Here is a 215306-nt window from a genome sequence, read left to right as displayed (position 1 = left end):
CAGTAATTAAGGACTAGTTGATAAGCAGAGCTTCTTGGCTGAAAAAAAAAAGAACTCCGGGGGAAAAAAATATAATTGAAATAGGAGCTACAAAGCAGACATTTTATGACAAAGGAAATAAATGTGGTAAGCTGCTGACTTGAAAGCTTAAAGGAAGTCAAGAGCAATGTATTATTCCACTAGTTAAAAACAATCAGAAAAGGATAGTTCCACACCCTAATGAAATATGTGCTGTTTATTATAAAAACCTCTATACCTCAGATTCTCAAAGCTCTGAAGTCATTCAAAAATATCTGGAAATATCAGGCTTGCCAAAGATAAACAAAATTGATAAAGAAACTTCAGGTAAATAAGTTACAAAAGAAAAAGGGCAGAGGCTATTATGAAAAGTGGTAAAACTCCAGAACCTGATAGCTTTCCAGCTGAATTTTACAAAGTATTTACAGAGGTAAATCCTTGAAGTGGTGCCTTCAATGCCATTCTAATGAGGAGGAAATTCCACAATTTATGAAAAAAGCTATTTGTTTTTTTCCCTAAAGCTGAAAATGACTTTTTTCTTTATTCAGCTCGTATAGATTCATATCACTGCTGAATTATGACAAAGATTTTAGCAAAAATACTAGCTTGCCAATTGCAGTCCATGATATCAGTTTATATAAACCCAGAACAAAGTGGATTCATTAAAGATATACAATTGTCAGACAATATTCGAAGAGTAAGTGGAAGCATCCATAATGCCAGATAAAAAAAATATAGATTTCTTTTATCACTTGGTGCAGAGAAAGCTTGATAGAACAGTGCCACTTCGTTTCAAGTCCTGTCCCCTGTGGAGATTGGCCTCTGTCATAAATATAAAGGGAAGGGTAAACTCCTTTAAAATCCCTCCTGGCCAGAGGAAAAACCCTTTCACCTGTAAAGGGTTAAGAAGCTAGGATAGCCTCACTGGCACCTGACCAAAACAACTAATGAGGAGACAAGATACTTTCAAAGCTGGAGGGGGGAGAAACAAAGGCTCTCTCTGTCTGTGTGGTGCTTTTGCCAGGAACAGAAAGGAATGGAGTCTTAGAACTTAGTAAGTAATCTAGCTAGATATGCATTAGATTCTGTTTGTTTAAATGGCTGAGAAAATAGGCTGTGCTGAATGGAATGGATATTCCTGTTTTTGTGTCTTTTTGTAACTTAAGGTTTTGCCTAGAGGGATTCTCTATGTTTTGAATCTAATTACCCTGTAAGGTATTTACCATCCTGATTTTACAGAGGTGATTCTTTTACTTTTTCTTCTATTAAAATTCTTCTTTTAAGAACCTGATTGCTTTTTCATTGTTCTTAAGATCCAAGGGTTTGGGTCAGTGTTCACCTTTGCAAATTGGTGAGGATTTTTATCAAGCCTTCCCCAGGAAGGGGGGTGTAGGGTTTGGGGAGGATTTGGGGGGGAAAGACATTTCTAAGCGGGCTCTTTCCTGGTTATATATTTGTTAGACGCTTGGTGGTGGCAGCAATAAAGTCCAAGGGCAAAAGGTAAAATAGTTTGTACCTTGGGGAAGTTTTAACCTAAGCTGGTAAAAATAAGCTGAGGGGGTTTTCATGCATGTCCCCCATCTGAACCCTAGAGTTCAGAGTGGGGAAGGAACCTTGACAGCCTCCAATTCCTTAAATGAATAACTGCTCTTTCCACCAGTCCCAAAGACGGTAAGGGGTTAAATCTCTCCTGTTTGAATTAGAGAGGGACTAGGCAGGGATCTCCATTGACTCCTTTACTTTTTGCCATGGCCATGGCACCTTTTGCACAGAGGATAAGAACAATGAATCTATCACAGGAATAAAAGTTGCAGGACCACATCAAAAATATATGTTTATGCAGAGAATGCCATACTATTTGTATCTAAAACAATTATTTCTCTAATGTTAGTATCTAAAGAAATCCATGAGTGTAGGAAAGCATCTGGATTTAAAGGAAACTATGCCAAATCTTAAATGCTAGCTATAAATTTACTAGACTCTGAGAAGTCATTCCTCCAGAAAACATTTTGGGTATAAATGGGCAACAAATTCCATGAGTTATCGGGGAATTCAAATCTCAAACAACCTAGAAGAGTGCTATGATTTAAATGTCAAGTTCCTACTTCAGCAAATGAAAAAAAGATCGGGATCGTGGGGAGAAGTATGCAATTTCTTGGTTGGGAAGCATAGTGATGATCAAAATGAACATTTTTGCCAAGGATATCTTTCTTGTTTCAAAATCTTCCTGTAATCATCCAAGATAAAACCCTAGCAGGACTACAGAAGATGTTAGAATTTATATGGAATAAGAAGAGACCAAGAGTGAGTGCAGATACTTTGAACAAAAAAATTATGTTAAGTGTGAACATTACTAGGCTACCATGGATTAATACATAACAATAAAAATCATACCCTGCAGAAATTTATACACATCTCTTAGCAAAGGTTTGGGATAGAACTAGAGATAAAATAAGTTCTTGTCCCTTGACAATGACACCCATTGCAAACGATCCTGATAATTACCTGAATCACAAAGCTTAAGAGACTGGGAAAATCATGGAATACAAATGGCTGGCCAGTTATTCAGCAGAGAAAGTTTTCTAACTTATTTAGAAATCAAAACTAACTTTAACTGGCCCATTCACTCATGATACCAATACTTTCAAGTTAGGCATTATGTTTATCATCTTTCTAGAAAAGCTATTTTATACAGAAAGCTAATGTTAGACAGCTGCAGTGGCACAGTGGGAGTTCTGTTGGAGGAGAAGGTATTTACTAACAGGACTTAGGTGAGAAGGCGATGACAGATACAGAGGCAGCAGTGGTCTTGACCCAAGCAGTGGAAGAGACAATGAAGATGATTGGATGTGGAATCCGTGGCATGTACATTATCCTAAAGGTGGTGCCTGAAAAGAGTTTCATCTGCATGAAGTGCCACCTGATAGAGCTGATCGAAGAAAAGATCTGAGGATTGGAGATACAGGTGGAAACTCTGGTTGAGTTTAGAAGGGGGTTCAAGCGGATGATGGAGCAAAGACATGAGGAGGCTGAAGGGAAAAGCTCAGACTTGCAGATGGAAGCAGGACCAAAGAATTCTGAGGGTGAGGAAAGTGGACAGTGGAATCATGTGATTAAGAGAACCAGGCAGAGGAAAAGACACACTAGTGAAGGAGAAATAGAGCTCAGAAACAGGTTTGCGAAGTTGGAAAATGAAGAGGGGGCACACCTGATGGTCACTGAAGGTGAGAGGGCAAGGAAGAAGAGAAGAGCAGCTAGTCCTATAGGAAGAAGGGAAGAGTCAATGGAGATAACAACACCAAATATGAGCCCCAGGAGGATATGGGATGGGTTGCAGAGGATTGCAAGGGACAATAGAAATCGAGAGGACTTGCAGCCAGAGGGAACAGGGGATAGACCGGAAAATTGCACCATCACCAGGAAAAGGCAGGTCTATGTGACTGTGGACTCCTTACTGAGAAGAATAGACAGGCCTGTAACCAGAGCTGATCCAGAGAACAGAAGGGTGTGCTGTCTGCCAGGTGCTAAGATACAGGATGTGGACCTGAGGCTGAAGAGGATCCTAATGGGAGCGGGAAAGAATCCACTGATTGTCCTTCATGTGGGAACAAATGATATGGCTAGATTCTTGCTGGAACGTATCAAGGGAGACTATGCCAGACTGGGGAAGATGCTTAAGGAAGTGGAGGATCAGGTGATCTTCAGTGGGATTCTGCCTGTTCCTAGAAAAGGGCAACAAAGGTGTGACAAGATTATGATGATCAACAGATGGCTCAGGCAGTAGTGCTATAAGGAGGGCTTTGGGATGTATGGCCACTGGGAAGCATTCATGGACAGAGGACTGTTCTCTCAGGATGGACTTCACCTGAGTAGGGAGGGAAATAGACTTCTAGGATGGAGGCTGGCACAACTGATTAAGAGAGCTTTAAATTAGAAATCTGGGGGAGATGGTTGGGAGATGTCCAGGTAATCTCCACGCTGGATTTTAACATTCAGAGGGAAGAAAACGAAGTAAGAAAGGATACAGCCGTGGGTAGAAGAATGGACATAAGGAGGAAAGATAGTGTAGATACTGGTCTAATAGGTGATACTGGCAGTAGAATGTCTGTGCCTAATCAGGCAAAGAATATGAGAGAAGCCAAACAGCAAAAATTAAGATGTTTGTACACTAATGCAAGGAGCGTAGGTAAAAAAAAATGGAGGAACTAGAGCTATTGGTGCAGGAAGTGAAACCAGATATTATAGGGTAACAGAAACATGGTGGAATAGTAGTCATGACTGGAGTACAGGTATTGAAGGGTATGTGTTGTTTAGGAAAGACAGAAATAAAGGCAAAGGTGGTGGAGTAGCATTGCATATCAATGATGAGGTAGACTGTAAAAAAATAAGAAGTGGTAAAATGGGTAAGACAGAGTCTGTCTGGGCAAAAATCACATTGGGAAAGAAAGCTACTACAGCCTCCTCTGGGGTAGTGCTTGGGGTGTGCTATAGACTGCCGGGATCCAATCTGGATATGGAGAAAGACCTCTTTTAATGAAGTAAATACTAATGGGAATTGTGTGATCATGGGAGACTTTAACTTCCCAGATATAGACTGGAGGACAAGTGCTAGTAATAATAATAGGGCTCAGATTTTCCTGAATGCAATAGCTGATGGATTCCTTCACCAAGTAGTTGCTGAACTAACAAGAGGGGATGCCATTTTACATTTGGTTTTGGTGAGTAGTGAGGACCTCATAAAAGAAATGGTTGTAGGGGACAACCTTGGTTCGAGCAATCGTGAGCTAATTCAGTTCAAACTAAATGGAAGGATAAACAAAAATAGACCTGTGACTAGGATTTTTGATTTCAAAAGGGCTAACTTTCAAAAATTAAGGAAATTAGTTAGGGCAGTGGATTGGACTGAAGAACTTGTGGATCTAACGGCAGAGAAGACCTGGAATTACTTCAAGTCAAGGTTACAGAAACTATCAGAAGCCTGCATCCCAAGAAAGGGGAAAAAATTCATAGGCAGGAGCTGTAGACCAAGCTGGATGAGCAAGCATCTCAGAGAGGTGATTAAGAAAAAGCAGAAAGCCTAAAAGGAGTGGAAGATGGGAGGGATCAGCAAGGAAAGCTACCTTATTGAGGTCAGAACATGTAGGAATAAAGTGAGAAAGGCCAAAAGCCATGTAGAGTTGGACCTTGCAAAGGGAATTAAAACCAATAGTAAAAGGTTCTAGAGCTATATAAATAAGAAGAAAACAAAGAAAGAAGTGGGACCGCTAAACACTGAGGATGGAGTGGAGGTTAAGGATAATTTAGGCATGGCCAAATATCTAAACAAATACTTTGCCTCGGTCTTTAATGAGGCTAATAAGGAGCTTAGGAATAATGGTAGGATGACAAATGGGAATGAGGATATGGAGGTAAATATTACCACATCCGAGACAGAAGCCAAACTCGAACAGTTTAATGCAACTAAATTGGGCGGCCCGGATAATCTTCATCCAAGAATATTAAAGGAATTGGCACGTGAAATTGTAAGCCCATTAGCAAAAAATTTTAATGAATCTGTAAACTCAGGGGTTGTACCATGTGCCTGGAGAATTGCTAACATAGGTCCTATTTTTAAGAAAGGGGAAAAAAAGTGATCCGGGTAACTACAGGCCTGTTAGTTTGACATCTGTAGTATGCAAGGTCTTGGAAAAAATTTTGAAGGAGAAAGTAGTTAAGGACATTGAGGTCAATGGCAATTGGGACAAAATACAACGTGGTTTTACAAAAGGTAGTTCGTGCCAAACCAACCCAATCTCCTTCTTTGAGAAGGTAACAGATTTTTTAGACAAAGGAAACGCAGTGGATCTAATTTACCTCGATTTCAGTAAGGCATTTGATACGGTTCCACATGGGGAATTACTAGCTAAATTGGAAAAGATGGGGATCAATATGAAAACTGAAAGGTGGAAAAAGAACTGGTTAAAGGGGAGACTACAATGGGTCATACTGAAAGGTGAGCTGTCAGGCTGGAAGGAAGTTACTAGTGGAGTTCCTCAGGGATCGGTTTTGGGACCAATCTTATTTAATCTTTTTATTACTGACCGTGGCATAAAATGTGGGAATGTGCTAATAAAGTTTGTGGATGAAATGAAGTTGGGAGGTATTGCCAATACAGAGAGGGACCGGGATATCATACAGGAAGCTCTGGATGACCTTGTAAACTGGAGTAATAGTAATAGGATTAAATTTAATAGTGAAAAGTGCAAGGTCATGCATTTAGGGATTAATAACAAGAATTTTTGTTATAAACTGGGGACGCATCACTTGGAAGTAAGAGAGGAGGAGAAGGACCTCGGAGTATTGGTTGATCACAGGATGACTATGAGCCGCCAATGTGATATGACTGTGAAAAAAGCTAAGGCGGTCTTGGGATGCATCAGGCAAGATATTTCCAGTAGAGATAAGTGTTAGTACCGTTATACAAGGCACTGGAGAGACCTCATCTGGAATACTGTGTGCAGTTCTGATCTACCATGTTTAAGAAGGATGAATTCAAACAGGTACAGAGATGGACTACTAGGATGATCCGAGAAATGGAAAACCTGTCTTATTAAAGGAGACTCAAAGAGCTTGGCTTGTTTAGCCTAACCAAAAGAAGGCTGAGAGGAGATATGATTGCTCTCTATAAATATATCAGAGGGATAAATACCAGGGAGAGAGAGGAATTATTTAAGCTCAGTACCAATGTGGACACAAGAACAAAAGGATATAAACTGGCCATCAGGAAGTTTAGACTTGAAATTAGACAAAGGTTTCTAACCATCAGAGGAGTGAAGTTCGGGAATAGCCTTCCAAAGGGAGCAGTGGAGGCAAAAGACATATCTGGCTTCAAGATTAAGCTTGATAAGTTTATGGAGGGGATGTTATGATGGGATAGCCTAATTTTGGCAATTAATTGATCTTTGACTATTACCAGTAAATATGCCCAATGGCCTGGGATGGGACACTAGATAGGGTGGGATCTGAGTTACTACAGAGAATTCTTTCCTGGGTGTCTGGCTGGTGAGTCTTGCCCACATGCTCAGGGTTTAGCTGATCGCCATATTTGGGGTCGGGAAGGAATTTTCCTCCAGGGCAGATTGGCAGAGGCCCTGTGGGTTTTTTGCCTTCCTCTGCAGCGTGGGGTACAGGTCACTTGCTGGAGGATTCTCTGCACCCTGAATTCTTTAAACCATGAGTTGAGGACTTCAATAGCTCAGACATAGGTCAGAGGTTTGTTACAGGAGAGGGTGGATGAGATTCTGTGGCCTGCGTTTTGCAGGAGGTCAGACTAGATGATCATAATGGTCCTTCTGACCTTAAAGTCTATGAGTCCATGAGTCTACATTCAAGTTAGGCATTATGTTTGTCATCTTTCTAGAAAAGCTATTTTATACAGAAAGCTAACATTAGTAGAAGTGATTGTGTCCAGTCAATTAGTAAATGAAACAATAACTAATTTTTATCAGTCTTTACAGACAACTTTCTTAACAAAAAAAGTCTATATATGAGCTGCTAGGAAAAGATTATCCCAGAAGATTGGGGTTTGATATGGAAAAGCAGATCAGCAATTTCAGTCTGTAGTGCAATTAAAGAAATGTTTTTAAGATACTGTTTCAATGGTACCTCACACAAATCATGTTAAAAATACAGAGAGAAGTTGAGCCAAAGCTCTAGTGTGATGCTGTGATGTAGATGTGTTAGACTCAGTTAACCCTGGAACAAGTAAGAATAAAAATGACCTGACCAATACAGTCATGTCAGTTGGTGCGCTGGGGTGATCTTTTTTTTAAATGCTGATGTTTTTATACTAGCAAAAGCCCTACTGTAGACTCAGTTATAAAGATGCTTCTGCTGGTATAGCTTACTTTGTTTGGTTCAATGGGTACAAGCTATACTGCCAAGAGCCCTCTTTTGCCAGAATAAGCTGTATGTACACTAGGAGGGTTTTGCTGGCATAGCTAAAACCTTTCCTAGCATAGACAAGGCCTAACAATTTCTTCAGCAACAGAATGACCATGAATTTCTCTGATCTCAAAAGCACCTTATGCAAGTTTTAAAGTCCCACTGATACTTCTTGGGAACAGATCCACTATGAAGGCAGCCCAAAAGGCAAATGTTCCCAGCTCTTTGAAGCACATTATTCTAATCCCAAAAGCAGAACTTCAGAAAACTGGCCTATGCAGAATGTGCTTGAACTTAAACTGCAAATTCCGGTACCTCTTTTCTGATTTGTCTACCCCATTCACAGCTCTCTTTGTAAATAGGTGTTCTATTTGGAGCCAGCATAGAAGGACATGCAGACACAGAGGAGCTCATTTAAGCACAGCTAGCTGCAGCAGAAATCTTTATTATTCTGGCAGCAAAACTGAAAACAACATGAAAGTGATGCTTTGCACTGGGGATGGGGGAGTGCTCAAACATTTAAAGGGATAGGTCAGCACAATAAGATTAGTGGTAAAACAAAGATTTAAAGGGGCAGGAGAGGCAGGGAATCAGATAAATGTGGCTGTGTCCAGGTCCATAAATATCACACTGAAGTTTATTCCAGAAATAAAAGATGTAAAAATTGAAATTAGTTTTGGAGTGAAACTGAAGCCAAACTAATATCTAAGAAAAGAATAATATTTATATTTTCTTCAAAATATCCCCAGTAGGAAGGTATCTCATATAAAAGAAACCACTAATTTCAGCAGAATGTCAAAGCACATCTAAAGACCAAAATAGGTGCTCCCTCTCTTGGCAAGAAATAGGTATTGATAAAATCCTGGCTGAAATACAATAAAACAGATTCCCTTCTGCAAAGCTCAGCCAGTGGTAATGTAAGACATACACAAAAGGGAGTGCTATGATCTCACATTGATAACTAAAGTTTTCACAATGGTTGAAGTATTTGGAACCTCACCCATTCCCCTTCCCCCAGTTTTTGCCTGAGGTTATACTTTCTCGATGCTCCCTACCCTGGCTGGGTGGGGTTGTTGTAGTATAGGGGCAGACAATTTAGTTTGAGCGCCATTTCATACAAACCACTGAGTCTCTGTCTGCACTGCATTACAGGTGTCTGCCATAAATTTATGCTTTGATTATTGCCTAAATATAAAATGGTTCAAAGTTCTAGGAATATGTGGTTACAGAAAATAAGTTGCAGTTTGTTGTTTTACTCTGTTAAGCCAGGCCTTTAATACTAGATGAAGGAGCAGAAAAGCTTAAACCATGTGACTTACTGTTAGGCTATTGAATCAAGTTGTCCAGCCATGTTAAACTGTGTTTGAGACATTTTAGCTTAAGTTCTGTTTCATACAAACCCCTAACTCACTCTCTGCTCTGCATTACAGGTGTTCGTACTGTCTGAAGTCATAAAGACTCCTATGCCTTCTGTCATAAATATAAAGAGAAGGGTAAACACCTTTAAAATCCCTCCTGGCCAGAGGAAAAACCCTTTCACCTGTAAAGGGTTAAGAAGCTAAGACAACTTCGCTGGCACCTGACCAAAAGGACCAATGAGGAGACAAGCTATTTTCAAAGCTGGAGGGGGGAGAAACAAAGGCTCTCTCTGTCTGTGTGATGCTTTTGCTGGGAACAGAAAAGGAATGGAGTCTTAGAACTTAGTAAGTAATCTAGCTAGATATGCGTTAGATTCTGTTTTGTTTAAATGGCTGATAAAATAGCGGTGCTGAATGGAATGGATATTCCTGTTTTTGTGTCTTTTTGTAACTTAAGGTTTTGCCTAGAGGGATTCTCTATGTTTTGAATCTGATTACCCTGTAAGGTATTTACCATCCTGATTTTACAGAGGTGATTCTTTTATTTTTTTTCTTTAATTAAAATTCTTCTTTTAAGAACCTGATTGCTTTTTCATTGTTCTTAAGATCCAAGGGTTTGGGTCTGTGTTCACCTATGCAAATTGGTGAAGATTTTTATCAAGCCTTCCCCAGGAAAGGGGGTGTAGGGTTTGGGCAGGATTTTGGGGGGAGAGACATTTCCAAGTGGGCTCTTTTCCGGTTATATATCTGTTAGACGCTTGGTGGTGGCAGCAATAAAGTCCAAGAGCAAAAGGTAAAATAGTTTGTACCTTGGGGAATTTTTAACCTAAGCTGGTAAAAATAAGCTGAGGGGGTTTTCATGCAGGTCCCCACATCTGTACCCTAGAGTTCAGAGCGGGGAAGGAACCTTGACACCTTCAATTAACAGAATTTGTGTTGCAAGTGTCACAGTAACTGTACGTCTGGCATCATGCACTAAGGGCTTGGCTACACTTGCGAGTTACCGCGCAGTAAAGGAGCCCCGGGTGCACTAGCTCACCACCCACCCACACTGGCAAGGCACGTAGAACGCTCTGACTCCACGGCTACAGCACTGCTGGTACTCCACCTTGGCGAGTGGAATAACGTTTGCTGTGCCCTCGCTGGAGCGCCGCTGTGCCAGTGTGAACAAGGTGTTGGTTTACTGCGCTCTGATCAGCCTCCAGAAAAGTCCCATAATCCCCTTAAGTCAAGTAGCCACTCTTGTCATTGTTTGGAATTGGCTGTAGGAATGCGGAAATGCCCTTTGAAAGCTCCGTTTCTGACAGCCGGCTGCTTATCTGCTCCGAGTCAAAGCAACCATTAGTGTGGAATGCTGTGTGTGAGAGAGAGAGGCGGGGGGTAGCAAACTTGAATTAAACATGAAGGAGGTATCCTTAGTCCTGCTATGTGAAGTGGCATCGTCTAGTCACAAACAAAGGTTTGTCAGGAGCAATTTTATTTTATGAAGCATCAGAGAGCCAGTTTGTGAATTATCTCCAATTCCTTTCCCTCAAAACCAAACCAAACATACATGCACAAAGACCAGGCAGAGTAATAGGTAACATGCAAGCCAGCTGGAAGGGGAGCATAAAAGGAAGTCCAGAAAATTTTTCTATGCTAAATTAAGGTATGTTTTTTAAATAACATTTTCCTCCTTCATTTAGAAATCCTCTTAAACCAAATTTTGCTGACTTTGAAAGAAAAGAGCAAGGCTTTCTATTTGTGTAAATACTTAAGCAGAAAAAATGCTTCACAGGGGAAAAAAGATTGTCATAGAAATCATAAATCTTTAAGAAACTTCTATATTGTACTGTGGTTAGAATGTTAAGTACCACCTGAGAATCTATAGGTCTCATTCTTCATCCCTACAGCTTTGCAGGCAAATTTCCCACCAATGTCAAAGTGTAAGGATTTTTTCCTTCTTCATAATGTTGGCTTCACTGAGCCACACTGTAGCAGTTGTATCTGGCCCCAAAGCTACAAAACTTTATTTTAAGCAGTGCTTGACAACTAAGGGATTGCACATCCTACTGACCAAGTGTATTAATCCCATACATAATTAATCAGACATAATTAATCTGCACGGGAATCCCTCAGTGCTAAGCCCAGTCTATTCCCCACAACAGCTTCATGCAGTTGGTTGCAGTACAGTTTTCTCCAGAACCTTTATTCCTTCAACATTTTGCAGAGCGTGCCATAAATGACACAAAGCATTCAGCTCTGGGGAAACTCAGTGCCATCATTGGATCTGTGAGAGCCTCTTTCCAGCTGGAGCTGCACTCAGTTCTGTGAAACAATGATTCCATACCATTGAGCTGCTGCTCCTCCTAGAGAGCTTGACACTGGGAATGACTCAAGTCATCCCTTCACGGAAGACAGCCAGGGCAGATTTTCACAGGCGGTCTGGTTGTTAGGTACTTCCTGAACAGATAGCGGGGAATTGATCCTGCCTGTTCTGCTCCTGGCAGGCACCAAATAATATCAAAGCAGACAGTCAGAGTCAGGTCACCATGACTGGCCATTTTCAAGTACTGCTTTAAAAGATTTTATAGCCATGTAGCTAGGCACAGAGCTCCTACCGTGTGGCTCTGTGATGACCATAAGTTCAGCAAACAAGTATTACCATAACTTCCTCAGTTGGACAGCATCCCATACAAAAGAAACTACTAGTTTCAGGTGAACTGCAAAATGCAACTACTGAGTCTGATAAGCATTTGCCCACCTGGACAAGAGACAAAGATAAACTTTATTAGAGACTTGATAAAATCCCAGTCTTGCCATCAGTGGGTGTATGGACTGCAGGCTCAGGCCTTATTATATAGTAGGTCTATAGCAGGGGTTTTCAATGTTTTTTAACTGGGAGAACAAAACCAGCCACTTTTTTCCCTTCTCTGCCCTGGTCTACACTAGGAGGGGGATTGATCTAAGTTACTCAACTTCAGCTATGTGAATAACATAGCTGAAGTCAATGTACTTAGATCGACTTACTGTGGTGTCTTCACCGTGGTGAGTTGACTGCTGCCACTCCCCCATCGACTCTGCCTGCGCCTCTCGCGGCGGTGGAGTACAGGTGTCGACGGGAGAGCACTCGGGGACATTTTATCGCGTCTAGACTAGACGCGATAAATCGATCCCTGCTCGATCGATTGCTGCCCGCCGATCCGGCGGGTGGTGAAGACATATCCTTTGTGCTGCTACAGCCAAGGGGGCCTCAAATGCCATCATACATAATGTTATGTATGTTAATTTAGTTAAAGTTTAATGTGACATATGTTGCCAAAGTAAACTTTTGGATTAAATGCATGTGTGTGATAATTTCATATTTTAACATACATCAGACTTTAAATTATAGATTCTTATTGAAACTTCCATGACTTGTGCTTTTCCCAATGCTATGCACTCTAATGTATCAAGTCACCACACAGGTATTTACATTTAGAAGGTTTTCTTCACTTTCAGCTGGGCTAGACGTTTTTTTTTCATAGAAATTGTTGTGATCCCATGAAAAGGCCCAGCTTACCTAGGGCTCATGACACCAAGATGTAGAACCACTGGGCTATACAAATAATATACTATTATTAAGGAAGCACTGTCATAAACAATGGTTAAATTGTCCTTTTAATTACATTGGGTGGTGAAACAACTATATTAAATAACTTAACTACTCACCCAGCTTTACTGGACAAAGTGCTATTAAGGAGATTAATTTCTGCCTTGAATTTTATTCAGCCAGAGAAATGCTTTCTTATTGACACATTAATAGAACAAAATCAATTCCTTCTGGCCAGTCAGAGGTGAACTGTTGAATTCCTTTGTGTTTTAACATTATCCAGTTTTTAATATTTGAAAATATTTAACTAAATTGATTTGGTTTTCTCTGTTCTTTTTACCTATTAATTTGTTTCTTTATAAAGCTGCACAGATTTTTGTAAGACATAATACACAGGAACTCTGCTCAGCAAAAGACTGTTTTTATGGCTCTGTTTTCTCTGTTCAGTCCCATGAAGAAAGTGATATCAATGCGCCAGTTTTTTATGACACAAGTGGGAGAATATCAGGATGCATTCACATAGGCATTGCCCTCAAAAATGTCAAATTCTCAAGTTAAGCTTACTGACCAATAAATTATTGCCTTTCAAATCCAAAATGATGAGCATGGGAATTCCTCCTTATATTACATCTTTAAACAAATATTTCCTGCATTTTCTGCGGGGCATAAAAAATTAGAGTGGAGGAAAAAAATGTGTGTTTTAGGTCACAGTAAGTGAAACATATATAAGATCCTTTTATGAGGCCACTAGCCTTGGGATACTTTTCTTCTCAGTTCCAGGATGCAGTTCTAGCTGACACCATTGAGGGGCAGAAACCATCTGGAAACAGAATTGAGACACACGAAGATGAGCCATAATTTTTCTGGAATGTATGGGGCACCTCTACACCAGTGACTGTACACATGTCCATGCTCGAGTTTGTGCCATAACCCTCCTATTCTCCACACCTAAATTCCAAAAGCATGTGTTGGAAGGCAAGCAGAGGATGAGTAAGCTGGCATGCCTGAGGGGTATGAGTAAGTACACGCCTCAGGCTGTGGCATGGCCTGGTACCCGTGCCAGTTTGCAGTGTGGATGGAGTAAAAGGTAGCAGTGAGTGGGGCTGACTACATTAGAACACTTTCTGTTGCATTGTTATAATCAATACAGGTGAGTACAACTCCTACTCTGAGAGCAGCCACCTGGCCCACCCAGTCACATCTGGGTGAAGATCAATGTGTTGGTGGAGTACACTGTTATCCATGATGTCTCCTGGAGTGGCAGGCAGGTACACCTGTACTGTGATATGTCACAGAGGCTGGAGCAGGCAGACAGCAGACTCCGGCCCAGTGCCAGGAACGCATAAAGCACCCAAGGCTCTTGGACCAGAGGGCAAAAGATACCAAGAGTCACTCCAGGAGGACTCATACATGCCCCTTCTACAGGAGTGCGACTGGGTGCTGTCAGGGACTCCCAGTACAGAGGCTGAAGTGGCTCATAATCCCCTCCTCAACCCTATCTTGTCTGATGGGATACCGATGAGGGCTAGGGTGAGAAGGCAGCAGGGACCATAGAGGATGCCCCAGAAGACAAGGAGCATGTGATTCTGCACCTCAATGTGAAGGAGCTGGTTGAGGAAGCCCCCTGACAAACATGAGGAGGACCCTGAGCCATGGCAGGAACCAGAACCAGAGGCTGGTAGGTTACAATAGACCCCACACACACACACACCCTCCCCTCCAATATCTCCTCTTGCTCTGAAGCTACAGTCCTGATTTTACATCCCAAGGCATATGAAGTATTGTGTACTAACTCTTCCTCTGTGGGTAATATGCCATGCATTGCTATGTCTATATTTGAACTGCGATGCTGAAGCTACGGCACTGTCATGCCACATCCTCCTAAATTCCTCCAACTTCCCCCTCCCCCTATCCAACTCTCACTTTGCTCCATCCTGAAATGCTCCCCAAACAAGACATGGCTATAAATCAATGGTTTTATTGATTTCTGATGAACCATTATTATGCATTTAGCTAAAGCTAGGTCTTAAAAACAGATTATTAATGAAAAATTATTGTGTCCCCATGTCTGTGCATTTCTCAGCCAGCAGTCAGGCAGAGATGGTCCCCATACAAACAGGATCCACGCAGAATGGAAGGAGGATTGGGGTGAAGGGAAGATTAGGTCCGGGAGGGGAACGCCTTGGCTGTCTGAGGAAGAGTTAGTCACAGCAATCATTCTCCTTTGGAAGATTACAAAATGTTTACTGTCTCTGTCCCTGATGTCTGGCCTCTCTTTGCCTCAAGCTATGCAGTACAAGTTGGGGAAAACCGGTGTGAGAAGGTGGTCTGGTGGTTGGATAAACAGTGTGATGCCCCTTGGCAGTGGAAAGGTGAGGACCTTGTGGTGCTGATCTAAAACTTTAGGGAACCAAATAAAGTTGTGGTCTGTCTCTGTCTTTTCCTGTCTGTTTTACTGTTGTTAGGTGGGCAAAAGCAGGATGTTCTGGTGATGCCAGAGAGAGGCAGGGGTGTGGGGTGGGGAGATTGTGGTTTGCAGCTCCCTTTGCACAGAAACACTCTACGTTATCTGAGCATATAGTCAGTTTCCGGTCCAATTGTCTCCCAGTCTTGTAAGCATATTTCAGCAAATTTCTGGTGTAGCAGAAAACTCCACCTGAAGCTTGAGATTCAACAGCAGTGCAAAACTACATGGTCCATCAGCCCGGCCCGGGGAAGTTAATGATCCAACCAGAGGACCAAATTTAGTGATGAGTCATGGTCACATGCCACCTGAGGCACATTGCACATATGCTAAGAAGAAGCTGACCAAACACCTCCATTCAGCAATTTGTAGAGAGGTGACCATTAGCAGAGACATTTCTCTGGCATCGATTGACAGATCTCCTCCACAGGACTGGAATGGCACTTCTTTTTTTCCATTCTGGTACCTTGAAAACCACTGTTTTCACCAAATGGTGGCTAGCCTTTAAAGAAGACATTTCAAACTGGTAACATAGCTCCGGAAAGAAACTGCTGCCTCCTCCTACCTCACCTTGAGACACTATGGACAGTTTACATTTTTTAAAACATGAGAGTTGGGGGGTTTGCTTTTGTAACCATTAGAAGCCTCTGCTCCTTCCTCATGGCTGCAAAAGCTGCCTGAGAACCACAGATAGTCTAATCGATGCATTCCTAGAATCATAGAATCATAGAATCATAGAATATCAGGGTTGGAAGGGACCCCTGAAGGTCATCGAGTCCAACCCCCTGCTCGAAGCAGGACCAATTCCCAGTTAAATCATCCCAGCCAGGGCTTTGTCAAGCCTGACCTTAAAAACTTCCAAGGTAGGAGATTCCACCACCTCCCTAGGCAACGCATTCCAGTGTTTCACCACCCTCTTAGTGAAAAAGTTTTTCCTAATATCCAATCTAAACCTCCCCCACTGTAACTTGAGACCATTACTCCTCGTTCTGTCATCTGCTACCATTGAGAACAGTCTAGAGCCATCCTCTTTGGAACCCCCTTTCAGGTAGTTGAAAGCAGCTATCAAATCCCCCCTCATTCTTCTCTTCTGCAGGCTAAACAATCCCAGCTCCCTCAGCCTCTCCTCATAAGTCATGTGTTCTAGACCCCTAATCATTTTTGTTGCCCTTCGCTGGACTCTCTCCAATTTATCCACATCCTTCTTGTAGTGTGGGGCCCAAAACTGGACACAGTACTCCAGATGAGGCCTCACCAATGTCGAATAGAGGGGGACGATCACGTCCCTCGATCTGCTCGCTATGCCCCTACTTATACATCCCAAAATGCCATTGGCCTTCTTGGCAACAAGGGCACACTGTTGACTCATATCCAGCTTCTCGTCCACTGTCACCCCTAGGTCCTTTTCCGCAGAACTGCTGCCTAGCCATTCGGTCCCTAGTCTGTAGCGGTGCATTGGATTCTTCCGTCCTAAGTGCAGGACCCTGCACTTATCCTTATTGAACCTCATCAGATTTCTTTTGGCCCAATCCTCCAATTTGTCTAGGTCCTTCTGTATCCTATCCCTCCCCTCCAGCGTATCTACTACTCCTCCCAGTTTAGTATCGTCCGCAAATTTGCTGAGAGTGCAATCCACACCATCCTCCAGATCATTTATGAAGATATTGAACAAAACCGGCCCCAGGACCGACCCCTGGGGCACTCCACTTGACACCGGCTGCCAACTAGACATGGAGCCATTGATCACTACCCGTTGAGCCCGACAATCTAGCCAGCTTTCTACCCACCTTATAGTGCATTCATCCAGCCCATACTTCCTTAACTTGCTGACAAGAATACTGTGGGAGACTGTGTCAAAAGCTTTGCTAAAGTCAAGAAACAATACATCCACTGCTTTCCCTTCATCCACAGAACCAGTAATCTCATGATAAAAGGCAATTAGATTAGTCAGGCATGACCTTCCCTTGGTGAATCCATGCTGGCTGTTCCTGATCACTTTCCTCTCATGCAAGTACTTCAAGATTGATTCTTTGAGGACCTGCTCCATGATTTTTCCAGGGACTGAGGTGAGGCTGACTGGCCTGTAGTTCCCAGGATCCTCCTTCTTCCCTTTTTTAAAGATTGGCACTACATTAGCCTTTTTCCAGTCATCCGGGACTTCCCCGGTTCGCCACGAGTTTTCAAAGATAACGGCCAATGGCTCTGCAATCACAGCCGCTAATTCCTTCAGCACTCTCGGATGCAACTCGTCCGGCCCCATGGACTTGTGCACGTCCAGCTTTTCTAAATAGTCCCTAATGCTGAAAAGTATGCTGAAAAGAATGCTGAAAAGTATCAAAATTGTGGCCTTCTACAACAAGGTTATGTTATGTGGGGAGATTCTCAGCTTCTTCAAAAGGAAAAAATATAGATATAATGCTCCTCTTCTCTTGGAATTGGCAGGACCCTCAGCTCCTAAGAGGGAAACCGTTTCACCAAGAGGGCAGTAGCAGCATCCTAGAGACAGGAGAGGCAGATGGAGAAGGACCCTGGAGAGCTGCTCATAGGGATGGACAGGAAAACCCAGGAGCAGTTTAAATTCCTCAAGGCATGGGAGGAGCGGGTTCTTCAGCAGGAAAAGACATTGGTGAACCGGTTCCTAGAGTAGGAGGCACGCCTTAGGGAATGGGAGTGTTTCCTAATGGAGAGGCACATTGAATTGGTGGCTGAACAAGTTTGAGGTCAGCCTGGGCTGAGGCCACTAAACCTGTCCATGAAACACCATGACCCTTGTCCTTCTGCTGCCATTTAGGGTGCTGCTAAGCCGGAAGATCCTCTTTCAAGGAATGCCCAAGTGACTGGGAGGAGAACAGGGAGCCTCTAGAGACTCCCAGGACCTCACCCTCCACCAGCATCTGGAAACCTCTCATAGAGGGACCCACCCAAGTATCCAGGAGGAGAACGATGAACCTGCCAGAGTCCCAGAGCCCCAGCAAGAGCCTGCCACAGGAGAAGTCCCCAGTTTTCCCCAAGAATGATTTTCCCCCTTCATTTCCCACCTTATCAGGAGGAGGACAAGGACACGGGTGCAGAGACAGTAACATTTGGCCAGTGTTCACAGTTGCATTCCCTTAATATTTTGAAGATTTTTGGTTGACCTTTCTTTTTAAAGGTATTTCAATTACATGTTCCATCTAGTACTTTTTATAAATGTTATCATTTCCTTGACCTGTGTGTGGCTCCTTCATCCTGAATGTGATGAACTGAAGATGTTTTCACATTCTGGATTGAGCCCCACAATACGCAGCACATGAAAGTGAATGGTGTATAACTGTGTGGTGCTATGATCTTCCAAACACCTTTCTGTCTGTCCCTCCCCCACCACCTACCAAGTTCAGAAATATCTGAAGTCCCAAGGATACATGGGAGGGATGGGGAAAGTGCCATTAATGTTACATGCTAACAGAAAGCAAACTACTAGTTTTCAATGCAATGGAACTCTACAACACCGAAAAGAGGTAGACGATCTTCTTTAAGGCTTAGTTCACGTGCATAAAATTGAAACAGTACAGGCAATGACAGCATCTGCCACTATTCTGTGCACAAATGGCCCTTCCTTCCTCCTCCCCACCCTCTGAAGCCTTAATCACGTTCAACCATAGTAGGGATTAGTGCCTTTAGGACTGCTGACAATGAATGGTTAAAAGGAAAAAGAGCTGCATACCCCCCACACAAGCAAATCTTCATAAGGTCGTTAACAGAGACTGAGTACACCCGATAACAGGTTTGTAAACGAGTGTGAATAGTGAACTCAAAAAAGTGTTACAACTCAGCCACCACTTTCCACAGCACAAACCCCACCCTAAGGAGATAACCTATTGGAGGTCCCCTGTCATAATTGTCTTTAATGTGTGCAATGTCACAGGAACAAGTGGCTAATGACCTTTGGCAACCTGGGAGCAAAACCCTCCCAAAGCTATGTTGCCTCACAAATATGTGCCAATGTTCTCTTGTGTTCATTTCCGCAGCTGCACAAGGTGTGGTGTCCCTCACATAGGCAGATGTTGTCCTATTCCTCACTGTGGTTCCAAGATGTGTTCAAATAGGACAGCCCTGGATGGGTTCCAGCTGCCTGTACAGAGTTTGTGAGCCAGACTTGTCCTGAGTCCACTTAGAACAGAAGTACTCCCCTTAACCCTCACATAAATTATGCAGTGCACAGCAGGCTACAATTATGCAAATGGTATTTACCACATTGGTATCAAGACAGGTGCATAAGCAGTTCCAATGAGTCTACCAAGCACACGCTCCACAACCATTCTGCAGCTACTGGCCTTGTGACTGAATTCCCTTTTTCCAGGGTCATTGCTATCAGAGTACAGTTTCATGAGCTAAGTCAGGAGTGGGTATGCGGGGTCCCCCAAAATTACTGTTGGTACAGACACACTGTACAAAACAATGTAGTTTCTGTGGGGGGGAAGTCCCTTCTTCCCCTTTCAGGTACAATTCTGATCTCCTTAGCACTGTTAGAACCTGCAGGACTGGAACATGAAACTATAGGTGTCTGCGTCATTACAGGAGGCTTAGTTTGGGCTCCCACAGGAGGATCCTGTGAGGCTGGGCTTGGCAGGAAGTACCGCCCAGCAAGACCTGAGTGGTGGCCCCTCAGGGCCCACTGATTGGCCAGTACCAGTACTTAAACCCAGAAGCCATAAAGGGGAGCTGTCTGAGCAACCACACAGACTGCCTGCCTGTCTCTACTCCAGACCGAGTTTGCATAAGACCCTAGACTCTGGCTTCCAGCCATGGTTTGTCCTTGACTGCAGTATTTGATTGCTGTCTGTAACCTGGTGCCTGATCCTGATCTCCTGGTAACCTGACCCTGCCTGCCTCCCAGTTCATGCTCTGACCTTCCAGTAACCTTACCCTGCCAGCCTCCTGATGCCTGATTCTTGGTCTGCCCACTGGCCCGTCTCAGACGCTGACCTCCTGATACCTGACTCCCATTCTGACCACTAGGTGTGACCACCCACATCTCGGTCATGACAAGCACCGTGGTGTGATGAACCTTTCAATGTTCCATGTTTGTATTCATAAATCTGCCTCTGTGGTCCATTAAGCCTTGCAGATGGCCTTCATGAATAGTAACCTTTCTGGTTCACATACTCGATTGCCCCTTGTGATGTGCAAAGTATTGGGCTATGGGTGCTGTTGATGGTCCCTGCAGTTTGGAAACCCCATCCTTTCAAACCCACTATTATTTCTGGAAAATATGGTATAGCAACCATCCATGGGTAGATCAGTGTTGATTGCCTCACAAACCTGCACAACCACAACCGTGGACTTTCTAACCCCAACGTGGGTTGCAATAAACCAATAGCTGTCTGCTGTTGCTGTCTTCTACAGAGCAATAGCAACTCACTCTGACCCAGCATGGCTTCCCTGAATCAAGTGTGCTGGTGTTAAAGGTGTGGTGCAAGCTCCTCACACAGCTCCATGAAGATCTACTTCCACATTCTCAAGCCATTACTAGTCATAGCCACCTCCCCCTCATCCCCACCAGGGGCTGCAGAGACGTGCCAGCAGCCAGCGACTTCCAGGAGCAGCATGGGGCCACAGCATGCAGGCAGCCTGCCTGAGCCCTGCTGCGCCGGTGCCCCCCCTTAGCCCAGGGCCCTGGGCTGCAGCCCCTAAAGACCATAGCTGTACATATGTAAAGAGAGGGTATTATAATAACCACAATGTGAGAGGGAGAGGAATTGCAACAAAAATATCTGAATATGAATGAAGACAACAATAATACAGAACAACCAATATATTAGCGCACAGAGAAAGATGCTGTCTCATGAGTACACTGGAGCTCCCAGTGCAGTTCTGTTCCTCTGACGCTAATTTCTTAGCATCACAAGCTGAAACTAGGGTGCAGTAGAAGATTCTTGCTCTCAGGTTCCTGTATCCATTTAAATGATGGGTCCAACAAGTTGATTTATGCTTTTTCTGGCCTCATTGATCGCCAGGTTTCATGTCTGGGCCCAATTGGAATGACTATCTTGGCTTTGTTTGTGTACATGCATACAATCCCTACTGAGTGTGATTAAACTCTCTATGTACCCACTGTACTCCTACACATCCAGCCAACTGGGTAGCATAGTTGAAACTTCTGCTTATCTCTCAGAAGTTGTATAATTTATCCCATAATCAGAGATGAAAACCTATTCAACTGAAAAGCTATATGGAGGAAGGAGTGACGGAGATAAGTTGGTATCCTGGAACACACCCACACTGGAAAATTGTTATTTCTAAATCAAAACACCTGGTATCCAGAATTTGCAAGCTGAACGGAACGCTACTGGAGGCCTGAAAATAGTACAAGAACACGATTACATTGTAGAAAGAATTTTCCAGCTAAAATGGAATTCCATTCTTTGTAACATGCACAATTGGACTCTGAAAAAAGCTGTTCTGGGTGCACTTGAGGGCAACCAAACGTCATAAAAGCAAAGGCACGTCAATGCATCTTCTCTGAGACTGTCCTAAAATCCAACCCTTATGACAGAGGTATCTACTAGAACTGCTTTAGTTTTACACAAGTATCCAGGTTCTTTCCATGGGAAAGTCCATCAATGGGAGCAGAAGCCCACGTCACCAGGGTCTATGCACCCCCCCACACACACACACTTCACCAGGGGCTATGCACTGGCAGGTACAGCCTGTGGCAAGATTCGCTGGGGAAGGAGCTGGAGTAGGAAGGGTAGGCAATTGACCAGATCAGCTCTCTTCACCAGCAGGGCTCCTCTAGTGTTAATATTTAAACATGTTTGTTTATTACATTAAAATATCCTAAACTTCTGAAAGCTTGGACATACTTATTTTGTAACACCATCCTTAACTCTGCCCTCCATGCCCCAATCATTCTTCACAGGTTAGAACTTTTAAGTACAAGCCACAGACCCCTATTATCCCAGAGAAAACTCTACATAGTGGCCTGTGAGCAGCTAACATACCTGCTAACTGGAGATCAGATCTGTCCTTGCTGTACAGACCAGAGATCACAATATTTCATATATTACCCTCACCACATGAGCTACAGAAGACCCTTCTATAGTCCTTCAACTCCTCTATTAACTGGAAAGCCAACTCTGCTCTATTCTGTTGCCCAGTGTTGGTCAGAGACCATCACACTCCAAATATAGTCCCCAAAGAGCAACATTGTCCATATTTGCTATGAATATATCAGGCACAGACCCTTAATGTCATAAAGTTCTCTCTGCACTTGATATAGGGTGACAGGGTGTAAATTTCACCTATGCTCATGCATGAATCAGAGCTTGCAGTATGGATGGGTGAGCAGCCTTTCCAGGACTGCTGTTCCCTCTCCCACACAGATGGAGGAGGTGTGGGTGAAGCCTTAGTTCCACTCCCACCCTCACCCAAAGGTACCAAACAGTACAGCTGAATCAACAAAGAGGTGGAAATAAGCTGGAAAGTAAGCAGGCTACAATCATTTCTGCGATTTGTCATCTGTATTTGTTTCTAAACTCCCTGCTTGACACTGCCATTTCACTTTGTACACTGAAAACAGCAAAAGTAAAAGGGTTTATTATATTTTATTTTTCACAATGTAGAAAAATGGGGGAGAAAAAAGGGAAGAACAAATAAAGTTTCCTGGTGCTCTAGAAAAGCCAAAGGAAATAATAGACATTTTTACAGTTATCCAAAGGAAGTAAATATGAAGCATTTCTGACTTAACTTGTGCAATGGGTTTTTAATGCACCAGAAATCTCAAAGATGGTTATTCACCATCAGTATAAATAAAGACAGAAACCAAATTCAGATATATACCTTGCCTCATTTAATTGAATGCTCTGAAAATACACCATCACCATCTACTGTTCAGTGGGCTGAACTACTACCCAGTTCAAGAAGGTGCTTCGGTAGTGCTTGACTTCAATGAAACTACTCACAGCCTTAAAGTTATGCAAATGTTTAAGTACCATCCCATATTGGGCCAGATTTACCCACATGTTGAATTTGTTTAAAAAGAGTGGTTCAGGGTAGCTATAGAGGACAGCAAAACACCTAGGCTCACTAATAATTATCTTTCCTACTATCACATTTTTATTATTATGAAACTAGAAAACTTCATTATTTAAGTTCATCAGATGAAGTTGAGCTATCCCAGGAAATTAATAGATACAGGTTATTCAAATAACATTTTGCATACACGTTACAAGTTATTCAAAACTTGTGATAATAGATTCTTTAAGAAAGAAACCCTGGTTAACATTACAGCTAGAAGATTTAAAAATGGGTTCTGAATTGTTAAGTAATAAAAACCCGGTCCAAAAATTTTTGTGTATAAAAGTATTGAAAGAATTTAGCTGTTAGAGGTAGAGTGTACCAACCGCTGACCGGGTCAGTAGGGGTTAATGAGAGCCTGGGGCCTCAATCAGCCTTACCCTGCTACAGCTGCCCTAGGTGTCAAGCCTGTAGGGAGGAGAGAGCTGAATCTGGCTCAGCTGGGGAGCAGCCAGGAAGGACAGTAGTTTGTTAATTCTTTGTGAGAGAAACCTGGCTGGAGCCAGGGAGTTGAGTTGGGCTACTGACAGACAGAGTTTCTCAGAAGGAAGATAGGCCTGCTTCAGGGAGCCCAAGGCAGTTGGGAAGGAAAGCTGGAGGAAGTAAATCTGCCCTGTATTCTCTATGGAGGTGTCTGCAGGGAGCAGGAAGGCTCCTGCTGAATCAGGGACTGTCCTGCAGCAGAACCAGCTAGGTGACCAAATGTGCTGAGAAGCTTGGTGGTGACAGTGAACCTGGGGAGGAGGCTTGGCAGTAGCAGGGCTGACATGCTGTGAGCCTGGAAAGTGGCTGTGGCAAAGGCTCAAGACACAGCAAGGTAGGAAGTGGTCCAAGGATGCAGAAAGGGGTCTGTGTAGTTGGGTGTTGGCTGCTTATTAAGGGTCCCTGCACCAGAACCTTGTAGAGAGGGAAGGCTTAGGCTTCCCCCTTCTGCTCACTGAGGAAAGGGGTATAGAAATCCCCTGACAAGGGGTAAGGCCTTTTTAAATCCCTGAGAGCAAGGGTAAAGATGAGTGAGTTTGGAATTGAACTCAAGGCCCAATGGAAGGTCAACAGACTGTTAATTTGTTGGACTATTGGCTTACCCCAGAAAGGGGGAGAGATTAAGTAGGCTTGGAAGGATTCGATTTTAATCAATGACCTGTTGGTAAATGTCAGTTTCACCTAACACACTAAAATTGGTCTCAAAAAAATCTGTTGGTAACAATGTGACTGCAGGGATCAGGCATCACCAGCCCTGGGGCAGCACAGGGAGCCCTCTGTAGCCCTGTTGCAGTGGGAGGGAAGGAGAGCTCGGGTCAGTGACAGCAGCGCTGCAGAGGACTCCCTGTGCTGTCTCAGGGCCAGTGGACACCTGATCCCTCACAGGAACAATCTGCAGAGGGAGGCAATGGCCGTTGTGGCAGGGCAGACCCCCAGCCAGCACGGTGAGGAAGGTGAGTCCCCGGCCACAGGGGAGGTCGTTCCTTGCTGAATGGCTCTATCTCTAGGCAGGAATGGATCAGCAGTAGCATGATCTCCCCTGTGGCCAAGGGCTTGTTGTCTTCCTTACAGTCCTGGCTGAGGAGGGGTCTCTGCTCCACCAGGATAACTGCGGACTCCCCCGCACATTTTGCCCTGTGTCTTGGGCAGCTGGGCAACACAGGGAGCCCCCCTGCTGTCAGTACTACCGTAACATTAACCTCAATCCTACCCCCCACAGCTGTAAAAACATAAAAATAGTCCATTTTTATTGTTAAGATATTTTTCCTCCAATTTTTGACTTCTGCCTAGCCTAACTCCATGTGACAGCCCTCCAGCTGGATCCCAGGAAGAAGCAGGACCAGAGTAGCTGTCAGCAGGTGCTGCCAAAGAAAGAGGGCCTGTAATGTCATCCCCAGCCACAAGGAGGTGTGCGAGCTGGTGAGTCGCTTATTTAACTTAATCATTTAAGTGTGTATAAAACAAAAGTATATGTAACTTAGTTCAATGTTCCTGTATGTCGGTAGGTGCTAGGAGGATGGCTGATTTGGCAGTTAGAGCTAATTACATTTTGTTGAACTTGACCATATGAATAGTAAATCCTTTAATAGGCCATTTTCGTAGATATAAGGGACTAAGTATATACATGATGCAACTTTATTTATTTAAATGGATTAATTGGGCCTGTAATCTTTATACGGTAGAATTGCTCAGGGATTTTTGTTTACTTTTGAAATACATGTGAAATATTTAGATTGGCTCTTTTGGCTTTGGTTGAGAATTAACTCATCTACGCTTCCGTTCATGGGAAATTATTAATAAGAATGATACTGATGCTAAAAGCTTCGCACTGCTCTGCTAACTCTTCCTATTTCATGGAACGCTTTGGGCCTTACTCTGATCTCAATTGCACTGGAGCAAATCAGGGTAACTCCAGTGAAGTTACACTGGTTTAAAACTGGTACCGGAGGGATTAAAATCAAGCCTGCTGGGTATGATTGTGTGTTGCTCTGTAACTTGTACTGTCACTTACACCCAAGTAAACTGGGTGTAAAAAGCTATTGGATTGGAATGGTAGCATTTTACACGTACTTTGTATTAGTGTAAATGACAGCCCAAGGTGCAATACAACAGGGAATCAGGCCTGCAGTCATCCTGTCCTACTCAGGTCTCCCTAGCCTCGTTTTCAGGCTGCCTTTTATGCCTGTAATAGCCTCCCTGATGCATGTATCTTTTCTCTGTGTGCATGTATGTGTTTTAGAATATGCTAAGAAAACTATGTCAAACCTCAACAATACACAGGACCAAATTCTCTTCTAGTGTAAACTGACACAGTTCCCTTGACGCTAATGAAGCTATGCCATTTTACACCAGCAGATAATTCTGGCCCACGCTCTATTCATATGTCTTTGTTCATCCATTCCTCTCCCCCTACTGTGCCTGTGCATTGTCTAAGTTAGATTGTGAGGGCCAGGAATGTAGTAGTATTTTATTTGCCTTTGAGTACTGTGAACACCTCTGGGCCTGTAGATACAATAAATAATTACTTACTACCTTTTGAACAAACAAGCAGATACAAAGCAACCCACTTGTTCTGTCTTTGAATACAACCAGGAAACTTTACAAGTGTTTGCCACAGGAGGGCTCTCCTAAAGTGTCCTAAATTCAATAAGGAAATCAAACTGAATAAAGACCACATACAGCAGTTTAAAACAAACTTGACCCCTACCTAGTTTGTACCAAAAGCATATGCAACATTTATTGGAAAACTACAGAAGAATGACCATACTGGATCAGACAATTGGTCCATCTAACCCACTGTCTTCTGACAGTGGAGAGGCCAGATGCTTGAATAGCATGAATAAATCATGGCAATTTTGAGTGATCCTTCCCCTATTGTCCAGTTCCAGCTTCTGACAGTTGGAGGTTTAGGGACACCGGGAGCATGGGATTGTGTCCATGACCATCTTGGCTAATAGACATTGAAGCCATGAGCCCACTGGAGCCATTCCACCATAAACCCAGTTATGCTTTTGGCCTTGGCAACATCCCCAGGCAAGGAGTTCCACAGGTGTGTAAGGTACTTTCTTTTGTTTGTTTAAACCTGCTGCCTATTAATTTCACTGGATGAACCCTGGTTCTTATGTTTAGGTGAAGGAGTAAATAACACTTCCCTATTCACTTTCTCCACACCATTAATAATATTAGAGACCTCTAACATATCCCTTCTTAGTTCTTTTTTTCTAAGTTGACTAGGTCCATTCTTTTAATCAAATCTGTTTCATACAGCTAATTTTAGTTGCCATTATCTTTTCCATTTTAACATATCCTTTTTGAGATGGGTCGAGCAAAACTGCATGCAGTATTCAAGGTGTGGATATACCAAGGATTTACATGGTGGTATTATGATATTTTCTGTTTTATTGTCAATCCCTTTCCTAATGGTTTCTAGCATTCTGTTAGCTTTTTTAGACTGTTGCTGCACATTAAGCAGATGTTTTCAGAGAACTATCCACAATGACTCCAAGATCTTTCTTGAGTGGTAACTGCTAATTTAGACCCCACCATTTTGTATGTATAATTGGGATTGTTTTCCAATGGACATTACTTTTCACTTATCAACATTGAATTTCATCTACCATTTTGTTGCCCAATCACTCAGTTTGACAACTACTCCCTTTGTAACTCTTCACGCTTTCTTGAGCAATTTTGTATCTTCTGCAAATTTTGCTAACTCACTGTTCACCCGCTTTTCTAGATCATTTATGAATATGTTGAACAGCACAGGTTCCAAACAGATCCTTGGGGGACACCACTATTTACTTCTCTTTATTGTTTTAAAACAGACCATTTATTCCTACCCTTTGTTTCCTATATTTTAACCAGTTAAACTACCAATGCATGAAAGGACCGTCCCTCTTCTCCCGTGATCACTTAGTTGCTTAAGAGAATTTTGCAAGGGACCTTGTCAAAGGCTTTCTGAACATCCAAGTACATTATATGGACTGGATCACCCTTTGTCAATGAACATGTGAACATCTCAAAGAATTCTAATAGATTAGTGAGGCATGATTTCTCTTTACAAAAGTCATGTTGATCTTCCCCCAACATAGTGTTCATCTATGTGTCTGATAATTCTGTTCTTTACTATAGTTTTAATCTATTTGCCTGGTCCTAAAACTAGGCAATCCTGGCAATTGCAGGCCAATAAGCCACAGGAGCCTTGTTTAAAAATCAGCGCTACATGGCTAATTTAATTTAAGTGATAGGTACTTACCACAGCTAATAGTTCTGCAATTTCATATTTGAGTTCCTTCCAAACTTGGGGCGGGAGGGGGAGAATACCATCTGATTCTGGTCACTTATTACTGATTAATATATCAATTTGTTCCAAAACCTCTTCTACTGACACCTCAGTCTGAGACAGTTCCTCAGATTTGTCACCTAAAAGGGATGGCTCAGATGTGGAGATTGCCCCCATATCCTCTACAGTGAAGACAATGCAGAGAATTCAGTTAGCTTCTCTACAACAGTTTTGTCTTCCATGAGTGCTCCCTTAGTGCCTCGATTGTCCAGTGACCCCACTGACTGTTTGGCAGACTGCCTGCTTGTGATGTACTTACAAAAACTAACCATTTTTTTTCTTTAGTTGGTTGCTCATCAAACTTTCTTGGCCCACCTTATACTTGACTTGGCAGAGGTTCTGCTCCTTTCTATTTTCCACACTAGACTATGACTTCCAATTTTTAATCAATGCCTTTTTGTCTTCAACAGTCTCTCTTTACTTTGGTGTTTTAGCAATGGTCACATTTTTTTGGTCCTCTTTCTGTTTTGTTCACTCTATTCTGTTTTATTTCTTGAAAAGTTTCTTCTGGACTTAAAAAAATAAACTATAAAAATCATCTGACCTATATAACACAGGGCATATACTTTTACCCAGTTACTCCTGTTTAGTTTAAATGATTTCTCTAAATGCGGAGTGGCGATAGCTGGCTCATCCTTACACAAAGCAAGTTTCTGAAGCATGCCACTAATGAATAATTATATTCAGTTAATTCTCTCATATTTCTTAAAATTTAAATATTTCCCAGTTTCCTAGAGTCAAATTTTTCTGTTTACTCATTTTGTATGCAACACTTTGCCTGACTTTTTTTTCAGAGGTGCTGAAGTCCTGCAACTTGACGCTGCAGCTCCTCAACAACCTGAAAGTCGGATCATGTCTCAGTCTGGCCAGAGGAAAAACGGTTGCACACACAATTAGTGCACACTCTGAAAATGTGGCTGTAGTTCCTTTGGGAGCTGTCTGAGCCAGTATCGTACTAACATAAGCTCCCTGGTAACCTCGCCAAATATTGAGCTTTTACTGGCACCTCAGAGGAGTCTGACCAGGTTGTTGTGACTCATATACAAATACCTTTGTCTGATCATGCCTCTCACAGTAGACCGTGTCAGCATTATAGTGTACACAAAATAAGTTCATATCCTGCCCAGGCTTCTAAAAAGCAATTTAAAATTAATCATGCTCAATTTGCTGTGACAGTCCTTATTGCCTTTTATAAAACACATTGCAGTAGATTCATTTTAGTTGTCAGGTATGGTGAAACACAGTGTGTTCGTGGAAAACATGAACCTATCTGTTTCAGTGGTTGTATCATAGTTGCACTGTAATCAGTTTGGCAATGGCAACATTTTTGGTGAGGAATAAGTACAGTACTGGGATTGAGTCAGATAGCAGCCTGCATTATGGTCCCTTCATACAGCTCCAGCTGTGTACAGGGACTATAAAGGAACAGAGCAGCCCCTGAAGCAATTTCTGCAGTGCAGGGGCAGCACAGAGCTCATATATATTGTGGTTGTAGTTGAGAATGCTTAGTGACCACTCCTAGGTATAGTCCAAGGAGAGGAGGGTATGTATAACACTGTGACTTAAAAAACAAAACCAAACCTGTGGCATTATGTCTCAGAGCCCAGGTCAGCTGAGTTGGGCTCATGGGGCTAAAAATTGCAGTGTAGACATCCAGTAATGGGCTACAGCCCAAGCTTTGAGACCCTCCCCCGTAGGAGTCTCAGAACCTGGGCCCCAGCCCAAGCCTGAATGTCTACACTGCAATTTTATAGCCCTGCAGACTGAGCCAGCTGACCTTGGCCAGACACAGCCATGCTGCTGGTCTTTTAGGCTATGTGTATACTGCATTAAGAATCTGGGGAAATAGGAAATGAGTCTTGCGTTCACTCCATGGTGTGCTGGGTCTGTGGAATTTCTACAGTATACACCCTTCCATGTCTGTTGGATTCCGCTTGGCCTCGTCTTCATTAGGGAAAAAAAACCTTTCCCTAGGTTTTCCCCATAGTGTTTACTTTGATCTGCTAGTGTGTTTAAAAACTCCAAACTTCCTTTGTCTTCACTAGGATTTTGCCATGTGTTAGTTAACATGAGGTGAGAGCATAGGACTTTTCCCCCTAGTGTAAGAGCATGCTGGGAACAGCCACAAAGTGGGAATGGCTGGAGTGCTGGGTTGTGGAGCAAGCCACTGAAAGTAGGAGGGGAGGTTGCTGGAGGTTAGAGCAGATCCCCCTATGCTGGCTTTTAGAGTGGTCCAGAGTCCAGTAACATAACAGTGATTTAAAATTACTTTTGCCCCACGTCTCCTGGGTTGTGCCTTCTGAGAGTCCCGAAAACTTCAGAAAAATAAACCAACTTCACGTCATATTTAGGCTCAGTTCTGATGAACAGCCTTAGCCACTGCTAAACTAGCAACTACCCTATTCTGTTTATCTCATTATATCCTATTTCAGTATGTTTCTCTCATTTGTTACTTCAGCTCCATCCCTCTCAGCTGACTGTTAATTCAGGCACAACCCTAACATCTGTGCTTGCCACTCTTTCAGATAAACCAAAGAAAAATGGGAAAAGCTGATTCTCAAGTAAGATCTGAAACAACCATTTCCACATCTTTTTATTTTCACATAAAGCAAAATGTCAGCTCCTTTGGCATGTCTGAAACAAGCCGTGCAGATGTCAGGTCTAGTTAGCAGTCAGTTACAGGTTCTGTATTCATGCTTCAGCCAGTATAACAAACTGTACATGAGGCACAGTGCAAACTTACAATGAGAATTATTGCAAAACAAGAGAAACACTGGCCATATCTGAATGCTTTATGCAAATACAAGAATGTAACTGAGAAAACCAGAACAGGTGTAGAGGGCTGTGTCTGCATTTCTAATGAATAAAAGGGAATGTAACAAGAGCTATGCAAACCCCGACCTATGTTCCCAATGGCAAATATATTTATGTATTTGCTAGGATGGTAATCAGCTTATTGGCTGAATCTAGCATCAAAGCAAAACTTTAGTCTCATTACATTCAGGAAAAATTAGCAACTGACAGTAAACCATAATTTCCATTGTCTAAAGAAAAGTAGTGTTGCCACCCATTCAGAAATTGAGATTCAGAGGGCAAAAATTTTGAAAGTGCATTTTGAGGTGTTTGCCTTCTGACTTTCTTGAATGCGGACGTCTCCCTGGTTGCTAGGTGGGGAACTCAATTTCTTCTCTCCTAAACCCCAGAGGAGAGAGTGTCATTCTCTCCCTTTTCCATCATCCTCCTTCCCCGTATTCTCAGCCCCTCCCTGCCCAGTCTACTGCCCCTTCATATTTTAACTTGAGCTCTCCTTCACTTTTCCATCTGTCTTAGGTATCCCTCTCTGCTTCCCCCACCTTTTCTTTTCCACTGCCCAGCCCACTTCACCCACACACACATCTCCTTGTTTTCTTAACATCTTCACTATGCTATATATGGAGAACAGAGGGCTATCATCTTCACTAAGGGTAGCCTTGCTTCTGTCCCACTGAAAACAATAGGAGACAATTTCCATCTTTACTACCAGCACCTTTACTTCCATCTGAAAAGGTTGTAAGGCGCTACAATCATCTTAAGGGACTTTTGGTCACCTTAAAAGTAATGAGACAGGGCAGTGATTGTGAACAAGGGCAAGAGTGTATGAGATAAAAGCAGGAGATCATGAGCCACTTTATTAAAAAAAAAAAAAAAAAAAAGATTCTCAGTAACAGTAATGAGAACTGACAATTCAGTAAAAGTATTTATAAGGAGGTGTGAGAACGTAGCAGTTTCTTCTGAGCTGTTTCCATGTATTGATGCTGCGAATAAGGGGATTTTTTTTGTATTGTCTGTCAAAGCACAATTTTGTAGCAAGCTCTGGATGAACTTGGAACTACATATCGCAAGAGCATTTGAGTTTAGTGACAGTAAAAAAAAATCCCTTGAAAAATGCATCAACTTAATTGTGGTGGGAGTGGTGCTGTTTAACACTAGCTGATTTGAAAAGCTGGGCTCTAGGGAACTGAGAAACTTGTTGCACTGGCTGGCACAGCTGTAGCTATCTAAGATATTACTCAGCCATGATGGGATGTGTGAGGTAATCAGAGATTCAGCAGAGCAGTCATGTGAGTAGAATATCAATAATTGCCTAGAGACTTATTTCAGATAGTGATAAGACAGTCCAGAAAATTAATTCCAGAAGGAACAGATACTGCAACTAATGGCTGTATAACATGGTAAAACTAACCGAAGAAATGTTTAACAATTCCAGTTATGGTGCACCTTGTCAGAGACCCAGACTGGAAGGTTTTATCTTCTGACAGTGTTCTCTTCACAATGTGATTACATGGCCTTGTAAATTGTAAATTACCACATAAATGTGGATTGTTTTTCAGGTGCTATGTAATTGTTTCAGAATCTAAAGGTTTTTTTAAAAAGATGGTCTCTAGCTCTTATGAAGAAAACCTTAGAAAGGTGAACCAAATGTAAACCAATGCAGTAAATCAGTAGATCGCTTGAAACAACACGCAAGAGAGGGCCACAGGATTGCCTCCCTCTTCTACTGATGGAACCATCTGCCTTTTGGCTAGGCTAAGAGGAAAAAGGATGAGACAGGAAGGCAGAGGAGAGGAGGCTGCAGTGCTCAAGATCAAGTGACCAACTTGAGAGACATGAACTCGGATTTTAGTACATCAAGGAATGGAAGGATTTTTAGGGATATTATGAAGGATGAAGTGACAGGACTTAGAAGGAGCCTATATATGGGTAGAAGAAAAGAGAAGGGGGGCAAAGAAGACACTGATTTTCTGAGCCTAGGTGACCCAATAATGGGGAGCTATCAGCAATGACAGAGGAGGGAGACATGGGAAAGGGTTTTGAAGGAAAAGTGAGAAGGTGAGATTTCAACATTGTTGCATTTGAGATGGAGGTGGGCCATCAGGAAGAGCTGTCAGAGGAAGACTCAAAGCTGGGAGGCTGAACAGAGAAAGGGGGAGAGCAGGGGCAGAGGGTAGACATGGGTTAATGATTGGCATAGAAGGGGTAGCTGAAATCGTGGGAGCTGATGAGGTCTCCCAGAACAGAGAGATAAGGAGAACACAGAGGGATGCAGAAAGATGAGCCAATGAAAGATGACCTGGTTGAAAATTATACAAAATTTTCACACGTTTTGAAATTTCAGTGACAAGCTTCGCTGAGAAATTTTTAGAAATTTCCCATGAACAATTTTTGCTAGCTTTTGACCGGCTTACAGTGCTCCTTTTTTCCCAGAAAAGGCTTTTTCATTACACGCTGGGGGGGGGTGGTGGTCTGCCTTTTGTTTGTTTGTTGATTCTGATCAGCTCTAATGATGAGGGACCGATCAGTGAGTTAGTAGGAGAAACGGAGTTCCAGATCTTCAGGAAGAAGTGGTTGGTGGAATCAATAGGGCTGGTAGCAGATGAAGGAGACTAGAGTAGAGACCCTTAGACATAGCCAAAAGGAGGTCGCTAGTGAAAAAGATTTCAGTAGAGCAAAGAGGCGAGAACCCAGAGAGGACTAAAAAGAGTTGGAGGACAGGAAGCAACGTAGCCGCCATTAGATGTTAGGGACCAACAAGAAGGTGGGTGGGGAGAGATGATATATGGTAGATCGCTGGGATGGTTCAAAGGAGTGTCCCTTAAGATAGGGATTCAAGAGCTAGCTTGTATTCTGAGGGGGCAAGTCCTTTGTTTTTGCAATCCGTTTCAGCTTCACATTAAAATTTACTTTTGAAAAGTGACCAAGCTATTAGTGCCCATTTGCTATCACTTCTCCTGGTACAAGGTGAATTTTGTATCTTGTGGTCTGCCTTTGGTAGCACTTTTAATCATGTGAGAAACTCAAACTCTGCTGAATATCACTCATGGTGGGCCCATGTGATTGGCTGAGCTGCCACAAGGCTTTTGAATCTACTATTGTCTCCATCGAGTGTCAGACCATTGCTCCTAGTCATCCTTCCCCACAGTACTCCGGAGGTCCTTGCCCTATGGTTTTGAATATTGGATGTGATATAAACAAGTATTGGGAGAGGAAAATGAAATGCTGTTGGGCAACAGAGTGCAGTTTTTATGGTGGTTTTCCTTGATGTTTTTCTAGTTTGCAATGGTCCCTACTGTTGATATGCACTATAAAGCTAGTGGTGTCAACTTGTATCTTTTATCTTGAGTCTTGCAATATTTTGTTTTTCTTAAATCCCCAGCTCCTGAAGTCACATGACTACATAAGAATCTCAGCTGTCCTTTAAAAAAGTTTCAGCCTTCATGATTACAGAGAAAAACTTTAAAACATGAACCCTAAAACTCAAAACCAAGAATTGCAAACAACTTTCCCTAACCCAAAATGTATTTTTTTTTTTTTTTAAAACCTCTCGTTTGGGGGGCCTGACTTATGATTTTTTGAGTGTTTAGGTAGTCAATGTGAAATAGTAAATGAATTAGAAACCTCAGTGGGGTTAGGATCCTTTATTTTCTTTGATTTATTGATTCTATGGCGTTACATTTTCAAGTATGCAAGGGCAGCCTTTAAAAGCAGGACATGCTAAGTGTGTTTACAGTATAAAAGTGCTCTAGTCTGAGGGCTGCAATAAGAACTAGAGTGGGAGTCACCTGATTCTAAAATGAATCAGAACTGCAATGCTGATACTCTATTACTGACTCAAAGCACCAGCAGTCAAGTCCTGTCTGTATTCCTGTCAGTGCACTATAAGTTTTGGTTATGTTAGGTTTTGTTTTGTTCTGTTCAGTTAAATCAAAAGCACCCGAGCCTAGCATAATTTAGTTATAGTTCTTTTCTTGCTAGCAAACCATATGTACATCCACACTGAACAACTCCCTATTTTCCCTCGGTACCTTGTATAAACTCTTAGTTTATAAATTAATAGATCAATAATCCTGATTTAAGCAGAAGCCTCTCTTTTAGGGAGAGACTTCCACCTGCTCCACATTTTAGTACTTTTTGTCTTAATTCAGTAGACACAAACTGGAAGTATTAATATTTATCCCTGGAAACGATAGCTTAGAATTTGAATACCTAGGGTAGACTCTCTACAACTAGACTCAAATCTCAACAGGGTCAATCCAACCCCTTCTTCTTTCAAAGTAGATAAACTCTCATTCAGTTACCTGTATGAGGGTCCTTAAGAAGAAGCCTTAAAAGCAAAGAGCTAGACTCTATCTGGAAATTGAAGGTTTCATGGCAACTTTCATAACACTTAGTTTTTGGTACAGTGTTTTTGAGCAAAAATTCCTTTCCTACCTCTATGAAGAGTGTTGTGCACTGGTTGGCTTTCACTGTCTACCTCAGAAGTGGTTGTGTTTAAGTATGTGTCTTATTTTTAAGCACTTTGAGATCTCTAGGATAATAGGTGGTTATATAAGTGTTAAAGTAGTCCCAAACATGGCTGCAGCAAGTTTTGCATCCAGGCTCAACATGATTACAAAGAAATCTATAGTCATGTTCAGAAACTATCACTGTTCTGTTAGCAAAACTTCTGCTCTCACCCACAAGAGACAGCACTAAATAGCTTTCACCATCTTCTCACAAAAAGGTAAATGCATCATAATCAGAATATTGCTGATACAGTTTGCTGGGGACATGGCAAAGTAATGATCAGGACTGTATAGAAAGACATCGTGGTCTTTTCAATGGATTTTGTGCACAATCTTTCAAAGGTGCAGGAATGTGCTCAGTGTGGAAGCCAATAACTATGCAAGAAATTATGCAAGTGCTTCAAGGCCAATCTCAAATGCACTGTGCTGTACTACTAATCAGCAAGGTAGGACAGCAACTTGCTTGTAGGTATGTTTATATTACAATTATTTGCATTTTTTGGTTCCCTGTGTTCACTAGTTGTAACAGAGTTTAAGGCAGTATGGGTTTGGCGCTGATTACACAGAGCTTTGATGTGGCCTGATGATAATATGCCCGTATAGTGATGTCCCTATGGGTGCTCCGTTCTAGGTGCAGCAGCACCCCCTGTGCCTGGGATTTGAGCTCTTCATCAGCAGTGCCTGTTAGACCACACGTGCACACCTCCCGCTTCTTGCGCTGTAAGCGGGATGTGTATATATAGTGCTGTGCAGTCCGACCGCCCACAAGTTCCTTCTCTACCACCTTTGGTCTGAGAGGGAATCTGCAGGAGAGCCTGCTTCTCCCTTTACCTTACTAGATAGTGACTTACCTATTTTTTGTGTAGTATTGCTGCTTTTTCTTTCCTCTATCTAAAGAAAAACTCACTTTTTTGTGTTTTCACTCTACCTTTACTGTTTATTCCACAGCATAGGTTAATTTTCTACCTGTACAGAACTAAATCTCTTAGAAAATAACCATGTCTATTTCTTCAATGACTGAAAGATCCAAAGGTGCAGCCATCTCTAAGCAGTGCCTTTCCAAGTGGATCTCACAGTGTAGACACCTGTCCTACCAACTACACAATCAACAACTTCCTATTGTAATTAGAGCACATTCCACATGCTCACTTTCCCCCTCCATTGCTTTTCTCAGTGTTCCCATCACTGACGTTTGCAAAGCGGCCACATGGGTATCAGCAGATACTTGCCCATTGCTACTGCCCTAGCATCTGCAGTAAATGCCGCTCTGAAGCACTAGCCTTCCAATTAGGGGCACCACTTTCAAGTCCCCTACAGTGCACCACCCATAGGGACATCCCTCAAAGAAGAGAAGGTTACTCACCCTGTTCAGTAACTGAGGCTCTTTGAGATGTGTGCCCCTCTATGGGTGTTTCACTACCTGTTCACCCTGTTCAGTAACTGAGGCTCTTTGAGATGTGTGCCCCTCTATGGGTGTTTCACTACCTGCCCTCCTCCCCTCTGCTTTGGAGCTGACAGTAAGCTCTGCCGCAGAGAAGACACAGAGGGATGGTTGAACCACGCAGCATCGTATATACATCCCACTCACAGCTCAAGATGGGGAGGTGCGCATGTGTGGTTCAATGGGCACGGCTGATGATCCCTGATCCCAGGCTCGGAGGGCATTGTCACTCCTACAGTGGAGCACCCATAGGGGGACACCTCTTGAAGGGTGAGTAACCGTCTCTTTTGAATGCCACAACCTGAAAACTATGTTGAAACCATTCATGCTCAAAATGTTTGATAGACCCCAGAACGTTCGTAATAGACTCAAACTAAAAATGTTCATTATAGACATCCAAGCATGTTTTGAAGATGCATATACAAAACTCTTCAACAGAAGTAAATTTCATACTTTTCCAAATTTAGCACTAGGCTGTTCTGGCTTTTTCTTAATAATGTGTTTATTTCACTTTTTGTTTAATCTAGGAGGAAATCTTCTCTCCAGGGCTCAGGCTGAATAACTAGGATGGGCTCTGGGGAATTCCATGTGGGGAGTATAAAGTACTGCCAGGTTGGAATGGGAGAGGAGCTATTCCACAGCCACCTTTCCAGACTCCGCTTCTGTGGCCCTGCTTCCCCTTCTGAAGGGTGGAAGGGACAGAGGTTCCTCATGGTGGCAGCTCATTTTGCTTTGCCTCTTGAACCCCCTGCATGAGAGCATAGGTGATTGGTAACTGCTGTTCGGGGGAGGGGGGTCACAATGGTAGGACCCCCCTCACTACCACGGTCAACTTCCTGGTGACTGCAAAGGCACCCGCCAGAAACACCCACTTTACCACAGTGCCCCCCTGACCATGGCACACTGGGCAGGAACCCATGTCGCTCACCCTTAAGGCCAGCTCTGCCAGGGTCAGTCCTACAGAAAATGGTGCCCCGGGCAAACTTGCATTTTGGCCTTGATCCCCACTGTCCCTCCAATCCTCTCTGGCTTCCCACTGCCTTCCCTGGCCTCTCCACCCATTGTTGCTGGTTCCCCCTGCTGCTCCTGGCTCCCCGCTGCCTCCCTGGACTCTAGGGTTGCCAGGCATCTGGTTTTCAACCAGAACGCTCAGTCAAAAAGGGACCCTGGCAGTTCTGGTCAGCACTGCCAACTGAGCTGTTAAAATTTTGGTCAGTGGTGCAGTGCGGACCTGGTGCTGAGGCAGGCTCCCTGCCTACCCTAGCTCTGCACGGCTCTCAGAAGTGGGAGCCAGCTGAGGACACTCAATCAGCGTGAACTACAAACAGAACAGGGCGGACAAACACCAAAAGCTGGTGGATATTTCAATACTTGGATTTACCAAGCCAGCAGAAGACAGCTTCTATAGTACCTCACTGGTTACTCAGAAATCCAAATAATGCAGTTCCCTTAAAGTAGCCAGCCTCAGGCATCCATCCAGACACACATGTCAAACCTATGATGATAAATTCTGAAAATCTTCTTTTATCATATAAAAGAAAAGGTTCTCCTGATCCCAAAGGACCAAGCCCCAGACCCAGGTCAAATGATAACTTAGATCTTACCCAAAATACATGCTTATAGTCAATTCTTATCAATGAAACTAAAATTTATTCAAAAAGAAAAGTGTTGGTTAAAAGATCAAGATACATACAGACTTGAATTCAATTTGTGAAGTTCAGATAAATAGCAGAGATGAGCTTGTAGTTGCTCAGTCTTCTACAAATAGTCCATAGGTTATAGTCCAATGTCCATATTCAGGGTGACTCCAATCAGTGACTGGGGATCTCAATCCTTATGGCTCAAGGTTTCCCCTTCTTGAAACCCAAAACAGATCTGAGATGAAGAAGGATCATGTCCCAGGGTTTTTATACATTTCCAGCAGCCTTTTGGCCTGAGAAAACAATAGGCTTAACTTTCCTTCTCCTAAACATCATGGCAATTAGCACAGGATAATTTATCCATTAAACGGTTCAGATACAGGTTACCACAACCTTCAAAGAGACAGAGACAATAATACTATTTCACTCAAGTGTCTTCATAAATGTTAATATTCCTTTTTTGATCTGTGAATCAAAGCTAAAGTAATAGACAAGACTTGTTTGCTTACATCACAAGACCTGAGCAAACATCTACCCTTCTAGCTCTAACAATGCAGGCTGCCTTTCAAAGCTCTATTCATTTACAACTCTTCCTAACCAGTTTCTAAAGTTTGGCCATGGGTCAGGTCAGTCTGAGTTAATTAACTCTTTCTGGCCCTGTCACCTTTCAGTAAGATATATTACACTCATCACATCACATGCCCCTTCTTGGGAAGTGGAAACACCCCTGTTCTACTGTATGTGGAACTCCACAATTATGAAGTTTCAATTTTCTCTTGAATAACTACAACAGTGGCCCTAGGGGTTGGCAGACTATGTCTAAAATTTCCAGAGGGGTCTACATCTCCATTAGAACTTCTTTAGGTGTCCACAAATGGAAAAAAGGTTGGAAAAACTACTGAATTACAGAATGCAAGGGGTGTGTGTTTGTGTACATGTACACACACACACCTCCCAGGATATGAATTGAGCCCTTACCCAGTGGTATGGTGCACTGTTACCCCTCCGAAGATGCTGCCTTGTCAGTGACTCAGCATTTTTTTAAACTGTTTCTAACTGTTAGAGTGGCAAAGAAAAGCTTGGAAAAATGACCTGACTGTAACTGTTGCAGCAATGATCACCTGAATTTCAATTTGAATTTTAAAACAACAGATCTGAGGAGTGTGACTTGCCCCATTCATCTCAAAGGGTATTAACTTGGAGGCCAATCATACCTAAATGTCAGTGTACAACACTATTTTCCCTGCTATTTCCTTTCTTCCATGCTTGGATGATGAGGGGAGAGGAAGAATCATATGATGAAGAGCTACAGAGTCTATGGAATGACAGAGCAATTTGGTGCCAAGGATGGGTGGATGTGAGATTACCACTGCATTTTTTTATTTAGTCAAGAAGAGGCCAAACTCAAATTGCCTAGCACAGTCTGTATGTGTACAAAAATGAGGAAACTAGTTAAGCCAAAATTAAAATGTACAGTCACAAGTGAAATGCCTGCAAACTGCATGGAAACATTTTTAAAACACAATGCAGTTCAAATTAAATGTATACCCTAAATTAAAAAACATAGTAAGAGGACCAAAAATGTGCCACCATGGCTAAACAACAACATAAAAGAAGCAGTTAGCGGCAAAAAGACATCCTCTAAAAATTGGAAGTTAAAAGAGAGAGGACCACAAACTCTGGCAAGTCAAGTCTAAAATTATAATTAAGCAAGCCAAAAAGAGAATTTGAAGAGCAACTAGCAAAATATGGAAATACTAGTAGCAAAAAATCCTGAAGTACAGCAGAGGCAGGAAGACTTCCAAACAATCCGTGGGGCCACTGGACGATCAAGATGCTAAAGGAGCACTCAAAGACGATAAGGTTATTGCAGAGAAACTGAATTCTTTGCATTGGTCTTTGCAGCTGAGGATGTGAGATTTTTCAAACCTGAGCCAGTCTTTTTGGGTGACAAAGGTGAGGAACTGTCCCAGACTGAGGTGTCATTAGAGGAGGTTTTGGAACACACAGATCGATTTAACAGTAATAAATCACCAGGACCAGATGGTATTTCCCCCAAGAGTTCTGAACTCTAATAGGAAACTGCAGAACTACTATCTGTGGTATGTAACCTTTCACTTAAATCGGCTTCTATACCAGATGCCTGGAGGATAGCTAATGTGGCACCAATTTTTTAAAACAGGCTCTCATGGTGATCCTGCCACTTACAGGCCAGTAAGCCTAATTGAATACCAGACAAATTGACTGAAACTATAGTAAAGAACAGAATTATCTGACACAAATGAACTTGATTTGTGGGGGAAGAGTCAACGTGGCTGGTGAGGCATGATTTTCCTTTACAAAAATCTACAAGAATTCTTGGGGTGTCAACAAATATGTGGACAAGAGTGATCCAGCGTATATGGTATTTTTTTGGACTTTCAGAAAGCCTTTGACAAGGTCCCTCACCAAAGGCTCATAAGCAAAATAAGCAGTCAGGGGATAAGAGGGACGGTCTTCTCATGGAACAGTAACTGCATATAAGACAGGAAACAAAGGACGGGAATAAATGGTCCATTTTCACAATGGAGAGACACAGATATTGATGCCCCCCTGGGACCTGAACTGGGGCCAGTGCTGTTCAACATATTTATAAATGATCTGGAAAAAGAGGTAAACAGCAAGGTGGCAAAATTTGCAGCTGATACAAAATTACTCAAGATAACTCAAAGCTGATTGCAAAGAGTTACAAAGGGAACTCACCAAACGGGGTGACTGGGCAACAAAATGGGAGATGAAATTCAATGGTGATAAATGCAAAGTAATGCACATTAGAAAACATGATTCCAACTATACATCCAAAATAATGGGGCCTAATTAGCTGTTACCACTCAAAGATCTTGGAGTCATTGATCAGATATTTTCACAGAATTATCCACAATGTGCACTGGTAGTCCAAAAAGCTAACAATGTTAGGAACCATTAGGAAAGGGATAGATAATAAGACAGAAAATATCATAATGCTACTATATAAAATCATGATATGCCCACAGCTTGAATACTGCATGCAGTTCTGGTCACCCCATCTCAAAAAAGATATATTAGAACTGGAAAAGATGCAGAGAAGGGCAACAAAGATGATTAGGGCAGTGGTTCTCAACCTTTCCAGACTACTGTACCCCTTTCAGGAGGCTGATTTGTCTTGTGTACCCCCAAGTTTCACCTCACTTAAAAACTACTTGCTTCCAAATTCGACATAAATACAAAAGTGTCACAGCATACTATTACTGAAAAATTGCTTACTTTCTCATTTTTACCATATAATTATAAAATAAATCAATTGGAATATAAATATTGTATTTACATTTCAGTGTACCGTATATAGAGCAGTATAAACAAGTCATTGTCTGTGTATGAAATTTTAGTTTGTACTGACTTTGCTAGTGCTTTTTATATAGCCTGTTGTAAAACTAGGCAAATATCTGGATGAGTTTATGTACCCACTGGAAGACCTCTGCATACCCCGCCAGGGCTACACATACCCCTGCCTGGATTAGGGATATGGAACAGCTTCCATATGAGGACAGATTAAAAAGACTGGGACTTTTCATCTTGGAAAAGGGACAACTAAGACGGGGTAGACTAGAGGTCTATAAAACCATCTACGGTGTGGAGAAAGTGAATAAGGAAGTGTTATTTACTCTTTTGCATAACATAAGAAACAATATATTAGGTGACCCCTAACACGCAGCAGGTTTAAAAGAAAAGGAAGTACTTCACACAAATGCACGGTCAACCTGTAGAACTCATTGCCAGGGGATATTGAAAGGCCAAAATTATAATGGCATTCAAAAAAGTAGATGATAAATTCATGGAGACTTGATCAATCATGACTATAAGCCAAGGTGGCCAGGGATGCAACCCCATGCTCTGGGTGACTCTAGCATCTGCCTGCCAGAAGCTGGGAATGGATGACAGGGGATAGATCACTCGTATTGCCTGTTCTGTTCATTCCTTCTGTGGCACCTGGCATTGGTCACTGCTAAAAGACAGGATACTGGATTAGATCGGCCACTGACCTGACTCAGTATGGCCCTTCTTATGCTCTAATCCTAGTCCTGGTCTACACTGGGGGGTGGGATCGATCTAAGTTACACAACTTCAGGTACATGAATAACGTAGCTGAAGTCGACGTACTTAGATCTACTCACCGCAGTGTCTTCACTGCGGTGAGCCAACAGCTTACACTCCCCCATTGACTCTGCCTGCGCCTCTCGCTCCGGTGGAGTACTAGAGTCGACAGGAGAGCGGTCAGTGGTCAATTTATCACATCTTCACTAGACACGATTTATCGACCCCCACTGGATAGATCGCTGCACGTCGATCCTGTGGGTAACGTAGACAAGCCCTTAGTGAGGGGTACCTAAGCCCAGGGAGGCCAGTGGAGCCCAGAGAGCATCTGCTTTGAAAATCTACTCAGAACGGCATCTCATTTTAGTGGGGTGGAGCTTAGAAAAATATCAACACACACTTTTCCAGTTTGGCCGCTTGATGATATAAACTAATACAACAAACCATAGTTTAAAAACAATAGCTAGAAAACAGACATTTACAGACAAGCTGTTATTCCCATTGTGTTTAATTATTTCATGAAGTGGTGGTAAATGATGACAGCATTCAGGTGTATCATTTCTGGGAAGCTGCACTACATATTTTCAGGACTTTTCCTGGCAAATGAAAGGGATTGCATTTCTCTGGCTGAAAGCAAACAAAAAGCCATGATTTTTGCATCCCTTCATCGATACATGAGTCTCCTTACTGCCTTATCTCCAATGCAACAATAAATAAATTTCTTATCTCCAGTTAGCTAACTTGAAGAAATATCCTAGTAAAAACAAGGGGGGAGCCTAGTTCTTAACCTGACTTACTAACTCATATGAAAACAACAAAGCACCTTGTCTTCACACAGATTTTATCTCAAGTTGGTTAACTCAAGTTAGTGGATTCAAGTTAAGAACACTTCTCTTGTCAGAGTGAAGACAAAACTTTGTAGTTAAGTAAGAGTACTGCAGGTTGCTATTTATACAGGGCAAAACTTGATGGAAAAATCTAATTCTGTACAGACCTATTCACCTTATAATTACTGTTGTATGTAATATTAAGTGTCCAATTCAAAGAAAAACAGTAGAATTCTCACTTTTTTTGTTGAAAAAGCAAAGTACAGCAAGTCAGACTTTTGTAAAGTTTTATGTGCCTTTAGAAATGTATGAATAAGGAAGTATCTTTTGTTTAAGCTATATAACTTCTGCATAAAAGGTTAGCAAATGAAATACAGCCAGAAGTTGGGTCCTGAAAAATCTGGTTGATTTACAATTAATGAAGCAGAACAGTCTTTAACAGAACAGTTTTGTTTTCACACAAACACAGACAAAATAAGAGCCCACATGATGGGTCTTCCTATGCTATTTATAGCATAAGTGCTGGACGAGAACCAATTCACCATCATATTGCTTTTTCAGGCTTATCTGTTATGTGGCTCCAAACATCTAATGCCAATAGTGCTAGTTGAAGATAATTAGCTGTCAATTCTCACAATCTCTGTCTTGTTACAGTTCTATCTATATATTTTTATTTCTATGAGGCACAAAAAAGGAAGCATGACTTTTGGCCAGTGTTTCAAGTTGCTTTGGTGGGATTTTGCCTTATTTATTATTAAAGGTGGCTACAAATGTTTTCTTGATGTAATGCAGAAATAGGAAATTTGATTCCTTAGTTTCAGAGTAACAGCCGTGTTAGTCTGTATTCACAAAAAGAAAAGGAGTACTTGTGGCACCTTAGAGACTAGCCAATTTATTTGAGCATAAGCTTTCGTGAGCTACAGCTCACTTCATCGGATGTATACTGTGGAAAGTGTAGAAGATCTTTTTATATACACACAAAGCATGAAAAAATACCTCCTCCCACCCCACTGTCCTGCTGGTAATAGCTTATCTAAAGTGATCACTCTCTTTACAATGTGTATGATAATCAAGGTGGGCCATTTCCAGCACAAATCCAGGGTTTAACAAGAACATTGGGGGGGGGGGGGGGAGTAGGAAAAAACAAGGGGAAATAGGTTACCTTGCATAATGACTTAGCCACTTTCAGTCTCTATTCAAGCCTAAGTTAATTGTATCCAATTTGCAAATGAATTCCAATTCAACAGTTTCTCGCTGGAGTCTGGATTTGAAGATTTTTTGTTGTAATATAGCAACTTTCATGTCTGTAATCGTGTGACGAGAGAGATTGAAGTGTTCTCCGCCTGGTTTATGAATGTTATAATTCTTGACATCTGATTTGTGTCCATTTATTCCTTTACGTAGAGACTGTCCAGTTTGACCAATGTACATGGCAGAGGGGCATTGCTGGCACATGATGGCATATATCACATTGGTAGATGTGCAGGTGAACAAGCCTCTGATAGTGTGGCTGATGTTATTAGGCCCTGTGATGGTGTCCCCTGAATAGATATGTGGGCACAGTTGGCAACGGGCTTTGTTGCAAGGATAGGTTCCTGGGTTAGTGGTTGCTGGTGAGTATTTGCTTCAGGTTGGGGGGCTATCTGTAGGCAAGGACTGGCCTGTCTCCCAAGATTTGTGAGAGTGTTGGGTCATCCTTCAGGATAGGTTGTAGATCCTTAATAATGCATTGGAGGGGTTTTAGTTGGGGGCTGAAGGTGACGGCTAGTGGCGTTCTGTTATTTTCTTTGTTAGGCCTGTCCTGTAATAGGTGACTTCTGGGAACTCTTCCGGCTCTATCAGTCTGTTTCTTCACTTCCGCAGGTGGGTATTGTAGTTGTAAGAATGCTTGATAGAGATCTTGTAGGTGTTTGTCTCTGTCTGAGGGGTTGGAGCAAATGCGGTTGTATCGCAGAGCTTGGCTGTAGACGATGGATCGTGTGGTGTGGTCAGGGTGAAAGCTGGAGGCATGTAGGTAGGAATAGCGGTCAGTAGGTTTCCGGTATAGGGTGGTGGTTATGTGACCATTGTTTATTATCACTGTAGTGTCCAGGAAGTGGATCTCTTGTGTGGACTGGACCAGGCTGAGGTTGATGGTGGGATGGAAATTGTTGAAATCATGGTGGAATTCCTCAAGGGCTTCTTTTCCATGGGTCCAGATGATGAAGATGTCATCAATATAGCGCAAGTAGAGTAGGGGCATTTAGGGGACGAGAGCTGAGGAAGCGTTGTTCTAAGTCAGCCATAAAAATGTTGGCATACTGTGGGACCATGCGGGTACCCATAGCAGTGCCGCTGATCTGAAGTGCCCCCCCCCCCCCCGACGTTCTTGTTAAACCCTGGATTTGTGCTGGAAATGGCCCACCTTGATTATCATACACATTGTAAGGAGAGTGATCACTTTAGATAAGCTATTACCAGCAGGAGAGTGGGGTGGCAGGAGGTATTTTTTCATGCTTTGTGTATATAAAAAGATCTTCTACACTTTCCACAGTATGCATCCAATGAGGTGAGCTGTAGCTCATGAAAGCTTATGCTCAAATAAATTGGTTAGTCTCTAAGGTGCCACAAGGATTCCTTAGTTGTTACAGATAGCCAAACGTGCTGGACCAGAACTGAAGTAGCATATCTATAACTTGATTATTTTTATTTGTTGCTTAGATTGATAGCTGTAAATTACTGAACATGCATGCATGGATTAGCACCCTTTTTGATTATATTAAAAATACACAGGCATGGAAAGGATAACTTTTACACAGCATATAGAGCTCCGAAAGCATTATTTTAAAATGTCAATAATGCTTTGAATATTTTAGCTATTGATGTCTAAAATATATAAAATTAAAGATCTACAGTTGGACTGTAGTCAGGAAAAATGTACTGTATTTTGCTTTAGTTTTCCTCACTGACTAAAATATCCATTGTACTAGTTTAACTCCATTGACATCAGTTGAATTACTCCTGATTCACATAGAGGTAAAGGATGACAGAACCAACCCCTCAAAATAGACTATAAAGTAGCACTGTGTCACTGCCTCTTGACCATTGTCTCTTGTAAGGTGCAAAACTCTTGACTACAGAAAAGCAGACCCTAAAACACGGTATGAAGTTCTTCTCTGGCATGATTCCCTTGACTCTTGTGGATTCCAACTCTAGCTATGTGTTCTATCTTAACTAGAAGTTCATGCAGGGATTACTGAGTGAAATTTGTTGTGTTACACCTGAGGTTAGAATTGATTATCCTGACAATTCTTTCTTGCCTCAAAATCTGAGCTGGATTGTCTCCATGTATCTGCTACTATGGGTTCTTGGGGGGGTGGGGGGGTTGGTTTGTTTTGTTTTTTGTTTTTGTTTAAACAAAAAGTCTTCCAGGGAGAGAGAGAGGAGGAGGGAGAAGACAGGAGTCCAATACCATACTTAAATACTTGATATGCAGCCTGTTCGTTTTTGTTAATCAAGTTTTCTTTACTATTAGGCTACACATGGACTGCACTGCAGAGAGCTGAATAATTTCAAGCAATTAACATTTACCACATGGCACCAAACTCAGAAAATTGATTTAAAATCAATTGAAGAAAAGACTCTTGAAGGGAAATGAGAAGTATGTTGCATTGCAAAACCACCGTTAAAAGTTTCTGGAAGACACGATCTTCAGAAAAATTTTGAAGAGGAACACTCCACAGTCTCTTACTACTTAGGAAAAGTAGTTCTGAACTGAAACTGAATACGGCTTCCTAAAAGTAATAATATAATACACTGCATTTATAGCACTTTTTGTCTAAGCATAGTTTGAACAATAAATTGAGCTTCACCACACCACTGTGGGGTATTAACCTAGGGTTGCCAACTTTCTAATCAGACAAAACCAAACACCCCTGCTCTGAGGCAGAGGCCCTGCCCCTGCTCGCTCCATCCCGCCTCTCTCCCTCGCGTGCTCTCTCCCACCCTCACTCTTTCAGCAGAATGGGGCAGGGAGTTGGGGTGTGTGTGGGGGGGGATGGGCTCTGGGGTGGGGCTGGGAGTGAGGGGTTTGGGGTGTCATGGGACTCCGGGCTGGGGTAGAGGCTTGGGGTGCAGAAAGGACTGTGGGGTCCCTGTTTGGTACTTTCCCCTCTCCCTGCACTTCCTGGGTTTCCCAGGAAGTGTCCACCAGGTCTCTGCAGCCCCATGGCACATGGGCAGCCAAGAAGGCTGCACTGCTCCTGCAGCTCCCCTTGGTCACAGTTCTCAGCCAATGGGAGCTGTGGAACTGGCACTGGGGGCGGGGGCAGCACCCAGAGCCTCCCTGGCCGCCCATGCACCTAGGGGGCCGCAAGGACCTGATGGCTGCTTCTGGGAGCCGTGTGGAGCTAGGGTAGGCAGGGAGCCTACCTTAGCCCCAGGGCCCTGCTGTGCCACCCACTGGACTTCTAATGGCCTGGTTGGCAGGTGTTCTGGTTGAAAACTGGATGCCTGGCAACCGTATATTGACCTTTCACAGGTATATAACCTTACATATAGGTAAACTGAATCAACTACTACTTAAGGCAGGGGTGGGCAAGCTATGGCCCACCAGCCGTTTTAATCCGGCCCTCTAGCTTCCACTGGGGAGTGGGGTCTGGGTCTTGCCTCCATCTGACCTTCCAGCTGGGGAGCAGGGTCAGAGGCCGTGCCATGCAGCTCCCGGAAGCAGCGGCATATCCCCCCTCTGGCTCCTGCCCTGTAGAGACAGCCAGGGGCCTCCACTCTGCAAACTGCCCCCGCCACAAGTGCTGCTCCCGTAGCTCCCGTTGGCCAGGAACGACAGCCAGTGGGAGCTGCAGGGGTGGTGCCTGCGGACAGGGCAGTGTGCACAGCCGCTGGGCTGCACCTCGGCGTAGGAGCCATAGGGGGGACATGCTGCTGCTTCTGGGAGGCGCTTGAGGTAAGTGTCACCTGGAGCCTGCACCCCTGAGCCCTGCCCTGCGCCCCAACCTCCTGCCCCAGCCCTGATCCCCTTCCTGCTCTCCAAACCCCTCGTTCCCAGCCCAGAGCACCCTCCTGCATCCCAAAACTCTCATCCCCAGCCCCACCAGAGAACCTGCACCCCCTGCTGGAGCCCTCACCCCTTGTTCAGTGTGGGGTTTGTACACAGAGGCTATGAGTGTATATGCTAGAAGCTCTCCTTCCCTAGCAGACCTGTACAAGGATTTCTCGTATTAAGTCTGTCAATGGTAGAGAAGCAGATGCCAAAAAGGGGGTGGGCAAAAGGAGATGTTAGAGTCATGGCTTGGTACCCCCTTCACAGTGGCCCAGGGAGAAGGGCTGACATGTCAAGGGAAGCCCTTAAGGATGGATCCTGGAAGAAGTCTCAGGAGATACTCTACCTGCCTTAGGCATAATCTCCTCAATGCTCCTCTTGTAGCCTCCTACATAGAACAGTGATGAAATGTTACTAGCTAGTCCTAAGTGACTTATCTAGGTCATACATTGAGTTTATGGCAGAAGTGGGTACAGAATCAAGGCCTCCTCTCTCCAAGGCCTGTGCTTTAACTGCTAGATGCTCCTGTTCATTAACAGTTTTATGGTGACATTTTTAGACAATTTCACACAAAGTTCAAACAAACAGAACAGCTCAGGGGTCTGCCCCACAAACATAACAGAAGTAAATATTACATAAAAGGAGCAGGAGCAAAACTGACTCTCACTGAGCATTAAGGAGACCCAGTTGCTTGTGACTTGGGTTACAAGAAGCCATTTAAGGGTATTTTGTGTGACTTATCATATTTGATGTCTGCTCTTCGATCATCACATTCTTGTTTTCCTGCTGGATTGCAGATGGGAATGAGGAAAGATCTAATAATACTAGTCTTGAGCCAGTGGACAAGAACCAAGCATCACACAGGATGCATTTTTATATCTATAAAGGAAAAAAAAAGGGGGGGAGGTCCAAATACAGTGAGTGAGTGGAGAGTGGCTGGCAGGTAAATGCTCTAGCTCTTGGAGGTTGAGGGTGGGTGATAGGAGCTTTGCACGAACTCGCAAGCAGTAATCTGTCTCGAAGGAGGATGAGCTCCTCGGGCGAAAGGGCTGGCAAAGCCGGGCTTCAGGCCTGTCGGACGCGTCTCCCCTGCCACAGGTTGCCCTGTTACTCTTTCTAGCAGCGCCCCGCTCTGTGCTAGGCATCTCCTGCTTTTCTGCTGGGGCGATGCGGGGTTGGCTGCCGCGGGCTGGCCTGCAGGTGGAGCCCCCTCCCGGCTCTGCGCGGCTGCTGAAGCGGGGCAGAAAGGGTTAAGAGCCCGGCTGCCTCAGCCTTTGGGGACCCCTCACACAAATAAATAAATAAGCAGCGCCCTGCCGCCCCCTCCCGCTTTGCGAGGCGCCGGCCGCGGGGACGCAGCGGCGGGGCCAGGATGCGGCAGGGGATAGCAGGGGGGGCCGCAGCAGCTCTCGCCGCAGCGAAAGGCAACATGGAGGGAGGCGCGGAGCGGGCCAGCCCCTGATGCGGCGCTTTCTCCGCCTCCTCCGGGCAGCGGCGAGTCCCTTCCTCCCTCCCGGCGGTTGCGGCGGCGCCGGCGGGTGGAAATGAGCAGGTCGGCGGCGCTTCTGCTCTGCCTGCTGGGCTGCAACGTGTGGAAGGCGGTGACCAAAACCCTGGGGGCGCCCGGCGCCGCTCGAGGTGGGTGCGGGCCGGGCGCGCTTTGTGCTGCCGGGGGAGGGTCTCCAGGGGGGCCGCATTGTGTTGGGGGCGCTGCCCGGGCAGGCGCGGCCGGAGCCCCGCTCCCCCTCTCAGCGCTGCGGCCGCCGGCACCGCTCCGGGGGCTGTTGTTAAGAGCAGGGGCTGCTGGCCAGGCCCGCCTGCTCCCCTTGCCGAGCCCCCCCCCGAGCCCCGGCAGGTCCTGTCTGGTGTTGGCTGCTGAGCGCCCCCCTCCCCCGCCCCCCCGACGCAGCGGTGATGGGCGGCTTCGTAAAACCTCGCTCGCCTGGGGCTGGCCGCCTTGCGCCCACCCCCTCCCTTGGCGAGCCCCGCTTGGGGCTGTTGTGTTGTGCCCCCCTCCCCCGCTCTTGCAGGTACCGCTTGGCGCTGGTTACCGTGCAGCCTCCCTCCGCTCGGCAGGTCCCGCTTGGTGCTTTCCCCTCTCCCTGCACGTCTGGCCGGGGGCTCATTGCACCCCCTGTAAGCCCCACGTGCGGTCGCCTGCGTTGACCGTGGCTTAAGGTCCTGTTCCGTGACCCAGGCGGGAGGCCCTGGAGCAGCCCCCAAAAGTTTCCTGTCTCTTCCTGGCTGTATTCCGCGGGGGGAGCGCACTGCTGGCTTGGTGTTGCTGACCATCCTGTCTCTTCGCCTGCGCCTTTTGTTTGGAGAGGTGGCCAGTCCGACTCCCCATCCTTACTGCATGTCATACAAGCAGCGTGCCCCTTGCTAGCAATGCATGTGGCACTTCTGTTTGGGCGGGTGGGGGAGTGTTCTATTTTAAATTAGGAAAAATCTGCTTTAAATGACTGTCACACCTTTCCCCCAGCTGATTTCACAGCAATATAATCATGGACTTTAGAACCAATACCAGCCTCTTCAAAGGAAAGAACGGACAGCAGTGGGCAACTATTTTGGCATCTAAATTAACTTCGTGGTCCTTTTCACTTAATTTGAGCCCTTTCTACCTGAGTAGGATGGCTCTGCAGTAATCTTATAGTTACTTCCCTCATGTGATGTGGTTTCATCAGCAAAATGTGTCTGTACTGTAAAAATGTGACACTGCGAAGGAGATACTGTAGGTGGGAGATACTCAATCACAGATTAGTCATGCTTCCACACTGCATTTCTACCCTTTATTATTGCAGTAGTGTTCAGTTTCTCTCCAGGCTTCATTCTGCATAGCTCAGAAAGGGATCGTACATCTTGGCTTCTGGGAGCTCATAGGTATGTTAAACAGCAGAAAATGTAGCTTGCTGGTGGTAAATAGTTTGCTACAAGAGAATATATTTGCAGACTGTTTAGTATTTGCCTATTAGTTAACCTTGTGAAATAGCTAAGTATCAATGTCATTTCGTGTGGGAGAGGTTCTCTCCCCCGCCCCCCTTTAGCCTTCAGGAGAGCAGGTTAATTATATCCTTCCATAACAACTAAGGTGGATATGCAATACATCAGGGATACAACTGTACCCTATTTCCTCCCACATTCTCTGCCCCCCCTTTTCTATGTCTTTAAGGGTCAGTAGTCTCTAAGTGCCCCCCCTTTTTTTATACAAACAAAAATGACATTTAAGTTCTTAGAGGTCATTCTGTTTTTAATAAATTCTTTTGTTCTTTGATTCCCAATCATCATTTCTACAACATCCAGTAAAATACAAACTATAGTCCTGTGGTCTGATACTGAGTGATCAAAATTTTGGTATCTTGTTGCAGAATCTACTGTGTTATACAAGATCTTTTTTAACAAGATTGGAAAAGGGGCAGAGGATTTGACTTTGAAACTTGAGATTTCTTATTTCAAATCAACTATCATCTATTCTGCTAAACTTTGTGTTTGGGGCACTTGCAAAACACAGAATTTATACTGAATTAGTTCACAGATATGTCAACAAAAATATACACATCCTTTGAAGGTGACATTTGACAACAGAATTTGATTTTTATTTTGGTATATAATCAGTATAGTGATATGGAGAATATTTACTGATTTCTGTCAAAATTCTTGATATGTTGGTGAAATTACAGTGCAGTTTGACTTTTTTTTTTTTTTCCTCATTCACTGTCAGCTCTTTTTAGAGGCAGCTCTTTCTAACTCATAGCAACTGGAAAAGTAATGGCTGTAGCAACAATATAACATGATTTATTAAATTTATTTTTATGTAAATCATGAGGAAAGACAGGGAGTTGGCCATTATACAGTATCTATACTCAGGACTGTTTTTAAACTTGATAGTTTGACCTTTTTATTGCTTGCGGATATGTCATTCTTGAGTGAGCAGAGAATATTGATGTATGATGAATAAAATGATCAAATTCTGTCTTCAGTATTTGAACATCTGAGGTTTACTGATGTAGAGTAGACCGCTTTCTGGGCTTTCACGACTATTTTTCAGTTTTCCCCTCTATTCTAAGCTATCTATATGCATGCTTTGGAAGATAGACATGTGGAGGTTCATTTTAGTATTAAAAAGTATCCAGTTTAGCTCAGGTAAGTAGTGACCACAAGTTTTTCTGGAAGCTTATGAATTTGTGGTCATAGTAAAGTCTAGAGAATAGGTAGCTAAATCCCCCAAATAACCATTGCAGTTGATACTAATTGGGATTCCTTATTGGTAGACTCAAAATTGAAGGCAAGTGTTTGAATGGTTATGAAGACTGAAGTTACGCCCGCCCCTCTCCCCCCCCTCCCCAACTTCAGCGCTTGTGTTGGTACTTCTAGGTCAAGGTTGAGGCATACTGGGGTCAGGGGTTAGAAATCTTTGCAATTGTCCATGTTGTGTCTCTTGTGTGGATGAGGTATAAGATTTGGGAAGGATTAGAGAGGACCACAAACTGGATTGGATCAGGTTGTTGAAGAGAATGTAAAGTCCGGAACAGGAAGCAAGGAAAACGTTGACAGTGAGATACAACTAGACAGTTGAATAATTTTTGAAAGAGAAATGATGGATATCCCATCAATTGCAGTATTTAAATTGTAATTGGACAAAACACTAGAAAACTCTGTAGAGAATAGTCCTTGTTGATAGGGTTGGAGTAGATGAGATTTGATTAGATTCTTCTATATTCCTATAATCAGACTGGCTATGTGGAATTTGAACTTTGTGCCATATGAATGTGGGGTTATAGCTGGCACCTTTGTTAAGGAAGAGGTGAAGAGAGAATACAGCTCCAAAAAAAATCTCATGATTAGATATTTTTCCTCCTCCTCTGGCACCAGCTCTAGCCCCAAATATGAATGGCACCAAGTTCAAATTCTGCTCAGCCAGGCTGATTCCACAATTCAATGAATATGAAAGGTACTGATAATTAAGCTTCATCGTTTACACCCCATTAAAAAAATTGGGTAACATTGGCACTTGAGTTGTTTCAGTATGTCTGGCTCAGCATGTAAATGGATGGATGCAATGTTGCCTCTGAAGATGTGCCTCTGAACCACAAGGATTAGAAAATATTTTAAGAAATCCCCTAACTTCTGGAGTATACAGCAAAATCCGCACAGACGCTAGTTTTGTTTATTCTATGAATGTTGAGGCGTGGTGTCCCTGCGGATGAGGTAATTGTGAGCTCATTTAGATAAATTTAAGAATTAGTAGGTTTATAAGTTTTCACCCTCTCCAAACTCTACTGCTTAAAATTGAATCAATATTTCAAATGAGGACTTAATTTCAGGTTTTAAATAAAACTATAAACGTCAGCTATTCTTATATTTGAACATTGGTTGAAAGAATACTAACACTAACGTAAGCCAGTGTCATAAAGATAAACCAAACTACTTTGGCCTTATGTGCACTGGAAATTGTGTTGAAGAATCTAAATAAAACATAGGGCAATTTCCGATCATGTGAACCGATGTCTTCCAAATTTAGGAGGTTTGCCAGGCTTCTCAGTAGTAATTCATTTAAGCATTGCAGGAAGGACAGTACAAATCTGTGGAGACTTTTAGCAAAATCTGTTTAATTTCTGCAGGAATTTTTTTTATTTTTCTAGTTGGTGCATCCTATTTTAACAATGTGGGGCCATTCTAAATACTAGGTTTTTTTAAGATGAGATGCCATGGCTGCTCGAGGATCATGTTTTAGAGATATTCCAGACAATCTCTAATGGCACTGCAGGAGTCCAGCATGTTTTTATGTGACATGATAGATGCTATTTATAATTTTTAAGGTAGTAGCAAACGTCTCATTTGTTCAGAATATTTCACTATAGTACTTAACCTGTTCAAAATCTGCAACCTTATTGGAATTGCTTCCAGTTGATGGAGGGAGTCATAGGATGTGTGCTAAGTATCTCCCCCTCACCCCCCATGATTATTAGTTGGATGTTTCTAGCATGACAGTAAGGAAAGGTAGACACACAAGGTGGAGAGGTTGAGGTAATATCTTGTACTGGACCTATTTCTGTTGGTGCGAGACAAATTTTCGAGCTAAACAGAGCATACAGCAAGGAAAGGGTTAATAGTTGGGCTTTAAATGGCCTTAATTAGCCTTCACAGTATCACCTCACTTGGATAAATGGTGGTGGGGAAATCTGACACTTTTTGGTGCTGTTGTTTGTTTTTTACTGACTGGCTGCAGACTTGGACAACATTACATTAATTCACACTGTGCAAGCTAATGTCACAACTGTAAGGGCTTGGTAGTTCATGAACATGATTACTCTGAAGAATATGGTAAAAGCAACTGAGAAACCCTGAATTCTTGTTTTTATTGGGTTTTTCTGTTTGTTTTTTTGGTGAGCCATTTCCCCAAACTGTCTGTTTTAACCTGGACAATAGGTAATGTTAGGGGGTGAGAAGTGCAACTAAGGACACTAACACTTTTTGCAATGCAGATTTTGGCCTCCACATTTGGACCATATCTACTTAATGAGCTACTAATTACTAAAAAAAACAGCCTCCGCCCCTCCTGCTATAATAGCTCATTTTAAGTGATCACTCTCCTCACAGTGTGCATGATAAACACCCATTTTTTCGTGTTCTGTGTGTATATAAATCTCCTCACTGTATTTTCCACTGAATGCATCCGATGAAGTGAGCTATAGCTCACGAAAGCTTACGCTCAAATAAATTGGTTAGTCTCTAAGGTGCCACAAGTACTCCTGTTCTTTTTGCGAATACAAACTAACACAGCTGCTACTCTGAAAGGAGTACTTGTGGCACTTTAGAGATTAACAAATTTATCTGAGCATAAGCTTTTGTGGGCTACAGCCCACTTCATTGGATGCATAGAATGGAACGGCACAGGAGCTAGCAAACAGAGCTGTAAACAGGGGAGTTTGAGTGGGAGTTCTGTTGGAGGAGAAGGTATTTGTATTTGGCTTTGTATTTGTAGTATTTGTACGTGTAGAGGCTTGTAGGGGCTTCGTGCTGGGAGAGAAGCTGAGCCCTGATTAGGAGGCGGGGCTTCTCTGACTAGGGGTCCTAAAAGGTAGCAGCCGGTCAGGCAGCGGCACAGGAGCTAGCCAACGGAGCTGTAAACAGGGGCGTTTGAATGGGAATTTGTCTTGTGGTGCTTGTTTGGGGTTTGTTTGTGCTGTGGGTGGTGGTGTTTTGGTGTTGTTTGTGTTTCCCAGATTAACAGGGTTTAGGTGGGAAGGCTATGACAGATACAGAGGCAGCAGTGGGAGTGACCCATGTAGTGGAAGACACAATGAAGATGACTGGATGTGGAAGCTGTGGTCTGTACATGATCCTGGAGGGAGTACCTGGTAAAAGTTTTGTCTGTATGAAATGCCGTCTGATAGAGCTGATGGAGGAAAAGATGCAGGTGGAAAGTCTGGTTGAGTTTAGGAAGGGGTTTGAGCAGATTATGGAGCAAAGATATGAGGTATCTGGAGGGAAAAGCTCAGACTTGCAGATGGAAGCAGGACTGGGGAATTCTGAGGGGAGACTGGGTGAGGAAAGTGGTCAGTGGAAACATGTGACTAAAAGAACCAGGCAGAGGAAAAGACGGGCTAGTGAAGGAGAAATAGAGCTCAAGAATAGGTTTGCAGAGTTGGAAAATGAAGAAGGGGCTCAGGTAATCACTGAAGATGGAAGGGCAAGGAAGAAGAGAAGAGCGGCTAGTCCTATAGGAAAAGGGGAAGAGTTAATGGAGACTACACCAAATATGAGCCCCAGGAGGATACAGGATGGGTTGAAGAGGATTACAAGGGAGAATAGGAATGGAAAGAACTTACAGCCAGAGGGAACAGGGGATAGACTGGCGAATAGCACCGTCACCAGGAAAAGGCAGGTCTATATGATCGGGGACTCTTTACTAAGAAGAATAGACAGGCCTGTAACCAGAGCTGATCCAGAGAATAGGAGGGTGTGCTGTCTTCCAGGTGCTAAGATATGGGATGTAGACCTCAGGTTGAAAAGGATCCTAAAGGGAGCAGGAAAGAATCCCTTAATTATCCTTCATGTGGGAACAAATGATTCGGCTAGATTCTTGCTGGAAAGTATTGAGGAAGACTATGCTAGGCTGGAGAAGACGCTAAAGGAAATTGAGGATCAGGTGATCTTTAGTGGGATTTTGCCTGTTCCTAGAGAAGGGCAACAAAGGTGTGACAAGATTATGACTATCAACAGATGGCTTAGGCAGTGGTGCTATAAGGAGGGCTTTGGGATGTATGGCCACTGGGAAGCATTCATGGACAGAGAACAGATCTCTCGGGATGCACTTCATCTGAGTAGGGAAGGAAATAGACTTCTAGGATGGAGGCTGGCGCAACTGATTAAGAGAGCTTTAAACTAGGAATCTGGGGGAGGTGGTTGGGAGATGTCCAGATGATCTCCATGCTGGATTTTAGCATTGAGAGGAAAGAAAACGAAGTAAGAGAGGATACAGCTGTGGGTAGGAGAATGTATATAAGGAGGAAGGGCAGTGTAGATACCAGTCTAATAGGTTATACTGGCTGTAGAATGACTGTGCCTAATAGGGTACAGAATGTGAGTGAGGCCAAACAGCAAAAATTAAGATGTTTGTACACCAATGCGAGGAGCTTAGGTAACAGAATGGAGGAACTAGAGCTACTGGTGCAGGAAGTGAAACCAGATATTATAGGGGTAACAGAAACATGGTGGAATAGTAGTCATGACTGGAGTACAGGTATTGAAGGGTATGTGCTGTTTAGGAAAGACCGAAAGAAAGGTAAAGTTGGTGGAGTAGCATTGTATATCAATGATGAGGTAGAATGTAAATAAATAAGAAGTGATGGAATGGATAAGATAGAGTCCATCTGGGCAAAAATTACATTGGGGAAGAAAGCTATTAGAGCCTCCCCTGGGATAGTGCTTGGGGTATGCTATAGACCGCCGGGATCTAATTTGGATATGGATAGAGCCCTTTTTCATGTTTTTAATAAAGTAAATAGTAATGGAAACTGTGTGATCATGGGAGACTTGAACTTCCCAGATACAGACTGGAGGACGAGTGCTAGTAATAATAATAGGGCTCAGATTTTCCTAGATGTGATAGCTGATGGATTCCTTCATCAAGTAGTAGCTGAACCGACTAGAGGGGATGCCATTTTAGATTTGGTTTTCGTGAGTAGTGAGGACCTCACAGAAGAAATGGTTGTAGGGGATAATCTTGACTCAAGTGATCATGAGCTAATTCAGTTCAAATTGAACGGAAGGATTAACAAAAATAAATCTGCAGCTAGGGTTTTTGATTTCAAAAGGGCTGACTTTCAAAAATTAAGGAAATTAGTTAGGGCAGTGGATTGGACTGAAGAATTTATGGATCCAAAGGTAGAGGAGGCCTGGGATTATTTTAAATCAAAGCTGCAGAAGCTATCGGAAGCCTGCATCCCAAGAAAGAGGAAAAAATTCATAGGCAGGAGCTGTAGACCACGCTGGATGAGCAAGCATCTCAGGGAGGTGATTAAGAAAAAAGCAGAAAGCATACAGGGAGTGGAAGAAAGGAGGGATCAGCAAGGAAAGCTACCTTACTGAGGTCAGAACATGTAGAGATAAAGTGAGACAGGCTAAAAGTCAAGTAGAGTTGGACCTTGCAAAGGGAATTAAAACCAATAGTAAAAGGTTCTATAGCCACATAAATAAGAAGAAAACAAAGAAAGAAGAAGTGGGACCGCTAAACACTGAGGATGGAGTGGAGGTCAAGGATAATCTAGGCATGGCCCAATATCTAAACAAATACTTTGCCTCAGTCCTTAATAAGACTAAAGAGGATCTTAGGGATAATGGTAGCATGACAAATGGGAATGAGGATATGGAGGTAGATATTACCATATCAGAGGTAGAAGTGAAACTCAAACAGCTTAATGGGACTAAATCGGGGGGGCCCAGATAATCTTCATCCAAGAATATTAAAGGAATTGGCACATGAAATTGCAAGCCCATTAGCAAGACTTTTTAATGAATCTGTAAACTCAGGGGTTGTACCATCTGACTGGAGAATTGCTAACATAGTTCCTGTTTTTAAGAAAGGGAAAAAATGTGATCCGGGTAACTACAGGCCTGTTAGTTTGACATCTGTAGTATGCAAGGTCTTGGAAAAAATTTTGAAGGAGAAGATAGTTAAGGACATTGAAGTCAATAGTAAATGGGACAAAATACAACATGGTTTTACAAAAGGCAAATTGTGCCAATCCAACCTGATCTCCTTCTTTGAGAAAGTAACAGATTTTTTAGACAAAGGAAACGCAATGGATCTAATTTACCTAGATTTCAGTAAGGCATTTGATACCGTGCCACATAGGGAATTATTAGTTAAATTGGATAAGATGGGGATCAATAGGAAAATTGAAAGGTGGATAAGGAATTGGTTAAAGGGGAGACTACAACAGGTCCTACTGAAAGGTGAACTGTCGGGCTGGAGGGAGGTTACCAGTGGAGTTCCTCAAGGATCGGTTTTGGGACCTTAAATCTTATTTAATCTTTTTATTACTGACCTTGGCACAAAAAGTGGGAGTGTGCTAATAAAGTTTGCGGATGATACAAAGCTGGGAGGTATTGCCAATTTAGAGAAGGACAGGGATATCCTACAGGAGGATCTGGATGACCTTGTAAACTGGACTAATAGTAATAGGATGGAATTTAATAGTGAGAAGTGTAAGGTCATGCATTTAGGGATTAATATAACAAGAATATTAGTTATAAACTGGGGATGCGTCAATTAGAAGTAACGGAGGAGGAGAAGGACCTTGGAGTATTGGTTGATCATAGGATGACTATGAGCCGCCAATGTGATATGACCGTGAAAAAAGCTAATGCGGTCTTGGGATGCATCAGGAGAGGTATTTCCAGTAGGGATAAGGAGGTTTTAGTACTGTTCTACAAGGCACTGATGAGGCCTCATCTGGAATACTGTGTGCAGTTCTGGTCTCCCATGTTTAAGAAGGATGAATCCAAACTGGAACAGGTACAGAGAGGGGCTACTAGGATGATCCGAGGAATGGAAAACTTGTCTTATGAAAGGAGACTCAAGGAGCTTGGCTTGTTTAGCCTAACTAAAAGAAGGTTGAGGGGAGATATGATTGCTCTCTATAAATATATCAGAGGGATAAATATCGGAGAGGGAGAGGAATTATTTAAGCTCAATACCAATGTGGACACAAGAACAAATGGATATAAACTGGCCACCAGGAAATTTAGACTTGAAATTAGACGAAGGTTTTTAACCATCAGAGGAGTGAAGTTTTGGAATAGCCTTCCAAGGGAAGCAGTGGGGGCAAAAGATCTATCTGGCTTCAAGATTAAACTCGATAAGTTTATGGAGGAGATGGTATGATGGGTTAACATGGTTTTGGTAATTAAATATTCATGGTAAATAGGCCCAATGGCCTGTGATGGGATATTAGATGGGGTGGGATCTGAGTTACCCAGGAAAGAATTTTCTGTAGTATCTGGCTGATGAATCTTGCCCATATGCTCAGGGTTTAGCTGATCGCCATATTTGGGGTTGGGAAGAAATTTTCTTCCAGGGCAGATGGGAAGAGGCCCTGGAGGTTTTTCACCTTCCTCTGTAACATGGGGCACGGGTCACTTGCTGGAGGATTCTCTGCTCCTTGAAGTCTTTAAACCACGATTTGAGGACTTCAATAGCTCAGACATAGGTGAGAGGTTTTTTGCAGGAGTGGGTGAGTGAAGTTCTGTGGCCTGTGTTGTGCAGGAGGTCAGACTAGATGATCATAGTGGTCCTTCTGACCTAAATATCTATGAATTTATGAACAAGTAGTAAGAAGATATATATACACAAACACAGAGAACATGAAAAAGTGGAGAAAGAGGCTAATTAATTAAGATGAGCTGTTATCAGCAGGAGAAAAAACAACTTTTGTAGTGATAATCAGGATGGCCCATTTAGACAGTTGACAAGAAGGTTTGAGCATACTTAACATGGGGAAATAGATTCAATATGTGTAATGATCCAGCCGCTCCCAGTCTCTATTAAAATCCAAGTTAATAGTATCTAGTTTGCATATTAATTCAAGCTCAGCAGTTTCTCGTTGGAGTCTATTTTTGAAGCTTTTTTGTTGCAAAATTGCCACCTTTAAGTCTATTACTGAGTGGCTACAGAGGTTGAAGTGTTCTCCTTCTGGTTTTTGAATGTTATGATTCCTGATGTCAGATTTGTGTCCATTTATTCTTTTGCATAGAGACTGTCCGGTTTGGCCAATGTACATGGCAGAGGGGCATTGCCTGCACATGATGGCATATATCACATTGGTAGATGGGCAGGTGAACGAGACCCTGATGGCGTGGCTAATGTGATTAGGTCCTATGATGGTGTCACTTGAATAAATACGTGGACAGAGTTGGCATTGGGCTTTATTGCAAGGATAGGTTCCTGGGTTAGTGATTCTGTTGTGTGGTGTGTGGTTGCTGGTGAGTATTTGCTTCAGGTTGGGGGGCTGTCTGTAAGCGAGGACTGGTCTGTCTCCCAAGATCTGTAAGAGTGAGGGATCATTTTTCAGGATAGGTTGTAAATCTTTGATGCGCTGGAGAGGTTTTAGTTGGGGACTGAAGGTGACAGCTAGTGGCATTCTGTTATTTTCTTTGTTGGGCCTGTCCTGTCCCATAGTAGGTGACTTCTGGGTCCAGACAATGAAGATGTCATCAATGTAGCACAAGGAGAGTAGGGGCATTAGGGGACGAGAGCTGAGGAAGCGTTGTTCTAAGTCAGCCATAAAAATGTTGGCATACTGGATTGGTCTAGGCTGAGGTTGATGGTGGGATGAAAATTGTTGAAATCATGGTGGAATTCCTCAAGGGTGGCTTTTTCATGGGTCCAGTGCTGTCAGTACAGTGCTGTTGTCATCATGAATAAGTTGGAATATGAACAAGAGGCTGCTAGGCAGCTCTCTAACTCCACATTCTGCAGGCCATTATCCTCTGATCCCACTGAGGATTACCAAAAGAAACCACACCATCTGCTCAAGAAACTCCCTGAAAAAGCACAGGAATAGATCTGTGCAGACACATGCCTAGAACCTTGACCAGGGTATTTTATCTGCTTCCCAAGATCCATAAACCTGGGAATCCTGGACGCCCCATCATCTCAGGCAGTGGCACCCTAACAGCAGGATTGTCTGACTATGTGGACTCTCCCCTCAGGCCCTACGCTACCAGCACTCTCAGCTATCTTCAAGACACCACTGACTTCCTGAGGAAACTACAATCCATCGGTGATCTTCCAGAAAACACCCTCCTGGCCACTATGGATGTAGAAGCTCTCTACACCAACGTTCCACAAGCTATCAGGAACAGTATCTCCGACAATGTCACGGTAAACTTGACAAAATGTGACTGACCTTTGACTTTGTCCTCACCCACAACTATTTCACATTTGGGGACAATACATACCTTCAAGTCAGCGCCACTGCTATGGGTACCCGCATGGCCCCACACTATGCCAACATTTTTATGGCTGACTTAGAACAACGCTTCCTCAGCTCTCGTCCCCTAATGCCCCTACTCTACTTGCGCTACATTGATGACATCTTCATCATCTGGACCCATGGAAAAGAAGCCCTTGAGGAATTCCACCGTGACTTCAACAATTTCCATCCCACCATCAACCTCAGCCCAGACTAATCCACACAAGCGGCCCATTTCCTGGACCCTACTGTGCTAATAAGCGATGGTCACATAAACACCACCCTATACTGGAAACCTACTGACCGCTATACTTACCTACATGCCTCCAGCTTCCATCCAGGACACACCACATGATCCATTGTCTACTGCCAAGCTCTACGATACAACTGCATTTGCTCCAACCCCTCAGACAGAGACAAACACCTACAAGATCTCTGTCAAGCATTCTTAAAACTACAATACCCACCTGCTGAAGTGAAAAAACAGATTGACAGAGCCAGAAGAGTACCCAGAAGTCACTTATTACAGGACAGGCCCAACAAAGAAGAAAACAGAACGCCACTAGTTGTCACCTTCAGTCCCCAACTAAAACCTCTCCAGCGCATCATCAAAGATTTACAACCTATCCTGAAAAATGATCCCTCACTCTCACAGATCTTGGGAGACAGACCAGTCCTTGCTTACAGACAGCCCCCCAACTGAAGCAAATACTCTCCAGCAACCTCACACCACACAGCAAAAACACTAACCCAGGAATCTATCCTTGCAACAAAGCCCGATGCCAACTCTGTCCGCATATTTATTCAAGTGACACCATCATAGGACCTAATCCTATTAGCCATGCCATCAGGGGCTCGTTCACCTGCACATCTACCAATGTGATATATGCCATCATTTGCCAGCAATGCCCCTCTGCCATGTACATTGGCCAAACCGGACAGTCTCTATGCAAAAGAATAAATGGACACAAATCTGACATCAGGAATCATAACATTCAAAAACCAGAAGGAGAACACTTCAACCTCTGTAGCCACTCAGTAATAGACTTAAAGGTGGCAATTTTGCAACAAAAAAGCTTCAAAAATAGACTACAATGAGAAACTGCTGAGCTTGAATTAATATGCAAACTAGATACCATTAACTTGGATTTTAATAGAGACTGGGAGTGGCTGGATCATTACACATATTGAATCTATTTCCCCATGTTAAGTATGCTCAAACCTTCTTGTCAACTGTCTAAATGGGCCATCTTGATTATCACTAAAAAGTTTTTTTTTTTCTCCTGCTGATAACAGCTCATCTTAATTAGCCTCTTACTCTACTTTTTCATGTTCTCTGTGTGTGTGTGTGTGTGTGTGTGTGTGTGTGTATATACACACATCTTCCTATATGTTCCATTCTATGCATCCGATGAAGTGGGCTGTAGCCCACGAAAGCTTACGCTCAAATAAATTTTAGTCTCTAAGGTGCCACAAGTACTTCTGTTCTTTTTGTGGATACAGACTAACACGGCTGCTACTCTGAAACCTACTAATTACTAGCATCCTTCAAACACAAACGTTTACCTTAGTGAGACTGTCAGGATACTCACATGTAATTCAGGACTTTATCTAGGTAACTCTAAGGCCAAAATGTGTAGCTTTATTTTTTTATTTAAAAAAAAATAGTGTTAGCTAACATATGGTAAAATCCTAGTGCGGATAAGGCAGTTGCAGTTTTCACACAGGCCAAAGTAAATCCTAGGCTTGCCCCCAGTATGTACTTCAACCTGCTAACACATGTGAAAACTACAAACTGTCTTCTTCATACTAAGAGTTAATCAGTGTTAACTGCCATTAACCAACAGATGGCGTAAATGCCCCCCTCCACCCACCCACCCACACACACACACACACTTTTTTCCTGTTGGGATGCATCCTAAGGCAGGGGTGGCCATGTATAGGCACCGACTCCGGGGCTGGAGCTGCAGGTGCCAACTTTCCAATGTGCTGGGGGCTACTCACTGCTCAACCCCTGGCTCTGCCACAGGCCCTGCCCCCACTCCACCCCTTCCCACCCCCTCTCCTGAGCCTGCAGTGCCTTCACTCCTCCGCTCTCCCCCCGCAGAGCCTCTTGCACGCCACGAAACAGCTGATCCAAAGGTGCAGGGAAGGAAGGAGAGGCGCTGATCGGCTAAGCTGCCGGTGGGTGGGAGGTGCTGGGAGCGGGGTCGGGGAGCTGATGGGCTGCTGATGTATTACTGTGGCTCTTTGGCAATGTACATTGGTAAATTCTGGCTCCTTCTCAGGCTCAGGTTGTTCACCCCTGCCCTAAGGGGTGAGACTAGAACATGGTTCTTGGAATTTGTGGGACAAAGGACTGCCTTCTTTGCCAATTGCTGGCTAAATGGACAGCTTTGAACATAATCTAATTTACCAGAGAACACTATGTTTATTTGATAGAGCTGCTTTTACTGGGAACCTAGCATGTGCATGTCACCTTCCCTCAACCTCCCAGGGTAGAGGGGTGGGTGGGGGTGGGGGTGTGTGTGTGTATTGGAGAGAGGAGGTTTGTGCTGATCATGTTTGTTGCAAAACTGAAATATGCAGGACTTTTTGTGAAATTTCAAGGAGCCTTGTGCTTCAATGAATAATGCCTACTCATGTTTCTTAGGCATCAATGAGAGTAGGCACCTGTGCATCAAGGAGAGAGAGAGGTTTTACTATTGCAAGGTCTGTGCTAGGAAATTAGGTCAGTGTGTAACTTGTCACTCAGGGATGTGAAAAATCCATGCTCCTGAGCAATGCAGTTAAACTGACCTAACCCCGGAGTAGACAGCATTAAGTTGACAGGAGAATTCTTCCATTGGCATAGCTACCACCTCCTGGGGAGGTGGAGTACCTACGCCAGTGAGAGAAGCCCTCCCATAAGCATAGGTAGATTCTTCACTGAAGCACTACAGCGGGCACAGGTGCAGTGTTTTAAGGGCCTTAGAGTTACCTGTATATAATAATGAGTCTGACATTAGTAATGTAGTGACACGAATAATAGTTAGCTGTGCTTATCGTTATACTGTCTATTGTTGCTTAAACCGTACAAAGGAGTCCACCCTCTCTATAACCAGGGGGAGGTGAGCATTCCCATAGCCAAGCCCTGCTCACAATTATCATGGAGTCTCCAGGAATTAAAGATTAATCTTGAACTAAAGATTATGTCATGTGATGAAACCACCAGGAATACGTTCAACCAAAATTGGCAACCCTAGTTCCAGCTCACGTTACAACAGAGCCTGGGTTTCTTTCTCTCTCTCACATACACAAAATCAATTGGCTGGGCCAGGCTTAAAACCCCTCTAAACCTGGGTCAGAAACTTGTAAGAGCCCAGCTAACTGCACAGAATAGACATACACCCAGATGTTAAAGTAAGGGGCTGTGGTGTGGAGCAGAAATTGTCCTCTGCTAGAAGCAAAGTTGAACTCTCCCTGAGTTAGGTAAACAGTGATGGCTCCCTCTTGTTTCAATTTACTTTAATCGTTGTCTGCTTGCAATAGAATAAGGTCCTCTTTTGTTTCACATTTAAATGTATATATTAAAATTGCAACAAGTATTTCTCAAATGATGATTTGAATACTTTCTTGGCAATAGAAAAACTACAATGAATAAAGGTAACTTTTATGTACAAAACTTCCTTGGATCAACAGTTTTGCCCAGCCCGTCCAATTTACACCCATATCCGAGATACCAGAACTAAGGATAGTTGTGTGACAAACTGATGAATGTTAGGCAAAATAACTCGTTAATGAGGATGCCAGACACTTAACAATTTGTATATTTGTTTTGCATCAAGTAGTTTTTGTTACACAACTATAGTCCTGTTTTACCTAGTCAGGTTTTGCTAACATGGTATTGCAGTCTGGCCCTGTCTTTGTGAAGCTGGATATCCCGAATAACATCCATAAAATAAACTATGAAGGGTCAAAGATGTGAAGGCTTTCTACTGGTCAGGCTTGCAATTCATTAGGCTAAGCTACCTTGTCAAAGAGCCTGAACCAGGAGGATAACTTTTTTTTCTTATGGCACTGTTTGCATGTCTAATGGTTCCTTGTTCATTTATACATAAATGTAAGGAAAGGCTTGGTGAAACAAGGCAGGGATTTGTGGAGCTATTTGGGCTTCTCCTCATGATTAATGAGGGTAGTTATACTGGTATTTATTCCTTTATGCTGGTACAATTACATCCACCCTAGGAGATTGCATCCCTTTAACTAAATCACTTATTCTGCCAGTTTAATTAAATTGTTGTGTAGACCACTTCTTAGTTGTCTTCCCCGTGTCCCCAAAATCTCCAGAAATGTTTTAAAGGAAATGGTCTATTTTGAAGAAGAAAATGGAGAAGGAATCAGAAGGGCAATACTGAGCAGCATAGTATTAACTACTGCATCAGAATATATTCCTCAAGAAGGTTCTGAGTGCTACTCCTGTTGACTGACATGAGCAACACTTTCTAGGGTGCACTAGTGTTGCTTGAGGCGGGCAAGTACTGTCTGGAAAATAAATGGGTTCAGGAGCTCTGGGGAGACCAGTGGTGCTGCAGGCTTTGAGACAGACAATGGAAAGTAAACATAGCTAAACAGTAGAAAAAACTCTCTTTATTCTTCACACTGTGTTGAGGGAAAAGGGGTGGCACAAACTCAAGATTGCTGTGGCAGTTGCTTTTTGCTCTACTGTAAATTATTCCCCTGGCAAGTTATGAAACTGAGTGGCACACTGTTCTGGACAAATCCTACACCAGCTTTAAAAGCTATTTGTGGTAATACTGATGAAAGCCACTGTGAAGTAATGTGGCATACTTGCTGCTGCCACTTCACTGTTAATACCCAGCTGTTTCCATACCAGAGCTTTTGTTTTGTTTTGGGCACGCATCTGGGTTTAGTGTCTTCTATTTTCTGTGATTTGCCGATCCTCATAGGTGAGAAACAGAGCTGCTGGAACAGAAATTGAATAAGCAATATGAACAATTGCAAAATTTAGCTCTTCACATTGAGGGAGATTTTTTTCAAAAGTGTGAATGGCAGTTAGGTACCAAATTCCCACAAAGTCAGTGGGTGCCTAACTGCCATTTGTACCTTTTGAAATCTGCCCCATCATGCTACGCTAATTTCCATCAAAAGTTAGCTCTCTCACAGTGGTGTGCAAGAAAATGTGTTCCTTTCTTTAGGATACCACTATGAACAAACATTGACTAGTGGCAGTTACTGTAGCTGACTTATTCCAAGTAAATACTATTGTTTGGGATCAAGATAAAAAGGATAAAATATGCTTGCTTTAAACTGACTGTAGTTTTAAGCACTAATCCCAACCTCTACTTTTTGCTCCCGGCTATTAGTTTAGTCACAATTGGAATATTTAACTCTTTTTTTGAAAAAGTAAAAAATCAGACAGTGAGTAAAGAGGATTTGAAGTATTAAAGATCACTTTGAAAGCAATTAACTTTTCTAGAATACTGACTAGATAAGGACCTCCTTCTGCAAGTCACATATGAAAAGCCACCTGCTCCCTGAAATTTACTCAATAACATCCATGTGCCACTCTTTCTTAAATTGTTGTTAGATTGTGATCTCCCTGGAGTAAGGATATTGGTTTTGTCTAGAAATGTCACTTGTTAGATGTAATGTGTAGTTAGTGCTGTAATAAAACAGTTTTGCATTATAACACTACTAAATTGTATGAATATTCTATAACTTGCTTTGAGAAAGAGGGCATGGGCCATATAATTTTTTCTCATATTCCTCATGCAAGGGATGTTAGGAGCAGAAATCTTGCTTTTTTGAGGCCAAAGTCTGTTAGTGGAGGGGGGGTGAAGGCAATGTGACATCGCCCACTTGCCCTTCTGCACAGTAAGGTTTCTGAGTTTTTAACATCACCCATTTGCCCTTCTGCACAGTAAGGTTTCTGAGTTTTTACAGGGCCATACAGCATCCCTTGAGAAGCTAGTGAGTATTTTCATGAGTAAGTTAATGCACACACTTGAGTGAACTACTATATTCCTTCATAAATTCATCTGTATGGGGAAGAGTGTGGGGAGTGAGCCAAGCAAAGGTGGGATAGGTCATGGCAGAAAAGGCCCTTGAGGAGTTATGGAGAGGAATGGGGAGCCTTTGCTATACCATGGGTGGTATGGGCCTGAGATAAATGAGGAAATCCTATGTCTTTCAAGGCATCTGTGGGTTAGGAGTGTCCCATCCATTGCCCACTCTGAATGGGCAAACACTATACCCAGTCTCGGTGTGGTGGAGACTTCCAAGCCTCAAGTCCTTAGATTGTTCTGCCCAATGAGATGCTTTTCTGCAGCACATGCAATGCATGCCTAAAAGGTGTGTGTGAGAGGAGGGCAGTTTCAGAGACACAATATGCTTTATAAGGTTGTGATGAAGCAGAGAAACTGCCAGCCAGCACATGAAGTGTTAAAGAGAGCCTTTGGGCCCAGGTAATCCCCTCCCTCCTCTCATCTTATACCTGCAGTTAATGCCAGGTGTGGAGGGGGAAGAAAAGGAGAGAGCCAGGCTCAAATTGGGGCTATCTGGCAAAGGGGCAGGAGCTAGTCGCCTCTATAACTGAGGGGAAGGATCACTAACTTGCCTGCCAAGGCAGCCACATGGAAGGAACCACTGTCTCCCCAGCCACGGGAGACTGTGGAGGAGACCTAGGAACCTCTGGCACTGTGGGCGACTGAATGGGCAAAGCCCAGGGACATTGTGGGGCTTGACCTCACTAAAACTTTCAGCTGCCCCGCCCAAAGGAGCCTGGGACTGTGACAAGGCCTTGCTCAAGACCAACAAGAGGACCCTAGTGGAAGCAAGCTGCCCAACTAAATGGACTATCTGGGCCACGTCCAAACTGAACAGACACTGGTAGGAAGGAGCCCACGGCAATGGATTTAGACCAGGGCTGGATTAACCCATAGGCTAGTAAGGCTATAGCCTTAGGCCCGTCCATGTTTAGGCCCTACGTTAGGCCCTAATTTTTAGGCCCTACGTAGGCCCTTCTTCCATATTGAAGTAACAGCTGAGGAATGGTAGTGGGGCCACTGGAAATTTTCTGTCTCATTAGATATTGCTTTGAACGAATTAATCCATCAAGATTGTGAATTCAATTTACGATGGTTGTGATTTTGTCTTTGTGGGCTAAGTAAGTGTGTGTGGGCCCAAACAATATTAAACTTTGTACACAGTATGCCCACATTGGAAAATAGAAACCATGTCAAAGAAAGGAGGATGGCAGAAATTGAAGGAGGCCAAAGAAAGACGGCAAAGACAAAATGTAGTGCTGAAAAGTACTCTTCTCTCCTAATGTTTTTTTCCTTCTACTAAGTCTGGTGGTGAGGAAGTCCAGATGAATACCAGCCCAAGTGAACCTGCTGTGCCTGTGCCTGATGAAAAGGAGCAGCCTCCTGCGGCTTCTCTAGCTGCCGTCTCGACCCACTCCTCTGAAGACTTTCCCAGTGATAGTAATACAAAAATATCCTCCTCCAACAATCCAGGCGAGTGGGACATGACTTCTCAAGATCTTATTGCATATTGAACTGAGAGAGGCCCACAGAAATGCCAGAATCTAGATGCTGATTTTTCATTGACTAAGCAAAAGTACACCAATCAGAATAGTTATCTGACCAAAGCAGTGTTTGAATATGTGAAGCCTAACAAACAGATTGGCAAGCAAGTTGTACTGTTTTTATTGCTGCCTGTTTTCTGATACCAAAAAGTGGGCAATGTTCTGCAAAGCCTTTAGTGATTGGAAGAATACTGCATACATTACCAATCATACAATGGGTGAGCAGCATACATTGTCAGTTAGCAGCTACCATGCCCCAAAGAAAGTTAGTGGCAGAACTGATACCCAAATGGAAAACTAGTTTTTTGGAAGCTCATGCTTATTGGAAGAACGTTCTCAGACACGTAGCTGAAACCAGTTTTTCTTGCTGAGTGTGGTCTGCCATTCTGTTGCTCAATCGAGACTGCTGAATCGAAACAGAGTGGCAATTACTATGGCGTTCTAGAGCTATTTGGTAAGTTCAACCCTTTCTTAGCTCAGCACATCAATAAACACACAAATCGTGGAAAAGGCCATACATCATATGATATCTATTAAAGACTATTTGTGATGAATTCATTGCACTGCTGGTAAAGAAGACCCTATCAGCCATTGTAGGTGAGATCAAAGATGTGGGATATTTTTCAGTGTCCGTTGATTCAACACCAGATGTGTCACGTGTAGATTAGCTGACTGTCATCTTGCATTATGTGCTACCCAGCGGACCAGTTGAGCATTTCACAACCTTCATAAACATCACCAACCATACAGGGGAGAAACTTGCCTCGTACCTGCTCAATTTCCTCACCAAAAACGGGATTGACTTCAGCCTTTGTTGTGGCCAAACCTATGACAATACAAGTAATATGAGTGGCAAATATTCAGGGATGCAGCAAAAATAAGAGTGCAATGCTTTGGTTGATTACATACCATGTGCTGCACCCTCACTTAACCTTGTTGGCCAGTCTGCCTTGGATTGTTGTGTTGAAGCAGTTTCTTTTTTTGGATTTGTCCAAGAATTGTACAGTTGTTTTTTTCTCTGCATCAACCAGTTGTTGGATGATTCTTAGAGATTCACTACCAAAGGAATGCTCAGTGCCCAAATCACTCTTAGGGACATGGAGTGCTAATGCTGAAGCTGTGAATGCAGTTGTTCTGGGATACCCCAACGTCCTTGAAGCACTAGAGAGCATCAAGGATGATGAATCTCAAAAATCAGCACAAGAAAAGATGCGAAGATCCTATGATCCTGTGATGCAATGCACACTTTGGAAGCTGGTATTTTGTGTGAGGTCTGGAATGATATACTTGAGCCATTCAGACAAATCCAGCTTAGGTGCAGTCTAAGATTGCAAAGTGCTCAAATTGACCTTTCCACTGCTGTAAACCTACTGAGGAGTCTTGGAACTGTTCTTCAAGAAGTGCATGATAGTTTTGATGAGTATGCAATTCAGGGGCTCCAAGGACTGCTAACCATGAATATAAGTCAGCCAAATGCTGTAAAAGACAGAAAACATGCAACAATGCAACTGCCCCCTCATTCAGTGACAAGGAGGCCTTCAGGAGTTAATATCTTCATCTCAATCATCGACAAACTGAAAAGTTCATTAGAACATCAGATCAAGACTTACAAAAATATCGACAAAACCTTTAGCGTACTTACAGATTTTTTGCCTAACATTTCAAGTTCCAAAATCAGTGGAGGTATCAAACTTGTGTCAGAAGTACCCAGATGATCTCCCAGTACATTTTACTAAAGAATTTCTTCAATTTGTTGAATTCACATCACTCTCAGATATAGAGAGAAAAGATGATGAAAGCAAATCTATTTGGATGTACCAAGTTACCGATGAATCCAATGTGATAGAATGTTTTCCCAAATGTTGAAAATGCATTATGGCTGTATTTGTCACTAAGATCACTAACTGTGGTAGAGAACATTCCTTCTCTCTTCTAACAAGGGTAAAAAATGTCCTCCGATCCGCCATGACTCAAGAGCATCTCAGTGCTTTGTCCCTCTGAGCATTGAGGATGAAATCATCAGGTCTTTGAATTACGATGACATCATTCATGACTCTTTTTTTTCCCCTAGCTTTAGCTGTGGCAACGTATTTGAAGAATTGAGTGTAATGAGAGTAGAATACATTTGTTAATTTTACATAAATTATTATGTAAATATGTATGTAGATGTTTGACTTCATAATTTTTTTTGCAATATGTAATTCATACTTGAGCCCTTCCTGCCTATTAGCCTTAGGCCCCTTATAACCTTAATCTGGCCCTGATTTAGACTCCCGGCCAGGAGGGTGATCCCTGTTCATGGTCTGACAAACACAGCACCCTGGGCTGGGACCCAGTACAGAAGGAGGGCCTGGGTCCATCTACCTGCCCCGCGCCTTAAAGATTGAGACCTTGCAACCAAGCATGGGAGTGAAAGCCACATGCTCTAACTATTAGGCTGTCCAGCCTTCCAGGCTGCCTGTTACAAAGAAATATGGTGCTAAAATACCTAGTTACAGCTCTACCCCCATACTATTTATTTATTGGGTCACAACAGGCCATAAACTTTTACAAATGAGTCCTGAGCCCAAAAAGGTTGAGAACCGCTTGACTAGATGACCTCTCGTGGTTCCTTACAGCCCTATATTTCTGATTTCCTGTTGTTTCAGAGTTGGTTACCATTTATTAATTTTATTCTAGTAATAGCTAGAAGCCCTAGGCAAGAACATGGCCCTGTTGTGTTTGCACATCGGTGATCACATAGTAAGAAACAGAAAAGGAGTACTTGTGGCACCTTAGAGACTAACCAATTTATTTGAGCATAAGCTTTCGTGAGCTACAGCTCACTTCACAAAAGCTTATGCTCAAATAAATTGGTTAGTCTCTAAGGTGCCACAAGTACTCCTTTTCTTTTTGCAAATACAGACTAACACGGCTGTTACTCTGAAACCTGATAGTAAGAAACGGTCACTCCCCTGAAGAGCTTGCTCTTTTATTAGACAAGATGGTCAAAGCATGTGGGGAAAGTACTATGACTCCCATTTTACACATGAGAAACTAAGGAACATGACATGCCCATGGTAACACACACAATATGGGGCAGACCTGGGAGTTGAACCAGATCACCTGATTCAGTCCTGTGCATTAACTTCAAGACCATCCTTCCCCTCTGCCATTTTTCATTTAATAACCAGGAGCCTGTTTAGTGGCATTGCTTAGCTGCAGCTGTCACAATTACTTCCAAGGATGCTCTTGAAGTACTACTATACAGCTATTTTAATGGCTAATGGACACTCTTTTCCTCTTACCATTTGCCTTAGTTTTATATACTGCATGCATGGATGAGCAGATGGACAAAGGATGGAAGACAGGGCTGCAGCCAGAATGTTCAGCTGGTAGGGGATAGAAGGCTGTACTTCAGCAGTCTGGTCTAGCTTTCCAGACAGGTTGAAAACAGGCAACTGTCACCTTAAAGATTAGCCTAGGCTATATCAAGCCTGGAGTCTGAAATTGTCAGACTGTCTCTGAACATTAGTGTTTCTGTTTACAAAAAAGTATTTACTATTGTTTTGACACTAAGATAGATAAAAGTTTGGTTTGTGAATTTGCATATGTAGCTTTTTTTTTTTTTTTTTAAAATAGCTGGCAGAAAGATGGTATCCTGGCATAAAAGCCTTCCCATTTTCTGATGTAGGAAATTACATTTTGGGTAGGTTCCAGGCTAAGAAGCTTTATTTGTTTGTTAAAGAGAGGTGACCATGCAGGCAGACATATAATATTGACTTTATCTAGGTTTGTAGGGAGAGAAACAGATTTTCAAAAATAAAATTTGTCAGAACCTGCAGATTTCAAATATGTATTGTGTACACAATACATTAGTCTCTATTATGTTTTAAGTAGCATTGAGGGTAAAATCACTTGTTCAGATCACGTTATATTAGTTGCCAGTAGAGAGTCACTCCTTGCCCACAATTACAAGGGCAGAAATACCATAGGAAATAACTACTGTGTTTCACATAGTGGTGTGAAGTAACAGTGGGTAAATGTTGACTTTAAATAGCTACCACTGTAGTTGTCTGAACTCATGCATAAAGTTAGTAATTGGTACACTTGGAGTAAAATTGTTTTTTAGGGTTTGTTTTTTAGTCCAGGGTACATGGTTGTGAATATAACTGTACAGAATAATTGGATTTCATGAGTTGAGTTTTTCTGTACCAAAAGGGAATGTTTTCTGAAGTCATACAACAAGTAAAAGGGGGAAAAATTAAAACAGTACAGATTGAGCTAACCTTTGGCTCATGTTTTTGAATAATATGTTTTTTAAATCTGCTATCTGTCTGTCTCCATCTTTCACACCACATGTTCACATCTAGAGTCAGTGTAGAAAGGCCTAGCAGAATGGAGAAAAAAATAGGCCTGTCAATCGATTAAAAAAATGAATAGCAATTAATCACACTGTTAAACAACAATAGAATGCCATTTATTTTAAATATTTTTGGATGTTTACTATGTTTTCAAATATATTGATATCAATTACAACACAGTACAAAGTGTACAGTGCTCACTATATTTGTTTTGATTACAAATATTTGCATTGTAAAAAACAAAAATATTGTATTTCTCAATTCACCTCATACAAGTACTGTAGTGCAATCTCTTTACCATGAAAGTTGAACTTACAGATGTAGAATTATGTACAAAAAACTGTTTTATTTTTGAATGTAATCTAAAACTTTAGAGCCTACAAATCCACTACCCGGTACTACTACTTGGTCAGCCAATCACTCAGACAAACAAGGCTGGTTACAATTTGCAGGAGATATGTCCCTTCATGTTTCAACCACCATTCCGGAGGACACACTTCCATGCTGACGACGGGTTCCGCTTGATAGCGATCCAAAGCAGTGTGGACTGACACGTGTTCATTTTCATCATCTGAGTCAGATACCACCAGCAGAAGGTTGATTTTTCTTTTTTGGTGGTTTGGGTTCTGTAGTTTCCGCCTTGGAGTGTTGCTCTTTTAAGACCTCTAAAAGCATGCTGCACACCTCGTCCCTCTCAGATTTTGGATGGCCCTTCAGATTCTTAAACCTTGGGTCTAGTGCAGTAGCTATTTTTAGAAATCGCACATTGGTACCTTCTTTGTGTTTTGTGAAATCTGCTGTGAAAGTGTTCTTAAAACGAATATGTGTTGGGTCATCATCCGAGACTGCTATAACATGAAATATACACAGAATATGGGTGACACAGAGCAGGAGACATACAATTCTCCCCACAAGGAGTAGTTACAAATTTAATTGATGCGTTGTTGTTAGCTTTTTTTTTTTTTTTTTTTTTAACGAGCAACATCAGCATGCAAGCATGTCCTCTGGAATGGTGGCCAAAGCATGAAGGGCATACGAATGTTTAGCATATCTGGCATGTAAATACCTTGCAACACCGGCTACAAAAGTGCCATGCAAACACCTGTTCTTTCAGGTGACACTGTAAATAAAAAGCAGGCAGCAGTATCTCCTGCCAATGTAAACAAACTTGTTTGTCTTAGCAATTGGCAGAATAAGAAGTAGGACTGAGTGGACTTCTAGCTTCTAAAGTTTTACACTGTTTTGTTTTTGAGTGTAGTTATATAACCCCAAAAAATCTGCATTTGTAAGTTACACTTTCACAATAAAGGGATTGCACTTCAGTACTTGTATGAGGTGAACTGAAAAATACTATTTCTTTTATCATTTTTACAGTGCATATATTTGTAATCAAAAATAATATAAAATGAGTACTGTGCACTTTGTATTCTGTATTGTAATTGAAATCAATATTGAAAATGTAGAAAAAAAATCCAAAAATTAATAAATTTCAATTGCTATTCTATTGTTATAAGTGCAATTAATCGTGATTAATTTTTTTAAGTTAATCACATGAGTTAACTGCAATTAATTTACAGCCCTAAGAAAAAACAAAACCCAGGGCAGCTTCTTGCAGTAGACTCATTTTAATAATTGACTTCAGTTTGAGTTAATAAGCTTCTGAGACAAAGCTGTGGACGCACTACGATTAACTTTCCTAAAGAAATATGAGAATGTGCTTTCACCCAAACAAGCCCTTCAACTCTTCACCTCCAGTATGAAAGTGATAGATAAAACCCTAGATCTGACACAAACAATAACTACGCAAACATACAAATCATAAACTTGCATGCCTTGTAGGGGTATTTTGGATGTGTCCAGCTGCTATCACAGTTTTGCTCCTGTGATATACTGTCTATCATTTTTACCTTAATTTTTGAGGGTGCTTCCATAGTATGCTTTTCAGAACTGTGTACAGTTTATACTAGTGTATTTTGATGATGATCATGACCATTATTCCATTAAATTTCTTGTCCTTGATGCTTTAAATAGATATCTTGGGTCAAAATCTGTCCTCACGCTCATCCAGCTGTTGTAGTTACACCATGATTTGGCCTCTTTATGTTTTGCCAATCAGTTGCCTTGTGAAAGAAGCTTTGGCTTGGAAATGTTTTGTTTGTTTGTTTTTTCTCTCCAAGCTTTGGCAATAGATTGTATATAGAACCAAGGATTTATTTCCAAGGCATGTGAATTAACTGCAAGAGTATGTACTTTTTTTATTTTTTCCCCTTAAGTAATCTGTTGTGGTCTGTTGTTAAGATTAACTTTCACCAGCTTCTTGTCTTGTATTTCTGCAGTTTGCATGATATTTGAAGACTATTATTGGGACTCTATATATACAATTAGGAAATTTTAAATTTCCAACTTTCTCAGATTTCAGTTTAAATGTTGTAACCAAACCTGCAGCATTGTGGAGCTGGATTTTTTTTGTGTGTGTCAGATTGTTCTATTGCTTTATACGTGTGTCGTATCTAATGGCAGTTGACACCTGCACCTGTAATTAATGAACAGGTTACAGCATTTTATTTGTATTAATGTCTTTGGCAATTTACAAAAATCCATAATTTTCTTTATTTTAAAACGACATTTATATTTATTTTAAATTTACCGATGAAGAGAAACTGGCCTTCAGTGTGTTGTTACATCTTTGCTAAAATCAGTATGATTCAGGAGCTAATAAAGTTACCCTGAAAATGAACATGATTTTAAAGAAAATACACGATCATAGAAATAAATGTGATTCATTAGCACTGCTTCCAATTTGGAAGTCAGTTTTGCTTTCTACTAAATATCATCTGATCCAGTACATATGCGTTGCAAGGAAAAAAGGAAATTCACATTTCCAAGGTTATATTACATATACACTGTTATTGCTACATAGATGTAAGATGAGTCAATTAACCGCTACAGTGCCTTGTAAGAAGAGAATGCTGCTTTAAGAACATATTCAGTCACCTTTATCCACATAGAATAATACCTTACTCTGCAAATAATGCTATTGGAAATCAATAGGCCTGTTTGCACGGTAAGCTGCCATTCAGAGTCAGTAAGGGTGGCAGAATTGGGTCCTTGGTGTTTAAGTATGTCTGCATTTTCACTACACCAGTCTGGGCTGATGGGCTGCTCTTCATCTTGTCTGTGTCAGCATAAACCTCCAATTTGTAATACAGTATGTTCTGTTTGGTGCCCTCTGGTAGCATCCCACTCTGCCCCCCCCACCCCCCTCCCAGGTCTTGTTTGGTTTGTCTTGCAGAAAGATATAGAAAGCCCAAGTCAGAAATCTTTTAAATATTCCTATCCTGGCTGAATCTTCTGCCTCTCTGACATTTTGGCAGAAAATACTTCTCTCTTAAGCTATTGCAGTAGGCTTTGTGTATAAATGGGGTTAACATTGCTGCTCAACTCTGGCCTTGGCAGAACAGCTAGGATCTTAAGCAACAGCCTCACCCGGTCATGCAAATGTAAGGCTGATTTTTGGCCCCCTGAGTATACTCCTTCCCAGTATGTCCTTGTAGCCCACTGAAAACATGGAGTGTGGCCAAACCAGCCAACGCCTGCTTACAGGAGGTAAGAGAGATTGGTGGGTGAGGTAATATCTTTTATTGGACCAACTTACAGAAGGTTAGTGGTGCTGGGACAGTTTGTATAGTGGGGGTATACTGTAAACCCTGTGTAGGATGGAAACCACTTTGAGCTAAGGGGGAGCTGCCACACCCCCAGCACCTCTAGTTCCAGCACTTCTGCAGGAGGTAATCATTTTTGGTGACCTGGGATTCAGCTAAGGCTGTGTTTTATTTAGTTAGTCAGTTAGTCAACCCTGCTCCTTATTTTAGTGGTGACACTTCTGGAGGCATTTATGCAGCATTGAACTCTCTTCAACCTACCTCCAGCTAGCAGTGCAAGCTCTGGGCTATTTGCTACCCCAAATAAGATGAGGAAATACAAGCTTCCTCCCAGCCTGCAGTAGCTCTTGCAGTAAACGTTTTGTTGCTTTGGGCATTTGCTTCATTTAACTATGAGGTAGTTGGCCCTGACAACTGCTAGTTATGTCTCTCATGCAGCCCTTATGGTTCTTATAGCTCCTGCTGTGTCACCAGCTCTGGTCACTTTGTCCCATCTATGCTTTGTCTTAACCATTCCTTTTCTTCCTTGCTCTCAACCCTCAGCTGAAGTGAAAAGGGTTGAGAAGGACTTGTGTGATTGCTACTCTCCTGAGGGAGACCACGACCATTTAGAACTAATAAGTGGGATAAGACCTCTAGACTGCCTTCTTTAGTGCACACAGAAGTATGTCAGAGTACAAGACAGTAGCTATTTTATTTACACAGCTAGAAGGAATAGACACTTTTTTTTAATGGAAGCTTGGTTGCTGTAGAAAACTTTTCTTGGCAGTGTACCTGTCGCTTGGTGACCTCCCGTCTTTAAGAACCACTGTGGTATTGGCTTTGGGATCCTGAGCTCATGGGAAGTCACAGTTTGACATGAGTTCTGGTTGCTGTTCATCATAAAGAAGATGAACAACCCATCAATCCTGGATTGGTCTGGTGAGATTCAGAAAACCAAGTAGCAGGTAACTACATTTCTGTTTCTTCTTTGAGGTTGTGACAAATGTGAAGAGTAATTTAATTTTTTTTTAAAGTGACCTATAGGCCCAGGTTTATTTCTGGTATCATTCAGATCCACATAAAGAAATAAGAATGAGGCTTTCTGTTGTCTTTGTACAGAATTTTAAAATAAACAAAACTTAATTGTTCCATCCTGGCTAAGTGCTGTAAGAACAAATGCACAATTTTGTGCTCTTAGTACTTGAGGTAGGCAGGTGTTGGACTATACAGTGTATCAGCACTTTTATTGTTCTACTTTATTATTAATTATTATATTGCAGTAGTGCCTAGAGGCCCCAATCACAGACCGTGGCTCCATTGTGCTAGACATTGGCAGGTGATTCTGCTCTGTGTTAATAGCAGAGAGAAATGAACAAAATTCCTTAGCTTTGTAGTGCTTCAGAGATCAAGAATCTTGTAAATTTTACTTCGCTTCATGCATGGGGTGCTAAGCAGCAGGAGTGTGGTGTTAAGGAGAGAGAACAAAAGTGGAAAGCTCTGGGGTAGGAAAATCATATAGGATGGTTGATTAGTGGAATAACAAAGAAACGGAAAGGAGGGGGATGAGATCCCATGGAAATAACAAGTAGCAGGTAAAGCTAAACTGCGGGCTTGTCTTCACTTTCCAGTGGATCGATTTAGCAGGTCTAGCCAATTTCTCTCCCATGACTCCGTTACTCCACTGGAATGAGAAGGGTAAGGGAAGGCAATGGGAGAGCGTCTCCTGTCGAAATCACATAATGTGGACCCCGCGGTAAGTAGATCCAGGCTATGTCCATTTGAGTTGCACTACTAATGTAACTCAAATTGGATAGTTTAGATCGACTTTCCCCTGTAGTGTAGACCTCCCGTGTAGACCTGAATGGGAGTGAAGGACATAGTGAGACATGTATGTCTTCCTACTACTGGATGTTTATTCCAATCAGGAAAGAAAAAAGCGGGGAATAAATCTACCACTCACAATCTGTTCATTCACACTTGCTAATATCTATGTCTATATTTAATAATAAGGGTAACTTGCTCAAGGTTGTGGAGTCAGCGTTACGTACTGCCAAGCAGGAGACCCAGGGTAGATTGCTATCCATGCACTCTTGCAGCAGGATTGGGAGTGGGAGTGATGGACTTTTAGAAGCAGAGTATTAAGGTTATAGACATGGTAGGAGAGGCAGTATTGTAACTTGTTTAAGATACACCTCTCTATTGAGGTAAGCAGGGGCACTCTTGGATTCTAAAAGGTGTCCTATCCGCTTTACTGGGAGGATGGATGTAGTGATATCGATGGCAGGAATCTTCAGCATCTGGATGGCACGAGGAAGACCCTCAGAGAAAGAGCAGTTTTCTATGGGATTGTAACAGTTCAGGATATCACATTAATTGTCACTAGATTTATCTTGCTTGTTAACCACAATATAGTTGTTTTTTTAAGCTTGTTTTTTTTCAGCAAGGTTTTAGAGAAAACCATCTCATCACCTCTCCCAACACAATCTCTTATTTTTAAAATATATTTATAGTGACTTTCACAGCACAAAGTCTTCCCTTCAGTTATTCTAATGCTGACCTCCTTGCCTCTGATTCTCTCTCTTATACTCCAATTTCAGTGTGGCTGGCTTTCAGTGTATCAATCACTCATTGCTCCTTCAACTTCTTGTTAGAGGAGCTTGTGTCTGAAGCACTTGAGTCACACCTCTCTAACTACTCCTTTTTTTTCATCATTGTATGCAGTTTCAGAGTAGCAGCCGTGTTAATCTGTATTCGCAAAAAAGAAAAGGAGGACTTGTGGCGCCTTAGACTAACAAATTTATTTGAGCATAAGCTTTTGTGAGCTACAGCTCATTTCATCGAATGCATCCGATGAAGTGAGCTGTAGCTCACGAAAGCTTATGCTCAAATAAATTTGTTAGTCTCTAAGGTGCCAAAAGTACTCCTTTTCTCATTGTATGCAGTGCTATCCTAGCCAGTTTATGTTCCTTTTGTCCCTTTCACCGTGTCTCTAGGCTCTGTCCTTGGCTCTTCTTTCCACATATTTTCTCCCTCTAGGAAATCTTATTTCTGTGTTCAACCTTATGTATCACTTTCTTATAGGTCATGCCCAACTCTACACATTTTTTTAACTCTGATTTCTCTGTCTGCCTTTTGGGTTTCTGTCAGCTCCAGGCTACATCATAATTTTCTGCTGTTGAATGGTTCAAATAATGAAGTTCTCCTTTTCCCCATGTCCTTCCTTATACTTATGCAGAGTGATCACGCTGTGGCATTCTTCTGCTTGGGAGTGCAAGGGTGTAGGACGCCTGCACACACCATGAAATGACAAAAGCAAAGGAGTTCAAAGTAACAGCTGCTATTCTGGCCTTAACTTGCAGCCTAATGCCTTATTTCATGTCATGGGTGAAGAAGAACAATGTTGGCGTTAATTTTGTTTAAATATTTTAGACTATACCAGAAAATGTTAAAAAGGCCAAATGAAGTTGGGCTTTTTAAAATTAATTTGTTGCTTGATTGACTGAAGTGTTAAGAATGATTGAAATGGTGAAAATCTAGCTGGTATTGTGTGTCTTTGTCGTGTGTCAAGCTTGAACAGACGCTGATGTTTTTAATAAAAAGCCAGACATTTAATTTCAAGAAATATACAGGTCATATGCAAAAACACTTGCAGTTTGTGACTTTTGGTTGATTTGTAGAATTATTTCCTTGGGAGTCTGTTGTTGCCCTTGAGACTTGTACTGAAAGTTATAAAAGTGTTCCAAGTTTTTGTGAATTACATAAACTTTAGTTTTCCTTGCTAGCAATGTGCATTTTTGACATACTGAAAGTTATCGTAGGCACTAGCAGTAGCCTACACTTGATTTCTTGGATTAGTTTTTTCCAGTTCTCTGGTTTAATGGTGCAGGCTGCTGCTTATTCTTTCCCTTTGGACCAGAGCAAGATAACTGTTAACTGTAGAACTTGGAAAGCAAATATTTACAAGCTAGATTTAAAGGGACTTAAATCTTAAAAAGTCCCTTTTTTTATTTTTCATTTTTAGTGTGTATAATTGTGGTCACACTTAATTTTCTGAGTAAATTGCCGGGTACATATGGCTGCAACTGGAACTTGTGGATGGGGGTGAAAAATGTGAACGAGGTGAAATTCTTTGGCCTATGCTATACAAGAGGTCAAACTAGATGATCATAATGGTCCCTTCTGGCCTCAAACTATTAATGTGTAACTGCAGAAATGATGGGAGAGACCTATAAAACCTGCTTTTTAGAAACTTACTATCTGTTTATAGAGCCAAGTATGATAAACTTAGATATGTAGCCGTAGGCAAGATGTTTATCATTTTGTTCAGTCTGCACACACATTAAGGTGGCCATTGCTGCAGCCCACACTCACATGAGTTTGAATTTGGGTCCTGAGAATAGCGCAATAAAATTAAGCACAGTGTCTGCCTTTTGACCCTGGCTGATCAAGCCCTTCCCATGCTGCTATAACATATACTTGCCTACACTAGGAAATGGAAAAGCCACAGTCTCGTAGCCATTCATGGAGCTCTGCCTCCTAGCTTCTCCTACTTGCCCCAGCTTTGCAAGGAGAGTCAATAGGACAAAGCTAGAGGAGAAGCTGAGATGCAGAATACCCTGAGGAGCTGATATGCCTTTTGCCTGCCCAGCAGCAGGTGGGAAGTGCATTTACCAGAAGTGAAGACTTTAAATGGGAATAATTTCAGGTAGTTGGTGTGATGATAAACCCCATATTCTTCATAGAAATATGGTTATGATATGAATACGGCATAACTAAGATATACTTTATGCAAGATGGCTCATGTAAGATATCATTGGAAAGGTTATGACTTACTGAATGTGATTATCCAATTTGTATGCATGTATCATTTCTGTATATAAAGTTAAGAATACTGACTATGTAACAATTTAAACTGTGTGTGTACTTGGGGGGAGGGGGGAACGCCCACCAGACAATAGGCAATCCTCCTGAATGACCCATTTAAGGAGGACAATAGAACTCTGAAGACACTAATCTCTTCTTCCTGAGAGGCGTCCTGGGACATAGCTGTGACACTACGAGGTCAGGTGATAATGTCACCTGATGCAAAATACCCCCTTGGATATTGCTGGTACTTTTCCACTGTAGGGGGTTGGGTATCAAAGGATTCCTGCCTTAAGTAAATCCTTTTAAGTCTGGGGAGGGGGTTGATCTGGACTCTTCTCCACTGCCTTCCCCCAAAAAGAAAGACTGCTAAAAACACCTGAAGAGATAAAGGCAAGGGCTGAGTCCAGACTGAGACACAGGAGTTTAGTCTGTAAAGAGAAATAACTGGAACTCGAATCTATAGAAACTCGCATCCTCCCTAAGTGAACATTTAAGGTGAGAAATTCTATTTTGTAACCAGTTTCTTTAAGATCTTAAGCTTAGTATGCATGTTTTTTGTTTTATTTGCTTGGTAATCTGCTTTGTTCTATTACTATCCTTGTAGTCACTTAAAATCTACCTTTTCTAGTTAATAAACTTGTTTTTGTTTGTTATTTAAACCCAGTTTGTGCAATCCATATCTTGGGGGTGGGGCAAGAAGTTGTGCATATCTCTCTTCACATTGAGGGAGTGGGCAAATTTTTATGAACTTGCGCTGTGCAGATCTTTCTATACAGTGCAAGACAGTATTATTTTGGGTTTATTCCCTAAAGGGGGTGTGCACCTGAGTGCTGGGGTAAGTCCCTTAAGCAGAGTCTTCCCAGAGCTGATCTCAGTGTCTGTGTCTTTCTGCAGCTGGGTGCTAGAGGAGGCTTAAGAGCCTGGCTGAGCAAGACATGGTAAAGGGGGGTTCAGGCTGGTGGAACAGGTGGGCTCAGTGGTATCCCAGTACATCAGGTGGCACTTTAAAGTGGGGCAACCCATCACATTTGGCCAGAAAACTGGGAGGGGGAGAAGCTTAGAAGAAGAGCCAAAGCCAGGCATGCTTGTGCTATACCTATGCACCATCCTCTACAATAGTGGTTCTTAATTTATGTCAGGCTGGACAGAGACCCTTCCACAGATGTCATTAGTCTTCTCTAAAAGTTCTACAATGCCTGATGTGCCTCAGGGGAAGGGCTACAGCTTCCCTTGAGGTGCTCTAGTTTGGTCGTGGGGCTCCCTGACCAGCTGAGATGTACCTGGAAACTAGGGAGAGCACTGTCTGTAGCAAGAGAGTCTGCAGAGCTCTTTCACCGGAGCGTCTCACAGAAATAAAAACACCAAATATAAGTAATGAAAAATATAAGACAAAAAGAGCGCACCCTACCAGCGTGCAACACTGACACATTCCAGCCAGCTTCAAACATGGGCTGTAGTCCATTAGGAAAAGCTTGCTTTGACAAGGCATCAGACTGTGATCCATGTTCAGCATGGGACAGTCCATTACCGTTTGCTGCCCAGAGCTCTAAGTAAGAGAGGAGGTGCTCCCACAAAGAAGTAAGCTTGGTTGTAAGAGTTAGACAGGCTATTTCTAACAGAAGACTTTGCCTTCCTTAGAGAAGGCATGCCCAAAATCCTAGATCTGTTCTCCCATTAGCACACAAGTCTCTAGGAAGACGTTCTTCAAGTCTTTGGAGAAAAAATTTTCTGTTTCCCATTCTACGTAGATAAGCCTGCTACTCTCCCTGCTGTCTCCAAGGCAATTCTGTCTGCTTCCTACATACTATGAGACTTTAGGATCCCTGCCATGCACCATTATGGCAATTACCTTGTTGCTGAAAAAGCTCACCTTTTACAGTGGGGTATTTGCCCTCAAGTATGTTTGTTAGAAAATTTTAAGACTAATTTCTGGAGGACACATGAGCTGGACCCCAACTTAATTTCAGCTGGCTCTGTAATGGCTCTTTATATTGGGGGACTGGTGGCTTCAGCCAGGTATCCCCTCCTGTGGATTTTCTTTATGCTGCTTTTGTGGCTGTGGACAGTTCTTGGCTTCCTCTTCTCCTCGTTAGTCACCTTGGTGGTGGGAGAGCCCTATGATTTTTGGTCCTGGAATGAGACGTTTCAAGCCATACAGAAATTCATGACTACCCCCTTTAACAATGAGAAACTGATCAGTGAAGCTTTTGATTGGGATCTGCATGAGGAGAACTGCCCTGATGGAGCCAAGGAAATTCTGCTCCCTTCTCCTCCTCTGGCCCCTGCCAGTTTCCTTCAGACCCCAGAAACATCTCTGGAAAGGAGGCTTGTATCAGGTCAGGGCCCTCAGAAATAGTCAAGTTGGGTGAAGTCTTCCTGGCTGGCTAAGGAATGCTTTTCACACCAGGGAAGGATTTTTCTTCCAGTACCAATGCAGGGAGGTCTGAGGATTGCTGGATAGTCTGTGAGCTCACTGGGATACCTCAAGACCCTCCCATAGAAATGCAGCCCTCTCCTCCTTCCAGTAAAGATGGAGCCTGTGTAAGGCTTGAATCACAATCTCTTGAATATCCATGCGCAATGAGCGAGGATAATAAATGAATATCTTAATTTTAGTTATTGTTTCTTTTAATTTTATTAGACTCCAGCTTCTAGTGATGGAATGCCTTTGTGCCTTTTTAATGTTGTTGTATCCCAACACTAACTGAACAGCTCTTAATTTTATCTTCCAAAAGAGATTTCCTAAGTATCATTAATAAACATTTTTTCTTCAGTTAAAAAGTCTCTCCAGTTTTGTTTTGGTGTTTTCATCAGATTCCTATTCAAACAGGAGCTCCAGAGTACTGCTTAGTTCTTTTATTCATTGATATACTGTCATGCCTCCCCATCCACTGATGTCAAGCTAGTCCTCCTCCTCTTCAAAACCTTCTCATCCTGTGACTTCTTCAAACTCTTCTGCTTGCCTTGCTGACCTTGCCAGAACACTCATCCTATTTTATTTATTTTAAAAACAACAACAAACTACTAGCATGGTGGCAGATAGAAAATGATCTGATCGAAGTTCATTGTCATGGCTGTCTGTGCTCCCAGCAATGGAATCTTCACTGTGACAGATGTAAAATGAATCTAACAAGCTTAAAATTAACAGGATAAATGCATCCAGTCACATCTGTCCCATTCACTTAATGTGCACATTAATGGTCTTGAAATAAATGATTTCATGATGTAGTAGACTACTAATGTGGAAGAGCCACCATATTGGTCAGGATTGCTGAACAGTTTTATTTCATGTGTTTAAAAATCTTTTTGAGCTTGTGTGTGTGCTGTTTTCATACATCCTACTCACTCTCCCATTTGCCTAGTAAACGCCTTTATATGTATTTTGGTTTTCAGAACTGAGCTGGAATTTTGGTAAGGGAGTCTGTTAAATGTTTTTAACTCTCTCTCCTCACCTTCTGGAGTAGAGGGAAGATACAGAAGGTAGTTATGATGGGGAACACTTAGACTACTTTTCTAGTTGTTGCAGATTTTAGTTTTGCAATAATGGCTCTGACAAAAGTGATTTTGGGCCTTTCTAGATGGCATATTAATATGGACCCTTCTCCCAAGAATTTCCTTAACTGATGCTTGCTGTTTACAGGTTGACAAGAAATTCAAGGCATTACATACTGTTACACCCCACCCCCAGAAAGCTTATAAGATGTTTTATAAGATGACAAATGTGCAGGCTTTCACTAAGTAAAGCTTAAAATGACCAAGATGCTGACTTACTGTGTTGGTACTAGCATTTTTGACAACTCTTCCGTAACCATCTTGATACACATTTGGCATCGCAAAGACATGCCTGTATAAGCCATGACAGTGTAGCCTGTAAATGCACGTTAAATATATTACTATTGGATTTTTTTTACTAAATCCTTTATTCGCAAAACTCATAAAGATTTATCCAGGTCCTCTGATAATTTTTCAAATAATATATGTTTCCTGTAAGCAATATTTTTAATTGCCTTGTATATCAGAAATAAACTAAAAGAAAATTGTATATTAATTTAGGTTTTTGTGGTTTAATTTCCATCTAAAATGTTCTGTAGTTTAATTTCCTGTCCATTTTTTAGTAGTAGTTTTTTTTTAAATTACCTTAAACATGCTATGTGGACCAAAAATTACATAAAATAACCCAATATTTAAAACAAAACGAGCAAACAAATATCCTACAATAGGAAGGGAATGGGGGGGAAGGGGGTCACAATATTGTTTTATTTGTAAAAATGAGTTTCCTTGCTCTTTTGGGTTCACATTTATATGCATTAAGGATTAGCCTGTTGTTCCTGGATATTTTTTTTTACAGTTTAATTTTTATTTTTATTGTATTCTACTTTAATGTAAAGTGGTTTAACGAAATAATAATTCTTCCCTTGCCTTTTTGCACTGAAATTGAATTAGTCACTGTGTTTAAAACCTCGGTACACACAGAAAGCACATTATTATTGAGAGGAAATAGATGCATGCACGTATATTAAGAAGAGAATATTTTATATCCAGATTTCAAGTCTATCCATTAACACTGCCTTGAGCACGTGAGGAATTTGTTTGGGTTTACTATTAATACAAGAAAACAAACTTTACTCCATTTGATAGTGGAGGGATTATAAAGGGAATACCAACCATGTAAATGAGCATTAAGCTGTTTAAAAAGCTGTCCTAAAAGTATTAACTACACAAGAATTTTTTTTATATATTACTAATACAAGCATAGTGTATCTTTAGTAGATGATTTAAAAAAAAAAAAAAAAAACCCTGGGCACCTGGCAATCCTAAATGGCGCCTGGACACAGAAACCAAAAACTGGAATATCTGGGTAAAATACAGAGAGGTGGCAACCCTAAACTTGAAATAGGTTACCCAGATGTTCCAAACTTCTTTGTTCTTACTGGTGCTGTAAGTACAGAGGTGGTTGTATAGTATTTCGCTATATATTGATAGCTCCACCAGTAGCTGGTGTAAATTTTAGAAACAGTAGGTATCTTGTGTATTTGGTCAATTATTACTTATTTATTAATACACATTAAAATCTTTCTGGTGACAAAAGTGATCTGACCTGTCAGCAAAGCTCTTCTCCACGATCTACTCCTCGGTACTCACAGTTCAAAAGAAGAAAGGTCAAGGACAGCTAGTATTGGATTTGAAGTGTTTCATTTCCTGTTTTAAGCTACAGGTATTGTAAATGGTGCTTACTCAGTATTGGTTGCATTCACAGTAGAGTTGTGGGATTATCTAGCGTCCATGGATTTAAGGTTCTAACCTATGACACTCTCTCAAAGATTACTCTGATTTTTTTTCTGGGGCTTCATGCCTTGCTCTTTGACCTCATCACTGCATTAAAGCCTTTATCTTAGGGTATGTCTGCACTGCAGGTAGGAATGTGCGTCCCAGCTTGGGTAGACAGCTGTGCGCTAGCTCTGCTTGAACTAGTGCACTAAAAATAGCAGTGAAGCTCAGAGTGGCATGGGCAGCAGTTCAGGCTTAGCTGCCTGAGTACAAATCTGCCTGGACCCCCTAGCTATGTATTTAGGTGGCTAGCCTGAGTTGCCACCTGTTCTGCGCCTGGTTATGCTGCTATTTTTAGCATGCTAGCATGAGCAGAGCTAGTGTGTGTCTGTGTTCCAAAGATGAGAAGCACACTCCCAGCTTCTAGTGTAGATGTAGCCTTTGTGTCAGGCTGTTCTAATACGATTTAGTGGGACTGGGCTTTGGAGAGTTGCAGCATGAGCCTGTGTGCTCTGGCATCTGGCCTACCATTTTTAAGTTCACCTCCTATATTGTAAATCAAACTACCTTCACAAAATACTCTCCCCAGGCAATTTATAAATTATGTCCTAATATCCAAATGCTGGAGAACCCATCTGGTTTTTTATTTGTTGTTGTTGTTTTGACCCAGTTCCTTTGGAATTGCTCTACCCGTTTCACTTGGATGGAACAATCACTTTTGTCAAACCAAGTCTAAGAGAAACCAGTAGAATAATTCCAGTAGAACGGAGTCCCAAAACCAGATGAGTTATCCAGTTTCTAGATATCAGGATATCCTTCTAAACAGGTTGGACTAGATGACCTCCTGAGGTCCCTTCCAACCCTGATATTCTATGATTCTATGATTGTATGAAAGTCTTGCCTCCTGCTATGGGTGTTGCATTCAATTTTAGGCTAGTATGAATTGTCTATAGGCAGGTCTATCACTGGGCATCTCAGTTAGACAGTTTCCTCTTATTGTAGAAGAGTGCAGAGAACTTTGAAAAGGGGGATGCCCTGTGGGAGTCTTGCTGGAAGGTGATCCCCTCTGATGTCCTCAAACACGAATTGGTGGAATGGAAGGAGACCCCCTGCTCAACAGCTCAGCTCTGTTTTTCTGCCTTGTTCAGACACCCATATTCTCTTTCACTAAGTAATGAAATTTGGTTCTGTTTTGCTTCAAGAACGTAATACAGCGATAGTTAGTCCTTATTGGAATATACAACACTTTCCATGGCACTTGTCTGCCTTGCTTGTAGATATACACCAGGAGCAAGCCCTGTACAGGGGGAGCCTTAATCCTGAGGAAATGGGCAGAGAGTCATCTGTTGGTTATCAAGATGATGCACCTGACAGTTTTCAATTAGCACTTCAGTTGCCTAATTTGACAGTCTCTCAACCTGTGGAATAGACAGGTAAAGCCAAAATGATAGGAATGGTCTGTTTTATACCATTCTTTCAGTGTACTCCATCTATCTAGCCAAGTATTCCAGATACTTCAGCTTTTTTTTAAAAAAAAGTTCAGGCTCTGTAACCCAGTTCTTTCTTGGTGAGTGATACAACATCTGAAATCATTCATGCCATCAGGCCCTTGTCTGAATTCCATCACAGTGTGATACATAAAATGCACAAGAACAAAGAATATGCAGAAATTTATTTTGTGAGGCATACAAGGATCATCTTTAGGAGCAATTTCCAAGAGCACAGTTTGTGTATCCAGTGGGGAATTTTCCCAGCAATCCTATTTTTAAAATCCCTTTATCAAATGTGCGTTTTTGACAGAATGGAGCTCAATATGTCACACCACCACATAAATGAGACAATAGATTTTTATCTGTTGCATTTGTAAATATACTTTTTTCTTTGGTTGGCATGCACACTTATAACCCTTAGTCTTTAAAGATGAACTGTAGAATCAGGCTTCAGGGTATAATCTAATTTGTGTTAAGGGGTTAGGTAAAAATTACTTTTTCCTTGTCCTTCTCCCCTTTCAACCTTCCTACCTGTGTGGTGTGCAAGTGGTCCGGTTTAATTAGTCTCTTTTTTTAAAATCCCTTTTCCTTGAAACCTCAGGTTTGACACTGCCAAAGGCAGAATATCATACTAGATGAATTAGTGGTCTGATCTGGTTTGGCAAATCCTATTTACCATTCTTGTCTTGTCGTGATGTTTTTAAAAATGCAAGCCAAGTCACTGTGAAATGTTGCCGATACTCCTCTTCTATGAATTGTGTATATTTTGGATTCAACCATAAATTAAATTAGGTCTAAAGCATAAAAGAATACAGTCCTAGGGACTGCAATGCAATGTTTTAAGTAGTCAGGTGAATAGCTTTAAGTTCAGTAGACAAATCAGTAAAATGCACTATGATGAGAGCCCCACAAAAGATAATGTAATCACAATGTATAGGATCATTGCTTCAAGTTCAACCCATATACATCGTTCAATAGCCCCGAACTGTGAAGTAATATTTGCTGCTACCATAAAAGAAACTGCCAGAAGGCACATTCTAATGGTTCGACATCATTTCCTGACTTCGATGTTTCCAGTCAAGGCAGTGACTGAATTCTGTCACAGTGGATCTATCAGGTGGACTGTGCCTACCCTCTGGCTCTGTATAACCCTAAATTTGTAAAGTTAAACCCATCTCAAACACTTGAGCAGAAATCAATGTATTAGTCAATTCTCTGTTATGTTTGCTGTCTGTTAAAGGGCACTGTACTCTGCTTTGTAGTAAACCTGTAGTTAGCAAACATACGTTGTCTTGAAATTACACATTTCCCAATTTAAAAAAAACACCTTCATTCAACACCCCATGTGACCTGTTTCTAACTATCCTTCCCTTCTACTACTTTACATTCATTTTTTTTTTTTCTTAAAAGATGCACATTTTAGGACAATGTTCTTCACTGCAAGGTTCACGAGCCTTGCAGTGGTGGCTCCCATGGACTCTAAGTGTGGCTCCCTATTGATCGTGCTCTCTGGCAGTGCAGTGGGGCTGCAGTGAAGGCAGGCTTCCTGCCTGCCCCGGTCATTGGCCGGGAACAGGAAACTGGGGCCAATGGGAGTTGCGGGGCTGGTGCCTGCAGAGAGGGGCAGTGCGCAGATCCACGTGTCTTCCCAACCTTCCCCCTGGGGCCACAGGGGCACGTTGGCCCCTTCCAGGAACAGCATGGGGCTGGGGCTGCCCAAAGTAATTGCCGCCCCCTTCAATGGGCAGGTTCTGAATAGCTCTTCCACCACCCAACCTGCAGCCTCCCAGAGCCAGCCCCTGCCCCAGCCCTGAGACCCTTATGAGAGCCTGTACCCCCTCCTGGAGCCATCACCCCATACTTCCTCCTGCACCCGAACACTCTGCCCCAGCCTGCAGTCCCCTCTTGCACCCAAACTCCCTCCCAGAGCTTGCACCCCTCACCCCCTCCTGCGCCCCAAATCCCTGCCCCAGCCGTGAGCCCCCTCCCAGAGCCAGCCCCCTCATACCCTCTCCTGCACCCCAAGCAGTATTACCAATAATGGTAATATTACCATATCAACCAACAAAGAACTTGGAGTGTTCAACTGTGTATGTCGGGTATGTGTTCAACTGTCTGATGTGGCGCTTACATTGAAAGTTTTTTGCCAAAGTGGCCCCCACTTCAAAAATAGTGAAGAGCACTGCTTTAGGATAATCAGGGTATTATGGGAATAATTTACAGTCAGTTTAGAGGATCTTCTTTCTCTTAAGACATAACTTCGGTCATAAATTATCTCATGGGTTAGTGATATAAACTGAACATGGCTTCACACAGTAGCTTGAGAACTGCACAAAGGAAGTTATGTTTTATCCATAATTATCAGAGCTATAGTGTGGTATGGCTTAATGGTCAAAGAATCAGGTTTGGAATAGCAGTACTTTGGAACCACAGGCAGAGTGAAGATTCAGGCGGACCACATCTTCCCAGAAGCAAGATTATTGCTGAAGAAGGGCTCATTTCACTACCTCTGACTTTAGTGTGTTTGAACTGCCTTGCCTGTTGTGAGGGCACTTTCGCTTGCAGGGGTTTTGCATCACTCTTAATGGTTATCAGTGATTAAGCCATTAAGTACATGTCTTTTTTCATCATGTTGCTCTTATTAATCCACCGCTGAAAAGAATTTAGGATGTTCTGGGGGATTTTGAGAAGCGGAATTCCAGGCAGTTCATATGGTAAAGAATCACCTATTGGAGTGGGAGTAAGAGAGAGACTTGGTTGAAGAGCACTAAGTATATGCAGGACACATTAAAGTCTTGCAGATTCCTCATGCAGCTGACCATCTTCCATACTGATACAGCTAGGGTCATGGAGATCAGTTTCGTCACTTTTATGGAAACAGAATGGCTAGGCATGTATCTACCTGAGCAAATGAGCAATGTTTTAAGGAATCACTTTTCCTGTTGGTAACTACGCAGAATCTCTAACCCACAAATTACTGCAGTCTTGGTTTAGCTTTATGAACTTTCACACAAATACTCTTGTGTTTTGGGCACCGGAGAGATGTATATTGTAGATGTTACAATAGTTTAAGCCTTCTCTTGAGTGTTGGGTTGCATAAATTTGTACTTGAGGTATAAAATTTTCTGGACCTTCTGTGTGTGTGGTTTTAGGGTCTAAAAAGTAGTTTGAATAAAAGCCAGGAAGAGTGTGTGGGATTTAGGGTTGCCAACTCCAACTTTGGTTGGACCTATTCCTGGAGGTTTCATCAGATGACCTAATCTTTAATTTAAGATAAATCTTTAATTCCTGGAGACTCCAGGACAATCCTGGAGAGTTGGCAATCCTAGTGGGATTCCCTCCTCCCCAACCAAATAGGGTTGGGGGTTTTTTGTAGTTATACAGTAAGCAATACACTTGGGTCTTGTTTGGACATAAAAAGAGATACGAAATTACAAATCTTGGACAGAGAAGAAAGAGACTTTTTTTTTTTTTAACCTGAGACCAGAATAATGTTTAGACTTGTGTTAGTATCTCAACTGGAACCTCTAGAGGGTTCAGCACTGTACATTTACATACATTAGGGGGAGGTTTAGGTTGGATATTAGGAAAAACTTTTTCACTAGGAGGGTGGTGAAACGCTGGAATGCGCTACCTAGGGAAGTGGTAGAATCTCCTTCCTTAGAAGTTTTTAAGGTCAGGCTTGACAAAGCCCTGGCTGGGATGGTTTAGTTGGGGATTGGTCCTGCTTTGAGCAGGGGGTTGGACTCCTGAGGTCCCTTCCAACCCTGATATTCTATGATTCTATGATTAGGAGCTACTATTTTTCTAACTTTTTTCAACAGACCAGAGCCTGGAAAAAGCAGTGATCAGCATTTCAGAATCTGAGTTCTAATGCTCTCCTGCAATGTTCCCTCTAATTTTTGACAGGCTGTGTGCGCAAAAATTTTTTCTGTGCAAATTTTTGAAGCAGAGTTCAAATTTGTGTGCCATGAGGCAAATGTGCCCAAGCGAGTAAAATGCTTATACATTTAAAAAGTTTTAATTTGAAATTTGTGATAATAGTTTTACACCATGTTATTTTATAAATGTCATTTTTAAATACTTAGAAAAGGGAAATTTAACCATTCGTCATGAAGCAGAAGCTAGTTTTAAGCATTACGCTTTATGATCTTTTTTTATAGACAATCATGAGCATATATCAATCATGATCATTATCAGTCCATAGGCTTCTGCCCGTTGGTTTTCATTCTGTACACATATCCGAAAAGATTTTGATAAACATATAATAAAGACAATTTAATAAGTATGCCATTATGTCAATTTATATGGGTTTTCAGATAGACATCGTAAGTAAAAAAAACCAACAAAAAAAAAGAGTTTGGTTTTAAATTTAAAATTTTCCTAAAAAATATCAATAAATGGTTATCAGCCAAGAATAAGATATGTAATTACAAATGCATTTTAATTTCCTTGGTGGTCGAAATGTCAAAGACTGCTAAACTAACCCTACTGTTTTTCCCTGTGATCTTTTTCATTTGCCCTTTCAATATAAACTCTGTCCAGATCTACCAGTCCTCCATCCAGCTGGTAACTCTTAATACATATCAGCATGGCCAAATGATCTACTTTACTTGTAAACGATTCCATAGTTTGTTTTTTAGAGTGTTCATTAAGCTAAAGCCATGCTCACAGTCTGCACTTGATGCTAGGAATGTTCCTCCAGTATCCATCAACTTTGCAAGATCCTGAAACTGTTCGTTCTGGTGAGTAAATGTCACCATATCCGGGAAACTTAAAACCAATTGGCTTTTGATACTTTCAGCTACTGCAAACTTGAAGTCCATTGTACTGACTGACTATAACAATCTCTTCAGCAAGGAACTCTTTGTATTTTGAACATAGGGATTTGACAGATGACGCTTTAAGAAATCCAACTTCCATACATCGTTCCACATTCTTCCTGTTGAAAATTCTCCCGAAGCTCTGGCATCTCGACAGCATACACAAACCACTCCATTGTCCTCATATGTGAATATTTCACAAAGTTTAACATGTATTACACTCGGTGACATCGATGTAACCATCTCTCTAGCCTCATCCAGCCATCCAAATTTAAATGAAGTCGCTGTTCTTTTACGCTTTAGACCTCTAGACAATGACATTTTGGGATTGATTTTTTACCAGATTAGTTTATTTTAAATTAATACTTTCCTTATATGGCTACTACTTCAATGCGCTTATCAGCGTGACTCGACAAAAGGGCAAATGGGAGATCATTCCAGGATACCGGAAGTTTGTGCATAGCTCCGATCACGTCCATGCATCTGCGGAAAAAAAACATGGGAAAAAGGAGATGTGTGGGTCCCTAGTGTCCTTACGTGATCAACTTTCCACGTTCTAAATGCTGGCGGGGAGGGGTACGATTCATTGCCCTACTTTCCCTTCCCCCCCTTGCCAGCTAATAGAATCTGGCTGCGTTGATAAATGGTGGGCGAACAATGTCAAAAGTCACCCGTAAACGATATTTTGGCCTGGCTCCTATGTAGTATTTCATTTTTTGTGTGCACGGTGTTTAGGATCTGTGTGCACATGCACACGCGCGCACAGCTTAGAGGGAACAGTGCTCTCCTGGTAACATTACTTCCTCTAAGATTGGGGAATAGCTTAATAGAATCAAGAGTTACATCTGATAGAAAAGTCAGTGCCTAAGGAGTTTTAATACTCCTGTGTGGTTTAACTGAGAGGTGATCTTTGATACCTATCCCGACATTAGTAGCTCTGGCTACATAGGCAACCCAGAGATATGGAGCTGCTAGAGCAGTGGTTTTCAACCTGCAGCCCAATTTAGCACACAGCTGTGGTCCAGCTGTGTGCTAAAGGCTGCCAGCGCCATGCAGCAGGGGTCCGGGACCAGCTGGCCCCGCACAGAGAGAGTCCAGGGTCTTGCTCTGCCACCCACTCCCATGCGGCAGGATCCAGCAGGTCGGGGCTGCCACTCAGCCCCCACCCAGGGCTCTGCTCCTGGCCTCACTCTGTGGAGGAGTCTCTGGGCAGGAGGCACTGAGCACAGCGATCTGTGGGGGGCGGGACACTGTGCCCTGTGGCCCAGGTAACACATTGTGTGCCACATATGCAGCCCACAATGATAAGCAGGTTGAGAACCACTGTGCTAGAGGAATGATAGATTGATTATTTGAGCATTCGCTTCCTATCTTTTTACCCAGAGATTCATCAGGGAACAACCTCCAAGACAATATTTTCCTTTGACAGTAATCTTTTTAATTTGTACAGCACGTAGCACAAAGTGACCCTTAACGAAATGGCCTCCAGATGCTGCCACAATATCAGTGTTGAATAATAATTATGGTTTCAGAGTAACAGCTGTGTTAGTCTGTATTCGCAAAAAGAAAAGGAGTACTTGTGGCACCTTAGAGACTAATCATCCGATGAAGTGAGCTGTGGCTCACGAAAGCTTATGCTCAAATAAATTGGTTAGTCTCCAAGGTGCCACAAGTACTCCTTTTCTTTTTGCGAATAATTATGGTGGGATTGAATGCAGGGTCCTGTCCATTACTAGGTATTGTGCTTAAAATGTTAATTGGGTTTTTATTAAGTTGTTGCAAACCCTGAAGGAGAAAGAAATGACAAATTACATATTGATAAAACAAATTGAGAAATATACCCCCAAAACACAGAATAAGCCTGTATTCATTTACATGATTAATTTCATCTGTGTACTTTTTCATTTGTACATGCCAAAAGGAGGCTTCTGTTCACCGGAAAAGGAAGCACTGTATGTTTCCCTTCCCTTCTCCCCCGCTCCCTGGGGTGAGGGAGAGAGGATCATGGGAATTATACCCAAGTGTGTGGAGAATCTTTCTGAAAAAGAAACTAATTTGCCAAATGCAGACACTCCAAGCAAAGCCTGAAGGCAATTAGTGAAGAATATATTTGCCAACTTTCTTTCCAAAAAATAAATAGCCTAACAGTCATGTGAAATTTATAACTTAAAGACAGAGCAGTGTAGTTGGTAAGTTGTACTGAGTTTACAGCAGGAAAGTCTAATGCCAGGCCTCAATCCAAAACTTTCCATAAATATTTACAATAATTATGAAAATTCTAGTCATTAATAGCATGACTCTTAATCAGCTAAGTCTTTTTTTTTTAAAGCAACAGCGAGCTAAGCCAATTTAAGTTGGCTAAATTTGAAAGATTGTGTGCAGTATTTGGAAAAATATGAACAGTTAAGTAATGAGGGTTTGATTTATGTTGTTCCTGGCAATTAACTGGTGTTTGTCATTTGACCATATTGCTTTTTCACATAGCTATTGTATTGCACTGACTTGAGAGCAAACATTTAGCTTTTCTTGAAAGTGAATGTTGCACTGCTAGTTAAACTCTATTTGTACAATACACATTTGTAACAAGCGCACACATTTAACTGTAACAGATTGAAAACAGGAGGACTCTTAAGAGTAGAAGAATTTGTGTTTTGAAAGCTTGCCCACTACTATCCTTTGTTTCTGAAGTTATAGTAAACTAATGTAATCTTACAGCTCTAGCTTCTGCTGTTTTGGAGACAATAGGTGTGATTTAAGGGAATATATTCCTTCTACTTGGTCCAAAGGTGTAAAAGCTCAAGATGAGCATTTACCCTGAATAAACAAAATATATGTTAAATGTCAAACTCAGTTGTAATTAAGGTGTGATGGCAACAATTTTGCTGAAAAACCATTTCATTTGAGAGGCATTGGTAGTGACAGCACCTTAAAGGAGATTGAAGCTAGTTCCCAATTTACAAAGTGGCTTAATCATAAATTTATAATTTATTAATTATATTAATAATAGTCTACTGAGCATATTAAAAAAAAAAACAGATTGTTTAAAACCATTTTTTTCAGCCTGCTTTAATGTTTCTTCAAGTCTTTTCCAGGAGGCACTCTCTAATACTTTCTCTAATGAGCCCTTTTCAGCAGGATTGGCATGTTCTAAACTAGAATCAGAAAAAAGTCTTGAATTTCTTTACAATTTGAGGGTCAAGAATATTTTACCATGTGAAGTTTTAGATGGTAAGCAAAACTGGTGGCACATCTCCTAGGAACAAAGGCTGACTACATCTTTAAAGATTGGCAGAGACATGTGGATGCAAGATAAGTTCTTGCAGACTAAAATTTTAACACTATGTGCCTTTCAGGGTATAACTGAAAGGAGACAGGAACATATAATGCACAAGATTCCATGTTTCATAGACAAACATGCTTTGATCAGCCCATTTGTAGGTTGCCCTAATGAAGATTCTAAGCAAAGGTCAGTTCGAGGCAAGGTAGAATTGCAGAGTCTCAAATTGACATGTTGTAGGGTACACTGCTTTACTTATCCTTTGATTACAGAAAGAGATTTACATATGAAGTTGTACCATAGGGTGTTTTTACTGATAAGTATAAAAAGGATATCATTCCACCAACCTGTGTTTCTTTGTGCCCTACCTGTGGAACCAGGATTGATTAAAAGGCTTATTTATTGCATGGTTTAAGAACTCTACAATGATCAGATGTGGTGAGAAAAATACCACTGAGGGTTAAGAACTGTTCTGTGAAATTGTTCTAAATTGGCAAATAATGCTTTGCTTTCTTTGACATCTGTTAAATAACTGAATATAGCTGAATTCAAATCAACCACGAGGGAGTTCTATTCTGTTCATCAGTTCTGTTTCCCTTTGCTTAGCAAGTACTTTTGGGAAGACTGTTTTATAGAAGAACTCTATAAAAGGATTACCATGTTACTTATTTTGCAGCAGTTGCCTTTATGTAGATTCATTGTGCCTTCAGTGGTCTAAAATCTAGGATTTTTATAATCTTAGATGTGTATCTGAGTATTTTGTAAGACTAGTTGAGTTTTGTTTTTAAGAAGAAATCAACTTAAGGGTGGTGGGCTAGCTGCCAGGGTCTCACTACACTGCAGATGATTCTGCTGCTACTCTCTGAAGGCCAATCTCTGGAGTCTTATTAGAAGACCCTGAGGAGCTGTTCCAATTTGTGCAAAGCAGTACCAGCCCCAACAGGCCTAAAATGTAGCCAAGGATCAGTGTGGCATAATCATCCTGCCCATGTCCCCTTTCCTCCAGTTGTGCCTCATCATTCCTGCTATACCAGCAGCAAATGCGGTGGGGAAATGGTGTAAAAGTATTGTTGCTGTCATTGGAAGGTTATTTTATACTGGGTGTGATCCTCCCTGGACCTGTTTTAGGGTTAGCTTGCACTGACAATGTGGTACAAAACAGTCGCACTGCACTGAAAGTTACTACCTAGAGTGTTCTTGTATGCCATTTTCATCTGCAAAGAAATCAAGTGTTACCTTGTACTAAACAAATATGCTGAACTCAAGATATAACTTTGAGAATCTTCTGAAATCCAAAATTATTTGGTAAGCAAAGTTTTATTCAAGTGATCAGATCAAATGAGATTAGAGTTTTGGACCAAAATTGCTTAAAATCATTATCTGTACCTTCCTACTGATGTTTATTAGCCCTGCACTAGTTCCATATGGTGAAGGGCTAGGACAAAAACTAAATGAACTGGAAATCATGATTTCTTGGCACAACTGCAAAATAGCACAGTCCTCCCACATGCCTGCCCTTGTTGTATCTGAGTCAAATACTTCCGTCTAAGATCCTCTTGCTAGCCCACGTGATAACTACTCAGTGCCCCCTTTCACCCTCTTCTGTTTTATAAAAGAACACTCCTAGATCTTTCCTTCTTCTGAACTGTTTTTTTCCCCAGGCAATATTGATAAACGCACAAGGTTTTTAAAACAACAACAAAAAGCCCTCATGCTCTCATTTACCTCTCAAATCATAATAAACCACGACAGGATGTAGCAGACTATTGGTGAACTCCTATGGTTGTTGAATGTACTCTGCCTTTAGCCTAGTACCTCACAAAGCACTTGGTGCGCAACAATGGACTATTGGTGCACCTCCTGCTCTGGCTTACTGCTTAATTCTCCTCAGTGTAGCTCAAGAGATACAGCCGTAACCACTCAAAAGTGAAGCTGCCATTTCTGAGAGGCCATCCACTGATTGAATTTGATATGTGACAGAATTCTACCAGCTATTATCTATTTCACTGACTGCCAAGTTATCAACCGTAAAAGTTTTTAATGCAAAAGTGAAAACTATCCATAGTCTTATAGACATGTCAGAAGCCACAAATCTGCTACTGATAAAGCAAACCGCAACTTGGTGTATCGGTAATCCAGACAATACCTTTTTTCATTTTCAGAGTAAAATGTCTTGCTAATCCTGTTTAAGCAAGTCCCTGCGTGCATCCAAGGCCACACATTAAAGTCAACACAATGGATCTGAGCTCTGAGGCAGTAAAGTATCGGAATGCACAAAGGCTGTTGGTTCAGCTTTGTTATACATATTGGAACTAACTTGTTCTGTGATGTAGCAAGGGGTGTCCCTCTTCACCTGTCAGACACAGTCCGGGTAAAGAACTTTCATGCCTAGACATATCCTCCCCCCTGTTGTGGAAGTCATGAGAGGAAGAGCAGGTTCCAAAAATGAAGCCCCCATCCCAGAGAGTGCCCTGGTGCCAAGTCCTTTTTGTTTTCATCACTATCAAAGGGTTCCATATCGAGCACCCCATCCCCCAAATGCTTTTGCACTGCTATGGCAGCAAGGCAGGGGAGAGAGATTCTTTCAGATAGGCCGGTCCAAAGCCACTTTGAGATTTTATAGGTGAACACCTATAGGCGGCTAGGACAGAAAGCAGTAACTTCCCAATTTCCAGTCTCTTCCCCACAAGGAATTTCGTTCTTCCTCATCAAACCACTCACCAAAAGGTAAAAGCCTCTCAGGCTTGCTCTGCTTAAGAGTCTTCCCCTAGGAGGATAATCATGAACACCTCTCTGCTACTGTGGCTGAGCTTGGTGGATAAGGCTCCCCTCAAGAAAAAGAACAAATCTCTTATCATGGATTCCACATAGTTCATACAAATATCAAGTCCTTATCAATCTCCCTCCCCCATATACTGTAAAACAGAGGTTCCCAAACTTCTTCGTAGTGTGGATCACCTCTTAATAGAGAAAAAGAATGAGGAGTCTGGTGGCACCTTAAAGACAAACAGCTTTATTTGGGCATAAGCTTTCGTGGGTAAAAAACTCACTTCTTCAGATGCCTGGAGTGAAAATTAGATACAGGCATAAATATACTGGCACATGAAGAGAAGGGAGTTATCTTCCAAGTGGAGAACCAGTGTTGACCAGGCCAGTTCAGTCAGGGTATATCACATTGGTAGATATGCAGGTGAACGAGCCCCTGATGGTGTGGCTGATGTGGTTGGGTCCTCTGATGGTGTTGCTAGAGTAGACATGGGGACAGAGTAGACAACAGGGATTGCTTCTTAGGTTAGTGTTTCTGTGGTGTGGTATGCAGTTGCTGGTGAGTATTTGCTTCAAGTTTGGGGGCTGTCTGTAAGCAAGGACTGGCCTGCCTCCCAAGGTCTGAGTGAGGGATTGTTTTCCAGGACAGGTTGTAGATCGTTGATGTGCTGGAGAGGTTTTAGCTGGGGGCTGTACGTGATGGCCAGTGGTGTTCTGTTATTTTCCTTGTTGGGCCTGTCCTGTAGTAGGAGATTTCTGGGTACCTGTCTCACTCTGTCAAAAACTGATTTCAAAGAGAAATTGCAGAGCTACACTTCATTTGCAAACTTAACACCATTAATTTGGGCTTGAATAGGGACTGGGCGTGGCTGGCTCACTACAAGAACAATTTTCCATCTCTTGGTATTGACACCTCCTCATCAATTATTGGGAGTGGACCACATCCACCCTGACTGAATTGGCCTTGTCAACACTGGTTCTCCACTTGTAAGGTTACTCCCTTCTCTTCCTGTGCCAGTATACTTATGCCTATATCTGTAATTTTCACTCCAGGCATCTGAAGAAGTGGGTTATTTACCCCCAAGTTTTTCCCAAATAAAGCTGTTAGTTTTTAAGGTGTCACCAGACTCCTCATTGTTTTTGTGGATACGGACTAACATGGCTATCCCTCTGATTCTTAATAGAAAGTCTCACGGACTCCTCCTTTCCTGTTCTCAGTCACTTGGATTTAGCGAGAGCTTTTATTTGTATTTGGCATTGAATACCCTGAAAACAAAACAAACACCTGTAAACTAAGTAAATATAAAGAATAATATATCTATATCCCAAATATCCTTAGTTTCCTTTGTAATGTCTTCCAGTTTCTAAGTAAACTGACTTGGCAGCTGCCTTGCCATTACAATTTCCTTCAGAGCTCTGTCTGCTTCTAGAATTAAGATTCATAAGCTTTAGTTAAAATTTTTCTGTGAAGGACAACACTTCAGCTATTTTTGTTTAAGCATTTGTAAAGCATTTGCAGCATCCAGGGCTGAAACTGTATGTCTTTTAAAATTTTAAAGATTTTTAAAATCTGTCTTGGTGGCATAAAATCTGTCACGTCACAACAAAATTGCATCTGTGTTAACAGCGAAAAGCTACTTAAATTTTTAAAAAGCTGTTGTGAATGTTTTTACACACACAGGTCAACATTTTCAAAAATAGCTGAAGCTTAAACTTCTAATGGTGGGATTTTTGAAAGTACCTCATTGCTTTAAGAGCAAAAGTCCCATTGACTTCACGTTGAAAACCGTAACGGAAGAGTACATTTAAATTTTCTTAACTTGTTGTAATTCATTGTGTCAGAAGAGGACGTTGGTTGCAAATATAACCTGGCTCTACTTATCAATTTTGTGTTTGTTTGGGCAGTTCTCACAGTATGGCTGTTGAGTCCCTCGACTTGCATCTTTGAGCACAGATGACCACCTTAAGTGGTAAACCTCTTAGAAAATATGTATGTAAAAGCTGAACTTTTCCTAAGAATTAGGAAGCTAATTAAAGGAAACCAGTGCAAAATATGGTGTTTAGCAATTTACTCCCCCCACTCCCTTTTTACAATCAAAGAACTAGTAACATCTAATTAAAAAATCAGATTTAAATAAAAAATATTGTTTTAAATATTTGTAATCTGGTTTTTTTGCACCCTGGTTCTATGAAAATGGAGTGAATAGGCCTCAGTAGAGGATGGCAATGAAAATAGCTGAGATCTGGGTGACTTCTGTACACCTAATGTTATGCACAGCATTTTTTTAGACTAGCTGCACAATTTAAATGTTGCATTACAAAACAGACCGGCATTGTCTATTACTGATGTATTCCACAGAAACACACAGGCTTGTAGCTGCCAACTATAATCCTTTGCCATATTACATAATGTTTAATTTGTTTTTCCATAAAGCAGTTTATGGATCATCTTTTAGTTTGCACTCAACTACTTAACCCACAGTTTGCTAAAAGAGGTGCACAACATCAAAATTGTAGTACTTGAATCAATTGGTGTTTTGTTTTTGTTTTGTTTTTGGTGTTATAGCCTACAAATTGCAGCAAGTGTTCAAGAAACTGAAGTCTGTCACGTAGACCACAATTAGAATTGTTACATAAATCTGTCTGCCTCAAGCCATGCTACCTGACACACTTCTCCCCCCACTCCCCAGCTTAAAATGTTTTGCCTTGAGGTTTGTAGTTAGCCCTTCTGTTTGTTATGGGCCAGGCTGTGTGACCAGTGCTATGCACCCATGGGGCGGGGGTAATAAGGTACTCCCCTTGAGTAGCTACCAATCTAATCACAGTGCATGAGAGAGAGCAGCCTTTACAGGGCTTCTACTTCTGTTCTGTGCAGGTGTCAGGGCGTCAGCAGAGCCTTGATTTCTCTCCCTTTCCTCTGCTCACTAGCTATTGACGCTGAGCTGACATGGCGCGGGGAGAGTGATCTGTACGAGGTATGGGGCTGGCTGAAACTATTTCCCCTTTCCTCTGGCCCTGCTGGAGCAAGGGGGAAGCTAGGGACAATGTAAAGATGAGGAAACCCAGAATCATATTATGACATGTTTAAAAAGGGGGGAAAGGAGGAGCTGGGGAACTATAGGCCAGTCAGCCTGACCTCAATAGCTGGGAAGCTACTAGAGCAATATATAGAACATTCAATTTGCAAATACCTGGAGGATGAAGGGGTGATCATTAGCAGACAGCATGGATTTACCAAGAACAAATCATGCCAAACCAGCTTGATTCCCTTCTTTGACTGGGTAACTGGTTTGGTGGTTAGGGGGAATGTGGTGGACATAATATATCTGAACTTTAGCAAGACTTTCAGCAGTCCCACATGACATTCTCATAAGTAAGCTGGAGAAATTCGGGGTTAGTAGAGCTACCATTAACTGGATACATAATTGGCTAAACAACTGCAAACAAAGAGTAATTATTAATGAAATGATGTCAGAAAGGAAGGGGCTCTCAAGTGGGGTTCCACAGTAATCTGTTCTGGATCTGGTGTTATTTAACATCTTTATTAATGACCTGAGTGTAGGAATAGAGAGCCCACTGATCAAATTTGTACAGGACACAAAGCTGGGGAAGGGGTTGCAAACACTCTTGAGGATAGAATTAAAATCCAAAGGGATCTTGATAAATTGGAGAATGGGCTATAGACAACAAAATGAAATTTAGCAAGTCAAATGTAAGATGCTACACTTAGGAAAGAAAAACCAAATGCACAAATACAGAATGGGGGATAACTGGCTTGGCAGCAGCACTGCTGAGAAGGATCTGAGAGTTATGGTGGATTACAGCATCAACGTGAGTTGTCTGTGCAATGCTGTTGCAAAAAAAAAAAAGACAAATGCAATTTTTGGTTGCATTAAGAGAGGTATAGCATGCAAGTCATGGGAGATGATAGAACCACTGTGGATGGCGCTGGTTAGGCCTCAGCTGGAGTAGTATGTCCAATTGTGGTCACTGCTGTATAAAAAGGATGTAGAGAAACTGGAAAGAATCCAGAAGTGAGTGACGAAAATGATCAAAGGGATGGAATGTAAGCCATATGAGCAAAGGCTGAAGGAACTGGGTATGTTTAGTTTGGAAAGGAGGAGATTAAGGGGGGACATGATGGCGGTCTTCAGATACTTGAAAGGCTGCCATGAGAAAAGTTGTTCTCTTTTGCCACAGAGGCAGGACAAGAGGCAATAAATTCAAAGTACAGCATGGCAGATCTAGATTAAATCTCAGGAAAACATTGTAACTTGTAAGAACAACAGGACAATGGAACAAACTGTCTAGGGAAGTCGTGAAATCTCCTTCACTGGTGGTTTTCAAAAAGAGGATGGATAGCCATCTGTCTTGGATGGTTTAGACACAGCAAATCCTACATCTTGGCAGGGGATTAGACTAGATGACCCTGGCAGTCCCTTCTAACTCTGATTCTGTGACACCAGATGGTTACTGGTCTGTGCCTAGAGCAGCACAAGTGCATACTGCCCATTACTGTGGGGTTTGTGGGGTTTAGCTCTATATAATCAAGGCTAACAGCCTGAAATACATTACTTTTTTGTAATGCTCCCATCTCTAGGGAGGGAGGATACTGTGTGAAAATTAAACACAGAAAGAGCGAACGCCAAACCAGCCATTTTAACAAATAAAACTAGACACGGGAGATAATCCCAAAGAGCACAAAGCACAATAATCAGATGTTCTGACCCATGAAAGGCCTTCAGAGAGTGACTGCTGGGTGTACTCAAGGAGGGAGTTATGTCGATAAAGTCCATGAAATGAGTAGGCCTAATGCCTACTAGCCTGATCAAGGCAAAACCTTGCAACAGAGAAACATCAGCTGGGCGTCCCCAGCCCCTCCTCCAGCAGTGATTTATCTTTCCTGTGGCTGCTCCAGGTGCCCGAAATGATACACCTGCACTGCTGGGAAGGGGTTTGTGACTGCTCTTGTGGCTTCCCTTTGCTTCCCGGTCAGAAAGTCATTTTTCTGCAGGGAAACAAAGAAATCTGTGGGGGACATGAATTCTGCATAGGCACAGTGGTGCAAAATTCCCCCAGGAGTAAATTTTTCCTCAAACACCTCTGCCTCATTTTGTTGCATTCTGCCCAGTCCAAGAGGAAGGACAACCCATGTGGCAGTTAGCCAGGTTGATTCCCATTTGTTTTTTGCAAAAAGAAAAGAGTACTTGTGGCACTTTAGAGACTAACAAATTTATTTGAGCATAAGCTTTCGTGTAGCTCACGAAAGCTTATGCTCAAATAAATTTGTTAGTCTTTAAGGTGCCACAAGTACTCCTTTTCTTTTTGCGGATACAGACTAACATGGCTGCTACTCTGAAACCTGTCATTTGTTTTTGGTGTCTCTGCCCTTTCTGTGGTGGCACCCCTCTTTGGTGAGTCAGCTCTTATCTTCACTGTATTTTCCACTGAATGCATCTGATGAAGTGAGCTGTAGCTCATGAAAGCTTATGCTCAAATAAATTTGTTAGTCTCTAAGGTGCCACAAGTACTCCTTTTCTTTTTGCGAATACAGACTAACACGGCTGCTACTGTGAAACCAGTGAAGACAAGGTGATTTGTAGTTTTCATATAAGTTAGCAAGCTGAGTTAAAGACTGGGCTCCTTTATAGTCTTTTTAATTTGACTTGCTAACTCATGTGAAACATACAAACTGCCTTCTCTTCACTAGGATTTTACCATGTGTTAGGTAACTCAAGTTAACATACCGCTTTTGCTGAGAGAGGATGCACCCTAAGGGCTATGCATACCACTGGAAAACAGTGGTAGAGAAGGGTACGTGAGCATTTATCCCTTCCTGACACACCCAAACTAAAAAACAAAACCTGTGAGCAGTCCCACTTGTGTCATCTCATCAGGCTGCTTTTCTCATAGAATCAAGAAACAGGTGGTTACCATAGTCAGATTAATGAACAGAATCGGGGTGAATCCAATAACCAGCGCCAACCGTTGCAAATGGGTGACACCCAGAATTAACTTGGGCTGTGCACACAAAGTGAGAAAAAGATACTATTGTTATACAGGAGGCTGCTGGAACCTGTAACTTCCTTTACCTAGAAGTAGTAGTACCAGCCTCCCTAATCAGGTAGGGCTAGGATTCAGCTTTTAGTTTACAGGTTCCAGATGTATTCAGTGGCCCTCCCTATGTTCTGAATTTCATGCCCGTATTCCAAAAGTGCAATATTAACATGAAGTTCAGAAGATGGAGTTCTGTATATTTGGGTGGATGCTAGATGCAGAGAAAGTAAGAATATAGACCATCTTTAGTGAACCATTAACATTGTTCATGGAACGTGAAGATTTTCAAGCACTTGTTTAATTACTCTAATCTTAGAATGCTGTGTACACACACACACACACACACACACACACACACACACACTTTATTTTTTTTAAATGTTATGTCTTTACAGTTTTAACTCTTGTCATAATTTTTTTCTCATAACTTCAAGATTAGCTTTTTTCAAGAAAAAAAAATGTATAAAGATTTGTGAAAGCTTGATATAGATGGATCATCTACAATTTTAAATACAGTCCCTACACTACTAATTTTATAAAGCTGCTTGGAGACGACCACTAAATATTTTTTCACTGTCTTGAATATGGGCTTCTTACATTTTTTGCAGTAGGACTTGTGGATTTCATAAATTCTGGATTTCATTATTTCAGAACATATGTAGCTGATAACTTCAAAATTAAGCTACCATGTTTTTCAGGAATAATAAAAAGCCTCAGTCTTATTGAAGCTAACAGTATAAAATTAATATGAATTTTGAAAGATCAGGCCTTTTTGGAGGTGAGGTGACAAGGAAGGGTAGGAAATTTGTTTTTAAAAAGCTGTTTATTTTTTCAATCTCCTTTCCTAATACCTTTTGTGATGACCTTCTAAACTTTCCAAAACCTGTTCTGTTGTCAGATGAAATTGGTTTAGCGTTTTGCAAAGAAAGGTAAGTAGGAATTGTGATTTTAAGCTAAGTAGGGAGAGACTGTTGTACCTCCATAATTATTGTTTAAGCAAATACAATGAACAAAAAGTGCTGCTCCTCTTTTGTAACTTGATACAATTGCAGTTACTGCATGGTTACAAAGCGAGGTTTGTAAACATACTTCTGTTTCCAGGCGTTGATATTCAAGGGTTTCCCCCCTAAACATGAAGTCTGGCATACAGTTTTGGAGTTTATAGATGTGGCACTTTATAGTATACACAGGGTTATCTGAATTACTCCAGTAGTCGCTCACCAGATCAGAGAAGCAATTATTTTAAACTAAAACAACTTCAAGAAAAAAACCCTCCCAGACTTATTGGGTGAGACACTCACCCTGCTCTGTCCTTCCTACACTGTGTAAAAGACCTGGAACAGCATAAAGGGGCCCTAACAACTCCCTTTCAGGCAGAGGGAGGATTCCCCTGGTGTATGTGTGGTAGGAGACCACCTTACACTTTCACCGCTGATTTGATATGGGGTTAACAGCCAGAAGATGAACTTCACTGTGCAAAGATTAAATACTTTAATACATTCAATATTAAACAACAAAGTTTTTATATTACATTTGAATGGAATACCCATTATCTTCCTCAATCAGGCATATTTTCCATTCACCCAAATGAGAGAATCCAACATAATTATCATCTCTTTTGTTGAATCTGAGTGGTGCCAGGTTCATAGCACCTTTTCAGTACCCGTTGTTCTGACATTGCCTAGGATTTTATGATACTAGAATAAAAACTCTTGCTGCCAGGAAAGTTCTGCTATGCAAAAGCATTAGCATAATTGGACAGCAATTTTTAAGGCTGCTGGAAAGCTCTACTCTCTCTCCATTGAAGGCAATAAAAGGAGAAAGTACAATGAGAAAAATAGGGGGAAGAGTGACTGATGGAAACCAAGGAACTGTAAAGAACTGATAGGGTAGGGAGAAAATTGAACAAGACACAGACAGAATTAGCAAAAAGGAGAGGGGATTTATTCTGTTGGCTGAAATAAAACTCCTCCCCATATTGTGTTTCTTGCGCGTGCACCTTCCCCCCCCTCCATCCCATGTGATTTTCTTCATATTTTGGGCCAACTCTACATGGAAAAAGTTGCACCAGCATTTTTTCAGGCAGTAACTACGATGTGTTGATACTCAAATTGTCTTGCATTGCCACTTGCATCAAAATATGCAATGCCACTTGCATTTTCATGTCAACATAATTCCATTTTGGCAGGAGTTATTAGTGCAGAGCTATGTGGCTGAATCATTATATTGGTACAACTACACTGATTCAATCAGGCCATGTCTACACTAGGAGTGCATTGCCAGTATACCATACCAGCAGACTCCTAGTGTGGATGCAGCTTATACTGACAAAGCTGTGCTTTTACTGACGCAGCTTATTGTGTCACCCCCAAGAGAAACCACATATACCTTTAAAACAGTTTTGCCAATATTACTGTCTCTGCATTAGCTGCTTTTGCCAGTATATCTGTATTGTTCAGGGATCACACTCTTCATACCCCTGGCTGATGTAACTTTGCCAGCAGAATTCTGTAGACATAGCTTAAATCTTTCTATTGGTGTCCCTCTCTGCCATCGGTTTACACTTGCACTGACCTGTCTGGTTACCTGTCTGCACTTCACTGCTTCAGGGCTATCTGCATCAGATGTCACTTTCTCTTTAAATGGCACTTGCAGATGCTCCAGGTCTCTGTTTATAAAGCCCAGACCAAGTTCCTGGGACTGACTTTGTACAGTAACAGTAGGCAAGCAGGCACAGCCTATCAATAATATTCCCTTAAGTAAATAATTTTGAAGACTAAAGAGATTGACTGACCAGTTAGGTTATTAGATCAGTTGCTGTTGAAACTAATAGAGCAGCTTTCCTGTGAAATAACTTGCCAGACATTACTAATGTATGTGTATGTAAATTTCAGACTGTGCATTTTGTTTTCACTTTAAGGATTTAGGTGGAAAAAGATGGGAAACTGTATTTATCTTGTGACTTAAGACATGAATGTGTAAAAGAAGAAGAGTATTGGGGGTAGCCGTGTTAGTCTGTATCCACAAAAACAACAAGGAGTCCGGAGAGGAGACGAAAAACAACAAGGAGACTAACTATCTGTTAGTTTTTAAGGTGCCACTGGACTCCTTGTTGCTTTTAAAAGAAGAAGAGTTGTCTTATTTTGATCTTGATGAATCTTAATGCTGCAAATCAGGAGCATATAAACTATTTATTTTTTTAAAAATTAAATCTATAATAGTAATGCTGGCAAACTGAACATCAAATAAAAAATAACTTTTTAGATGTCCGTGTGCAAGAATAGGTAAAACCTGGAGTAGAAAAATAACATAAAAGGATAATGGCCTTCTAGGTATTTAAAAAAACAAACAAACAAAAGAACTAGACAGCTTTGTAAGGAAAGATCAGGTTTTCATCTCATTTTGTTTTACATACTTACAAATCAAGGGCCTGATTAGTACTTGTCCAGGAGTCAGTGGAGCTACTTGCATGAGGAAAGGTGATAGCCTTCCATGTTTACTGGCTTAATTTACTGTGCCAATTTAAAAAAAAAAAATTGCTGAGACTATTGGTCTATCATAACTGCCCATTTCTTTTTATAAGTATGAAAGAGAATTGCATGGCAAGCAACAAAGATATAGATTATTCCAGGTCTGAAATATACTATCCTCTTCCCCTCTTCCTCCCCCCCGCCCCCCCCGGTCTTCTATTTATATCTGGGAAACTGGTACTCAAGAACTTTATTTTTTGCCCCAGAAAATGCAGAAAAGAGTAGTAACATGAAAAAAAAAGGTGAGTAAACTTCTAATAATTGTGTTTTTAAAGTTGTGGCAGGGCGTGTATACCCTTTCACACCTGTAAGGAAGAGTTAAGCAGCTGCTTTGGGCCCAGGCAGCCCCACCCTGCCACATCTGCAAAGCATACATAGTTTGGCAGAGGGGCTCAGCACGAGAGTAGGGCAGCACACAGTGGAGGTGAAGTGACCTACACCTAGGAAGGAGCTCTGGACTAACTATAGCAACATGGCCAAACCCTAAGGAAGAGACCTGGCATTCTCAGAAGGTCTAAGACTTTATCTTTGATTTCTAGTTATGTAATGACTTTTTTTTTAAACCCATTGGGAAAGAGGGAACTGGTAGGAAGTGATGCAGAGGCAGCAGTATAGCATTTTGACAGTGCAGGACTTAGCTGCTTACACTGGGCCCTGGATTAGAACATGGTGGAGAAGGTGGGACGGGGTTCTTCTATTAACTACTAAAGGGTGCTGAAGGCAGAAGTTGACCCCTGATCTGGATAGTTTAGGGGAGAGAAGGCCCTTAGGATTGAAGGGTCAAGACCCCGAGACCTCAACCCAGGGGGAGATCTGGAGACCCTTGTCTAACCTAGAGGGCTACTCCATTGATGGACTCTATATACCTGGAAAGGGGCAGACATAAAACATGTGACTGGCCCAAGGGTTGAGTCGTGGAAGGGACAGAGCACTGCCGGATTAGAATGGCTGTCAACAGGGGGACTGGGAAAGATGACCTGCCATGTCCTGCCTAACCACTGTGTGGTGCTTGCAGTGAGTAATCCCCTTCAGCATGGGCTGACAAAATCAGGCAAACTTCAAAATATGTCTTGTCCTTTATTCCTCTTGTGCCTAGGTATACCCTATATCCTTTTTGCGTAGTAAGCTGCCCTCTCCTTTACTCAAGTATACATGAAGCACTGATTTGTGATACCTGGAAACATCACGTAAATGTGTGTTTCACTTTTTCAGATGCTGATTTTAGACATCACTGTCTGCATGCCATTTCAGCTGTTTTGAATTCCTTCAAACCTATCCTGTGAATACAGCTGCCATTTATGAGTTCAGTGTCTGCATGATTTAATTATTCAGACACTCTCCCATTCTCTCCTTCTCCTTTTTAAAAAAAAAAAAAAAAGTATATGCACAGTAAAGGATTTTCCAAACAAAACAGCTGTTTGTTTATCCTAATTCAATGCTTAAAGGTGCTAACCTACAATATAGACATAATGTTCTTGCCAACACCAGAAAAACAATAAAAATATATTGGTATGTTATAGATGTGTATGTTTCTGTTTATTAATGACTGAATGGATTTGTCTGTCAAGTTACAAATGCCTATAATCCTCGATGACCTATCCTTGATTTAAATGGATGTGTGTTTGCAGTGCTGGTATCCTAAACAGAGGGCTGAGATGGGACGCTATTTAGAATTCGCAAAAAGAAAAGGAGTACTTGTGGCACCTTAGAGACTAACCAATTTATTTGAGCATAAGCTTTCGTGAGCTACAGCTCACTTCAACTGATTGCATCCGATGAAGTGAGCTGTAGCTCACGAAAGCTTATGCTCAAATAAATTGGTTAGTCTCTAAGGTGCCACAAGTACTCCTTTTCTTTTTGCGAATACAGACTAACACGGCTGCTACTCTGAATTCTGAATAGGTTTCAGTACTCATTCAGAATCAAGCTGAGAACCTTCTTAAGGGGAATGGTTTATAGGTCATGACATAAATTTTCTGCCGATCTTCACAGCATAAGTAATGATCCCTCTTTTCATCGCCACATGATCTATATAACAAGTCGGTAAATACAATAGTTCAGTTTTATGTTGAGATCAGTGTATAAAGAGAGCAAACAATGACCCCGGCATTCACTCTGACACCTTGGTGCTGTGGTGATGGGGATATGACAAGTGCCATAGATGGACAGAATTGTAATACTACCACCAGCTAATTAGGTATGCCCCATTTTCAAGCTGTGCCAAAAGTAGCAATGTAAACTGGACTGGTGGCTTGACAGCACCCTGTTAAATATATTTTGAAACTGACAAGTAGCTAGCAAGGAAGATGCAAAGCAAGATGTAGATATAACCACATGATTCCCATTAAGGTTTATGGAGCGTGTGGAACACATGAGCCAATAAGTTCAGATACATTGAATCCTGCTTAAAGTGTATTGCTAAGTGACTGCTATATAAGATCACTTTATATTAGGATGGATTAGAAATAAATTTTGAAAAAAGATCAGATTTTAATATTCACTTGATATCTTAAAATTGAATTTAGATATATGTAGCTTTAAAATTAAGATCACTATAAACTATTATAGTAATTTAAATAGCGCAAGTTTTGTTTGCTGATCAGTTGTCATGCACTGAATATTTAGGCAGTCATCACAGCTGAAATTTACATGGTACAACAGCCTTCATGAAAACATTAATTGAAAAATTAATTCAAATTGACTTGGATGAGAATGGTACTACATGCATTGGAAACTGGATGAAGGCGCATACAAATGGTAATGACAAGTGGCTGTCTGTCAGACTGGAGAAGTTTTATAGTAGGATGCTATAGGAATCTGCATTGCGTTCCATCTTGTTTAACATCTTCATTAATTATCTGGAAGATGGGATAAACTGAAGGCTAATTAAATCTGCAAATGATTTTAAACAGGACAACAAACATTGATGAGGGAAGAAATAACACAGAGGCCTGGAGATATTGGAAGTACTGGAAGGAAATAAGATCGGATTCAGTATGGACAAATTCATGTTAATGCATGAAGAGGAAAAATAATCAAAATACAGATATTGAATAGTAGGGAGACCTTAAAAAGAAGTAAAGGAAAGTAACTCTAGAAATAATAGAAATTTTTAAAACAAATTAGATATGATTTTTCAGTGTGATATGGCAACAAGAAAAGCTTAACATGACTTATGATGCTTTTATGTATTCAGCCCAGTTTGCAAGTACTGTATATGCCTAGATAGCTCCAAGTCAAGCTTTGTCCCAACCACTGTCATGAACACTGTAGCATCTATTGTCTGTATAATAACAAGTAAATTGGACTACAGAGAAACACAATCACTGCCATGATAGGTAGGAGACTTAGGGCATGGCTAAACTTGCAGATGTAGAGCACTTTGAGTTAAACCAGCCTTCGGAGAGCGCAGTAGGGAAAGTGCTGCAGTCTGTCAACACTGACAGCTTCAAGCGCACCAGCGTGGCCACATTTTCGGCACTTGCAGCGGCATTGGGAGCAATGCATTGTGGGCAGCTATCATAGAATCATAGAATATCAGGGTTGGAAGGGACCCCTGAAGGTCATCTAGTCCAACCCCCTGCTCGAAGCAGGACCAATTCCCAGTTAAATCATCCCAGCCATTGTCAAGCCTGACCTTAAAAACCTCTAAGGAAGGAGATTCTACCACCTCACTAGGTAACGCATTCCAGTGTTTCACCACCCTCTTAGTGAAAAAGTTTTTCCTAATATCCAATCTAAACCTCCCCCACTGCAACTTGAGACCATTACTCCTCGTTCTGTCATCTGCTACCACTGAGAACAGTCTAGAGCCATCCTCTTTGGAACCCCCTTTCAGGTAGTTGAAAGCAGCTATCAAATCCCCCCTCATTCTTCTCTTCTGCAGACTAAACAATCCCAGCTCCCTCAGCCTCTCCTCATAAGTCATGTGTTCTAGACCCCTAATCATTTTTGTTGCCCTTCGCTGGACTCTCTCCAATTTATCCACATCCTTCTTGTAGTGTGGGGCCCAAAACTGGACACAGTACTCCAGATGAGGCCTCACCAATGTCGAATAGAGGGGAACGATCACGTCCCTCGATCTGCTCGCTATGCCCCTACTTATACATCCCAAAATGCCATTGGCCTTCTTGGCAACAAGGGCACACTGCTGACTCGTATCCAGCTTCTCGTCCACTGTCACCCCTAGGTCCTTTTCCGCAGAACTGCTGCCTAGCCATTCGGTCCCTAGTCTGTAACGGTGCATTGGATTCTTCCATCCTAAGTGCAGGACCCTGCACTTATCCTTATTGAACCTCATCCCAGCATGCAAGTGACTTTTCAAATGGGGATGGGGTGGAGTGTGACAGGGAGTGTGTTGTGTGTATGTGGGGGGAGAGAGAGTGGGTTTTTAGGGGGCTGAGAGTATGTCAGCATGCTGTCTTGTAAGTTCAGACAGCAGCAGATCCCCCCCCGGCCCCTCTCTCTCACACAAGCATTCCACACTAATGGTTGCTTTGTCTCAGAGCAGATAAGCAGCCAGCTGTCAGAAACGGAGCTTTCAAAGGGCATATCCGCATTCCTGCAGCAATTCAAAAACAATGACAAGAGTGGCCACTTGACTTAAGGAGATTATGGGATGTTTCCGGAGGCTGATCAGAGCGCAGTAAAGCAACACCTTGTTCACACTGGTGCGGGGGCGCAGCAAACATTATTCCACTTGCCGAGGTGGAGTACCAACAGCGCTGTAGCCGCGGAATCAGAGCACTCTACGTGCCTTGCCAGTGTGGACGGGTAGTGAACTAGTGTGCCCGTGGCTCCTTTATTGTGCTGTAACTCTCAAGTGTAGCCAAGCCCTTAATAAGTACATACGAGTCATGCAAGAATAGCAAGCCTCTACCCAACTGGAACCAACTAAAAATATCCCATTACTATTGTTTATTTCAACTATAGACATCAAAACATGGCTTGTCAAAGAAGGGGAGAAAAATTGGTGTTGACTGTAAGCCAGAATAACCACAGAGATGTGGTTATGTTTTGAAGAGTCTTAACCATAAGACCAGGAACTGGAGTAGGACTTGGGAGATGTGAGTTCTGTTACCAACTCTGTCCCAAACTTCCTGTGTGACTTTGACTATTCCAGTTGATCTTTTTGTGCTTCAGTTCCCCAACGGGAGTGTAATACCTCAGAGGGATGGTGTGAGGGTAAATTCACTGCTCAGTTGCTTCAATTATGGGAGCATGTAAGTGCTTAGATAGAGTTCAAATACACACAATCTGAGTCAGCACTGCAGCCTTGACTCTGTGGGAGTCAATGGGACTACTCATGCAGCTTGAGTAAGGGTTATAGAATCATGCTTGCTTCAGCAATCACATCCCACTTTTGCTTTCAAAACTGAGCTTTACTGATTTCAGAAATATGAAGTAATGATTCAAAAATACTCTGGAATAAGTAAAATTAATGCATGCCTGCTTTCCCTGCCCTAGCATGTGTATCCAGTTTCAATTAAATTGAATAGTTAATAATGTGTGTCTGATGTATTCTTACGGTCGTGTGTATTGATTTATTTAACATAATTGCAGCTTTGAGACTCCATTCCAAGAAAAATTAATACATATAGCAAAGGATTCTTGAAGATTAAGGTTTCCAAGTAGGCTACTGGTGCATTACATGCAATTTTGGCCTAATATCCTTGTGAGCTGTGCAGCGTTTTCAGCTCATCTGTGTGTTGTCGTTCTAGAAACATCTCATAGGTGGTGATGCAAAATCGGCAGTGATTTTAACCTGAAGCTGTGGAGAATTAATGCTCAGCAGCTGAAAAATATTAATGCATAACTTTACTCTTGTATTGATTTCTCACCTGTGTTTCGAAAGAATCCATTGGTAAAGAGTAGATTTTTTTTTTAAAGCAGGATTACTTTTTCACGTCTAGTAAAGAGTGCATATGTAGACTGATCTATAGATTATGAATAAAAATTCCCGGTTATCACTTTGAGCATTGACAGGTTCTTATCCCAAGATCAGGCCCAGTATTATTAAAATTATTATATACAGTAGTTGGGAACCCCAACGTGCACAGGTGCAACACTCACATGATAGGAACTCTTTTATATTTACAAATAATTTATAATACATTTAGCAAAGTCCCACACACTCTAACTCAGTAAAGTAGATAGCAATAATACAGAAAGTACATCTGAACATCCATACTCTCACCATCCCTTGCAGAACAACCTGAAATGTTAGCCATTATCTTCATCACCGTCACCTTCCTTATCTTCACCAGTGGCCATCTCTGGCCCCTCCCAAGAGCTACATCTCTCTTCCCTACTGCCCTGGGATTCTACTTTTATAATATGTTACGCTGGCATTACCATGCCTAATGCATATTCAATAGGGGTTTCTCCCCCTTCCTTATCTGCATTTCCTCCCCTTACCAATGTTAAGGTATCCATTTTCTATAGGTTAGTGTATTTATGATTTCACCTATTATCATATATGTCAGTTCGTTGTCATGGCATTCTTGAGGTCAGATGTTCCATCCAAAATCTTCCAGAAGCTGGTGTCAGTTCATGTTCTGTGGTTGGCTGAAGTCATTATGGACAGAATTACCCCCTACATTCTACTTCCAGTTCCACAAAACTTATGAGTTACCTAAGTTTATCTTTGTCAAAGTTCATAGGCCTCAAGCCTCATGCTAACTGCTGAAGCCAACGTCTTACAGGATACAAGCCTGTAGGTTCTTTGCATTACTGCTGAATATAATAAAGTAGAATTTAATGCAAAGCAGTGAATATAATAGAGGTAAGCTGGCCCACTGGGCTACAATTACATGTGTGGCAAGCTAAAGCCTTCAAACAGCAAAAAAAATACAAGTTTTGTAAATGAAATTACTGAGTGTCACACACAGTTCCTATAAAGATCAAAGCTGGGGCTGTTAATATAACTATTGCTATTCATGAGTTTCATAGTCATGCAAGTTTCAGGTTAATTATAAACGCTTGTTTAATCACTTTACAATAGGGCATCAGAGTCTCATCTAGGAATTATGCATATAGCTCTCTTGCTTTTAAAGCGAATTCCTACCATTTTTACAAGAAATTAATTTGTAGTAGCTCGGGATTTGCAAATCCCCTTTTATACATGGAACAGTCAAGGGATGAAGATTTTCAAATGATCCCTCACCCACCCAAGTACATGCTTCTGCAGTAGCTTGGCTGTCACTGGAAATGGCATAGGAGTACTCTAGTTTACCTTCTAAACCAGAGGCACAAAAAACTAATTGAGCAGAATACACATTTGCGTATTGTTAATATACAGATATATAAGTTGGGCTAAATTAATGTACTTTTACTTTGATTTATAAGGTGCCAGATTACTGCAGGAAGCACATACACAACTTAATACAGCAGAGTATTTTTTGTGGGGGGGAATTCCACCACAAGACAAAATTGCATTTCCCTTTAGACAAAAGCCTTAGAGATAGGCCTTGCACTGTGCCCTAAACACAAACTCTGTCAGACTAGCAAAGGGACTCAATGTAGGGCTTAGATTTCAAGCAGTAGTGAGGCTAGGCACTACACCTTATTTTGCCTTTGAGTTCCTAGGAATGCAGACTCCTAACAGGTGACTCTTCATCCTCATTATGGGGCTTGCAGGCAACTCTAGTGTGCTGCTGATCCATGCCCATGAAATCAAACTGCAGAAGTATAGGGTCCCCAGATATATTTACCTGCTAGCCTGTGAGCTTTGATAGAAAATTTTCCCTATCTTTCTTTTCTAAGGCTGGCCAGCTATTCCATTTTATTACCTCTTTGTCTGCAAGGGACTCTTTTCACACTATTGCTCAGGGGAGTACAATTTATTAGGTGTGGGGTGAGAATGCCCCTGACATAGTTGTGTGGACCAGGATTCAAACGGTGTGTGAATCCTTGCTGGCTTTGTTTGTTGTTTTTTCTTTGACATAAACTTCTTCAGATTGTCTCTTCTCTAAAAGACCTGGGTCGTCTTAATTACACATCTAGCTGCATCCAGTCCAGAGATATGGAAAAACCCCAAGTTACTCCAAACAAAGCTGTCTGCATTTAGCACTGTAAAAGGAGGGAGTTTTAAGTACAAGGTCTCAAGAGAACTTTCCATTGGCTATAAAAGCCTGCCTGGCAAGCTGAACGAGTGAGTGGTCAGCAAACAGGTGCTTATAGTTGCCTGCTTAATACATTAAATTTTACTTGTATGATATCAGTTACCTAGTTTTAACCAGGATTTGTTTAGCTGCTGCTTTTGTTTTGGTTTGTTTCTCAAATTTTGTTAATAAATTGCCTGTTTTGGCACCTGACACTTTTATTGGTAGAAGTTCTGTTCAGTCATTGCCACGCAGGAGCATTGTGACAAGTCACTGTGAGGTTTGCTTTTGCTGTTTCATGTGCTTGCATATTGCTCTTTACTAGATAAAGTTAACAATTGAGAATTATAAAGAAGTTGATGACCGCATCAGAGATCAAATGCAGACCTTTCGAGCTAGATCCTCTGCTATTGTAAATTGGCACAGCTCCACCTAAGTTGATGCCAATTTAGAACTAGCTGAGGTCTGGCCCAGGTGTTAGCAATCATGTCTTGTGACCCACAAAGTATACCTCCATTTTCCTTTCCTCTTTTTATTCATAGATGCCATGGCTAGAAGGGACCCCTTGGATAATTCAATCTGACCTCCTGTATAACACAGGCCGTGGAACTTCCCCAACATAATTCTTACAAAACCAAAATAATTCCATGTGTCAGATACCCCTATAGCAGGATCGGTCCCTGTTTTGTACATGTTTTGTCTGGTTTTGATGTGGATTCTTCACAGGCTTGCTTGATTCACTATTTGATGTGGTTCATGTAAATGCAGCCTACCAAAACCACTTTCATTAGCCAATTCAAAGTCCATATGTTACTGGCTGTTGGATACATTTTTTTATACACACTCTTCCTTTCACCACACACAGCCACTTGCATACTCTTACTCTATTATTTTAAAACCTCAATTGTTGGTAAAAAAAGACTTCTTGCTACTACATGTTTAAATGAGATGGCAGTATTAAATACTTGAGCTGGCATTTGTGACGAGGGTGTGGAGCATTTCTTTATCTATAAAATATTTCCCCCCAGATAGATGGAAATCCTATTGTTCAGAAAGGATGACCTTACAAATGGACCAAAGGTTTAAAACAAAAAAAGGAAAAACTTACCCATTTGTCATGTAGGTATCAAAACCAAGTGTGTTGTTAGTAAACTTAAGATGTGTGGAGGAAGTAGCTTTAAATAGGATTCATAACTGCGTTGTTGGTTTTGTTCTTTGTTTGTTTTTTTTTTAAATGAGCAGACTGTTTTCCTTTCCTTTCTTTTTCTTTAATAACAATCTAGGAATTTAAACAGTTTTTAATTTTGTAATGTCCTGAGTTTGTCCCTGCTTAGGAAAGTCCCAGAGGAAAAATTCTGCTGTAACTAAGATGCGTAATAATTACTGCCTTGATTCTGTAAAGCTTATCAGAAGCAGACCTCTGCCCAGTTGACATTGGTTAGACTTTGCACAGACATAGAAGTGTGTTCTCACAGATCAGTTTGTAGGATTGGGGCCTAAATCCAATAGGAAGCTACAGTTCTTCAGTGACTTAAAGTTACAACTTCATTCCATTGTTGTTTTTTCTCTTTTATTTTCAGTAGAAGTTCCGACACTTAGCATTTCTCAGGATCAGGCCTTTCAGTTGTATTTGCCATTATTTGCTTATATCAATAAAACCCAATAATTTTCAAGAGGCTGGTTTGGGAGACTACACTGACTGGACTCAGTTCTTGAGGAAACTGGTATCTGATAAAGGAAAAAGATGGTTCATGAAACATGGCATTGAGTGGGTTCTTCACATGAACTTTAGATTTAGTAAAAACTCTTAAAAAGATTGAAAAGCCAGGTAGGATTTTAGGTTTGAATGTCAGTGTTTTGATATGGCTATCCCAAATGATAACCTTGGGGATACTGGTTTTCTTTATATAGCTGAGAATAAATTTAGTTCAGGAAATGGAGAGTTATAGTTAAGGGACTGCTTTCACTCAGACTAGTAGTTTTTGGTTTGTCCTTGTTCTTGTAAAAACAGATAGGATGTGATTACTCAGGAGCACAAAGGAGTAGAATTGTAAAGGAGACACTGGCTAGTGGCGCTTGCTTAGTGCACAACTGCAGTGGCTCTGATCCCGTCTCATGGATTAACTCCATATCTACCGCATTACTAATTTTCTGGTTGTTATCTGTAGTCCCCGTTTCCCTTTTAAATTCTTGAGTCCTAAGTCATAAGATTTTTCCACGGGTCTCTCTTAACATTCTATTGTTTGTAAGCAAAACATTTACAACTGCCAGATTTGCCACCCATCAGTTTTCAGATCTATTTAAACAGGAGTCTGCAAAGCCGAAAACAGAAGCTCTCTTACTCTGCTGTTTTATAACATATAGAGAAGACCTGAAAGGAGAGTGGCTGTTTTTTCAAAGAGGGTGGGTTGGGGATTTGGGTCTCATCTCTTTTATTTTTTTCCTGGAAGAGCTTATGGATGACTGGAGAGCTGGTAGGACTATGTCACCCACATGTATTAAAGAAGCTACACCTGAGTGCATGAGAGAGTAAGGGACTTTTAAAGCTTAAAACTTTTTAAATTAACCACTGTTTTACTGACAAACTGAGTGAAAATATCTTTTCCAAAGCTCCTTCAATTAATGGCTGTGAAAGCTCCCACTCCAGTTCTTTAATCCTCCAGATAGACCTCTAGCAATATCCAGGGAGTCAAGCCTTGATGATATTCCTGAAATGTGAAAGTGTTTTTTTTTTTTTTTTTAAAAAAAAGCCTGAAAAAAAGATAGCTCTGCTTCCTTTGTATGAGCGAAGGTAAAAACTCAATCCCAGCACGCCCCTTTGACTCATGTGGTGCTGGATCTATTCTTTTAGAGTATTTTCTTTTGTCCTTGCTGTGATCTGGCAAACCAGGTACCAGCTTATGCCAAGGCCCCACTGAACACTGAGAGATGCTGGAAACCATCCTGGTTCACCTGTGTTAGTATTGGAAGGATAGATATTAGAGTTGTAAGAAACTTTTTGGTGTCTAGACCTTATGAATAGCTTGTAGGATGCTGCATGTATTAGTTTCACTTATCTGTACGCTATGTTTTAAACCAATAGCAAATGTTTACATTGTAACCCTCGGTAACTCATCAAATCGGAAAGAATACTTCTGTAATTCAAATGCTGGCTTCCTACACAAGATGTTAGGTTCTGCCCAACCAGAAAGCTTTTGAAACCAAATGCACCATTACAAGATACCAAAAGAATAAAGACTTTGTTAATTGCACTCCTCACCCCCTCCATGAAGAGGAGACCTGCACATGATGAACTCATCCCATCGGCTTGGACTCTGGGAAGAAGGGGATAAAAATCCCTGACCTGGATAAGCTAGGTACTTTTTTGCTGTTTGGACTCTAAAGGGCCAAGAATCATTAAGGATAAGGAAAAGACACCCCCTCCCCAGATGTTTTACCAGATTTAGCCCTAGAGGACATATGATGTTTGCTTATTAGAGAATTGTTTATTATCTTTTGGAATCTACAACTGTAACTCATTTGTATGTGTTATATTATCTGCTTTAATCATGTACATAACTCTCACTTCTTTTTCCTAGTTAGTAAATCTAGTTTATTACAGGATAGACTACAAGTGTAGTCTTTGGTGAGAGATCTATGGTACAACTGACCTGGGGAAAGTGACTGACTGGTCCTTTGGGGAATAGTGTTATGATTTTTGATGTAAGGGACCATCAGTCACAAACACCAGCTTGCCTGGGTGGCAGAATAGACCAGAATGTCCAAGTGGACGGGCTGACTGTGACTCCATGTTAAGGCTGTTATAGTGCTAGAGGAGTTCACGCTTGATACTGGGTTGATAATATCTAATTCTAGAACATACAACCAGTTTGGGGGGTTTTTCTCTGCTTCTTAACAGTCTGCCCTGAGGTTGGCACTCACACTTGTGACTTGTTCATGACAATTGCATTCCATCATTCACCTCTATTTTTATTATATAAATATATGTATTACTTCCTTTTTCTCAGTGTTCAATGATATTTTGGGTTGCTGTGTAAGGTGTTTTCTTTGTACACCTGCAAAATTTCCTCAGAGACCAATAGAAACTATTGCTTATGGAGGTGCCATTTAAGCACAGGGAAACTAGCAGTAGGAGTTGCAGATAGTTCAGCATTTTGGTACTACTACCATAATTTATCATCGATGGCTCTGTCTTGATGGGCAAAAATGGTGTATTTTTCAATCATGTTAACTCCCAACTAGAGTACACCTGGGCCTGCTAACTGCTCCCTACTAGGCTGCCATGTGGCCAGCTAATATGGTTTGAAACATATTGGCTAGCATCTTAATGAGCATTAGGACTACAGTCCTGTTAAGCTAACTGAAGTGAACTAATGTGGATGAAAAACAGGCATTGTTACACACAAGTTGCATTGCTTTATCTTAAATTGGTTTAGAATCACACCTTAAGCTAAACCAGTACAACTTTCTCATGTAGACAAGCCTACCTGTCCTTTTTGCCCATCCAGACAGTGCCCCTGTGTTGCGGTTCAGTGATGAGACAGCACACAGCTTTATGCAAGCAAGCAGGCTGGTCAGCGGAGATGGGCTGTTCTGCTCCCCGCCTTCCACCTTCTCCTTTTATTATATTTCTCCCCCTAAGCATTACACACTGCTACACAAAGGAATGTATGACGTTGATTCATATACTTAGTTACCATCCTTTAACTACTACAGTCCTGGTTCTCAGGCCTTGAGCCCAGGCTAAGAAAGCCTCCCACAGTTGCTGTCCAAACAATCAAGTTCTCATGGTTAATATCTAGCCCTTGTCCTTGGATAGAGCAATGTGTGCATTGCTTCTAGGAAACAGTCAGGGTGTGCCCCGCCTGCTTCCAGGTGGAATAGCTAAACATTAACCCTTCACCCCTGGGAGCATCTGAAAGAAAGGAGTTAGTATATAGCTGGGTCTCAGACTTGCTTTGGGCGTATAGCATTGCTAAGGCACTGTAATTGCAATGATGCTGTGAACCTTTATTTTTCCCTCCCTTCCTCCAAGACCTTACCTATAGAATCAATAGACACTTCGTTTTCTGCTAGTTTTAATGAATGAACATAACTTTTGTAAATAAAAAAGCACAACACTAATATAGTTTTTCAGAAGACTGCTACTGACTCTTCTTCCTTAGAGCATATTCTCTGAGTAGTCTTTCCCCTCTGCCCCACCCCCACCCCGTGGACTCTCTTTTTTCTGCTCTTCATCCGATTTTCCAACCATGTTGGAGTCTTCCTTTTGAGTCCCATGTGTGTTTAATTCTAACGTGGCTCTCTGCTATGGTATTCTGGTAAAATCGAGAATAATTCATCTGCTACATCTCCTCTGTCTGTCTGCTTGATATTTCCAACTGACAGCTTTGCCAAATGTTTTAAATACTGTCTCTTCCTGAGTTCATACTGATTCTTCTAAAGCAGCTTTTACTAATTAAACACTCCTTTTTGGTGTATCTAATAATTCACTCTAAAACCTCACTATTAACTGGAGGTCAGACTATCTGATCTAGAATTGCTTACTGTCTTTATCCTTCTCTCTCCCCACCCTCCTTAAATCTCTCACTTCCGATCTCTTCCTTAAATAGAATTTACTCTAGTATTTCAGTTCTGGCTGTGATCTCTGTGCACCAGTTAGATTTCCTCTGACTTTTGCATTTTTGTAGAGATGATCTTGCTACGGGACCTCATTCTTAACACCATTTTGTTTTGAGAAAGGGTTTTCTGCAGCAGTCTCTCTCCTGGCTGAAGTTTGTAATCAGTCTGTTGCTGTGGAAATTATTGTGATGCTGCAGGTTCAGCATTCCTGACTTCACTGTTGGATTAGATAAGAAGCAAAAAGGAGCTGTGGGGGAGAGAGAGCCCTTGTTTAAGTAGGTCTTTGACCGTTCACAATGTGTCAGTTAAGATAAACAAGGGAAGAGGAACTGGATGTGTTTAAGTCTACAAGAGTTTTTTTTCCTCCAGTACAAAATAAATCAAATTAAAAAAAATCTATTGAAAAAAGAGGAAGGAATAGATAAAATCTGGGTGGGTGATCCAATGACATTGACTTGGAACAGCATTTCCGGTATATTTTCCTAACTTCCCAGAAGTGGAGGATGCATTGCTGTCCAATGGCCTTTATCGTACCAGACTGATAGCAGTATTCCCGGACGTGGACAGTCAGATCTAGCCCACCTTACTGGAGAGAAAGTTGCCTTGACACAGGGCTTTGTGTGGAAAAGAAACGGGGAGAGGAAAATCTGAATGGGGTGTCCTGGAGGAGAGGACCCATAGTCCCCCCACTCTTTTAGGAAAGAGAAAAAGATTTACATGTAGATATTTTTATTACTGTCTTCATCACTTGTTCAATTCTAGTAGCAATCTCTATTCCAAAATTATAAATTTTGAGAAAAAAATCAATATGTATGACATTTTGTAAGTTTTCACTTCTGGTCTCCTCCCCTATTCCATTCTAGATCTCTCTTAGCACATTATTAGTTCTAGTTGTTTAGAACTTTGCTTCTTACGTTACCGACGTTTCTTGTTACCATAATATTCAGTTAGCCTTGTTTCCTTGCCCTCCTTCTTTATGCATGCCTCATTATCCTTTGCTGCACTTGTTCTTCTAGCTTTTGTTAGCATTTCTTTTCCTTTTGACTTGCCTAACAACTTGCCTGTCTCACTTCAGATCTAAGAGCACTTGTTTTCTGCAGATTTCAAAAATAAAAGCACATTTCCCTCCTTGCCTTTCTGCTTCTTAAATACATGTAGAAAAATAGTCTGTCTGTGACTAGTGTGTAAGGTGGGACTCCTTATGAGGCTGTTTGTACGATACATTAGTGTCCAGGTCTACTGCAGTACATATGTATGTACATTTTTTTTCAATATATGTTGGGATTTTTAACTATTAAATGTAAAACTGGGAACTAAATCCAGAATATACTTCATGCTGATTTACTTTAAACTGACACCCTTGGTTGCCAAGTTGCAAAAGGAGGTGTTGTGGTGATGATGAATTAGAATGGGATTTTTGTTTAGGGCTGTCTGGCACTTATCATTCTTGTGCTTGTAAGTGTAGACTTTGACTATGTATACATGACCCCACAGTTCAGACTACAGGGGTGTGAATTGCAGTACGCACTAAGGTGCTGCGCCCTCACTGCTCCTGTGGACGCTGCTGGCACAAACTAAAAGGTATCTACTATGCATTAACATGCTACATTAACACAAACTAGTTGTGACAGATACGGTAATTTCCTGCAGTATCCTTGGGAGACCTTATTGAATTAAGTTTACATGACTTTGGGGTCCATTGTATTAAATGAATAGTTTATGTATTATTGCATGTAACAATCATATGTAACTTTTCAAGGGGGGAGATGTGAGACCTAGGGATGCAAAGGACTATATTGAACAATATGCCAGACAAGAATGTGCCAAAGAGCTCAGTGGTTTTCCTGGGGAATATCTAGGGAGGAGTTAATGCAAATTCCCCACCTCTGGTTGTCCCAAAACCCAGCCTTTCGAAGCTATGCCCTGATGAGTGGACCATTGTCTGCTGATCACCTGTTGCATGAGGCGTCTATCAAAGGCCCAAACTTTACAAAAGAAAGACTCAACTATTCATGGTTGTTCTGGTTCAGAATCGGAGACAGTTTTTTGAATTTGTAATCATGGGGAAAATCCTGTTGTGGGTTTTAAAGGACTGACACCTACCACAGCCTGAGGCTGGAGTTGGGATGGCCTCTGGTAAACATTTTTTTTTCATGAATGTAGGTTCTTTTATTGTTTTTAGTTGTTTGCTCTGTAATGCCTTCACCTTGAGAATAAATGTGCTTGCTCAGAAAGAGCTGTGTGGTAACTTGTGACTGCAGCAATTATGCCATTCATAGACTCTGGAGAGAAAGCAAAGAGCATCTGCTGGCCTTTTAGGCGGTCTGGCTTGCTGGGGATAACACTGTGTAGGCAGAGAACTGTGAAGCCTTGGAAAAACTCCAGTCGGGAGGGAGGGAGGGAGATGCGGGTCTCGACCCATGAAAGGTGAAGGCTGAGGAACCGGGAGCCTACAGTGGGTGCCATCGAGGGACCACAGAGGAGGAATGCAGGTGCAATTACCTTGGATTGTGACTTCTTAGGTACCTTCTGATTTGCACCTTCAGGATCCACACAGGGGAGTTACAGTGCAGCACAGCACTCTAGTACATGCTGCAGTTCACACCCCTGTAATCCGAATTGCGTGGCCATGTAGACAAGCCTCTTGGGTCTAAATTTCTGAAGGGACCTAATATTTTCTTGCTGATGCAGGGCCCATAAGGAGAGGTGCTGTTACTTGAAGGATTTCATTACACAATGAAATCCTTCTATAAGTGTTCACCTTCACTAGCATACTCAGTATTATTTAACCACTGAAATTTTACAGCAATTTTACTTGTTCCCCTCTTGGCTTTGTTACTTGATATTACTTCTTGCTGCTTTAGTATCTGTATGTACAGTTTGAAATAAAATGTATAATACTACAAAATATTTATACGTGCAACAGAACTCAATCCCACTTACTGTTTTATATAAAAGAATTAGTGCTTATTTATAAATATAGTTGAAGTGAAAATGAGGTCATGCTCTGTTCCTTCTGCAGCACACGAAGAAATTAGTTGCATTTGGAGCACAAGCGATGTGCTTGTCAGTGAGGAGTCTGGCTGAATTCCCATGAACAGGAAGGCGAGGGTTGCATCCGATTATCTCAGTGCTTTGGGGAATCGGGTATGAGGCGATAGCGGCAGCGAGTGGGAGAGCAGCAGATTTGCGTAAAATGGGAGAGTGGGAGGGATGGGTCAGGCCCATACTTTGGGGAATGGAAGGGAGAGGATAACAGACTGTGAAGGGGAAGCCTGAATAGTGCTTTAGTGAATGGGTAGAACCATTGCTAGCACTTTGAGCACTGTTCTGAACCTAGGGCGTGACCGTTGAAGATAGCTGCTGCTGCTGTGGTAGTGGCTATTGGGGTGGGTCAGTTGGGGACTATTGTAGGGAGAGGAAACTATCCTGGAAATAGAGGAACTTGGTAGCACCAGCCACACAGTGAGTGTCTGGCTTCTTATTCATCAAATGCAATATGACATAGCACATATTTTAAAGGCATAAGAGTGCCTCTAATTTGGACAAATAAATTGTACATCTGAAGGCACTTGCAGGAGTAGTTAGTTTCTGGAATAAGGACAAATTAAGCCACTCCCCCACCCCCCAGTAAAATGCACCATCGTGGCTGTTTCTGAAGTTCTAGTGTGGATAAAGTTGTTCTGCCTTGGACCATTGCTTTTTGCTGCTTATACTGACTGGTTGTCTTGTGCCCAGATACCATGGTGATGTGTGCAGTATAAGCACCTCGATAGTCTGTGCTAACAGCAGAGTAAAGATCAGGGGAGCATGGCCAGCATCCTGCAGTGTATGACGGAGCCCATACCTATAAACGATATATGTGAAACATTGTGCCTGGGCATGCAGTACTGCCAGGTGGCAGCTCTGTAGAGTTAACAAACCTCTCTAGAGGGCCATGACCTAAAATAGAGAATCATAGGTAGGGAAGATCAATAGCAACATACATCTGTGTGTCAGTGATTAGCATTGAGCCCTGTATCTCTTACTGTTAGCATCCTAGTTTGTTCTAACTACTACATATAACAAAAGTTTTCCAAAGGCTAATCATTGTGGCTGTCTGTCATTACAGAAGTGACGCTGAAGGTCCACGTAAGCGATGCCAGCACGCATCAGCCAGTAACTGAAGCCTTCATTGAGATTTTTACCAACCAGATTTCCATTGCCTCTGGAACCTCAGGAGCAGGTGGCACTGCCTTCATCAAGTTTCAGTATAAGCTGGGCAGTCAGCTGATTGTTACTGCTACTAAACATGCTTATGTGCCAAATTCTGCACCATGGAAACCCACAAGATTGCCTGGTAAGAGAAGTTTATTTTTGTTCTGAGGTAAGACTTTGCATCTAAAGGAAGTTACAGAATTACGTGTGACTGACTTAACGCTTAGGATTGTAACCCTGAGTGGTTGTGGGGAGAAAAATATTAGAGGGGCACACCAACACCACGCATCTGGACATCTTTGTGAAAGTTGATCTTTCTAAGTCCTCTAGAATCAGCACGCTTAGTCAGATTTCTTTTGAAATTTGGTGTGCTTCAGGAGGGTGAAGGGTACAATTAGTGACTCAAATTTGGAGTCATTTGAGCCAATGGTTCCAGAGAGATAAGCTCTGAAACAGGCACTTTAAAAAAATGTTTGTAGGTTGGGGGAGAGGGGGTATAGCTAAAGAGCAAACTATTTGAGATGCCGGTCACTGTGGTCTCAATCTGTTGAGTTTTACCCAAGGCAGAGTGTGGCACCCACTAAATCTTTGGAGGACCCAAACTGAGAAAAATATTTAAGAAAATGTACTTTTTTTATTTTTTTACACTGTGCATTTGCTAATGCAGAAAAATGGCTAACAGGTTTTCATTCCCATCATTTTATGTGGTTTAAAGTGTGACTTTTGTAAGTGCTCTAAAATCCAAATGGTTAATCAGATTGCTTTGAAACTTGGTATGCCTCATGGAGAGGCAGGGTATTGTTAGTGACCAAATTTAAGGTCAATTGGCTGAAGGGTTCCCAAGTTACATGCCCCCACAAAACCCAGTTTCCATCCGCTTCTTTGTGCTGTTAAACTGAGGGGTACTAATCACTGGGTGAATCGCAGACCTTGTTGAGTTTGACAGTAAACTCACCTTGGATGGCTTTGAACTGACCCTTCTATTAACATAACTACAGATCAATTAATCACAAGCCCCCACCTAAGACAAAAGGAGATTTGCACTAAGTGGCTGGCAGTTGCTACAATTTGTGAGTCAAGGGTGGCGGTTTGATTTTGGGAGGAATGTGTGGTGGAAATTATACATGTGAATGCTTCCTGGGAGGGGAAGAGTATTAGGGGGCAGAGAAGTGGGGGGCGGGGAATTGAGGGGAGAGAGGTTTGGGGCTGCAGCGAGGGGAGGGGGGGTTATAGAGGGGCATAAATGGGGACAAATGAGAGAGGTTGGTATGGTTGGATCAGGGGTTTTCAAACTTAATTGCATTGCGACCCCCTTCTGACAACAAAAATTACTACATAACCCCAGGAGGGGGGACAGAAGCCTGAGTCTGCGCAAGCCACACTGCTCCAGGTGTGGGGGGAGGGCTAAGCCTAAGGGCTAAGCCTAAGGGCTTCAGCCCCAAGCAGCAGACCTGTAACCTCAGCCCCACTGTGGAAGGCTGAAGCATTTGGGCTTCGGCTTTGGCCCCAGGTGATGGAGCTTGGGCTTCAGCCCTGGACCCTAGCAAATCTAAGACAGCCCTGGTGGCCCAATTAAAATGGGGTCACGAACCACTTTGGGGTCCCGACCCACAGGTTGAGAACCACTGGATTAGATGTTTGGCTGTGTTTGTGTGTGTGGTTTTGTGTGCTGTCCCAGCTCTGCGCAGACAGCTGGCACAGCAGACCTTGAGCAAACCACCCAATGACCACAAGATCCGTTAAGGTACAAAGGCGCCCAGCCAAGTTTATTGTTGATGAAACATGGTACTAGTATCCTGCAGACTCTACCGGACCACTAATACATGTATTCCTGTAACAATGGAACAGCTCAGTGAACGGCGGGACTTTCCGTTCTTCCCCAGGCTAGACAAATACATTTCTGGGATACATTTTTATACCCAATACAAACAAGTTATGTACTGCCCCACTGATGTAGTTAGTTACTGCCCCCTGACGTGGCTAGTTATCACCCATAACCTTGTACATATTACTTCGATTAAAACATCTCTATTATGTACTCTCATCCTGACCTTATCTTTTTGGGGCAGTGAGTGTGTTCCTGTTATTCTTGGGGAATGCTTTTGTACCATCCTTGATATCGGGATGTGTTTTCATGAGTACTCTGTGCACATCTTAGGAATGTGTATTTCTGTAATAACATCCTTCTTGACAGATTCTGTGAGCAGGTTCTGCCTCTTGCTCACAGCTTGTCTTTGCTTTATATTAGTAAAGCTTTGACTACTACTTTAGCTCAGGCCTCATACCAGGCCTCTGATACAAGGGCTTACGTCTCGGGTTCTCTTCCTACTACAGTTGAGGGCTCAGATGAGGGAGGCATGGCACTTCCCAGCTCTGTCAGTGCACCCCAACCTTCCTAAATCTTTACTCCACAGCTCTGCCAGGGGTCCCAACCCCTCTCCTCCTATCCCCCACTCCTCTGCCCCCCAACACCTCCTCCCTTTCCAAGAAGCATTCACATGTCTGATTTTCCCCACAAAGACTTTGGGTGGTATATGGGTGTTGGGGTGCACTGGCAGAGCTGTGGGGTGCAGGAGTGTTGGGGTGAATTGGCCGAGCTGTAGAGTGTGAAAGCTTGGAACTGACATCACTGCCTTCTTGACCACTGAGGGAAAAGAAATGTGCGTGCTGCCAGGCTTGCCAGCATGTTGACTCTGGGAGATTCTTAGTACACGAGACTGCAGAAGTTTGTGGGGGAGCAAGGAGTACACCATGGCATAAGGATTGTTGACTATGGGCTGATTTGGTTCAGTATTCAAATTGCAGGACATGATGTACACAGCTGCCTAAATAACATCTTAAGTCCTATCAACAACATACCTTTTTTTTTCTTGTTAAAAAGAGTAGGAAATTCAGTGGCAAAATACTACACTAATGCAGAGTCAAAGTTGCTTGGTGGTATGTTGTCCACTTGCAGAACGCTGAGCTCAGCAAAACTCAAACTTCTGAAAACCCAGATATGCAGAGTTAAGGTTTCCCACGCAACCTTAACTCTGTCCTCTTTCGGCAGTGATCCAGTATGCCCATTAATACACACAGATTTACTCTGCCAGCACTACCTGAGAGCCCGAGTTCCAACCTGAGTCTCAATGTCAAAGCAGTGTCTACACAGCTATTTTTAGCGAGCTACCCAAAAGTCCCCCTAGCACAATTCTGTTTACCTTGGCTGGGCTTGCTCTGAGATGCAGTGTAGACGTACCTGGAGAGGTTAAGTGACTTTCCCAAGGTCACACAGCCGGTCTGTGCCTCTTCCAAAACTGAAAACTGCTTTGGTGATTATCCTTTTTGTGTAAACTCCTTTAGTTCTACCAGTCACTGAAGTCTTAGCTTCTTTAACATTCTTCTTCTATTTCCTCAAGACACAACTGACCTATCATTAGTCCATGCATTGCCAATAGGCTCTTAAATGTTTTTCATTTTTCTCTTCCCTCTCCTGTTTCTTTTGAATAAAGCGTGCCTTTACATGGCATGTTTTCTTCTGATGTTAACCTTGGGAGAGGGCAATCAAATGTGATGCTATTGTTTTGATAAACCATTGAAATCTGATAAGGAATAGCTTTGTATACACTTTTATCAAGATTTTTTTCTAGACAGCTGAACATTTTGGAAAAACAAAGATTTCTTTGGTTCTGGTCCTTCTCCCATTGAAGTCAATAGGCAATTTGCCATTGACTTCAGTGGGAGCAAGGATCCACCCTTTGTCTTCTTTACCTTGAACTTAATCCCTTTCCTGATTAAATGGCCACACAAAACATTGCAACTAGATATATGTAATGCAGATTCAGTATGGCCAAGTTGAAAACTTTCTGTACTTTGTCCCTTTTAGAGAACACCATTATTCAGTAGTGCAGGCCCAAAATATGTAGGTTTTATGGAGGATTTTTTTAATTACAAAACTGAATATTAAATATTTAAATTAAAAAATGTTCTTTATATTTAAGAAAAAATCAAACATTCATGTTGGTGTTTACAACCCAGAGGTTGCAGCAGTCTCCTAGTTCATGAGAACCAGAAAGTGAAGTGGACTAAAAATAGAAATGAAATTGATCAGTCCAAGCTGCCTGACATACCAAAAGTGAATAAACAGCATATTTAGGCTCTGATCTTGCATCACATGCTACACCTGCAGAGCCCAGCACCCAAATGGAGCTTAATGTTGGGCCACAGTTTAAGTGACTTCTCAATTAAGTTCCTAAAACTTACGTAGTAGTAATACCTAGTATATGGGGCAGGATCTGCTGTGTGCTTTGCCCCACAGACCAGGTATACCATTCCAGGCATCAATCAAGCGTGTTCATCTTATATTGGGGAGAGGGGTGGGAAAATTCACTAATAAAACATAACACTGAAAAGCTATGCAGCCACTGATCTAGTGATGCTCCTATAATAACTTAAGGTGCATGTGTCAGGGGTTGGTGGTATTTTCATAATTTGGGCACAAAGTAACTTGGTCTAAATATCAACAAAAATATTTACCATGATTTTGCCACTTAGTTGGAACTTCTGCTTAAATTGCTTAGCTGGAAGATGCAGGAGAGAAAGGATTGGGGAGGGAGTTGGGGAGAACTCTTTAAAAAAATTATTTTATGAACACAGCAAAATTCCCTCTCTAATTAAAGATAAATCTAAACATTGTTTGAACTATTTATAAGTGCATAATAGAAGAGACACTACTTATACTGCTTGTGTATCATTCATGTTTGGTTTTTTTAATGACTTTGGGAATTACCTTGAGTGTGAAAGGTGCTGTGTAATCAAATGCAGTGTATATGTATAATAGATCCCTCTGTCTGATGAGCCAACTCTTTACACTTCAAAAATTTTATGTTGTTCTAATAGAACTCTCCCAAGAACACAGTAGGAGGGACTCAGATTACCCAAAATAAAGGGAAGGTGTTGCCATTGATGTGTCTTCATTTTGGTTCCCCAAATGTTTCCAGACTACTTGATTTTATCCTGGGCTTCTAATGTAAAGGACATACTAGAATTTACATCTTGGGAGAAAGAGCTCAGGGCACCTCATTTGTCATGCTGAGAAAAAGCCCAAGGGAAGTTCAAAGGTTATCTATGCTCAGCATGTCATGAGAAAGACATTGGCACGTATTCTTGTATTCAGCTCTCCAGGGTGCTTGAATTACATTGGCTTTCACTCCTACAAATTAAATTACTGGAGTAAGAGCAAACAGTTTTTCTAATTGTGTGGCTTTTATACTACCTTCTCTATAGCTCTTCTTTTCATGTGCCTGATGTGTAAATCCACTTTGACATGTGGAATATTAAAAAGAAAGTTCTTATTATGAAATAGCTGCAATTTGAGTTATATTCAGTTTTATTCTGTGATGTCACCAATGCTCACGTGAGCTAATGAGGAGTTAAGTTTTATTAAGCAGACACAGTCAATGTATTTCTCCTAATTTAAAAATAACATTTCATCTTTTAAAAAATATTTTGACACATTGGATTTCTGTTTCAAGCTATGAACTTTTGGTTACAACAGGGTCTTTATTGGTGCTGCAGTAAAAGAAAATATTAATTCAGAGGAAGATTTTCTAAAGCTCCTAAAAGTAAATGGGCCCAGTGCTCCTAAATTACTTAGGGTCTTTTAAAAAATCTCCTCCTCAGTTTGTGGTAGCATACAAAATATTCTAGGCACTTTCCAAATGCAGATTAAGAGAAGACACCTGCATCAAAGAACATACCATCCATAAGGAATTCCTCCTCTTTCCCTCCTCCCATCCCTAAGGCACTGGAGCGGATGCAGAGCTGCTCCTTGCTGTTGCTACAGTCGCAGGGTGAAGTATGCTCAAGGACTGCTGTGTATGGAGCAAGGGATATGTACCACAGAGATCTGACATGCAGGTGTCTAGTGCCCACCCACACAATTCCCCTAAGAAACTCATGTGTGCTAAGGCAGATGAAACCTTTGTTTCACACTGGGCGAATCCATTACTGCAGACTTTCTGCATCCTAGCCATTTTCTATACCACATAGTAGAATCTGACTGGTTCTGCTGAATATAGGACCTTCTGTACTGGGCTGGTGGTGGGTGGGCAGGATCAGTTCTGTAAAAACTCCGGAGTATTTTGCAAATAATAAAAGGTCAGCACAAAAGCTTAACTCATGTTGATACAGAATCACCACAATACTTTTCACTTTTATAGTGCATTTCATCTAAGTACCTCAAAATACTTCATAATTAAGCCTTATTACACCTTTCTGAGGTAAGTAAAATCATTTTAACAGGTTTCAGAGTAACAGCCGTGTTAGTCTGTATTCGCAAAAAGAAAAGGAGTACTTGTGGCACCTTAGAGACTAACCAATTTATTTGAGCATGAGCTTTCGTGAGCTCATGCTCAAATAAATTGGTTAGTCTCTAAGGTGCCACAAGTACTCCTTTTCTTTTTGCAAAATCATTTTACAGACTCATAGACTTAGGCACAGGTGGATTCCAGGTTTCGCCTAAGATTACGTATTAAGTCATTAGTGGAGCTGGAAATAGAAGCCAAGAGTCCTGACTCTGAATTTTCTGTTTTGTACTCTACTTCCTCTCAAGTGCGTTCAACTTCACTAGAGGCAGAAGGTGAAATATGTTGTTTGGATCAATAACAAATTACTCTGTCAACCTAGTTACTTGGTTTATAAAACACACTGGAGCAATTTTGTGTATACAAAATATTTGCTTTTCAGTCTTTTTATAGTAGTTTGAACTGACTGTCCTCCTAAGGGTAACAGAGGAAAAAAAATGTATTCAAGAGAATTGTTAACAAAATTGAGAGAATCTTGGATTTAGGCATCTTTTTTTAATGAAGTATTTTTTAAAAAAAAGAATTCAAATATATCCCACTCAAACCACTTTCCTTCTACAGTGTTTTCTTCTCTGAGCCTTGGACTTCTTCCTGAACGATCGGCAACTCTGATGGTCTATGATGACGTAGTCCAGATAGTCTCGGGATTTCAAGGTACGTTTGTAGATTTGTAAAAGTTGGAATTGGAATTTAAAAAACAGTGGATGAAATCCTGGCCCTTCTTACCTTTTGCTATATTAAATAGAGCTAGAGATGAAAGTTCTAAAATCTTTATTGGCTTCTTATTCTGTCATCTAACGTCATGGAACCATCTTTAGTTATAAAGCTTCTGTCTGCTATTCAGTCTAATTTGTTTCCTGCTTACTGCTGTGAGTATTGTGGTTGGATTTAAAGAATAAAAGTATGAGGCATAGAGACCTCATCACATGACCCAAAAATGCAAACTAATTTAGGGGCAATAACAGTCAGGTGGACATACTGTTGCGACTTCTGAATGTGCAGCTGAATAGCAGAATTGAAGGTAATTCACCCAGCTCTTTATCTGTCACTCAAGTACTGTAAATTAGACCCAGGTCTAATTTCATTAGAATGATTTGATTTACTGAGGTTAGTTGGTTAATGAAGCTCTTACAGATGCTTTGATAACCTTTAAATTAAAGCCAGGACCTCTTTCTGCCTCTTATCTTACCTGTGCATGCTGGTAGGAAACCGTGCAGTAGTTTTTCGTCTAATTTTTAAATATTCTCTTATCAGAAAATTAATGAAAAACTATGGGTGTTACTTTTCTTTACTGCTTTGTAATCCTGTAAAATGGCTATGCTCCATGGAATATTAATAGAATAAGGATTTCCTAACATTTTTTATGGGCAGAAATCAGCCAGACACAATAGGCTTTTCATAAGTGAAAACTCCACTGTGGAAGAATCACTAAACAGATTATATAACTGATGGGACACTGTTAAAGAGGGCTGTATAACAACCCAGCTATAGTACATGCATTCTGCAGTTTGGGAGCTGAGGTTATGAATTTAATTAATAAAAGGTGGAGATTGGAGAAGACCTTGAACCCCAAGAGCCTTCATCAGATAAACAATGAAACAAGGGTTACAGCATTATTCTATTAGCGTACCGGTGTTAGAGATTCTCATTCTTCTGCAGGTTTGCTAACAAATCTCACAATTCACTGTACAACAAAAATCTTTTCATGGAAAATTGAGGCTAACAGCTTCCTTACAGCTTTCCTTGCTTTGCCACTTTGAATAAAGTACCTGTCACACCCACCTGGTTGCCACCCCCACTTTTTCTCTTCTTCAGACATTCTGATTCAAGAAAAGAGGCAGGAGCACAAGTATCCAAAATGCTATTAACTATGGAAACTGGCTGGTACCTAGACTCCCATCTTCTCAAAGTAAAAACCACTCACAGGACCTATGATCTCTTCTTAACTTAAGAATTCTTATTTTTCTGTAAAAACCAACAGTGGATATCTGTATTTCTGTTGTGTTGAAACATGAATGGGGAACAACATAGGCATTTCATCAAGAGCTGGGAGGGCTCTCCCTAATCCCTATCCAAAACTTTTATGGTTTGATTCTTCACTCACTTACACTGAAGTAAAACTGGTGTAGATTCAGTTACTTCAGAGGAATTAATCAGCATTTTCCCCAATGTAAACATAAGAGCTGAATTGGGCTTACTCAAGCCCCCGAGATGCTATACAGATTGGGAACTCTACGGCGCACTGATCAAAGGTACAGAAGAGCCTGCCCAGCACAGAAGTTACTAGTTGTCATTGAATAATTAATAAGATGAACACCTAAATATGCCTTTGAGACGTTTGTTTTCAAGTTTGCTTCCAACCTCATTCTCATGCTGAAGGTACAATCCACTGCTGCACTCTGGAAGTAGTTGTGCAGATGGAGTTTGTCAAGCATAGGCTCTTTAAGGTTATGCAGAGGAGTGATGCCATCTAAAATGTGCTAAAATACCAGTTCATCAACAAGCAGGGTTGAGTACTCAGTTTGTGGGAGCTATAGATATCTTCTCTCTCCACTAATACATAAAAGTAATGTCAGGCATTCTTTACAATATCTTCCCTACACTTGCACTAGGCCAACCATGCTTCGAACGGTTATTTTGCACACATTGAAACACAAACAGCAGAGTGACTCCACACTGCAAACCCTGAGCTGGATTATGGTTTGACCTGGCATTCACACTAAGGGCTGCCTTAAACCATTTCCGAGGAGGGGATAATAGCATGTGAGGAGGTGCAGAGAGGTGACTCTCGGCTGACGAAATAAGGAATGTTGCCAGCTTAAGGAGTTCTAAGCTCTGACAGCTGACTAAAGCGATGGCTATGAAAGTTGACAACCCACTGTTTGTGCCAGTGTGTTACATCAACACTGGCACTTGATCTACAGAGCCTCTTCAAAGATTGGGAGAAACTTGCGCCCATTGCTGGTCCTCTGAGCCATTGGTTGTGGTGCTTTTTGTACTTAGAACCAAAAGTGCAGTTCAGTTAATTAGAGAGACAAGTTTTTCACCTTGATACATTTCTCCAGTGTAGAGAAGGCCTTAGCAATATGCGTATCTTGTACTAATAATATGTATTGACTCTTTCCACTAAAGAATTTCAAAGCATCTTACTTACAGAATTAAGCTGCATTTGAATGGTACAGATTGGTAAATATTACCATACTCATTTTACGGATTGCGGGGGGGACAGGGACGAGGCACAAAGATCTTAGGTGATTTACCGAAGGTCACATAACCAGTCTGTCATCAAGAACTGAGTTTTGTCAGTCCCGTGGTTTAGCTAGAAGACACAGTTTGTACCAACTGTATAATCTATAGTATTTGAGGAAACTGAGATTGACTTTAAATTTTTGCCCCTTTGTAAAAATATTTTCAGTAACAAGTTGGCAGCACTCAGCTCTCACAGGCTGTGCTATATCGGGTTTCCATAAAAGATAATTTATTATTCTCAGTAAATTATTGTTAACAGGCTCAACAAAGAATTACTTTGTTTTTTAATTCTTAATTACGTGAACCTTCAGAAATATAATACTGGTACTTGGCAACTTGACTGATTAATCTTAATTATATCCATACACTGCAGCCTAAAATCCTGCAATTTTTGCATTGAACTGTTAGAGATAATCCTAATTCTGCTTTCTTTTTTGTTGTTGTTGTTTGTTGTGGATGCTTGTCCATATGGAACATATACATATACAAAGCAGTGCAGGCAGAGATTGTTGAATGTTTGAACAGATCTGTCCCTGAGGTGCAGCAACTATTATCATATTGCACAGCACTGGGGAGATAAGTTTTTTGTTTTTGTTTGTTTTTTTTTCCCCTTGAATTCATTGAAGTGAATGTCTTTCATCTGTAATGTTGCAGTTTTCCATTTAGGCCTGGAAACTGGCTAAGAGAGATTTCTTCCTGTTTCAGAAATGTGTTTAATTGCTGTATTAACCATTTAAAAGTAGTATTAGTTTTAAGAAACTGGTACAATTATTTCAAAAACATTCCAGTGATTAAAGCCCCGCCCCTTTTTTTTTACTCAGCGTTTCCTTGCAAAATTATCAACTTTCAAAATGTTGCTTTTAAAAAAAAAAAAAAGTTCAATACAGTTGTGTTGGACAAATAAAGCTTTGTGCATGTGATCGGTGTTTGCTTCGTAGGCGGATGAAATTAAAGCTAAACTGTTTAGATCCATCTGTGTACAGATGCTGCAGTCTTTGCTCGGTGGCAACGCTTGAATTGTGTGAAATTCTGTGTTTTGTTGTAACAATAACTCATGTCTGGAAACTAATTAAAGAAAACTGAGAGGAGGGACTAATCTCCTGGTTAGTGGCTTAAGCAATTGTGAAAATAAGGCGCCTGACTTATCACTCGTACATCAGTTATCCTGTGAAGTAACTTGGTTGACTTCAGTGAAGTGACATGTATAAAACTGGTGTAACAGAGCAGCGGAACAAGCCCATCCATGTTATGGTTTGGGCATCTTAGAACGGTCATAATTTACAGTCAGAGCAGAGCATTGTTTGGCTCTTGATCCTGTGTCACTTAGGGAGCATCCTTTGAATATGGAAAAGAGCTCTTGGGAATAGAGTAGCTTTGCCTTCAACAGCTGTTTTAAATCTCCATTTGCTTGTTGTCTTAGAGCTTGCAGATGGGGCCTTGCTGTGTGCTGCAAAACAGTGTGAATGGTGAGAAGCCATTGAAAAAGGCTATTGGTTTCCTAAAGTGGATGTTTAAAGAAGACTATAACGTAAAATACTACATGGAGTTGTCTTAAATCCTGGTGCATTGGAAAACCTGCAGTTCATGTGTATTGATTTTGAATAAATGCAGATGAGTGTCTAATAATGCACACAATGGGATAACAATAAGGATGAAATCTTGAACGCAGAGTCTAAGGAATCTAGTTTTATATGGGTGGCATCTTAAGGATCTGGGGAAACCAATCTTCTCCTAACCCTGGGCAAGTGAATTGGGCTGGTATAGTAACTGTAGCTCTTCCTTGTCCGTGGGCTGGAGTGTAAGAGCCAAAAGATCTATGTACATTTTTCACTTCATCTGTCATAGAATCATAGAATATCAGGGTTGGAAGGGACCTCAGGAGGTCATCTAGTCTAACCCCCTGCTCAAAGCAGGACCAATCCCCAGTTTTTGCCCCAGATCCCTAAATGGCCCCCTCAAGGATTGAACTCACAGCCCTGGGTTTAGCAGGCCAATGCTCAAACCACTGAGCTATCCCTCCCCCTCCCTGTCCCCTCACTGCAGCCGTGTGCAGTGGCTGTGTAGGTCTGATGCGTACACCCTTACTCCCCTCCAGCAGCAGTGCCCAAAAGGAATCCTTATGCAAGATTTAAGTGGTGTGGAGGTGTTTGCACTAGAACCATAGAAACGTAGAGTGGGAAGGAACTTCGTGAGGTCATCAAGTCCAGCCCCTGCACTGAGGCAGGACAAAGCAAACCTAGACTATCCCTGAGATGTTTGTCCATTCGGTTCTTAAAAACCTCCAATGATAGGGATTCCACAACCTCTCTTAGAAGCCTGCCCTTATAGTTAGAAAGTTTTTCCTAATATCTAATCTAAATCTCCCTTGCTGCATATTAAGCCCATTACTTCTTGTCCTACCTTCAGTAAACATGGCGAACAACTGACCAGCATCCTCTTTATAACCGCCCTTAACATATTTGATGACTGTTATCAGGTTTCCCCCCACTGTTCTTTTCATAAAACTAAACACACCCCAGTTTTTTAACCTTTTACTCATAGATCAGGTTTTCTAACCCTTTTATTCTTTGAGTGTTTGCTCATGTCCGTTCCACATGTTGCCAATTTAGCTACTTTCTCACTAGATTTAGCGACTTCTTGGTTTCTCTAGCAAAATAAGTGTCAAATCTGGTGACTTTCATTGCCAGTTACAGTGACATTCAGAGAAAGAAGTCACCAATACCTATAGTCACAAAATCATTCACAAGCAGCTCAATAGTGTTCATAAAATCCATTCCATTCTCCTCTTACTACATTCTTTTGCACGCCAAGTATATGTCATTACGTGTCAATTGAGCATGTCCTCGGAAGGAATCCCATTCCAGGGCTTCTTGGGCTGAGATCACCATAATCTGCAGGCGAGGAAAAGAAGTTTGTGGAGGCTAATTAGATACTTTGCTAAAGCGAGGTGCACTTTGGAGAGAGCAGCACATTAGCCAGGGTTTGTTTTTAACCCAGATATGTTCGTTCTTGCTGTTCCGTAGTAGGTGGCGAACCCTGTGATGCAGCAGAAGATGGCTAATGAAGCAGGCAGCATGGGGGAAGCAGGTTAGCCAGCAAGGAGAGCCACATGGATGGAAGGTGGGGTGGGATGAGACAGGGCCATGTGCCTCAATGGGACTAGGGGCACTGTGCCTCCAGGGATGAAGCCCTTACTACAGGATCAAAAGTGGAGCTAGCTTGATTTCAGCTCCCCTTTACTCCTTCCCCAGTCTTGGCCTGGGGTTAGCTGCCCAGCTGTTTTCAGAAATCAAACCCTGGAAGCACAGGGTTGGGAAAGGGTCTGGCTAGCGGATTTTTATTTTTAAATCTACTTTCTTGGCTCCCTGCAGTTCTGAGTTCAAGCCACGTGAATGTCCTCTTCCTCCTGACTCTGGCTTTCACTTTCACTAACCTTGTGGCTCAAATCCTGAGCTTGCCTGGGTGCATACACATATATATATAATTCCCTGGAAATTTTGTTTAGTGACATTTTTTACTCATTTAGAGTGCTTAAACAGCTACATCTAGTGACTTTTCAGGGTTTGTCTGGTGACTTCCTGTTATGTGGAGTTGGCAACACTTAGTGTGTGCGCCCCATGCACAGTCGCTGGAAATTTTCCCCTCGGTGGTAGTACCTGTGTGGTCCGCTCTCGTGCCTTCTGGTGCCACGTGCCTATGGCGCAGTATAGAGGGTCCAGCTGACCCAGCACCCTCTCTGTTCCTTTTGCTTTGGCAGGCTATTCTCAGTAGCTCTCATTTGTCACTCCGTCCCTTCTTTTTCTTCTTCCCAGTAGTTATTTCTCAGTTTGGACTTTAGTTAGTAGTTGTAAATAGTTAGTTGGACTTTCACTGCATTAGCAGAGCTTCCTCTGCTCCCGGAGCCGGGCATGCCTGCATCTCCAGGCGTCAAGCCTTGCGCTTCCTGTGGCAAGGCCATGCCTTTGAGCAACCTGCACTCCAGTTGTCTTTAGTACTTGGGTGAAACTCAAATCAAGGATCGCTGTCAGATCTGCCACCTGTTCAGATAACGTATGAAGAAAGACTGGGAGACAAGGTTAAAGTGACTCCTGATGGTGGTGGTGCTCAGACCCTACTCGGAGCTGAACCGGTCAGACTCAGCACCCAGTACCTCTGCATCAGTATGGAGTGCTCTGCTCGTTGTAAGGGACTCTCAGCACCATTCCCAGTCACTGGCCGATGGGGGCGTTCCCCCCCTCTAAAAAAGGCCAAGCATGGGGAAAGCAGTGGAGTGCAACCTGAGTCTGGCCACTCCTCTGCCACCACTCAACAGGCTGCATGGTTGACGCCATCCTGTTTGCAGATTCCATTGAGTTTGGTCCTGGATTAGCCATCGTAGGGATAGCGTAGCACTAACGAGATAGCAGTGCTGTCTACTCCGGAGGCATTTGTTGTGGCCAGAGACTTGCTGGCACTGTCGGTACCAGCATTGCCGGCAGTCCAAAAGTCAGCATCCTCGGTCAGTGAGCAGAAGGGAGCATGTTGCCCTGAGCTCCTGTTCAGTACTGGGGCCATTGGTACCATCTAGAGGTACCAACCTCTAGCTAGCATCAAGAGGTACCATCCCTGCTAGTGTCAATGCGGGATTCCCCACCTTGGCATCAATCCCTAGATCCTCAGCACCGACCCCTGGAATTGATGGGTACCACACCTCCGTGATCGCTAGAGGAAGGCTCAGAGTCAAAGTTCTGCACCCAGTTGAGGAATCCCTACCAATAACCTCCTCTCCCCCCCCCCCCCCAAGTCCTACATGATGCAGGATCTCGGTGTGGGGGTATCTACACATGGGCACTGGCCTATGCAACTGCAATGGTTGTTCTGGAACGTGGGGGGCTTCCCCCCACTACAAGCCCCTCCTCCCCCCACAGATGCTCTTACTTGGTGGTGTCTGAGAGAAGGGCTCCTCCATCTGACTGAACGGCACCTGACCCAGACTCCGGTAATTACCTTGATACCAACATTCAGGACCTAGACCCGCAGGATCAGCATGGTGCAGAGGAAGAAGAGGAGGAACCCCTGCTTGTGCAGGCCGCCTCCTCCTCCACGCCAGACGAGGTAGTGTCAGGGCCAGGCGCATCACCCCCTATCCCCTTGAATGACTTTAAAGCTCATCAGGAGCTGTTGAAGAGGGTGTCCTCAAACCTAGGACTGGAAATGGAGGTAGTAAGGGTCCTCCCACAGCCTAGTATAGCCTAGCAGACCTCTTGGCTGCGGTGGCCCCATCAAAGATGGCTCTCCCTCCTTAGTTAAAACCCTTTGGCAAACCCCATCCTCTCTGCCCCCTACTTTGAAGAGGGCAGAAAAGTAGTACTTTGTCCCCACCAAAGGTTATGAGTACTTATACTTCCTAGCCCCCCTCACCGGGGTCTCTGCTGGTGTCGGCAGCCAATGAAAGGGACAGGCAGGTGCTGCAAGGGTTGATCCCCCCCAAGGCAAAAGACTCAAAGAAAGTAGACCTCTTTGATAGAAAAGTTTATTCTATTGTCAGTTTATAGTTTCACATCTCTGACCAACAAGGCGTTACGACTTCAACATCTGGGAGTCGATGTCAAAATTTAAGGACTCTCTCCCTCAGGAATCCAGGCAGGATTTTTCTGGAAGAAGAGGAAGTGATAGTCAGGGCTTCCTTGTAAGTTGCCCTGGATGTAGCAGATAGATCTATGGTGTCTGTAGTGGCCATGCTCTTGGCCCCAGTCCTCTGGCCTACTGGCAGAGGTCCAGCTGTCCCTTCAGGACCTCCTGTTTGAAGGGTCGTTACTCTTTTCAGAACAAACAGATGTGAGCTCCATGACCTGAAGGACTCCAGAGCCATGATCAAGTCCCTGGGTCTGTATACCCTGGTACCTTCAAGGAAACATTTCAAACCCAACAGTCCACCTGTTCCTCAGCTCTGCCACCCTGTCAGGACCCACACAAGAAGTGAAGTAGTGTCTTTAGTCACAGGCAACTTCCCCCATCCTCAGCATTGCTGCCTGGCCCTCCCAGACATGCGGGGGGCGGGGGCCCAAAGAGATCTTTTGATTGGGGGCCCAAGGGCATTGTACCAGTTCCCATACCAGATCCTGCCCCCTATTTTCAAACCATTTATCCCACTTCAGCTCGGCATGGTCGCGTATCACTACAGATAGTCAGGTCCTGAGCATGGTGGAAGAGGGGTTTACCCTCCAGTTTGTTTCCACCTCACCCTCCCTCCCAATCTCACTTCAGGGACCCTTCTCACAAGCAACTTTTAGTCCAGGAGGTGCAAGCCCTCCTCCAGCTAGGAGCAGTGGAGGAGGTTCCTCAGGACTTAAGAGGGAAGGGGTTTTACTCCCGTTATTTCCTATTATAAAGGCCAAAAGTGGTCTCCGAACCATTTTAGTCCTCTGCGACCTCAAAAGCTATCTGAAAAAGCTGAAGTTCTGCATGGTCTCCCTGGCCTCCAACATTTACTCCCTGGATCCCAGGGACTGGTACACTGCCCTCAATTTGAGAGACGCCTATTTCCATATCTCCATTTTCTGAGTCCACAGAAGGTTTCTCAAGTTCTTTGTGAACCAGACCCTCTGCCAGTTTGCTGTCCTCCTATTCGACCTGTCAGCAGCCCCATGGGTCTTTATGAAATGCATGGCGGTAGTGGTGGCCTTCCTGAAAAGGCGAAGGGTGCAGGTTAACCCGTATCTTGACAACTGGCTGATTAAAGGCCAGCCTGAGACCCAGATGAAGTCCAGTATCCACCTCATTCAGGCAACCTTTCGAGCACTGGGCCTGCTGGTAAACAATCAGAAGTCAACCTTCATCCCTGTACACAGGATAGAGTTTACTGGCGTGGTGCTCAGTTTTACACAAGCCAGGGCTATCCTCCCAGAAGCATGCTTCCAGACAACGGTGTCACTGATGGCACACGTCAGGGCCCACCCTGTCATGACAGCCCATTTTTGCCTCAGATTTTTAGATCACAAGGCCATATGCACATATGTAATGCAGCATGTGAGACTGTGCCTCAGACTCCTTTAGACTTGGTGGTTTGGTGAGTACATCAAGGCCAGCATCATTTGGATTCTGTGCTCACAGTACCCACTCTGGTCCTCACCTCCTTCGACTGGTGGAGGGACCCTTGGTTGGTGGGTTCAGGTGTTCCCTTTGTCAGGCCCCAGTCCTTGATATTCCTAGTTTCGGATGCTTCAGAGCTATGTTGCGGGGCTCACCTAGGACACCCCAGAACTCAAGGTCTGTAGCCCCAGAGAGCTCTCTTTTTACATATAGATGTCACAGAGCTCAGAGCAGTCCATCTAGCATGTTAGGTGTTCTTACCCCACATTGCAAACAAGGACATAAGGGTACTTACAGACAACACGGCCGCCAAGTTCTATCTTAGGCAGGGAGGGGCTCGCTCTTCCCCCCTGTGTCGTGGTTATTCGCTTGTGGGAGTTTCGCATAAAGCACTCAAAGCTTCTCACCTTCCGGGAGCCCAGAATGAGCTGGCAGATCACCTCAGCAGGTCTTTCTTCACTCCTTGTAGAGCTGTTCGGAACCAGGCAGAACAGAAAATGTCCCTGGTTTTGTGCTCTGCACAGCCACAGCCTGGGTTCGCTCATGGACGCCTTCCGCCTTCTTGCTCCCTTGGACAAAGCTTCTGTTGTACGCCTTTCCCCCCATTCCACTCATGCACAAAGTCCCGCTGAAGGTCAGGATGGACAGAGTGAGGGTTATTCTTATAGCCCCATCCTGGCCACGTCAGCACTGGTTCAGCACACTGGTAGACCTATCAGTAGTGACTCTGATGCTGCTCCCTCCTCTCCTCTCCCAGACCTTATCTCTCAGGAGCACAGCCGAATGCTCCACCTAACATAATGGAAGCTCCTTGGTTAAATCCTGCGGAGCTGGCCTGTTTGGAGCATGTCTGCCTGGTCTTGCTAGGCAGTGGAAAACCAACCACTAGAGCTACATACCTTGCTAAGTGGAAGCATTTTTCTGTTTGGTCATCGCAACATGGTCTCTCAGTCATCTCTTCAGACCGTGCTGGAGTATCTGCTTCATCTGAAACAGCAAGGTCAAGCAATTTCATTGGTTAAAGAGGATCTCAGAGTGATTTCAGCATTCTACCCCCTGGTGGATGGCCTATTATTTTTCTTGCACAAAATGGCCATTCATTTTGTCAAGTGTTTAGAAAGGCTATACCCGCAGATATGGGAGCCCATTCCCCTGTGAGACCTAAAATTGGACTTATCAAAGCTCATGGGCCCTCCCTTTGAGCCCCTGGCATCATGCCCCCTGTCATATCTTTCCTGGAAGGTAGCTTTTCTAGTAGCAATTACCTTGGCCAAGAGGGTCTCAGAGGTCAGGGTCCTTACTTCAGAAAGCCTGAACATGATCTTCTTTAAGGACAAGGGACAACTCTGCCCTCACACTGCATTCCTCCTGAAAGTAGCTTTGCAATTTCACAATAATCAGGCTATTTTTCTGCTGGTTTTCTTCCCAAAACCTCACATGAATAGAGAGCAGCGTCACCACGCATGGGACATTGGACGCACCCTAGAGTCCTACATAGATCCATGTTCTGTAGATCCACGCAGCTCTTTGTGGTGATATCAGACAGAATGAAAGGCCTACCCATTTTGGCTCAGAGGATTTCATCCTAGATCACATCTATCACAGCTATGAGCAGGCGGATGTCCCTTCACCAACCATTTGGGCCTCCCATTCCATGAGGGCACAAGCTGCTTCTTCAGTGGTGTTCGTGGCCAGGTACCGATCCACAACATTTGTAGAGTGGCAACCTGGTCATCGGTGCATACATTTTCTTGCCACTATGCCATCATCCAGCAAGCTAGTTTTGGTCGCTGGGTTGCAATCTGCATGTCCATGATCTCCAATCCCTCCTCCAACAGTTATGCTTGGGAGTCACCTAATGGGAATGGACATGTGCAAGCACTCAAAGAAAAAATGGTTACTAACCTTTCCGTAACTGTTGTTCTTCAAGATGTGTTGCACATGTTCATTCCATGACCCACCTTCCTACCCCTCTGTCAAAGTTGGCCTGCAAGAAGGAACTGAGAGGGTGTAGGGTTGGCCAGACTCCTTATACTGCATCCTTATAGGCACGCGGTACCGGAGGGCCATAGAGCTGTCCCAACAGATACCACTGAGGGAGAAATCTCTGGCAACTGTGCATGGGGTGCGCACACCCCTAACTTGAAATGGACATATGCAGCATTATCTCAAAGAACAACAGTTACAGAAAGGTTAGTAACTGTTTTGGGGGGGGTTTTTTGCTCTCCTGTGGCTCACACCACTGGTGAACTTGAGCGTGAGTGAACATATGATGTTTTAATTAATAAATCATTGGTTAAGTAACTTGACCTTTTTGAGAGGTAGGGGGACAACTTTTTATAAAATCACCCAGTTTCCAGATTCTCTTCTCTAGAAAGAATAGTGACCCACTGCCTGCAGGGCTGCCCAAGGTTACAAGCGTCCCACATCCATCATATCCTCCCTTAGTTAGCTACAACTATACACTTGTGAAACTCTCCTTCCATGGAAGATTGCTTGGGCTTTTTTGGGTAGGAAGGATGAATGGTAGCTTGGGTCACATGTTTATCGGAAATTAAGGAGGATTCCTGATACTGAAGAATTGAGCAGAGTCTAGGGCTTGATGAAGATTCTTCATTTGAATTTTGTGTATTTGTTCAGTCATTCTCTACACTTTCTGACCTGCCTCTTACAGAGTAACACCTCAGATTCATAGATTCATAGATATTTAGGTCAGAAGGGACCATTATGATCATCTAGTCTGACCTCCTGCACAACGCAGGCCACAGAATTTCACCCACCACTCTTACAAAAAAAAACCTCACACCTATATCTGTGCTATTGAAGTCCTCAAATTGTAGTTTAAAGACCTCAAGGAGCAGAGAATCCTCCAGCAAGTGACCCGTGCCCCATGCTACAGAGGAAGGCGAAAAACCTCCAGGGCCTCTTCCAATCTGCCCTGGAGGAAAATTCCTTCCCGACCCCAAATATGGCGATCAGCTAAACCCTGAGCATATGGGCAAGATTCATCAGCCAGATACTACAGAAAATTCTTTCCCAGGTAACTTAGACCTTACCCCATCTAAAACCCATCACAGGCCATTGGGCCTATTTACCATGAATATTTAATTACCAAAACCATGTTATCCCATCATACCATCTCCTCCATAAACTTATCGAGTTTAATCTTAAAGCAAGATAGATCTTTTGCCTCCACTACTTCCCTCGGAAGGCTATTCCAAAACTTCACTCCTCTGATGGTTAGAAACCTTCGTCTAATTTCTAATCTAAATTTCCTAGTGGCCAGTTTATATCCATTTGTTCTTGTGTCCACATTGGTACTGAGTTTAAATAATTCCTCTCCCTCTCTGGTATTTATCCCTCTGATATATTTATAGAGAGCAATCATATCTCCCCTCAGCCTTCTTTTAGTTAGGCTAAACAAGCCAAGCTCCCTGAGTCTCCTTTCATAAGACAAGTTTTCCATTCCTCGGATCATCCTAGTAGCCCTTCTCTGTACCTGTTCCAGTTTGAATTCATCCTTCTTAAACATGGGAGACCAGAACTGCACACAGTACTCCAGGTGAGGTCTCACCAGTGCCTTATATAACGGTACTAAAACCTCCTTATCCCTACTGGAAATACCTCTCCTGATGCATCCCAAGACGACATTAGCTTTTTTCACAGCCATATCACATTGGCAGCTCATAGTCATCCTATGATCAACCAATACTCCAAGGTCCTTTTCCTCCTCCGTTACTTCTAGTTGATGCGTCCCTAGCTTATAACTAAAATTCTTGTTATTAATCCCTAAATGCATGACCTTACACTTCTCACTATTAAATTTCATCCTATTCCTATTACTCCAGTTTACAAGGTCATCCAGATCCTCCTGTAGGGTATCCCTGTCCTTCTCTAAATTAGCAATACCTCCCAGCTTTGTATCATCTGCAAACTTTATTAGCACACTCCCACTTTTTGTGCCCAGGTCAGTAATAAAAAGATTAAATAAGATTGGTCCCAAAACCGATCCCTGAGGAACTCCACTGATAACCTCCCTCCAACTTGACAGTTCACCTTTCAGTAGGACCCGTTGTAGTCTCCCCTTTAACCAATTCCCTATCCACCTTTCAATATTCCTATTGATGCCCATCTTATCCAATTTAACTAATAATTCCCCATGTGGCACCGTATCAAACGCCTTACTAAAATCTAAGTAAATTAGATCCACTGCGTTTCCTTTATCTAAAAAATCTGTTACTTTCTCAAAGAAGGAGATCAGGTTGGTTTGGCACGATCTACCTTTTGTAAAACCATGTTGTATTTTGTCCCAATTACCATTGACTTCAATGTCCTTAACTACCTTCTCCTTCAAAATTTTTTCCAAGACCTTGCATACTACAGATGTCAAACTAACAGGCCTATAATTACTTGGATCACTTTTTTTCCCTTTCTTAAAAATAGGAACTATGTTAGCAATCCTCCAATCATACGGTACAACCCCTGAGTTTACAGATTCATTAAAAATTCTTGCTAATGGGCTTGCAATTTCTTGTGCCAATTCTTTTAATATTCTTGGATGAAGATTATCTGGGCCCCCCGATTTAGTCCCATTAAGCTGTTTGAGTTTCGCTTCTACCTCAGATATGGTGATGTCTACCTCCATATCCTCATTCCCATTTATCATGCTACCATTATCCCTAAGATCCTCTTTAGTCTTATTAAAGACTGAGGCAAAGTATTTGTTTAGATATTGGGCCATGCCTAGATTATCCTTGACCTCCACTCCATCCTCAGTTTTTAGCGGTCCCACTTCTTCTTTCTTTGTTTTCTTCCTATTTATATGACTATAGAACCTTTTACTATTGGTTTTAATTCCCTTTGCAAGGTCCAACTCTACTTGACTTTTAGCCTGTCTCACTTTATCCCTACATATTCTGACCTCAATAAGGTAGCTTGCCTTACTGATCCCTCCCTTCTTCCACTCCCTATATGCTTTCTGCTTTTTCTTAATTACCTCTCTAAGATGCTTGCTCATCCAGCTTGGTCTACAACTCCTGCCTATGAATTTTTTCCCCTTTCTTGGGATGCAGGCTTCCGATAGCTTCTGCAGCTTTAATTTAAAATAATCCCAGGCCTCCTCTACCTTTAAACCCATAAATTCTTCAGTCCAATCCACTTCCCTAACTAATTTCCTTAATTTTTGAAAGTCAGCCCTTTTGAAATCAAAAACCTTAGTTGCAGATTTATTTTTGTTAATCCTTCCATTCAGTTTGAACTGAATTAGCTCATGATCACTTGAGCCAAGATTATCCCCTACAACCATTTCCTCTATGAGGTCCTCATTACTCACCAAGACCAAATCTAAAATAGCATCCCCTCTAGTCGGTTCAGCAACTACTTGCTGAAGGAATCCATCAGCTATCGCATCTAGGAAAATCTGAGCCCTATTATTATTACTAGCACTCGTCCTCCAGTCTATATCTGGGAAGTTAAAGTCTCCCATGATCACACAGTTTCCATTAGTATTTACTTTATTAAAAACATTAAAAAGGGCTCTATCCATATCCAAATTAGATCCCGGCGGTCTATAGCACACCCCAAGCACTATCCCAGGGGAGGCTCTAATAGTTTTCTTCCCCAATTTAATTTTTGCCCAGACAGACTCAGTCATATCCATTTCATCGCTTCTTATTTCTTTACATTCTATCTCATCATTGATATACAGTGCTACTCCACCACCTTTACCTTTATTTCGGTCTTTCCTAAACAGCACATACCCTTCAATACCTGTAGCCCAGTCATGACTACTATTCCACCAGGTCTCTGTTATACCTATAATATCTGGTTTCACTTCCTGCACCAGTAACTCTAGTTCCTCCATTTTGTTACCTAGGCTCCTTGCATTAGTGTACAAACATCTTAATTTTTGCTGTTTAGCCTCACTCACATTCTGTACCCTACTAGGCACGGTTATTTTACTACCAGTATAACCTATTAGACTTGTATCTACACTGCCCTTCCTCCTACCTACAGCTGTATCCACTCTTACTTCATTTTCTTTCCACTCTATGCTTAATTCTGGCGTGGAGATTACCTGGACATCTCCCAACCATCTCCCCCAAATTCCTAGTTTAAAGCTCTCTTAATCAGTTGTGCCAGCCTCCATCCTAGAAGTCTATTTCCTTCCCTACTCAGATGAAGTCCATCCCGAGAGAACTGTCCCCTATCCATGAATGCCTCCCAATGGCCATACATCCCAAAGCCCTCCTTATAGCACCACTGCCTAAGCCATCTATTGATAGTCATAATCTTGTCACACCTTTGTTGCCCTTCTCTAGGAACAGGCAGAATCCCACTAAAGATCACCTGAGCCTCAATTTCCTTAAGCGTCCTCCCCAGCCTAGCATAGTCTCCCTTAATACTTTCCAGCGAGAATCTAGCCGTATCATTTGTTCCCACATGAAGGATAATTAGGGGATTCTTTCCCGCTCCCTTTAGAATCCTTTTCAACCTCAGGTCTACATCCCGTATCTTAGCACCCGGAAGACAGCACACCCTCCTATTTTCTGGATCAGCTCTGGTTACAGGCCTATCTATTCTTCTCAGTAAAGAGTCCCCAATCACATAGACCTGCCTTTTCCTAGTGACTGTGCTATTCTCCAGTCTATCCCCTGTTCCCTCTGGCTGCAAGTTCTTTCCATTCCCATTCTCCCTTGTAATCCTTTTTAACCCATCCTGTATCCTCCTGGGGCTCATATTTGGTGTAATCTCCATTAACTCCTCCCCTTTTCCTATAGGACTAACCTCTCTTCTCTTCTTCCTTGCCCTGTCACCTTCAGTGACTACCTGCTGAGACCCTTCCTCATTTTCCAGATGGTAGGTGTGTAATCTGTTGGTGTGTATTTTTTTAGCCTTGGCCTTTGATTTTACCCAGGTTGTTTTTAGTGAAGCTATCCCATATGACATTTACTTTTGTTACATATAGTATAATCCTGGTTTTTCCTTAAATTATATTTAGCAGTGTTTTGCACTATGATTTAAATAATCGTTTTACTGTACGCGCAGTGAGGTGATGATTGGACCAAGCCATTATAATCCAAGCAAAGTAAGGAATTATGGAACAAATTAATTGGAACTACAGATAGAGTATTAGTTTATTAAACTATTACCTAGAAGACTTTAGGTGAAGTTAACTTTTCTATTTCAAGTGAAATCATAAGAAATAAAGCATAGATAGTAAATTACAAACTTTCCTTAGACTTTACATGCATTACCTCTATATTTAATTTTAGTTTTACCAGTATTCATTACTGGAGGTATGCAAGGAAACTTAAAGTAAGACGAGGAAGTATTTTCAAAAACCCCTAATGTATTTAGGTATCATTGTACATTTTACCTAGTAACACTTTGTGACAAAATATCACCCATTGCAAAGTTAATTAAAAAATTTGGTATTATCTTCACCTTCATAGTAGTTCATTGTTGCATCTATCCATCACAGAAAGATTTTAATTTGTAATGGAAATTTTAAATGCACTTTTAAAGGGCAGTTCAAAATAAATATAAGCTCCTAAACAATCTACCCTCCTTGGATAATGTCACCTTTAATTTTCACAGGTGCACGGATTCAACCTCGAGTTCATTTTCAAAGAAGAGCCCTAAAGTTGCCTGAGAACACCAGCTACAGTGATCTGACAGCATTTCTAACTGCAGCCAGTTCACCTTGGGAAGTGGACAGTTTTCCTTATTTACAAGGATTAGATGGAAATGGAACTGGTAATTTTGAGTCTCTATCTTTGTTTTTGTTCTGAGCTGATATTTGTTGGAAAGTAGTTTTGGGTTTTTTGGTTTCTTTTTTACGCTCTCTCTCGCGCTCTGTCATTTTCTCCCTTCTCCCCACAACATATCTTTTTAATTTCGAAAATATAGGTTCAGCTCTCTGATCAAAATACTGTTCCAAAAAAAGCAATAGGGCCACATGACAACATTCCTGTGCAACTGGCACAAATAGTTCTTCATGTTGGCAATCGTTAGATAAGAGCCCTGGGTTGAATCAGCACAGAGACTGAATGTCCTTCTTGTCCCTTATTTATGGTCCCTGCAGGACAAAGTTGGAGGCTCATTGACATTGGTGGGTGAATAGCTTTCTTATGTTGCACCTGTCATTTGAAGACTAGCTTTCTAGCACATCAGTTTGGGTATCTTTTACAAATGCTACGTTTATCTTCAATTAAAAAATTGAGAGATGTGGGGAGGGGAAAAGATTTAACCTTTTGAGATTCTGCAGCATTCGTCTTCTCTAATTATTCCTGTGCCTGGCAATCTGTACAATGTCCACATTCTAAGAATGTAATGTTTTGCAGCATTGTGCTGTGCCAACAAAGAATTGTTTCAGCAGTCTTGTTAAATGCACAGTAATTTTGGATCCTGCTTTGGCCAAAAATGTTCAGATTCTTTTGAAACAAAGAAGAAAGCTGTGAAGAACTTTTAATAGAAACAGCCTCCAGTGGACTTTGAACTTTGAGTTTTGAGTTATTTTGTCTACATTCTTACATCTTGGGATGGCAGCAGGTGAGGCAATTTAACTCTTCTAATTTAGTCTTCTCTGGATGCACTTATTTCTCCTAGTTAATTTAAGTTATTTCAAATATATGCTCAAGTGTATAAGGTGTGTGTTAGTGGATTTTGTGAATTTCTTCCAAGAGAAAATGGTGTGACTTCCCCCTCCTCTCTGTTTTCCTTTCTTTCTCATCTAACAACTCTCTCCTCATTCACAGATGCAGATGCCTGCTCTCCTCCTCTAACCCCTTCATTTGCCGCAGTGATCCTGTCCTGTACCATCCCTGGATCTCTCTCTCACCCACGCTCATCTCCTCCTCTTACTCATTTGCAAAACCTCTCAGTCTCCTCTCCTTTCACAATATCAAGCATGGGGTAGTCTCTCCCTTCTTAAACCCACCTTTGACCTCACTCTCCTCTTCAACTACTGCCCTATCACCTTTTTCCCTTTTAAGCTCATTGAACAGGGACTACAGTTGCTGTCTGGAGTTCCTCTTGTCCAGTTCCAGCCTAGACCCTCTTCAAATCAGCCTCTGCTCCCTGCATTACACTGAAAATATTCTCACCAAAATCTCTAATGATCTCTTTCTAGTCAGAGCCCAGAACTAGTACTCCATCTTTATCCTCCTTGGCCTGTCAATTGCCTTTAACACAGTTGACCATCTTCCTCTTCTCAAAATCTTGTCCTCCCTTGGCTTACACGTCTCTGTCCTCTCCTGGTTCTTCTTCTACCTCTCATCACTCCTTCAGTGTGTCCTTCGGATGATCTTCGTCATCCCACCTCCAACTTTCCCTGAGGGCTCCATGGGGCTCTGTCATTGGTCCCTTTCTCTTCCTCCTCTACATCTTATCTCTGAGTAATCTCATCCACAAACACAAATTCTGCTCTATTCTCTATGCTGATGACTTTCAGGTCTCCCTCTCTACTCTGACTTGTCTCTTGTCCAACATAAAATCTCAGTCCGTCTCTATTACATGGCTTTATGGGTGTCTACCTGTCAGCTCAAGCTCAACATGGCTCTTAATCTCTCCCCCTCCAAGTCTCTCCTCCCCGCAACCTCCTTTCTCAATCATTGCGCACAACACAACCAGCCTGCCTGTCACTCAGGCCCCTAAACTGAGCATCGTGTAGACTCAGACCTCTCTCTAGGTCCTTTCATCCAGGCTATGACTAAATCTTGCAGATTCTTGCATAACGTATCTAAGGTCCTTCCTTTCCCATCCATCCAGAGAGCTACAACTCTCATTCAGGCTCTCATCAACTCATCTGTTGATTTAGTGCAACATCCTTCTTTCTGAATTGACAAATGTAATCTTGCCCTACTCATATCCATTCAGAATGGTGCTGCAAAGATTGTTTCCTAGCCAGTCACTTGTCATCCCTCTCTTTACATTTGTCCTTTGGCTCCCCCTTCTCCATCAGATCAAACCTAAGCTGTTTGTCTTCATTTTCAAGACACTTGATGGCCTATCCCCACCCTACCAATCAGCTCTCATTCACTCAGCCCATTATGGTAGCCTACGTTGCCCACTTGTTAAATTTCAAACCAGCATCGCTGTGCTCTCTCCCATGCTGCCCCTCACACTTGGGAGGAGTTACCCATAAATATCTGCAAAGCTACCTCATTACCCTCCTCCACATCCCTTCTCAAAACTCTTCCTTGCCACAAGGCCTACAAAAAACTTAACAATGGTTAGGCTTCTGATGCACTGGGAACACTGCCTGTCACGCTTACCAGTATTGTCTTACTGTTTCCTTGTACCCTCCGAATGGTCTCTGCATCCATCAGTTGTCTCTTGTCTTTTACTTAGTCTTTGCTTTACAGAACTTCCAATCTATCTTTTTGTTCTGTCTGTACAGAGTCTAGCATAATAGGATCTTGGTCCAATACTAGGGCTTTTAGGCATGATGATGATACAAATGATTTATTATAAATAATAAAAAGGAGGTGGTTGTATGAATACTATTTGCTGGGAATGTAAAGTGCCTGAAATAGTCTCCACAGGCTTTTAAGTAGCCCCACTGTATGAGAAGACCCAAGTAGAGTACATTCTTTGGACTCCCTCCTGGGTGTCAAACTGGGCATGGCTTTGTGAATACACACTTGCTCTACCCACCTACCCTATGCCACACACACTTATACTTTCATATGTAGACCTTCCATTCAGGGGAACAGCTGTGGTTGAGGAGGTGGGAGATGTATTTGGCCTTTATTAACCATCATGCAAAAGTATCCATATCACTTTAAAAGAAAAAAAATGAAAAGAGGTTGGAGTTCTGAGAAGAGACTTTGATACAGAATTACAGTGCAGGCAAGTTGCCTTCTACTCATACTACTGCTTCTCTTGAAGAAATGTTCGACTATCAAACCTTAGGCTTGGATAGGCTACTTCGTTATTTAAAGTTCACCAGATATAATCTATGTCAGTAGACCCTTCTTCCAATAGCTGTTGAATAGAAGATCACCACCAGCTGGTGGCGATAGTTGATTTTTTTTTTCATGTTTCCGTTTGAGAAAGGGAACAAAAATGGTACCTGCAAATTATAATTTTCACTTACCTGAGCATAAACCGATAATTTGCATGGGAGGAAGGGATTTTTGTTGAATAGAGCTTGCTCTCTTTGTCTGTGTCTCTGCTAAATTTCTGTCATGCGTACAGTGAACTCAGGAGCATAGCAATCTGGTCCTCCCATTGTTTAAATGTGTTACACCTGATAGTGAGTGTTTATCCATTGTAACTTTGTAGTAGTTTAGCTAGAAACTTTCCCTTTGCATTCAATAGTACTTTCCAAGGAGTTCTAACAATGTACAGTTAGGAGCAGTACAATTAAAACCCAATACGTTAATCAGCCTATTCTAAACATAAAAATATAAAGCACTTTGTATGCAAATAAGTATGTAATAAGCCTGTTGTGTCTTGGCTTATTGCTTGTATTAGTAGCATATTGTGGAACACGAGGCTGGTTTCTTAAACACAAAAACATCTGTATTCTACAGTAATGGATCAAAACCCTATATCAGGCAATAATGTTATCTCAGCATTTGGGGCTATTGCTGTGTAATATTGGCTTATTTATAAAGGGTGAATTCAAAGTCACTAAAAGCATGTATTTTCCTCATAGATTTGTGGTCACCAGGTGTCAAAACATAAGCTTGTGGCACCTTAGAGACTAACCAATTTATTTGAGCATAAGCTTTCGTGAGCTACAGCTCACTTCCACAGTATGCGTCCGATGAAGTGAGCTGTAGCTCACGAAAGCTTATGCTCAAATAAATTGGTTAGTCTCTAAGGTGCCACAAGTACTCCCTTTCTTTTTGCGAATATACACTAACACGGATGTTACTCTAAAACATAAGCTGACATTTATTGCAGTCATTTAATATATGCATATACTTACCAACCCCCCAGCATCTGTTTCACGAGCATTCAGTTAACTTCTGTGTGTTGTGTTGTGAAGGTAAGCCAGAAACTTAATTTTTAAATGAAAGTTTAGATTCTATGGAAATAGATATCCTAGGCCTTTCTTATGAGCCAGTGGACTTTAGAAATCTGCCTGCTTTCTTAGAAAGTAAGCTCTTCAGCCTGGGACTGTTTGACCATAGTGTCAGAAGGAGTCACGTTGCTTTAAATAGAATAGAGGCAAACAAAGCTCCACTAGAACTCTCTTTTTTTTTTTTTGTTCCCCCCCCCCGAGCTAATTATTGATTTTTCCAGTCATACGCACAAATATAAGCAAAATTCAAAACAAGGAGAAATAGTCAAGTAAAATGTATTACATAATTTATTTTCAGATATTAATATTGCATTTTATAAACCTTTAGGTGATAACATGCTTCATTAGGGATTTGAATTTGAAAAAACTGACCAGGTCATGACCTCCTTTAGCAATTAGAAGTTATTTCTCTATCAAATGTTGACAACTCATGTCTTCCTGAGGAAGCAATTCTGTGCTAACGCAGATAACATATGTGGTTATTGTAAATTAAAATGCTCAGATATGGTTTCTCGTAATGTGACTGCTGCTCAGTAAAACCCAGTCTCTATCTTACAGCAAGCTCTCTGCCAAGGGAAAATTCGCATAGTTGTCTCTCGTATTTCAACAAACAGCTCATGTAAATACATTCTTCTTGACAAATTAATCTGTAGTACTGTGATATTTCACAATTACTTAGGCTTGGTCTACATTACAGCATTAGGCCGATGTAAGGCAGTTTATGTCGACGTAATTATGTTAGTGTATATGCTGCACCCTTGTTCCTGCCAATATAAGTGCCCTACTACACCAACATCATAGCTCCACCTCCATGAGAGGCGTAGGGCTTATGTCAATGTAGTTAGAGCAACGCAGGGTCAGTGTGGGTACTGCAGGCTACTTATGGCGCTGCTGACTCATTTTTATCAATTTTACAGCTCCAGCCTAGGGCATGAAATTGACAAGAAAGCCTGATGCGTGGAGGGCTCCAGCTACAAGCCTGCTGCCCACAGACTGTCTGCCAGGCTCCTGCCTGGGCTCCCCACTCCCCAGTGGGAGCCCAGGTGCTACCCCGAGGCTCCTGGGTCCTTGCTTCCGCAAGGCACCTGGGGCTCTCTGCTCCCCACCAGGAGCATGGGAGCTGAGAGCTGGGTAGGGAAGGCAGCTGTGCTTCTGGCGGGAAGCCGAGAGCCCCTGCAGCTGCTGTGCTCCCTGCGAGGGGCAGGGAGCAAAGAGCAAGGGAGGCAGTCCCCCGAGCGGGGAGCCAGAATCCTCAAGGCAACTCCAAGGCAGGCAGTGGGGAATCAGGAGCCTCATGGCAGCACCCAGGCTCCCCAGTGGGGAACCAAGAGCCCAGGGACAGAGTTGTGTGCAGAGCTGAGAGCCCAGGCTATCAGTCCCCCACGACGCCCCGCTTAAGTCGGCGGAAGTGCTCCTGGTGAGGACACGTACCACTAACAGAAGAAGGGCAGTGTGGATATGAACCACTGCAGTAATTACGGTGGTGGCTGTAAGTTGACCTAATATAGATTGACTTAAGTTTTTAGTGTAGACATGCCCTTACTGTTGTGTTTAAGGTGCAGAATGGATGATTTAGGAAAATGACATGTGTGGCCTTATGTTTTTAGGTCACTGGTTTTTATATGGTCTAGGTCAGTAGTGATTGAAAGTCATTTCCCTTGTGTGTCTGTGTGGTGGCCTGTGTGAAACAAGGTGATGGTCTGAGTCCGGTTACCAATGGACACAGGCCTACGTGACAGAAACTACCACTGAGGTAGGCACCTTTACAAGCTTATTGGAGAGGCCAGAGTCTGAGCCAGTATGTAGAAAGGAACAACCTACTCTCCCTCTTAAGGTTTTCCTTCAAGGGCAAGTTGAAACTTTGCATCAAGGCAATGTGAGGGTTGTCTTTCACTACCGAAGCCTATGCTGTCAGTGTGTCTGGAGAAATGGTGGTGTCATGCAGTGTCTGGTACAGCCAGGCATATATCTAGGCCAGGGGTGGCCAACCTGAGCCTGAGAAGGAACCAGAATTTACCAATGTACATTGCCAGAGAGCCACAGTAATACGTCAGCAGCCCCGCATCAGCTCTCCCCCGCCCTGCTCCCAGCGCCTCCCACACACCAGCAACCCCCACCGATCAGCGTCTCCCCCTCCCTCCTCACACCTCCGGATCAGCTGTTTCGTGGTGTGCAGGAGGCTCTGGGTGGGAGGGAGAGGAGCAAGGGCATGACAGGCTCAGGAGAGGGGTCAGGAAGGGGTGGAGTGGGGGCAGGGCTTGTGGCAGAGCCAGGGGTTGAGCAGTGAGCAGCCCCCGACACATTGGAAAGTTAGCACCTGTAGCTCCAGCCCCGGAGTCAGTGCCTATACAAGGAGCCGCATATTAACTTCTGAAGAGCTGCATGGGGCTCCAGAGCCACAGGTTGGCCACCCCTGATCTAGGCCATTCCAAGAGTCCTAGACCATTCTGATATCAGATATAACTCAACCAATCACCACCCTTATTCTACAGCTAACTTGCAGGCAACAGTTTTGTTGTTTGTATGAGACTGCACTGACAGATAGTGGATTACTTGGCCTAGCTGCCACAGCTGTGCACCCAATTGCCACCCACACAAAGCAACACATATCTCCTAGACACAAATCAACACCACAAATAGCACACACAGCCTCTCACCACAGCATAGCCCCATTCACCAGCTGCACAAATCCACACAGCCCAACTCACACACAAATCAACACAGCCACACACACAATACAACAAGCACATACCATAACCCCAGACATCACTCTGAGGCCTAAAAGGACTGTAAAGTCAGTGTGAAGCAATGGAAACAGCTACAAGCATGGTTGAAAGCTCTTCATGTTTAGAATATCACCAGGTTCAGTTATCATGGGAATTCATGGTCTGTGACCAGTTTTTAAGTTTTCAGCCTTTTTTTGGCTTTTTAATAAACAACTTTTTGAGCTCTGTCTGTGCAAAAGCACAGGCTTTCAGGTACTAGTAAATAACCAAAAAGGAACATCTCAGATCATGGGAGTTCTCAGTCTGGCATCTTTTGTAAGTGCTATATTTTTATTTATTTTTGGTAAGGCCTTGACTTTGGTCAGCTGACTCTGTCAGTGAGATAAACAGTGTTCAGTAAAGGCCATCCATGAAGTCTTATTGACTTAGGAGTCATAGTAAAAATCTTGTATGCCTATTTGTAAGCCCTGGCTATACTGAAACCTCATCCTAACAGATACCTGCATTGTGATACCACCCATTGTCTTGAGATCCCATTTCATGTCTTAGATTAGTAGGTGATCATGTCTGTGCTCTGGCAGTCTCTAGGTTTAGTGTTTTTGAGATGCTCACTTAATCTCATACCTCCCTGCAAAACTTTTATTTCCCAAAGGCGCTGCCCTCTCTTGTTCTTTCCTTTTCATTAGTAGCTCTTTTCCACTTTCTTCTCTATGGTCATAGAAGCATGGGTTTATAGTGTTTTTTTAAAAAATCAAATTTTCATTAGTAATTTGGTGTTTGATCATTTTTAAACATAAACTATCTCTCATTGTGTCTAATAAATTCTCTTAATATACATGGATCTAAGAAAAATATTATTACAGATCATAAAAATATATATGGTTTGGCTTTTGATTTCAGTGAAGAAGCAAAGCAAAATCATTCTTGAATTTTAAAACAATAGTTAACGTTGTCCTCTCTTATACTATTGCAAATGTTGGCCATTAGTGCATATACAGTATAGTCTATATGCATTTGCACTGTGCTTGTGCAAATCTTCTTAAAGAAGAATGGAAAGAAGAAAATGTATTTTAAAAAAATATAAAATACTTCTCGCAAATCAAAGCTTTTCTAGATTATCAGGTGGAAAATTAAGAAATTTAAATGAGTTTTCTGGCAATATTAACAGGTTAGCTTTAATTTCACCTTCCCTTGATAACAGATAATATAATGTATAATAATGAATACAAATATGTAACATACCATTATCCTTTCACTTGATAGGAAATAGCACCAGGTATGACCTTACCCCTGTCACTGCAGTCAGTGTTCATTTGCTCAACAGTGATGGGACTGCAATCCCAGTGAATGGCCCCATCTACGTAACAGTGCCTCTGCCAACAAACAGCAACCTGAAGCACAATGGCCATGTTCCAGCATGGAGGTTTGACCAAAAATTTGGTAAGCAACACTTTTTGTAGTGATCCTGCAATCATTTTCATTCCTCTGAAGCTTGCTTCTCACTGTTTTTTCATTTAATGTCTCTTCTAGAGAGTATAAATCTGTTTTCTCGCTGTGTCTAAAAGTAGAATTTGTATTAATAAAGCTACATGATTAGATATTAAAAGCTAAACAGTTATGTATGATGCATATTGTTTCCATATACAACTTTTTTGTGTAATATTCAGTGTTTCGAATAAAAAAATTAATCTGCTTTTAAGTTATCTAACGTAGATTTCAACATCTGGAAGGGTTTTGTACATCTAGATTAACAAAAATCAGTTGTGAGCAAATGAGAGCCACTGAACACTTTGAAAGGATGAGGAATGCCATGTACCTACACTGTCAAACAAAATGCACTGAATTGTCTGTTGCTCCATGAAATTCATCCCTTGACAGAAAGCCAGCAGAAGGCATATACATTATGCAAACCATACTTAAGATTTGTACCGCTTCAAACTATGAAAGTTTATGTGCCTTGTGCTGGACCTTTGTACAGGGGTGAATTTCACCTTGAATTATTTAATTGGCTCCTGAAGGGTTTATCTGATTGAGAAGCAATTTCAGGACGAGGAGAAAGAGGAATGGAAGAGGAGAAAAGTAGAGATTAGAAAGAAAGAAAAGTGGGAAGTCAGAAGTATGGATTTCTGGAGAGAGATAAATATGTGCTGGGACCCAGACATCTCAAAGCTGCCTATTTCTGTGTGACCAAATAGATCCAGTATAACCAAAATAGATTGGCCCAGTCAACTTCTGTACAGGTAGAGTGCATTGTGGGATAGGTGCCCAATGTCCTGTCTGAGTTGGAGGGACTGTAAAAGTGTTTAGGTGCTCCTGGCAGGTGAGAGATTTGTCTTAAATTATGATATCTTGTAGATTTCAGAAATAGAAGAACAAGCATGAAACCATTTTTAACTCAAATGAGCATTTGGCTTATCTCCTGCCTCTATTAACTGAAGGTGGATCTTGGGTTTTCAAGTGTCGTTCCTAATAGAAAAAAATCAGTTAGAGAAGATCTGTTAGGAAAAAAATTATTAAGAGGATTTATTTAGAAAAGACTCTGAACAACCTGTAGAACTTACTACAGAAGGCATATCATTCTTTATTATGTTCAGATCAAATGCAAAGAATGTAATGGAGAAGACTTTGGGATTTTTACACAAGGTGTGGAATAGCTAGTTTTCTGTTTACCCCCAGCTAATTTGAAAATCCTTCTCTTAAATCCTACTTGACCTGCTTTTTATGGCACAGTTAGCAGTAGTAAAACACATTCAGGTTCTTCCTGAAATTGGTTTTGATTTGTGATTCTAGAAACTGTTCTGTTTTTCACTTGTTCAAAAGAAGAATGGGAAGACTGACTCATTCACTTTCCGCACAAGAAGCTGTCCATCCCTAATCCTTCCTGTCTGCTGCATTATAACTATAGCATGGCTCACTGCTAGTTACTGTAAAAGATTATGATTTTGATTTTAAAGGTGACTGCTGATTTATGACTAAACTTCCATGTCTCAATAGTGGTTCAGTAAAAACTCTTTGTTTTTCACTATTGCATATAAAGGACTAAATACCCACAAAACTGGGTGACTGGCCAACAAAATGGCAGATGAAACTTATTGTTGATAAATGCAAAGTAGTGTGCCTTGGAAAACATAATCTCAACTATACATACAAAATGATGGGGTCTAAATTAGCTGATACCATTCAAGAAAGAGATCATGGAGTCATTGGGGATAGTTCTCTGAAAACATTCACTCAGTGTGCAGTGGCAGTCAAAAAAAAGCTAATAGACAGTTAGGAACCACTAGTAAAGGGATAGATAATAAGATAGAAAATGTCATAATGCCACTATATAAATCCATGGTACGCACACACATTCAACCCTGCATGCAATTCTAGTCACCCCATCTCAAAAAAAGATATATTAGAATTGGAAAAAGTACAGAGAAGGGCAACAAAAATGAATGGGGATATGGAAAAGCTTCCATATGAGGAGGAATTAAAAAGACTGAGATTGTTCAGCTTGGAAAAGAGACAACTATGAGGGAATATGTTAGATGTCTATCAAATAATGAATGGTGTGGAGAAAGTGAATACACAAAACCAGGGGTTGCCCAATGAAATTAATAGGCAGCAGGTTTAAAACAACAGGAAGTATTTCTCTACACAACACACACAGTCGGTCTCTGGAACTCATTGTCAGGGATGTTGTCAAGGCCAAAAGTATAACTGGGTTCCACCAAGAATTAGATAAATTCATGGAGGATAGGTCTATCAGTGGTTTTTAGCCAAGATGGTCAGAGATGGAATCCAATGCTCTTGGTGTCCCTGTACCTCTGACTGCCAGAAGCTGGGACTGGACAACAGAGGATGAATCACTTGATAACTGCCTTGTTCTGTTTATTCCCTCGGAAGCACCTGGTACCAGATGCTATCGGAAGACAGGGTACTGGGCTAGCGGGATCATTGGTCTGAACTAGTATGGCCATTCTTATGTTCAGCTGAGTCCAGTGTGCACTGGATGTAACTGAATGGGGGTAACTTGTGCCACAAAAAGGGGCTGTTCGAGCCCTCTCAATCCTTTGGCTGATTCTGTATTGGCTGCCTATACAGATGTGCCATGAGGCTAGTAGGGTATTGCTGGAGAATTTGAAGCTGGTGGGGGGATGACTTACAAACCATAAGAAAAGTGTTTCTGCACTGATGGTCGTTCAGAACAATCAGGGAATTTAAAGTCCTACTCCTTCATCTCTCTAGCTGGCAGAGACTGGAAGTGGTACAGAAGGAGGATCAAGAGCTCATTTGGGTAGTGGGGACAAGGACCATAGTACACAACCCCACCACTTCTGGCTGAATAGGAACATCATTTAATAGACTCCAGGAAGGAGTCCTGGGTCAGAAGTGTCGTGGCCAAGAACACTGGGAACCCAATTCTTCCTTCAGTTATGTGGGTGTACATCCTGTTGAAATCAAGGAGCTGTATGGGGTTGCCCATCAGGAGTGTAATCAGTCTAAAATCTCAGGTTTTTTTATGTATAAAGAGAGAAAAATGTAGCAATCTGCAAGATTCTGACAGGACCAAGGAAAACCTTAGAAGAGAAATGGCAAGACAACTTTGATAAATTTCTTCCAAATATCCCTTACTTTCAAAGTTATAATATAAATCTGTAATATTAAATAAAAGTAACTCCCAGTGTTGTCTGAGATTCAGAAGAAACCTACAATCCCCATAAATACCAACACAGAAAGATAATGGACCTCCATTTTGGCATATCTTTAGAAGACATGACTCCATAATGTTAATGCACCTGTGCCTGCTATTCCCAGTATTAACAGTTGCTGAAGAGTACAGAGTACCATCATGAAAATAAAGTTGGGCATAATTAGTTGCTGTTTATTTTATTAAGTATTCAAAGGTACTGCTGCATTAATTTGCATAATATGCCATGCATTCAAATTAGTACATTTGTTTAGTAATGAAACATCCTATTTGGACAGTATGAAATAGATAAAGCAGATTGACAGGTTTCAGAGTAACAGCCGTGTTAATCTGTATTCGCAAAAAGAAAGGGAGTACTTGTGGCACGTTAGAGACTAACCAATTTATTTGAGCATAAGCTTTCGTGAGCTACAGCTCAGTTCATCGGATGCATACTGTGGAAACTGCAGAAGACATTATAGCTCATGAAAGCTTATGCTCAAATAAATTGGTTAGTCTCTAACGTGCCACAAGTACTCCCTTTTATAAAGCAGATTGTTATCAGAATGGTTTTTCTGACTTCCCATTCCACCAGTGTCACTGGAACAGCTTTCACTTAACTATGCTCTGTTTTCCCCCCAATCCCTCCACAGGGTAGAGCTTATGTTAACAAAAATGCAGACTGCCCATGGCAAACAACCTAAAAAACTGTCAATTTTGGCCATTGCGATATGTAGAGAGTCATCTCTCCAATCTCCACTCTGAAGAAGCCATGAAAATTCCTGTGTTTCGAGTCTAGAAGCCACTGGATTTGTATTAGGACAACGTTTTCCCAGCAAAATTTATTGAATCCAGAGGATGAAACATGTCTAATATTTCTCTCCCCCTGCCAGAAAAGTGAGAAGTATTTAAGCTTTTTAGAGTCAACTATATTGCATACAGTAATAATGCAAAACACATGAATGTGGAACAAAAACTAAGCCTTGCCCTAGCAAATTTTTGCTGTTTTCTTCTATTGAGAATGTCAGGAAAGGACCATTTAAATTATTGTATTGTAATATATTTAATAATTTTCATCTCTGGCATATACCCCAATTTCCAAATCACAGTGTGAAAATAATTAGCTACTGAAAATTTTCCAAAGAGAGTCTATAACACAAACTACTGCTGGGTGCCTGAAACTAAAGACAAGAACAAAAATCCATCTCCTGAATTTAGAGGGTCAGATCCTGGCCTTTGCTACAGGCCCTTTGTTCATTATGGCTCTGGTGATGCAAAGGGGCTGTCAAGCCAGCTCACTTGGCCAGCTGAGGGATTCCACCAGCATGAGGGAAAACCTAGATGGCAGAGAGCCAGTTGAGCCTGTCTTTGCAGCCTCTAGCAGGAGTGGAGGAAAGGGGTATGACAGAGTGCTGCTGTGCTTCTATGATCTACGGCCCTTGGGGGCCAATGCAGCCAGCACAAGTTAGGGCAGGCTTGAGCCTACTTGTGGGGAAGGGGCCAAAGAGGACCCCAGCCCGTACTAGGACTGAAAAGTTGCAAAGAGGGCTTAGAGCCACCTTTTATTCCCTCAGCCCAGGTGCGCAGAGCAGATCTTGGCCTCAGCTGAGGAGTGAGCCTAAAGTATTTGTGCGAGATCTGTAACCCTGCCTCCTCTTGCTTTATGCTGGTACTCTTCTACCTGAGGAATCCCTAGGTTGTGTAGTGATCTGAACATCATCCCCCTTCCAGCTTCACAGTGCTCCAGCAATACCCTGCTAACCTAACGGCACAGCTGTGGCAATAGGCAGCCAACACAGAACCAGCTAAAGGACTGGGCGGCTCAAACACCACTTTTGTGTCACCAGTTACTCCCAGTCGGTTATATCCAGTGCATACTGGACACGGTTGGGACCCTACTTCCAAATGGTGGCATGGTATCCTCTTGCACTGAGGATACCCCAGTTATTGGGAAGAGATCGGTAATAGCAATGGGTGATTCAGTTATTAGAAATATAGATAGTTGGGTTTGTGATGACTGTGAGAACAGCATGGTAAATTGCCTAGCGGGTGTAAAGGTTGCAGATTTCATGAGATATTTAGACAGGTTATGTGCAGTGCTGGGGAGGAGCCGGTGGTCATGGTACATGTAGGTACAAATGACATAGGAAAAAGGTAGGAGAAAGGCCAAATTTAGGCTGCTACTTAAGAGATTAAAGTCCAAGGCCTCCATGTTAGCATTCTCTGAAAAGCTTCCAGTTCCACACACAGGGAGAGAGAGACAGGCAGAACTGTAGGGGGCCACTGGAGATTGGAACACTAACAGGAGAACTCAAGGAAGACAGGCCATTGCAAAGAAGCTAAGTGAATTCTTTGCATCAGTCTTCACCGCAGCTGATGCTAGAGAGGTCACCACATGTGAGAAATTCTTTTTAGTGACAAATGTGAGGAACTGTCCAGATTGAGGTGTCCATAGAGGAGGTTTTGGAACAAATTGATAAATTCACAGTAATAAGTCAGCACGGCCAGATGATATCCACCCAAGAGTTTTGAAGGAACTCAAACATGAAATTGCAGAACTACAAACTGTGGTATGTAACTTATTGCTTGAATCAGCCTCTGTCCCGGATGACTGGAGGGTAGGTAATGTAATACTGACTTCTTTTTTTTTAATGTTCCCATGGTGATCTTGGCAATTAAAAGCCAGTAAGCCTAACTTCAGAACCAGGCAAATTGGTTGAAACTATAATAAAGAACAGAATTGTCAGACACACCTGAATACCAATATGTTGACGAGTCAACACAGCTTTTGTAAAGGGAAATCATGCCTCATCAATTTATTAGAATTCTTTGAGGGTGTCAACAAGCATGTGGACAAAGATGATGCAGTTGATCTAGTGTATTTGGACTTTCAGAAAGCCTTTTAACAAGGTCCCTCACCAAAGGCTCTTAAGCAAACTAAGCAGTCATGGGATAAGAGAAAAGGTCTTCTGATGGATTAGTAACTGGTTAAAAGGCAGGAAACAAAGGATAGGAATAAATTATTGGTTTCATAATGAAGTGAGGTAAATAGCGAGATCCCCAAGAATCTGTACTGGGACCTATGCTGTTATCATAAATGATCTGGAAAAGAGGGTGAACAGTGGCAAAACTTGAAGATGACACAAAATTACTCAAGATAATTAAGTCCAAAGCTGACTGAGAAGAATTACAAAGGGATCTCATTAAATAGGATGGCTGGGCAGCCAAACGGCAGATGAAATTCAGTGAAAGTAATGCACTATACGTACAAAATGATGGGGTCTAAATTAGCTGCTACCACTCAGAGATCTTGGAGTCATTGTGGATAGTTCTCTGAAAATATCTGCTCAATGTGCAATGGAACTATTAGGAAAGTGATGGATAATAAAACAAAATATCGTAGTGTCACTATATAAATCCATGGTACTGCATGAAGTTCTGATTGCCCCATTAAAAAAGAATAGGAAAAGATACTGAAAAGGGCAACTACAATGATTAGGGGTATGGAACAACTTCCAGAGGAGAGATTAAAAAGACTGGGACTGTTCGGCTTAGAAAAGAGACGACTAAGGGGGGATATGATAGAGGTCTATAAAATCATGATGGTGTGGAGAAGGTGAATAAGGAAGTGTTATTTACCCTTTCACCTAACACAAGATCTGGGGATCACCTAATGACATTAATAGGCAGCATATTTCAAACAAACAAAAAGAAGTACTTCTTCACAGAATGCACAGTTAACCTATGGAACTCATTGCCAGATGGATGTTGAGAAGGCCAAAAGTATAATTGGGTTCATGGAGAATAGCTCCATCAATGGCTATTAGCCAGGATGGTCAGGGACGCAACCCCTTGCTCTGGGTATCCCTAAAGCTAGACATGGATGACGGGATGGATCACTTGAAATTGCCCTGGTCCATTCATTCCCTGTGAAGCCTCTAGCATTGTCCATTCTCAGACAACAGGATACTGGGTTAGGTGGACAAGTGGTCTGACCCAGTATGGCCACTTTTATGTTCTTACCATTTGACTGGCTTCTGCTTCACTTTTTGGTTTTTATTTGTTTCAGTGAGGAATCCTTGGGGTCAATCAGTTTACATTTCAAGTACTAAGTCAGGGGTGGGCAAACTTTTTGGCCTGAGGGCCACATTGGGGAATAGAAATTGTATGGCAGGCCATGAATGCTCACAGAATCGGGGTTGGGGTGTGGGAGAGGGTGAGTGCTCTTGGGGGTGCGAGCTCTGGGGTGGGGCTGGGGATGAGGAGTTTGGGATGTAGGAGGGTGCTCTGGGCTGGGACTAAGGGGTTCGGAGGGTGGGAGAGGGATCAGGGCTGGGGCAGAGGTGTGGGTTCTGACTGGGGGTGCAGGCTCCAGGGTGGGGCTGGGGATAAGAAGTTTGGGGTGTAGGAGGGTGCTCTGTGCTGGGATCGAGGGGTTTGGAGAGCAGGAGGGGGATCAGGGCAGGAGGTTGGGGCGTGGGGAGAGGCTCAGCAGTGCAGGTTCAGAGCGGTGTTTACTTCAAGTGGCTCCTGGAAGCAGTGACATTTCCCTTCTTTGGCTCCCATGCATCAAGTGGCCCCTGACCCTGCTAGAGCGCCGGAGCGGGGGCATGCTGCTTCTGGGAGCCGCGTAGTGCAGCCCCCGACCCTGCGCCCTGGAGCGGGGCCATGCCGCAGCTTCCAGAAGCCGTGTGGTGTGGCCCCCGCCCTGGCGCCCCGGCTGGAGCACCGGAACAGGGCCAAGCTGTGTGGTGTAGCCCCCAACCCGGCGCCCTGGCTGGAGCACCAGAGCGGGGCAAGCCCCAGACCCCACTCCCCAGCGGGAGCTCGCGGGCCAGCTTAAAACAGCTCACAGGCCGTAGTTTGCCCCACCCTGTACTAAGTCTTATTCTCTGTGTGATGTGAAAGTGCTTGTAAATGTGTGTTTGGTGTCTAATTTTTCCAAGTATGTGGCAATGCATAAGTAGATATTCCAGAGTTCATAATGTAGAGATCAGGATTGATCCCTCAGTGAAGTTTTTGGTACATCCAATTAACACCTTAACCCCAAATTGTCACATGTGGCTGTCCTGGATGCAATGGCAAAGGATTCAGGGGTGAGGAGGTTAAAACTTTTTTTCCTTTTTTCCCTTAGTAAAATATTTGTTCTCTTTCATACATTCAGTTTCATTTAAACATTAGTGCATCTCAGTGTCATGTTTCAGTGTATTTCCTTTTCCCTGAACACTTAACATACATCTTGGACATAACCTTGTTGTCTTTAACTTACCAGCTTCTACGCAGAGAACAGAACGCATTCCCTGATGAATGAAAACTCAACCATGCTTTAATGTAAAGGATAGCAATGTGAAAGGAAGAAAAGTATCTTGGGGATCTCTTTATGGTTTTACAAAGAAAGATGTTTTATACACTGGTATGGTGCTTAGTGCTTTGACTGCATATGATCCTAATAGGTGCTTATGTGCATCTTCATATGCCTAAATACCTTTGAAAATCTCACCCCAGTTAAGTCATTGGCAAAATGTCTATTGATTTCAGTGGGGTCAGGGTTTCATCCTGTCTTGATTCCTCATCTGTAAAATGAGGATGATACTTCCTACCCTCAAATGGGTGTTATGCTGATAAATACATGAATGCACAGACACTGGTGTTACGAGTGCCACAGAAAAGCTCATTAAATATAAATATGAAGTAGGCCTTTATTTGTTTTTACTAAGTAAAGTAATTCTTACTTTTTATTTACTGTGAACACTGTCACATGCTGAGGAAGATTCTAGAGCACTGAAGAATTAAAATAGCTTATTGTAGATTCCAGCTGTCTGTTATACTGCAATTTCTAAAGCAATCAACTGGTGAATCCCCTGATTAAACATCTTATGGGGAGTCTAGGAGATTCAGCTGTACTGAGAGGAGACTTGCTACATTCACATGTTCTGTGACAGGTATAGGCAAATCACACTGTCCACATAAGGTCTTACGTATTTGGCAGGTTTATTTACTGTGATACTGACCAATCAAAAAGTATCTTAGTGAGAGCTGTGGTGGATGCAGTGAGCTTTTTGGTGTGATAAGTGACTGGGAGAGGAACAACTGGGAACATCTGGTGAGGCATAGGTCCTGGGGGAATATTTTAGAAAATATCTCAGACATTAAGATAGGAATCTAGAATTTTTTTCTCTTAAAGTGAATTGTTTGCAATCTTTGGTGGGATTGATAATTTACAGTTCTCTGGAAAGTCTGTTGATTTTATATGAATAGTCTTGAAAGGTATGTCTATATAGCAGTGGTCCCCAAAACCATGGTGCCCGCTGGGGCCTTTATATGTGCCCGCCTACTGAGAAGTGAGCGCTTCCGCTGGACGACCGGCTGTCGAGGAGTGCTGCCACCGGACAACCAGCTGCCGAAATGCCACAGTTTCTCAGCGGCATTTCGGCGGCGGCACTTCTTGATGCCGCCGCATCTCGGCGGTATTTTGGCGGCTGGTAGTCAGGCGCCCGCCATGCTCTTCTGGGAACATGAATATGCTATGGCAACAGAAAGGTTGGGGACCACTGCTGTATAGCAAAGAAAAACGTGCGGCTGGCCTATAACAGCTGACTTGGGCCAGACTTGTGAGACTCTGGCTGCAGGGTTGTTTCATTGCTGCGTAAACCTCCAGGTTCTGCACGAGATCTGGGATACTCCCACCTCACAGATTCTAGAGCCTGGGCTCCAGCCCAAGTCCGGAAGTCTGCACAGCAATGAAACATCCCTGCGAGCCTGAGTCGGATGGTTCGGGGCCAGCCACGGGTGTGTTGTTGCTATGTAGACGTACCGTAAATCAAGGATAATTGGACTGCAAGAGGTAATTACTGCACATACAGTGGTTTACTTCCTATGGGATTTCACACACTTTGGTCTTTCAGCATCCCAACAAAACCCACTGAATACTAAAACCTCTCTGTATGTGATTATAATATAGTCCACTTATTATGGTAACTATTTGTATTATAGTAGTGCCCAAAGGCCTGAGCCAGGATTAGAGCACCATGGTGCTGGGTACTGCACGCACACACAAGAAGACCTGTTCCCTACCCCAAATATCTTATAAGCTAAACCAGTCTGTATAACCAGATTCAAAATTCTGGCTACTGTACCGCCAGGAACTATCAGGTTAGCTGAGCATATGGAAATTCTCTTGCAAATTGTGAAGAGGAAATCAGCCTCTATAAAGTTCCTAGCTTACACTGTGTATTACTTCTGTAGTTTACAAGCTCTTTGACAACTTGATTTTGACTTTCTTTTTAATCTCAAAACTGTCAAGGTTAAATTCCTCTTTTAAAGATTAAATACACTAAGGAATACAGTTTAACTGCTTTCAAAGAATTCTGTTCTTTCTGAGTGTTGCCATAGAAATGGCAGTTACCAAAAACAGCTTTTTAATCGTGTACGAAGCCTACATAATATAATAGATGCAAATATAATTGCAGAGTAGTAGACAGATCTCTGCTTCAGTGGGGGGAAGAGGGGAGAAGTTCTTTGCTGATGCTTCACATGTTTAGCTCTCTGAGGGAGGTTTTGGCTAGCATGATCCCTTTGGAGGAGTGTAATTAAGACCATGGGTCATAGGCATTTGTGGTTGTGTTTTATTAACATGCAATGTGTGTTTTATTGTACTTTCTAAAGTACAGAGTAGAGCTTTCAAAACTAGAAGTGATATGAAAGGTCCCCCCGTCCCGATATACCATATATATTGCTGGAACAATAGTGACCGGGATTTTGTGGCATAGCAAATGAGTCAGAAGCATGAATGTTATGGTGATGTATAGCGAAGGAGGGATGAGAAAGAAGACAGACAAGGAACAAAGTTGATGCTAAAATATATTAATATGCCCAAACAATGTGGTGGTAAAGTTGGTGAACACAACATATCTAATGCAAAACTGCAAAAGCAAGGAAATAAACTTTAAGACCAGGAATGTCATATACACTGTATTCCTCCATACAGCAATACTGATTTCACTAATGCACAACCGCTATACACTGCAGCCAGTACACAGCAATAATAGGTCTGCCCCTTTCAGGATGCCAGACTTCCAGTTTCCCTATTCCCTAGTTGCCTCCCAACACAAATGTGTGTGGTATAGAGGGGAGGTAGACATTGGATTTGAGACTGGGAGAGGGGGGTGGTGCCGGGGGCAGAGGTGTTATGTTGTGGGGAGGTATTGGAAGCTGTAAGGGTGGGAAGGGAGTGGAGCTGAGTAGCGGAGCTGCCTGAGGATAGAAGCTGGGGAAGTGTCGAGGGTAAAGCTGGAAGGGTCTCAGAGTATGAGGACATTCTTCCTGTGTCACATAGGCTAACTATCAGTTAATAATTCTAAGTGAAATATGGTACTCTAGCCAATGGTACTACAAACTCTAGGCCTGATCCTGAAACCACTGATCACCTGCAACTCAAACTGACATCAAAGGGAGTTTCAGGTGCTAATCATCTCTTAATGTGTTTCTGCCTCAGTTTCCAAATCTGTAAAATAAAGATAATGCATAACTACCTCACAGGTGTGGTGTGAAGCTGAATGGATTAAAGGATGTAAAGTGCTTTGAGGTCTTTGGACTGGAGGAGTTAGAGTTTCAGGGGTTTATGGATTTACTTAATATTATTTATATAATAATGTATTATTTATTGAAATTAGTCAATAACATGTGATAAAGCAAATGTTAAAGGGACTGTTTCATGTAAACCCAGAATCAGACATTGAGATGGGGAAGGCAGAGCCAAGCTTTCCCATTTGAAATATAACTGATTTATGTGTAATAGAGATTTTCTTTAATAAGCCTTTTCTGTTCTGGGTTTCAGGGGGGAAAAGAAACGATGGAAATAACTTTTGTATACAATGTGCCCCTCCCCACCTCAGATGCTGTTAAAATTACTAAGTAAAGAAAAATGGTATGTGCTTTTGTTAAATATTAGGCAGGTAATTTTATTCAGTTTCTCCCTTATATAATTAAGACAAAAGTAACAAAGGAAAACCACAGCACTCTGTTCAAACTTCAGTCATGCATTGAACAATAACATTTGTGGTGCTGGGGTTTGTTTGGTTGGGGTTTTTTTTTTGGCAGAAATATTTTAGATTCCATGTAATAAAATGTGTATTTTTCTGATAGTCAGTGGTCTGAAACAAACCAAATTGTTTTCTCTTTGCCAAATACTGATGACGTTACTAAAATAGTGGCAAGATTTAACTACACTACTTCTGAATGCCATACAACAAATGCTGTAAGAGTGGAAGAGTAATGAAGGTATGATCTCAGAGCATGGACATTCAATTATTGGTGTTGCCTAGCAACTTCAAAACCAGTATTGTAATATTCACTTATTCCTAAGAATTGTTAAACTCCTGTGTATTTGTGGCAAGAAAAAATAGCATTTCTGTATTATAGAGTGGCACTTCTGATGTTATATTGATTGTCAAATAGGAATTTTCTAAGTTTGTATTTTCATGGCTTATGGCTTTTCCTTTTAAAAAAAAACAAAACAAAACAAAACACCACCTTCTTGTTAGACTTAAATTTCTTATGCTGGTTGCAGCCTAGTAATTTTTGCTGCCAGTTTCAAGAAAATCCTATAGTTTTTCACTTATCAGAATAAAAAGTGGCCATTTACACACTTGAAGAAAATTGGGGCTTCTTTACTCAGAAGAAGAATGTAAAGGTTAATTTCATAAGTGTGCTGTGGACTTAATTCTCAGTGAGAGCAAGTGCCTTTTGAAGTGTCTAAAGAAATTAGTTTTAGAAATAACCATGTTAGCTATATTTGAATATCACATACAGCACATTTCTAGTTTAATAGCTTAATGTCCTATCCCATTCTCTCTAACACATGCTTTTGCTTTTGGACCCTACATCTTCATTTATAGACAGTGCCATCCTGTGTGAAATCACAGCCACTGCAGAAGAAATCATTAGCTGAATGAAAACTAATTTTTATTAGGAATGGTATTTATTACAACTAGGCTATTGAGTGGTAATTTTAAAAATCATCCCCATTTTATTTCCAAGACTCTGTCCAGTGCGGATAATCTTATGCATAAAAAGTAAATCAGGATAGTGGGCTTAATTTGATTTCTGTTTCATTAAATCGTCCATTTTATTTGTTCATAACAAGGGAAACAAATCATCTGCATTTTAAGTAGCACAACTTTGATCCTCTTACTTAGATTGCCTTCAGCAGATCTGGTTGGATAATTTCATCACTGGTCATTTAAAAAATAATTTCTAATTAATTATTAGGGAGTGCTTCCTGTAGAAAGGTCACGTAGAAAAGTAATTGAGGAGGAAAAAATGGGTTTCTCTGAGGAGGAAATAAAACACCTAAACTTCAGATTGAGGGTGAAAAAGAGGAAGATCCAAGACAAAAATGTATCTAGCTACATTCAAACTAAATGTTTGTGTAGTTTGGACATTCCTTTTTTATATTAGAGTGCTACTTCGCTGCATACAAGCTATAGTAAAAGCCTTGTGAAATTTTTTATTTTTTATTATTTTTCATTTGATTTTGGGGGAATTTTTGTGGTGTTTTGTTTTAGTCATTAAAAATTTTGTTTCATTTTTTTAATTACATTTAGATTAATAAAATACCTCAATGACCATATATAAATAAGAATAGTGTATAAATTCCAGTCTGTCTATACACATCATTCTATTAAGAATTATTCCATGGTATTGAAAGGTTTTAGGAATTAAAAGCAAGCACAGAACAATAGCTCTTAAATATCCCCCTCTCCAACTGAACCCAACCACCCAATAGTCCCCCTGGGAGTAGCCCTGGGGAGGGTCAGGATGTCCCCGTGGCGGGAGGAGGGTTACATGATGATGGAGGGGTGACCAGGCCAAATCTGAGCAGCGCTTGGATCCCAGGCACTAGTTTGCAATGCCTGTCGCTGGGAGCCAGGCCCATACCATGGGGTCAGAAGCTGCTGCTGCGGGGTGAGGCTTTTGTTTTGTGATTTTATTTTTATTTTTATCTTTTTACGTTTTTTTTTTTGGTTTATGATATTTTTCCTTTGCAAAATATGTAGGGCTCTAGTGATAGTGTACTCCAGTGGTCTCCAAACTTTTTGGCTCGTGCACCCCAGGGTGAAGACTGGAAGACCAGCCACAGGCGCACCGCCGATGGAAGAAGAACGGAAGACCTGCTGCAGATGCGCTACCGACGGAAGAAGAACGGAAGACTTACCGCAGGCAGGCTGCCGGAGGGGAACGCCAGCCGTGGACGTGCAGAGCTGCTGCAGAAGAAAAAAAACGGCAGAGTGCTGTCCGGCGGCACTCCTGGTGCCGCACACCCCCTGGGATCATCTCGTGCAGCCCCTAGGGGGTGTGCACCCCAGTTTGGAGACCACTGGTATACTCCTCTTACAGTCACATACCTGGTTGTTTTGATCAGTGATAAGAAGAAAACTTAATCAACAAAAGTCAGGGTGTATCCTAGGACACAATGAAATGGTCAGATGAGAATGCTTAATACAATATAACCAGAATTAAAAATTCTCCATGATGGCTGAGCTCAACTCTCAAATGTTGCTGTGCGACTCCCCTTGAAGTCAGAGTGATGCAGCTAAGAATGGAATTGATCTCCTCTATTCTTGACTCAGAGTACTAAGACTACATGCATTACTCCTGGGGGAATTCTGCTCCGCTGCCCAGTGCAGAATTTGTGCAGAATTAATGTTCTGCACAGAATTTCTTTTTTCCCTGCAGCATTGATGCTGCTGGCTGCCATTAGGGTCTGCTGGACCCAGCAGAGCCCCATTGTCCAGCTCGCAAATACAGGACACTGCCAGGGGAAAGGGGGAATTGAAGGGTTCGGGGCAGCTGCAGTTCCCAACATGTCCTGAATGAAAGAGGTGGGATGCAGGAAACTCCGTAAAGCTCAGGAGCCTGCATCAGGCTGTTTCTCTCGATCTCTCTGTTGTGAGGGGTAGGGGACGTGAGTGTCTGAGCCAGTTGGGCGCTCCATGGCTCGGCTCTTGCGGGGAGAGGGTGTGGGTGTCTGAGACCAGAGGGGCAAAGTTTTGCCCCAAGATGTGCCCAGCTGGCACGTGACACACCCAGATTCAGGTGCCCAACAAAAGCATAATGGAAAAACAGGAATTAGGTTGTCGTAGGGGTTTCTTTAGCTCTCTACTCTTGGAGGAAATCTTTTTTGTTGTCAGACATACTTTCTGACAGGTATTTTGAAATAAGTTACCAGAATAATTGAAACCGGTGTGATTATACTGTGTTGTCTTGACAAATAAAATACACAGAATTTTTAAATATTGTATGCGGCATTTTTAATTTTTGGCGCAGGAGTAATGAGTACACCTGTGAGCAGAAGTCCTTTTGCCTGTATGGACACAATCTGCATTATTGAAGCCATTGACTTCAATGGGAGCATGATCTAGCCTCGTGTAATTGTGAGCCTGTGTATATGCATGCATGCATGCACACAGACTCTGCCGGGGCTTAGATTGGCTTGTATTCACTCTGAATGCATCTAAAATAATAGGGTTTGGGGCTTTTTGAAAAACCATAAATAATGTATGCACATCTTCCCTGTAAAAGCAGAACCCGCCCTAAGGGCCAGGACCTGTCAACACCTTTATGTTAATAGTGCCTTCAAAGTCATACTTGAAGACTAGCCATGCAAGTAGGTGGTTGCAGTATGAAGCCCACAGTTTGTCTGGGATAAGTGAGCACATTCCCCAAAATCCAAGTAATGCAATGTAGTGTCATGTTTTCTGCCTAGCAGAACTTTTTCTGCTGCTTTCTTGAAGTCTTTGTCTGGCCTCTGACATTGTGTCCAAGGTTTTGTTTGGCAGTCACTTGATCCTCAATTTGTGCTTCCCCCTCTCCCCCATATGTAGTTTATATTTAAATATTTTATCAAACTATTTAGGTTTACCTTTAAAAGAAAGTCTTTTTTGTATTTACTGCCTAATACAATTTTCTCTTTATTCAGAGCGTGAGTGAGTACCATTGACAACTGTGAAATCTTGGTGAGGGAAGAGTTATAAGAAAACTATAACTTTCCCTCTAACTGCTCATTTGAGCCAACATGGTTTAATCCTGGATCAGCATATTGGCTCCATGGAACAGTAATGGGGGGAAACGACAAAGAGAGACTCCATACAATAGTAGCGGGGGGAAAAGACAAAGAATTCTCTCCATTCTCTCTCACAGTTTTCCATGAAACACCAGCTGGTCTTTATAGATTTAATGGCAATGGTGAATTGGCCCAAACCATACGCTACTCACATACTATATAAAACTTACTGTTTCTGCTTAAAAGATACACACCGGCACTGTGACATATTCTTTTGAGCAGTAGGACCAGAGCCTTAAAAATTGTCAACTTTTTATCCAACAAATTCTCATCTATCTATGCATACTAGTGGCTAACAACTGTAGCACTTCATCTAAAGCTTACTTAGTGGTGTGGGTGATTTGTGATTGTCTTTGTTCTATGGTTTTGTGAAGGGAGGGAGAAAGTTGGGTGCAATGGACTAGTTTTTCATAACCCTCACTCAGCCAGAGCCCTGGCTCCATTGCACTCCAACTCCCTGTTCGCAGGCCAGAGTATCTAGCTGGGCATGCTTAAAGACAGTGGCCTGCTCTATGAAAAGGAATGAAGTAAGTTGTTCCACATCCCATCCTCATGCAAGGAAGAGGGAGCATGGGGCTGGGATGGGGACTAATTATCTGTGCAGTTCCTGGTCCAGCACAATTATAACCAATGCTTATCCAGTGCAGAATGAAAAGTTGAAATCTAGAATAGAGAGATTTTTTTCCTTTGGGTAATTATTACAGCTGTCAATTAATTGCAGTTAACTCAAGTGATTAACGCAAAACAAATTAACTAGAGTTAAAAGGTCACAATTGCGGTTTTAATTGCACTGTTAAACAATAATAGAATACCAATTTAAATTTATTATAAATATTTTGGATGTTTTCTACATTTTCAAATATTGATTTCAATTACAATACAGAATACAAAGTGTACAGTGCTCACTTTGTTATTTTTATTACAAATGTTTGAACTGTAAAGATAAAAGAAATAGTATTTTTCAATTCACCTCATGCAAGCACTGTAGTGCAATCTCTTTATTGTGAAAGTGCAACTTACAAATGTAGAAATTTTTTCCCCATAACTGCACTCAAAACCAAAACAATATAAAACTTTAGAGCCTATAAATCCACTCGGTCCTACCTTTGGTTCAGCCAATCACTAAGACAAGTTTTTTTTATATTTACGCAATATAATGCTGCCCACTTCTTATTTACAATGTAATCTGAAAGTGAAAACAGGTGTTCCCATGCCATTGATGTAGCCAGTGTTGCAAGGTATTTACATGCCAGATATGCTAAACATTGGTATGCCCCTTCATGCTTTGACTTGTAGATTGTACTATCTCTTTTTAATCTTTTTACAGTATATTATTTTTATTACAAATATTTGCAAAGTGAGCACTGTACTAGTAGTGAAAATATTATAATGCAGTGTGACAAAGTTCCTCCTCTACCTTGGTGGGTCTTGCGCTAATTGGCTGATTTTCTCGCCTTGGAGCTTCACGGCAGCCCTCAGTTTGGCCGTTTTCGTGAACCCACAGTCCAGTTCAACTCTTCCTGTGTCTGACTAGGAGTTGGGAGGTTTGGGGGGAACCCAGGCCCGCCCTCTACTCCGGGTTGCAGCCCAGGGCCCTGTGGAATGCAGCTGTCTAGAGTGCCTCCTGGAACAGCTGTGCGACAGCTACAACTCCCTGGGCTACTTCCTCATGGCCTCCTCCCAACACCTTCTTTATCTTCACCATAGGACCTTCCTCCTGGTGTCTGATAATGCTTGTACTCCTCAGTCCTCCAACAGTATGCATTCTCACTCTCCACTCCTAGCGCCTCTTGCTCCCAGCTCCTTACACGCACACCACAAACTGAAGTGAGCTCCTTTTTAAACCCAGGTGCCCTGATTAGCCTGCCTTAACTGATTCTAGCAACTTCTTGATTGGCTGCAGGTGTTCTAATCAGCCTGTCTGTCTTAATTGTCTCCAGAAGGTTCCTGATTGTTCTGGAACCTTCCCTGTTACCATACCCAGGGAAAAGGGACCTACTTAACCTGGGGCTAATATATCTGCCTCCTATTACTCTCCTGTAGCCATCCGGCCCGACCCTGTCACAGCAGTTATATACATTGATGGTGCACCCTTGCCGGGAATACTGTATACATTTGTGGCTAGCTTATCACAAGAAAAAAAATAGATGACTTTGACCAGTAGAAGAACTGACACAATCTATTGCTGCTGCTATGGAAGGTGGGAGTACTTCACTCTTTGGCCACTGCTTGGGGGAGAGACTCAAATATGTCGAATACCTATTAGTGAGAAATGACAGATAGATATAAAAGATGAGAGGGACCTTTAGCACAGTCTTGGAGCAGGGAGGGGTACGCACTGGGCTTCCCATCAGGGCCCTGGAGGACCCATCCTTGTTATTGGCTTGAGGCAATGTATTTCATTCTCTGAGGATAGTGATCTCCATTAAAAACTCAGCATTTTCCAGTTGTCACCACATAGTTTTGGTACATCAGATACCACTTTCTCTGTATTTAAAATAGGAAATAAGTGTATAACTGTCCAGTGGTGACCCATGTGTTAGGTACCTGGAACATTTCTAGAGCTCTGGCCCTCTCTTAAGAGAGAGAGCGCTAGCTTTTCCTGCTGGTGTTTTGTGTTATGCTGACCAGTTAGTGTTCTGAAGGATAGCCAGCAGATAGCAAAAACTGGTGGGTGAGCTAACTGAGTGGAGGACAGGCAAGAAGGCTGGCTAGCCTTATGCTTTGTATGCCCTTTTGTTTGCTTTCTCTACAAGTACAGAGCTTCCTTTTGTTGGAAAAATGTGAGCAATCTTGTTCTGCTGGAATGAAAAGTGAGCTTTGAGTGCAGTCTCTGTTAGCTTCTTGATCACTGTGCTGTGCAGGCACATAATTAGCAGAAGAGCTTTTTAAAGAGGCACTACAAGGATTCCATTTGTTCCAGAGCAGTGTGAGTAAGGCAAGCTGGACACATGTTCCCCCTAGTGAATAACTGCAATGATGTCTCCTGCCATAAACGTGGATTTGGCTGCAGATATAAAATTCCTCATTCTCTATAGTTATCCAGTAATGATGTGATGAGGGGTTCATGTATAAACTTGAAGATCCTGATTCTCAGAAGTGCTGAGCACTCAGACCCACTGAAGTCTATGAGAACTGCAGGACCTCAGCTGCTAGATTTTTTGTAACTCTTTGACTCCTCTTAAACTTGCCTTGTTGCAAAGATTGAAATAAATGGCATTTTAAGGAATTTCTTGAGCAGTCAGACCTAGTAATTTTTGAATCACAAAACTTGTGTCACACTTTTGCCTGTGTGAAATATATTTTAAAATAAACTCACACCAGAAAGGATGATGATACTTTCTGCCCTAGTTTGTGTCTCAAGCCCTAAGAGAACAGGCGTCTGCTCCTCTCTTCTTCTATTGTCTTAGATATTAGTCCTGAAAGCCTCCCTGCTTTATCCTTTAACTTGATCCAAAGTAATGGTAAATTAATCCATTTATGTTAATGTCCAAATGTCTCCCACTGCTATCGTGTAACCTATAAAATACCAAAGATGTCAGCCTTGCTACAAGGTAGGAATGTGCTTGTGTCTTCGGGGGTATTACGATTGTAAAAGAAGCTTGGCTTGAAGAATAAGTCTACTCATCACCCCTACCACACAGACTCTCTCTCTCTCTCCTGTTTGGTTTCTGTTTTTCTATCTGCCCTTTTAGACCTGCAGCACACTCTCCAAATTCTCTTTTATGCTGTACTTTTTAATAATATTTATTCATTTTGCATTGAGCATCGTGTCTTTGAAACAGGGCTTTTTCCAAGCCGAAGTGGTTTTATTATCAAGGCTGATCCTGCTGAGGATAGTAGAAAACTGGGGTTTCAGCTGTGGACATTGTTCATTCTGATTGTCATGTCAGTCACAGACAGCAGTCACTGTACTAAAAGTTGATGGAATAAGGACATTCCCTGTGAGATTGTTGGCTATGTTCTCAGCTTCTCATTCAAGGCTATTGGAGGGACAAATTTCTGCTACTAGAAAATTACCTGGTGGAAGATCTAGAGGAAAAATGGCTGTTGGGGAGTTCTTGATTCATTTTATTCCTTGGGCCTACTAGAAACTTATTTTGTGACCTTAGCCAAGTCATTTCAGCATCTCTGCCTCTGATAATACTTCCATACTTTGTAGGCTTGTTCTGTAGATAAATTCATTACAGTAGATGAGGTGCTCAAATTACAATGTTGATACTGATGTTGTGTGAAATGACACATTATACCTATTGGATATCTCCCTTACAACATAAAAAATACTTTCCTCTCCACCCCCTACACTCCACATCAATACTGAATGTGATTACTGGCTACACGTTCAACCAGGTTTCAAATGCCAAGTCAGTATATGTCGATGGTTTTCACCTCTATGTAGCCGTCTGTCAAATATTATGTGTCATACAAAAAACTTTTACTATATCAACACAAGCTCTATGCTGAGACAAAAAATTATAGTTTACAAGGATTTGATTATGTAGGAGACAAAAATAAATGAATATTAAAATATGTTCTTTAAAGGAAGCCATGCATCTTACACTTCCATGATTTGCTCATGTGGATAATTTAAGAACTACAGTGGAAATCATCAGAATCTTGAGGTTAATTTTGTGATATTACATATAACTAATAAAAATCTCTTTAATGTGTTTTACAGTCATTTTCAGATTTTCACCTTTCCTCCACCACCACTTCCTCCTCTAATTAATTAGTGACATTGTAAAAAGGGCTTAGTTTCAGCCCAAAGTCACTGCTGACCGTTTGGAAGGAGGGCTTGTCAGAATACAATACTGTACTGTATATAGCTTTCTTGAAAACATGTTAGGTAATTTCAGCTTCCCCTCTGTAGCAGAAATTTATATCTAACCTTTGAGAATGGCAGGTGTTTATCGTTGAAGTACATGGGATACTATGTATACTAATTTGATATATTTTTGATAGTAGCGAAGTGTATGAAGAACTCCAATTTTATTTAGGTTTTTTTATTTGTTGTCTAGTTTGGCACCCACTGGTGGAAGTAAAACAGAAGTGCTAGAGCATCCGATGAAGTGAGCTGTAGCTCACGAAAGCTTATGCTCAAATAAATTGGTTAGTCTCTAAGGTGCCACAAGTCCTCCTTTTCTTTTTGCGAATACAGACTAACACGGCTGCTACTCTGAAACCTGTCATAAATTTAAACATGTCTTTTGGGAGCCTTACTGTTCCGAGAGGCATTCTAAAATTACTGCAAAACTCTTAAATTTTCTGTATGAACTGCAACAATTTATTTCTAAGGAATATTAGCTGCACCACAGCATACAGCAATTTCCTCTACTTGCAATAGCCCTTCAGAAGCCTGAGAACATCCTGTTACAATGTTTTAATTTTCAGTAGTCTGAAGCACAGTAACCCAGTATGTCATTCAAGGAGAATGGAGTAGTCTACGAGCATTAGTAAGATGCTTTGGCTCAGAAGTTAAACTAATTTTTTATTTGGCCCCAGAGTTGGAACCTTAATGTGTAACAAAATGCAATTAATTATCTAATTTTAAAGCTTTCTCGTAAACCTGTGGTTTACAATGCACTGTATCTTTTGAAAATAGAAGCACCATTTTTTTTTAAAGTTCGTACTCTGCATACTTCAGGATGAAAGCCTGACCAATTTAATTTCCTTTGGATTATCAAAACCTGTTTAAAATATATATCCACCCATTTCCCCTGAAAAGCATGTTTTAAAAATATTCTGCGCTGTTACCTAGTAAACACTAGTCACAAAACTATGTACATTTCGACTGACCCTCTGATGGTGCTGCTGAAACAAATTGCTAAACACCAAATAGTTTCCTCTCTGTTGGAAACACAGGAGTTAACGAATCAAAGTTTTCTAGATGAAAAAACAAGACTCTCTGTAGGGAAATAAAAATGTTTATGCTTCTAAAGGCAATTGCAAGTAAGGGAGATGGGAATGTGGTATGCTGAATACATGTGTGCATACAGTATATGTATATCCATGTTCCTTCGAAGGAAATCTTTGCAGCCAAAATAGAAGCTTGGAGAGAGTTGCTGTAATTCCATAATGCCTCTTCAAACAGCGAGAATTCTAAAAGGGGCTTTATAAATTTTAAAACAATATGTTTGAAGTCACTATGTAGTAGCTTCAGGAATAACCTCCTCCAACAAAGGGAATCCAGGATGGCAACCACGATTTCCCACATCCATTTTAGAAGCTTTAATCGCTTTACTTTATTTTAAACAGCTTCTTATTAGTACAAAGCTTCTCAAATGACTTCTCATGGAAGGACTCAGTGATGACAGTCAAAGAGCGATGTGTTAAAGACCTGCAAGTTCCCCATGTCTTTAGAGTGATGTGTGACTTATCATGCTCAATGATAAGTTTTAAGGCAAAAGTTTTGTTACAGTTTATTTTTTTCCCACTAGTTATATACTGATTTCATATTAAAAAATAAGATGCCCTATTTTGGATCTTGTATTTTACAGGGACATGGTTGAAGAGTAGTTTAGGGTTTGTACAACAAGAAGGAAATCAGCTGACCTGGACATACATTGCTCCGCAGTTAGGTTATTGGGTTGCAGCCATGTCTCCTACTAACCTAGGTAAGACTGAATTGAAATGTATTAGTATTTCCAACGATAAATATTAATGTATTCATATATAACACTTTTATATTTTTCAGGATGACCTCATCTGAGATGCCCCATCTTGATCAATAATGGATTATTACAAAAGAGAAATCTGAAAGTAAAGGGTTAAAATCTTTTGGGGAGTGGGGAGGAATCCCTGTACTCAAAACCACTTATACATGAAACATTATCAGGAAGTATTCCTTGCACTGGTGTCACTTGTCACCACTATCTGGTGAATTAATCCTAGAAAGTGAGGGGAGTAATGATGTCAATGTACTTGTCAGTTCCAACAATTACTAAAACATCTGTTATGAAGTTTCTGAAATGGATTCACCTGAAGTTAATACAATCACAATTTAGAGTAGTCTTAATTATTCTTTTGATAGCTTTTGAAAGCTTGCATTTTGAAGTTTTGTCCGGATACCTGCTATAATCTCATTGATTTCACTGAGCTTGCACCAGGTGTAATTTAGGGTGGAATTTGGCCCTAATAAACAACATTCCAGATTCTGTACTGGTTGACTGCCCTTTTTAGATTGTCATTGGGTGGTATTCAGGAAGCTATTTAAATAATACAGAAATCAATGTAAACTAGCTGTGATGTGTACCTGTACTCCTGTTGAGACTATTCATGATGTGGCTTGATAGTTTTTTCTTTTCCTTTGGCCAGCTCTTTTGTTCTAGTTCCCCAGCTTCAAATAAACACAGGCTTCTTTGTTTAAACCAAACAAAAACCACCTCCTCAGAGAGTCTTCAGTCATTAGGTTTTGATAAGTTCATAAGAGAGATAGTGTGATGAAAATGCCTTGCCCTGACTACACGAACAAACCAAACAATTTCTAACACATAAACAAAGCAGCCGACTGTGTAAGGATTAGTTCTCAAGTCTGCCCAAATAGATTTCACTGAGCTTCCTCAGTATATGGAGAAAGATTCCTTCTGGCAGCTTTCTTAAACTATTTATTTAAGTTCATGCTACAAAAAAATACAATTGCTGAAAGATCCAGCTTGACCCACGGCTGAAACAAGGGTTAGTTATGGGTGTAGACAAGGACAAACTGTGGTTTGAATTCAAAATAATCTTGTAAAATTAATTATACTTTAAAAAAAGGGGGCAGATGTTTTGCTTGTGTGACTTTCTTGTCTCTGACTTTAATGGTGTTACACCAGTCTTGAATTTGGCCCCATATGTCTAAAATATTTCACCTTATCAGGAGTTTTGATTGTTCTTGTAGTTCTTCCTTTAGGGTAGAGACTCTGCTTGTGCTCTGACTTTCCTTTTTTAAGTCAAGGCCAGCGTTTCTCAGACTGTGTCACAGTGGAACCACTCTTTAATTGAGATTTTCATGGGCCATCTCCTCTTCCATTCACATAACATCTTGTAGCAACTAAAGCAGTAGTTTACATGGAAAAGTAACATTAGGAAAGAAAGAACGAATGTGTTTTTAGCTCTCTTTAATACAATATGTTTTTTCCTTTATTTATTTATTTTTAGAACAGGTTAATCGCACTTTCTATTTTTGTTCTTCATTTCATCTCCCCATCCCCTCTCTGTTTCACATCTGGAAACAAGGAGACTCAGCACCGTGTTCCCAGCCAGGTCTCCAAGGACCACCAACAGTGGCTCTTGAAGCACAAGTGGTTCATAGACCACTGTTTAGAAACCTCTAGGTTAGATCCTTAACATTGTTCAAACAAACAGGCAAAATTCTGTTTAGTCACAGTACATACCCATGTAACCCTGTCACTGGGAGTTGCACCTTTCTATCTGAAAACAAAATTTGGCTCTGTATTTCAAACTGTGAGAAGGATCTGATAAACCAATGGGATTATACATACATAACGGAGTGGAAATTGTATACATGTCTCTTTCTCTGTGAGTAAAGTGTTTATCAACAGTTCTTAAAATCTTTAGTTTTTACTCTACTGCATTTAGCACCTGGCTTTCAGAGGTGCTTCAAACCCACAGTTCCTATTGACTAAAACTGGAAATCTGTGCAACCAGTACCTCTAAAGATGAAGCCCTTAGTGTGCCACATCTGCTGTTTCTTGCAAAGTGATCAAATTATGGTTAAAAAGAAATCTCAAAACAGGCAGCAGAGTTCTGCGGCATTCATGCCACTGGCTGAAGACACTGCAGTGGCTTCTGCACTTCAGCTGTGTGAGGTTCATAGAATCAGAGAATATCAGGATTGGAAGGGACCTCAGGAGGTCATCTAGTTCAACCCCCGATCAAAGCAGGACCAATCCCCAACTAAATCATCCCAGCCAGGGCTTTGTCAAGCCTGACCTTAAAAACCTCAAAGGAAGGAGATTCCACCACCTCCCTAGGTAACACATTCCAGTGCTTCACCACCTTTCTAGTGAAAAAGTTTTTCCTAATATCCAACCTAAACCTCCCCCACTGCAACTTGAGACCATTAATCCTTGTTCTGTCATCTGCTACCACTGAAAACAGTCTAGATCCATCCTCTTTGGAACCCCCTTTCACGTAGTTGAAAGCAGCTATCAAATCCCCCCTCATTCTCCTCTTCTGCAGACTAAACAATCCCAGTTCCCTCAGCCTCTCCTCATAAGTTATGTGTTCCAGTCCCCTAATCGTTTTTGTTGCCCTCCGCCGGACGCTTTCCAATTTTTCCACATCCTTCTTGTAGTGTGGGGCCCAAAACTGGACGCAGTACTCCAGATGAGGCCTCACCAATGTCGAACAGAGGGGAATGATCATGTCCCTCGATCTGCTGGCAATGTTCCTACGTATACATCCCAAAATGCCATTGGCCTTCTTGGCAACAAGAGCACACTGTTGACTCATATCCAGCTTCTCATCCACTCTAACCCCTAGGTCCTTCTCTGCAGAACTGCTATCGAGCCATTCGGTCCCTAGTCTGTAGCGGTGCATGGGATTCTTCCGTCCTAAGTGCAGGATTCTACACTTGTCTTTGTTGAACCTCATCAGATTTCTTTTGGCCCAATCCTCTAATTTGTCTAGGTTGGGGCACTGTGGTATTGGATGGAGCCAGGAAGCAATGCTTAGCATGGCATGCTGTTCTTGCAGTCAAATGGATTTCCACGGAACAAACTGGAGTTGTTACCAGCAGAACCCTCAGTCACTCTCGCCACATCTTTCTCAGATATGGCATAAGCAGGCACTGCAGGTGGGGAGCACCTAATGGCAGTTTTGCTCATTTAGCATCCTGACAACATGGAAGAAGGTGTCATGACTGTCAGCTAATTTGCCTCTCTTTGTTTAAAGGTTGTCACAAGTCTAAACTCTGTTTCCTTGCCTTCTAGGTCCCATAGTAACACAGGACATTACCACCTATCACACAATGTTCCTTTTGGCAATTCTAGGAGGGATGGCTCTCATACTTATGGTTTTGCTGTGTCTTCTTTTGTATTATTGCAGGTAAAGTTTACCATTTTGGTCATTCAGTTTGCATTTAGAATGTAAACATCTCTGCTTGCATGATACTGAAATTATGTACAATTTTCTATTAAAAAAGTTTTACATTTAAAAAACCAAGAATTAAGTACCTCACTGGACTTCAAAAGGAAAGGGACAATGAGATAAAGTCCTTCCTCATGTTGCTGGTTGCATATAGTGCAAGCTGTATTCCCCTTGTTTGTTAGGAAAGGGATTGTGTGAAGCATGGCACCTTCATAACTTACAAATTTTCTGTAGAAGATGTTTTAGTACTGTAGATGAAAGAGAAGATGTGTATACCTTGAGCCATAACTCTACTTGTTTCAGTGCTGTATGTGATCAGTTTTCAACAATTCCTATTCTAAAACGAATTGTAGGCCTTTGTCAGTGAATACATGCTATTGGCTCTCATTAGGTTTTCCTGTTCCAAACACTAGCCCAGTTTAAAATTAAGTGCTTGGGGTGTTTCCCTAATGCTTACTTAATTCACACAGATTCCTTTTGAATTGAACTTTGCTACTGAGAGTTGAGCTTTCAGTTATCGCTTGAAAATCCCATTATTTCACGCCTGATCTTATTTATGTACAAACAGTCATAAACATATGTAACTCTTTTTGTTATGGCATACTATAGGAGGAAGTGTTTGAAACCACGTCAGCACCATAAGAAACTGCAGCTTTCTACAGCATTGGATGGTTCTAAGAAGGATCAATCAACCTCCATGTCCCACATCAATTTAATATTTTCCCGACGGGAGTCAGAATTTCCTGGTGGGATGTCTGTTGCCAGCAATGGGCACACTGAAAACTCAGGCGTTAATGAGTTAATCAGTGCTGTCCACATGGAGATGATATCTTCTAGTGGAGAAGCAGATTTGCACACTCCTATGCTCAAACATTCGTACAGTACCTCACAGGAGTTTAGCTCCCGGGAGGAACTGCTTTCTCATAAGGAGAAAGACAAGAGCCGAATCTCCTTGGAGAAACTTACTCCTAGTGGGACTTTAAGAAAAGACTACCATAAGTCAGTGGATAGTTTTCCTTCAAAATTAAGAAATTCCATGGAAACATCAGAAGGATATGAGTCCCCTATAAAAGAAGATTACAGGAGCAGTTACAATGCTATGCTGTCTCAGCCTTTATTTGAAAAGCAAGAGAGAGAGATTCAAGCATCCATAAACCGTATTTCTTCAGGAAGTAAATACAATATTCAGGAACAAATGTACCCCTCCCCATCAGCCCCTGAAAAAGAGCTGCTAGATTGCAGACCTTCTGAATGTATGATGTCGCGTTCTGTCGATCATCTTGAACGACCTACATCTTTTCCTCAACCAGGTCAGTTGATTTGCTGCAATTCTGTTGACCAAGTTAATGACAGTGTTTATAGAAAAGTATTGCCTACATTGGTCATCCCAGGTCATTACATGAAGTTACCAGGAGAACATCCTTTTGTTAGCCAACCGCTGGTTGTCCCAGCTGACCAGCAGATTGATATTGAAAGACTTCAGGCTGAGCTTTCTAACCCTCATGTGCAGCTTTTTCCACATCCTCAGCAGCAGATACAACCCCAACAGTTACCATCACAAGCAATATCTCAGCAACATTTGCAAGATGCAGGTGCAAGTGAATGGAGTCCACAAAATGCTTCTATGTCGGAGTCCATATCCATTCCTGCCTCACTTAATGATGCATCTCTGGCTCAAATGAATAGTGAAGTGCAGCTCCTTACAGAAAAAGCTCTGATGGAGCTAGGAGGTGGAAAGCCATTGCCTCATCCTCGGGCATGGTTTGTTTCTCTAGACGGACGTTCAAATGCTCATGTTAGACATTCATATATTGATCTCCAAAGAGCTGGAAGGAATGGAAGTAATGATGCCAGTTTGGATTCTGGTGTTGATATGAATGAACCAAAATCTGCCCGAAGGGGAAGAGGAGATCATTTGTCCCTGCAACAGACTCACCAGCCACAGCAGGCGAACAATCAAAGAGAGCAGAAAGTTTCAGATAGCACAGCTTACACACAGCTTGTGTATTTGGATGATATGGACCAAAGTGGCAGTGAATGTGGAACAGCAGTTTGCAGCCCTGAGGACAGTACCCTAAGAAGCCTATTGGATGGAGCTAGCAGGAGAAGTGGTGTCCAGTTGCCCAGCCTGCAAGAGGAAACATTAAAAAGAACTGTAGAAACCACACCTGACCCACTAACTAGTCCCGGACGTGGAACATCCATCCATGATGAAGACGATGACGATGACGATGAAGATGACCAAGAAGAAGATAAAAAGAGCCCTTGGCAAAAACGAGAGGAAAGACCACTGATGGCTTTCAATATAAAGTGAGCTATTGCAAATCCACCTTTCTGTGGAGTATGAAATTGCCAAATATTCTTTCTGTGGAAGTGCTTAATTGTTTATGGAAGAGAAAAGGAAAATCTGTGGTGGGCAACATTGAAAGAACTTTAAATGCATTACTGTGTAAATGTTAGAGAAGAATTTAAATCATTACTCTGAAAAGTGATTTAATGGATGCCTCCGATGAGACAGCTGTAAGAAGAGTGTGATTGGTATTCCATTTACTTGATGTTCATCATCAAGGATGTTGAAAATATTGACATTGTTTTGGCAGGTTTAAATCTCCTTTACACAGGAGCAGGTGAAACTTGGTTGCATTTTCTTAAGCCAATTTTATCATGATAATGCTACTGAAAGGGTATCTTAAACACAAGAATCTGACACTTGGTGTCTAAAGTTATGCATTATCTCAAAGGAAGGCTATGCATTGCTGCTTTTTAATATTTTGCTTATATTATGCTTTTCTTATTTTTACAAGTTGGTTGTAAACATTTATGTCTATTATAATCTGTTCAGCAATTTGTTTTAATGTAAAACTGCAGGAAACTTGAGTAGCATCCCTTGGTATTGGAATCTTTTTATGAAACAAAATTGAACTTTGTGTCAGCTGCAAGCCCTCCAGTTCTGGTCTCATTAACTCCAAGTGCCTTTTTTACAGTAACTATGAACAGTCCCTTCTTTTTCTAATTGCTTTTAATTGATCTATTTGGATTTTATAAATTTCTGAAATTATTCCTTTTATTTTAAACTGCATGCCACCAAGTGTCCCATTTGTGCTGAGCATTTCTCATTTCAATACAGTGTATTCTCTAGTTATCATGTGTACTGTGGATTCTGTTTAGCTAAGGTAGACTAGAGGACGTTTTAAAGGCCCAGCCCTGATGAAGCCAAGAAGATAGTTTCATTGACTGTATATGTGGTTACTTTCCTCTGGAATCCTATGAGTGAATCTAGCTCATATAACATGGACTATGGACCGAGCAAGTGGACTGAATGTGCTTTAAATTTTTTGGGGAAAATGATGTACTATCCAAAAGTGCCAGAATTACTCTTCTGTGCTTTCTCTTTACAGAGCTGCTTGGTTATCCAAAAATTATAATTGAAAATAAACTTCAAAAAATTAACTTTGTGGGGGTTTTTCTCTATCGGGAGTCTTCATGTTGTTGAGCAGGCAAAACTATTTTGGTTCACTTTTTGTAGTACAAAACTTCCTATGGGATTAATTTTTTTTTAAAAAATCTCTAACTATTAATTTACCACACATTTAGGCCGCCATTCAGGAAAGCATCCCTATCCAGAAAAACACTTAAGCATGTGTTTAAGTCTCATTGAGGGCAAGTGGGGTGAAATCCTGGCCCCACAGTTGGGCCAGGATTTCACCCCAGGACTTCAGTATGTTCTTAAAGTTAAGTGTGTGCTTAATTGCTTTTCTGAACTAGCTCCTAAGGGTAAGGGTAAAGGTAAAGAAAAGACAATACAGTAAACAGAATGTAGTGGAATAAATCCACAAAAGTGGAGGATGTGTATGTATTTAGTTCAATCATTTCCCATTGCATTAGCAGCAAATCTTAGCAGTTATGCATTATGTAATCTCTTGAGGCCTTTAGAGAAACTTTATATTAAATATTTCACATTGAATGCTCTTGTTATGCTTCAAGCCTGGAGATGAGCTATAATATACTGTACCAGAAATCTAAACTACAGTTTGTACCATGCATTGAATATGTAAAGCACTATGTAAGTGCTAAGATATTATTAATCACATTCTAGGCCCATCCTGTTCATTTTGATGTTTGTGGAAGTTCTGCCACTGACTTCAAGGGAAGCAAGATTGGGGCCTATGAGATATATTGTGTGGCCAGGTCACCACAGTTTTAGGAATAATTCTGTTTAAATCAGTGGGCATTTATAGGATTTCTAAAGCCACTGGTAACACTTGATGATTAATTTGATTACTATGTAAAATAGATTTTGATTAAACCTACATTGAGCTTATTAGAATTACTATGGTAATTATTTTTCAGATAGCGGTTTTCTTAAAACTTTATCAATTCTTTTTTCGGAGTACATGCTTATTTAGATTTAATCTTTTCAAAAATTCTATTACATTATCTTGTAAAGACAAAGGCAAGCATTACTAAACTAAATTGCAGAAATTTATTTCTAAAACTGACTTTAAATTTGTGCTGCTTTTACATTTAAAGGAAAAGCATATTGATGGTTAACAATTTTTTTATAGTATTGTATTGTATAAAAATTCTACTTGAAGTGAACTAAGCCAAGATGGATATTTGCACTTGCAGACCTCTTTAAAAATAGTGTTTAATGTTTTTAATATGGCGATCACTTGTGGTAATATAATATTTTGATTGTCAGAATATGTATAAAATATGAGCCTTAGTAAATCAGATGTCTGAACTACATAAGTGAAATTAGAAAAGAATAATACAAATCAGACGACAGGTAGGGTTCTTGGTTACCGGCTGGCTTGTCATGACATTTCCATTATAAAAAGTTAACCCTTCGCATAATCTCACAGGCAAGTGACACTAACCCTGTGCTGACTTTCTTTAATACTCAAACCCACACTAACCCAGATCTGGTAAAATGTGAAGTCACTTGCTTATATTTTGCAGCTGCACAGTGATACAGAGACAGATTAAAAGTCCTAAAATCTGTAGAACCACACTGAAATTAAAGAATATGACTTGACATCTGCAGATTGAAGCAATTCTAGTCCAAGTAGCAGATGACTGAGAAGATTAGTATAAGATTGTGATTTTTTCATTAAAAGACTGTAGTAATGACAAAGTGAAAAAGTAATGAAAAAATACAATAATTGAAAAATATGGCCATCGTTTTGCACCCAATATAACCATTTTTACTATTGTACAGACATCAAGGTATCTAGAATATAGGGAGCTGATAGGTGGATAAAGATGGCAACTCCTCAGTTTTATATGTGCATGACATATAGCCTAGTTTAGGATCAAGGAAACCTCATGATCATGCTTGGAATTAATGTTCTCACTGAGTGTGCACTGATCTCATGGTTTGCCCATAAATTCCCACTCCCTTAACATTCTGCTGTTCAGCTCTCAAACTTATTTAAATTGTTCATAAATGAAGTTAAGATTGTGTCATGGTTACTTTTAATAAGTCACAGACAGGTCACAGGCAATAACAAAAATTCACAAAGCTCATGACCTGTCCCTGGTTTTTACTAAAAATAACTGTGACAATGTGGGGCTGATTGTGGGGGTAATGAGAGCCCAAGTCCTGCTGTGGGAGGAAGGGTGGGATCCAGCACCTACCATCCACAGTGGCTGGGAGCTGTAGGGTCCCCCTGTTGCCTTGGGGCTGAAGCGGAAAAATGTCACTGAGTCTGTGACTGCAGTTGGTTAATAATAAAGTACAAGCATCTTGATTGGTTAATAACTGATTAATAATTAAATCATACACTTTTAATATCATGTGCTGCAAAGCATCACAGGAGACATATTAGAGACACTTGCGACTCGCGAGCCTCAGTCTGTATGTCACTGTTCAAGGTGCAGTAGAAACATGAAACCAAAAGACAGTCCCTGCCCCAAGGAGCTTGCAGTCTGACACACATTCTAGAAGTAAAAGATATTCTGGTAACAAGTGCAGTTGGTTTGCAAAAAAAATAATTTTTTTTAAATAGTTGAGATAAAGCTGTGACCCTCTTTATCAGGGCAGTAACAGAGTTGACCAGTATTGGAAAGTGAGTCAAGCAAATGACATAGTTAAAATAGCCTTGGGCATGTTTTCTGTCTTAAGGAGTCCTCAAATTTTCTCCTACCCTTAGCTTCTTCTTTTAATTTATCCTCGAAGGCTACATGTCACAGGCATCCATCTTACTGAACTAGCAGGTACAGATTTCACCATGCAAGATAATGGAGATGGATGTGGAACCCTTTCCTCATGTAAATGGATCAGATGATGATATTCACTGTTTCTGCTGCAGTCCCTGGTGGAACTGGAGGGTGAGATTTGTAACCAGCTAACATTCACTTGAACAACGTAGGCAGCTCCCTTCCCTCTATGGCAGCTCAGTATTGTCTGTATAGATTAGACTAAACCTTGCTATAACATAGTCCCAATTAAACTGCATACACAGGCTCTAGCCCTGACTGTGTTAACCAGCCAAGTAATTTTGAGAATATCCTTAGACATGTTTGAATGAAGAATATAACCTTGTTTTTCTAACAGTAATGTACAATAGATTGGTAATCTTGAGTCACTGGGGGATCAAAAGTATCCACAAACTACAGTGCTCTCAAAAATAAAGTTGGATGCCTGCCACCTAGTGGCAAACAGTTTTATCGACTAGTGAGACTAAGCTATCAGCACTAGACAGCATTTTTTTGAAAGAATTTAGGAGGTGAAGAAATCCAAGCAGATAAACCTATATAGACACAGCAAATCTGTCCTTTCAGAGCAGCAGATATTTAACAGAAACCCTGTCAAAACTGATTGTTGACAACCAAACCAAGCACAGAGCTACTGTCAGTTAAAAGGAAAGGAGTACTTATGGCACCTTCGAGACTAACAAAAAGGTGCCACAAGTCCTCCTTTTCTTTTTGAGGATACAGGCTAACACGGCTGCTACTCTGAAACCTGGCAGTTAAAGTGATTCCTGCTGAATAGCTGGGATACAGTCCAACCTGCTCACTTTCCATTTTAATCACTAACAGCATTTTAATGCATTAAAGTGAATTTTTCTGCACTTTCCTCTCTCAGCTTGTTACGTTAATCCTATTTTAATTTTCAGCTTTCTTTCCTTCGGTAAATATAGCTACTCATTTTCCAAGATCAGTTTAGAGAAAACATTGTAATCTCTGTTCTTTTCCAGTTCTGTTGCCTGCTGTCACTTTAAACCTGATGTGTTCAGCACTAGCCAGCTCATCATTTTCTTGATCTTGTCACCTCAGAGCTGCAAAGCCCTAGGAATTGTTTGAACTTGACACTTGGCTGAAGACAAGTGCTAATGTAAGAATAAAGAAGTGGTTATATTGTTTGATTTCATGCTGACCTAGAAACTGTGATCAGGGACATCATTTGTAGTTAATGATAGGATGGGAGCCCAGTTTTCTTTGGCAGTGACCTTCAGTTGTCCACCTAGAACCAGGTTATTATCTTGTAAAATGTGGCACTTGCTCTATTATCCCTTAATTAAGGTACATCTTGGTTTATTGCCATGATTTCCTTTTGATTTAGTGATAGTATGATTAGTCACTAAATATCCCCAGATGCCTTGAACATTTACACAATCAGGGGAATAGAATTTCGTAGAATCATAGAAATGGTGGGCTGGGCTTAACCTCCATAATAAAGGCAGGTGTAAATTAATTTCTTTGTTATGAGTTTCTCTAATTATGGTAGAGAGACTGTATGTAAGGAAAGGTGGCTGCACACACAGTGCTGACTTGAGCCTTGTTGAGGGGTGGGGATGCCCGTATAGCACCATAAAGGTGGGGAATGGTACTCAAGTCTGCTGTGGATGTTGAGTTCTTCTCCCAAAATGATCAGCTGGTCCTTACCCATGAGATGTTCAGCACCTTGGATGATTGAAGCTGGAGGAAACTATTTGACAGGACTCATTTTTAAGAATTGTTTTTAAATGGTTTGTCAGTAATATAGATGTGCACGGTCATGACAAGACCCAGATATAGCAGTGACCCCTACATGACAGATGCAATCTCAAATTCAATCACTTATGGCATCAACTATCCCAAGGAGGTTACCAAAGAAAAGATGTTATAGAAACCCTCTCAAACTCAAAGCCATGTGACATGCCCTAGCAACTGAAAGAAGCAGTTGTCACTGAACCTTGTTAGTTTGGGATCAAGTTTCCTGATAAAATTATAACAGAGTTAGAGTTCATAATTTCAGATTCAGTTGCTATATGTAAATCTGTAACAATAAATCTGTAGTTACTATGTAACTATGTTTTACAATATAAAGTTTCTGCCCTACAGAATTAATTGGTATGAGATTTCTTGTTTTTCAAGTATGTGTCACTGTGGATCCTTTGGTAGATGTGCATTCACCTTGTGTACAAAAGATTGGATTCTTCTCAACAGAACTGGCTGAGGCTGTGTATATACTATGTGCCTCCACATGGTCCCATGCAATGGCATAAAGGGCAGAATGGCTGTGTTTCTGCTTACCATCCATGGCAGAGACAGAAACTGGTGCGTGTTTGTCTCACTAATCTTGAACTCTAGATAAAACTCTTCAAAAGTCTTCGGAACTCTTCTGTTTTACCTTATGAAGACTGCAGTGAACAAACTAGATCTGCCTGAACTGATTTCTGACTCAGATTCCCCCAGACACCCTGTCCCCTTCCATACATACCCATCTGTTCAGGGAATTTTCATAAAATCATAGAAATGTAGGGCTGGAAAGGACTTTGAGAAGTCATCAAACCCATCAAGCTGTGCTATGGCAGGACAAAGTAAACCTACACCATCCCTGACAGGTATTTGTCCAACCTGTTCTTAAACCCCTCCAATGTTGGGGATGCCACAACTGCCCTGGGAAGCCTATTTCAGAGCTTAACTGTCCTTAAAGTTTTTCCTAATATCTAACCTAAATCTTCCTTGCTGCAGATTAGGCCCATTACTTCTTATACTACCTCCAATGGACATGGAGAATAATTGATTCCCATTCTCTTATAAGCCCTTAGCATATCAGGTCTCCCTTCAGTCTTTTCTCAAGACTAAACATGCCTAGTTTTTAAACCTTTTCTTCATAGGTTTTTAACCTTTTATCATGGTGGACTCTCAGCCTGCAGGCTTCAACTTTACCCTTCCTACAGCAGAATTCTCATTAAAGGATGGGCATAGCAGATTATTCTTGCCTAAACAGAAGAGGCATCTACCAGATAACTGATATATTGAGCATCTCTCATTGAGAACTATCGAGTCATGGGCCACTTGACTGCTTCACTTGCTGGATCATCTATAAAGGTCTCACCTCCAAGCAGCAGAAAACCCGCTTCCCTAAGATCCATGGGCAAGCCAGCAGAAAAAACAAGTGGCTCTCCTTATAGAGCTTAACTGCAACCCATCAGGAATGACATTGGGCTGGCCAATATCAGACAAGTCAGCCATACTATTTATTGAGCGTACTGGGGTCTGCCTTCACACACGTCTGGGAGCCAATCCCTATCCAATTCCTGGAAGAGGTTGCGCTCCCCAGGGACATCCCTGGCCAGACCACTGACAATTGACAGGAAAGAATGCCCAGAAGATCTGGCTATGGCACCTGAGAAGCATCAGTAGCATCTTGCTTCACCACCCAGGTCTTTCCATCTTCATCATCTGATGAAGTGGGTGGTCCTGCAATGATACCAATGACTGACTTAAAGTCATTTCAGGATTTGCTTGTGAGCATTGAAAATGCTCTAGAAATAGAGATGCCTTTCAGACAAAGGACGTTGCATAAGCTGTTTGACATGTTTGACTTCAGACCCAGCCAGGACTGCCCTCCCAATAAATGAAGGACTGTTTGTCCCTAAGGGCATGTGTCAAGCACCAACCACTACAAAGAGGTTACAGAAGCAGTACCAAATCCCTCCAAAAAGGGTCTGATTACTTCTATGCCCATCCCAACCCATGTTCTGTGGTTGCCTCAATGGTGTAGGTGAAATCCACGTCCAACAAAAGCACCTAAAAAGACAAGGACCTAAAGAAGCTCGACCTGTTCAGAAGGAAATCCTACTCCTCCACTGCCTCCAACTACAAGTGGCAAATCACCAGGCCCAGCTGGTCAAATATAATTTTTTGACCTGGGACAGAGTGACACCCTTTCTGCCACAGATTATGCCTGAGAACAGGGAAGCTCTCAAGGAGATAGTTGGTGAAACACCCCTACAAGCAGCAATAGATGCCTTAGACACCATGGCTGGATCCAACTAGGATGCCTTGTGAACTAGAAGAAATCCTCTCTTATCCAGTTACAGACTGAGGTAACAGGAGTATTGATCAGCAGGAGCCTATCTCCCAGATGACAGATTCCAGTCTCTCGAGTCCATGGCAAAGATGTAAAATCAAACCCAATGACAAGTGTGTACCTATTTAGAGCTACTGGGTCATGTGTGGACATTTACATGAGAGATGCTGCTTGCCAGACTTTTCCTGTGGCTGCTACAGCAATGGCTGAAGGGGTGTACGCCCCATCCAGACACCACAAGAGCAGGAGAGTCTGCAACCCCAAGTCATCTGAAGTCAGTGGCTGGACCCAGAGAACATGCAAAAAGGGGTTCCATTCCTGGCCCCACCCCAACAATGACACTTGTCACAACCACGTCAGGGTATATTGGAGAGCCCACCTGCAGAAAAGATGAAAAGACGACAGATTCAAATCACATGAAATATTTTAGCAAAAATATTGAAAAGAGCTGATGTACTTGTGAAAACTAGTATTAGAATATGTATGGACAGTTATTAAATGAAAGGAGCTTATGACCTGTATCTGATATACCATATTAAATGTGAAGCAGCATCACTGCTCTTTGTGAGTAGGCTCCCTACTGGCTGCATCTCTAAATCTACCTCTGAACTCTTCACCTCCATGGATTGTAACCTCCTCAGTCTTCCATGCTCTTCTGTCCTGTGTTGGTGGTAGGTTTTTAGCTGGTGTAGCAGCAATCTGAAACACTCCCACTGACCCTCAATTGTGTATTAAAATGCAGCTCACAACCCATCTCTTCTATGTTATCTTCAGCCATGAAGCGGTCATCTACTGCCCCACACCAGTGCCTGCATTCGCTACTGCCAAGAACTTAGGAGGGCTCGGAAAGGGGTTATACACTTAATGCACAGTGAGAACATTCACAGTTACATGAGATAGGATTAAGAAGAAGTGTATTAAGAATATAAACCCTTATTCTTCAGGATATAAGACAACCATTGAGTGTAACAGGGCTAGGGAAGGCTTTTCCCCTATGGGCAGATTATCACATTCAGGAATTTCTTGACCCTTTTTTTTGAAGCATCTAGTACTGGTTACTGTTGGAGACAGGATACAAAACTAGATGAAATATAGACAGTCTAGCTCCAGTATGAAAATTCCTGTGTTCCTAAAACCTTCACCACTCTCAAAGCATTCTGTCTTGCAAAATCTTGAGCAGATGCACTTGACATGGTCCCAGGATAACGTGAAACACCATATGAAACTCAGAGCTCAGGCTTATCAGATAGGAATTCTGTGCAAGCCAATCTGTTCAGCAGAACACATCAGTAATGTGCTGCAAACAAACAAGGAGGTGCTCATTCTTGCCGTGTCTGCAAGGAAACTATCACATGATGGAGAGGGCAAATACACTGGCTTGGTACCTTCCAGGTGCTAGCAACAATTTACTGGATTTCTTAAGCAGACATGCAGTAGCCAGCCATAAGTGGTCACTGCAGACATCCATCATAGAGCTGATACACCATCCAATGGGGGATTCCCACAATAGACCTATTTGCCACAGAGGAAAACACTAAATGTTCAAACTTCTGCTGCAATGGGAGCACGAGCCCAGGCTCCTTGTCAGACACATTCCTGCTACAATGGACTTAATGCCACTTATATGCCTTCCCACAGATTCTCTTGATCTCTAAGGAAATATCCAAAATCAGGTGGGATGGGGCCACGCTGATCCTGATAGTTCCTTACTGGTCAGGGCAATTTTGGCTGTTGGACCTATTGCAAATATCCAATCAGCCTCCCATCCATGCACTGATACAGTTGTGCTCAGTCTTCGCACATCCAACGGTATCGAAGTTCCTCAAGGGCCTCTTCCATACTTACCCACCTGCTAAAGACCAGATTCCTACATGGCATCTCAGCATTGTCCTCCAGAAACTCATGGAGCCTCCTTTTGAGCCCTGATTGCTCAAGACATTTTTCTGGTTGTTATCATTTCAGCTTTGTGCGTCAATGAGCTACAAGCTCTTGTGGTATCTCCTTATGTTCCTATGAAAAGGGGTAAGATGGTGCTGAGCACAGACGCCAGCTTCCAATTTTCCCCCAGGGTGTTCAATTCCTGCTCATCCCCAGACCCCACTTCACCCCTTCCCCCAAGTTCCACCCCACCTTTTTCCACCTCTTCCCTGCCTCTTTCAGTCCCCTTCCCCAGAATGCACCCCCCCTCCCTCCCTGGGAGGGAGGGGGAGGAGTTGATCAGCAGGGCTGCCAGCAGGCAGGAGGTACTGGGGGAAGGAGGAGCTCACTGCCAGTGGGTGCTAAACACCTAATTTTTTTCCCCCCATGGGTGCTCCAGCCCTGGAGCCACCCACTGAGTCAGTGCCTATGGTGCTGAGACTCGCACCCTAAGTTCATTGTTAAGGTGATATCAGAATTTCACCCGAATCAATTAACCTGCCAGTCTTCTTCCTGAAACCACATTTGGTGCTGGGAGAAAAGAAGCTACATACTTTAGATCTAGTTTCAAGAGGTTGCTCTATTACTTGGCAGGACCGAGCTTTTTAGGTTGTCTCCCCACCTCTTTGTGCACACATACAAAATGAGAAATGACTGCATACATGGAGTACTGCGGAAAGGGATCTGGGGGTCATATAGATCACAAGCTAAATATGAGTCAACAGTAACCCTGTTGCAAAAAAAAAAAAAGGCAAACATCATTCTGGATGTATTAGCAGGAGTATTGTAAGCAAGACGTGAAGTAATTCTTCTGCTCTACTCTGCGCTGATGAGGCCTCAACTGGAGTATTGTGTCCAGCTCTGGACACTACATTTCAGGAAAGATGGACAAATTGGAGAAAGTCCAGAGAAGAGCAACAAATATGATTAAAGGTCTAGAAAACATGACCCATTAGGGAAGGTTGAAAAAAAATGGGGATGTTTCTAGTGAGGTATCCCAGGTATTGGTACCAAGCCTGATGCTATTCAACTTTTTCATCTATGATCTGAAAGTAATGACTGCCTCGGAAAGAGTATTGCAGCATGGGATCTGGGAGTCAGTGGATCACAAATTAAATAGGAGTCAACAGGCTAACACTGTTGCAAAAAAAAAGAAAAAAAAAACCACCACCACAATTCTGGGATGTATTACCTGGAGTGTTCTAAGACAGACAAGTAATAATTCTTCCGCTCAACTCCATGCTGATTAGGCCTCAGCTGGAGTATTGTGTTCCGTTCTAGGTGTCACATTTCAGGAAAGAGGTGGACAAATTGAAGAAAGTCCAGAGAAGAGCAACAAAAATGTTTAAAGGTCTACAAAACATGATCGATTAGGGAAGGTTGAAAAAAAAAATTGGGTTTGTTTAGTCTGGAGACGAGAAGATTGAGAGGAGACATAAGTTTTCAAGTACATAAAGTTGTTAAAAGGAGGAAAGAGGTGAATTGTTCTCTTTAACCTCTGAGGATAGCACAAGAAGCAATGGGCTTAAATTGCAACAAGGGAAGTTTAGGTTTAGACATTCGGAAAAACTTCCTAATTGTCAGGGTGTTCAAGCACAGGAATAAATTGCTTAGGGAGATTGTGGAATTTCCATCATTGGAGATTTTTTAAGAGCAGGTTAGACCTGTCAAGGATGGTCTAGATCAGTGGTTCCCAAACGGGGGTTTGCAAAATGTTACAGGGGGTTCTCAGGAAAAAATTCCCGAAGGGCGGACAGAGTTGTCCCTAGGAACCCTGGGCAGCATGGGGCCAGCAGCTTGGAGCCCTGGGCTTCCAAGAGCTAAGCAGATCAAAGCAAGCATATCTATCACACTAAGGAGATTTAAACTTCAAGACTCCTTATAAGAAATGGAAAGGGAGGTGGATATTTTTTGCTGTTTTTAAAATTATTATGAAGAACAAGTTTAATCTTTGTTTGTTTGCCGGGACTGCTCAAGACCTGAATGCTTGTAGGAGAAACTCTGAGTTGGCTTCTTAAATACCTTCATGCTGTTTCACATCTGATACTCCTGGATGAAACATAGGAGCCTTGTCTTAATACAGGCTTATTCAAAGTGATACAAGATATGAAAATGAGATCTTGGAAGAGTGTTGCTGTTTTCATAATGTAATAAAAATACTGTAATGATAAAAATATAGCGTGTAATAAACCTGTCATAAAAACAAATTTTATATTTCCAAGATCACTGCTTTTATAATTTATACTCAGGTAAAGGAGAAAATCCCTGGAAATACTCATTTTTAGGAAGGGGTTTGCAAGACTTGACATTTGAGTGAAAGGGGTTCACAGTTGTTAAAGTTTGGGAACTGCTGGTCTAGATAATACTTATTTCTGCCATGAGTGCCGGGGACTGAACTAGATGACTTTGAGGTCCCTTCCAGTCCTAAGATTCTATGAAGTAAATCTAAAATCACTGCTGATAAAATTTGTGAATGACCCAAAAGATTGGTGCAGTGGTAAATGACGATGAGCACAGGGCCACCACAAAGAGTTATCTGGATCATTTGGTAAGATGTATCCAGTCAAACAAAATGTTTTTAAATACAACCAGATGCAAAGTTATACATCCAAGAATAAGGAATGCAGATCAACAGAATGTGTGACTATCCTGGAAAGCAGTGACTCTGATAAGGATTTAGGGATCCTGGTGCACGAACAACTCAACATAAGCTCCCAGCTAAATGCTGTACGAAAAGGGCTAATATGATCCTTGGCTGTATCAACAGGGGAGTAGAGAGTAGGAAGGTGATTTTACCTTTGTATGCAGCATTGGTGACACAGATACTGGAATGCTGCCTGCAGGGATGGTTTTCACATTTTAAAAAGGATGTTGAACAATTGGAGAGGCATAACAAGAACATATGGCTGGAAGCTGAAGTCAGACAAATTTAAATAGTAAATAAGGTATTTTTAACAGTGAAGTGGCTTAACTATCTATGGGGCTAAACAGTCTATGGGACTCAGGTTTGGGGTGTGCTGAGGAGCACAGGCCTTCTGGCCTATGGAGGGGGAGCACTGCCACCCCAGGAGTGGGATGGCAGGGGGGGAGACATAGGCCCACCCAACTCCACCACATTCCAACCCAGGGCCCTAACAATGGTGTAGTAACAGGTTTCAGAGTAACAGCCGTGTTAGTCTGTATTCGCAAAAAGAAAAGGAGTACTTGTGGCACCTTAGAGACTAACCAATTTATTTGAGCATGAGCTTTCGTGAGCTACAGCTCACTTCAGTAGTCTGCCACTACTCAGGGGTCAGCAGGGATCCACCCACAACACACTGACCTGATTTCAGGCTCTCTCTCCACCAGATTATTGCCTGGTTCCCCTGGATTGCTTCCTTAACTACTCCTCGGGCATACCAGGATACAGGGTCATCCTCCATATCCCTGGGGTACACTGCCAAGGGTAGAAGTTCCTTCACATCAAGAGCATAAGGGCTCCCTGGAAGCTCACGCTGGTCCCTGGGGCAACAGCAGTTCTCCTTGGGACTCCACTTAAGCAGCAGGGAAGAAGCATCTGTCTCCAGCAGCTTCCTCCCAACTGAGCGGCTGGGCTGGCCTTTTATATTTCCCTTTCCTGCCCCGCCCCTCTGCTTCTGGCATGCGGGGCATGTCCCTCCTGGCTCCACCCACCCGGTGACTTGCTGTGTTCCCTCTGTGTTTGCATCTGAGGGAGGCTACGCTGCCTCGCTACACCTTCTCTGTAACTTTTCCAATTCTCATATATCCTTTTTGACATGGGGCAACCAGAACTGCATGCGGTATTCATGGTGTGGGCGTGCCATGGCTTTCTATACTGGCATTATGATACTTATTGTCTTATCTATCTCTTTCCTAATGATTCCTAACATTGTTAGCTTTTTTGACTAATGCTGCACATTGAGCAGATGTTTTCACAGAACTATCCACAATGACTCCTAGATCTCCTTCTTGAGTGATAACAGCTAATTTAGACCCCATTATTTTATATGTATAGTTGGGATTATTTTCCAAGTGCATTACTTTGCATTTATCAACCCTGAATTTCATCTCCTTCTTTGTTGCCCAGTCACCCAGTTTGGTGAGATCCTTTTGTAATACTTCACAGTCTGCTTTGGACTTAACTATCATTAGTAATTTTATATTATCTGTGAACTTTGCCACCTCCCTATTTACCCCTTTTCCCAGATCATTTATGACTATGTTGAATAGCACTTGTCCCAGTACAGATCCCTTGGGTACCCCACTATTTACCTCTTTCCACTGTAAAAATTGACCATTTATTTCTACACTTTGTTTCCTGTCTTTTAAGCAGATACTGATCTATGAGAAGACCTTCCCTATTATCCCATGACTATTTACTTTCCTTATGAGCCTTTGGTGAAGGACCTTGCCCAATGCTTTATGAAAGTCCAAGAACACCATATTCACTGGATCATCCTTGTCCACTTTTGACACCTCAGAGAATTCTAATAGAGTGATGAGGCATGATTTCCCTTTACAAAAGCCATGTTGACTCTTCCCCCCACAAATCAAGTTCATTTATGTGTCAGATAATTCTGTTCTTTACTATAGTTTCAATCAATTTCCCTAGTACTGAAGTTACTCTCACTAGCTTATAATTGTCAGAATTGCTTTGGGAGTCTTTTTTTAAAATTGGCATTACATTAGCTGTCCTCCAGTCATATAGTATAGAGGCTGATTTAAGTGATAGGTTACATACCATAGTTAGTTTTTCTGCAATTTCATATTTGAGTTCCTTCAGAACTCTTGGGTGAATACCATCTGGTCCTGCTGACTTATTACTATTTAATGTATCTATTTGTTCCAAAACCTCCTATAGTGACAATAAGAAAACAAAGGAAAGAAGGGGGACTGCTAAGCACTGAGGATGGAGCAGAGTGGAGATTAAAGATTATCTAAGCATGACCCAACACCTAAACAAATACTTTGCCCAGTTTTTAATAAGCCTAATGAAGAGCTTAGGAGTAGTGACGGAGTGACTAATGGCAATGAAGATATGGAGGTAGAAATTGCCACATCCAAGGTGGAAGTCAAATACAAACATCTTAATAGGACTAAATTGGGGACCCTGGATAATCTCCATCCAAGAATATTAAAGGAACGGGCACATGAAATTGCAAGTCCAAGAGCAAGGCTTTTAATGAATCTGTAAACCCAGGAGGTCGTACTCTATGACTGGAGAATTGCTAATATGATTCCTATTTTTAAGAAAGGAGGGGAAAAGTGATCCAGGAAACTACAGGACTGAGTTTGACCTGGAGTGTATGCAAGGTCTTGGAACAAATTTTGAAAGAGAAAGTAGTTAAGATCATATAGATGAATGGTAACTGGGATAAAATACAACATAATTTTACAAAAGGTAGAGCATGCCAGACCAACCTGATCTCCTTCTTTGAGAAGATTAACTGATTTTTAGACAAAGAAAATGCAGTAGATCTAATCTACCTGGATACAGTTCCACATGGGAAATTATTAATTAAATTGGAGAAGATGTGGATTAACATGAGAATTAAAACATGGATAAGGAACTTGTTAAAGAGGAGACTACAGAGGGTCATACTGAAATGGAGAACTGTCAGGCTGGAGGGAGATTACTAATGGAGTTTCTCAGGGATCAGTCTTGGGACCAGTCTTATTTAACATTTTTAGTACTGACTTTGGCACAAAAAGAGAGTGCTAATAAAATTTGCAGATGACACAAAGTTGGGAGGTATTGCCAATACAGAGGAAAACTGAATATTGTACAAGAAAATCTGGATAATCTTGTAAACTGGAGTAATAGAAATAGGATGAAATTTAATAGTGCAAAGTGCAAGGTCATGCGTTTAGGGACTAACAACAAGAATTTTTGCTATAAAATGGGGACATATCAGTTGGAAGAGAGAGAGGAGAATAAAGACCTGAGCATATTGGTTGATCACAGAACGACTGAGGCATCAGTGTGATTTTGCCAAGAAAAAGGCTAATGCTGTCCTAGGATGCATCAGGCGAAGTATTTCCAGTAGAGACAGCGAAGTGTTAGTACCATTATATAAGGCACTGTTAAGACCTCATCTGGAATACTGTGTGCAATTCTGGTCTCCCATGTTTAAAAAAGATTAATTCAAACTGGAACAGGTGCAGAAAAGGATTACTAGGATGATCTGAGGAATGGAAAACCTATCTTATAAGAGGAGACTCAAAGAGCTTGGCTTATTTAGCCTAACCAAAAGAAGGATGAGGAGAGAGATGATTGCTCTCTATAAATACATCAGAGGGATAAATTTCAGGGAGGGAAAGGAGTTAGTTCAGTTAAGCACCAGTGTGGACACAAGAACAAATGGATATGAACTGTCCATCAACAAGCCTAGGCTTGAAATTAAGCAAAGGTTTCTAACCATCAGAGGAGCGAAATTCTGGAACAGCCTTCTAAGACTGAGCTTGATAAATTTATGGAGGGGATGGTATTAGGGGGCTTATTCCTTCACCCACTTACTTCCCTGGTCCTTCTCGCATGAACAGAGAGCAACAATACCAGAAGTCCAAAGGTGCAAACAATTCGATGTTTATTGGGGTGAACTTCCAGCAAGCATGATTCCAGTTTCCTTCCTTAGTGTCCCCCTTCCCAGCTCTGACACCACAGAGCCTTACACCTGTGTCCCTGTTCCCATTCCTGCCCTTAGCCAAACATGATTCCAATTTCCTTACCCCCATTCCCTGTTCCCATTTCCCCCTTTAGCAAAACATGATTCCAATTTCCCCACCCCCATTCCCTGTTCCCATTTTCCCCACACACACTCACCCACTCACTTCCTGATTGACTGTAGACTATATAGTAAAACTTGAGTTCTGCTTAGCTATACCTTAACCAATCATTTTCCTGAAATTTAACTAACCAATCCTAACATATTGTAACATGATTATGTAACCAATTATATCCCACCACCTTAATTAGTTTACACCCAGCAAAATTAATTATACAGCAGACAGAAACAATCACAGAACCCGACAGAGATTATACAGACAAACAATAGCAAAGTGGGAACTATAATGACAAAACAATACAGAAGTGAGGATTTCACATCCCAGCTATTGATAAGTGAGTTCTTGCCAGACAGGATGCTATCAAACTAAGTTTCCTTTTACATTTTCTAGGCACTTCCCTTTCTCTGGAGGTGATAGGCACTATCAGGACAGGATTGTATTCCTAACAGCCCAATAGCACCTTATTTCAGTGTGACTAGTTTGGAATGTGAGGATGTGACCGGTCACTTCCCAGTTTATGGCTGCCTCTGTTGCTTAGCCAAAGGCCTTAATCTAAGAACAGGGCCTCAGACTGTCACAGTAAGAGAAAGACCTTACACTGGCAGACAGTGATTTTGATTCTTTCTTTTATACCTCTAACTAGCCAAGTGATAATAATACACCTAAATTCTTCGAGTACAGGCCTTTACCGACAGTCCTGAATATCTATATCGTAACAGATGGTATGATGGGACTGCCTACACTGGCATGTGGCTCATAGTTAACTGCCAGTAGCAAAAATCCCCAATGGCCGGAGACGGGACACTAAATGGAGAAACTCTGAGTTACTACAGTGAATTCTTTCCCAGCTATCTGCCTGGTGGGTCTTGCCCACATGTCCAGAGTCTAACTGATCACCATATTTGGGTCTGGGAAGGAATTTTCCCCTGGGTCAGATTGGCAAAGACCCTGTGCGATTTTTTTTTTCTTCCCCTGCAACATGGGGAAGGGGTCATTTGCATGTATAAAGTAGTGTAAATGATAGATTCTCTGTAATGTGAAGTCTTTAACCCATGATTTGAGGAATTCAATAATGGTTAGGGGTCTATTACAGGGTGAGGTTCTGTGGCCTGCAATGCACGAGTCAGACTAGATGATCACAATGGTTCCTTCTGACCTTAAAGTCTGAGACATATCAATCTGAGACAGTTCCTCAGATTTGTCACCTAAAAAGAATAACTCAGGTGTGAGACTCTCCCTCACATCCAGTGAATACAATCAGAAAAAAATAATTTAGTCTCTCTGCACCGGCCTTGTCTTCCTTGAATACTCCTTTAGCACTTCACTTGGCTTACAGAGTTTGTTTCTTTCTATTTTCCTCAGGATTTGACTTCCAATTTTTAAAGGATGCCTTTTTGCCTCTAATCGCCTCACTACTCTATTGTTTAGCCACAGTAGAATTTTTTTGGTCCTCTTTTATTTTTATTTATTTGGGTATACATTTAATTTGAGCCTCTATTATGGTGTTTCTAAAAGTATCCATGCAGCTTGCAAGTATTTCATTCTTGTGACTGTACCTTTAAATTTCTATTTAACTAGCTTCCTCATTTTTGTGTAGTTCCTTTTTTTTAAGTTAAATGCTATTCCTGGGGTAAGCTTCTTTGGTATTTCCCCTCTTTTCCCCCCCTCCATTATGTTAAATTTAATTATATTATAGTTGCTATTACCGAGCAGTTCAGCTACATTCACCTCTTGGACTACATCTAGTGTGGTACTTAGGACTAAATCAAGAATTGCCTCTCCCCTTGTGGGTTCCAGGACTAGCTGCTCCAAGAAGCAGTCATTAATGGTGTCTAGAAATGTTATCTCTGCATCCCATCCTGAGGTGACATGTACCCAGTCAATATGGGGATAGTTGAAATCCCTTATTATTAATTTCTATTTTTATAGCCTCTCTAATCTCCCTAAGCATTTCATAATCACCATCACTATCCTGGAGTGCAGGTTCCCTTTTGTGTACTTTTTTTAATCATACTGCTGCACTCCGGGTGGGAAGCATCTGTAATTGTGCCAGCTACAAAGCATGAAGGCCAAGCTGCAACTAATTTAAACTGATGCAGCACCACTGAAGTAAATGGAGCCAGTTTACACAAGATAGGATCCTGCATCATCAGAAACCATCACTGTGGATGAGAAACGTACCATTGACTAGTCTGCCCAACTTCATGTTTCTCTAAGGTAAATTTCATCTGCCATCACGCTGTTTCTTATAGCCTCCTGCTCTGCAAAACCATGATTAAACCCAGCTGGAGTGTCTGATTCCTCCCCAATTGTAAATTATTAGAAAAGACCTGCCTATGGTATATTCAAATGTCATGGATTCATCAAACACAACAGTCCGTTCGTAGCTACAGAATTTCCTTAGTTCAGCCTTACAGCTGGACCTGAGTTTATGCTGTGCCTCTCAGGAGACAAGTCAGAGCACCCCAGGACAGCCTCCATGCAGCTGCTCTGCTGCCTAGAATAGCAGGAGCACAAAGCACTGCAGCTGCACTCCCTCCGGTCCCCCTCTCCAACATGGCCCTAAGCTCAGTACTGCAAGGGATGACAGCACAGGGATTCATCCCAGCTTTTTTATGGACCCTGTATGCTGCTGGAGTCACATGTGGGGTCAGTATCTGGGCTGCCTGTTGGCAAGATCCACAGTGTTCTAGCTAAGGATCTACATGGCTGTAGTATTTACCTGCACTCCCGTTTTCTATGTGAAGTGGAGAAAATCATGTGGAAGCGTAGAAAAATCAGACCTAACAGAAGATGGTTAGAACCAGGGGTATTTTTACCAAATGACTCACCTACAGTTTTTCACTTCCTCCCCCTCAGCATTAGTAAACATAATGAATAAAACTGGTCTATTACTAAGCATGGGGTGAACTTCTTTCCACTCTGAGGTGAAGCTGTTCACTAGAACCTGCCTCCTGTTGTTTAACTAGTTTTTAATTCACAACAGGGTTTTGTCCTTTTATCCTGTACTTATTTTCCCTTCTCTCTCATACAGGATCTTTTAAAAAAATACAAATAAATAACGTTAAGAGGATCACGTCTGTATAGTCTGACTTTTCCAAAGAATGCTAGCAGGTTAGTGAGGCATATTTTCTCTTTACAGCAGCAGTGATGCTTTGACTCTGTCAGGTTATACTTGTCCAAGTGTTAATTACACACTTCATCGGTTTTGCTAGAAGTATTAAACCCTCTGTCGATAATTCTCTGGATCGCTCTCAATTCCTTTTTAGAAGATAAGCACCACATGAACAACTTCCCCATATTCAGGAATAGTTGCTTTTTCTAAAGATATATTCCTTGTCAGTATCGCTGCTATTTCCCACTTCCTCTTTAGAAGCCTTGGATGAATACTTTCTAGTACTGGTGATTTATTATGACTTTTTCCAGTTGTTCTGGAGGAGTTACAAGATGAAGAGATGGAGAAGACCTAGACTATTAAGTGCAGCTTCCTGCAAGCATAGGATGTAGTCCCTCACAGGTGATTTTACCAGAGTTTACTGTTCGTAATACTCTATTTGATCATAAGTGTACTAAAGCCACACTTCATTTTTCCATTAAAAAATGTTTTTAGAACATAAATTTTTTCATTATCCTCAAGGGAGATGGAAAATGTCAATGCCAAAAAAAGCAAAAGCTCCCACACCTTCTTTGCTGCCTCCCGTTCATCTTTAATTGCCCTCCTAGCAACCTGGAATGAGCTACAGTCACACATTATGGTAAAATTAAGATTTACCAGCAAAGCAAGGACATGGTGCACACATTCATAGGACAGTGAAAGAAGTCGCAGAGGTTCTTTTTCTGAGCTCCTCCCTTCAGAGGTCTTTTAAATCAATTGTTTTCTCATCATTAAAGTGAGGGAATGGGAGTCAGAAGATGCAGAAATCTTAGACAAAAGTCAAAATTTAGAATCAGAGTAATTCATTAAGAACATGTAACTCCAAATTGGTTTGGTTTGATAAGCTTGCCTCAGACTTTGCTGGAACGTTCACCTTCAGTTTTAGAGCAAGTTTGACAATTTTCCAGCACACCAATTTTCTAAGACAAGATTGGCAGTAAGGGGGTCCTAAAACAGGGCTTTATAATGAAAGCTGCTTCTATCCTTACCACTTCTTCAGTCCACACAAGAGATCCACTTCCTGGACACTACAGTGCTAATAAACAATGGTCACATAAACACCACCCTATACCGGAAACCTACTGACCGCTATTCCTACCTGCATGCCTCCAGCTTTCACCCTGACCACACCACACGATCCATCGTCTACAGCCAAGCTCTGCGATACAACCGCATTTGCTCCAACCCCTCAGACAGAGACAAACACCTACAAGATCTCTGTCAAGCTTTCTTACAACTACAATACCCACCTGCGGAAGTAAAGAAACAGATTGATAGAGCCAGAAGAGTTCCCAGAAGTTACCTACTACAGGACAGGCCTAACAAAGAAAATAACAGAACGCCACTAGCCGTCACCTTCAGCCCCCAACTAAAACCCCTCCAACGCATTATTAAGGATCTACAACCTATCCTAAAGGATGACCCAACACTCTCACAAATCTTGGGAGACAGGCCAGTCCTTGCCTACAGACAGCCCCGCAACCTGAAGCAAATACTCACCAACAACCACATACCACACAACAGAACCACTAACCCAGGAACTTATCCTTGCAACAAAGCCCGTTGCCAATTGTGCCCACATATCTATTCAGGGGACACCATCACAGGGCCTAATAACATCAGCCACACTATCAGAGGCTCATTCACCTGCACATCCACCAATGTGATTTATGCCATCATGTGCCAGCAATGCCCCTCTGCCATGTACATTGGTCAAACTGGACAGTCTCTACGTAAAAGAATAAATGGACACAAATCAGATGTCAAGAATTATAACATTCATAAACCTGTCGGAGAACACTTCAATCTCTCTGGTCACACAATCACAGACATGAAGGTCGCTATCTTAAAACAAAAAAACTTCAAATCCAGACTCCAGCGAGAAACTGCTGAATTGGAATTCATTTGCAAATTGGATACTATTAATTTAGGCTTAAATAGAGACTGGGAATGGCTAAGTCATTATGCAAGGTAGCCTATTTCCTCTTGTTTTTTCCTCCCCCCCTCCCCCCAGATGTTCTGGTTTAACTTGGATTTAAACTTGGAGAGTGGTCAGTTTGGATGAGCTATTACCAGCAGGAGAGTGAGTTTGTGTGTGTGTATGGGGGTGGGTTTTTGGAGGGGGGTGAGGGAGTGAGAGAACCTGGATTTGTGCAGGAAATGGCCTAACTTGATTATCATGCACATTGTGTAAAGAGTTGTCACTTTGGATGGGCTATCACCAGCAGGAGAGTGAATTTGTGTGGGGGGTGGAGGGTGAGAAAACCTGGATTTGTGCTGGAAATGGCCTAACCTGAAGATTACTTTAGATAAGCTATTACCAGCAGGACAGTGGGGTGGGAGGAGGTATTGTTTCATATTCTCTGTGTATATATAAAGTCTGCTGCAGTTTCCACGGTATGCATCTGATGAAGTGAGCTGTAGCTCACGAAAGCTCATGCTCAAATAAATTAGTTAGTCTCTAAGGTGCCACAAGTACTCCTTTTCTTTTCACTTCTTCATAATAATATTACTACCTCAGCTAAGTATTTTGAGGCTTACTTCAGCAGTGTTTGTAAAGTGTTTTGAGAACCTGAGATGCAAGGTGCTATAAAATTGCAAAATACTATTATAATGCTTGTGACAATAACTATCAAGAATGATACTCCTGGTGGAGGCTGAGAAAAGCCCCGTGCCCAGAGTACCTATGGAAAATGGCTCCCTCTGCAGGAGGAAGAGAGGATCTGCCAGAGGCCTTTTAGGGGCAGACTGGAGATGAAGCCCCATTAGAACCATTGCACCCCCACCACACACCCACACACTCATTTTCTATCTGGGAGAAACAGAGAGGAGCAATCAGAGGACAATCTGTTATAAAGAGGAGCGTGATAAATTATTCTCCATATTCACTGAGGACAAGACAAATAATGTTGCAACAAAGGAGATTTAGGTTAGACATTAGGAAAACTTCCTAACTACAAGTCTAGTTAAGCACTGAAACAAATTACTGAGGGGAGTTGTAGAATCTTTGTCACTGGAGGTTTTTAAGAACAGGTTAGATACACATCTGTCAGGGGTGGTCTAGATAATACTTAATCCTGCCTGAGTGCAGGGGATTGGACTAGATAACCTATCGAGGTCCCTTCCAGTCCTCCATTTCTATGATTCTATAAGGCAACTGGCAACATTGCCAAACCTGAGTATTCAAATATCACAAGTCAGCCTCCCCAAAATTATGAAGTGGATTAAAAATCAAGAGGTTTTTAAAATATCAATAAAGGTTGAGGGTTTTTTTATGTGCTTTCTGGTTTCTGAACTTTAGAATGCACTAGCTTCTCATTTTCAAGCTTTTCTCTACAACCACTAGGACTAGAAACTTACTTAAAAAAAAAATCTGAGATTCTGATTTAATCACATGAATTCAGGAGCTGGGGATTTCTGAAATACATCAACTATTGCAAAAATTAGCAACGCCGAGTTGGAGAGCAGTAAGTGGTGAAGCTCTTGTGAAGGCACAGCTGGACTTTGGAAGAAAAAAAGGAGGGACAAAGGGCTTAAGTGGGTCAAAGACCCTAAAATATAATAAACATCAAACATATTCCATATAGGGTAGGGCAATGGTGTTTAAAGCCTTTTTCATGCTATTTTTTCTAAGAACTCCTTTTCCTACTGAAAAGCTGAAAAGTAAATATCCCCAAATAGCTTATGTTCCTGCATGGGTCATGGGGAGGATTTCCTGCATTTCCCTCAACATGCTCATAACACTTGTAGTTCTGCATTAGGTAATGATAACTATAATCAAATCTCAGACTTTTCTGGTCACCTACAGGGGCAGGAAGGAATATTTTCCTTGATGCACAATTGGCCAGTTATAGTCTTTCCCCCTCCCTTCATCTTCCTCTTAAGCTTCAGAGGTTGGCTGTAGCTGAAGACAGGGACACTGGATGGGGTGGACCAGTGCTCTGAGGAGGTAGAGATGCCTGACTGGTGTGTCTTGCTCACATATTCAGGATCATACTGATCACCATATTTTGGGTCATAAAGAAACTTTTCCTCAAGTCAGATTGGCAGGGACCTTGGGGGCAGGGGAGTTTCCTTCCTCTGTAGCATGGGGCATGGTTCGCCTGCTAGGATCATCTGGACATATCAATTCTCTGCCATTTCCCTATTACAGTGGTTTTCAACCTTTTTTTCGTTTATGGACCCTTAAAATTTTTTGAATGGAGGTGTGGACCCCTTTGGAAATCTTAGATATAATCTGCAGAGCCCTGTGGGCTGAAAAACCACTGTTCTATTGTAACAACAATCTTTTGGGGACACCCATTCTGTTACCTGTTCTGTTCATTCCCTCTGAAGGACCTGGCATTGGCCACTATCAGAAGACAGGATACTGGGCTAGATGGACCATTGGTCTGACCCAGTATGGCCATTCTTATGTTCTTATGACCCCTTAGACAGAGTCTGTGGACCCCAAATTGAAAACTGCTGTCCTAATGAATTCCCTGCCATTGCAGGGCCTTGAATGCCACATGCAGTTCTGATCATCTCATCTCAAAAAAATATATTAGAATTGGAAAAGATTCAGAAAAGGGCAACAGAAATGATTAAGGGTATGGAACAGCTTCCATATGAGGAGAGATGAAAGACTGGGACTGTTCAGCTAATAAAAGAAAAGATTAAGGGCAGGGCCGTCCCTAGCCATTTTGGTGCCTACGCAGCCCTCGCATGGGGGGAGGGGGCGGGGTTGTGTGGGGCCCCAGGCCTCTGCGAGAGGGCAGGAGCAGGCTTGGGGGGCAGTGGGGAAACTGCCCCCCAGCATGAGCGAGCGGAGTGGGTTTGGGCCAGGTCGCTCCACTTCCTGCCGCCTGGTGAGTGCAGGGCAGGTCCGACCCCGCACTCATGAGGCGGCAGGAAGTGGAGTGCCCCGACCCAGCCCGCTCCGCTCTGCTCCCCTGGCTCCCAGGCTTTGGGTCAGGGGGGAACTACCCACCCAGCACTCACCGGTGGCACAGAACGGGCTGGGGCCAGGTCACTCTACTTACCGCTGTTGGTGAGTGCAGGCCCATCCCCTGCTGCAGTCTTTAGGGGAGTAGGGGCAAGGCTGGGGCGGAGCAAGGGTGGGAAGAGGTGGGGATGGGGCGGAGGCCATGGGGAAGAGGCGAAGCAGGGGCTGGAGCAGCACGCAGCTGCGTAGGGCACCAGGAAATTTGGCGGCCCATTCGTAATGCCCTACGCAGCTGCGTACTTTGCATATGGGTAGGGATGGCCCTGATTAAGGGGGGATATTATAGAGGTGTTTCAAATCATGAATAGTATGAAGAAAGTGAATAGGAAAGTGTTATTTATGTCTTCACCAAACACAAGAACTAGGGAACACCCGCTAAATTAATAGGCAGCAGGTTTAAAACAAAACAAAAGGAAGTACGTTTTCACACAATGCACAATCTGTGGTATTCGTTGCCAGGGAATGTTGTGAAGGCCAAAAGTATAAGTAGGTTAGAAAAAGAATTCGATAAATTCATGGAAGATAGGTCCTTCAATGGCTATTAGCCAAGATGGTTAGGGATGCAACCCCATGCTCCAGGTGTCCCTAAACCTCTGACTGCAAGAAGGGGTGAACACTCAAAATTGCCCTGTTCTGTTTATTCCCTCTGGAGCATCTGGCACTGCCATTGTCAAAGACAGGATATTGGGCTAGATGGACCATTGGTCTGACCCAATATGGCTGTTCTTATGTTCTTAGGGGCACCTTGGTCTTCCCTGTTCTTTTTCAGTGACACACAACAGTTTAGCCCTGGTCTACATTTAAATTTAAATCAATCTAGTTATGTTGCTCAGGAATGTGTAAAATTCACACCCAAGAGCTGTAGCTAAACCAATCTAACCCCAGGTGTGGAATGCAGCTAGACTGACAGAAGAATCTGTCTATTGACTTAGCTGCTGTAGCTTGGGGAGGTAGATTACTTACATCAATGGAAAAAACACTTCTGTCAACGTAGGAAGCATCTACAGTAAGGTGCTACAGTATCATAGCCTCTAGTGTAGACATACCCTTAGTCTCCTGAGGACTGAAAAGTCTTAACTAAAGACTTTGGGCTTAGTATAGGGGTATCTGGGTTGATTTTATTAAAACAGAACTATAAAATTCATGAGCCACTATGATAGCACTAAGCCATATCAGACAGTATATCATTCAGG

General features: G+C 41.9%; 1 protein-coding gene across 1 annotated transcript; it reads left to right on the top strand.

Moving 5' to 3' along the window:
- The first annotated feature begins 50139 nt into the window (after positions 1–50139).
- On the top strand, positions 50140–189280 carry FAM171A1 (family with sequence similarity 171 member A1). Its single transcript, XM_077809429.1, has 8 exons — positions 50140–50233; positions 127564–127791; positions 134555–134647; positions 151913–152071; positions 160340–160516; positions 183372–183488; positions 186810–186924; positions 187576–189280. The coding sequence occupies exons 1-8, from the start codon at positions 50140–50142 to the stop codon at positions 189278–189280; spliced, it is 2688 nt and encodes an 895-aa protein (XP_077665555.1).
- The last annotated feature ends 26026 nt before the right edge of the window (positions 189281–215306 follow it).

This window comes from Eretmochelys imbricata, chromosome 2 (genome assembly GCF_965152235.1).
Source record: "Eretmochelys imbricata isolate rEreImb1 chromosome 2, rEreImb1.hap1, whole genome shotgun sequence".
NCBI lineage: Eukaryota > Metazoa > Chordata > Testudines > Cheloniidae > Eretmochelys > Eretmochelys imbricata.
This window is presented reverse-complemented; position numbering and strand designations above follow the sequence as displayed.

What these genes read in the sequence shown, in the direction of transcription:
- FAM171A1 (XM_077809429.1), top strand. Translation starts at nt 50,140, where the DNA reads ATGAGCAGGTCGGCGGCGCTTCTGCTCTGCCTGCTGGGCTGCAACGTG. An exon ending in GGCGCCCGGCGCCGCTCGAG is followed by an intron (nt 50,234 to 127,563) that starts GTGGGTGCGGGC and finishes CTGTCATTACAG; the next exon opens with AAGTGACGCTGAAGGTCCAC. An exon ending in CTTCTTTTGTATTATTGCAG is followed by an intron (nt 186,925 to 187,575) that starts GTAAAGTTTACC and finishes GGCATACTATAG; the next exon opens with GAGGAAGTGTTTGAAACCAC.